Source organism: Arvicanthis niloticus, chromosome X (genome assembly GCF_011762505.2).
Source record: "Arvicanthis niloticus isolate mArvNil1 chromosome X, mArvNil1.pat.X, whole genome shotgun sequence".
Classification (NCBI taxonomy): Eukaryota; Metazoa; Chordata; class Mammalia; order Rodentia; family Muridae; genus Arvicanthis; species Arvicanthis niloticus.
Genome location: NC_047679.1, coordinates 55074101 through 55352585, shown reverse-complemented (window position 1 = coordinate 55352585; position 278485 = coordinate 55074101). Strand labels below are relative to the sequence as shown.

General features: G+C 41.8%; 4 protein-coding genes and 1 pseudogene across 11 annotated transcripts; 2 read left to right on the top strand and 3 right to left on the bottom strand.

Moving 5' to 3' along the window:
• Positions 1 to 60696: 60696 nt before the first annotated feature.
• On the top strand, positions 60697 to 63409 carry Cxcr3 (C-X-C motif chemokine receptor 3). Its single transcript, XM_034486179.2, has 2 exons — positions 60697 to 60914; positions 61913 to 63409. Exons 1-2 carry the CDS (start codon positions 60903 to 60905, stop codon positions 63002 to 63004), a joined length of 1104 nt encoding a protein of 367 aa, XP_034342070.1. The 5' UTR covers positions 60697 to 60902; the 3' UTR covers positions 63005 to 63409.
• Positions 63410 to 86840: 23431 nt separating this feature from the next.
• Positions 86841 to 101403, bottom strand: Gcna (germ cell nuclear acidic peptidase). Of its 2 annotated transcripts, XM_076918264.1 has the most exons (5): positions 101217 to 101403; positions 93397 to 93437; positions 92914 to 92941; positions 89027 to 89109; positions 86841 to 88206 (listed from the first exon to the last, which is right to left on the bottom strand). In XM_076918264.1, exons 2-5 carry the CDS (start codon positions 93422 to 93424, stop codon positions 87218 to 87220), a joined length of 1128 nt encoding a protein of 375 aa, XP_076774379.1. In that variant the 5' UTR covers positions 93425 to 93437; positions 101217 to 101403; the 3' UTR covers positions 86841 to 87217. The 2 variants fall into 2 exon arrangements, with proteins under 2 accessions (XP_076774379.1, XP_034341830.3); XM_034485939.3 differs by lacking the exons at positions 93397 to 93437; positions 101217 to 101403 and having other exon boundaries at positions 92914 to 93382.
• A 1394-nt stretch (positions 101404 to 102797) lies between these two features.
• On the bottom strand, positions 102798 to 143967 carry Ogt (O-linked N-acetylglucosamine (GlcNAc) transferase). Of its 2 annotated transcripts, none has more exons than XM_034486253.2 (23): positions 143910 to 143967; positions 143697 to 143802; positions 140919 to 141099; positions 139907 to 140150; positions 132231 to 132299; positions 128681 to 128797; positions 124066 to 124145; positions 122240 to 122435; positions 121842 to 121982; positions 121080 to 121180; positions 119019 to 119172; positions 118834 to 118935; positions 118352 to 118531; positions 116600 to 116758; positions 116394 to 116483; positions 113718 to 113843; positions 113102 to 113272; positions 112870 to 112986; positions 112607 to 112777; positions 110523 to 110675; positions 108141 to 108393; positions 107757 to 107880; positions 102798 to 105019 (listed from the first exon to the last, which is right to left on the bottom strand). In XM_034486253.2, exons 2-23 carry the CDS (start codon positions 143731 to 143733, stop codon positions 104845 to 104847), a joined length of 3141 nt encoding a protein of 1046 aa, XP_034342144.1. In that variant the 5' UTR covers positions 143734 to 143802; positions 143910 to 143967; the 3' UTR covers positions 102798 to 104844. The 2 variants fall into 2 exon arrangements, with proteins under 2 accessions (XP_034342144.1, XP_076775182.1); XM_076919067.1 differs by having other exon boundaries at positions 140919 to 141069; positions 143910 to 143953.
• On the top strand, positions 143926 to 176641 carry LOC117694966 (large ribosomal subunit protein eL34 pseudogene; annotated as a pseudogene).
• A 1586-nt stretch (positions 176642 to 178227) lies between these two features.
• On the bottom strand, positions 178228 to 250150 carry Taf1 (TATA-box binding protein associated factor 1). Of its 6 annotated transcripts, XM_076918368.1 has the most exons (40): positions 249902 to 250150; positions 248944 to 249058; positions 248693 to 248809; positions 246336 to 246455; positions 244322 to 244563; positions 242470 to 242688; positions 241869 to 242087; positions 241133 to 241340; positions 237410 to 237586; positions 236264 to 236391; positions 236063 to 236170; positions 235794 to 235967; positions 235090 to 235263; positions 234535 to 234639; positions 233448 to 233528; positions 228111 to 228311; positions 227830 to 227971; positions 227177 to 227307; positions 225801 to 225881; positions 224156 to 224305; positions 223886 to 224005; positions 223464 to 223639; positions 218863 to 219041; positions 216913 to 217126; positions 215586 to 215751; positions 215114 to 215325; positions 212494 to 212602; positions 211204 to 211302; positions 209833 to 210010; positions 204442 to 204509; positions 202339 to 202461; positions 200908 to 201000; positions 200732 to 200816; positions 190110 to 190177; positions 189529 to 189645; positions 186063 to 186188; positions 184937 to 185093; positions 184121 to 184298; positions 179927 to 179991; positions 178228 to 179498 (listed from the first exon to the last, which is right to left on the bottom strand). In XM_076918368.1, exons 1-40 carry the CDS (start codon positions 250076 to 250078, stop codon positions 179485 to 179487), a joined length of 5616 nt encoding a protein of 1871 aa, XP_076774483.1. In that variant the 5' UTR covers positions 250079 to 250150; the 3' UTR covers positions 178228 to 179484. The 6 variants fall into 6 exon arrangements, with proteins under 6 accessions (XP_076774483.1, XP_076774481.1, XP_076774482.1 ...); XM_076918366.1 differs by lacking the exon at positions 178228 to 179498 and having other exon boundaries at positions 179629 to 179991; XM_076918367.1 differs by lacking the exon at positions 178228 to 179498 and having other exon boundaries at positions 179629 to 179991; positions 244322 to 244500.
• Between the last annotated feature and the right edge of the window lie 28335 nt (positions 250151 to 278485).

The following is a 278485-nucleotide window of genomic DNA, read 5'->3' as shown; positions in this document are numbered from 1 at the left end:
GTTGGCTTCCAGCCTTGAGCCAGGGTCAAGTGCCAGGCAGGATCTGAGATTGAGGGATGAGCAGGTGTGGGTTCTGCCAGCTCCTATTCCTGAGAAGTGGGGCTTTTCACGTTTGATGTAAGGGGCTGGTGGTGTAAAACATCTGGGGCCATGGAGTCTGTCCCTTGCTCTGGCCGTGTGTGCTGTGAATCTGTGAATGCAGTGTGATTGTCCTTGGTGTGGAAAGCTCTGACTCAGTGACTGGCAGTCTGAGGTGAGACCTAAGCCTTTGGTGGATGTAATGCACACAAGGCAGTGTTCTTGTATTTCTTTGAGTTTATGACCTTTATAAATTTGGAGACTTGTCTGGACTTAATAGTGCAGGCTTATAATCAGTACTTAGGAGTCTGAGACAGGAGAATCATGATTTTATGGGTAGTCAGATCTATAAAATGAAATATTTTTCTTTATTTTTAAATTATATAAGGTTGATATGTGCATGTGAAATGCAAGTGCATTAGGGTTCTAGGGCCTTTATATCCCCTGGAGCTTCGGAATTACTTGCGGTTGTGTGCTGTCAGGTATGATTGTTGGGACTAAGAATTCAGATTCTCTGCAAGAGCAGTGTGTAACCCCAACTGCTAAGCCATTTCTTTTGTTTGTTTGTTTGCTTGCTTGCTTGCTTGCTTGTTTATTCAGTATCTCATATATTGCAGGCTGCTGTTGAACTCACCATGTAGCTAAGGGTGACAATGAATTTCTAACCATACTAAGTGCTGATACTGAGACACCATGCCTAGTTCACTGAATGCAGGGAATGGAATCCATTGTTTCTCAAATGCTATGTAAGTACTCTCCTGATTGAACTATCTCCCAGGCAGAAAACCTATTTTTCAAATCATGCAAAGTGGACTTGGGCTGAAGTCTCAGTGGGTAAAATGTGTACTGTGCTTGCATGAGGGGCTACATTTGGATACCCAGCAACAGTGTAAAAGTCTGAAATTGGCAACAAACACCTGTAACTCCAGTGCTGGGGTGAAGGCAGCTGAATACAGATGTACTCCGGGGGCTTTCTGGCTATCTAGCCTAACTTAATTGGCAAGCTCCAGGTTTAGTGAGAGACCCAGTATTGAAAAAAATAACATGGAAGGGGTGGATAAATGGTTCCATGGTTAAGAGGATATACTGCTGTTGTTCAGTTGTTCACTGTTGTTCAGTTTCCAGCACCCACATCAGGCAGCTCACAGCTGCCTGTAACTCCAGCTCCAGGGAATCTGACACCTCTGGTTTCTGCCAGCGTACACACACACATACACATACACACATATTGTATAAGTGCAATACCATCTCTAGACACATATACCCAGCACATACATAAATACACACACTTAAAATTAGTAAAAATTCAACTTCTTTATTAAAAAAATTATAAAGCAGAGAATGATCAAGGAAAAACTGACTTCTAGCCTCCATAGGACTACTCAGACATATATCATGCATGCAACACACACGGGGGGTGGGGGTGGGGGTGAGGCAGTCCCTGAACTTAATAAACAAACACATCTTTAATCTCAGCACTCAGGAAATAAAAGCAGAAGAATCGGAAGTTCAAACTCATCTTCAGTTATTGGGAGAGTTCAAAGCAGCCTGGGTACATAAGATTTGTCTTTAAAAAAGAAAAAGGAAAAAACCTCAGGGACTTAAGAGATGACTCTACTGTTAAGAGGACCTGGGTTCAATTCCCAGCACCTGCAGGATAACTCGGTTTTCTCTAACTCCTGTCCAGGGGATTCTTCTGGCCTCTAAGGACACCCATGCAGTGCACAGACATACATGCAGACAAAACACCCAACACAGAAATATCACCGTTTTTAAAGTGTCAAAGTCTCGTCGGCCTGTAAATAAATTTTACCTCCACATTTTGACTTCTTTAAAAAACTGTAAGTAATTTATCTTAAATAAATATTGAATGTCCTACCTAACTTTTCTTGAATGTGAATAGTGTGGTTTTGTTTTCAGTGTGGAAATGTGCACAAATACTTTATTTCTGAAGGGAGGTTTACATTCCTGGAATGAACCCAATTCAGTTGGGATTATTTTTCCTAGGGCATCTTGTAGGATTCAGGTTGCTTCCAGTCTCTGTGATGTTTTTGCTTCTGTGTCCTGAGTGTGCAATTGCCTTGGGGCTTGTCTCTTTCAAACTGTCCTCACCAGCTTTCAGTACCCTGGTAATTCCCATCTAAGAACTTATGCTGGGGAATGATCCTTCTTTCTAAGTTTCTCCAGCAGTTTGTATGGGTCATATGTCAGAATTAAGTGGGGAAATATTTGATAGAGAATCCTAAGGGTGTGTGTGTGTGCATGTGTGCATGTGCTCAGTGTATTTCCAACATTTCAGAGACCAGAAATGTTGGATCAAACTCCCTAGAGCTGGAGTTACTGTAGATTGTGAACCACCAGATGTGAATGGTGGAAAATGAATTCTGACCCTCTGTGAGAGCAGTATATGCTCTTAACTACTGACTCTGCTTTCCAGCCTTTGGGTTTTGTTTTCATTTTACCTCATTCCATCTTTTTGTTTGTTTTAGATTTGAGGATCTTACCTCAAACTTCTGGGCTGCATGATGCTCCTCTTTTCAAGTTACTGACTACAGTTAAATTCTATTGCACTCAGCTTTGTGTGTGTCCACATTTAATCATTTTACTGAGTTATTTGTGTACCCAAAGACATTATGATACATTATTTCTAAATGTGGCAGCATCTATCTCCCAAGAAAAATAATGTTTTCCTACAAACCCTTAATTCACTTACTTACCACACTGACTATTTTAACATTGAGACCATCCAGTTACCTCCTTTCTGGTCACATGAAACATTTTCTCATCATCTCAGTAATATCTCTCATTTTCTAAAAGTCTTCTTTCCAATGCAAGGCCATACATTTGTATTACATCTGACTGCCATGCCTCTTCAGTAACTTTTAAACTAGAACGCTGCTCATAACAATTTTACCTTGCAGCACAGGAACTTTTGTGCAGATCGATTGGGACTGTTTTACTCGAAGCCCCTCCTAGTGTGTTAGCATAACTGCCCTGTCATGAGAAGATTGGATATTCTCCATGGGTAACATGCTCTCCTTCCACCTGCCTGACACCAGGATTTTGCCTTGTCTTGATGCTGTTAACTTTTACTTTGTGATGAGGGAGCATGTCCAGCTCACTTCATTGTAAAGGAATTGGTTTCCCTCTATATTTAAAAATGCATCAACTGTATTTTGTGTAGATACTGTGTGAACATCCATTTCCCTCATGGTGTCCTGTTGATTTTAATATCTGCATGCTTTGTGCTATTTTTTTGTGGCCTTTTATTTCCTGCTTTTGGCTCTGGCTTTCTTTTCCTTTTAAAATTGTGTGTGTGTGCGTGTGTGTTCTGTCCTGTTGTTTTAATGCCAAGTCTATAACATAGGCTAAGCTGGCCTCAAATTTGCTGTGTAGCCCAAAATAACTTTGAAGTTTTTATGGTCTGACTTCACCTCCTAGGTTCTGAGATTATAGGTGTGCTTTACCATGCTCACCCAATTTGCCTGTTTTTATTTTTTATTGTATCTCACCAAGCCTTTTACCAGTTTCATTCTTTGTCCAAGCAACCAATTTTTCCTCGCTTACTTTTTGTTTGTTTTACTGTGTTATTCAGAACCCATAGTGATCATTCTGCCTCAGCCTCACCAGTACTGGGGTTACAAGCAGGAGACACCATTCCAGGTTAACAACAGCCAACAAGTGTTTGCATCCCTGTAAGGTTAATGGGGTCCCTCCCTTGTCTGCTCAGCCACAGGACTCAGGCTGCTTGGGAAGGCAGGACGCAGGAGTTTTGACTGCATTTACTCCACACCAGTGCAGGTGTCAGGCAGGTCATAGAGCAACCCCAGGAACACCACTCTGGGGGTGGGGAAGCACAGTCTGAGGTCCCAGGACAGCCGAAGCAGGTTTGGGGGGGTCTCTGGGCCTGCAGGGAGGCCTGGGCCATCTGGTTCTCAGGCTCTTGGGCACCCAGGCACTGCTAGGAAGAGCTGAGAATGGAGTGGGGGCTGGCAGGCTGGATCTAGTCTGGGGCCGAAGGGGAAAATAGGAAGCTCCCAAGGTGGGAAAGTCCTTGGCCTTGTCTGTGGCCAGCGGCAGGCTTGGCTTGGTGGTCATGGCTGGGAGCACAGAGAGGCCTGGTACTGGAGATTAGAGGACAGCTCTGTAGGCAAAAGGCCTTTTCCATTGCTCCCCACAGTGGATCCTGATGAAAAGAGACAGACAGTCCATGGTTTTAAGGTATTTATTGTCATGGCAGAAAGTAGATGAGTAAAACCGTACCCCACTTCTCAGGGTGGGCCTGAGGTTAAGTACCTTTTGCAGGGAGGAGTGTCTGGGAAGGAAAGCTTAATTGGCTAAGCTCTTCAGGCCTTTAGGTACCTCATTAAAATGGAGATCTGTCTTGAGCCTATGTGACCTGTAGTCATGTCCTCTACCTGTGGAGGGGCTTGGAGCTTTGCCCTTAGGTGAGTGATGGCCACAAATCTATGGAGGGCTGTAGTCTTGTGTCAGGACCCTAGTGTCCGGGAACCAGACAAAACACCTACCATCCCTCAGGGTCATGGAGGTTTTCAACCTTAGCTCAACCAGGAACCAGAATACCTTTCACGGTCCTACACATTCCCTTACGGTTTGAACTTGTCTCCATACTCAGCAATAGTAGTTTCCTCCCTTCATCCTTCCCTACCTGAGTTTATGCTTTGGTTCTCTCTTCTTTCTTTCTTTTCTGTATTTGTGGTATTGGGGATCGAGCTCAGGGTTCCCCACATGGAGATGGTACATTCTACCACTGAGCTTGTTCTTGGCCTTGCTCTTCTTTTTTCTAACTTCTCGTTAAATTTAAATTAATGGGGAAACAAAGGACTACTAAGAGGGCTACTTGGGTGCTAAAAGCCATCCTCTCCAACGAGCAAGCGTTTAGGCTGCACTTGAGGCAAATCTCCATTCCTGTAGGACCATGTTAGTATGTCATAGTGCATCCATTCACTGAAATGCTTGATCAATAATGGAGATAGAGATATGTTCTCCCATAGAACAACAGGAATCAATCTAAAAGACCATTGGGAAGGGCCATTTTCATAACACAGTGGTTATCATGTTCGCCTCCTGAGAATGACAATGAGGGGACAGTGAGGTGGCTCAAAAAGCCTGCTGACCTGAATTCAATCCCTGGAATGCACATAATGGAAACAGAAAACTGACTCCTGAAAGTTGTCCTCTGGCCTCTACATGTGTGCTATGGCACATACATAGCCATACATACACACACAAACAAGGAGAAATAGTAATGAGAGAAGTAGTACTAAGGTAAACAGCACCCCTATAAAAATATTATGTGTATTTCATAACCCAAAGCATCACTAAAATGACCTTCTTCATAGAAGATCTCATTGAGATTAGAAATGCTGTGTCATTTGGAGATATACCTTAATTCTCTTCTTTCATGTTTGCTCTGTATGAGAGAGAGAAAGAGAAAGGAGGCAGAGACAGAAATGATGTCACTCAATTTTACAGCTCCTGCTAGCCTTAAATTGACTATGTAACTGTGACTGGCCTTGAACTCCTCCTCCCAAGTGCTGGTACTATAAACATGTGCCAACAGGACTGGCTCTGTTTTCAGATACTTAAAAATGTGTAAAGGAAAAGGAGAATGATACCTATATACTGCAATATCAACTTCAATTTTCAATAAATATTTCCCCTTTAACTGGTACATTTTTGTTCAGAATGTAATTATGATTTTGTGCTGAAAACTTACAAAAAAGTTGCACTTAAGCCGGGCGGTGGTGGTGCACCCCTTTAATCCCAGCACTTGGGAGGCAGAGGCAGGTGGATTTCTGAGTTCGAGGCTAGCCTGGTCTACAGAGTGAACTCCAAGACAGCCAGGGCTACACAGAGAAACCCTGTCTCAAAAAAACAAAACCAAAATAAAACAAAACAAAAGTTGCACTTAAAAACAGTAACTTTAAAAAATTTGCATTCTCCCATCTACTCACTCTCAGAGGTGGAAGTGTTGTGGAATTCACCAGAGAAAACCTTCTTCTTGAACATGGGTTTAAGCTAATAGAAAGTCTTCATTAACTGTCTAGCAACTATGCTGGGTGTTTGGGATCCCAATATAGCCCTAAGCCTTTCCCAGAGTGAGCCTTTAAGCAAAAAAAAAAAAAAAAAAAAAAAAAAAAAACCATATTCTGGCCAAGCACTGATAATGCACACTTCCCAGCATTCAGGAGGCAGAGGCAGGCCAGTCTCTGAGTTCGAGGCCAGCCTGGTCTACAGAGTGAGTTCCAGGACAGCCAGGTCTACACAGAGAAACCCTGTCTCAAAAAATATCCTGGGTTGACATACTTCAATTAACAAAACAGCTAATCAGAAGCAGAGACTATAGAGGCAAAAGGCAAGGTTAGTATAATTAGAAATTTCTGACTGGGAATGATTAACTCTATCCTCAGGGTCCCATCCTGTGACATAAAGTCTGATTCCACAGGGTTTCCCTGTTTCCCATAGGTCAGAATATTTTTCAAAGGAGTTTCCAGCTTTTTAATTTTGTGGCTATTGGATTACATTTTCCTATAGTGTGTTTCTTGGAAGGGGCTTTCTTTCTATAAATACATCTGTGTGTTTTTAGGAAGCATCTGTTTTATAACTTCAATTTTTGCTATGGAAACTATCCTACTCCTGGCAATTAATTATGCATAGAATACCCGGCAGGGTATGCATAGAATTGTAAAGTCTTCATTTCTACCTCAAAAGATAAACTTGGACATCTTTCCTTTTTCCAACCAGACACTTAAAGTGAACATCCACGAGCAAAGGTCAAGATGAATATGGGTGACTGGTCTGTAGTCCCTCTAGCTAATACCTCCCCTGCGTCTGTACTCCTCAGTTTCTAGGCCAGACCTGAGGGGGAAATGGAGTTGGACCATAACCCTATATTCATACCCATAGTGCAAAACACAAGATTCAGGAGGAGGTAGAGGGCCACGGGATTGGAAGGGCCCAAAGCACAATGAAACCTTAATTTCAATGGGTTCATAGTCCAGAAATAGTCTATTTGGCAGCAGTATCTGTGGCTTGTGCTTTCCTGATCTGGGTGTGGTGGACCCATGGTGTAATCCCAGCTACCTTTACCGATATACAAGCAGAGAGAATCACCTTGTATAGTCCTTTCCAGGTTAGTTCCAGGGCCCCTTTGGCTGCTCACTTGGCCTAGATGGTATCACTGGTAGTGAACTCAGAGGTTGACAGCCGGGTCTCTTCCAGAGTCCAATGGATACCCTGTATGGAAAACTGGAGAGCCTTCAGTGATTTGAGAAAGAAATAGATAAAGAGTTCTGCCAACTTCGGGTCTCAGACTGGGAAGCAGTGAAGAAGGTCTTCCAATCATAATCTCATAGAAGGGTAAATCCTTCCCTATATGGGGTGCAGTGGGTCAAAGAAAAGAAAGGAGGCCTAGCCATCTTTTGCTGGACTCTAATGAGAGGTGTTTTTTTTTGTTTGTTTGTTTTGTTTTTTTTTTTTTGTTTTTTGTTTCTTTTTGTAGGAAGCCGCTGTTAGCGGTGGTATAATTTGCCATTCCAAGATGGCTCGGACATCCTGTCCTTCCCACTAGTAAACAATGGACTGCACAGGTGCAAAAGGCAAAAGCGCGCCAAAAGTCACTGCCCATCCCAGGGCGTAATATGAGTAATGAGTGAACAGCCAATCAGAAGTGAACACATCACTCTAGGGTGTATTTAAGCTGTGCCTCTTCCTGTCTTTGGCCCTTCCGCGGTCTTTCACGTTTGCTGATACAAAAGCCTTGCTGTGGTGATACCCGAATTCTGTCTCACGTGTACTCTCTTCCACGGGCGGAGGGGACACGGGAGGTGCGCGGAACAACTGGAGCCGAAACCCGAGAGTTTCAAGGCAACGCGGAGGCCCCCAAGTTTTGGGGCGGGTTAAAAGACTACAGGATCGAGGTACACCTCTGGAAGATATGCCTGGGGTGGAAGCGTTTGTGGCAAGCGGATTTAAACTCACCGCTGCCACTCCACTAGCTAGCCTCTTGCTTACATTGCATTTGTTTTTAACTTATTTGTGTTGTGAGAAAGAGGGCCACTCTAGCATACCAGAACCAGGGTGTGTTAGCCGGCATCAGGCCAAAGGGTCTGGGGGTCAGGCCAAAGAACCTGGGGAGAAAGAGTACTCAAAAGGAACAAGGGCTACTGCAGAGCTCATTAAGCTTATGGAACCTTCACCAGTGGGTGGAGAGAGAGTGGAGGACAAAAGGATCCTCCTTTATGACAGAATCTTTGGGGAACCGGAGCAAGCAATGCCAGTGATAGAACAGATGATCTTCGAAAAGGCCACAGCTGAATGCGGTTTGGAAAACACCCTTACTAACGCAGGACTAGCAGCAGCTAATTTACAGAGGGCTGCTGTCCTTCTCCAAGGTCAGGGACGAGATAGGCCCGAACCATGGCCAGGAAGGAGGGCTGTTTGTGCTTATTCCACAGGTGAAAACAATTCAATTTGGGTCCCTATGCGGCTGGTGCAGATTGTGAAGAATGAAGCTAGGTTGCAAGATTACGGCCCTGATTATCCTGACACTGATGTTCGATTTGGCGATAAGTATACCACTGTGGGCCATAGTCAGATCTTGGCCTGTTCCCTTGCCAGTACATTCAAATGCTGAAGCACCTCCATAGTTTACAGCTATTGAGTGTTACTTGGTTGCCCTGGCCTCAGGGGCATCCGCTGACAGCCTGGGTCATAAATGCTACATGTTTTCCATTAAATTTTACACTTTGTTTTGTGGCAGCAAAACTTTATAGCATAAAGGTAATCTACTTGGTGTTGATTTGAGAGAAAATAGATTGCTTACATCATTAAAGATTGGTTTTTTGATTTGCCTATGTTTATAGAGAAAAGATACAACACGTGTCTTTTAAGGTTTACAGTTTAAATTTAAGGTTTAAAGTTAAGGTCAAAATCACACAGTTCAGGACTAGCCAAGCCTCAGAGGACAGGCCTGAGGGAGGTTACATTTACATTTGAATTGAGACAATGCAGACTGAGCTGCAGAAGCTCAGGTGCTAAAAGCTCCTTTTGTCCTGGGTCTTTATAACCCGGGTCCTAGAAATGTGCTTACGGGGTCTCTTGTCTTCATTGTTTCTTGTGAGAAGAGGGATAAATCTGAAAACCAAAGACTTTACAACAGTCTGTGGGCTAAAAGTTATGATTATGCTGGAGAAATTAAAATTATGTCTACTTCCCTCCATGAGTATAACTGTACCTGCTGATAAAATATGGTTCAAATTATTTTAATTCCTTTATATTTAAAGTTGTTAAAAATGAGATGCCTTGGATTCCTCTAATATATGTAACAATTATTAGAGAATAAGGTTGGCTTTTATCTGATATTCTCATGGGACTAAAAAAGATTGGTTATTAAATTAATCCAAAATAAAGTTCAAATTTAAGATTTATACAGCCTAACTTGCCTACTCCAGCTGCCATTTCAGTAAATGCTTATAGAATTTTATAGATATAAAAGATATTTTTATACCATCCCTTTACATTTCTGGTAAAGGTGAGAGATTTACAGGCAGTAAATTTATTCATAATTTTTAAGAGCCCATGAAGCAATATTTGTTAGAAATAATTGCTTCAGAAAATGGTTAATTGTTTTACATTTTATATATACAAATATTGTTGCTGCTTTAATACAAAAAATTAAGAGGTTAAATCTTTTGGTGTGTATTATTCATTGTGTGATACTTTATTAGTGGATTTCTCTAAAGAAGTTTTTTCTGCAAGCCATTGCTCCAATATAACGAGCTTTAAAAATTTTTAGAGTACTTGTTACTCCAAAAAAGGATTCAAAGACAGTGTCTTTCAATATTTGAGACCTCAGTTATATCCTAATCAGATGGGGCTAGAGAGATGGCTCAGCCGTTAAAGGCTAGACTTTTAAAATTTAAAAGCTGAACTCCCAGCAACCACATGGTGGCTCACAACCATTTGTGGTGGGGATCTAACGCCATCTTCTGGCTTGTGAGTGTACATGCAAAAGAAAATGGTTTACTTTTAATCTTGATTTGCTCTTAGTGATTTTTAAAAGTTGTTAAGAGATATTATTTGGCTAAAACCTCATCTTAAGCTTACCATAGGAGGATTTAAACCTCTGTTTGATGTTTTCAAAGGGATGCAAGTCCTAAATTAAATCATATGTGTATTTTCTTGAGTTTATCCTGCTTCAACACAATTAAATTATGTGTTGTAGCCACTGTTTAGAATGTTAAAAAAAAAAGGGTGTATCTGCCTTTGTCTTGTTGAATGGTGTGTTTCATGAAGTGCAGAATGTTTCGGCTACATGATCTAATATCTCTAGCCATTTGAATAACATTAAAATTAATAAGGTGTTTAAGAATGCATCTGCACAACCGGTGTCGGTGTGTGTGGACCCTCCATTTTTCTTTATGTTATCCAACTTTCAGAGTAATTCTGATATCTTGGATTGTAAGAATGTTATGTGCTTTTTAGCACAATGCTGGAATGGATCACTAGACCTAGCCATGGTTAATAAAGTTACAGCAGCTACTGTTGTTAATCAAATTTCAGAAAAGACCTCTAAGGCTTTGACCATTTTACAGAAAGTGGATACATATCAGGCATCCTGTTGGTCAATCAGAGAGTTGATTTGCTCCAAGCCCATGTGGAGCAGCTCACGGATGTGGTTCAAATGAGCTGCGTGTCAGCAACCCCACATCTAGGTATTACACCTCTGAGATTTGTGAATGATACATTTATTCAAAGCCATAATCTTTCTGCTTATTTAAAAGGGAATTGGAATGGGGAGTTGGACCAGGTGCAACAGCAATTGCAGATTCGGATTTCGAGCCTTGATGGAGTGCGGATGGACCCTGTTTCCCTTGGCAATTTTACTTCTTGAATTTCTTCTGCTTTTTCTTTCTTTCTTAAATGGGTGGGGATAGGCCTGCTTGGTACTGCCCTATGTTGTAGATTAGTGTTCATGATGGTTGGTCTGTAAGCTCAGAGCCCAACAAAAACGTGACAAGGTCGCTAGCACCCAAGCACTCACAGCCTTGGAGCAAGGATCTCCCCCTGAACTTTGGCTATCTAAGCTAAGAAAGTAGCCGATGACTGAGACCCTCAGTCGATGCACCCCAAGGGTTCAGCCCATTGCACTGGGTTGATGAGAGGTCTAAGCCCAGCCAGCCCTTGCCTAAATAGCTGTGGTACCTGAATAGTAGGTTGACAGCCCTTGCACTCCTGGGAGCTATACTCCATTGCACAGGGATGGGTGTCAATTCCTCTTTACATCCTCTTAGCCCTTGCACCCAGAGGACTTGTTTCCATTGCACCTGGTAGGGTAAGGGAGAATCTTCGGGCTGTAAGCTCTTGATCGCTTATTCCCCCAAGATGGAGTTTGCTTGATCGGGCTTGAATTCGAATCTTGATTGGTGCTGCGCTTAATAGGCAAAAGGCTGTTTCATATTAATAATTTAAACAGGGGGAGATGTAGGAAGCCGCTGTTAGCGGTGGTATAATCCGCCATTCCAAGATGGCTCGGACATCGTGTCCTCCACTAGTAAACAACTAACTGCGCAGGTGCAAAAAGGCAAAAGCGCGCCAAAAGTCACTGCCCATCCCGGGGTGTAATATGGGGTGATGAGTGAACAGCCAATCAGAAGTGAATACGTCACTCTAGGGTGTATTTAAGCTGTGCCTCTTCCTGTCTTTGGCCCTTCCGCAGTCTTTCACGTTTGCTGATACAAGTAAAGCCTCGCTGTGTTGATACGAATTCTGTCTCACGTGTACTCTCTTCCACGGGCGGAGGGGACACGGGAGGTGCGCAGAACATCTTTTAATGCCCTGTTTATTCTTTTTACCTGACCAAAACTCTGAGGTCTATATACACAACAATGTTCTCAATCTACATTTAATAGATTAATATCTGAGCTATTAATTAAGAAGTTTTGGCTATGAAAGTTGGGCCCATTGCTAGGGGAAGGTCAAATCAGGGGATCCGAGAAACCTTTTAGCTGCTATCTGTGCAGTTTTAGTCTGGGTAGGAAATACTTTTACCCACCAGGAAAAGGTGTATTTAAAAACTAGCAAGTGCTTTTCTCCTCCCCAGCCAGGCCAGATCTTGGTGAAGCCAGTTTTCACAGAGTTCACTGGAGTGTTGGTCTCTCATTCCGACCCCTTTCTGAGTAAGAATTCTCTGTTTTTGATTCACTGAGCACAAACTTGGCATCTGGCTGAGACATAACGCCCTAGACTGTCCCGTCTGCTAGGCAATGGCTACTCCTGGTTGTCAACTTGACTGTATCTGGAATGAACTACAATCCAGAATTGGAGGGCACACCTGTGATCCAGATCTTGGGGCTGGAAGATACAAGTTTCTGACCTGGATTTTGGCATGGAGATCTTGAGGCATAGTGGCCATAAAAAGCTTAGACCCAGGCAAGATACTACATGCCTTTAATCCCAGGAGATAAAGCAAGTCCCAGATCCAGGTGTGGTAGTACACACCTTTAATCTGGGCCACACCTTCTGCTGGAGACCTACATAAGGACATTGGAAGAAAGAAGATTCATTCTTCTTGGACTGCTTGCACTTACTAGCCAGCACATTTGTTAGAACCTACTCCTACAGAAGACTGCCTGAAATAACCAGCTTTATGCGGCTGAGCAATGACTAGATTCTTGGACTTCCCATCCACAGCTGCCCATTGTTGGGTTAGTTGGACTGCAGACTATTTAGTCATCACAATAAATTCCCTCAATATATAGAAACATCCCATAAGTTCTGTGACTCTATAGACCCCTGACTAATACATATACTATCCCTTGGTCTGAGCCTCCAGTTTTGTGGACCCCAGCCTGGTGAAGGTCAATTAGTTACCAGAGTCCTGCTAGTTGTTTCTCAGAAAATTATCTTTCCCTCTGGTGTCCTCCATCAACCTGTGTGTTTGAGGCACCCATTCCTTCTTTTTGCATTCATCCCCAATTTCTTCTTGGTTGTATCATGGAGTCTCAGGAAGTACTGGGTCAAGGTATGTCACCAGCATATCAATAGGCCTCACTGGTCTTAGGACCATTTGTCAGGCAGCCAGGTCAGCAGCCTAGCAGTGGAGGACAGCAATTCATAGAATTGTAGAAGCCAAATAACCTCTAGGAAAGCCAAGACTTTTTTTTCTTGAGAAGACCTTTTTCTCTATAGATCTATGGGCATGCATGGTAGTAAAAGCATAGTGACTGTCTATGTATATCTCGGTGGACTTTTCTTTTTTTCACCTGAGAGCCCCAATAACATCCATCAGTTCTGCTTTTGGGGCTGAGGCGCCTGGCTTGGGCCTAAATCATTACAATTAAGGTAACTACTGCAGCTCCCACATACCTGGTTTCTTGTAACTGTCATGGCTGAGTACCTGTGGGTCACCATCAGGAAAAAGGGTAGCAGTATTGTGAGAAAAATATTTCCCGGGGGTGGGGGGGAGAGGGAGTCGGGCGGCCGGGTCTCAGCTACGGCTTCCCACACCACCACGGAGAGTCCCACATTCACGCAGCTGTCGGTGGGCGGGCCAGCGGCTACATCGACAAGGTTCCAGGATTCCAAAAGCTGGAAATCTGGTGGTGAGACCAGGCAACATGTGGAGTCCGGTTTTCCAAAGCTTTATTGTTCATGACATGTTGAGTGGACATAGATGGTATGCGCTTCCCTGCCAAAAGCCAGGGGAGCCAGCCGGACTTTTATAGGGAGGGGAAAAGGGGAGGGAATAACTTAATTAGCTACGCCCCTGGCCTTTAGATAATTCATTAATATTTAAATCTCTGGAGGTGGAGACCTCTACCTGTGCTACGTGATTGAAGGTTGCAGGTTAAATAGAGTTACCTCGTCCAAGGCCCAACACAGTATTGATGGCAATGGTCCAGAAGTAGGGCTTGGTACTGGGTCACACAGGCATCAGACAACCAGTGTTCTGTGTTTTTTGGAGGAGGGCCTCAAAGGCATGGGGTGCTGTGAGTACAAGATCTTGATCCAAAGTTACTTGTTTGTTGTTGTTGTTCTTTTTCCACTAGACTAGCAGTAGCCACCACAGCTTAGACAGGTGGGCCATCCGGTAGCTACAGGATACAACTGTTTAGACAGGTATGTCACAGGGCATTTCCATGGCCCTAAAGTTTGGGTTTCAACCCCCTTTGTCTTTTGTATTGTGGACAAAGAGATGAGAAGGTTTTCCAACAGCCTGGAGATGAAGTCAGAGCTGTTTTTAAAGCTTCAAATGCCTTTTTTGTTTAGTCTCATTCCAGATTAAGGGCTCAGCGCCCCACTTTATGTTGGTACTTAGAGGCCTTGCTATTGCCACAAGCATAGCATCCAGAGGCAGCAGTACCTAGATGTACTAGGAACTCTCAAACCTATCTCTTAGCCTTTGGAGTTGGGATCTGAAGGATGATGGCAGCAATCCTACTCTGAAACAGGCTCCTTTTGCCTCCCTTCGGCTGGCAGCCAAGATAGGTAACCTTCTACAAAGCTGGGCTTTCTTAGCCAACATTCTGTAGTCCATGGTCTATAACTCTGGCAGCAGTCCCTCAGTGGCCATTTTATAATTTATTTTCTTGGGAAGCCTCTGATGTAAGGGTAGGAGGTCAGCATTTAAATCTTTGGGCAACCTGGCCCACAGAAATTACCTGCTATAACCTTCCTCTGGGTTTGTACATTTAAAATCAAATATGGGTTGGTTCACCTCTGCCAATAGGAGGCTGAAGAAGGCATCTTTTAAGCCCAAGACAATCTATGCATGTTTCTATGAAACAACCAGACTCATGAGAATCAGAGTCTTAGATTTATTCACAGGGAGGAGAAGAAAGGCATAGTCCAGGATGACTGACAGGGCATTAGCATGACTGTCTCTTTAAGACAGGCAATATAGACTGCAATTTACATTTTTGTTTCCAAGGCCATTGGGTATTGTTCCATCTGAATGGAAGTAGCTGAACTGGTTAGTTAAACAATTATATGAGCTTGATGTTGGGCCATTCCTATAGGGGTTGGTTTCTACCCAGATGCCCGAGAATCTTTTATCTTTTGACTGGAAGCAGTTAGGAGATAGTCTTGTGACAGAGGATAAGACACAAAATGTTGCTGGGTATCTGTAAGTCTAACTGTGTCTCATCATCAGAGAAGGCGACAGTGGCTTTCAGTTTGTCAAGAGCCAACAAGTAGAAGCTAAAAACTAGCAGGTGATTTTCCTGACATGGGTCTGCCTTGCATTATAATCTACAATGGATTTGCTCCAATAGGCAAGAGCCAGGAGAAATTCATTTTAAGAAAGATTCCTGATATTAATATGCTTTTCCTGTTATTATTAAATATATATATATATAGCAATCACTAGGTATTAGCCCACCCTTTAAGCAGATCTCTGCAGAACAACGAAGAAGTACTGTCTTCTAGTGATGTTATATAGATAAATAGATGACTTCTTAAATTTTAATGGTGATCCTATAAAAATTCCTAAAATTATAATTATTAAGCTCTTTTGATAACACTGCTATTAAATTCTTTCTGATTGTCAAAACTGCAATGAGAACTCTGCCAGTCTTTAGTGCCGTGAGTTAATTGCTTCTGAGATCATAAACAGGCATCTACTACTTGGAGCACATTCCAAGAGATTGTAAAACCATCAATCAAAGGTCATAAAAAGGGAACTAATGATTTACTATAGGTATAAGGACAGAAGATAAAATATTGGATTGGTTTATCTATACAAAAGTTCACTAATACCTTGGTCATAGGAGTTACGGTTTTTAACTCTCCATGAATCTGTAGAGCTGGTGACAGGTGATAAATGTTTAGCCAGATAATTACTCCTAATGGATATGCATATAAACATTCTCTGTTGTAAACTTTTTATTCAATTTTACAGTTTGAATTTATGTGTAAACTTGTGAACTTTTTATCATGTGATCATGTATTCTGAAGGATGTATAAGTGCTGAGGACAGAAAGAGAGAGAACACTTTTTTTAGACAGAACTTTTTAGACAGAACTTAACTGAACTGAGAACTTTTTAGCCAGAAATGAATTCAAGAAGAACTTAGAAATAAAGGCATGGCATTGGGAATAATGGTATTGAGAGTAAGGGCATTACTGTGACATCAGAGCAGGAGGAGAGAGCAAGATTTGAAGGAGAGTACAGAGTGAAATAACTTAGAAACTATCAGAAACTAAGAGAGCAATGTGCAGAATGCAGAAGGTAAGAGGATAAAAGAAGCTGCAGAGAGCATAAGGAGCAGGCAGGCTTCTCCTTACCATGGGACAGAGCAGGTCTTTTCTTAATAAGACAGTCTTGGTCTGATTAAACTAAACAAAGCTTTCTTCTTACAGACTTAGGTTTGATTCTTTTAGCATTAAAAGGGTAGAAGCTTTTTCTTTCTCTGTGCAATAAAGATTGGAGCTCATTTTTCATCCAGAATGAGTGAGTGCTTTCCGCACTGGGGCTTAGTCTTTTGCTCCAAATGCATATGTAAGTATGAATGTGTGTGTGTGTGTGTGTGTGTGTGTAATTATGAAAATGTATGCAAACTGAGCCTAACTGGTTTGAATGGAAATGTATAAATATGCATGCGTGAATCCCTATATGACTTTATGTGAGTTTATGTTTATCTGCTTATGTAAAAGTTTTTTTTTCTTCTGTGAGCATGATTCTCTTCTCCTGGTTTAATAGAAGTTTATTGCTCCAAACTTCCCCCTAGCCTGACAAGCGAGGCATCTGGACAAAAGGGGAAAGGCTCTAGCAAGTAATCCTTTACTTAATACCCTGCTGTTTTATCATAAGATGCTAAATAGTTTCTCTCCTCAGAGGAACTCAGACGGCAGGCCAGGTACTGAATCAAAGTGACTTAGATTATAGATAGGTAAGCATTTTAGTATTATAGAGTAATCCTAAATATCTCGTGTAAGACCAACTCTTACCCCCACCGACACTCTTCCCCGTCCACTTCTTCAAGAAGAACCAAGAACAAGAAGAACAGCCAGGGTTGGCCCCCAGTATTAGTTTGTGCAAAAGGTCTTGTTCTGATTAGGGGCTCTGAGAACTGATTCAGTTTTCTGTTCTTAAAGATCCTTTGAGCTATCTCCAGCTACTGGGATCTACTTAGACCTTTAAATTATTTTTTTTTAGATTTTATACCCTTTTTCCTGTATCTAGGGCTGACTGAGTTATAAAGGAAATCTTTTTTAACGGCTGCCTAATCCTTCTAAAAAGGACCTAGTGAAAAATGTTTGAAGTCTCCTTAGACAGAAGGGAAAGCCCCTTCTGTCCAGGCTGTGTTGTCTGGCAGTGACCCAGTGCCCAGCCCAGGGACAGTTTTTCTACCTTTTTTCCAGAGAATGGTGGGTTTTATGGATCATTGATTATGAAGGAGACATAAATCATGAAACAGAAAGGAGTAGAACTTTCTTTTTTTTCCTTCAGGCTTGGCACAGGGGGAACTTTTCTTCTTCCCTGGGGCTGCTTAGAGTAGGCACTGAGGAGAGGGGATGGTCACCTGGGAGGACTACTTCCCCACCCCTGTGTGTGAAAGAGTTAAAGATGGAGTCAAAATGCAGATCAGCTTGTTCTGCGCTTTGGGTCCTAGGAAACTACCTATCCACAAGATAGGTATGATGAGAGATCAGGGTAGCGTGACCAAGCGCTGTGGGTACCAAGAACTAGAAATGGATTAGATAGAGTTTGAGAAGAGTTCAGGTCAACGCGCCCGTGTACCCTGGATACCAGAGAAAAATTGAATAGGGTCTTAAAAGAACAAAAGGATATTCCCCCTGACCATTTGTTGAACCTGTCACGGGAACTGAACACTAGACAGGTACTTTCTATAGATACTTAATCATGACTCCCCCCTCATTCCCCCTGGGCTGTGGCTTTTCCCTTATAAAAAGCCCTTCCTCTTTCCGGAAGGGGTCGTACTTCGTTGCAGGCTGGAAATGCGACCTCAACGCGTTGATTTGAAATATACCTCTTGCAGTTACATCAAGTTTGGTGTCTTTGCAGTTATTGGGGTGGCTTCGAGTTCCCAGGAACAGGGAGGGAGTTCCTCCCTTCCTGTCAGGCCTAACATCTGCATTCATCTTACCTTGGAGGGGCTGGATGAGAGACCTGGCCCCTCCCCACCAACTCTGACTTGTGAACAGGAGTCAAACAACAAAACAAGCCAAGCTCTTCTGACCCTGGAGTGGGATAGGTGCTTTTCTTTTGTTTTTATTTGTTTCTCTGGGTGGCCTGGCAGAGCCAAAAATATTCAGTTCCTGACAGGAAGGAGCACATATTTTAAGCCAGGTGGTGAGAGGGTCTCACAACAGAGAAAGTCACTGGTCCATACAGGGAAACAAAACTGACAGAAACATATAGAAAGACACACAGATAGAGACACACACAAAGAGACGCAGAGTAAAAATAACCATGGGTGGCCACCACACATTCATACACTGAAAAGACAGAAATATCCAGTGTTGTCTTAACGTGGGTCCTGGACACTGAAACAGCAGCAGTCTCGTCTGTGCTCTCCTATGTGTCCATACAGAAGGCGCCTTAACCAGACTTACCTCCGGAGGTGACAGACCAGGCGACTTTCTAATTTGCTTTCTTTTGAGGTGGAGGTGTCAGACTCCTCTGAAGCATTAGGCAATGATTGATCAAGGGTAGCTCTGGGGACCTGGGGTTGCATACCCCCTAGGAGCTCCTTGACCACTGCATTCTTCCCCTAATACCTGGGATCTCAAGGTCTTACTCTGGGACCTTGGTAGGACCTGCAGAAGTGTTGTATGGTATTTACCAGAGAAGACTTCTCAGAATTGGGTGTAAACCAATAGAAAGTTTTTCTCAAAGTCAGCTTTTAAGAAAAAAAAAAAAGCAATTATGTCCTGGTTTGACATACTTCAGTTAACAAGAACAGTTAGCCAGAAGCAGAACTACAGAAGCCAAAAGGCAAGGTTAGTACATTTAAAGATTTTCTCACAACTATGGACTTTGATAGATTAGACTTTTTGTTTTGTTGATGTTGTTGTTGTTTTCTTTTTATTAATCATTGCATTCATTTACATCTTAAATAATATTCCACTTCCCAGTTACTCCTCCATAAGCCCCCCATCTCACATCCATCCTCTCCTCCCTCCCCTTTGTCTCTATGCGGGTGCTCCCCCACCCACCCTCTCCTGCCCCACCCCTCCAACATCCCCCTATACATTGGGGCATCAAGCCTCCACAGAATCAAGGCCTCCCCTCCCATTGATGTCAGACAAGGCCATCCTCTGCTACCTATGTATCTGGAGCCATGGATCATCCCTCCTGTACACTCCTTGGTTGGTGGTCTAGTCCCTGGGAGCACTGGGTGGTCTGGCCAGCTGATGTTGTTCTTCCTATGGGGATGAATCCCCCTCAGTTCCTCCAGTCCTTCCACCAGCTCCCCCACCGAGATCCCTGAGCTCAGTCTGATGGTTGGCTCCAAGTGTCCACATCTGTATTTGTCAGTTGCTGGCTGAACCTCCCAAGGAACAGCCACACCAGGTTCCTGTCAGCAAGCACCTCTTGGCAACGGCAACAATGTCAAGTTTGGTGTTAGACTCTTTGTTTTCATCTTGGCATATAGTACTGTCTTGATGCTGAGTTTTATAACCTGTTGTGCTAAGGTCTGGAGGCCTCCTAAAGTCTGGGGCCCTGTTGCAGAAGGTCAAAAATAAGACAAAAAGAAGTGAGGAGGGCTAAGAAGCTGGCTCAGTAGTTTACAGCACTTGCTGCTCTTGCGTGGACATGGGTTCAGTTCCCAGCACCCACATGGTAGTTTGCAACCCTTCCTAACTCGAGTTTCAGGAGATCCCATGACCTTTTTCTGACCTCTGAGGGCACAAGGCACACACATGGTACACATAAATGCAGTAAAACACACATACACACATGCAATAGAAAGAATATATATATATATATATATATATATATATATATATATTTGTTGAGATAGGATTTTTCTATGTAGCCTTGACTGTTCTGAAACTTGGCCTTAAAGACATAGAGCGCCTCCTGCCTCTGCCTCCTGAGTACTGCTTAGCTAATTTTATTTTTTAATAAAGAACAAAACCCAAAATTATGTCAAATGAAATAAATGACAGGCACAGAAAAACATAGTTCTCACTCATATGTAAATGCTAAATGAACTTTTCTAATCAGAAAATAATAATAAAATGGTTACCAGAATTTGAGATCAGTCAGGTGACAGGGGATAGAAATAAGCTGGTTCATCTGGGTTACGGGTGCATGTCTATAAACCCAGCACTCCGGAGAAGACCAGGTTCCTAGCCAGCCTGAATTGCATAGTGAGACCCTAACACACATGCCCCAAAAAGAAAGAAGTTGCTGAATACTGTATCACCACTAAATAGCAAACTAAGTTCTAGTATCACAGTTGCATAATTGCAGTTAATAATGATTATTCTAAAATGCTAGAAGGAAGGATTTTGAATGTTTGCAAAACAAATAAATGATAAATATTGTTCATTTCCTTGATTTTTATCATTACATATTGTTACATGAAATATCAGTTTCCACAGGCCTGTTGTGGTCGGCACATGCCTTTAATCCCAGCACTCTGGGGGGTAGAGGTAGGAGGATCTCTGTGAGTTTGAGGCCAGCCTGGTCTACTCATTGACTTCTGGGACAGGCACGGCTACATAATGGAACCCTGTCTCAAAAAAAGAAAAGAATGTCTTAAAGTCACCTACATTTTAATACCCTTTTGTTACTGTTTTGTCTGCAATATTGGGGATTGAAACCAAGACTTTGCACCTGCTAAGCAAGGACTCCATTACTAAACTGTCCCCAGCCAGCCTTGTAATACATGTCTATGACCACCAGAGGGCAGTGCCGCTTAGGCTGTTCCTTGGGAAAGGGTAGGTTGCCAGTGATTTAAGCTAGAGTGGTTGGCTCTGAGGTTGGTTAGCCAATTTAAAGAGAGTGGAAGGTGATGGCGGTGGTCATTGTTCTGATGCTGCCTCTTGATTGAAACTTTGACACTTCAAAACACTGGCCTCTTACTTCCACTTCCCTTGTGACAACTTTTTGTTCTCTACACAGAAAGTGAATCTACTGATTGCTGAGCCAGGGATGAGGTCTCCTCAGACAGACAGAGATAGCAGCAGGTGGATTTGTGGACTCCTTTAAGGCTTTATTGTTTATGGGGAACAAAGCTACAGGAATTGTTTCTGGAATATCAGCTTTCAGACATTTCTGATATTTCTGGAATATCAGCTTTTGCTGTCAGTGCTATTGAGTGAAGGCTCCAACTGATATGTGACATTAACAGGGAAAGTCTGATTACTTATTAAATCGATTGACGGAATAAAAAATATGGTTCTCTGGGACCATCCCCCTTTGCCTAAAGATAAATAGCATTTCCTGTTGTAATCACCACTTCATTCTCTCACCCCATCTTTTAGAAATAGAACTTGGTACTAAAAGCCAGGGCTGTACCTCAGTTGGGATATGTGGGATACATGGGATACATGAAAGTCTCTGCCCCTCCAGAAGGGAGAGGGCAGCAAAGGTTGCTCAGTGGGTAAGAGCTTTGGCCACACAAACCTGGTCACCTGAGTTCCATCATCAATACCTAAACGTGGAGGGAAGAACTGACTTCCATACACACACTGTGAGCACACATACACACAAATAATGTTTCTTTGGAAACATAAAGAAATTGAGTTTCTATAATTCACCCCCCTTTTAGAATGGGTAGTGGAACACAAAGAACCATTTATGTAGAAATTTTAAATGACTAGTGAAATATTTTAAATATTTTAAGGGTATTTTCAGACTGTTCCTGAGGGTTTCTCATCCTTTTAAAGCACACTTTTTTTTTTTTACTAATAATTCTATTATATTATTAGAAGACAATCTGTTGGTTGATCTTGGGACCTCCCCTCCCTCTGCCTTCTTTAGAATCTTCTGTAGTTCCAGCTAGACTTGAGTGTGCAGATGCAGATTTTGATCCACCCACCTCCACCTCCCAACTGCTGGCGTTAACAATTGACAGATGTGAGCCACCAGTGCTGGCTCTGACTTGCTATTTTATTTTTACATATAGGGGTATGTGCTCGTGTATACAGACATTTATGTACACACAAGGCCAGGAGTTTATGCTCAATGGCTTCCTTCATTACTCTTCACCCCTCCCCACTTTTTTGAGACAGGATATCACTGTGTAGCCCTGGGTGGCTTTGAAGTCTTAGAGCCTCTCTGCCTCCTGAGTGATAGGATTAAAGGTGCCTGCCACCATACCAGCCTCCACTTTATTTTTTGAGACAGGGTCTCTTACTAAATCTGGAGCTCAGGGACTGGCTAGACTAGCTGGAAACCCTTGGGACCTGACTGTATGTCTTCTGTCCCCCAAATCTAGACCTACAGACATGTTCTACCATGTCAAGCTAGAAGACATTTTGAAAAAAATATTTCCTCCCAAATTCTAGGTCCCAAACACATCAAATGATTTGTTTTTCCTCCATGACTCCTGTTCTAGAATCATGGAGGCATAGACTATTAGAGCTTAAAACACGGTGGGGGCGGGCAGGATTGAACTGGCCAGTTTGAGTAGTGTGCAAATTCAGAGTGTAAGAGCCAGAGGAACAGTCCATGTACAGACCACCAAACAGTAGGGCTTCCGTGCAAGTGAAACTTTGGTGCAAAGAAGCCACTTTATCCACTCACTTTCAAGCCCTGTGCTGACCAACAGCAAAATTGGTGCCATCCATGAGCTGTCACCTTGTTTTCCCTGGGGACTGTCCCAAGTAAAGAAACAGCCACCTGGTTTACCTCCTGTCTAGGACTTGCAGTATGCTGGGACACTTGTGCTAAAGTTCTAACAGATGATGGGGTGAAGGAAGCGACTACAGGATGAAGAATCAGGAAAGCTGCTTCCTTTCTGACCTGCTGCAGTTCATTTCCCCTTTCAGAACCTTTGTTTCTGCATCTGTGAAAAGAGGAAGATGGCCTAAGGTGGTGGCTCTCAAATTGGGGGCTGTGAACTTCCTGAAAATCTGTAGGGGTGTAAGAGGTGATGCAGGAGTCTCCTGGGGACAGTGCAGAGCTGTCATGTGCGTCTCAAGGACGTTCTTTTATAGTCAAAGTGTGTCTCCAAAATTGAGCTATGACAGCTCTAGCTTCTAATGTGGAGCTTTTAGAACAGTAATTTACAAGGGCGGAGGCCTGATCCAATAGAACTCGCATAAGTAGAAATACCAGGCTGCACTGCATGGTACCAAGAGGATCCAGAGTTCAAGAACAGTCTCTTGGGATGAGGGGAGGAGATAAACCATCCATGAGCCAAGAAGTAGGCCTTCACCAGGACCCAAATTTGCTTGATCATTGTGAGAAAATTAATTTCTGTGTTTAAGTCACCCAGCCTGTGGTATTTTATTATGGCATCCCAGCAAACTAATCATAAGCCCTGTAACTTAAAAAGATTTAGAGATGTTGAACATGCTGGGCTCCAGAAATCACAGGCATTTGCATTTTACTGAAGTATGTCCCCAAAGATTTTTCAGACTCCTTGAGCTTTTAGCCTTTCTCTTACATAGCTGTGATTACACTGTGTATACAAATCTGTTTTCTTTTTTCTGCTCAGGATTGGGCAGCATATTTATTATGATGACTGCATTTTCCAGTACGGTCATGTATTGCCTTGTGACCAGGATCCATTGTGAGGCATGTGTCATTAAGCAATTTGGACATTGTGCGATCATCAAAGCAAACACCTCCAAAACTAGGATCATTAGGCATTGTACTCTAATGGGAACAGCATCATACAGGAGGTCCATTGTTGATCAAAAACGCTGTTATGTAGCACGTGTCTGTACTTGCATAACAGAATCTGATGTTACCATGTGCTAGCTGTGTGACAGTGAGCGAGTAAGCACATGTTTGTGCCTTGTGTATAAAATCAGGATAATAAATATGAAAATAAAAGAGTTGCCAAAGCAATCCTAGGCTAAATTAACAATACAGGAGGTGTCATAATACTTGACTTAAATATACTGCAGACAAGCTGGTGATATAGCTCAGTGGGTAAAGTGCCTAGAATGCAGAAAGACAGGGTTTGATCCCCAGTACTGAGTGAAGCAGCTCATACTTGTTACCTAGTACTCAGGAAATAGAGGCAGGAGGCTCACGGTCATCCTCAGCCACATTGTATATTAGAGGCCAGTAAGCGTGTATCAAACAGATCCTATCTTTAAAATTGTGTGTGTGCATGCACATACTCTACAGGGCCTGGTGTGGTGACACACACCTATAATCCCAGCACTTGGGAGTGAGGCAGAAGGATCACTTCAAGGCCAGCCTCAGCTACCTAGTGAGTTTGAGGGTAAACCTGGGCTATTTGACACATTGACATGCTTCTGCACAGCAAAAGAAACAACAAAGTAAAGAAACATGTACAAATAGAGAAAAAATAATTTCCAGATACTTACTTGGAAGGCAATTTATTTTATGATGATGATGATGACGACTAATAAATTTTTTAAAAGCAAATTCTGATGGCACAAGCCTGTAATCTCAGCTACATAGGGGACTAAGCAGGAAAACTGATCAGTATACACATGAAAAACATTTGTGACCTTGCCACTGGGGAGGTTCAAATCCAAGCTACAGACAGCATGGAGCGGGGATACAGACAATTGGTGAGCTCTTGCCTGGCATGCTTGAGTCCCTGGGTTCAAAATCTAAAAACGAAAGTATAGTGAGCTGGGTTAGTGGCCCACATCTGTAATCTCCAGACATGGAAGCTGAGGCAGCAGGAGTTCCAGGGGTTGTTTTTTTCTCACAGAAGGAAGTGGGTAAAGGACAGAAAACTCGAAGGGAAAATGCTTGAGATAGAGAAAAGGATAGACAAAGGTCAAGGGTGGGGGAGGAAGCTGACAGTAATAGAAGAAGTGGGTGTGATTGGTCGTCAGCCTTTGAGGTGGGTGCCTTTAACTTGCTGAGCAATTTTGCTGGCCTAAAAAAAAAAAATGTAATAGAAAAAAATCGTGGTGACGCATGTCTTAATCCCAGCACTCAGGAGGTGGAGGCAAGAGAATCATTTGAAGTACAGGGCTGTTTGAAGTGCAGCGCAAATAGACCCTTTATCAAAACCACAAAAAGAAAATGACGTGAGCAGGAATTAAGTAGGTCAAGAAGCCATAGAGACTATGCTTTGAAGTTAAAGGGAAGATGAGACAGCCATAGAATGTTGTCCGGAGTGGAGAGCTGAGAAAGAAGGCGCTCTGAGTGTATTCAACACTGAAGAGAAGATGATGGGAAAAGTGCCTAAGACAAAAGGTGGATGGTCTCTGGAGCAGCACTGGGGTGGTGAGCTAGGGTGACAGTCATTGAGTGTGTTGCTGAGGGAAAAGGTGACTCCTCAGCCACAGCAGCAGGAGGCTCAGGAGAGAGGCAGGGAGCTTCTCTGATAATAAAGGTGACCCTGTAGGAGGAAACAACTTTTTCTCCCACAGATTTGCAGGGCAAGACAGAAAGGGGCTCTCCAGACCTGGAGAGCATGCAGAGAAAGACATGGAGGACTGCCAGGTGACCCAGTGCAGCTTGACAAAGCTGGGATCCTGACTTGGCAGAGAGGGGGTGGAGACAAGGTCAGGGGTAACAAGGATGGCTTGAAGTGGAACAGAAGACAGGATAAATTTGGTGGACTGAAGAAAAGTGAATGAACTATCCGGGGTTATGCTCAGAAAAGAAGGTTTCCACATACAAAATCTTGAAAATAAAACTATGGTTAGGTAGAGGTCATACCACCCTGGAGTCAATTAAAGGTATAAGATGAAAGACAGCCAAAATGGAAGTTACTGAAATAGAAAGGGACAGTTAGGCTTCATATGATTCTCACTGCATATCTTTAAACAAGATAGTCTAAGTGCCCAAATGTCACAAAGCTAGGAAGTGCCAGACTTGAGATCTGAGCCCAGATCTGTACATCAAATATCCAGTTGACAGTGTCACAGAAGGAACATGGTACTGTTACCAGTGGTTAGGGTCTAGGACTAAGTATTCCCAGGTTCTTGTCCTCTTATCCAAAATATTGAAAATAAGGCTTCACACACATATGCAAAGGAAGCAGATAGCTTTATTAGAGAGAAATGCACTGTCAAGATTGACTTGTGAGCCGCATGACAGAATACTCAGTGGCGCCGGGCGGTGGTGGCACACGCCTTTAATCCCAGCACTTGGGAGGCAGAGGCAGGAGGATTTCTGAGTTCGAGGTCAGCCTGGTCTACAGAGTGAGTTCCAGGATAGCCAGGGCTATCGAGAAACCCTGTCTCGAAAAAAAAAAAAAACATAAAAAAAAAAAAAAGAATATTCAGTGGCCCCAATTATTGTTTGGTACATCCTTTTATGGAGCTCAAGAGAAAGAAGTGGTTACTAAGGGAGCCATTTTGGGTAGTTCTCCATTGTAATTGCTAGATTACAACATAATTCCTTTTTCATGCCGTGCATGTCCTTTCCCATAATGGGTCTAATCTTAATAATATGTATGCCACTTGTGTATAAGCATAACATATATAGTCCCTCTAAAATCTCACTTGAAAAACCATACTTCCACCTTAAACCAGTTCAGGCCAGATCAGCCCTTCTCTTCCTGTACCTGTCTGCAACAGAAATACATCTGAGCAGAAACTGTCTAGGTCTGATTGTTACTAGGAGTGAAGAAATCTATATTATTGTTCAGAGATCAGAATGTGTAAGCAGATACAGGTGGTGCCGAGAGGATGCCACTGTTGCTAGGTAGGTGCCCTGTTTGGAGAGGAGTGTGTGAAGAAGCTCCTGAGCTTGCCTGCCTGTGTTTTGCAATCCCTGAGGAAAGTAATAACAGGGTGAAAGTACTACAAGCAGAGAGGACAGTGCCCTGCAGGAAATTAGTTTGAATTTACATTGGCAAGGGAATAAGAAAGATTTAATCTATGTGAGTTAAGTTCCTAAATTAGGGAGTTAATTTTTAAATATTTGTTTGTTTATATTTTTTTCCAAGACAGGGTTGCTCTGTGTAGCCCTGGCTGTCCTGGAACCCATTCTGTAGACCAGGCTGGCCTCAAACTCAGAGATCTGCCTGCCTCTGCCTCCCATGTGCTGGGATTTAAGGTGAGAGTCACCACTGCCTGGCATGGGATTTAATTTTTTTAATGCAAGCTCTTGCAATGTAGTCCAGGCTGGCCTCAAACTTGTTGGCCTCTAATTTCTGTTTCTAGATTACTGGGATTTTTGGCGGCCGGCACCATGTCTATCAGGACTTAACATTTTCATGTCATTTTTAACTAAAATGGTTCTTTGGGGACTGTTGTGCAGCAAGGTGATTCACAGAGCACTTTCACTTCATGTGTCACAGCTTCCCACAGACTCTGGGGAGACGCCAGCCATAAGCTTTAAGTGATTCAGTAAGAAACTTACAGGGCGATGTGCCAATTTCTATTCTATCCTGGTACACGCTGTTCTAGAGAAGCTCAAAGACTAACAACTACTACTGTACTGTGGGGTTCGAGGCCACTTTCTGAAAGGAAGAGATTCCTATCAGTTAGAGCTTAAGCAGAGGGGAACAGCAGACTTGGAGGCAACTGGACGAGCCTACCGATCCATTTGGTGAACAAACAACGTGTTTGCAAAGAGGGGATCTGTCACCAGAGGGCATTGAAAACTACATGAGAATTGTGAACAGGGATGTGATATAACTGGACCTGTGTTGTAAGCAATCTTTCCCTAGCTAGCCAGGATGGGGAACAGGAACATCTGGTGGGAGAGGCTACCCAATGGGGTTTGTGAGGGTCCTGCAAGAAAGGCTAGAGAGGAGTGAGGCTTCTAAGGATAGAAGTGGTTTGTTTCCAGGCACTTGCATCTGTGCAGGGGCTGAGTCACAGCAGGTGCACCTGTTTCCTAGAGACTGTCTAGTCGCTCTGAAAACCCTGTGTGATGTTTATAAAAGTTGTACTTTTGTTTTTGGCAACAGGGTCATGTTTTGTAGTCTGGGTGAACCTTGAACTCGTGATCCACCACCCTCAACCTCCTGAGTAATCAGAATTACAGACATGTACCACAACACCTGACTGAACATGTTTTGCTTTGCTTTGTAGTGCTAGGATGAAGAACAGGGCCTGTGGGATGCTGGCCAGTGTTCTGCCACTGACTTACATCCACAACTCTAGCCCTCTTTTCCTTTCTTTTTTTAAAATTTTTTTTTTAACTTTTTCTTTTCACTCTTGGGTGGGCAGGATCTCCCCCATGTAATATAGCTGGCCTAGAATTCACACAAATATGCCTGCCTCTGCCTTCCAAGTACTGGGGTTAAAGATGTATATCACCACACTCAGTCCCAGCCCTCTTTAGTTTTTATTTTGAAAATAAGTGTCTTACTAAATTGCCCAAACAGGCCTTGAATACGTGTTCCTCTTGCCTCAGCCCGAAACATCTGGGATGATATCCTGCTCCGACAGGCCCTGGTAAAGCTGTCCTTTTATTTTTCTTTTTACATGAAGCATTTTTTAAATTTAAATACATTTTGATTATATTATTCCCCTCACCCAAGTCTTTCTAGATCATCTCCCCATCCCTATCCACATAAGTTCTTTCTCAAAAAAAAAAAACCAAACAAAAGCCTTCACACACAGAGACACAGACACAGACACAGACACACACACACACACACACACACACACACACATATGCACGGGCACACACACACACAGTGTGTGCATGCTAAGTTGTGCATGGTAAGTGTGTAAGAGTCAGAGAGCTCCCAGAAGACCAGTACTGGAGTCAGGTGACTCCCAACTCCAGTAAGTCCCACTCCAGGGGATCTGACACCCTCATCTGTCCAGGTGTCTTAGTTAGGGTTTCTATTGCTGCACTGAAACACCATGATGAAAGTATCTTGGAGAGGAGAGAGAGTATTTGATCTACTCTTCCCACATCACGGTTCATTATCAAAAGAAGTCAGGACAGGAACTTATACAGGGCAGGAACCTGGAGGCAGGAGCTGATGCAGAGGCCATGGATGGGTGCTGCTTACTGGCTTTTTTATTGTGGCTTGCTCAGCCTGCTTTCTTATAGAACCCAAGACCACCAGCATAGGAATAGTACCACTCACAATGACCTGGGCCCGCCTCCATTAGTCACTAACTAAGAAAATGTCCCACAGGCTTCCCAATAGCCAGATCTTAGGGAGGCATTTTCTCAATTGAGGCTCCCTCCTTTCAGATGGCTCTAGCTTGTGTCAAGATGACATAAAACTAGCACACTAGGTTTCTCAATCACTTTAATTTCTGTCCTGTACCCTATCTCAGTGGAGTGTGGGGAAGTTCAGCCTGAGTCATTCCTGCCTTTCTGATGTAAATCGTGGGTCTCTGAATCTTCCATGGGAGGGAATCTTCCGTGTGGGAGGGAGTACACACAGGGTGGAGGCACATCTGGTGATCAACTGTCATTGTTGTAAATTTCTGCTAAGCCACTTATCTCCCACCACACACCCCTTCATTACTGTTTTGGCCAGAAGCTACGGGAATCTGCCAGTTGGCTGGGAGGCTGGCTGCTTCCAGTTCGCCTCCTTGAACAAACCAAGAGGCTCTTTGGGAGTACTAGTAGGAAACATGTACCAGTGACCTGCATAGTCTCTTTTCTTCTCCTCCCCAGGATGTATTCATCCCCGGAGCAAACAAGCTTTATTTTAGCACAATATGGGGGGAAAGAGGAAAATACAAGAAGGAGAACTAAGGCCTAAGTCTATGGCAGCTAAAAGCCTGAGCTAACCAGCTGTTGAGTGGGATAATTAAACCTGATTATAGAGAACTGCAGCGAACTTCCAAGTATGTCTCTGAAAATGTCCAGAACCAGACTTCCAAATGAAGACTGTTATTTCCAATATTGAATTGATTTCTAGACTAGTCCATGATTGAGTCCCAGTAGCTGGTCACATTTAAGAACAGTACAAGAGGCATTTTAACTTCTCTTTTTGATTCTCTGTTCCACAAGGTCTAAAACCTTGAGGCAAGGCAGCTTGTCCCATCAGGGGTATAGGTAAGCAATGGTGGGTTGGGAACATATGTCCAATACAGCTTCTCAGTCACCATTGTCAGGGCAGTCAGCAAGCTCACAGGTCAGCATCATTCTTCGTCCTGGCATCAGCATGTCTCACCTGTCACTCTGGCAGCCACCATGATCCTTCAGCATCCTGCAGAAAAAACACAAACATGCCCTCTTCCCCATATTTAATACCTGATCAGGATCATGCCATATGCCAGTAAGTGGATCCTTCCCCTTCACCTATGCATAAGTATGCCTACTTGTAGAGTGCCATAGACACTCGGCAGAAAGTTCCTTGGTATCCAAATTTATTTTAAAAATTAAAATAAAAAGAACATGATTTAAATAAATTTGTTGTGTACGGGGATATACTTCCCCCCTTTTAAAAAAACTGATATAACATCAGGAAACAGCTGTGAACAGGACATTTGGCACCTATTCAAATTATAATACTGTAAAAAAGATGTTTAAAAAGGAAACAGCTGTGTTGACCATGACTTTTTTTTCTATTGCTGTTCTGAGACAGGACTCATAGACAACCCAGGTTGGTCTTAAAAATATGTAGCTTGGGATGACCTTGAACTCTTGATCCTCTTCCTTCTGCTAGGATTACAGGCATGTTTCACCAGAGCTGGTTGCAGTCTAACTTAAAAAAAAAATTGTATTGTGAGGGGGGTCTAGAGAGATGGCTCACTGATTAACACTTCTGTTCCTGGCACGCACATGGTGGTTTACAGCCATCTGTAACTCCAGTTAAGGGGAATCTGATGCCCTCTTCTGACTTGCATGGACACTGGGCATGCATCTGCTAAACAGACATACATTTGACTGAAGAACTCATACATATAAAATAAAATCCATTAATTAAAAAAGGCATATACATAAAATAAATAGATCCCCAAAAGGAAAAGATTCTAAAAGAGATTATATTATTTCTTTACAAAGAGAGAGACAGAGACAGAGACAGAGAGAAAGAGAGAAAGAGAGAGACAGATACAGAGAGACAGAGAATGCCTGTAAGTGTCTGTGGAGGAGAGGTCGGCCTCGCTTACTGCTCCTCAGAAGCTGGTTGCATCATTTTGGGGACAAGATCTCTGCACTCGGACCTGGAACTCATTGCCTGACTAGGCTAGCCCCAGGGACCTGACTACTCCACTTAGCCTGGCGTTTTCACATAGGTTCTGGAAACTGGGCTCAGGTCTTCATGCTTACATGGTAAGTAAGCTCTTACCAATTAAGCGAACTCCCCAGCTCCATTTCTCTTTTTGAAACATGGTATCGTTTCCATGACTACCTCTGTCTCTTTTTCTCCTCCAGTCTCATTTTCCAGAGCTCAGTCATTACACACGGCTCCTCTTACCCACAAGAAAGCCTGGCAAAGTAAACAGCTGGAATTTACAACCTCCACTCTAGGAGAGAGGCAGGGGTTTTGTTGTTTAGCTATTTATTTGACTCGTTAGTTTGGCTTGGGTTTCTGTATGGGGGTGTTTGGTTTTTGTTTGTTGGTTGGTTGGTTTTGTGCCCATACCTAGGATTGAACCTAGGACTTCATGCCTCCTGAACAAGTGCTGGAGAGCTACATTCCCCAGCAGAAAGGCACTTCTAACGATAATGGAGACCAAGCCAAGGCTAAGGTGGACAGCCAACAGTTTGCCACAACTACTTGCCTAGGTCTGCATAGGAGCACTTTCTTTCAAAGTTTCATGAAGCCTAGGTTGGCACTGAACTCAATACATAGCTAAGGCTAACCTTGAAGTCATGGCCATCCTGTCTCTAACCTCCTGAGTTCTGTGATTAAACACAAGTATTAACATGCTAAACACATGGAACTATGGAATATTTTCATATATAATGCTGTTTAAATCAGGCTAAGTGTATTTATTTCCTAAACATTATCATATCTTTATTGCAGAAACTTGCAAAATTCCCTCTTCTGGCTTTGAAACACATTATTACCTACAGTCATCCAACCACAAGCCAGCACATGAGAGCTTCTTGCATCAATCTGACTGCAGCTGTGTAGGTACCCCCAGCTTAGTCTCTCTGTGGGGAATCATGTTCTTGGGATAGTTTGCTCCTTTTGGGCTCCAGATGGGCACTCACAAGTAGTCTTGGGGGAGGGAAACTCAATCCTCCCACTCCTTCCCATGCACCTCAGCTTATGATCTGTTCCACCTGACTTGTAAGACACCCTATATATCAACTAGAGTATATCTTGTAGCTGAACATGCCAGTCCTGAAGGAATTCCAGTGCCTCTAACTTTTGTGCTTTTTGGAGGGACTGGAACTTCAGAAAAGTGGACCAGGAGACTAGCATAGCCTTTGGAACCTCTTTCATCCACTTAGATGTGAAGGGCTTCTCTTTTTCTTTTATAATTTTTTAAAATTTAATTTTGGAGACAGGGTCTAACTATGAAGGTCTAGCTGTCCTAAAACTCACTGTAGACCAGGCTGGTCTCAAACTCACTGAGATGCATGTGCCTCTGTCTCCTAAGTGCTGGGATTAAAAGGTGAGCACCACTGCACCTAGCCGTGAAGGACTTTTCCAACTGGCATGCTAATCTTAGTGAAACCCTTGCTTTCTGCCTGTCATCTGGAAGGGATACAGGAATGAGAACAAGACAGCTTGTAAGAAGCCAGCACAGAAAATTCCAAGTAGGAAGTGCTTCTCCTTCTGGGGGCTGTAGTGGAGATGCTTCTAGAAAAATAAGCTTGCCGTAGGGTTAGGGTTTAGCTCTGTAGTACAGCACTTGCCTAGCAAGCACAAGGCCCTGGGTTTAGTCATCATCTCTGAAAACAGAAAGAAAAATAAGGCTCTCCCTCCTATCAAGACCCAAGGTGTCTGAAAGCTCCAGGAAGCAGAACACAGACTAGGAGAGACGGAGCCCCCATCATCTTCCTTCTGCTTCTTGATTCAGTCAGAAATGGATACATATGGCATCTGAGAAGAGAAACCCCAGTCTGTTTCTAATCAGGGCCAGCTTCCCAGGGATCCTGAGAGCCAGCTCACAGGGCAAACAGTAAGTGGTGGAATGGAGGAAAGTGGGGCAAGTGTATCTTTGGAGGCCATGTCACCCCAACCCAGAGCAGGATCTATGTGAAATACACAGTGTCTACTTGCTGCACCATCCTTTCCACTCTGTCTCATCTCTGGAGAAACAATCCCTGCTTGTTGCTCACAGCAATGTTTCTCTATTTTCAGTACTGAGGATTTGGAGGCAAGTGCTTATTTTGAGACAGGTTTACCTTAAAATCATGCCTCAGCCCTCCAAGTGCTGGAATACAACTGTGAGCCATCATGTCTCAAGTGTATGTGTGTTTGTGTGGTATGTGTTGCCGTTGTTTTGTTTTGTTTGAGACAGGGTCTTTCTATGTAGTCCTAGCTGTCCAGATCACTATGTAGAACAGGCTGACCTTGAATTCACAGAGATTTCGCCTGCTGGGATTGAAGGTGTGTGCCACCACACCTGGCTTTTTTGTTATAATTTTTTATGTGTATGTGTGAGGAGGCCAGAAGGGGGACATCAAATCCCCTGGGGCTAGAGTTACAAGTACTTGTAAGCCACTTCTCCTGGGTGCTCGGAACTGAGTTTGGATCCTCTGCAAAGCTGCAAATGCTCTTACCAGGTGAGCCAACTTTCCAGCCCCTTGCTGTTGTTTGGAGACAGAGTGTTGCTGGGTATCCTGGACTGGCCTTAAATTCACAGTACTTGCCTCAACATCTTGAGTGCTAGGATTGTAGATGTTCTGCCGTATGTGGCTGATGCTGAGAGTTAAACCCATGGCCTAATATGTTCTAATATGTTCTAGGCAAGTGCTATATACCACTGAGCTATACCGCTAGCCCCAGCAATCCTTTTAAAAAAAGGATTTTGTTTTTATTTTTATTTCTGTGTCTATATAAATGTATAACATGTGTGTTTAAATTCCCCTGGACCTGGAGCAATTGTGAACTGTGCAACGTGGGTTCCTAGAAGCCAAATTTTAGTTGTCTAGAAGAGCAGCAATTCCCCTTAACCACCAAGTTATCTTCTTGGCCCCAGGATTATTCTAATAGCCAAAAGCTGGAAGCAGCCTAAATGCCCATTGAAGAATAAATGGATAGACAAAAGTGAAAATATTTCTGGGGATGTAGCTCAGTGGTAAAGCCATTGCCCCTAGCATACTCTAAACACACACACACACACACACACACACACACACACACACACACACAAAAGTGCATATCCACTCAAGAGAACATTATTAAGCCTTAAAATGAAAGGAAATTTTGCTATGTGCTGCAGCATAAATGAGACTGAAGAACATGCTGCCAAGTGAAATAAAGCATATGAAAATGGACAGTTTCCACATGTGAGAAGTACCCAGAGGCCCAGGGCTGAAGTTTAGTGGTAGAACACCAGCCTTCAATGTTGGAAATGGTAAGTAGGATTTTCAGCCCTCCAGAGAAAGAATACCCAGAACAGTCAAATTCAGAGACAGAAAGCTGAATGCTGGTTGTCAGAGGCCAGAAATGTGAAAGACTGTGACAGTGTTCTGTTTTTGAAATAGAACATATCCAAGGGTTGGCCTGTAACTCACTGTACAAGTGAGGATGTCCTGGAACTTCTTCCTGGCCCTCCTCCTTCCAAGTGCTCGCCTTACAGGCGTGCAGCACCATGCCTGATTTAGATGGCTACGGATCAGACCCAGGGCTTTGCACATGCTACAAAAGCACGCTACTGACTGAACCACATCCTCGGCTCCTGTTTTTGGTTGGTTGGTTTTGTTTTTGTTTTTGAAATAGGTTTCATGTGGCTCAGGTTGGGCTAGAACTCATTATGTAATCAAGGCTGGCATTGAATTCCTGATCCTTCCTCTGTTACAAGCATGTACCACTACCATACCCCATACCTGGGTTGTTTTTGTTGTTGTTGTTGTTGTTGGTGGTGGTGGTGGTGGTGGTGGTGGTGGTGGTAGTTTGGTTTGGTTTTTGAGACAGGCTCTCATTCATTAGCAAAGGCTGACTTGGAAGTCTATGTGTAACACAGGTTGTTCTCAAATTCATGCTCCTGCTCCAACCTCCTTCCTCAGTGTTGGATTACAAGCATGAGTCATCGTGCCCAGTGTCAAGAATTAGTATTTAATAAATACAGAATTTCAGTTTCACAAGGTGAGTGTTCTGACAATGGATACTGATTATGGCTTCACAGCAGTGGGAACGTACTAACCGCCACTGAACCTGTTTTGATTCTTTGTCCTACTTCTCAATGGTAGCCAAGAATGAGAGGTAAAATTTAATAGTATAGTCTTCCTGATATTTAAAATTATTCCAAATAATCAAGAGTTTTAAAGTTTGGAGAAAGCAGCTCTGAACCTGTCATTGTTGGCATTTTGTCTAGGCTCCACCCCCACAGTTACCTGGCAACACCGTAAAGAGTTGTATAGTGAGTTATCTGACTCACTATAAAAGGGGCTGCTTGCCCCCTCCTCTCTCTCTTGCTCTTGCTACCTTCTGTTCTCTTTCTCCTGCTCCTTACCCTCTCTCTCCCCACCCATCTCCCCCATCTCTCTCCAAGTGCTCATGGCTGGCCTCTACTTCCCTACTCCTCTGCGCCCACCCCACCCCCACCTCTCTGCCTCTATTATCCTCTCAACTCCCCTCCCCATGCCCTAAATAAACTCTATTCTATACTATGCCATCATGTGCCTGGTCCCTGATGGGGAAGGGATGCCTCCAGCATGGGCCTGCGGAGACACCCCTTTCCTCACACCTGACTACACATCCACCAAAACATATTCCTTCTCTTTCTTTTTATAAAACACAACAGTCATTCCATGTCATTTCCAAGATATACTAAAATGGTTTAATTTGTGACTTGGATATAAGTGCAATATTCTTTTCTTTTGTTTTTATTTTGTTGTTTGTTTGTTTTTGAGATAGTGTTTCTCTGTGTCACCCTGGGTGTCCTGGATATCACTCAGTAGACCAGGCCAGCCTCAAACTCAAAAAATCAGCCTGCCTCTGCCTCCAGAATGCTGGGATTAAAGGCATATGCCACCACTGCCTGACTGGTAAGCACAATATTCTACATGGACAGAATACATTGATATCACAAAGTGTGTCTGTGAGTTTGAGAAGTCTTTACTATAGTAGGTTTTATATCATGTATTTTCTGACAATCAAAAATTAAGAAATAAAAGAGAGCTGGAGAGTTGGCTCTGGTTACAGAGCACTGGTTGCTTTTCCAGAGGACCAGTGTTCAATTCCTCACACCCATGTGGCAACTCATACTACCTGTAACTCTGGCCCCAGGGGATCCAATAACCTCTTCCACTTGTGCAGGCACCAAACATGCATGTGGCGCACACACACACACACACACACACACACACACACACGGGTGAAATACTCTTGCACATAAAATAATAAAATATTTACAAGGGATTAGAAAAGTCTGCCTGCCTTATGTTCATAGGCAGCTGAGATACTTAGGGAGCCAGTGGCTAGGAATACCCTGGCTCCAATCCAGGGGAGAACAGAAAGGCTATAATCATCCCTAGTTTGTTTTCTATGATTTCAGTTACCTGTATCCAGACTTGGTCTGAAAATATAAAAATGAAAATTCCAAAAGTAATTCAAACGTTTCATACTGTCCTTTTTTCCTTGCAATACTAGGGATTCATTAAAAACTTTTTAAATTGTGTGATTAAAAATTAAATTTAAATTTAAATTTAATTTAATAAAGTTTAAAATTAAAATTAAAAAACTTTTTAATTGTGGTGGGGGTAATGGGGTAAGGGAATAAAATTTGAAATGTAAATATAATATCCAATAAAAAAAGGAAAAAAAACTTTTTAAGTTGTGTCCCTTCAGAGTAGTGTGATAAAGAGCCCATGCCACCCCACCTTCCTGTGCTTTTGAACCACATCTTCACAGGTGAATCCATGCAGTGTGCTCAGCCAGTTACTCAGGCCATCACCACCATGGTTAGCAGCCCAACTGTCAGGCTACTGGGTTGCTGGCCTGTATTATTATTACTGCTGCTGTGAATTCTCTGTAGCTCGGGCTGACCTAGAACTCACCATGAAGCTAGGCTGGCCACAGACTCACAGAAGTCATCCTGCCTTGAGCTCTTGAGTAGCAAATTTGATCTGCACTAAGCCAGGCACTGGCCTCCAAGCATAGAGTCGTGATGTTGAGAGTTTGGATATGACAAAGAGATGGCCTAAAGTCCTTCCTTAAATTAGTGGAAAATTACAATAAGCTCATTTGAGAGAAACTACATTCACATAACTTTTATTACAGTACATTGGTATAATTGTTCTCTTTGCTAGTTATTGTACTTAATCCTCTAATTTATAAATTTAACTTTATCACAGGTATATACGTATAGGAAAATATGGTACACATGGGGCAGAGAGGTTTCTGAAGTTCCAGGCACGGATCGGGAAGACTGTCTTTACTCCTTTGGAATCAATAATCTCAAGAAGGTTAAGTGAGTCCTTTGTGAGGACCTAGGACACTCAGCTTTAACCCGAAGTGGACACTGAATGCTTTTATATTTGGCCCATCCTAAAGGCCACCTTCTCTAGCAGAGAGAAAGCTATTGAAGAGCCTCTGCAGCCCTCACCTCTTGCCTCAGTCTGGGCTTGCTGGATTCTCCTGGGGCAAAACAACAGAAGCAGCTGACCCCTGAGCAAGGTAAAAGGGATTTGTTTTCCTTAAACAAAAACAGGGAGAGCTGGGTTTGGTGGCACATGCCTGCTATCCACTTAGAATAGCACTTGGGAAGTAGAGACCTGAGGACTTAGTGGGGGGCATGATTGATTTGTGGGAATTGTGCGTAATCCCAGCAGTACTTAGGAGGCTAAGATGGATCATGTGTTTGAATCCAGCCTGCTCCAAAAAAGGACAAAAACGCAAGGGCTGAAAAAAAAATGACTCAGCAGTTAAGAGTGCTTGCTTGGCAAACATGATGGCTTCACTCCAAGCTTTTGATGTGAGTTCTAGGGAGTGAAGGCAGTGCTGTGGGGGTGAGAAGGGGAGCATTGTTGGGGCTTACTGGCCATAAGCCTAGCTTCAGATCTTAAAGGAATAATGCAAAAACAGACAGAGGACGCCTGACAACCTCCTCTGCGCCCCAACCCCCAGTACACTCAGGCATATATGCCTGCTTATAACACAGAGACTCGAGAGAGAGAGAGAGAGAGAGAGAGAGAGAGAGAGAGAGAGAGAGAGAGAGAGAGCTAACGGTGTAGCTCAGTTGATAGAGTACCTAGCATGCAGTTTGATCCCTAACTAACACCACATAAAACTAGATATGATGGCAATGCCTGTAATCCCAGCATTCAGGAGGTGAAGATCAGAGGTTCCAGGGCAACCTTGACTACTATTGTGGATTTCAGGCCAGCTTGAGCTATATAAGACCCTGTCTCAAAAAAAAAAAAAAAAACAAAAAACAAAAACAAACAAAAAAAAAACCCAACTAGGCATGATGGTACCTACCTTTAATACCAGTATCTAGGAGGCAAAGGCAGGGAGAACTCTATGAATTCAAGGCCAGCCTGGTCCACAAATCTAGTTCCAGACGAGCCAGGACTACAGAGTGAAATTCTATTTTAAAAACCAACCAAACAAATAAAAAAAAAAAAAAAAGAATGCCAAAAGCTGAGCACAGGAGCTCATGCCTCCAGTCCCAATACTTAGAAGCTTAAGGTAGGAGAATTTCTGTGATTTTGAGGCCACCCTCAACTACAGAATGAGACTGTCTTAAAAAAAAAAAAAAAAAAAAAAAAAAAAAAAAATAAAAGGAAACAAGATAGCAGCTGGACTGGTAGTACTGTTACCCGGCACATAGAAGTTCCTGGGTTCTGTTCTCAGCATTCGCCCCAGGCTCTCCTTGTCTCTTTCTCTCTTTCCCAGGAACTCTTGTCAGCTCTTTTCAGGTTCCCTAATTCTGCATATCTTCTGGCCCTGTGGTCTACAGTTGGTGACTGATCTTATGGAACATCAATGGCTCCAGATATAGCCAGTGTAACATAGACCTAAAGAATTAAAATTTCTCCAATGCAGGAAGCAAGTAAAGTCCTGGGTAAAAATGTATATTGTTGACTTGGGCACAGTCATGTCAGTGACCAATGACTCAGATCCATGAGTGTGTCAGAGCCTTCCCCTAGTGGGGTTCAAAGGGATGGCCAAGCCTTTCTGTGGTCTGTGATGGATGTCCATAGTATGTATAGGATATACCCACCATAGCTTTCTCCTCCCAGATGTTATCACCTGACAACTGTCCCCCTAGAGAGACTGGCTATGAAGATTAGCTAAACCTGTCCTTTTGGTCTGGCTACATACCATAAACTGCCTCCTTGTTTATCTATATGCAAATAACCTTGTGCCCTTGTTCAGCTGTATGTAGTGACCCCAACTCTCTGTTCAACTTTATATAATAAACATGCTGGGCTCCAGGGGTGCTGTGGCTTCTCTGTTCAAAAGCCCAGCTTTTCTGTGTGTGTTTGTGATTCTTCATTCCCTAGGTGTCCCAGTTAAGTCAGTCCCTAGAGCTGTGCTGAACATGGCAAAGTGGAACCCAAACAGGGACAAGGACTGTGGACACAGACTACAGGGAACTTAGCTCAATCAGACAAGGGACCACTCCTGTGACAAGTGTGATTTTTTTAAAAAGGAAAAGGAGGAAATAACATAAAGACATAAAGATGAAGGAACAAATGGATAGAGGGCACACAGTTCTGATTGTCAGGCATAAAAGCCTCTGGACAAGTACACTGCAGCTCTATGTTAGTACTTAGAAGTTAGGGGAACAAATAGAATCTAGACATAAGGGTATTTCAGCTTCGTTAGTTCCTGAAAGGCCTACCCTTGCTTCCCAGGCAAGGGGGTGAAGAATTTGGCTACTGGAAATAAACTTCAAGGGGATAAAAACTGAGGGGTAGACACACAGCTGAGGCATCCAAGCATGTTCCCATTTTTGCTTTCAGTTTAACTGCTTTCAAAGTGTTATATTTGGTAAAAAAAATTGAGCAACAGGCAGGTGGTGGAGTCCAGGCCTGGTGTGGGGGAGAAGGTGATAGCAACCTCTGCAGCAAGGAGATGCTTGTCCCTACCTTGCAGTATCAGCACCATGAGAGTGGCAGTGTACTGGAGGAGAGAAGGTAGCCAATAGTGAAGAGGCATGTACCCAAAGGGGGAAAAAATCAAGCTGGTTTTAAATGTTACCCAGTTTAAAAAAAAAAAAAAAAAAAAAAAAACCTAATTCAAATAACCCAGTGACTCTGTTTCTGATTTGTCTGGTAATTATATCCATGCAGGTAAGACTGATCAGAGGAGAAGCCTGCTAGGTCTATGATTTTTTCAGTGACTTGGCCACACCTCTTGATACCTGTTTATACTAGTGATTCCCTCACTTTTGGGGGAGGGACATTTTTCTAGCCATCCAGAGTCCAAGTGGGCTTCATCCAACTATTGGGGGCAGGTTCTAGCCCTGCAATTTAAACAGGACTTAATATGTTCCACTCATATGCGGCAGCAGCTCCTATAATGAGAGCAAATGTAACTAGGAAGTAATTAGGACCTGCCTCCTGGGTGCTTGGACCCACAATAATAAAGTAGATGTGAGCCAGTTATGTCAGCATCTCCTAGAAAAGTGGAAGGATTATGACCAGATTGGTTTCTCCTACTGATATTGCAAAAGACGGTCCTTGGTGAAATCTGCAGCTTCAGTCCCTTTAACTTGTTAAAATATCCCACTGTTTTTGTTGGGCATAGCAGCTTCCTTCTGATCATCATTACAGTCTGGTGTTACATTTGCAGCAAAGCACCCCTGGAATAAGTGTGAAGATCCATGCTGAACATGTAAGAAATAAGAAAGGTGCAGATACAGGGAGCCAATGAAGCCCTGAGTGAATGTGTGTTGACACGGACACAGCCATGTCCTCAGACTCACAGGAAAACAGCAAGGCCTCCCTTATCCCCTCAAGTGTGAACATTGCTATTCAGGTGTGGAAAATGTCCTCCATAGTATTCTCCTCCCAGATATTTACACTTTAGAAGCTTCTCATCTATGCACTGTGCCTACTGAGATTAGCTAAGTATGCTTCCTACTCAGCTGTCTACTCGAAACCCTGCTTCCTTGTTCAGTGTATATAATAAACATGTTGAGTTTCTGGGGTGCCATGGCTTCTCCTCACTACTGGATCCTAGCTTTACTGTGTCTGTGTTTCTGTCATTTCTTCAGTTCCTCACCAGCCATAGTTAGGGTCCCAGGACACAAGCTGTGTAAGGACAGGGCACTACAGGACAGCCAGTGCTTGGAATAAGAGCACTTTGAGTTTCACAACAGAGCAGTTCTAGGGAGAGTTTCAGTGCTACCATGAATCCAAGGATGAACCCGTCCCCCTTAGGGATTGCCACTTGGCAAAGCTAAGCCTTGACTAAGAGGCAGAAAAGAAGTTCAGGGTAAGCCAGGGAGAAGCAAAGTCAGTGAGTTTTACGAGAAGGGTGAGTACACACTTTAGATTTAAGTGTAGGAGGGAAGAATGGCAGGAAACACACACACACACACACACACACACACACACACACAGAGAGAGAGAGAGAGAGAGAGAGAGAGAGAGAGAGAGAGAGAGAGAGAGCAAGCGCTTAAGACAATGTAACACATGTGAAAAACGGGAGTCACTCTTAGGTTACAGTGATGCTGTAGTTTTCCAGCTTGTATTGTTTAAAGGACAGACTTTACAAGATTTAAAGACAAAGCAAAGCCACCATGTGTGGCTTATGTAAATAAAATTTCAAGCTGGTTTGCCGGGTGCATTGCTTACCTTTAGGCATGAGAGAGGAGCGCTAATGTGGTAACAGAAAGTCACAAACCCTTTGGTCCTAGGTTAATGTCTTAGGATTATTTTTACTAAGATAAAACACCACAACTAAAATCAACTGTGGAAGGAAAAGGTTTATTTCACCTTAAAGCTTGTAGTCCATCCTCCAGGGAAGTCAGGAGAGGAACCGAGCTAGAGGCCAAAGAGGACTGCTGCTTATGGCCTTGCTCTAGTGATTTGCACCTTTTCATTGTAGATCAGCCATAAGGCTGATTACTGAAGTGGAAACTTAAGAGTTCTTTGGAAAGTCAGTTCTGTTGGATGGTGTTTTGTTAAGGCGAACACGTGAAGGAGCGTCTCACTGAAATGATCACAGGTGAAAGACTAAGGCAGACTCGTGAGGGAACTTTTCACTTGAAGCAGACACAGGAGAGAGGATGTTCTGCTAAAGCGAGCACGTGAAAGGACACGTGATGAAGGATTCTTTACTAACTACATGTGTGTATTGGTCTGCTTTACATTGTGTAGTTGAGCTCCATTTGTCGGGACTTGCTAAAAAACTTCTGGTGATGTGTTACAGTTTCTTGCCACTTCCTCAGAAGTGATGGATAGTAGAGTGATGTCATCTGAGACAAGACACATACTGAGGCAAGACCTGTGGAGGACTCGTGATGTTTGGAGGGAGTATAAAAGGTCTTGAATCTTCGCCGATCTTTGCTTCGTTGAGAAAGTCACAACCGAGAATTTCTTCTGGTGTAACCTCCTGGTCCTTCCTGCTGACTTGTGCCAAGGCGGAGGCTTGGCTGTCTCTGCTAGGTAGTGCTACCACTGCTGATTCTTGTTTGCTATACTGACTGTACCAAACTGGACTGCTGATGTATCTGTGAACTGTTTGTGAGTGGATCAAGCTGCCTGCTAACCTGTGAATTGAACTGCTGATTTCCAGACAACACTGATGGGGGTTGCTCCAAAGAACCACTCTAAACACATCTACTTCCCATATCTTTTCTTTCCCACTACCTCCGGTGGGTGGTGGGCTACAAGGGAGGTTAAAGCGTTTAAGAATCACTGTTAAAATAGATTTAAAAAATATTAAAGTTACAGATTATTAGTAACTGTGGAACAGAGTAAATATTAGGCTGTCTTGAAATCTCCTTTCCTACAGAAATCAATTCATTACTTTTCAACTTACTCTCAGGAAAATCTTTAGGCCAAGCACAGAAAACAGAATATCTTTGCCAAAATATTACAGGAATGATCTCTAGCCCCGCTGCTAATATTGTTCCTCTTTGAAGCCGTTTGAGCTGGGCTTCCATAGTTGCATGTCTTTCTTCACTGCTGTCTTTCAAACTCCAGCTATGATGGCCCATTAAGCTATGCTTACAGCATTCGACTACTTTTCTAGTACAAAGTTCCCACCTTACCCCACCCCCCAAAAATACAAAAACAAAACATAGTTAAGTTCTTCACAGCAACAGCCCACTCCAGGTACCAACTTTCCAATTGTAAAAGAAAATGTTTGATTAGGTTTGCAGTTTCAGGGGATTAGAGTTCATGATGATGGAGCAAAGAACAGATGAGAGCTCACATCTTTATCTGCCAGCAGGAGACAGAAAGAACGTGCTGGGAAGGGTGACTGTTTTGAAACCTCAAATCTCACCCCCCAATGACACACCTCCTTTGACAAGGCCACACCTCCTAATCCTTCCCAAGAAATTCTACCAACTAGGGACCAAGTATTCAAACATATGAGCCTACTACATCTGGAATCAACTAGAACTGAAATACACTTCTCATTTGTTGTTTTTAACATCCTCTTTTGAGATATTTAGGAAAACATACATTCTCTTCATAGGTAAGCCTGACTGTCAGCAGGGAGGGGAGACTAGACCCCAGGGCACTGGGCTTCTTTCCCTTGTCTTTTGATCTTACCTGGGGGAGGGCAGAAGAGGCACTATCTCCCAAGAAGACTCCTCACAGTATTGGTAACTCTCCCAGCTAACTAAACAGATGCACATTTCCTGGATTTTGTATTATCATATTATCTGTTCTACAAATTAGGATGGTGCTGCAGGCAAGCTGGGGAGAAACTAAGAATGGCTTCTGTCCTCTGGTTATGGCTTACATCATCTCGAACCCATTCCCCTCTATAAGTTCCTGTCTGCTCAGGCAGCAAGCTTATGCTGGTTGCTGCACCTACAGCTGAGTATCTTCTCTTGTCGGCAGCCACTGCCTCTGGGTATTTTACTTAATTATTCGCTCACTGAGAAGGTCAAGAGGGTTAATTATTGATGTCAACACTACGAACTTTGTTACTACTCTTAAAGATAATCTGCATTAACAGCTGTTGCAAAATTGTCATTCCTAGACCGCTATTGTCTAGTGGATTTTCTGCTCTCCATGTGCATGACAATTACCTGGAGAGCTCTCAAGAGCCACCAAACTCAGCCGACTCAAGGCAGAATGACCCAGAAGCACAGTGTAGTCATTACTCTTCATCAGGCATAATTGCCTCTCCATGTCTTTGTATGTGGTGGTCTCGGTCCTTGACACGCAGAAAGAATTAGCAGAGCTTAGTCAATACCCAGCCCCCTCTCTCCCGTTTTGCAGCTAGCCCAATAATTGTAGGATTAATTTGAATTTTCACATTGTTCGTTCCTAAACTCTACTCTATGCCCAGCCCCATTATTCTCTACAAGCCCACTCCCTTAAGCCACAATTTCTCAAAATATAAGCTGTACTGAGCATAGAGGAGTTGTGAAAAACAGAGCAGTCAGAAATGGGTTGGCTTTTATAGGCTCCCTAACTTGTTTGGCCCTAATTTCTAGAAACCATGAATTATACTTTATTTGAAAAATGGGTGCTTTGGCCCTTCTTAGAAGTGGGTAACAAAATACTCATGGGAGCAAATATGGAGACAAAGTGTGGGACAGAAACTGAAGGAGGGGTCATCTGGAGACTGCTCCACCTGGGTATCCATCCCATGTGCAGTCACCAAAGGCAGATGCTGATGTGGATGTCAGGAAATACATGCTGACAGGAGCCTGATATATCTGTCTCCTTAGAGGTCTACCAGATTCTGACATATTAGAGGTGGATGCTCACAGCTAACCATTGAGCTAATCATGGGGTTCCCAATGGAGGAGTGAGAGAGAAGACTGAAGGAACTGAAAGGGTTTGTGCCCCCATGAAGAGAGCAACAATACCAACCAACCAGAGCTCTCAGGATCTAATCCACCAGCCTGGGAGTACATAGGGAGGGGCTCATGGCTTCAGCTGTATATGTAGGGGAGGATGGCCTTGTTGGGCATAGGTAAGTGAGGAAGTCCTTGGTTCAGTGAAGGCTGGATGCCCCAGTGTGGGGGAAATTGTAGCTGGGAAGGTGAGAGTGGGAGGGTGGGTGGGGGCATATCCTCATAGAAGCAGGAGGAGGTGGGATGGGATACGGGGTTCTTGGGGGGGGGAGGAGATTACATCTGAAATGTAAATAAAATATCCAATAAAAATTTTAAAAAAAGAAAAACAGGGTCTTGGGTCTATAGAGATGGCTCAGTGATTAAGAGCACTGACTGCTCTTTCAGAGGACCCAGGTTCAATTCCCAGCACTCAAAACCATGTCACAACCTCTGTAATGCCAATTCCAGGGAATCCAACACCCTCTTCTGCCTCACCAGGTGCACAGACATATATGCAAGCAAAATGCCTATACACATAAAATAATAAAATAAAATTTCTTTGCTCTTTTTTATTTTTTATTCACTTTACATCTGGGTCACAGGCGCCCCCTTCTCTCCTCCCAGTCCCCATCACACACTCCCTCGCCCATTCCTCACTCTCCTGCTCCTCTGAAAAGGAGGAGGCCCCCTAGGTGTCACTCCCCACACACATCAAGGCCCCCCAGGGCTAAGTGCATCCTATCCCACTGAAGCCAGACATGGTGGTCCAGTTCGGGGTAATGGGATCTGCAGGTAAGTAAGCAACAGAAAATAAAATAAAATCTTTAAGATATAAAAGGCATGTTTACAGAAGTTATTGAAGATTTGAGATGACTGGACGCTCCTGAATTTTCTGGACGGGGACCTAAATGCTATTGGGATGGGGTTGAAGAGTTATCATATAGATGAGGGCAGAAACTGGAAGGATGCAGCTGAAAGAAGCAAAGAATGGATCCTCCACTAGGACTCCGGTGATATATCTTGGTTGGCTCCCTATTGGGAGCTCAATAGGGATGCTAAAATGAATTGTTGTTTGGGGTAAGAAGTTTATTAAAAGAGCCATTAACACCATGGGGAGACAGCTTTACTGTGGAGGACTCAGGAAAATTCATGCCTACAAGGCAAGTTGGAGGTTCCTTCTTAAAGGTTTCAAAGAAATGGTAAGGTTTTACAGAGTGAGTCTATAGGCAGGTTGTCCCTAGTTCCTGGGCAGCAGGCGAGGGATTCCAAGGAAGGAATGTGTGATTCTGAGGATGTGTCACCAGGGGTAGGCCTCTGATGCCCCAGGAAGTCTGGCAACCTCAGATCTATATGGTTTCTTGTAGGAGTGAGAATGATGTCTGCTGTTCTCCTGGAATCTGGGCACCTATGGAATTTGTTTACAGACTCATAGACAGGTTATCTGTAACAGAAGGGATCCCAGAATCAGCTATGAGGATGGAGATGGAGAAGGCTGCAAATGAATGTGGCCTGAGCAACATCTGCTCTGGGATTTTAGTGCTCAGGAGGGAGTGCACCCCTGCCAACACCTTGGCTTTCAACTTCTGGCCTCCAGAGCTCTGAGAGAATATTTCCATTGTGTTATGCTGCCTAGTTTATTGATAATTTGTTATGACAAATAGAAACCTTAGGAACCTAATACAGTGAGCAAAGGGGCTTATTAGCTCCCTAGAACAGACCTTATGTCAAGTCCAAGTCTAACCAACACCATGAACCAAGGTGCATGCTGCAGGTGCACAGGATTTCCATGCAGGAGAGTTGCTGGCATGCTTCTATCTATAGCATATACCTTTCATGACCTCCTATTCACCCATCTTCAAACTCAATCAACACAAACTCATTGAGTCCACTGCAGAGTCTCATATCTGAAATTTCAGCACTTGGAAGGCTGATGCAGGAAGGTTGCCACAATTTCAATGCCTGTCTGAAATACATAGTACATTCTAGGCTACCCTTGAGTACAGAAAGAGAACCTATATCAAAAAAGCAACAAAATGGCTCTGGAAATGGTACTCAATTGGTAAAGGACTTGCTTTGCAAGCATGAAGAGCTGATTTCCTTCCCCAGAACCTACATGTAAAATTGTCGGGTATGGTGGTATGCACTTGTAATCTGAGCACCCAGGAAGCAAATACGAAGCTGATCCTTAGGGCTCACCAGCCAACAAGCCTAGTTTACTTGAGTGAATTTCAGGCCAGTGAGAGACATTGTCTCAAAAACAAAAGGTAGACAGTGTTTGGGTAATGACACCCAAAGTTGACCTCTGGCCATCACATACATGTGCACATATATGCACATGTACCCAATCATGAACACACACACACAAAATGTAACAAAAGGATATTCATTGAATGTGTAAATAAACAAATATTTACCAAATGAGCTCTTAATAGTTGAGGCACAGGGATTATAAAGATAAAAGCCCCAAATCATGGGTCAAGAATAGCCTAGGTACATAGTATAATCTTATCTCAAAAACTAAAAATAAATAAAACTTCTAAATTGTGGGTAGAAGAAAATGTACATAACATGACTCTGTGTTTCATCATCTTCAGCTTCATACACACACACACACACACACACACACACACACAAATTATAATCTCAGAACATATATGCTAGTGGGCCAATTAGCCAATAAAGAAGCATTATTAAATATAAAAATCAAGCAGCTCACAACCTTCTGCCTTCAGGAGGCAGAGGCAGATGGATCTCTGAGTTCGAGGCCAGCCTGGTCTACAGAGAGAGTTCCAGGGCAGACAGGACTACACAGAGAAACCCTGCCTCAGAAAAAAAAGAGCATGGAGGAGTCAGGTCCTGGTTAGGATGGTTAACAAGGACTGTTGTTAGGCCACAGCAAATACAGCCTAATTCTCTGTTCTAGGAAGGTGCAGCTAGAAAAGGCACGATCTCTTCAAGTTGTAGGAACTGGCTTCTTAAAGAGTGACCAGTGTCTTACAGGGGTGGACTTTCTGATTTCGTTTGCTGACACCCGGAAGAATCAATGAATGAGAGTTCAAAGGCAGAAAAAAAGCAGAAATTCAGATGGCAAACGTGCTCCTTGTCAAGAGACTTGCTCCACAGTGTAGCATGAGGTACTGAAACTCCCTGCTTCCTCCCCGGGTCTCTTCACCTTTCAGCAGGCCTGCCCTGTCACATTTGGCCCTCGTACAAAGCCACAGAATCCACCGAAAGCAACTATTAGTGCCTTTGAGGTTCTTTCTGAACTGTATTTCTGAGTTCGGAGTGGCAAGTGGGCCTGGAAGAGAGAGCAGCCAAGCTGGGGACAGGGTTTCAATGACATTAAGTCCAGTGTGAGCAGAATATAGGGTAAGAGAACGAAGAAGAGAGTTATGCTGGACAGGTAGCTGGAACCAGATCACAGAAGACCTTCATGGCAAGGCCAGCTGCCAGCCTCCATGTTCTGACTGATGTCTGATGAGACGTGCCCGGCTGACAGCCTGCATATTGGCATAGCAAAAACAAACAGAAATGGAGTTTGATGAGCCAGGCAGTGTTGTTACACACTTTTAATCCCAGCACTCAGGAGGCAGAGGCAGGCAGATCTCTATGAGTTCGATGCCAGCCTGGTCTACCGAGCGAGTTCTGGGACAGCCATGGATACACAGGGGGGAAAAACTGTCTTGAAAAGAAAAAAAGAAAGAAAGAAAGAAATGGGGTTTGGTGAGAACAAGAAAATGCTTTGTCAAATAAGGTAGAATTTAATGTCAGCTGATCCATTTTTGTGACAATTTCTCTTAACTCCACAAGACTGAACTGTTGCCAGATCTTGAATCCAAGTTAGTAATATGCCTTGAGGTCATTTAAGGCTGAGTACTTAATCTGCTGTCCTATTGTGCACAAAGCCTGCTTAAACTTAACCTGCCTTTAAGAGAAGAATGTAACCAATCTCACTATGTCTTGGATTTTCCCCATGCAATCAGCCTTTACAACCTAAACTAATGCATAACTTTCATCTTGAGTTATGTACTCTTTTATGCCCCCGACTTAGAATGTATATGTGTTGTAATCATTTCCTGGAAGCAGCCAGCAGGTTGAAAAGCAAATTTATACAACAAATACACCAAAAATGTTGAAGGCCACGTGTAGATATAGGTTGAAATCATTAGTTTGTGGTCATGAGTGCTATTCTGGATAAGTTGGGAATTAGTAAAATAACTTATTCCTTTGTTAGGGACAGGCACAGATTCAGATAGACACACAAATCTGACACACATAACAGACAGTCCAGTAACCACAAAATAGAGACAGAAAACATAGGGAAAGACATGGAGTATTGAAATGTGGGTTCACTTTTGGTCAAACTAATTTAAGAAGTTACTTTGTTTTCATTTCTTAATGTACATAATAAGGCTAAACATTGATTTTTTATTTTTTAAATTTTCATTTATTTTTTATTGGAAATAGATTCTTCTTTCATACAATAAATCTAGACCATAGTTTTTCCTCCCTCCACTCCTCCCAGCTCCTCATTACCTCCCCTCACCCCAAGATCCACTCCCCACTTTGAAAGGTGGAGGCAAGGACATCAGAAATTCAAGGTCATCTTTGTCTACACAGGGAGTTTGAAGCTGACATGGGTGTAACTTTTAGTTTTTCAAAGCCTACTTTTAATGATTCTTAAATGCTTTAACCTCCCCTCTAGCTCACCAGAGATGGTGGAAAAGAAAAGATACAGGGGAAGTGAACCTATTTAGAAATGGTTCTTTGGAGCAAATCCCATCTGTGATGTCAGAAATCAGCAGTTTAGTTCACAAGTCAGCATCAGCAGCTTGATACACTTGAAAACACTTCACAGATATACCAACAGTTCAGTTTGGCAGAGCCAGGCTAGCAGCAATGGCATGACCTAGCAGAGACAGCCAGACCTCAGCTGAATCAGCACACGTCAGCAGAAGGAACCAGGACCACCATGGATACCAGGAAAAGTTCTCGGTTGTGCCTCTCTCAGTGAAGCGAAGATCATCAAAGATGAGAGACCAACAAGTGTTGCATAGCTAGCTCTATAAGCAAGCTCAGCCAAGCTTGCATCACTGTCTCTTCAGTCCGATTTATACTCCCTCCAACATCACACATCCTCTACAAGTCTTGCCTTACCACATGTCTTGCCTCAACATGTGAGACTTAGCAAAACTCCACATGAGTCTGTCTCAGCTGACATCTCTCTGCCAATTGGCTTGAGTCCTGTGGAATCTGCAAGAAACCACAGGAACCTCTCAAGAAGTTCCTTGATGAATTTCTCTCTATGGAGTCCCAAAAAATACAGCTCAACTACGCAATGTAAGGCAGACCAATACATGCATGTCATTAGCAAAGAATCCTTCATCACCTGTCCTTTCCTGTGCTTGCTTTAGCAGAACATCCTTTCACTTGTGTCCGCTTCAGGAAAACACTCCTTCACATGTTTGTCCCAGCAAAATACCATTCAATACAACTGACTTTCCAAAGAACCCTTAAGTTTCCACTTCACATGGGTTATGTGAGACTGTTGTGGGAGTGTAGGGTGATAAACCAAAATAAAGGGAAAACCCTCATCCTTAGGATATAGTTTGCATTAAAAATATCTTTATCATTATTTATTTACATATGCATGTGCTTGTCTGTTGGGCAGTGGCCTGTGAGAGGCAGCTGGGTACCAGTTGTTGGGCTGTAGTGTATGCATAGGAGTGCGTCCTGTGGGTTGAATTGTGGGTCCCATGTCTGCCACCTCCAAGGAGCTAGGACCACTGCTCAGAGAGGCAGAGATGTGGGAAGTTGACTGTGTTTACTCCATGCCAGCGCTGGGCAGATGTTGGGCTGTGAGAAGCCACGAGACTCTGTTCCGGGGGTGGAGGGAACACAGTCTGGGGTCCCTCCGGAGCCGGAGCTCTTGAGTTGGGGGTCCCCAGGCCAGGAGGTGGCTGGGAACCAACTGGCTCTCAGCCCTTGGGCTCTTAGGCACCACTGAGAGGCAGCAGAAGGGCCGAGATGGGGCATATGGCTGAAGAGGGAGAGAAGCTCTAGCTGCATCCCGCAGGGATGAGACTCTTGGGTCACAGTGACTCACCTGGCTGGGCCTCAGCTGGCTTGAGTTGGTGGCCTCTGTAGCTGGAAGAGTAGAGAGGAGGAAGCGTAGAGAGGTCGGCAGTGGAAGATTACACTGCACCTCTGTAGTTGAAGACCACCTCCACAGTTCCCCACGAAGGGTCCCAAATAAAAGAGATAGTCCATGGTCCTAAGATATGGTCTTAAGATATTTACTCTCATGGCAGAAAATGGATGAAGCTATACCCCATATTCTTGGGTCAGGCCTGAGGTTTTGCAAGTAGGAGGAGGGTCTGGAAAGGAATGCTAAATTGGCTACACCCTCTGGACTTTAGGTATCTCATTAGCTTGGAGATCTGTCTTGAGGTTCTGTGGCCTGTAGTCACACCCTCTACCTGTGCTATGTGACCGATGGCCACAAACCTCTCTGTAGAAGGGGCTGTAGCTATGTGAAAGGAGCTAGGGGCTCAGGAGCAAGGCTGAACTCCTGCTGTCCGGTCCCTGAGGGTCTTGGGGGTTCAAAGCCTGTGCTCAACCAGGTACCCAGCTGCCTCTCGCAGGCCACTGCCCAACACTTGTCTATGTATAAGGAAGTTATTAGAGTATCAGATCCCCTGGAGCTGAAGTTACAGGCAGTTGTGAGCTGCCTGATGTGGGTGCTGGGAATCAAACTTTTGTCCTATGCATGAACAATATGCACTCTTAACCACTGAGCTCTCTTTCCAGCCCACCTAGTTTGCCCATCATAAAACCACCTTACAATTTCGTTAAGAACTTGTCTTTTTGTAAATTTATTATCCTCTTACAAACTATTTTATCTAAAGAAACATGTAGAGTTTAACTATTAAATAATCATAATAAAGATATTTTATTTATTGCCAGCAAAAAAGGAAAGAAAGAAAAAAAGAAGGAAGGAAGGAAGGAAGGAAGGAAGGAAGGAAGGAAAGAAAGAAAGAAAGAAAGAAAGAAAGAAAGAAAGAAAGAAAGAAAGAAAGAAAGCAAGCTAGGATCTTGTAGTCTGGGCTCTCAGATGGAAAACCCGCAACAAGTGCAGGGTGTTTATTATATAGAGTCAACAGAGAATGGGGGTATTGTACACTGCTGAACAAAGAGACAGAGTTATTGCATACAGATAAACAAGAATGCAGGGTTTGTAGTATATAGCTAGATCAAGGAGATGGGATTAGCTAATGTCAGCACAAGCACTCTCTCTCTCTCTCTGTAGGCAAGCTGTCTTCAGGCCATAAATGCCTAGGGGTAGGGAACTACTGTGGACATTTTCTGCACACACTATTCATATCCACACATGGCCCAGAAGAAGGACTTGTCATCTCCCTCTGTATCTGAGGCTAGGGTCCTTGACGTGGCAATGCCCACATCAACCACACACATTCACTCAGTACCTCACATACTCAGGACTTCCTATAGCAGCCTCCAGGAAATGTTTTAAGAAAATAAGTAAACCATATACATTTTAAAAGATTTATTTTATTTTTAATTATATGTATGTGTCTGTGTGTGAGTATATGCATATGCATGCAGGTGCCATAGGATGCCAGAGGAGAGTTTCAGATCCCCCTGGAGCTGGAATTACAGGCAGTTGTGAGGTGCCAGACATGGATGCTGGGATTTAAACTCAGGTCCTTTGCAAGAGTGGCAAGCATTCTTAATTAGAGCTATCTCTCCAGGCCTCTAGTAAACTGTGTACTTTAACTTAATCTTTAAATTTTGCTTTACCTATAACCCATGTTGTAAATCATATTCTTTAAGTAATATAACTTAGAAAGCCACAGAATCGTATGAAGAGCCATTGTAAAAACACAGAAGCATTGTTCACTCTTGAGAACTTGGTATCTGCACTTGGATATGTACCTGTCTTTCTCCTGCTTGTCTCTATCTCCAAATGCTCACACATAAATCTGAAAAAGATGAGTTCTCTCTCTCTCTCTCTCTCTCTCTCTCACTCTCTCTCTCTCTCTCTCTCTCGTTACTTCACTTCCTTTGCTTCACTCTGAGAGCAAGATAATGGACCACCGAGGAACCATCCTTGTGGCAAGTATGCAGCAAGAGGACCTGCTAAAGGCAGACCAGACTGGGGAGATCAATCACAATCCTATGGATTCATCTGCAAACTATTTTCTCTTCCTTCTTCATTACTCTTTTTGTTCTTTCATAAAAATTCCTCTATCATTTATTACATCCTGATCAATTTCCCTCCCCCTACCCTCCCCTTTCTCTCTCACTCTTGATTCAACTAACACTCCCCCCCACCAACGTCACTTCCCTATCCCTACCTCCCTCCACACTGGGCCAGGTAACCCAGGCTGGCCTAACACTTGAAATCCCCCTGCCTCTGTAGTGCTAGAGTACAGGAGTACATCACCACACTCAATGCCCTCCCACCCCTGCCTCCTTTTCCCTCATTCCCTGCTTTTCATTCTTTCATCTTTTTTATTTTTAATTTCTGAGGTAGGGTCTCATGGATCTCAGACTAACCTCAAACTCACTGTGTAGCTGAGGATGACCTTAAATTTCTGACCCTCTTGCCACCTCCCAAGAAATAGGATTACAGGGGTACAGCAGCATGCCCTGCCCTCCAACTCATCTTCCCATGCAAGCCCTTTCTTAGCTAGATCAGAAGCTATCCTGATTTATAAATTATCTAAGCAGTTATGTGAGAACATTATTCTATTCACTAGCAGGGCAGTTGTGTGAGATCACTTATTCTATTCACTAGCAAAGAAGCTAAAAATTAACCTGAGTTCCATCAGGTGAGGTGAGGTCTGGGAGGCTGTCCTAAGCCGTCCTCTAAAACAATGTGAGGTTTTAATGATATAATTTCCTTTTTCTCTTCTGTCCCATCCCCCAGCCAGCCAGGCTCAGCTGTGAGCTTCACCACACTGCTGGTTTCCTTGGTAACCACCTTGGATTCCCACTCCAGTGTCTCTCGCTCTTCCTATTCCACCCTCTCTCTGTGGAACTCAGGAGGAGCTCTCCTGCTTCCAGAAGGGGACAGCTTTGGACATGGCTCTAGCCCCCATTGGGGATTGTATAGAGAGCAGTGTCTGAGCACCCCATGGCAGGCATAGCTATCCGAGTTCCCTGCTCTTCCTAAATTCGCATAAAGGCCTTTCAAATCCTGTTGAATTTCAAATAAAATATTCACAAGATGAAACGTGTTCCCTGATCAGAACTGAACAGGCTGGATAGGTATGGACTTTGAAGCCAGCCTGGCTTGAAATCTTGGTTCTGGTATTTATTTGCTAAGGATCTTGCAAATTAATCTCCTGGAGCTTGATTCCTGTCTTTAAAGTGAGAATAGAGTAAAACATATATTGAGCTTTTCTGAAGACAGGTTTTGTGTGTGTGGGTTTTTGTGTGGGGGTTTGTGTGTGTCTGTGTGTGTGTGTAAGTGCCTCAAACACTAGCTGGCACATGGTAAATATTACATAGATATTACTTACTGATGAATATTATTGTTACCACCCATCTGTCCGCTCACCTCTGGGCATTTTATTTAAACCAGCCATTGACCTGGAATTCTGTGAATGACAAACTCTTAGGAGCCACAGAAGAGTGTATGCTTTTGATTTGATCTCTCTTTGAGGCTTTTTTTGATAGTTTTATTTTTTATATTATAATATAATAGCAACAGTTTCCATTTTCCCTTTGTGTCTCAAAACCCTCCCATGAACGACCATCCTTCTTCTCTTTCAAATTCATGGCCTCTTTTTTATTGTTGTCATATAGATATATGTATATGTATATATATTCCTAAATACATAAGTACCACTTCTCTGCCTGTATAATGTCACTTGTATGTATGTTTTCAGGGCTGACCAATTGCTATTGGATACCCAGCTGGTACGCTCTGACTTCCCCCACACTTAGTATTCCTTAGTTGCCAGTTCTTTGTCTAGAGTTGAGGTCTCCTGGGCTTTCCCTCAAGTTCCTGTTAAGTCCTGTGCCCAGGGAAAAAGCTCAACTTCTGGACTCTGCCTTTACTGTGCTCTGGATCTAGCTGACTATCTGTCAGGGACCCTGGCTAGAGAGGCCACCCACTCCTATACCCATAAATTTGGGTATGAAAATTCAAGATGGCACTCAGGCCCCAAGGCCAAAGGCCTTTACAGTTACAAACCTCATACAAGACCAAGGCTTTGACTTTCTAGTATGTGGTGACTCAAGGCAAATAAAGCTGTTTCCTTGGGTGTGTTCAGCCCTGGTAGGAAGCTGAGCAGCCACCACCACTGAGAAGACTGGCAACTGGTCTGAGTGCCTTTCAACACACAAACAGTATATTTTTTGACCCAGCAGGGAAAAATAAGACACAAGGAGATGAAATAAACTACACATGGTCATGTAGCTAGTAAATGGCAGAGCCAATAACACAGTTGAGCCTGATTCGCAATCCAGGGGCTTACTTACTGTGACTCACACTGCCTCACATGGACGGCAGGGCTCCGGCAGAGACAGATCATGTGCTTTAGGCAGATGACTAACTGCCTGAATGAAGAAATATGAGCTCAGATGTAATAGGAGGCAGAGCTAGTGCTACAGCACCATGCACAGGGTCCCCAAGACTAATACCATCCTCTGCTGGGATTGGAGAAAATTAGTTTTAATTAGTTGAGTCATTTTCCATCATTTCAGAGAGTTCAAATGAGGCATGATAGAAAGAAAGACAGGGAAGATTGAGAAGATATGGGGAGGGAAAATGAGTCCCTAACCACTGGTGAGAAAAAGGGACTCTCACATGCAGAAGTACAAATTATGTTTTTGGTTAAAAAAAAATCATATGCCTTGCATGAGCTAGGTGGCTGTAAACTAGGGCACAGTGAAACCACGGAACTCAAAAAAACAAAGAAAGAAGGAAAGAAAGAAAGAAAGAAAGAAAGAAAGAAAGAAAAGAAGAAGAAGAAAGAAAGAGAAGACAGACAGAAAGAAAGAAAGAAAGAGAAAGAAAAAAGAAGAAAGAAAGAAAGAAAGAAAGAAAGAAAGAAAGAAAGAAAGAAAGAAAGAGAAATTTTACTTGGGAAAAGTTCAAAATTGCCATGGCTACCTCTTAGGGGGTGCAGAGAATAGCCAAAGGCTTTTGGGGGGAATCCAAAGCTGCTATAGCTACCTCTTTAGAGAAAGCAAGCTTAGCAAAAGGGCAGAAAAAGCCTTGCCAGTCATAAAGGGGGAGTAGCTGCAGGGAGGGAGGTTTACAGTAGTGGGAGGATGAGAACCAGAAAGCTAGTGTGGAGTGTTCATGTGTGTTACAGTTATGTGCTATAGGGAATCAGATGCCCCATTTGCAGAGGTTGCCAGAGGCAGAGTTAGTGGCTCCTCCTGACAACAGACACAGGTTTGTGAGGAATGCAAATGTGAGTTTTTGTCTGTCCAACAAGCCATCTGTTTACCCTGTCAGAGTCCAGCCTGAGCTGAGCCCAGATAATGTTTTGAGACATTATCAGTGCCATTTTGGAGCGCTTGGGACCTAACAGTGGTGTGAAGCCAGCCTGGGCTGCATGAACTTTATGTCAAACCAAACACAATAACAACAGCAAACCACTTAGAACAGCACCTGAGATGTAAAAATATATAGGTAACAATAGATGTTCTTATCACCCTGCTGGGGCTCACCCAGCTCCTGAGATAGAAGCAATCTTGATACAACTGCCAAAAATGCCTGATCCACTCAGTCCCTCAGCCCTAGCTTACTTCGAAAGGATTTGAATCCCAGGAAGGCCGAGAAGGAATATTATGAGCAGGGAAAAGGACCACACTCCACCCAATATCCCTGTGACTGGGTCTCCCCGTCCCTGGGTCTTATTGTAACTTGAGTGCTCCTTCCCTTGGGAAATTTGGGGCCAAGGGAAGAAAGCCTAAGAGTGTGACCTAAGAGTGTGAAAGGCAGAGATGGGCCTCCTCAGTTCAAAAATCTCTGGTCTTGCCTAGGCCTACTTTCATGGCAGCCTGGGGCTGGCATCTGAGTTAGGGGGCTTTCGGAAGCTCAGCTAGGAGGCTGTTGTGTGGACCTCAGGAGGCTGTGAAGCAGCAGGCTAGGAGAGAGAAGGAAATGGCCCTTGTTCCTGATGAAGGGGCCCTCCTTCCTGTGAGGGTCTGGGCACAAAGGTATCTCTCTCCCAGCCTCCTGTCTCCCCAAACCACAGCTCAGAGGTGTGAAAGAATGAAAAACAACAGGGGGAGGGGAGGCGGAGAAGAGCCAGGTGCACAGTTCACACCTTGACCACTGTTGAGGCCCCAGGCAGCTTCACTCTGACTAACTTCCTCCTCAGCCCTCTCTGCTGCAGAACAGGGAGGGCCCAGAGACCAGAACACAGGCTGTGAGCTTTTGGCTAGCTAATTGCCTCTGACCTACTCTTGGGATGGAAAAGGACCAAGTTAGAAGGCCAGGTGAGGGCTTGGCTCACCTCTGTGACACAGGAACCTTCCAACGTAGTATCTCAGCTGCAAACAACTAAAGCCCAGCACTGCAATTTTGAGGCTTGGGAGTTAGGTTGGCACCAGAAGAGGAGGAGCAAGCTACTAACTGGGCACCCATCTTTGCCATGTGCTTTCCACACATAGGGTGCATAGTCCACAGAGCAGTCCCATCAAAATACATGCTGTCCTTTAGACCCACTCTTCAGAGAAGGAAAATGAAGCAGAGAGACGAAATGCTTTCCCAGGGTCAATAGCTGGGCAGCCAGGGAATTTGGCTAGAACTGGCAGAGTCCCCTCTATCAATTGAAGCCAGAGACCACCCACTTTTATGGAGGACTAGCCCACTGGCCCTGGCTGTGGCTACATGTACCATAAGCTACTTACATGTACCATAAGCTACTACCCTCTATCATGGGTTCTCTTGGCATGGAAAGTTCTAGGTAGCTGTGGTTCTGGGGTCTGTATTTACTCACTTCCGGTCTTCAGCTGCACCTGTGCTAAGCCCTTGCCCACCCCACCCCCCCCACCGCCCCATGCTAAATGCCTAAGCCTGTGGTAATCTAGGTTAATCTTAGAGCAACTCTGCTGAGGGAACTGCCTTGTTAGGGTTCTGATCTGTCCAAGATCTCAGAGGTTGGGTAGGGTGGAACTAGGCCTGGAGTCCAGACAAGGTCAGTGCTCTGCCAATTGCAAGACAGCTGTCCAATTCACTCAAGAGCACCAAGAGACCCCACCTGGTCTATCAGGGCCTAATCTTGACCCAGGCCTCAGAAAGGAAGGCTTCTCTACACCTGACCTTTAGTCCGCATCCCTCCCTGCAACCTGGAAAGGTAAAGATCAATGAGAACAAATGAGACTAAGGCCCAGGAAGGAGACTAGGGGTCCCTAGACATTTACACTTCATATAGAGCAGTGATATTTTGACAGCCACTGGGAAGACACACACTGGATTGCCAGCTTCTGCCAATACGAGGCATCTCTAAAATGACCATCTGTTTTTTCTACCATTTCTTTTATAAAGCAAAAGTCCCCTTTAATGCCGAAAAAATGGGACAAGGAACACAATGGCAGACTACATCCTTGAAAATGAACAAGGGTATATATAGCCTTTGTAATTATTTTTCTCATTTGCATAAGTCACAGACAGGCATTGGGAAATTGTGGTCCTTGTGGGCACTAAAGAGATTTTCTCGTGCTTTCCAGGCTTCTGTCTTCTCTGCCAAGTCTTATACATCCTGACTGGCCTAGCCTCAGGAATCCTCTTAGTCCCCTGCATGCACATAGTTCCTGATCTCCTCCAAGACCTTAGGTCCTTTTGACCTGAGCCCTGCAGGTGGTAGGTTATTTCAGAGAAGTGTCCCACCTGTCCACAGGAAGAGAATGGCATTAAGTTTGGCAGGTACATACCATGTCAATAAGCTTAGACTGAATTGGTGGAGCAGTTTGTTTGAAACCTGAGCATCAGCCCAGTGTGGTGGCTCATACCTGTAATCTCAGTACTCCGGAGGCTAAGGCAAGAGGATCATGACTTCAAAGCTAGCTCGGGCTATATAGCAAGTTCTTGTCTCAAAAAGAAAATCACCTTTAAGATAAACATGATAGCCCCACACCTTTAATCCCAGCACTGAGGAGGCAGAGGCAGGCACATCCCTGAGCTTGAGGCCAGCCTGTTGATTCTAGTCCTGACTTCCACTCCATGGCACTGATGCATGCATACTATTGCTTTGTGTGGCGATTTCTACAGTGTGCATAGGTAGTACCAAAGTGCATACAATATTCTGTTACTTGCCTCTTCTACCACATGGGCACGGAGCACCTCTGCATTCAGCCTCGTGAAACATATGTGGCTCTCCACTTGTGTTTAGCTGGATGAATACATCAGTTTGTCCATTTAAGAGATAGTGGACTATCCCACCCTCCTGCCCAATGCTGTTCGAAATGGAGCGATCCTATTATCCCAGCTCTCAGGAGGCTGAGCCAGGAAGGTCACTGAGAGATCAAAGCCAGGTTGCCCTACAGAATGAGACTATCTCAAAAAGAACCAAGACACAATTTTAAGAGTGCTAACGGGCCAGGCACTGGTGGCACACACCTTTAATCCCAGCACTTGGGAGGCAGAGGCAGGCGGATTTCTGAGTTTGAGGCCAGCCTGGTCTACAGAGTGAGCTCCAGGACAGCCAGGGCTACACTGAGAAATCCTGTCTCAAAAAACCAAAAAAAAAAAAAAAAAGAGTGCTAACGGCCTTTTTACAGACTACCCACTTTGAGATGGATCTGGAAAAGCAGGTGCTACCATGGGATGGAATAGCACATGGTCTAGGTTGTTGAGCAATGAGCAAGCAGTGTGATTCAGAAGCAGTTCTTGCACCTGGCAGCAGGGCTGCCCTGTACTTCCCCATTGTGTGGCTTCAGACCTTTCCTCAAAGAACCTTCCCCCAGCCAGCCACCCCAGAGCCTTCACTAGAACCCAGACTTTTTTGCTCTCTCACCAGATGGAGCTCCAATATTCCTGGTAGCCTGTTGTCCTATCAGCTGCACTGCTTGACTGTGCCACACAAGCCCAGCTGCCAACCACAGAGTTATCAAGTATTTCCCAATTCCTGAGTGTGCTCCTGAACAGCTCCATCTGATATGGACATTATATGGACATTAGATGACTTTGGACTCATTATGATTTTATATATACATACCCATCAATGCCAGGTCCGATTCAACCATCCCCAAATTAGAAAAGAAAAGAGGTGGGCATGCTGCTCTTGGAAACGTCCTCCCTTCCCATGCAGTTATGATAGTAATAGCCATACCACAGCCCACTCTAACACAGTCCTAGCGGGACTCCAATCCCAGACTTGCTAGGGGAAGGTCCCTTCAGGTGGGCTTCCCTCCTGCAGTCACTGCCATTAGATCACACTTCCTGCCTGTTCCTAGACTTGTTTAATTATTTATGAATGGTATTGAGTAGGACAAGAACTGCAGACTTGGTAACAGTCCTAAGTTCCTGGCTAACCCATTCCAAGTGTATTCACCTGGCCACAGGAGTGGCAGAAAAGGCAGAAAAGCCCTCTGTGGGTGTAGATTACCCTTTGGAAGAGGCTGTGCTGAGCCGTGAAATCTTCACTTCCTCTGCTCACTGCAAGTTCCCAACCACAAGTGCCAAAGGCAGAGAAGCAGGCAGCACGAGACCTGACCCCAGCAGCCACAGCCACAGCCAGCCAAGCCATGTACCTTGAGGTAAGTTCTGCTGCCTAGCTCAGCTACATTACAGTGGCCAAGTGGCCGAGCTTTGATACCCGGGATGAGTCTGGGCTGGCCCACAGCCAAGAGGCTGAGTAAGCAGCTTGGAATGCAGAGGTTCTGATAAGAGCATTGGTGGAGTGGGAAACCCAGCCTGGCCACTAACCACAGGCATGTCTCCTGCCTCTGTGGCTTGGATGCCTCATCTGAAAATATCAAGCTGTAGAAACTGAACTCTCAGAGAGTTTGGGATAAGGTGTAGAGATGAAGAAGACCCCTGCTATCCAGATGAAGTGGAATGCCCCCATTGTCCTAGCTACTTGGGAGGCAGAGGCAGAAAGCTCATTTGAGCACAAGAGTTTGAAATCAGCCTGGCCATCTTGGGAAGACCAATTAAGGCTTGGGTGGGAAGCTCAGTGGGTACCTGAGTGGTTGCGCAAGTCTCTGGGTAGGGGAAGAGAGGCAAGTCTCTGTGTAGGGGTGCACAGTAGTTTGTAGAAAATCCTTATTTAAGATCAGGGAGTCAGGGTCACCAGATAAGGGCTGAGGAAGGAACGGAGGGCCAGGGACTAGAAGATGGAGTTTGGAAGCACCTGGGGTGGCCAGTGGTTGATCCAGGGGTAACCATAGCATTGAGGCTGGCAAGCCACCAAGAGTGAAGACGGGGGGGGGGGGGGGGGAGGGAGAGTGGAAGGCTCCAGATCCTGGAAGAAAGTTCTTTCTCCTGCAGAGGACCTCTGCCCTGGCTGATAATCCAGAAAGGGTCTGGGGGTGGTTGGGAGTTGCCAGCCTTTGAAAAGGGGAGTTACCTTCCCTGTCTGAGTAGCTGGAGTTAAGGAGGGGTGGGTCTGGGACAGCTCAGGGTCTGGCCCAGAATGAGCTACTGCTAAGGGAAACACTCACTAGAATAAATGACAAGGCACAAAGGGGCCAGTCAGTTGCCAAGCCTTTACAGAGAATGGCCTCCCTCCCCTCTTTCCCCCTTCCTTGGGCAGGTTAGTGAACGTCAAGTGCTAGATGCCTCGGACTTTGCCTTTCTTCTGGAAAACAGCACCTCTCCCTACGATTATGGGGAAAACGAGAGCGACTTCTCTGAGTCCCCGCCCTGCCCACAGGACTTCAGCCTGAACTTTGACAGAACCTTTCTGCCAGCCCTCTACAGCTTCCTCTTTTTGCTGGGGCTGCTAGGCAATGGGGCAGTGGCTGCTGTCCTACTGAGCCAGCGCACTGCCCTGAGCAGCACAGACACCTTCCTGCTCCATCTGGCTGTGGCCGATGTACTGCTGGTATTAACCCTCCCACTGTGGGCAGTGGATGCTGCTGTCCAGTGGGTTTTTGGCTCTGGCCTCTGCAAACTGGCAGGTGCCCTGTTCAACATCAACTTCTATGCAGGGGCCTTCCTGCTGGCCTGTATAAGCTTTGACCGCTATCTGAGCATAGTGCATGCCACCCAGATCTACCGCAGGGACCCCTGGGTCCGTGTAGCCCTCACCTGCATAGTTGTATGGAGTCTCTGTCTGCTCTTTGCCCTCCCAGATTTCATCTTCCTGTCAGCCAGCTATGATCAGCGCCTCAATGCCACCCACTGCCAGTACAACTTCCCACAGGTGGGTCGCACTGCTCTGCGTGTACTGCAGCTAGTGGCTGGTTTCCTGCTGCCTCTTCTAGTAATGGCCTACTGCTATGCCCATATCCTGGCTGTGCTGCTGGTCTCCAGAGGCCAGAGGCGCTTTCGAGCTATGAGGCTAGTGGTGGTGGTGGTGGCAGCCTTTGCTGTCTGCTGGACCCCCTATCACCTGGTGGTGCTAGTGGATATTCTCATGGACATGGGAGTTTTGGCCCGCAACTGTGGTCGAGAAAGCCGTGTGGATGTGGCCAAGTCAGTCACCTCAGGCATGGGCTACATGCACTGCTGCCTCAATCCACTGCTCTATGCCTTTGTGGGAGTGAAGTTCAGAGAACAAATGTGGATGTTGCTCATGCGTCTGGGCCGATCTGACCAGAGAGGGCCCCAGCGGCAGCCATCATCTTCACGGAGAGAATCATCCTGGTCTGAGACAACTGAGGCCTCCTACTTGGGCTTGTAACTCTGGAATGGAACTGTAACCTGTGCAACCCAAGTCCTAACACACTCCGGGTTCTTCTCCTCCTTGTAGTTGGGCTAGCTCGAACTTACCCATAACTTTGCTGCCAGGACTTACTGGCAGCTCAGCATATCCAGGTCTCCTGAGAACCACTCTCAGCTCCAAGGACAGCACCATTACTGTGCCTTAGCTGCCATGCCCTATCTTGCTGTTTTAGAACCAGCTGCCTGGAGCCCAACCACCCTTCTAAATTAGCAAGTAGAACTCAGCCATCCCTGTGTGAGAAGAGGAAGAGGCAAACAGCATAGAGGGCCAGGCCTTGCTCAGCACTGAATGTGCCTATGGTCTCCAGTATCTCCATATTTGCCCAATTTTATGTCTAGAAACCCCGCTTAAACTTTCAATAAAAAAGGCAATGAGGTTGACCAAGGTGTATTCATAGTCATTCTTTGCACTAGGTCTGGCTGGGCTCTGGTGTGTATTTCCCGTGTCATCCTGCCTGGCTTAGAGTCTGTCTCTCTGCCTTCCTGGGTTCTACTGTGCCCTCTGCTGCACCTCCTGTTGCCTAGACACAGTCACAGGTTTGGGTGGTGGCAGTGAATAGTTAAGCAGCTGGTTGTCTAGGTATACTTTGGGGGCACTAGACATTAATAAACCATAATTTCTGGATCCCAGCAGCTCAGGCCAGCAGGAAAGGTGTGGTAAAAATGAACAAATACCAAGTAATCTATACTACAGAGAAAGAAGGCAGCACACGCTGAGTCCTGGGCTCAGCAAGATGGTAAAATCTACCTGAGATAGCTTTCTTGGACACTTAAGGGGCAAGTGGCATCTCCAGGGCTGAGAAGGAAGTGTTCTTGATTTCTAAGCAGAAGAGAGAGCAGTAGCAGAGGTGGAGGCTGAAGACGGCAATATTTTGGGGAGATTCTAAGTGGTGTCAGCTGGGCCAGAGGTGGTGGGACATCCTGGTATTTGGGAGGCAGAGGCTGATCTCTGTGAGTTCAAAGCCAGCATGTTCTACAGACTGAGTTTCAGATCTGCTGGGGCTACACAGTGAGAAGCCCTGTCTCAAAAAAAAAAAAAAAAAAAAAAAAAACGGCTCAGCTGGCTGGAGTTGAGGTTTCGGTAGGGGGATGGGCTGGTGGCGAGGCTGTGGTCTGGGATACAGAAATGGGATCACAGGCCAGTCAGAGAAAGTTGTATTGGTTATTTGGGTAGTATTTGGGGAAAATGGGCTTGAAAAAAAAGGTGAGGCTGGGGTGCTGGTTCAGTTAGTAAGAATACTTGCTGAGCAAACATGAAGATCCAAGTTCAGACCACTAGTAAAAGCTAGGTGTGGCCATGTTTGCCTATAACTCCAACACTGTGGGGTGGGTTGGCTGGCTGCCAGCCTGAGGGTGTGGAGGAGGTGAGTTCCAGGTTCCTGTCTCAAAGAAATAAGGTAGAAAGTAATAGACAATACCCAATTTGCTCCTATGGCCTTCACATACATGCATGCACACACACACCCCACACCCCACACCCCACACCCCACACCCCACACCCCACACCCCACACCCCACACCAGCAACGGGGCCTGATGATGTATTTGCTAGCAGTCATTAGCGTGTAGCCACCAAGAGACAGCAAGGAACATTTTCCACATCTAAAGCTGAGTGGAAATAACCAGTGCTTTCCAAAAGAGTAAGTGACAGAGCTACCTCCCTGCACTGTCAGTTCCTCCCAATGAAGTCACAGACCACGCCATGACTCACCCTGGCAGGCTAGACCTTGTTTGAGGCTACAAATATGCTGGAGCTTGGGAAAGAAGGAACAGAAACAGTGAGCTGGGGAAGTTTGCCCTACCCTATATATACTCGCGGCCTCATCTAGTCTCAGTGTTCCAAAGACTATACTACCCTTCTACAAAATGAGAAGCAAGAGGAAAATGTAAAAAGACTATATCCTGCTTATAAAAGTATCAGTAGTAAAGATAAAGATAAGCATTATTTGTAGCAGGCCAAAAACTAGGCCCCTCAAGACATCTCTACTCTAACTCCCAGAGCTTGTGACCAGGTAAAGGGGACTAGCCAAGCACAGTGGTACATGCCTATAACCTGAGTACTTGGAAGGATAAGGCAAGAAGATCAACAATTTGAGGCTAGCCTAGGTGACACTGGATTTTAGACTAGCCTGGGGCTAAATAAGGCAAGTCCTGTCTCAAGCAAGCAGAAGGGTGAGGTGGTACACAAACTTTAATCTCAGCTCTTGGGAGGCAGAAGCAAGAGGATCTCTGTAAGTCTGAAGTCAACCTCATCTGTCTAGCTATTTCCAGACCAGCCATGGATACACAATGAAACCCTGTCTCAAAAACAAACAAAACAGCAACAACAACAAAACAAGCCAACAAAGATGGCAAAAGGGAACTGAGGTTGCTAATCTGTGAACTAACCAGTTTTAAAATAAGATTGTGGCAGGTCATAGTAGTGCATTCCTATAGTCCCCAGTATTTGGAAGGCAGACCAGAGGACCAGGACAGCCAAGGACAGGAGGCCTGCCTTGGCTACCTAAAGAGTTCAAGGTCAGGGTCAAGCCACATGGCTCATCAGATAAAAGTATTTGTCACCAAGTCTGACTGGGACCCACAGAATAGAAGAGACCTGTCTCCCAAAAGTTGCCCTCTGACCTCTACATATGTGCTATGAAATAATTATACCCCTCCCCCAAAATAAATGTAATATTTAAAAAATATATCAAGGTCAGCTTGGGATATATAGAACCTATCAAAATAGTAATAAATAATGAAAATTATACTACCGGGCTGAAGAGATGCTCTGTTTGTAAGTACTTAACCATGTAAGCACAGTGACCTGAACTTGGTCCTAGCAAGCATATAAAAAGCCAAGTATGGTAGTGTGCACTTGTAACCCCAGTCCTGGGGAGGTGGCAACAGGAAGAGCACTGTAACGTGCTGGTTAGCCACCCTAGTCTAGTCTAGATAGTTCTAGTCTAGTCGGGAAGTCCTACAGCCATATGAGAAACTCTGTCTCAAAAAAAAGGTGGACATCTCCTGGGAATGAAACCCAAGGTTTGCCACTGGCCTCCAGATACATATGCATACATGTGGCCTGCCAAATACATACACACACACACACACACACACACACACCATGCACGCACGCACACACGCACGATGTGGCAGCAGCAGCAGAAGAGGAAGGGAGGAGGAAGAAGAGGAGGAGGAAGGAAACAGCTGCCACCACCACCACTGCCTCCAAATGAACCTAGTGTCATTACAGGAATCTATAAAAGTGAAGGAAAGGGAAAACAGATGTTTTGTATTTGAAGAAGCCATGAGACGGGCTGTGGGAGGCCTCTAGGAACTGGAAAAGACAGAGAAATTCATTCTCCAGAGAGGACTCAACACCTTGACTGTTACCTAGGTGACTCGTCCTAGGCTCACGACCTCCAGAACTCTAAGATAATACATTCACATAGCTCTACGCCACTAAATTGGTGATCGTTTTCTCTGGTTTCCACAGGAATACAAATACAATCTCGGGTCCAATCCACACCGGCAATAGCTCCCAGAGATCAGGAGTCTCCTGGAACACTTGAATAAGAGAACTGTAAACTGAGGTGGAACTATTTATTTTCTGAGTCATTACGTGAGTTAGCTTCACTCAAAACCATGACAAGCTGGAATTCATAGAGCACGTTAGCTCTTCAAATGTGGCTAGTGTAATGGGCTGACAGCAGCCTAGCTGTAGGGTAGTGCCTTTACAACTTACTCTTTTATGACAATACTTTCATGTTCTCAACACTCCCCCTCCCAAGAAAATATCATTTCCTTCTGTTTCATTTTGCATTTTCAACTTACATAGTCAAAGTTAAGACCCAAGGTGACTCCAAATGGTTTCAAGTGTTGTCAAGGGATATATGGTTAGCAAAAGATCTCTTTGTTAAAAAGTCATCATTAATAACAAATCAGAAAACACATTTAAACTCCAATATTTAAACCTTTACAGAAATGGGGATTTCTAAAACTTCTTGCCAGTAAAGGATTCAGCTCATATAAATATACTCCAGGACAATTTTAAGGATTTTCCTTAAAGATTTACTGGCAAGATAATCCTTGCTGAGTCTTTTCTTCACATCCCCATGACTGATTCCTGTTGTCCCATTAAACACTGCTCTATAATTCCCCTGCGTATATTTGGCAAATGGTCTCCAATGGGGCACAATGGGGGTTCCATCCTTCTAAAACAATGGCAGCAAGGCCAGAAGCCCTTTGCATCTGGCACAGACTCAGTGTTCAACTATCTGCTATAGTGGCCAACCCTTCTGAGGAAGGCCATTCAATACCAAAATGAATAAATACATAAATCATGACACCTCAACACCAGCTCCAACTCCTTAACCTGGTGCCCAAAGCTATTTTCTATGGGTTTTGAGGAGCCTCAGGCAGCAGCAGGGTCAGGCCTGCTCAAATTAGGTATTAGGAGTAAGGGGGGAGGGTAATAGAAAAAGGGGACACAGAAATAGTGAGATTCACGCCTCAAGTCAGACAGTCCACAGACTTAACTAAAGATCTACTTGGTCTTGCCACTTGGGAGGCTGAGGCAAGGGGAGCACAAGTTCAAAGCCTGTCTGAGCTACAAAGCTAGCTCAAGACTAACATGGAAAACTTGTTGGGACCCTCTTTCAAAGCAAAACAAAACAAAAACAAAAAAGCAAAAACCATAAGAAAAAGGCTAGTGATATTGCTCAGGCAGAGGTTCAGTGTAGTGTTTGCCTGGCATACATGAAGCCCTCAGTTCAATTCCCAGCACCAGAAAAACAAACAAACAAAACCAAAGAGCTACTGGAGGCTGGAATGACAAAGTAATTGGAAAAAGTATGAGAAAGGTCTTACCTGCATTTGTACAGAATACATTCATAATAGATCTTGTAGTTAATTATGTAGTTATGGCAATAGATGAGCTTAGGCAGCTCTGGGTGTACTGAATTGCATTTTTGAGCATAATATTGCCATGAGTCACCATGAGAATCCTGGATGCCATCAAGCAAACAGGAGGCTGCAAGGCATAACTCATGGAGGGTGTCCTGGATTCCATCTTGAAAGAATGAAAGGAAACCGTGAGCACTAAAGTAGATTTTCTTCTGATCTGTTGCCCAGCAACCCCTTGACAACTCTCACCAAACACAAGGCCTTCTCATAAATGCATATACAGGCAGCCAGCCCATAAGGGTTGTCTTCCCAGGATTCTGAGAGAGAAACGTCCACCCATGACAAGCTGGTTTGGGTTTCAGCTGAACCTTAAGAAGTCAGGCTGGGGCTGGAAACAAAGTGTGGGACAGAAACTGAAGGAGGAGCCATCTGGAGACCATTCCACCTGGTTCTCCATCCCAGGTACAGTCACCAAAGGTAGACACTGATGTGGATGGCAGGAAGTGCATGCTGACAAGAACCTGATATAGCTGTCTCCTTAGAGGTCTGCCAAAAGCTGACACATTCAGAGGCGGATGCTCACAGCTAACCACTGATCTGATCAAGGGGTTCCCAATGGAGGAGTTAGAGAGAAGACTGAAGGAGCAGAAAGGGTTGGTGGCCCCATGAGGAGAGCAACAGTACCAACCAACCAGAGCTCCCAGGGTCTAAACCACCAGCCTAGAAACACATAGAGAGGGACCCATGACCCCAGCTGTATATGTAGGGGAGGATGGCCTTGTCTGGCATAGGTGGGAGAGGAGATCCTTAGTCCCATGAAAGATGAGCACCAAGTGTGGGGGGGGGGGGAATTCGAGGGTGGGGAGGTGAGAGTGTGGGGGTAGGTGGGGGCACATCCTCATAGAAGCATGAGGAGGGGGGATGGGATAGGAGGTTCCTGGGTGGTGGGGGGAAGGGGGGCTAGGGGATAAAATCTGAAATGTAAATATAATATCCAATAAAAAAAGAAAGAAAAAAGAAGTCAGTCTGGGAGCAGCTCTAACATGTTCATTTTCTTGTGGGGCAAATGCACCTGGAGAAGGCTTGGTTTCTTCCTTCTAAAAACAAAAGTGGGCTCAAGGGCTATCTACGGCCGTGAGATTTGGTCAGCAGAAGCTTGCAGTAAGGTAGAGATCTGAACTGGGCTCTATTATGAAAAAAAGAGTATATATTTATTGATTTATGTGTGTATGTGCATACATGCACATGCCATAGCATACATGTGAAGGCCAGAAGACAACTTCATGGGAGTCTTTTCCTTCTACCATGCAGACCCCAGAGATCAAACTCAGACTTGGTGGCACTGAGCCATCTCACCCACCCTGAGCTGGACTCTTGACAACGCACTAATTTTAGAATTAGAACAGCCATCCAAGCCGATACTCAACCTATGATCTCAGCCCTTGAGAGACTAAAGCAAAGGAAGGGCCCTGAGCTAGACATCAGTTACATACTGAGCCCATCTGAAAACAACAATAACACTGTTTTGTTTGCTTTAGTATTTTTTGTCTTACTGATTTTTTTAAAGTTTTTTTTGTCCATTTTGATTTAGTTTCTTGGGTTTGTTTGTTTGTTTGTTTGTTTGTAAGACAGAGTGGGAACACAAGCACACAGAAAGTTGGGTGGATAGGGCAGACCTGAAAAATGGAAAAGGATATGATCAAAATATATTGTACGAAAAAAAGATTTTTTTTAAAATTAAACAACAACAAAAACCCAGCAGCTTACTTGTGTAATCCTAGCACTGGAAGGCTGAGGAAGGAGGACTACACATATTCAAAGTCAGCCTGAACTACATAGTGAATATGAGACCAGCCTGGGCTACACAATGAGACCCTATGTCAACCTGTACTCTCACCCTCCCCACCAACTCATTCATATGACTTATGTCATTCATCATAAGCTGGGTTGGTGGTAGATACTTGTATGTAGTTCCAGCTACTCAGGAAGATGAGATGAGAGCTCTGCTTGAGCCAGGGGTTCAAGACCAGACTGGGCAACATAGCAAGGCACCACATCAGAAGCAAGACAAAAAAAAAAAAAAAAAAAAAAAAAAAAAAAACTTGATTCCTGAGAATAAATGAGGGTTGTAGCTGCTGTTTTATGGCATACTTCTTACAGAGCATATGTGAGGCTTTGGTTCCCAATATGGTGGAGGCATATGAAAGGAATCAAAATATGTGAGTAATGATTGGATCTAGAAAAACATGGGCTGCATTTTGAGAGCCAGAGGGGAAAGAATGGTTGAAGCATGGGCTGGCAGTGGAGCAGTGAGAGGCCAGATGGGCCATGTGAAGCAGGAACAGATTACAATGGCCTCAGAAAGCAGCAGACTGTGAGCACCACACAAAAACTGAGTGCAGTGGGGAGAAGAGGGACGAGATGAGTGCCCCAGACTTCAGCAAATGCAAAGCTGGAGGAGAGGTTGACGACTGGCTAGAGAGGGCATCTTGACCCTTGGATACTGAGAGACTGGAGATGCTGGCTTTAGTAAAGGAAGTGAGCAGGTGGGCCTGGAAAATCATTTCCTATGTTGAGTTCTTAGGAATTGGTGAGACATCCAATAATGATGTCCTCTAAGCAACACACAGAAGGCCTATCCACCTAGAAATGACAGCTCAAAGCAGTAACACAGGCTGCCAGGTAAGAGTAATTTAACAGAAGAGTAATTTAATCAGAAGGACATGGTGCTATGGTTAAACTGCCATATTCCTGGAATCGTCAGCAGAGTTGCAGACTTTCAGAGAAATACCAGTCTTGGCACAGCACTCCCTCTTTGGTTGTTGTATCTCATTGGTAGTGCATCAGTCTGCAACATCTTTTTATTCCAAGTGATTTCTATTTTCTCTGGCAACTAAAAATTAAAAGCAAACACAAGTATCAAAAAGCAGTTCTAAAGGTTTACTTATTTTTTTAATTTATGTGTATGGGTGTGACCCTAAGTTTATGTGTACCATATGTGTAATAGAAGAGGCCAGAAGAGAGTATTGGGTTCCCTGGAGCTGGAATTATAAAGCACCTGTGAGCTGTCCTATGCATGCTGCAAACCAAACCTGGGTCCTTTGCAAGAGCAGTAAGTGCTCTTAACTGCTGAGCTATCTCCCTAGAAAACAACTCTTAGCAGATCAGGAAATAAGAATGATAATTTTTCTCCATCTAATAAAAAGTAAGAAAACATGCCAACATGAATGAAAGAAAATTCAAAAGAACCTACATGTAGATGAAAAGCTACAGCAATAGCTGCCCTGGCAAAACTGTTTTGTGTAAGAGGAGCTAAGGTGGGAGGAGTAAGGAGAGGAAGAGGAGGAGTAAAGAGAGGAGAAGGAAGAGGAGGAGCTAGGGGAGAGCCGGAGAACTAGAGAGGGGACATGGAGGCTGATGTTCTCTTGACTGTAGCAGTCAGAGGTAGTTGGTATATCTAGGTTGGGTATTGGGTTATACCTCTGATTGTAAGGATATCTTGTTATAGCCTTTGGATATAAGCCTTTGGATAATCTAAGCATTAGAGTCTCATCTGTACCGAGCCTGTGTGGTTGGCAGGATGGTCCGGGCAACGCCCAGCCTTGCCGAGACAGCATGGAAGACTTGCAGCGCCATCTCCCACGCTAGCATCTCGTAGGTAGCAGGGCTGGTGTTTCTAGCTGGTCGTTTCTAGCTGCGGTGCACGCACGTGGTCTCTGGCCATGTGGCTGGGCTAGGCAGAGACGCTGCAGCTTAGACAGTTGGATTGACCAGCGGCCACCGTTTTTAAATAAGTACTACAACAGTTTTGTTTTGTTTTGTTTTTCTCCAGGGATGAACCCCTGAAGTTATACAATCCCAAGTGGACTGCCCTAAACACATGGACATAGGACTAAACGAACTCAGTAGGTTTTACACACACACTTAAAGAGATCATGAATTTGAAAGGGAGGGACATAGGCGAAGCTGGAGCAGGGAGTGGTGGAAATGATATAAATATAGTACTCACATATGAAATTCTCAAAAAATAACTTTTCTTTAAAAAAAAAGGTAAGAGAAACAATCTTCCCTGGGTTTTTTACTCTGAGTACATGAATATACTGAAGAGAAATATATGCAAATAAAATGTAAATTTAAACATTCTGGGAAGAATGGGGGCCAAGTTGAAGTCCTGGGAAGGGCTTAATTAACTAATCAGCACCCACAGGAGGAGGTTGTTGAGGCCACACAAATGTATGATTTTGTGCTTAGATGTATGGATCCAAGTCTGGGGCCATCAGGAGAGAAGTACAAGGCTGCTGAGGTAGGCAAACATCTGCACAAACTAGAAATGCTTTTGGGTTCCACTCATTTAATGTAGCATCACTGTCCTGAGGAAGGGTACCAAAGGCTGGAGAACCTTCAGGATATAAGAACTGCCCTCTGCAAAGTCTCCTCATCAGAAAACTACAAAATTGCATTTAAAAAAGCAACAACAAATGACCTATGCCTGATAGTCCAGCTCAGGGGTAGGGTGCTTTTTCTCACATGCAGGAAGCATGGCAAAACAGACAAACAACCCAAAATGAACAAACAAGGAGACTGGCCAGCAGATCTCTGCCTCTGGATTTCTAATCCAGTACATACCACCAAGCCACTAGCAGGCAGACTTTTTTCAGCAGTAGCTTCCTGTCACATTTTCCTGTGCACCTGTGCCTACCGATTTAAACTTTGCTTCCCCTAACCTAATTCCCAAGGTCATCTATGATCATAAAACCAAGGGCTTGCTCTGCTTAGGACCTGTTCTAAGTACTTTGTGAACATGAACTCCTGCAGCCCTAACAGTAATTCTAAGGTAGTAAGTAAAATTAGCCATGTATTCATGAGTTCTGTATTAGAGATTCAACAAACTGCAAATCAAAAGTTATTAAATGTATTATAGAAATATATGAAACTGTCAGATAATAAATAAAATAAAAAGAACACAAAACTGCTCTGCTCTGAATATATACATATTTTCCCTTGCCACTATAACAACTATTTCCTGCATGATATTTCCACTCTATTGGGCATTGTAAGTAATACACGGGTCAGTTGAAGCGTAGAGGAGGAGGCTAGGTAGAGGATATTTTATATAAGATATTTGAGCACTGTTAGGTTTTGGCATTTGTTGAGGGTACCAGAACAAGTTCCATGGAAACACAGAAGGATGGCTGCACTTTTATTGGCCCCATTTTACAGAAAGCATGGGTAAAATGAGGTTAAATAACTTGTCCAGCTCGACTTCCTATCATCTTTGCCTCAACACGTGTCTTCTCCCTACTGCTGTTCTCAGTACTAACCATGCCTTAAGAAGTAGGAGCCTCATGTCTTCCAGGAAATCCTATTTTCCTTCTCTGACTTTTCAGCCATTTTCACTCTGTTAATCCCCTACTGTAATAACCATCTGTTCCATATAGCACAAGCCAAAAACTTCTCCTTCATGTAAGCATCTCTCTCATGTCTGTAAAGTCCAAAATGGTCCCTCCCAGATATGGCAGTACTGGTGACAATGTGCTAAACAGAAGGGCTCTAACTGGGCAAACAGAATTGTTATTGGGCAAGGGCATCTAGTTCCTGATTAATCCAACAGCCTGTATCACCATAAATATCTATCATATAAACTATCTGCTGACTATCATATAAACTCTGCCTCCTTTTTTACAATTTTGTTTTTCTCTGCCCCTCTGAGAGACAGACTTGGCAGTTTGATCCCCAATAAACCACTACCCATGGAGTGGTCCAATTCTGCTTAAACTGACACATATCTAGGACAGGAAGTACACATGGTTAGTGCAGCAGCCAAGAGTGCTGGCATACAAGAGTTATTCAATAAATGCTTATTCATTTATTCTACTATAAGCATGGTTAGGTAGCGTGTAGACTTTTCTGAGCCAGTTCTTCCTTATTGTGTTGGAAATTTCCTCCAGGGTAATGTTTTAACTTTTCAATGTTACTCAAGAATCATCCCGGTATTTTGCACATAAATTTCCTATGAAGGTAAATTCAAGTGAATTTTTGCTTGGCTAAAGTAATAGGAAACCATGTACATGCATACATGTATGCATGCTCATTAGACAGGAACATTTATTTCCCAAGCTTCCATTCATAGTGTTTCTCTTTACCCTTAGAACAGTCTCAAAGGTATGAGGCCAGGTTTCAACCTCAAGACTGATCACCACGCCTACAGCTTGTCTCGAGCTCCCCTTTGATGGTTCTTATTTTATAGTTATTCAATGAAAATTTCCAAAAAAAATCTATGAGTCTCTATTTAGCATAACAAGCTCCCTAATCAAAATTTCATCACAACTGGCTGAAAACCTCAGAGGCATTTGAAGTTCATTTTTCCCTTACCCTGTGTTCAACTGGAAGTGGAATGCTACTTCCTCGATATTGACTCTGCCAGCCAGTATCTCCTTTGCAACACAAGGTCACCTCTCTAATCAAGTCCCCATCCTCCCCTCTCTACAACAGTGCTCTCTAACTGTGCTCTTTACAATCAGGCTCTTTTCCTTCTACTCCAACTACTCACTCACCTCCAGATTCATTCTCTTTCATTCTGGCTTTTCCTTGCCCAGTTGGCCTGGTATTAAAGACCTTAGTCAATGTGGTTAGTCTGCCCAAAGTGGGCAACTCAAACATTTCCTGGGGTGAACTGTGATTTCCCACTTTTGTACTTCAGCATCAATTCTTTCCCATGACACAAGAGTGACCCCATCTCTACCTTTACTGACAAACATCAATGGTATTTTAGCATTTACAAAGAACCTCTCTGCGTTTAATTCTCACCACCAACCATCTAAGAAGTTAGTAATGCTCGTTCCCATCTCTATCTTGCAGATGAAGACACCGTGGCTCAGAGGTGTCTGACCCATAGGTCAGAGACAACAGGTCTTCTTACCCAAATCTCTCATGTTTTCCATTAAACCGTTATCACTGTCTCATATTTCACAGTATACTTCAAACAGCACAAATAATAGTGCTGAACACAAAAAGGGCTAATGTTAAATCACTACCAATTTAAATGAAGGTGGATTTTAGGAGATAGGCTATTGCCATGGATGCAAGGCTGGCCCCAAACTCATGACAATCTTTCTGCCTTATCCTTCCTATTGCTGGGATTTACCAGATGTGGTACTATACCTGGAGGTTTGTTTTTTAAAACCATGGCTAGAGCAATCCATAGTCAGAGAGACAAGCCACGGAGCTAGAAAAAGAAGTGGGAACATGGTGAGTTTCTGACTTCACAGGCTCCTGAGATGGAACATTTTCCAGAACAGTAACTAACTACTGAATTGTAAATTAAAGCCCCGTGTAAGGAACTTAGACTGGTGAGAAAGCAAATTAATAAACAAAACAAAGGGAGCTAATGGAAAGATCTTAAATTCTAAACCTAATATGGGACATGAAGGTGATCTGGGTGGCTCTACAGGTTATAGTCCTTCCTAAAGTTGAAGAGGTTAGCCTTCTCTAGTAGAGAATGACTCTCCCTCGAACCAAAGGCCATGCAGGAGGAACAGTGTTGAGCTCCATGAGAAGACCATGAGAAGAAGCCAGGTAAAGTTGAGGTAAGGCTTGAAGCTATAGGGACCCTGAGCAGCTTCACCTGCTCCAAGTACCAGGCCCATCATTAGTCACAGCCTCCCACAGAGAAAATTGTGACCATCAGTCACATAGGGGCAGCACTCCCAAGCCCCTCCACATATAGATGAGGCATCCCTAACATCTCAGACCAAGCCAATAGGAAGCACCTGCTCTCAGATCACAACCCACCCCAAAATTGTATATAAGATCCTATCCAGAAGGAATAAAAGTGTGAGAATTACTTCATCATCTGAGAGCTTCTGTCACAAGAGTTGTAATTCTGCCTGGGAAGAGAATGCTCTCTTGAAGCTGGTTAGCCAGCCCCACTGCCAGCTCAGCCCAGCTCTGCTCAGCTCAGCACAGCCAGTGCAGTGTCTTGGAGCAACAGCAGCTGCTGGGGCAGTGGCATCAGAGCAGCGGTGGTGGCGGTGGTGGTGGCAGCAGCAGCAGCAGCAGCAGCAGCAGCAGCAGCAGCAGCAGCAGCAGCGAGGTGGCAGAGGCAATTCCCCCTCCCTGCTCGGGCCCTTTCCTCTTTGCTTGAACCCTCCCCACCTGGCCTGGCCAGAGATCCCCTCGGATAGCCTCTGGTACACAGATCAGAAGAACTGCAAATGGCTTTAGAACTAATGGAATGCAGCCCACAGATTACCACAGCCACCATCAAGGGTAGACCTTGATATGGCACAGCCCTGAGGACTATGGCATCCGAGTACTTTATGCTGTTATAGAGTTCTGCTCTGCTTTGCTGTCCTCACATCCCTCTTAATCTAAGAATTGTATGAAACTTTAAGAGGGCTTCAAGTCCCTCATTGGGCAGTATCAAGCATTCACAATATTAATGCTTGATCTCTTTTGGGCATTGCTGGTGGAGCAGAGTAGTAATTCTATCACCACCCTAGAAAAGAATTTAGAGAGGTAGATTATCAACAATGACCCCACCCTTAGAACCCATTTGGAAAAATAAAGTTGTTAGCGAAGCTAGGGTGAGATGTTTTTACTACTGGCTCTGATGTAAAATCTTAGGAAACAATCTGAAGTTGAGAAAGGCACACTCTGATTAGTTAAGCTAGGAATCCTTTATGGTCAGGGAACAAGAACAATGGAAGCACTGTCTGACATGAGTCTCACTGAGGCTGGACTGGTAATGACTGATTTCTTATACCCATTTTAAACCTCAGCTTCCTGACATAATTTATTAAGAATTGCTGATGAATAAATATACATTTTGAGGATTTAAGGTAGATATTACTGATCTTTATATAAAAGTTTAGATTTGTAATTCTTTTAAGATTCTTGCAAGATTACTTTTAAAGATAAATAATAAAATAATTCATCCTTTCTTTGTAATGGCAAATTGCTGCCTGCCAGTAAGAGAAACTGGCTGAGAAAATTCCCTTGCTTGCTCACACTTTGTTCATCTATAACAAGTTGTTTGGTTATGAAGGTGCATGGGTTTTTTTAGAATAATTTTTCTTTACCTGTACTATATAATGTTATTTCTTGTAAAGGTATTGAAAAATACACTGTTTTTTCATAATCATTCACCAGAAGAAAACTAAAATGTAATCACATTGTAATTGTATACTGCCTGAAAGATTTTGCTGGGATATAAAAGCGATGGAAGAAAAAATAAAAATGATGTGGTGTGATGTGATGTGGCTGGAACATTGTCTCTCCCATCCATCAACTATGTGTGTACATGTAAAGTTTGTGTGAATGGTGGTTGGAACATTCATTGTTCCTCCCATGCCCCAACTGTGTGTATTTATGTATGTATGTGTGGAATACTTGGAGCCTGCTTGTTGGAGCTTTGCTCTAAGCATTCTTTGTGGGACTATGTATATGTCTGTCTGTAGGTCTGTATACATGTATATGTATATATGTATGCATATATATTTGCATGTATGAAGTTAGTGGATTCTCTGCCTTTTGTTTCATCCATTCAGTGTGTGTGAGTGTGTCTGTGTGTGTGTCTGTGTGTGTCTGTGTGTGTCTGTGTGTGTCTGTGTGTGTGAATTTTCTGTTTCCTTCTCTTTCTCACCAGCCCCAAGGAGTTAAAAGAGTTCATAGTTTTCCTGCTAGCCACAGGGAGTACCAGCCCCAGTAAATTAAGCTTTGTTCCCTCAGAAAAAAAGTCTGTTGAGCTGCTCTAATCGCTGGCTGCCTTTGGCAGCAGTCTCTGTAGGTATCTGGATCCACCCCAGTCAGCTGCTCTAAGCACTGACCCCCAACAGCTACCTGCCTCAGTTTACTCACCACATGGATGTCAAAGCCAGAGGCATTGGCATCCTAGTAAAGGAGGCTATGTGAGTATTGAAAGCAGGTATGTATCAGCAAAGGCAGTAGATAAAAACCTGTACTATCTGCCAGATTCAGCAGAGAATGGACATCAGTGTATAGTCAGAAAAGGCTAGCCTCGGGGCTTAGCAAACTTTCCCTCAAAGCCTATGGACCCCATGTTAAAAGAACCAACAAGACCCTCAAATTGGATATATTCAACACTATGGCCAGCAAGCAGCTTATAGAGGAACTATATGAAGCACTATAGGAGGCTCCCAGAGCAATGAAGTACAAGACAGGCAAAAGTTCAAACTGGCTGGTCATCTTTGGATGAAGAGTAGTAACAGGACACTAAAAGGCAGCTTCTCCTTTCTTTTGTCAGTCTCTATCTAGCAAAGCAACCTAGATATTATCAAGACAAGCATCCCTATAGGGAAAACAGCTTAAATATGTATATAGAATCCAGAGATGATTCCTTGCTGATAGGAGTTGGAGAGCACATGATGAGCTACCTCAATCATCTCAGTGGGCAGAAAGAACAGGGACACAGAACCTTTCTCTCAGAACTAAGCTTATCTCCCCTATCCCAAACCTGACACACCACTTTTCCCCTTCCCCTCCCTGAAAAATTTTTTTCTCTAAAGATACAAGCTTGAAATGATTACCAGGCTGAAATAGCTCAGTGGATAAACATTTGTGTGCGTCTATGTGAGGCCTCAGTCCCATTCTTAGCACCACAAAACAAAGAACACAAAAAACCAAAATGCTCTCTTCACACACATAAATATCCTTCTTCAAATATGTTCTTTCTCTTGTAAGATAATTCAGATGTAAGTGTGCATTACTCATAAATGGAAGTAAAATCAGAGATAAAATTAAAAATCATATTTTAAGGGGAAAATGAGATTTTAGAACCTAAATGGGAAAATGAATTGACTTCTAGCTTGAGTATCAACATGCCTTTGGCCTATGCAATCACTTGTTTCTGATAGTTCCCTATAGCTTAATGAAAATAAAAGAACTCCAACCATCTACCTCACCCTAACACTTTTTTTTCCTGAGTCAGTGATGATTTGAAAATTCACAGGGTAGCATGGATGTGGCTCAGTGGCAGAGTCCTTACTAGCACTCACGTTCAAGGCCAAGGGTTCTAATCCCAATCCTAGCAAACAAAGGACAAGAATATGTACAGAAGGAGAAGTGTGTTCATGCAAAGCATTCAAAAAACCCAGAAAACATTTTTAACTACCCTCCCTCACATCCCAGATTAAAACATGCAAGCTCTACCTTCTCCTCTGTAATTGCCTTGTTTGTTGGTGTTTGAGGTTAGAGTACATGTAGTTCAGATTGGCCTTGAACTCCTAATTGTCTGGCCTCTGCCTTCTGAGGGCTGGGATTAATGTGCCATCACATTCAACTATGTTGGCTTACATCAGTGTAAACTGATAGCCAATCAGGCTATGTCCAACCTAAAATTATCTTGGCCACATATCCATCTTTGACCTGAGTTTAAGGCAAAAAATACTTCAGAGGTCAGAGCTGCTCTGAGTTTGAAGGAACATTCTGCCAGTTAACTACTAGGATTTAAGTACAGCACATAAGCCTGGTCCTTTGGCTGGATGGCTATAGAGAGAGAAAGGAGGGGAAGCAGCAGGGGACCTCATCACTCTGCATGATCACTTAGGATCAGAAAGCTTCATTCAGTCAGACTCCTTCATCCCCTTGGACTCTCCAGTATCCACCAGGCTGATGAACATGCAAAAGAAAATCTCATACAAGCAAGCATGTGAGAAGCACATATCCAGACTTAAAATTTTCAACTTTTGCCACAATGTGCTTTTTCGGAGAAAACCCCCAAATTTTTTGTCCATTATCAGCTGAAATGACAATAGTTGATTTGTACAATGAAAATTGGTACCATCAAGCAGCTGACAGAAAGTAAAGCTCAAGAAGAGCTATCACAGGGAAGCACCTATCAACAAGACTGCATGGGCAGGCTGCATACTGCTACCCTCTGGTTGGTTCTGTTGGAATATGGTTAAACTTAAAAATTAACTGCCCCAGGACACATCCTGGGAGGAGCACATTCCTTAGCCCAAGGACACCTGCTGGATTACCCTGCTGGATTAACATTCAGAGGAAGAAGGGATTAACATTCCTCAGACCACAGGGAAGGGAACCCACCTGTGAGTAAGAAAGGCCCAGAACATGTAGACACATTCCGCAGGATGGACCAATCCTTGCCACTTACAGACAAGGGAGGTCCTTGCCACCTCATTCCCCAAAGACCAATCAGTTTAAAAGTCACACTGTTCTGCCAATCATATTGTACCTAGTCACTGTTTCTCTAGTCCACCCCTTAAACTATATAAAAACTGTTCTTAACTTCAACTTGGGGTTCTTCTTGTCTGCATGTGAGAGGATCCCAGTGCACTGGATTATTATTATTATCATTAAACCTCATGTTATTGCAGTGAATCCCGTCTGTGTTTCTGGGGAAGCGCATCCCCTGGTTTTGGATCTTTAGGTCCAACATTTTGGAGGTCCCACCGAGATACGCTCTTTCAGAACCCCACGACTCAGGGATTGGAGGCTTTTGCTCAAGCAGGTATGTCTTCTGTTTTGTGTTTTGTGTCTATGAAATGTCTGTGCCCATGGCAGGGGCAACTGTCTGTGTACTGTCTGTGAAGTGTCTGTGTGCCAGTGGCAGGGATGACCATCTATGTAGCCTGGTCTCTATGCTCGTGGCAGGGGCAAGAACTGGGCAAGCCACGGAGAACGGTTTGTTTGCAACCCTGGGATAGGGTCAGGTTACGAGTTCTGGGAGGGAATTCATGAGTAGTGGAAGCAGTGGGAAAGACGTGTCAGCATGCTGCATGCCACAGTTCTCTGGAGGACGCTGTTAGATTTAGTCCAGTGTAGGCTGGACAAGTCATCTGAATCTGTTAAATTAGGTCCAGCCTTTCTCTTTTTCTAGTGTATCTCCCCCAGGGGTTAGTCTTTTGAGTGTTGCCTTCTAGTGTAGGCTTCTTCCCCTCCTCCTTGGTCATTTGCGGCCAGCTACAACCCAACCAACTTGCCTGAAGCACCCTGCTTGCTCCCTTCCCCCTTTGCCTCCTTGATCATTTGCGGCTGGCTACAGCCCAGCCAGCTTGTCTGAAGCAGCAGGTCTGGAACCCTGCTTGCTACCGTCGCCCCTGTGTTCCTTAGACTTTCATTCTAGGACTTCTCCCCTTGGGTGAAAATTTTTCTTTTTGTTTTGAGACAGTTTTCTTTCTCACGGCTGAGAACTCCAAGCTGGGCCTGGAAAAACTGCTTCCAAGAGCTGCCGGCTCCAAACCAGCCTCCACGTCTCTCTCCCATGACTCAAAATCTCACTCCTTCTGACTCTGACTCTCCTATAAAGCCTCTACTCTATGTTTCTTCCTCTAAGCTTTTCTTCAAAGTTGGCCTTTCCTCTTCTTCTCTACATTTAAGACTTACTGTCAAAAAATGAGGAAGAAAAAAAAACAGAGAATACAGGGGGCCTCTCTGCTGGAACACCCAGCCACCACATGGTGGAACAGCAGCCACATGGCAGAGCAGACCCCTCCCCCACTGCTTCTAAACTCATCATTGAGATAGACACTGGGTTCCCGCTGACCAGACCTGATTGGGACTTCAACACGCCTGACAGTAGGGAGCACCTGAAGGTCTACCACCAGACTCTAATGACAGGTCTCTGGGAAGCTGCACGGTTGCCCACTAACTTGGCTAAGGTAAAAGAAATGGTCCAAGGGCCTACCGAATCCCTTTCAGCCTTCCTAGAACTGCTGATGGAGGCATTTCGCCAGTTCATGCCCTATGACCCTACGTCTGATAAGCATAAAGCAACAGTACAACAGTGACGATAGCCTTTATTGACCAATCTGCCAATGATATTAAGAAAAAGCTACAAAAGTTAGATGGACTGATAACAAGACAAGTCTTTGAGAGATCTGGTGCAGGTAGCTAAAAAGGTGTTCTATAACAGAGAGACTGAGGAAGAAAAAGAAGAGAGAAGGTAGAAAGAGCAGGAAGGTAGAGAACTGCAAAAAAAGACAGGAAGAAAACTTGACTAGAATCTTGGCCACAGTAGTTAGAGTCGAGGGCCAGGCGAGAGAGTGCTGGGCAACTGAAGGAGGCCTTTAGATAAGGATCAGTGTACCTATTGCAAAGAAAAAGGACACTGAACAAGAGAATGCCTGAAGAAAGGGGGGGATGGACCTGGCTGAGCCCTAGAAGCCCCAGGCCACAAAATATTGGCCCTGGGTAAAGACAGTGACTAGGAAGGACAGGGCTTGGACTCCCTCTCCGAGTCCAGGGTAACCCTGAGAGTAGAGGGGAAGCCTACTCAGTTCCTGGTAGATACTGGGGCCCAACATTCAGTCCTTTCATGAACCATGGGCCCATTGTCTGGCAAGAGGTTGTGGGTCCAGAGAGCTACTGGTAATAAACAATATTCATGGACCACCCAAAGGACAGTGGACCTCGGTGTGGGCCAGGTGTCCCACTCGTTCTTAGTCATTCCTAGCCATTCTTAGTCGTTCTTAGTAGAATGCCCCTACCCTCTCCTGGGCAGGGACCTGCTTGCAAAGATTAGAGCCCAGATTCACTTCCTTCAGGAGGGCCCCAAGCAAAAGACAGACAAGGAAATATGATACATGTGTTGACTGTAAAACTCGAAGATAAATATTGCTTCTTTGACCACCCAAAAGAGAATCCTGGAGATATAGACTGGTGGCTGAATCGGTTGCCTCAGGCATGGGTAGAAGAAACCACAGGCTTGGGTGAGGCTAAGAACCAGCTGGCAGTCCATGTAGAGCTGAAAGTCTTAGCCACCCCAGTAACAGTCCATCAGTATCCAATAAGGAAAGAAGCCCAAGATGGAATTAGACCTCATATCCTTATATTGCTAGATCTGGAAATACTTAAAAGGTGTCAGTCAGCATGGAACATATCCCTGATCCCAGTACAGAAGCCAGATACCAATGACTACCGACCTACATGAGTAAATAAGCAGGTAATCTGTTGAGCTCTCTTCCCCCCAAAAGAACTTGGTATACTGTACTCGATCTTAAAGATGCCTTCTTCTGCCTCTGACTGAGCCTGAGAAGCCAACCAATCTTTGTTTTGAATGAAAAGACCCAGGATCAGGAATATCTGGACAACTAACATGGACCCCACTTCCACAGGGGTTCAAGAACTCCCCTACCATCTTCAGTGAAGCTCTACACCAGGATCTTGCCCTGTTCAGAGCAGAAAACCCCCAGGTAACCCTTCTTCAATTCATAGATGACATTCTCCTGGTTGCCCCTAACAGAGACACATGCCTTGATGGAACCCACCGGATACTAACTGAACTGGAAAAACTAGGTTACAGGGCCTCTGCTAAGAAGGCCCAGATCTGCAGAAAACAGGTCAGTACTTGGGTTATCTGCTCAGAGATGGAAAGCGATGGCTATCAGAGGCTAGAAAAGAGACTGTTTCACATCCCCCTCCCTCCAATGCCAAACAAGTAAGGGAATTCCTGGGGACAGCGGGGTTCTGTTGGTTGGTAGAACCCACACCTCCATTCCTATATGTGGCCCAAGATCTGGCCTTAATGACTAAAGTCGAAAAAGAGTTCAATAAGGACTTGAGGGTGTGAAAAGATAATTCTTCCCCAGAAAGAGGCAGAGGAGATGGTAAAACAGATGCACCAGTAGACCCACCTAGGAGTCAAGAAACTTGTGGCCACCATGATAAACACCAAGTTCCATGTACTTGGACTCACACAGCTGGTTGAAGATATCATACATACATGTATATCCTGCCAAAAGACAAATGCCTGCCAAACCAAGGGCAAACCTGGCAAACACCTCCAAGGCAACAGCCTATTGATAGGTAAATTTCTCAGAGATCAAGCCCGCCAGGTATGATAATAAGTACCTCCTAGTATTTGTGGATACCTTCTCTAGCTGGGTAGAGGCTTTTCCAACAAAGACAGAAACTGCAATGGTGGTGGCAAAAAAGATCCTAGAAGAAATCTTTCCACAGTTTGGGGTACCTAAGGTAATCAGCTTAAATAATGGGCCTGCCTTCATTGCCCAGGTAAGTCAGAGATCGGCCAAGTATCTGGGGTTTGATTGAAAACTTCATTGCATTTATAGACCCCAAAGCTCAGGTCAGGTAGAAAGAATAAATAGAAGCCTAAAAGAGGCCTTGACTAAATTGTCCTTGGAGACTGGCAGTACAGACTGGGTGGTGCTCCTTCCTCTGGCTCTTTTTAGAGTTAGAAACACCCCTACAGAGTTTAGCTTATCTCCTTTTGAGATTCTGTATGGAGCACCCACTCCTCTGACCATCTTAGGAGAGGTGACTGGACTTACTTGTCATAATAACAGTAATTTTTATGCTAGGTTAAAAGGACTTCAGGCAGTGCAGAAAGAAGTGTGGACCCTGTTGGCCCATGCCTATGAACCAGGAACCCGGAAACATCCCATAGTTTCCAGGTCGGAGATGCAGACTATATCCAGCAGCACCAAGCTCAAACTCTGGAACCGCACTGGAAGGGACCATTTCTGGTGTTGCTGACCACTTACTGCTATAAAGGTTGATGGAATATCAACTTAGATCCACACCTTTCATGTAAAACCAGCTTCAGAGGACCATCGCCAATTGGACAGTCCGGCACACTCAAAGCCCACTCAAGATAAGGATCCAAAGACAGACTAAAGCTGACTAACATGATGCTACCTGAGGTACTCGTGGTCCGGATCGTGATCCTGTTCTTGGCTGGAAGGCCTGGACTAGCCCTTGGGGGTAACCCTCATGCCCCCCAAAAGTTTATGCCTACCAGGTCTCCTCAGCCCACGGTACTTACAACCCAGAAAGCCATATTAGATGAGACTCAGCCAAATTTGGATGGGTCAGAACTCAGGCTGGTCCAGATAATAGGACGGGCTTTTCAGGTGTTAAATTCTACTAACTCAGAGGCTACTCAGGCTTGCTGGCTCTGTTATGATGTAACCCCTTCTTACTATGAGGCTGTAGGGCAAATAGGTAATTATTCAACCTCTGTCTCACCCTCAAGCTGCAGCTAGACCTCTCGAGGTGCTAAGATCACACAGCCATCTCTGGATGAGGGCTCTGCCTGCTTACGGTCCCCACACACTCACTCTCAACCTGTGCAATACAACTGTCCATGTAGCACAGGAAGACAGTGTTACTCCCCCCTGAAGATGGTTGGTGGACATGTAGAACAGGGCTTACCCCCTGTGTTAATTCCAGGGTGCTGAACCAAGCCCAAGACTTCTGTGTCATGGTCTGGCTGGTGCCTAGGCTAATATATCATGCTGAAAATGATCTCCTAGATGCCTGGGAGGGAAGACTCCACAGGTCCAAAAGAGAACCCATTAGCATGACTCTAACAGTTCTCTTGGGTTTGGGGGTAGCTACTGGAGGAACTGCCCTAGCTCTACAGCCTGAGTACTACCAGGGACTTAGAGAGGCTATTGATGTAGATATCCAGGCTATCGAATATTCATGGTACAATAAATCTCCCTGGTTTACTACCCTGGTTTCGGCCATAACAGGACCCCTTACAATCTTTCTTCTATTGCTCACCTTTGGCCCCTACATTCTAAATCACTTAGTTAAATTTGTTAAGATCGTGTTAATACACGTGCTTATGCTTAGACAATAATATCACACTGTACACCAAGATGATAGCTCGTGATTCCAAGATTGGAATCAGCCACAAAGAAAAGGAGGATGTAGGAATTCAGTTAAACTTAAAAATTAACTGCCCCAGGACACATCCTGGGAGGAGCACATTCCTTAGCCCAAGGACACCTGCTGGATTAACATTCAGAGGAAGAAGGGATTAACATTCCTCAGACCACAGGGAAGGGAACCCACCTGTGAGTAAGAAAGGCCCAAAACATGTAGACACATTCCGCAGGATGGACCAATCCTTGCCACTTACAGACAAGGGAGGTCCTTGCCACCTCATTCCCCAAAGACCAATCAGTTTAAAAGTCACACTGTTCTGCCAATCATATTGTGCCTAGTCACTGTTTCTCTAGTCCACCCCTTAAACTGTATAAAAACTGCTCTTAACTTCAAACTTGGGGTTCTTCTTGCCTGCATGTGAGAGGACCCCAGTGCACTGGATTATTATTATTATCATTAAACCTCATGTTATTGCAGTAAATCCCGTCCATGTTTCTGGGGGAGTGCATGCCCTGGTTTTGGATCTTTAGGTCCAACAGTTCCATCTAGGGTCACCAGCCACCAGCAGACTGAGCTGAGTAAGACTCACAGGTACAGAGGACTACCATAAGGGTTCTTGGAAGCTAGGTTACATGAACATCTAAAACAAGTGCAGCCTAAGTAAGATTGGTATAGTGTGGAAAAACTCTTAAGGTCAAAGTCCACCACAACTAGATAGCCTCTGAGCTCATCGCAATATGGAGGACTCCCTTCATTGGCAGAGCATCTCCTTCTCTGACCTTGTCTGAGGAATTCTAAGCCCCCAGGCATACCTCTACCTGAAGAATGTCATGTAACCTTAGATTATAAGATCAATTTCCTTGCACCTGATAAGAACCTGTTCAGTTAGCATCTGAGATTCTTGAAATGCTTCCCCATGCTAATGATACATTTTGGTACTCTAAACCTTCAGCCAATGACCTTTGTCCATCCTGGATGTTTCTACCCACAGCCCCCCCCCCCCCCCGCCCAAGTTTTATAAGCCTCAAATCACCCAAAGTAAAGTTGACTCTCCACAGCTGGCCCTGGTGCGATCATTTACCAATATGTACTCACCGGGCTTCTGAATCCCACCCCACCTCCAGGCCCTTTGCCCTCATGGATCAACTAACTATCCATGAGGGTGGGGAGAACCACAGCATGTTAAAGTCCATATACCCAGAAGCACCTTCACCCAATTTATAAGTCAAACCATGCCTTTTTGCCTTCTTCCAAGACCCACAGTACCAATAACTTCAACCAGAGACTTAGGAACCAAGTTAAGTGCCATTTATTTAACAAACTTATTAAGATCTTTTACATGTCACTCAACAGGCTAGACCCTCAGAGAATAAATCATAAAGAGCCCTCTTAAAAACAGATTGAGAGAAGAAACTCAACAAAGTTACAATATTTGAGAAAAACTCCAAAACTGAGGACCTTGGAGAGAGGAGCCACTCTTATGACTACATAGAGTAATTGACAATTATCCAGAGTCCAGGTTTGGGGGTAATGACTCAGTATATCCTCTGGACAGGGTATTGGGGGCGGGGGGGAACCCCAGGAGGACTGAACAGTAAATGCTAATATATGGGAGCATAATAAAAATTGACATTGGAGCTCCCCAACCACATTTGCAAAGATCTTTTTTTTTACTTGCGTGCCTTTGCCCCTTTGCCTCTCCCTTTCCTTAAAGCCCTGCCTTTGGGGGGATTAACAGGCTGGGCTGATGGAATGGGCTTATCAGAAGTAGACTTTTCAGGTGCACTTGGCAGGCTGGGCACATCCTGTGGGTCAGCCCTATGACGTTTCCTACGTGGCTTACTAGATGACATACAAATAAATCTGTTCTTTCTCTTTCTTTTCCTTTGTTGTGCCAGCAGGTATGCAGCCCTTTTCTCCTTGGCTTCTTCAGCTGTAATTTCTTGCTCAGGCTCCCCCTTGGCAGCCTCAGGCTCAGGCTCCCCCTCGGCAAACTCAGGCTCGGGCTCCCCCTCGGCAGACTCAGGCTCAGGCTCCCCCTCGGCAAACTCAGGCTCAGGCTCCCCCTCGGCAAACTCAGGCTCGGGCTCCCCCTCGGCAGACTCAGGCTCGGGCTCCCCCATGGCAGACTCAGGCTCGGGCTCCCCCATGGCAGACTCAGGCTCGGGTTCCCCCTTGGCAGACTCAGGCTCGGGTTCCCCCTTGGCAGACTCAGGCTCGGGCTCCCCCTTGGCAGACTCAGGCTCGGGCTCCCCCATGGAAGACTCAGGCTCGGGCTCCCCCTTGGCAGACTCAGGCTCGGGCTCCCCCTTGGCAGACTCAGGCTCCGGCTCCCCCTTAGCAGACTCAGGCTCCCCCTTGGGCTCAGATTCAGGTTCCCCCTTGGACTCAGGCTCCCCCTCACACCCTAGCTCCCCTTCCAGGTCAGGATCACTTGATGTTTGGTTGGAACTCCCACAAAGATCCCATATTTCACAAACATCATGAGGTGAATCGGGAGCAGAATCAATACATTCAACCACCTCTTTCTCAAGCACTGGCATTTGGCACTCATCACTTTTCTGCTCAGAATCCCTCGAACCGGGGTTGCCATCCTCATCATCAATAACAACTAGTGGAAGCTTCTGACCTCTGGGATGATCAGTGTCAGAAGACTCACCTGAAATTCAAGAGACACCTATAAATACACACCTTCTATTCACTCTACATACTGACATCAGCAGGATATTGAGTACAAATTAAAAGTGGATGAGTACTTGGACAATCTAAATCATGGTTAAAAAATCAGTTGTAAATTGTTTTCCCTCTATTTTGTATTTAACTCAGAGTAATAAGAGATAAACTAGCAATTATGCCCAAACTAGTATTATGCCCATTTTGAAATCACATTGTCTCAACAGCATGAGCTCAGTTCCTAAAACAAATCTGCTGACTTGTGGTCTATAGCAAACTAAGGGCAATTGCTTCAAAAAATGGTATTTCATGTATATGAAAAGTTAAAGTTCTCTAGGTAAGAAACTTATTTAGTCATTTGTGGCCTGGCTGAACTTTTAGAACTCACTATCTTATACAATAATATATGGAGGAGATAGCAGTTGGCAATGTTTACACTGTTAACCTCTCCCAAGCCCAATTTCCACTAAACTGGAAAGAAGGTAGAGCCTCTTACCCTCTTCCTCTTCCTTGTCATTCCCACCTATAAAGGATGGAAAAAGAGGAAGAGGGAGGAGCACAGCTCTAGATAGATAGAACTCTATCCAAAGTCAAAGGCAGCAGGAAGAGTGGCAACTGAGTTAGGAAATAAACCAAGGTGTAGGGAACCCAGCCATATCAATATCCAGTACATGATGAAGAAAGAAATGGTGACACTGGCTATGAAAGCACAACAAACTTAAAGTTTGCAGAATCGGATTCTAAAATTGCCACATGTAATACGGTTTCAGAGCTCAGTTGTTTCTCTAAATAGGGATGATACTTGCCTCCACTGCTTATTTCACAGATCTTAGTATTCTTTTCCTCATGGAGACTGAGACTGTCAGAGTCCGAGTCAATCACTACGCAGCTAAGTAATAAAGTGGGGGAAAAAAAACAAAAGAAAATATGAGCACAGTATTCTCTTCAGGGCATTTGCCCACATTTCCTATAATAAGCACTTGTTAAGTTTTAGTTGTTTCCTACAACTCTGTCCCCCTTCATCGGAATTACTCTATCTTTCAATTATTCCCAATTTTCCATCTCTCTATACACCTTTTTCCCCTCTTACAACCTTCAAAAAGGAGGCATCTGTCAGGTACTGAAAATAAACTGGGCCTTACCAGGGTGCCAGTACTAAAATAGTTTTGGTGGAAGCGAAAAACTCATCGAAAAGATTAGCATTCTTCATCAATTTTGAGACACATTTGTATAAGAGTGTAGAGTCACAGAGGAAAGGTTATCACTGACCCCTTGTCAACTTGACACAAACATTTCACTATTAAGCCATAACCTTTCCTTTCTTGTCCATCACCAAAATTACATACTACTAAACATTACAATATGAACATTCAAAATTTTAAAAGTTCCAGTCTTCCAAACACTTAAAAATTCAATCTCTTAAACTATCCAGTCTCTTTTAATATCCAAATTCTTTATAAAATTCAAAAATCTTTTTAAAAGTTCAAAATCTCTCAACTATGAGATAATAAAATCAAAACTGTATTAAGCACTTTCTTACTTGAAGAACCACCAGTGCAGAGTCACAATCTGAATAAAGCAAAACCAAACTCCCAAGTGTGCAAATAATTGGGTGTCTAATGTCTTAGATCCAGTCATGATCTTCCAGGCTCCTCCTAAGGGCCGCTTCTCCAGCTCCACCCTCTGCAACATGCCTAGCTTGTCTCCTAAGGTCAGGATGGCTTCACCTCAAGACTGCTGCTTGAGGTGTCTTGGTGGTTGTCCCATGACACTGGCATCTCCAAAATGCTGGGGTCTCTTGCTGCAACTGGCTGCACTTTCACCAATAGCCTCTCCTGGGTTCTCTTCAGAAAATTCAGCCCTACTACACAGTGCCAAGCCTTGGCTGCTCTCCATGACACTTTCATGACTTCATAAACAATACCAACTGGGTGACTCAGACCAGGTTCTGCTGCCAGCGCAAGATATAGCCTTGGCCACTTCTGGAGCACCACTTCTGTGTGCTAATTCTGAGAACACTTCCCAGAAGATTTTACCTCAAGGATGCTGGTTTCTTCTTAATCACTGCTAATTTCTCAGCTCCAGCTGTCCAGCATTAATTATCCCAGCATAACAAAGGTTTTACTTTAGTGAGTCTGGTATCTTGTTCATCAAAGCCAATTCTTCAGTCCCAGCTAACTAGAACCACAGATTCTTAACTCAAAATATGCAACAGCCCCAATAGAGTCTTTAAGTGACTTCCAATCTTTCCTCTGTAACTTCACAAAGCAGGTCTCTTATCATCTGCATTTCTCTTAACACTTATCTTCCAAGCTCACACAGAACAGAGCTCACTAAGCTTTCAACACTCAATTGACTTTCTAAAATTCCCCCAAAGTTCCAAAGTCCTTTCAAAATCCTGCCCAAAATGACATGGTTAGGTCTGTCATAGCAATGATCTAGTCCTGGTACCAATTTCTGTCTTATTTAGGGTTACTATTGCTGTGAGGAAACACCATAACCAAAAGCAACTTGGAGATAAAAGAGTTTATTTGGCTTATACTTCCACATCACCGTGAAGGAAGCCAAAACAGAAAAGGGCAAGAAGCTGTAAGGCAGGAGCTGATGCAGAGATCATGGAATAGTTTGCTCCTTATGGTTTGCTTAGCCTGCTTTCTTATAGAACTCAGGACCACCAGCCCAGGGGATGGCACTATCCATAGGGGATGGGCCCACCCATAACAATTTCTAAATAAGAAAAATCTACAAGCTTGCCATACAGCCTGATCTTATGGAGACATTTTCTCAAGTGAGGTTCCTTCCTCTCAAATGACTCGAGCCTGTGTCAAGTTGACATAAATCTAGCCAGCACATACTCTTTAGCCCAAGAAATACTGGAACTCTCAGAAATTCTGCCTCAGCCTTCCAAGGTCTAGGTTTAAAGGTATGGGCATATGGTATGATATACTTTTGAAAATTATCATTATGGGGAGAGGTGTAAAGTATGTGTAAGTATACAAGCGCCACAGCACACATGCGAAAGTTACAGGCTAACTCTGTGAAGTTAATTCTCTCCTTGCACCTTTACATGGATTCTGAGGGTCAAACTCAAGTTATCAAGCGTGTATGGAAAGTATCTTAACCCAGTGATCTATCTCCTAGACATGAAATATTTTTATAATGGAAGAAAAACACTACAAATACTTGTTAACAATATTTTTCTGTATCCACTATAGATACCAAAGCAAATTGATATCTGTCATGTATGTTCTCTTTTAAATTGCCAAGTTGATAAACCTTTGCTATCCTATTTACTACTCTAGCCTTAAAGAATCTTTCTTCTAGGCTAGGTGTGATGACACATACATTCAATTGCAGCATTTAGGAATCAGAGACAAGCAGAACTCTGTGAGTTCAAGGCTAGCTTAGTTTACAGAGAGAGTTCCAGGATAGCCAGGGCTACTTAGAGAAGGTCCTATCTCAGACACAAACAGAAGAGTCAGTCTTCTATGGGCTGGAGAGATGGCTCAACAATTAAGATCACTTGCTGGTTTTTTTTTTAAAAGATTTTTCATTTTTATTATTTATTTCATGTATATACGTGTTTTACCTGCATGTATGTGTATGTACTATGTGCACTGCAGTGTGTTTGGAGTCCAGAAGAGGGAATCAGATCCTCTGTGACTGGAGTTATAGTTGTGAGCCACCATGTGGGTGCTGGGAATCAAATCTTGGTCCTCTGGGAAGATTAGCCAGTGCTATTAACCACTAAGCCATCTCTCCAGCCCCACACTTACTCCTCTTGCAGAGAACCCTAGTTTGGTTCTCAGCACCCACATGGTAGCTTATAATTAGTGATAACTCTGGTTCCAGGCAGTCCAACACCTCTTCCAGCCTTCATGGCTACTAGGCACACATACATAAAAGTACGTAAATGCTTATATACAATATAGAACTATTTTTTAAGTCTTCTTGGTGGGCATGGTGGCACATACCTTTAATCCCAGAACTCAAAAGGCAGAGGTCAGGTGATCTCTGCTAGTTCGAGGCCAGCCTTGTCTACATATTAAGTTATAGGATAGCCAGGGCTATATAGAGACTCTGTCTCAAAAAAAAGGCTTCTCTTAATTTCTAGCACATGATCAACTTTTGGTTCTGACCCCATTTTTATCCACTCCTCACTTGCTTTCTCCACAACATACTTGGCCAGATTACTAAAGCTCTAAATGCTAACCCTGAATTGGGCATCAATCTGATCACAGTACACTCATGAGTTCACCTGGAGGCAGGATCACAGAAGAGAAGATCAGGGGAAAATGTCTACTTTTTGACTGATAATAGACTGGAAAATCATGGTTCAAAGACATTTTGAAAAACTAATTAGCTGAGCATGCTGGTGTATGCCTATAATCTTAGTACTTAAGAAGCAGATGCTACAAATTCAAATGCAACCTTATCTATATTGTGAGTTCCAGGTCTGTCAGGGCTATTACATACAGTTTGAGACCCAGACTCAAAAAGCCAAAAACTAGCCAAGCTAATTTGGTGGTAGCAAATCCCAGCAATCAGGAGGCAGGGGCAGGCAGATCTCTATTAGAATCTAGCCTGGTCTACAGAGCGTTCCAGGACAGCCAGGGCTACACAGTGAGACTGTCTCAAAAAAGTCAAAAGCTAGAAATAAAAAAAGTCAAGTTTCAATAATTATCCCACTTACCTTGCTTTTCTCATCAATTGAGGCGTGTCTACATCAAAGGAAAAAAAAGCATTAAGAAGCATGATAAAATCTAGTAGCTCATATCTTTTACTCCTGAAAATTAGTTTATAAAATTAGTGCTAGTGAAATTTATATTTCCATGAGACTGGGGACATAAGTCAGTGGTACTTACTTAACACACCTGAGACTCTATGTCCAGGAATAAAAAGACAAAGGGAGGGAGGGAAATAGAAGAGACAAAAGAATTTTTATCTCCCATCAAGAAGACCCAGGAACCAAAAAGAGGTAAACAACACAGGAGCAAAACATGAAGATATTTTCCTGCTCTTGAAAGCAGGAAACTAAACCTTAACAACCCAGAGAGAACACCAGAGGGGACAAACCTAGGACCAGATAAAGCCAAGTGTCCCAAATCTGATTTCAGTTATTTCTACAAAGACATTGAATATATGCACGTTACTGTTGAAAGGGGCTCTTACTCACATTCTTCACTGCTGCTGCTTGAATCCATATTAAAAACACAACTAGGGAGAAAGAGAGATTTTTAAAATGAGGGCTACTAACAACATAGTCCAAAGGTATCAATGGTGGAAACAACATCAGAAGATGCTTTAAGCCCCAAAATGTGTTCAGGTTGGTCTCAATAGCAAGACCTTACCCCAAAACCAAAATAAGGATAATGTCTTAGATTAGATCCTGGGCTGGCTTTAAACCCTCATATAATGAAAGATGACCTTTAAGTTTTTATCCTCCTGCCTCCCATTCTTAAGGACTGGGATTACAGTAGTGTGCCAGCCAAGCCCAGCTTTAATGCAATGCTGGTGACTGAACTCAGGGTTTGATTCAGAGTAGGCAAATACTCTATCAACTTAGCTACATCCCAGCCCCTATAATGTACTCTTTTTTAAAAGAGAAGCTGAGCCTGGTGATGCATGCTGTAATCTCAGAACTTGAAAGTCTGATGCAAGAGGATCCCTAAGAGTTTGGGCCCAGTATAGACTATAAAATGAGACTCAGGTCCAACCTGTGCTAAGACTCTCTAAAAAAAAAATCCCCCAAATACTTTCTTTGTAGATTAATAAAAATAGTCTATTACAATATATAATGTAAAACTCACCCATCTTTAATGTTTTTTTTAAGACAAGGTTTCATACTGTAGCTCAGGCTGACCTGGAAGTCCCTGTACAAGCCAGACTGGCTTCAAATACTTAACAAGCTTCCTGTCAACTTAGCCTTCCCAGTGCTGTTTCCACCAACCTGTTTCCTTTAATTTTTAGGAGACTTTTTTGGTTGTTTGTTGTTTTATTTTATTTTACTTTATTTTATTTTTATTCTATGTGTGTTTTGCATGCCTGGGCCCATTGAGGTCAGAAGAGGTCATCAAATCCTCTGGGTCTGGATTTCAGGATGGTTGTGAGCCATCATGTGGGTACTGGGAATCGAACCCAGGTCTCCTGCAAAAGCAGCAAGTGCTTTTAACCACTGAGCCATTTCGCCAGCCCCTAAGGAACTTTTGTTGTTGGTTTTTGTTTGTTTGTTTGTTTGTTTTCCAAGACAGGGTCTGCCTGCCTCTGCCTCCTAAGTACTGGATTAAAAGTATGTGCCACTGCTGCTGGGCAGTAAATTTATTCTCAGATAGATGACTATATATATAATATATATAATATATATATTATATATAATACTATATAATATATAATATTATATATACTATATATAATATATAATTAATAATATATACTATTATATTATTATTACTATTATTATACTATATAATATATATACTATATAATATATATAATTAATAACATTATATATTATATATACTATATATTATATATATAGTATAATATATACTATATAATATTATATAGAGAGTCTTGATTGCTGAGGTCTGTTGAACCAGGAGTTGGAGGCTTATCTGGTTAACCTAATGTGAGATTCTGTATTTTAAAAAAAAAAGCTGGGGCTGGTGAGATAGATGGCTCAAAGCTAAAGGCAACCTAAGTCTAAAGCCCAGAACACGTGTAAAGGTAGGAAAGTACCAACTCTACAGAATTTATCCTCTGAGCTCCACATGCAAGTACACACACAGCCCCTCCCACAAGGCAATGGCCCACTCTGTCTCCTCAACTTCCCATTGGCTGCGCGGACTTCAGGCTTCTCCAACATTCCTGTGAGATGGCTAGACCATTCCCAAGAGCTGCCTCCATTTTCTGGAATTTTCTAGAAACAAAACTGGCGTCTTGCCCTCCTCACCTCTGGGAGCTTCCATCAACCAGGCTTCAAGCATTCCTCCTGCTGGCTATGGTTGTCCTAACTCTCCCCTCTGCCCAACATCCTTCTTTCTCATACCTAAGCCTCGGCCCAAGCCACCACTGTCCCTGTCCCAGACTCTACCTTCTTCTCCTACCCCACCGTCCACTGTCCACTATGCCACCTGTTTTGGACAAGCACTGACTGAAAATGCTAGTCATTCACTTCACTGTTCAGAGCTGCCATTCCACCATTCCATGACCTCTCGACGGTCATCCATGCCCTGACCCTGTCCCTTACTCACGACCTTCTCAAGATTTTCGCAAGACCACTTGGGTTTCTACCATCATAGTCCATGTCCCGCCCCACCTCGGCCTTTTCCGTCGCCCGTGTCCCGCCCCACCTAGGCCTTCCCACCTCGGCCTTTTCAGTTGCCTGTGCCCGACACCTTTTCCGTCACACGTGCCCGACGCCCCTCGGCCTTTTCCGTCGCCCTTGTCCCGCCCCACCTCGGCCTTTTCCGTCACCCATGTCCCGCCACCCCTCGGCCTTTTCCGTCACCCATGTCCAGCCGCTCCTTGGCCTTTTCAGTCACCCGTGTCCCACCCCACCTCGGCCTTCTCCATCGCCTGTGTCCCGCGGCGCCTCGGCCTTTTCCGTCGCCTGTGCCCGACGCCCCTCGGTCTTTTCCGTCGCCCTTGTCCCTCCCCACCTCGGCCTTTTCCATCACCCATGTCCTGCCCCACCTCGGCCTTTTCCGTCACCCATGTCCTGCCCTACCTCGGCCTTTTCCGTCGCCTGTGCCTGACACCCCTCGGTCTTTTCCGTCACCCATGTCCCGCCGCCGCCCCTCGGCCTTTTCCGTTGCCCATGCCCGACGCCCCTCGGTCTTTTCCGTCGCCCTTGTCCCTCCCCACCTCGGCCTTTTCCGTCACCCATGTCCTGCCCCACCTCGGCCTTTTCCGTCGCCTGTGCCCAACGCCCCTCGGTCTTTTCCGTTGCCCTTGTCCCGCCCCACCTCGGCCTTTTCCGTTGCCCTTGTTCCGCCCCACCTCGGCCTTTTCCGTTGCCCTTGTCCCGCCCCACCTCGGCCTTTTCCGTCACCCATGTCCTGCCCCACCTCGGCCTTTTCCGTCGCCTGTGCCCGACACCCCTCGGTCTTTTCCGTCACCCATGTCCCGCCGCCCCTCGGCCTTTTCCGTTGCCCATGCCCAACGCCCCTCGGTCTTTTCCGTCACCCGTGTCCCGCCCCACCTCGGCCTTTTCCGTCACCCGTGTCCCGCCCCACCTCGGCCTTCTCCGTCGCCTGTGTCCCGCCGCGCCTCAGTCTTTTCCGTCACCCATGTCCCGCCGCCCCTCGGCCTTTTCCGTCACCCATGGCCAGCCGCTCCTCGGCCTTTTCCATTGCCCGTGTCCCGCCCCACCTCGGCCTTTTCCGTCGCCTGTGCCCGACGACCCTCGGTCTTTTCCATCACCCATGTCCCACTGCCCCGCGGCCTTTTCCGTCACCCATGTCCCGCCACCCCTCAGCCTTTTCCGTCACCCATGTCCAGCCGCTCCTCGGCCTTTTCCGTCGCCTGTGCCCGACGCCCCTCGGCCTTTTCCGTCGCACGTACCCGATGCCCCTCGGTCTTTTCCGTCACCCGTGTCCCGCCGCGCCTCGGCCTTTTCCGTCGCCTGTGCCCGACGCCCCTCGGCCTTTTCCGTCGCACGTACCCGATGCCCCTCGGTCTTTTCCGTCGCCTGTGCCCGACGCCCCTCGGCCTTTTCCGTCGCACGTACCCGATGCCCCTCGGTCTTTTCCGTCACCCGTGTCCCGCCGTGCCTCGGCCTTTTCCGTCGCCTGTGCCCGACGCCCCTCGGCCTTTTCCGTAGCACGTACCCGATGCCCCTCGGTCTTTTCCGTCACCCGTGTCCCGCCGTGCCTCGGCCTTTTCCGTCGCCTGTGCCCGACGCCCCTCGGCCTTTTCCGTCACACGTACCCGATGCCCCTCGGTCTTTTCCGTCACCCGTGTCCCGCCGCGCCTCGGCCTTTTCCGTCGCCCTAGTCCCGCCCCACTTTGACCTTTTCTGTCGCCCGTGCCCGATGGCCCTCGGCCTTTTCCGTCACCCATGTCCCGCCGCTCCTCGGCCTTTTGTCCCGCCCACCCTCGACCTTTTTCCGTCACCCGTGTCCGCCATTACCCTGCCTCAGCGGCCTTCTCAGTCGCCATCGACTGTGCCCGCCGCGGCCCCGCCCCCCCTCGCCTTCTCCACAGCCCGTGTCCACCATCACCCTGCCTCAGCGGCCATCTGAGTCATCCACTATCTGGGCCCGCCGCGGCCCCGCCCCCTCTCGCCTTCTCCACAGCCCGTGTCCGCCATCACCCTGCCTCAGCGGTCTTCTCAGTCAACCGCTATCTGGGCCCGCCGCGGCCCCTCCCCCCCTCGCCTTCTCCACAGCCCGTGTCCGCCATCACCCTGCCTCAGCGGTCTTCTCAGTCGCCATCGACTGTGCCCGCCGCGGCCCCGCCCCCTCTCGCCTTCTCCACAGCCCGTGTCCGCCATCACCCTGCCTCAGCGGTCTTCTCAGTCAACCGCTATCTGGGCCCGCCGCGGCCCCGCCCCCTCTCTCCATCCTTGTCAGCCCCCGTGGGCCGCCCCCAAGGCCTTCTCTGTAGTCCGTGTCCAGCCACAGCCTTTTCCTTCTCTGTCATCCATGTCCCACAACCACCCCCTTCCTCACACCATTCTCAAGGCCACCCCACTCGCCCGCAGTCTAACAGTAGGCCGCTGGCCGGCCATCAGCCTTATCCCGCCTCAGAGCCCGCCATCTTCACAACAGTCTCGGGACTTTCTCAAGACCACCCCATTCAGGTGTCTACCAGTCCTGCCGCCACATCCCCCACTTCCTCACGACTCTCAAGGCTACCCCACTCAGGCGTCTAATGGTTACCCATGTTCCGCTCCGTACCCTAGTTCCTCACGAGCTTCTCAAGACCTTCCTGCAAACCCGAGTCCTCAGCTACACTCTCGGCCCCACTCCGCACTGGGGGGAAAACGGTCTTACGGGCATCAGTCTGAAAGTTGGGAACTTTCTACACAGAAACGAAGGCCCACTGTAGTGATGGGTCTCATTAAAGCCACTACACTAAAATGAGACCAGTACCTACCTTAGCCCACCATCTGTGTACTCGCGTTCCTGTGTCTCTGTCCTTGTCCGTAGGGCCACAGGCCACAACCACCAACGGCTCCCGCGCGCGCGCTAATAAAATGGACGCGCGCGAAACAGCGCCTTTTATAGGGCAGTGCCCCTGGGGCAGATGGGAAGTGACGTAGTACTGCTTTGTCTGCCCCCACCTATCATGCATGGTCATAAAGCAAATTTGAATTCTAGAACTATGGCTGGGCAGTGGTGGCGCACGCCTTTAATCCCAGCACTTGGGAGGCAGAGGCAGATGGATTTCTGAGTTCGAGGTCAGCCTGGTCTACAGAGTGAGTTCCAGGACCACACAGAGAAACCCTGTCTCGTAAACCCCCCCCCCCCAATTCTAGAACTAGGATCTCACTGCATCACCGAAGTGAACCATTTGAATATAGACCTGTAACCCAAGCCTGAATCTGCCACTAACGGCTAAAGTTCTCAAGCAACCCACATGCCCATTTTGTTTTTGAGATCTGTGTAGACCTAGCTGGCCCAGAATTCACCATTATCCTGCCTTTGCCTTTGGAGCCATGGGATTGTAAATGTGAAGCCACTATGCCCGGCTTCTAGCAACTTTCTGAGTGACTGAAAAATATCAAATTGTCTTTTCTTTTTTCTTTCTTTCTTTTTTTCTTTTGAGACAGGGTTTTTCTGTGTAGCGCTAGTTGTCCTGGAACTGGTGCTATATAAAGCAGGCTGGCCTCGAACTCAGAAATCCACCTGCCTCTGCCTCCCAAGTGCTGGGATTAAAGTCATGCGGCACCGAGCCTGGTGACCTACCTTGCTTGAATTCCCAAATGTTTAAAAACTTTGTCCACCTAGTCTTCCAGCTACCATAAGCACTTGCAGAAAAGGACTATTTAGACCCCTAGATAAGAGAAAGAAGGAGCAACCAAAAAAAAAAAAAACCATCTAGTGACAAAGAACTGTGGTGCTGGCATCCAGAATTCTCAGGCACACAATACAATAGAAACATCCCATGCTTTTGCTTTTAGATGCTAAGCATTTTTCTAGGTATTCTGTGTGGGATTAAAACTGAGGGAGCTAGGCATGGTGGTACAGACTTTAATCTCAGGATTTGGGAAGTAGAGGGAGGCAGACTTGCTGAGTCTACACAGTGAGTTCCAGAACACCCACAGAGTAAAAACTGTCTTAGCAAAAAAAAAAGTAGGTGAGGGGCTGGAGAGATGCTTGGTTCAGTGGTTAAAAGCACTTGTTCTTACAGAAGACCTGAGTTCAATTCCCAGCACCCATAGTGTCTCACAACCACCCATAACTCCAGTTCTAGGAAATCTAGTGCCCTCTTCTGACCTCCTCAGGCACCAGGCACCCACATGATACAGATACACATGTAAGCAAAACTACATACATATAAAATAAATCTAAAAATAAAATCTAAATAACCTAATCTAAAAAAATTAAAATCTTAAAAAATTAAAATCTTAAAAAAAAAAAAAAAAAAACTTGAGCCCAGCACAAAGGGCACTAGCACGCCTGCTACTCAGGAAGCCAAGGCCAAAGTATCCCTTGAGAGTCCAGGAGCCCAACTGGACAAAAGTATAGTCTTGTTTCTAAACAATTAAAAATTCAATGTTAGGGCCAGGGAAGATAGTTGAGCAAATAAAATGCTCATGAAGCAAGCATGAGCATAGAGATTCAGACTCCAGGCCCAGGCACCTCTTTAATCTCAGTGCTTGGAGGTAGCGGGTGGGGCAGAAGGGACTAGGTAGGCCACCAAGAGAAAATCAAAACAGTGACCTAAAAGGATGGAGAGCCAGAGAGGGAGATAATGGGTAACAATTTGTGGCCTCCACACAGGCTGATAAATACACCATACGCATATCTTTTAAAACTTAAAATATGTAGAGCTGAAAAGATGGCTCAGTGCTTAAGAGCACCAACTGCTCTTTCAGCAGTCCCGGGTTTAATTCCCAGCAGCTACTGTGGTCGAACTCCAGGTCCAGGGAATCCAACACCCTTTTGGGGCTTCTGACAACACCAGCACAGGCATGGTTTATGGACATGCATGTATGGGGTTTATGTGCACTCATACACATAAGAAGTACTAAAATGAAATGTTAGAAAGTGGAATAGCTCGAACTCGATTTTAACAGTGCTAGTTCCAAACTGTACTATTCCTTACTGAATTGCCAACTAATGAATGGCTTCCTGAACTAATAAAGTAATGGGTAACTTTCTCCCTCCTCCATAAAAGTGGAGATTCCTCGACTATGAATTAGAAATGTAAGCCAAGAATCTAAATGGTAGATATAAGAAACCGCCGTATCCCACCCCACCCCCCAAAAGTAACAGCCTACACAGTAAGTCGCCAAAGAAAACTCTTAAAAATTGTGATGAAGATGCTGAGGTGTAGTTCCCCAAAATTGAGGGCATTTGGTAGTTCTGATGGGGAAAGACTCTTTAAGGGGCTGGCCACTGGGAGTTTGACTGTGCTCTAGTGACTATACGGGCAACACAAACTGGACTTGCTTTCTTGTTTTGGGGGGTGGGGGGAGGTCACAAGAGTGTGGACTTACTTTCTTCTTCCTTTTTTGGGGGAGGGGGAGGTCACAAGAGTGGGTAAGCAGATTTGGGAAGTCTGAGAAGTAGGACTAATATTCATGATGTAAAATCCCCAAATCAATAAAAATTATATATGTATATATAATTATATATTAATATAGAATGTATTATATATATAATAAAAACATAAGCCAAGTGTGGTAGTACATACCTATACTTCCCAGCACTTGAGATGCGGATTCAAGACAAGTCTGACAATGTTTGAATGTTTGAACAACAAAAAACTTCAAATGAAAGTTAGGAGTCAAATTAACTCTCAGCCAGGTACGATGGCACATACCTGTAGTTCCAGGTCTCAGGAAGCTGAAGCAAAGGGTTAATTAAGTTTGAAGCCAGGCAGGGTTAATAAAGACCCTGTCAAAAAACAAAAAGAACAGTAGGACACTGGCAAGGCTAATGATCTCTTAAGAACATAGGAGGATCTGAAATTCAAGGTCAGCTTTGGCTACATGAAATCTTCAAAATCCACACACAAAAAGGTAAAATACAGGCACTTCAGAGGTTATAGAAATTATTTTATCCATCAGGCAATTCTTTGAATGCAGAAGCAGCTGAAGATGAAAGAGATGATCTTAACAAGGGTGAAGTTCAGGCTCTGATGGCTACCTGACCTCATCCACCACTGTTCAACTAGTGATAAAGCCAACCTCTCCTCCCATACAATCTTTTTGCTTATGGCAGGGTTTCAACTATTCAGCCTGGGATGTCCTTGAACCTCTGGTAATTCTTCTTAGCCTCCCAGTGCTAGGATTTTATAGTTGTGAATCAGAACACACAGATCCCTATTAATCATTGTGACTCATGGTACCCGGATTCCAACAAACACAAATCCATGCTAGGGCTTTGGGAACTAGGGAAAACAACTTAAGTTTACTTGAAAACAACCATTTCTGTTTTTGTTTGTTTGTTTTCAAGATAGTTTCTCTATGTAACAGTCCTAGCTGTCCTGGAACTTTGTAGACCAGGCTGAACTCAAATACTCACAAAGGTCTACCTGTTCCTGCCTCTGGAATACTTGGATTAAAGGCATGCGCCACTATGCATGGGTTGGGTTTGGTTTGGTTTTGGTTTTTCAAGCCAGGCTTTGTAGTCTTGGTCTTCTATAGTCTAGAACTAGCTCTGTAGAAACAACAGGCTGGGCACTACCTGTTTCTTCCTCCCAAGTGCTGGAATTACAGGCATTTGGCACCCCAATTCCATTTCCTTTTTTTAAAAAAATGTATATGCACCATGTTAACTTTAATTTTATAAGTACTTTACCTGCATGTATACCTGTTTACTACATGCATATCAAAGGAAGCCAAAAGAGGGTGTCAGATCCCTTGGATCTGGAATTACAGTTTGCCAAGTAGATGTTGGGAATCGAACCTGGGGCCTCTGGAAGTGTACCCAGTGCTCTCAACTGCTGAGCAATCTTTCCAGCTCCAAATGTTGCCCTTTTATGTCCCTGAAAAAACTGGAAGCCAAACTTGTGGCTGAGTTTATATACCATCGATGGAAAATAGTTCTGTCTGCAAATACCTAAAAAAGACTAGTCCATATAAAGAATTAAAACTATATAGGCTGTTATAGCTCAATATTAATATACTTGCTTGATATGCATAATCCTCAGAATGGAAGGTAAACAACAAGCCACAAAAACCTATATGGGTATCTGAGGCTTTGTATTCTCCTTAATGGACTATTTACCATTTCCAACCCTCCCATCAGAAAGAAAACAAATGTTTATTCCTACTGTCAACTTAAAATAAGGAAACACTTCTGGTTGTACTGTTTTGAGCTATTTAAGCATATTCAGTATCATCATCATGCGCATCATCAGTAATACTCAATATAATGAGACAAAATCCACCAAGCCATATTAAGGGGAAATCATCCATTTATTGTTTAAAGATCGCAAGACAACATCTGAATTTCTGGAGCACAATTTTAAATGCTTTACTTTTTCAATAAAGCAGAGTATAATAGAAAAAAATCAGTTTCCAGTAATATCTATTACTCTATTCAGAATTAAGTTTTCCACAGACAGGTTACCTGGAAATAAAAGCCTGTTACAATAAGCAAAAGCTTTAACCGGAGTGGCTACTTCTCGTGCTGGAAAAAAGTTCATCCCTATAGGACAAATGATGTGCTATGTAAATGGCCACAGATCTCAGCCTTAGCGGTACTGGAAATCTATTATCCAATCCCACACTTAGTAGTTCAGTGAATTTCAAAAATCAGTCTACCTGTAACCATGCTGGCAATCTTTAACTGATATTTATTCAGTTAAAAAATAAGAAATCTCTTAACTGATGTTCCTTGATTTACATTACTAAAGGTACACAGTTCATCACAATGCAATTCTGCTATCAGAATTACATGAGACTCCTTGCTTAGGTTTTAATTAGCAGTAAGAATCACAAATTCAAGTTCTTAGTTATCATTATTTTGTCAGCTAAGGTACATTCAGGCAATAGCTGCAACTACAGAATAGGTGCACTGCCTAGGTGCTTTGGAAAGACATAATCTACAGCACTACTAACAGACAAGACTCATCTGTGACTGGAAAGGCTAAGTGCAGTAGAGCAGTACAAACATATTCATATGTTTAAGCCTCGAGCCCTCTAACCTTTATGGAAATGCAACTGTTTTTTACCATCAAGAACTCATGCTCTAAGAGGGCCAATGTCTAATTTGTAGTCTAAGCCAAGTGGTGGTACAATTCACTGCTACCAAGGCCAAATCCATATATTTTTTAAACTAATTCCAGACAATACATCTAACACATTCTAAAAAATAACTGTCTGTATAGAGATGGTTCTTCAGAGCTTTTACTTCTAAATATGTCAGTGAACATTATTTAATGTACTGGAGATAACTGTAACTTACTAATCAAATATTTGAATACTTATATACTTACCTGGGATTTCATTTCTGCTGAAAGAAATAGGAAGAACAGGACTCACTTTAAAAAAAAAAACAAACTTTAGAAAGGAAGGTAAAAATCTTATCATACACTATCACTTTTGGAAGCAGCATAGGAGGGGCAGTCAACGGCTGAAACACTGGTGAAATAGGTAAAACTTAGGCAAAAAAAAAACCCTACATTATCATCAATAACAGTACCACAACTGTGACCTTCATGATTAATATTCACTCCTAAGAATTTTCATTTGGCACCAGATGGTGTGTTTAAGAGAAACACTCTGGGATGTCTGAAAGCAGACTTGGTTTTGTTAGCAGTCACAGGAGAATTTAAACGGAGGCTGGGGGCAGGTTGTGGAAAACAGGCTGAAAAATCTTAAGTCATCATCTAAGCAAAGCACTGACAGTGCCGAGCATTAGGTCAGACACTAAAATGACTGATATAGGCTCATGTGGTTTATAAAACCTATAAAAAGACTACACCAGCAAGGTCCCTGTCACCCTGTCAGAGTTCAGACACCAAAACAGGAAGCAACATTTTAGTTTAAAACCTCATCTCCAAAGAAATCAAGATCACTTCACATGAGTAAAAATACCTGAAAGCAAACATTTTTAAAAGCTCCAAAACCCAAAATATAAAGGAAAAAAAAATAAAGGCTCAGAAGACTTGATCAATCCACAGAATCACAAACCGGCTGGTTAATCTCTATCTCCCACCACATTAAGCATCCCATGGAAGACCAAGGGAGACCAGACCTTCCAGAACTGTGCACTGCCTGTCTGCTACAAAACTCTACAGAGATTCCTTGTGCAGTTTCTTATTCTTGTCTCTCCCTATCATGCAGGAAGCAAGTCTGGCTGTGCTATTCTATTATCATTATATATCACCCGTCTGCAACACAGTACTATACAGATAAGCACAAAGCATGTTATCTAGTTCCCTTTCCCCCAGAAGGTTGAGGCTCAGGTATAGGGGCAATTCTCCTGTGTACAGTCTTTATTCAAGCTGACTCAGTGACTTCAACAGGCTTAATCATGTGGTCAGGTTTGTTGCCAGCTGCATAATGCTCCCACATCTGCAGATAGAGCCGCTCTAATTCCATTGTGTATTGTTTGGTGTTGAACAGAGGGCTGGATATTCTCTGTTTCCAGACTTTGCCACGAATTTTCTTCAGGCTAGGTAATAAAAACAAAGAGAACCAATTTAACAAATTGGAAAACTCAAAACCAGACCATAAAAACACCTAGTCACTTTTGTGGCAAAATATGACCAAAGTTATACTTTTTCCAATTAGCTTGTTGACTTAGCACAAACTAAAGTCATCTGGGAAGAGGGAACCTTAAGTGAGAAATCGCATCCATCAGACTTATCTGTGGAAAACTTTCTTGATTAATGATTAAGGAGGAATGGACAACCCAGGCCAATGTGGGCAGTGACAACTGTAAACAGGTGCTCCTTTGTTGTCTTTTCTGCTTCACTTCTTGCTTCCAGGTTCTTGAGCCTTGGCATGCCTTCATGGTGGGCTGGGATATAGATACACCTAAGCCGAATAAACCCATTCCTCTCCAAGTTGATTTTGGTCATGAAGCTTGTCACAGAATCAGCAATTTATTCACAGATGGCTGTCCATCAGTTGGGCTCAAACACAACCATATTCATATTTATGCTTCCTTTCAAAGAAAAAGACTCTGAGTTCTATTTGTGTATTTGGATATATATGCATGTCTTTGTTGTATGCATGTATAACCCAGAGGCCGACCTTGGGTGTCATAAATCAGATACCTTCGATCTTTTGGACCTTAGACAAGGGTCCAATATTCTATAGTCCAGGCTTGCCTAAAACTTAAGGCAATCTTCCTGCCTCAGTCTCCCAAGTGCTGGGATTACAAGTGTGTGGCATCAAGTCTGGAGATTATATATATATATATTCTCCCTCAAAAATAAGTACTGGGCTGGCGAGATGGCTCAGAAAAGGTATTTGCAGATAAGCCTTAAAACCGGAGCTTTATTCTAGGAACTCAAGTGATAGAAGAGAAGCAACCCCTGAAAGTTGTCCTGACTTCTGTCTGTTTTTGTGTCATGACCTGTGCATATGTATGCCTATGCAGAAAAACTACTAAGGCTCACTCTGTGGTAAAATGTTTGCCTAGTATATAGAAAGTATATACTAAAAAGTATATACCCAAAATAGTATTATAGTATTGAATTCTAATTAATGATACTTGCTCTGAAGTGAATATATATATCTTACTTAAAAATGCATCCAAAAAATGGGTGGCTACTTGAGAACATTAACAGGTAAAAAATGTATAATACATAAAATAAAATGATATACAATAGCATGATCTACATAGCAAATATAATAGTGTTTATTATAAAACTGAAATTCTCCTAACTAAATGTTGGGATAAAAATATTTTATGAAGCCAGGTACAGTGATTCATACCTTTAATCCCAGCACTTGAGAGGCAGGTGGATCTCTATGGTGGAGGCCAGCCTGGTCTACAGAGCAAGTTCCAGGACAGCCACAGCTACACAGAGAAACCTTGTCTCAAAAAAGAGAGAAAAAGCCAGTACTCAAAGGGAAAAAATAATTTTAAATTAGTATGGTGGCATAGTCATAATCCCCAAATTTGGGAAGCAGGTAAAGGCACCTGTCACACAGAACTTACATGGAAGGAGAAAACTGACTTCTCTAAGCTATCTTCTGAACTCCCCATGCACACCATTTATACAAACACACAAATACACACACACACCCCAAACAAATAAATGTAAAAAATGTTATGATTCTTAATGATACTTTGCTATACCCAAAGATTAGTGCCTAGCCCTATCATAAGAGAGGCTTCCTCCTGCAGCTGATGGAAACAGGCAAAGAGACACCAAACTCAAGACCTCCTTCAGGTTCCCTCCCCTTGGAGCTCAAGGAACCTCACAGGAGACAGGGAGGAAGAACTGTAGGAGCCAAGGGGTGGTCAAGGATACTGGGAGAACACAGCCCACAGAATCAACTAAGCAGAGCTCATAGGGCTCACAGAGACTGAAGCAACAACCAGACGGCCCATATGGGTCTGACCTAGGTCCTCTGCATGTATATTACAGTTGTGTAACTTGGTATTCTTGTGAGACTCCAAACAGTGGGAATGGGGGTATCTCTCTTTTGCCCATTCTTGGCTCCTGTTCTTCCTCCTACTGGGTTGCCTCATCCAGCCTTGATATGAGGGTTTGTGCCTAGACTTACTGTATCTTGTTATACCATGGTCAGTTGATATCCCTGCTCTTTTCTGAAGAGAAACAGAAGCAAATCTGAAGAAGACAGGACAGGAAAGACAGGACAGGGGACACAGAACTGGGAGGAGTAGAGTGAGGAGAAACTGTGGTCTGGAGATATATATATATATATATATATATATATATATATATATACACACACACACACACACACACACACACACACACACACACACACATTTTTTGTTTGGTTTTTCCAGACAGGGTTTCTCTGTGTAATAAAGCCCTTGGCTATCCTGAACATGCTCTATAGACAATGCTAGCCTCAAACTCACAGAGATCCACCACGCAAACAACATAAAACAATGAGAATGTTTCACTGAATGGGTAAAGCGCCATTTACCTTACTATGATCCCTCTAATTCTCACTCGAAATTTTCAGGCAACTAAGGTGTTTTGTTTTTTTGTTTTGTGTAATTATCCTCCTGTGAAAAAGTATTGGGCTTAAACATCTGACATTTTAGAAACTTATTAAAATTTCATGATTCCCTAAGAGTTTAGATCATGTCCTACCATCCAGAGAGCATACAAATTTATCTATTTTATATTATTCTTAATTTATGACTTCACTTTAGCCACAGTCTCAGATATATAGTTTGTTCCTGGCAGTTTACTTACTACTCTAGATCCGTTCCCAGTTTCACAGCTATGTCTTCATATTCCTGTCTGCTTTTAGCAATGAGCTCAAGACATCCTAGACAAGTGAGCTGAGAAGCTGCAACTCGAGAAGCGAGAGTCTCTCCTAGAAGATAAAAAGATAGTAATTGCACATCTTAGAACTGTAAGTAACATAATCAGCATTGTTAATTGCATTTAAGTATCCACACATTACAGATGGGGAAGATGGTGCCAAGTGTTCAGGCTTGAATTCAAGTCCCATTTTCTATCATCCTGTCTTAATTACTTCTACTATATACAAGTTCACCTTCAAGTATCCCACTCTTGACCCAAAAGAAAATGTTTAATGAATAAAAAAGAGTGAAGATTTTATCAGTCACTAACCTGGCATAGTTACCATGGGTGTTCCTGCCCAGAGAACATCCATCCCTGTGGTGTGGCCATTACACAAAGGAGTATCCAGGCAGACGTCAGCCAGCTGACCTCTCCTGACATGCTCCTCTTTAGGAGCCACAGGTGAGAAAATGATACGGTTCTGGGGAAGGCCCATATTTTGTGCATACTGTTGAATATTGGGTTCTCCTACTGCAGGAAAACGCAACAGCCAAAGCACGCTATTAGGCACACGTTTCAGAATCTTAAAAAAAAAAAGGATAAAGGAAAATGAGAAGATTAATAGTACATCTGCCTTTCCCAAAAATTATTCTACTCCACTTTATTTTTTCCACTGAAAAGTATACTTGGGGTCTTGTGATGTAGTCCTATTGGGAGAGCTTGGCCAGCACTTGGCCAGTCCTGTGTTTAAAATCCCTAACACCACATGATCTGGAATTGTGGCACACACCTATAATCCTGGCAGAGCTGAATCAGGAGGTTCCTATATTCAAGGAGACCCTGTCTCAAACAAGGAAAGAAACCTGCTTGGGACCTAAGTCTTTCCTTCAAAGAGATGAATTAAATTATTCGAGTTTTTCCTTTTCTCTTAGCTGTCCCCAGAGTGTTTAAAGACAGAGAAAAGAATATTAGAAGATGGACAGCCAGGACTACACAGAGAAACTCTGTCTCGAGGAAAAGAAAAAAAAAAAATTTAGAAGACAAAAGCCAACTTACTAGCTAGTACAACTTGAGACAACTGTATGTGGTAGGAACTAATATAGGCAGTGGTCTTCATTAAAGATGGGAATTTGGGGTATCTTTGTTTGCTTTGTTAATTTGCAAGTTGAAAAATCTTTTAAAAATTCTGTGTGTGTGTGAAGAGAGAGAGAGAACTTTCACCCTCCATTCCTCACCCTTCCCATGTTTGCTGACTCCCCCTACCTTCATGTATATTGTCATTGTTTTTGTATTTACAATCCACTGAATTTAACTGGGATTGCTTGCAAAAGAAAGGAGAAGTTAATATACTGGGGCATGGGCAAATTGCCACTATAGAAAATGATTCTCCATCTCCCAGTAACAATTGTTGCCAATAGTTCCTAGAGGGGTGGGGCTGTGTAAGCTTCTCCCATATTTTTATTTTTAAGGAACAGGGTCTCATTAAGTTTTCCAGGCTGGCTACAAACTCAAGGGCTCAAGCAATTCTTCTATCTCAACTCCCAGCATCAATACTGTAACTCCAGTTCCAAGGGATCCAATGTCCTTCTCTGTCCTTCTTAGGTAACCAAGTACACATATGGTGTACCAACATGCAATCACATTGGCTGTTCTTCCTGAAGACCTGGGTTTAATGCCCAGTACCCACATGGCAGCTTACAGGGTCTGTAACTCCTGTTCCAGAGATCTGACACCCTTACACAGACATACATACAGGTAAAACATCAATACACATAAAATTAAATAAATCTTTTTTTTTTTTTTCGAGACAGGGTTTCTCTGTGTAGCCCTGGCTGTCCTGGAACTCACTCTGTAGACCAGGCTGGCCTCAAACTCAGAGATCTGCCTGCCTCTGCCTCCCAAGTGCTGGGATTAAAGGTGTGCACCACCACCAACCGGAAAATAAATCTTTTTTTAAAAATTTGTTTAAATTAAAAAACACTTTAAATAAAAAAAAAAAGCTTTATAGCAGGAAATTCATAAAAATCACAAAACTGGAACCAGGTGTGATGATGCATACCCTATAGCAAGTTCAAAGTTACCCTCTGCTATGTAACAAAGCCAGCCAGGGATACATGAGACCTCATCTCAAAAACAACAGTACAAATAACAAACATACAGACTGAGTTGGTTGTATTTATGCATTTAGGAGTACACATGAATAAACACAACACACATATACACACCACCACCACCACCACCACCACCACCACCTACTACTACTACTAATAATAATAATAATAATAGCAACAACAACTAAAGAAAAAGCCATGAATCTGAAAGAGAAAAGGGAGTATGCATGGGAGAATTTGGAGGGGAAGTGATACTATTTATAATGTCAAAAAATTAAAAAAACTAGGCTGGACAGTGATGGCGTACACCTTTAATCCCAGCACTTGGGAGGCAGAGGCAGGCAGATCTCTGAGTTCGAGGCCAGCCTGGTCTACAGAGTGAGTTCCAGGACAGCCAGGGATATACAGAGAAATCCTATCTCGAAAAACAATCAATCAATAAAACCAAACTACTTAAAACTGAAAACTTCACAACTCTTGAAGATTAGAACTGAGTACAACAGTACATAAACAAAATGGGAGGGGGGGTGCAAACCTTCAGCAAGATAGCCCATATAATCTTTACTCATCAATGGGCATTAATCAATCTACACATACTCACATTTGCCCACATCTGCAGGGTAGAAGGGTCAATTTTATATAACTGATTAAAGTTACAGTACACAATGGCATCTTCTGGTAGCCCATACTGGGAACGGGTGGTTACAATAATGGTACGGGGAACTTCCTCTCCAGTTGCAGCCTTATTATTGATCTAGAATAATGAAAAGAACATGATGATTAAATTTAGAGTTACCACAGGCTAAGGGAGTTGTAGGTGTAGTTTAGCTGGTATAGGGCTTGCCAAGCATGCAAAAACCCTGGTTTTGATTCAAGTACTACATAAAACAAGGCATGGTGGTATACTCATCTATAACTCTAGCACTCAGGACAGATATAAGAGGATCAAAGATCAAGGTTTGAAGCTATCATGGGCTATATGAGAACCCCACCCAACAGAAGCCTTTACAAAAAGGGACAGACCAAGGGATGGGGCTCTATCTATATAGCAGAGTACTTATCTAGAATGCCTAAGGTCCTGGGCTTGACCCAATACACACACACACACACACACACACACACACACACACACACACACACACACACACACATTTTCTCTCTTCTCTTCTGACCCAACATCACACCCTCTCTCCCCCCTCTCTGCTTTTCCTTTCTCCCCCCTCACAGTGGTATGTCACTATGCAAGGCTTGGTCTTTTTTGTTTAAGACAGGGTTTCATGTAGCTTTGGGTCTGGAATTTGCTATATAGTCCAGTGTGGCCTCAAATTTGAAGGCAGGTAGGTCTCTTATGACCTTGATGCTAGCCTGGTCTAACATTTTATTTAGATGGATGGATAAATGTTAAAAGGCTATTATCATTATTTTGATTTAGGAGGAACTTACTGCCTTAAAAAGATTCTTTAGTCAAGATACTGAAAGGGCAGGAGAACTGCCAAGCTTTAGAATAGCCTGGGCTAAATAGCCAGATCCTGTCTCACAACAAAACAAACAGCTAGGCAGTGGTGGCGCACACCTTTAATCCCAGGACTGGGAGGCAGAGGCAGGTGGATTTCTGAGTTCAAGGCCAGCCTGGTCTACAGAGTGAGTTCCAGGACAGGCAGAACTACACAGAGAAACCCTGTCTCAAAAAAACAAAACAAAAGAGAGAGAAAAAACAAAAAAACAAAACAAAACAAAAAACACACACAAGGGCTGGTGATGGTAGCCTTTAATCCCAGCACTTGGGAGGCAGAGGTAGGCAGACATAGAGTTCATAGAGTTCCAGGACAGCCAGGGTTGCCCAAGATAAACTTTATCTTAAAAAGCAACCAGAAATAATTAAAAGCCTATAACCAATAGTAAGCTTTTACTTTTTACTCTGTTCATGGATAAAATGCCCTTCTACAAATCACACTCACTCTCAGAGACAAATCTTAATTATTCCTCTCCAAAGGGCCTCTTCTCCTAAGACTCTCCACACACTGAGGGGCAACTTCTATAGTCTTTATTTGCAAATCCCATACTTTTGTCTTACATTGTCACATGAGTATGGACATCTCAATAAAACTGGTAACACCTTAGAGGTCTAAGATTCCTACCCTTTTACAGTCTTATTGATAGAGCTATATATGTTTACCTAATCAAGAATAGAATATATACTCATGGAATATATACTATAGTGGTTAAGACATGAGCTCTAAAGTAATTCCACTTGCTGAAAGATACAAATACAAGGAATTACACTGCACTGTGCTGAATATAATGTGCCCCCAATCCTACAAAAGCACAGCAAGCAGGTACCAGTGAGTATGGAAAAAAGAGACTAGAGATTAATACAGAAACTGGTGACTTTACGATCTGAACTAAAAGGCTGTGCAGGATTTGGCCAGGGAATGGGTAAGCTTACAGAAGCAAAAACCATATGGTGCCTAAAGAGAGTAATGGCACAGACAGGCAAAAACGAAGTATTAGCACAGTAGGTGCTCAATAAGGAACCTGATGGCTGAAGCCAGATGACTCTTAAAACAAGACACAGCTATGAAAGCCAGTTCCCAATGACCTTCTCTCTTAGGCTGTAAAATGGAGAGGCTGTAAGACTTAGAGAAAAGGATGTGTGGGTGGGATTCATAATTACAGTCTTTTTACCTGTGTAGTGGCCAGTCCATTGCTAATACTAAACCCATTAATTGTTATCTGAATCTGTCCTCTGTTAATCATTTCAATTACTGCTTCTGCGATCGTATTCATGGGAATAACAGGCATATTAAGAGCTGTGTTACTGCTTTCTGCATTGTCACCTCCATCAGGACATTTCATCTGAAAAAAATTTCAACAAGACAAAAGTGCACTGTAAGAAAAAACTCACAAATTCAGTTTGCTTCACTGACAAATGCTGACTAGGTTCTGACCTTGACAATCTTCACATCAGGTAGACTATCAAGAAATGCCTTGAGATCAATGCCATTCAGAACTATCCGATTGTCATAAATGTGCCCATTGGATTTAAAATCGATGACTGCTTTTTTCTAATGGAAAAAAAAATCAGATATCCCTTTGAGTTTTAAAAGCTGCATATGGACAACAACAAAGGGAGAAACAAACAATTCTCTGGATTTACTCATACTATTGGTTTCTACTTACCTTCAGGTGAGGGAACATATTAGCATGGTCACCAATAAAGAAAGTATGGGGCATATAAGCCAGTTTCTCAGAATACTGCTCTGCAACTTCAGCTGGGGAAGTTTCCTGATCAGTGATGATGTAATCCATGAACAGTGCACCACTAGTCCCAGGGTAACCCAGCCACATGGCCTTAAAAAAAAAAAATCAGACCAAAAACTAACAATTTTTTATCCATCTGTAAACCCACCAACTTACTGCAGATATAGCAACCATCTCCCAAAGGAGTTTTTCAAAAGAGGATCTTCATCAAAGGCCCCCACATCGTATATGTAAATAAGAGAGGCTGGTGTCATTAGCCAAGAGCAATCCAGCAGCCTCTCCAAGTAACTTTGTGTTAAGGTGTTCTTCAAGTGAGTTAGACAAAGGAGCTGTTAATATAAAACCATGGAATGCCTTTCTCTGATGACATTTTACTGTTAGGCACTATGTCTACACCCAAAAATCTATCGTCCATCCCAAGAACACTCTTTTAAAATCAAAAATGTCTTTTGTTTTCAAGAGCAGTTACCCAGATCTCCATCAAAAACCACTATCTTTTTAGTCCAATAGATATTGTGAGTGATTCTTCCTTTACCTGAATAGGAGCTGGCCTGAGAGCAAAGAGCTCATTTCGAGCACCCTTGGTATACCCATTCATATTCACAAGGATGTGAATTCCATCTTGGTGGATGCGGTCAGCTGCTTTTCCATTGCACGGAATCTATGGAATAGATAGTAAGAACAATGCAGAATTTTAGATTAATTCAATTTGTTTTAAGGGATGACATTAAACAGAACTTAGAGACCTAGATGAAAAAGAGATGGGAAAGCTGGGGATAATGGATCACTCCTGTGACCTAGTACTTGGGAGGTAGAAGCAGGAAGATCAGAAGTTAAACACCAGCCTCAGCTATAAGAGACCCTGTCTCAAACAAGCAAACAAAAAAAGGAGATGATGTGTAAAGATGCCTTGTCATGCAGAAACAAATGGCTGTCCAGTTTTTTAAAATGCCTGACAACTGCACTTCCAGTCACCCAAGCCTTGCATATAAATAATGGAGCATACAGTGAGCACATCTAGCTGATAAATACACCCCCCTTTTCCTTCAAAAAAAAAAAAAAAAGCACAAAATGGTAAATCTGATCATCCTTGTGTTGTGAACTTAAAAAAATCAGAAAATGTTAAGGAAGCAAATGGTAAGTACTTTAAACATGGTATACCTTTTGCTTATGAATATTCTGTACTATAACCATTGTTTCTGTAGTTTGATTAAAGTGTTTTCTTGGTAGCTTTTTTGAGAAAAAAAAGATGAAAACTACATCAATGAACTATGTTAATGGAGGCAAAATAGAGTTTAGGACCGCTAGACTGTCAAAGCACTGAAGAGATGGAAAATAAAATCCATCTAAATTGAATGGCTTAGTAACAGAGTTCCAGAAAGGAGCTAGTATTTGAAATGGGCCTTCAAAGACAAACAAAAGGCCAAGCACATTGTTAGAAGCCTGAAAGGCAAGCATTATGAGTTTGTAATCAGCCAGAGCTAAATACTTGGACTCTGTCTCAATAAATAGACGGACAGATAAGCCATACAACAAAAGATGACTAGAAGTTTGACATAATATAACCTCAATGGGAAATGGTATAAACAGGACTATAGTGGATTCAGTAAGAGTGTTTGCTATGCAAGCAAGATGACCTGAATGTGGATTCCAGTATCCATATTTTTTTAAAAGGCAGATGTGGCCAGCCACACATATTCACCTCAAACCTCAGGTCTGTGGAGGTTGGAGACAGGAGGATGCAGAGTTTATCAGCTTCCAGCCTAGCCCCAACTTCACTGAAAGACCCAGTCTTAAGAAAATAAGGCTCAATCAAGAGTAGCACAGCAAGATCTCCAGGTGACTGAGTATGCCTGAACTTATTTTTGAGGCCGGGTCTCTAGCCCAGGCAGACCTTGAACTCTTTGTAGCCAAGAATGACCTTGAACCCTGATCCTACCATCTCTGCCTCAACCTCAAAAATGTTGAGATTATAAGTATAAGCCATAACATCCAGTTTATGTAGTACCACAAATCAAACTCAAGGTTTTGTGTATAATAGGAAAGCACTATACTACATTAACTACATCCCCAATACAATGGCTTGTATTTATACATGTGTGTTTACATGTAAATATATGCATACTTATACATATTCATGTCTAAAGGTATTATTTCTTTACTGGTCACCCATGTGAATAATAGAACCTACAGGAAAAGTCTACATATTTAGCAAACTTAATTCTCCCATAGGCTTCAACTTTAATTCATCATAAAATTTACAGAGTAAAAAATAGAGCCAAATACAGAAATAAAGACAACCAATCAGTAGGGCATGATGGCACATGCACACAATCTCAGAATTTAAAGAGGGCTGAAGCAAGAGGATCACCACAAAAGGCCAACCTGGTCTACATTGTGAATTTCAGGCCAGACAGGGCCTACATAGTGGGTCTCTGTCTCAACACTCCCCTTGCTACCCTACAAAAGAATAAAACACACATACACACAAACACACACAATACTCAGAAATAGATGGGCTTTTTACTTTTTACTGCAGGGTGTGTGTGTGTGTGTGTGTAATGAGATGGGGGACCTCACATAGCCCAGGCTGGCCTTTGAAAGAAATCCTCATTTTCTCAACACCACACGATGTATTTTCTTTTTAAACTATTTATTCTTCTTTTCTTTATTCAGTAGGTATTAAAAAGTATTTTTCTGTCTTGAGTGCAGGTTCAATGTCCAGAACAGTTATACATCAAACACAATCATACCACATTCCATTTTATGTGCAACTTCAGCAAAAGTCATGCCAATTATAAATGTAAATGACCTAGGAAATAAAGGCAAACAAACTGCCCATATACAGTAGTTCCTCCTGTTTAATACTCATCAGCAAAAACTACAAACTATCTTACATATGGGGCCCTCAGTTGAACTCCCCATACCAAAAAAAAAAAAAAAAACCCAGTTTGTATCCATAGTTTTTTTTAATTTGCTCAAAAATTTAAAATTAGAGAGTTAAAGGTACTTGCTGTACTTGTGGAGGACCTGCATTTGCTCCTAGCACCTATATAACCTCCTGTTAAGTCCAAGTTTGGGAGATTTGACACCCCTTTCTGGCCTCCTTGGGCATCTGCACTCATACATGCATATACATGCATACATAAACACAAATACTTACTTAAATATAAAATTTTTTAGAAAAAAAATGGAAGGATCAGAGTTTTACCTGAGAAAGATCAATGAAATGATTGGCTTCTGCCATCACCTTCACTCGGAAGTTTGTACCATCATCCGGGCTCAAGGCATAGCAGAATACCTGGAAGGCAGGGAGGGGACAGTACTCAATAACCTTTGCTCCAACCTTCTCAAAAAGTAATGAGTGAGCTTAATGCAAAAGATGACGGTATAAAGACACCAAAAAACTACTCTTACCTCAAACTTATCAGGATTATGCATGCCTGGAATAGACTGCATAAGGTGTGAAGTAGGGTGATTCCCAAAGTCAGAACTCACATAGCCTACACGCAATCGGCCATCACTGAGCTTCAAGTCTTTTGGATGTTCATATGGTGGTTTATGAAGGACATTAATCTACCAGCAGAATACAATGTTCATTAGGAAAATCAAGTCATGTGTACATTTTTATCTAAAAGATCTGAAAGCCAGGACTAGTGATAAGCTCACTTGGTAGCCTGCTTTGCCTAGCACATATAAAAAGCCCAGAACTACATAAACAAAAGGCATGTGGTGCCCATCTTTAATCTCAACCCTCAGAATACCGAGACACATGGATCTTTGAGTCTACACACTGGGTTACCAGCCATCCAGTGTGATATAGCGAGACAAAACAACAACAACAAAAAAAAAAAAAAACAAATGGACTTGTTGGCGCACCCTGGGACTCTGTAATTGTGAGGCGGAAATATAAAGGATCTGAAGTTCAAAGCAATCCTCAGCTACACAGAGTTTAAAGCCAACCTAAAATACATGAAACCTAGCTCGGAAAAAAGTGAAATAAATGAAGGCAGAAATCTAAAATTGGTGCTGAAGAGAGATGACTCAGTAGTTAAGAGCACTGACTGCTCTTCCAGAGGTCCTGAGTTCAATTCTCAGCAACCACATGGGGCTCACAACCATCTGTAATGGGATCCGATGCTCTCTTCTGGCCTATAGATGTATCTGCAGCAGAGCACTCATAAATTAAATAAACTTAAAAAAATCATATACACCCACATCTATGAAAAAACTCTGGACAGCAAACATCATTTAATTCATGTGGCCAGTTTGAGGTCACCAGCAGTCTAGGTCATCAGTTATGTGACAGATGCACAGTGTACATGCTACATATATGACCTGTACTGAGACCTATGAAACAGCCTGAACAGATCTCAAACTTCTAGGAATGAAGAAATGTGAATGGAGTCTGATAAACCTTAGTATTTTAGGATATTCTGTAGAGAAACGTTTTTGGAAAAAAAAAAAGAAGAAAGGGAGAAGAGGGGAGGGAAAGAGGGGGAGGGGAGAGGGGAGGAGGGAAAAGAAGGGGAAGAGAGAGGAGAAAGGGAGAAGAAGGGAGAGGGAAAAGGGAGAGGGAGAGACAGGGAGGAAGGGAGGGAGGGAGGGAGAGAGGGGGAGAGAGGGAGAGAGGTGGAGAGAGGGAGAGAGGGAGGGAGGGAGGGAGGGAGAGAGGGAGAAATTTGAATCTACCTCTCTTGTTTCCTGGAGCAGATACTAAACTCTATCAAGTAGTGTTCATATTCTCAAAGTTGAGTATGTAATACTCCACGCTCTATTTGAACACCACGGGAGGTTTTTGTTGTTGTTTGCCTTTAGCTTGCTTTTTAGGTGGAATTTTTGCTTGCTTATGGTTTTGAGGCAGGAGCTTGCTATGTAGCCTAGGCTGGCCTCAATTCACCATCCTCTGCCTCTAAGTGTTCAGATTACAGAAGTACTGGGATTATAGATTTGAATCACCATGCCTAGCCTAGATTTCCACCTTAAAAGAAAACACCACCATTAGAAATGAAGAATTGAGCTGAAGTCAGGCCACAGTGAAGAGTGGCTTCTAGGGTAGCTAAGACAGTTTCATTTCTAGTTGGTAAAGCCATACATTTGATTTATACAATGTTTTTCTCGATCTACATTTTAGTTTATAACAAACAAAAAGATTAAAACAAGAGTCACCTTATCCAGGCAGAGATTCCCATGCCTCTCTGCAATAGCCTTCCTGAAGCCATGCGAAAGAGGGTACAGCATGCTATGGTGAGGATGTACAGAAGGCAGCCTATTCTTCTCTAGCTGCTCAGCTACAATACTAACCAATTTTTTCATCCGCTCATCATAGTCTGTCCAATCACAGACAATCTAGAGAAGGCAAAAAGAAATTATCACTCAAAAATCCTACCAAAGATTTTGTTTACAAGTATTTGAGCTCCTAATGTAGTCTTGAGGCTGGCTCAGTGAGTAAAGTTGCTTGCCTTGCATGCCAGACAACTCAAGACCAATGCCTGGGACCCACATGCTAAAAGAAAAATGACTCCTGAAATCTGTCCTATGGTCGCCACTTAGCAAAAAAAAAAAAAAAAAAAAAAAAAAGGCACACAATTAAAAAGTAGTAAACGATTAAACGATGCAGAAAGAAAAACAATAAACCATTTATTCTTTACCTGTAGGCAATGAGCCAAGTTACAATAAGCATCAGGAAAGTCAGGCTTAAGTTTCAGAGCTGTGCGGTAAGAAGCTATTGCTTCTGGGATATTCCCTGAATCCTGGAAAAAAACAAACTTGTAAGGAGTTTCCTACAACAATACTTCAGTGCTAAGGTACCCCATATTTGAGCAAACAGCAGTACCTTGTGAATGGAAGCCAGATTGCTGTGTGCATCAGCAAAGGCAGGATTAATCTGGATGGCACGAGTATAACACTGCAAAGCTCCCTGAACATCCTGCATCTCCTTCAGAGTGTTTCCCATATTGGAATAAGCATCAGCAAATGTAGGACTGATTCTGAAGAAGACAAAGGTTTGATTATCTCATGTAAAATCTTGTCATAAAGCACTTGAGGGCTTTGGCATGTGGTTTGGCGTTACAATACTTGCCCACCAAGCATGAGGCCTAGTTTGAATCCCCAGCACCAAAGAAGGAAAGAGTCATTTTAGGACCTGCCAAATGCCAAACCTTTAATTACTAGATAATAAATTATTAAATAATAACAGTAAATTATTCAATAATTGGGGCTCAGCAATTAAGAACTCTCACTGCTCTTCCAGAGCCTGAATTCTGTTCCCAGCATCAATGTCCAGCTCTAGGAGATAAAGCAACCACTTCTGGAATTTAAGGGCATTTTATTTACATATAATACACACATAATTAAAATTAAATTAATATTTTAAAATATGACAATAATAAACTGGTTATGTTCCTAGCACTTGGAAAGCAGAGGTAGGCGGATCTCTGTGAGTTTGAGACCAGCCACTTCAACAGTGCAAGTTCAGGACGGCCAGAGATAAAGATAGAAACCTTGTCTTTGAAAAGAAAAAAAGCAGTAATTTTAAAAGGTTAGTGAGATGATTTAGCAGGTAAAGGTACCTTTATGCTTGATTAATAAGAGTTCAACCACAGAACCTACATGAAAAGGTAAAACAACCCCAATAAGTTGTCCTCTGACCTCTACATGGGCACTGCAGTATATATCCACATTTCCTACATACACATGAAATAAATGAAATATAATTGTTAAAAACTAAAGTAGGACATGCCTTTAACCCCAATACATAGGAGGCAAAGGGAGGGGCATCTCTGAGTTCTAGGCCAGCCTGATCCACATGGAGTTCCAGGACAGTCAGGGATATAGAGAGAGGCCCTGCCTCAGGGAAGAAAATAAACTAAAAATAAGTATAGGTAACTAAATGAATAGACAAATAACAAGGGACTGAGAGAAGTGGCTCAATAGTTAAGAGCACTGGCTGCTCTTCTAGAGGACCTGGGTTTGGTTCCCAGCACCCACAAGGGGCAGCTCACAACTGCCTTACTCCAACTCCGGGAGATCTGACACCCTCCTTCTGGCCTCTATAGGGATCTATATACTCTACATATACCTATATACAGATGAAGAATTTTTAATGATTTTTAAGTTTACAATAAGGAAACCAGATATGACAGATACATGCCTTTAAACGAAGGACTTGGGAGGCAGAGATGTAGATTTCTGTAAGTTCAAGACCAGTGAGTTCCAGAACAACCAGAGCTACATAATGAAACCGGCTCATAAAAAGCTTAAAATAAATAGTTAATTTTTAAAAACTATTTTACTATTTTATGTGTGTGGATGTTTTGCCCACATGTATGCCTATGTAACATGCACATGCCTGGTGCCCTTGAAAGCTAGGATTTCCTATTATTTACAGATGGTTGCAAGCTACCACATGGGTGCTAGAAATTGAACCTAGATACTCTCGAAGTATATTCTTAACCCCCGAGCTATCTCTAGCCTCAAATTTTTTTTTTTACACAGGGTTTTACTATGTAGCCCTGGCTGGCCTAGCTCTTGCTATAGTAGATTTGGCTGGCCTCAAACTCACAGAGATTCACCTATTTAAGCTCCTGAGTGCTGGGATTAAAGCATATACCACTATGCCATGCCTTTAAAAAAAATAAGATGCCAGGTGGTGGTTATCCAATACCAAATGGCCAACCCCAAAAACATACACACAAGAAACATTAATTATACAGGTTGTGCAAGTTATATTTAGAAATACATATGCATACAAATACATATTCATATATGCACATTACAACAATTCATGAAAAAGGTGGCCATGTATTTGAGAGCAAGGAGGTATGGTTTATGGGAGGGTTTTGGAGAGACAGAAAAGAGAAATGAAAACAGAAAAAAGAAGCTCTGAGGTTCTTACCGTATGGCTTCCTTATAGTGCATCAGCGCTTCCTGAAGCTTGCCCTGCTGTTGCAGTACACTTGCTAAATTGGAATGTGCAGCAGCAAACTCTGGGAAGACCTACAGAGTGATGATCACAGCGGATATTAAATAGCAAAAACAATCTCCCAATTACCTCCCAAAACTCTGACAATGACACAGTGTGCCTCGACTTCTCTCCACCTTTTCCTGGGTCTAGTAGCTCAAATTCTACTGCTTCCTCCACTTTATACCTATCTTCATTTCAAATGTGAAGTATGCCTCTCTTCCTGTTACTAACACTGAGTAATGCCACTCACTTCTTTTCTAAACTCCTACTGTACCTACTAACCACTAGACATAGACCTGAGTTCTTCATTGTAATAGCTTTACTTACCTTACTAGTCAAAATCTTTGTACAGATCCCACCTATGCATAAAATAATGAACTCAATATAGGGATGTCTTGCATGTCATAGGACCTTACATCAATAATGAATAATCCTCTTAAAGAGGTGAATGGCAGCAGAGCAATGGTGCCTCACACCTTCAATCCCAACACTTGAGAATCTCTGGGATCGAGGCCAACCTGGCCTATACAGTGAGTTTGAGGACAGCCAGGGCTATACAGACAAACCATGTCTCAAAAACCAAACCAAAAAATAAAACCCAGAGGTGAACCCAGAGGCAGGCAAACTAAACTGCTTTCCCTCTACTGTCACACAGGCTAGGCTAAGACCCTCCAGCCACAGCACTGAACATACCTCTAATGCTTTGCGATACAGGCGAACTGCCTCTTCGATGTTGCCCTGTTCCCTTTTGATGTTGGCAAGGTTATTCAAAGAGTCTGCATGGGTAGGACACAGGCGAAGAGCTGTATTATAACAATCTTCTGCTTCAGCAACCTAGAAAATAAAACAAACCATTCAGAAACTACACAGAAGAAGCAGAGAGACCACTGCTGTTCTAGTAATTCAAGTAACTGCATCATTGAATCTAATGGCTGGGAACACACCACAAAATGGATAACTTTCAGTATCCTCCTTCCCAGCAACCAAAACTCCAAAGGAAACCAATATAACCATCTCAATACTTAATACGTACAATGATGATTTTTCTTTTCTAACAAAACAAAGAAATAAAAGTAAGACAAAATCCTTACACTGCCCTTCTCCTTGAGCGCATTTGCTAGGTTGCAGTAAGCATCAGGGAAGTGTGGCTGCAGTTCTATAGCTCGCCTGTAGGTATCAATGGCCAGGTCTATCAGGCCTTGCTCATAGTACACACAAGCCAAGTTGCCATGCACCACTGCATGATTTGGGCTCAAACTTAAGGCACGAAGATAAGCTGCAACAGCTCTGTGAGAAAATCAAAAACAAACACATGTGCACAAAATGCAAGTAATTAAACATAGTATTCTTAGAGTTTATGACATGTGTATAGGTTGGCATGGACCACACTGCACGTGTGGAAGGCAGAAGACTGCTTTGTGAATGAAGTTGGTTCTCTCCTTCCATGGTGGGTTCCAGGGATCGAACTCAGGTCATTGGCTTAAACTTTTACTCACTGAACCATCTCACCCAAGCTAACTTTAATGGATATTTTATTAAATGAAATGTCAATTAATTTTAACTAATGACAACTCAGCATGTCTTAGTGCATACCAAAATATCATTTTTAATAAAGTATATTTTTTGTGGTGCTAAGAACTGAACTTAGGGCCCATGCATGCTAAACAAGGGCTCTACCACTGAGTAAAAATTATTAGCTCTGCATTTGTATTTTGGGATATGTGGGTTTTTGATTTTTTTTTTTTTTGAGAGAAGATTTTACTCTGTAGCTTTAGCTGGCCTCCAACTCTGAGCAACCCCCTTCCCTTTGACCTCTCAAGTGCTAGTATTACAGGTATAAGCAACTACACCCAAGCCAAGTATGTTTTTTGAGATAGGGTCTTGTTCTATCAAGGACCTGGCCTTGAACTCACAGCAATCCTCCTGCTTCAGCCTCCCAAGTGCCAGACTGTAAAACATATTTTCACGGAAAAACACTTGTGCATTCCTGCTTGGCTTTCCTTAACAACAAAAATGTTACAAATCAAAGGCTGGAGAGATGGCTCAGTGGACAGAAGCACTGGCTGTTCTTCCAGAGGACCATGATTTGAATCCTAGAACCCACATGGCAGCTAACAGCCATGTATAACTACAGCCATGTGTGTGTGTGAGAGTGTGTGTGTGTACAATTCTAGAAGATTTGATACCCTCTCTGGCTTCCCAACATAGTCCACAGACATACATGCAGGCAAAAACCCATACACATAAAACAAAATCAAATAAATCAAAGGGCTGGAGAGATGATCAGTGGTTAAGAGTGTCTAGTGTATAATTATGAGGACCTGAGTTTGGATCCCTGAACCCACCTAACAAGCTAGGTATGACCATATAGAAGCACATAACCTCAGCACTGGGGGAAGGCGACTAACAGGAGATCACTGAGGCTTACTGACTGTCAACCTAGCCAAAAATGTGAACCCTGGGTTCAAGAAGAGAGTGCCTCAAAGGAGTAAGTTACAGAATGATAGGATGGGGATGGACACCAATGTTCTCTTCAGAACTCCCATGTGCCATTCACATGCACATACATGTACATACAATACACACACACACACACACACACACACGAAAAGCAGTTTTGTAAAAAAAAAAAAAAAAAAAAGTCAAAAGTCAAGCTTTACTTCGCTTTCTTAATCAGATAAAGGGAACAATTCAGTCCAAAAGGTAGCCATTTCTAACAGTTTTACAGTAAAGAAAATTTCAACTGAATTAAGTGTAAGGATAAAAGCATTCAGGAAAACCAAAACAGAAAAGTCATCCAACTACATCTGTTAAGTAAAGAATAACAAAGCAGGAGGGAAAAGTACACTCTAGATAAATGTCCTTCTGGATGGAAGTTGTTGCCACATTTTAGTCCAAACCACAAAGACATTCTTACCTGTCAAAAATACGTGCCTCTTTCAAGACATTTCCTAAATTTATATAAGCATCCAGAAAATTTGGGTCAAGGGTGACAGCCTAAAATTACAAGACAAAAATTACTTAGAAAAAGATTTTATCAGTTTAACTTCTCATTCAGCTTTTATTAAAGTAATTTGAGATATCCAATTACATTTTCTAGAATAAAACTCAGTTTATTTTCAAAAGCATTTCTTATTTAGTTCCCTCTCATCTATAAACCTTCATTAATATCAAAATAATTGGAGGGAGGAGCTGGTCCTGTAGCTCAGTGACAAAACACTCACCTAGCATACTCCAATACCTGGATTCCATTCTCTACATCATGAGAAAGCAAACAAACAAACAAACAAAAAAAAAAACCTTCTCAAAGCAAAATGGATCCAATTTAACTGAGCAGAGTATGTCATCTTCTTTTTGTTTTGTCTGTTGAGACAGGGTCTCACTATGTAGCTCTGGCCAGGCTGGCCTCGAATTCACAAAGCTCCGCCTGTCTCTGCCTCCCAAGAACTGCGATTAAAGGCTTGTGCTACCATACAGAGTATTTGTAATGCTTGGTCCATTGTACTCAAGTCAGTTTAACTGTTCTAAAAGAAAGTGGCAGAAATAAGCAGTGAGCTCTTAACAAAGTATGTAAGTTCCTCTGTTCCATAAACACAGCTCAGCAAGTCCTCAGTAAGATATGTTAATTAGAGTTGTAACATTAAGCCAGGTATGGCAAAAGCCTAAAATCCAAGCAGCCAGGAGGTATAAGCTGGGACATGCAGTACTTCAGGTCATCCCCAGCTACACAGTAAATCTGTATGCAGCCTGGGTCTATATGAGACACTTTCAAAACAAGCAAATGCTATTCTGGTGCTGGGGAGTAGTGCTCGATGATAGAATGCTGGGCTAGCATAGCCAAGGCACTAGAAAGATAATCCTCTAGAATAGTAAATACAAATTTAACCAAAACACTGAAAGGTAGTAATTTCAAATATTTTAGATTCCTAGACACACTTCTTTACATAGATAACAAACAAGTCTCTATCAGATAAAGAATCAATTAGCTTAGATTTTCTACAGTCATAGATATCTACCCTGAAAACCTTTTGAACTTTTTTGTTTTGAGGTAAGGTCTAACTTTGCTGTCAGCCCAGGCTATCTTAGAATTCACTATATAAGACAGTGTGGCCCAGGACTCCTGCAATCAACCCTCCTGCCTCAACCTCCAAAGGGCTTAGATTATAGGCATGAACCACACCTGCTCCTTTTAAATAAATTTTTATAAAAAGTCTCAAAAATACACAGAAGCAGGGAAGGCAATAAACCCATGTCTTAACATATTTAATAATACATAAAATCACGTTGGCTTTTATTTAGTATGTATTCTAACCTACTCCCCCTTTCTCCAAGATAATTTTGAAGCAAATATCAAACGTTTCATCCCCTTTTAATCAACCACATTTCATTTAAATCTCTATTTTCATTCCTACACCTTGCTGAAAAAGAAAACTCAGATCACTGTCCTATGTAAATTCATAGTTGACATTTTTGCTGATGAAATTCCTCTGGTGTCTTTTAACATGCTTTGTCTGCATGTATATGTGCACAGGACACATATAAATGAAAAAGAAAAATATTAGTTTCTAGGAAATGCATGGAGCAGGTAAACATGTTTGGATAACAGAAGAGAGCTTCAGATTGTGAAACTAGAATTATAAATGGTTGTGAGCTTCCCAGTGTGTGCTAGAAATCAAAGCTGGGTCTTCTGGAAAATCAGCCAATGTTCTTAAAACTCCTGAGGCATCTATCTAGCCTCTCATTTAAACTAGAAGCACAAACCTATCTGTGTCTCCCCCAATATCTCCCTAAGCTCTATGTGTGTGTTAAGAATCATAATCCTTGGCCTTGCCCATGCTAGACAAGCATCCTACCACTGAACTACACACTCAACCCTCATTTCTTTCTTTCTCTTTCTTTCTTTCTTTCTTTCTTTCTTTCTTTCTTTCTTTCTTTCTGTTCTCTCTTTCTTTATTTATTTATTTACTGGTTTTTCGAGACAGGGTTTCTCTGCGTAGCCCTGGCTGACCTGGAACTCACTCTGTAGACCAGGCTGGCCTCGAACTCAGAAATCCACCTGCCTCTGCCTCTCAAGTCCTGGGATTAAAGGCATGGAGCACCTTTACTCCTGGTGCTCCAAGGCCAGATGAAGGAATATAGCTCTGAGTTCTAGGCCAGCCTGGTCTACATAGTAAGTGCCAAGACAGCCTGTTTCAAAGATCCCCTAAGAGTGGAGTTACAAATGGTAAGTTACCATGTGGGTGTTAGGAATTGAACCTGAATCCCTAGAAAACCAGTCAAAGCTCTGAGCCATCTATCCAGCTTCTCATAAATTCAAGCTAGTAAATTAAATACCAAATGATAAATTAAGGCCATACATATATTCAACACCTCACCCTCAATAACTTCCCTGTTTTAACACTTAAAGTATGAACTTAAGTGTATGAACATTTAAAAACTATTCTTTTTGGGTTTTGTTTGTTTTGAGCTAGGATCCACCTGCCTTTGCTGGAACTAAGGGCATGTGTCACCACTTCCTGCCTTAAAAATCTATTCTTACTGGGTTTAGCAGTACATGCCTATAAATCCCCAGCACTGAGGTGGCAGAGGCAAAAGGCCAGTTCCAGGTCAGTATAGGCTACATGCCCATATCAAATAAACATATGTAAAAGGCTTTTTAAAATTTTTTTTAAAACTCATTTCATTGTTGTTGTGTATATATGGATGACGGAGCTCACCTATGCTAAATGCACATGTGGAAGTCTGGAGACAACTCTGTAGAGTCACTTCTCTCTCTGTACCTTGGGTTCTCCTATTGTAAGCTCCAAATACTAGAATTATTAGCCTATGCCAGCATATATGGATTTTCATTTTTGCTTTGCTTTTTTTCCTTCATAGTGTATTTTGTCAAGTGAGACAATTTTTATGTTGTCCAGGTTCACTTTGAATTCCTGGGCTAAAACAGCCATTGTGTAGCAATTTTGAAATATACCATACATACAAATGTGGTCACCATCCAGTGTAATAAGTATCTCACTAATTCCACAGTCAACTGCAAATTTATAGCCTTTAACCAATATTTTGCTGCCCCTACTTCAACCCTCTCCCCATTAGAACCTGTTACCTACTTTTCTCATATTTCTGTGAACCTGCTGAATGTGAAGAGTGTATTGCACACATGTTTGAGGTAGTAGATGTTTACATTGTGCATATGTACATGTATGTGAATGCCAGAGATTGGAGCTGCTTTCCTCAACCATTTTTCACACTATCTTTGAGTCAAAGTCTCTCACTGAGCCTGGATCTCACCAATCTGACTAGGCTAGCTGGCTGGCCACTGTATTCCAAGAATCCTACCACCTCTACCTCCTCAGCCCAATATTTTTGTAGACTCCATACCTAAGTGTGACCACACACAGTATTTGTTCTGCTTGCATTAAGAATAAAGCAAGGGCAACAAAAACTAAAAGAGACAATGCAATCATATAAAACTACACACAGCAAAGAAAATTATCAGAGTGAAGAGACAATTGACAGTAGCTAAAAATACTGCAAACCATACATCCAAGAAGGGACTAATATTAATAATATGTGAGGGCCTAAACTCAAAGTAAGAGAGCAAATAAATCTTAAATTTAAAAATGGGCCAAAACTCTGAATAGTTACTTCTCAAATAAAAGCCAGCTGTGGTGGCACCCACCTCTAACACTAGCACTGAGGAGGTTAAGACATATAATTTAAAAGGTCAAGGTTTCAGGCTGGAAAGGCTGACCAGAACTTAAGAGCATTAGCTGCTCTTACTTACAAAGGACCCTAGTTCAGTTCCCAGTGCCCACATGGTGAGAGAAAACACTATACACATAAAAAGTAAAAATAAATGAGTCTTTAAAACATTGAACTCAAAGCCTTCCTCTGCTATATGAGACATTTTTTTAAAGAAAAAAAAAGAAAAGCAAGAAAAGTATATGAATAAGCAAATTGGTACTTGCTTGCTTTCTGATCTGACAAGTGATCCCAGACAATGTTGTATTATTTCCTATTCTAGCCTTGGAATCAGCGTTTTTAATCAGGACATTTGGAAGCTTCCTCCTTTCCCTCATGTCACTCTTCACAATGGATCCTTGTACAGCCCATACTATTGCTTCACTCAAAGAGATACCTACTTCTTTTATCGAAAAGGATATTTTAAAACCAGATGGGGGTAGTTCATGCCTGTAATCTGAGCACTCAGGAAGCTGAAGATGATTGCCACTAGGCTGAGGGCCAACCTGAGCCACATAGTAAGTTCTAAGCCGAATATTCATTCTATACAGAGTGAGACCTCTCAAAAACACCAAACAGTGATAATAAATAAAAAAAATTTTTCAATTACTGAAGTATACTCTCAGTACAAATCTCAAAAACTGTTGTATTATATACCATCTACAAATGCTGCAATACTGTCAAGAAAACAAACATATTACATAACCGGTTAAGTAAATGCCTACTGTTTTATTCTAGTAAGAATGTTCTGTACCTATAAACACTTCATAAAATATCAATTAATGACTAACCTTTTCAAAGTGATGAATCGCCAGCCAAATCTCCCCTTGTGCATTGAAAACACAGCCGAGATTACTCCAGGCTACTGCAAAGTTTGGTTGCGTCTCAATTGCTTTCAAATAACATGCCTTAGGAGGGTTTAATGAAAGAAGACGAGAGGGGAAGGAGATAAGGGGAAAGGGGAAAATTTGTAAAGGGGAAAAAAAAAAAGATTGGGGAGGGGGAATAAGGTGATATCATTATTTCTTCTCTGACCAGTCAAAAGTGACCCTGCAGCATAGGCTCGCTTGCGCCAAAACTAATGCGCTGCCACAGCTGGCTGCTCCTGCGCCTGCGCCACCAGAACCCAAGTGCAAACCACCATGTTCAGTTCTACCAACCAAAGAGCAATAATCCTTATCCCGGGACTCATCTGGGAGGTTGGGTGCTGCTACACACTAATGCCAGACTACTCTTATCTCAACACCTATATGGGCTCTAGAAATTGATGATCAAGAGGACATCATGAGGTCTAAGCTTCCCCAGCCCACATTGCCCAAAATGTGTTTTTAAAAAGTGCTAAGTGAGACATCACAGGAAAACCAAAACCAAAGCAAACAACAAAAACAAAAAACACCCAAATTTCATAATCAATTAAAACAGAAAAATAGAAAAGCAGTTGTTTCTTAAAGTGGGTATGGGGAACGAGCCTGTAATTTGAGCACTAAGGAAGTAGAGGCAGGTGATCCTAAGTTCAAGCCATCCTCAGCTACAAAGTGAGTAGAGGGTGAGGATAAGACAAAGCAAACAACAACAAAAAGTTTCTTTCCTATACAACTTCCCCAAGCCTTCGATCTCTCTCATTTTATTAGAAAACCAAAAAGATGAAGGAACTGTTGCTCACAGTGTTCTTCTTTCTTAAGATTAAAAGTAAGCTACTGGGCCATACAAAAATGTTTCTGCCAAGTCAGTCATTATCATTTAGGCTTTAAGTTTCAGACTCACAACATCCCTCTCTTCTGAAGAGGAAGAAAATAAAACCTCACATGACAGGATTGCACCTAGGTTGAGGTCCCTGTAATGCGAGCGCAAACATCGCTGGCGCCACCTAACAGCATCGCACTGCGCAATCGCTGCGAACTGCTGCGCTACATAGAACACCCCTAGACGCAGCAAACGGCCAACCAGATCCATTAATCTACTAGACAGGCCCATAGAGAATATTTGCTTAATGAGATTAGTTGGACTCAAGGTACGTTAAAACCCAATTTTATCCAAAAAGGCTACAGAATAGGACTGAGAGAGCCAGTCAATCAGATTACTCATCTAGTCAACCGTTCACAGGGGCTCATTCGCACGCAATGCGCATTAACGCTGCGCAGCCTTTGCGCTACTGCAGGGTCACAGCGCATCATCAGAAGAGCAGAATGCTGCAATCCAAACAAAGAAGAAAAAGGAAAAAAAATGAACAACAAGAAGAGTTAGAAGCTTTTACTAGTAAATTATCTAATAATTTTAATATCTTAATTAACTTTTACTTATTTTTGACAGAATTGTGGCTATAGTATAAAACATTCTTTTACATAACTTGCTTGTAAATAAAATTATTTTAAGCTGTTTCTGAAGCCACAAGACAGAAGATTCAGGCATGGAGGCAAATTGTTTTGCTGTGGCAGTTACAAACCCGTTACCATATTTCTCATCATGTGACTTTTCGGTGCGTTCCTTGCTGGAAGAGGAGGAGGAGGTTGTGTGTCTGCCCTAGATCCAGGCCTCGAGCTCCCTTCAGCGAGGCACCTTACGCATGGAATAGGAGGTTTCACCCACCTGAAACCTTCTAAATACAATATCAATGGTGAAAAACCAAAAACAAGAGAGAAAATAAAAACAAGATCATTAGTAAAAGTTCAACAAAGCAATTGAAATTCTTTGGATGTCTATTATATATGGGAATGAGGACAGTCTCAAGTCTGTAACATGGGAAACATGCAGAAGGGAGAGGGTTAATCAGGGCTATTGCATACAGCAGGGATTTTTGCTGGAAGAAAGGCTCTTTATTTTCTACAAAGACAACTTAATTTTGATTCCATCTACTAGGAATATATGCTGGCTTGAATTTTCAAATGCACTGATTACAAAAGAAACACATTGCATTTCACTCAAGAGTATTTTCTGGTTTACTAAGTTCTCACAAAAAAAGACCAAAAAAACAACAACAAAAAAAAAAAACAGAATGACATGTTTCAAACTAGGTGTCTCCAGAGCTCTGAAATAAAGAAGTCAGCAACCTAAGGCAGGCGCAACGTCTCAGCCTAAACCGATGTCTAAAGCTGCAGTGAAGTGCAATTCATGTTAGCTGTCCGCTTGGTGGGGTGACAATTGATAGGAGCATAGCAAATATTTGTTCTAAAAATCACCAATCACTTTATCAGCTAAGATTGAAATGAACATAGTTCATCAGCTGGAAACCTACAAAGGTTAATCCATAGTGTTGGCAGAATTTATTAAGTTATGCACTTAAAACTAGTGCCTTTTTAACATTAGGTGGTGCTGAAAAGCCTTCTCCCTCCCTGGATGAGCAGTCAAACAGACAGCTACGCTGCGCATACACTCCACGCATTAGCATGCGCGTGGGGCTCAGAGCAACAGGTGGGAGTTTCAGAAGCATTCTGGTTTCTCCCCACTCCTCACCCCTGCAGCGCGGTTGCGTAAGGTGGCTTGTAACAAGACAACTGCATTTATAAATTTAATTGTAAATTATACCAAAAGCTTTAATTAACCCAACCTGGTGTTCAAATTAATTATTTGGAAACACAGAATGCTAAAAGCCACCTTTCCACTTCGGCAAGTTTTCTTTCGATCAGTCCATTTCCCAAACAAACCAGCTTTGTCCTTCTGACTTTTTTTTTTTTAAAGGAGGTAGGGTGGGGAAGAATAAAAGAAAAGGAAGTGAGGAAGAAAAAAAAGATAAGACAACTAGGACTGGGAAAAAGGGGGAAGGAATTTGAGGAGGAAGTGGGGACAAGAGGGGCAGGATGTTCCAATTATTAATTTGCAATATTTTAACAGCCTTTCTTCCATTATAAAAGGGTGAGGAAGATGAAGGGAGGAAGGTTAAATAAGAATTTTAAATGCCAGTATTACAGGGTAACATTTGGATGAAATTCTTCTCCACTTACAAGCCACAAAGGACTTAGAAGAGCAGCGTTTTCAATGGCACCTGCATCATATAGGCGTCTTGAGCCAAATCACAGGCACTCTGCTTTTGTCACTAGCAGGCAAGCCTCAGATTTGAAGGAATGTTATTGATTCCCACATAAGATCACGATGGAGCCCATTGTTATTAAAGATGCTCTAACTCAGCAGAAAGGCTCCACAATGCTCACGTTCTTACTTTACCCCCAGATTTAGAACAGATTATGCCAAAAGCCTGGTCCTGCTCTAGTCTGAGGCAAGTCATGCCAAGTTTTTCTCAGTTTCATAGGACTATTTTGTGAAGATAGCTCAATGAAGAGTTGAAGACTTGGCAAAAGGTACAGGTTTTCATAACTAATGCTTAAATGTGTTCTAGCCAACACCTACCTTGGCTTCTTCCAAGCGACCCAGGGCTTTGAGCAGGTTCCCCAGGTCACTGCGGACACAGTACAAATCCTAAAAATCCAGAGACAGTATCATTACTTATACTGTTTCCTCATCAAACTATCTCAACATCACATCTATGCATCTAGCTGTCATTTTAATGTCAATCCGAAGCAGCACTTGATAAACTTCACCATAGGCCCACAACTCATCTAGTTCCCAGAAAATCCGAAACTAATTTGATGGTGAAACCTGAACTTAAAATACATTATTTACGGGGCTGGTGAAATGGCTCAGTGGTTAAGAGCACTGACTGCTCTTCCAGAGGTCATGAGTTCAAATCCCAGCAACCACATGGTGGCTCACAACCATCCATAGTGAGATCTGATGCCCTCATATGGGTGTCTGAAGACAGCTACAGTGTACTTACATTAAATAAATAAATTATTAAAAAAAATACATTATTTACAGAATTGATTTCTCTTCTAAGTATGAATACTATCTTTAGCTGTACAGATATAAATGTGTTTTGCTATCAGCTGCTGCTCCAGTTCTGGCTGAAAGATCTGTATATGCCACTAGCATCCTTTCAAATACATTTGGTCTCATCAGTTTAAAACACAAGACAAGACCTTTCTAGAGCCTCTCTCTCCTCCAAACGTCAACCTTTAGGGAAAAAAATGATTGAATATTTATCCAACTGTTTTATTCAAGGTTATGATGAATCACTACTGTATCAAGGACCAGAAATTTTCCACAGCGGAGAAAAACAGTGTTCCACTTAGCAAGTGATTAACCTGTCAACAAACCCACCCTTTGTTTCTCGGACTTATTTAGAAACCTTGACTTTATTTCATGCCTAGGCAGAAGGATTACCATCCAACCACAGCCTCAATCCTGCCACCTGCCACTAGATTACTCATTAAGTGCTATCAGAACTGAGTGGGTGAATAACGAAATGCAGTTGACTCTGCTTTTTATTAGCAGCTCAATTGTGTTGCTAGTCCTTTGACTCACCAGTCTGTTCATCAGTATGATAAGCTCAACAGACAGTAACCTTAAATTTTTATTTGCAAAGTCTGCTTCTGTCAGAATTTTTCAGTCAATAACAAGCAGAGATGATGGCAATATGAAGCACGTTTATCATCCTGAATTGTTATGTGGGTGAAAGAACCTTAAATTAAATCCTACAAAGTGAAATTTTATCAAATAGTCCAAAGAATTATCATGTCTATTATTCTACCAGCAACAGTATAATGGGTTATAGAATCGGTTAGCTTTACTGATAAAGCTGTTTCTGCACTGTACATGTCAATCACTGGATGAACCAATAAGGTAAAGGCTGGCTAAACTGGGACAATTCCATGATCCACCTTAATTAGTGCTATCCCTCAGGCAGTAACTAATGCTTTCGAAGAGTAGGCCTATCTTCTCACAACCTTAAGCACAGACTGATATTATTCCACAAAGCATCAATGTATGCAAGGTACAGTAGCATGCACCTGTAATCCCAGCACTTGGGAAACTGAGGCAGGAATATCATCGTGAGTTCAAACCCCTACCCCCCACTCCAAGTGTTATCATATTGAATTCCAAGCCAGCCTGCACTGCATAAATAGATGAGTGAATGAGTAAATAAATAAAATAAGCAAACAATTCACAGGAACCATTAATCTTATTACAGACTAATCATCATCTGTGATTAGTCTAAGCACTTTGGAATCCTATTTGTATTCTGAGAAATAATGAATTTTATAATCTTCCTATCTACTTTGTGTAGGTTTCCACCTTTGAACCTTAAAGGTCAGGCTGTCAGGCTATGTTTAAATATCCAATCCAATGTGTTTACACAAGTTCCTTCTACTTTAGTGAGTGATAAGCATTTATAGACTTTCACCAATTTCTATGGCTGCTCTGGGCCATAAATTTCAGAATCACCACAATAACTGACTAGTAGATGTATTTTTTAAAAGATTTGTTTATTCATTTTTTATGTATATGAGTACACTGTAGCTGTCTTCAGACACACCAGAAGAGGGTGTCAGATCCCATTACAGATGGTTGTGAGCCACCATGTGGTTACTGAGAACTGAACTCAGGACCCCTGAAGAGCAGTCAGTGCTCTTAACCCCTGAGCCATCCTCTCCAGTCCCATCTATATATTTTTACCCACTGTTACATAATTTACCAGTTAGTGTCTATAAACTCTTAGATGGATGATTATCTATATTTACTTATAGCATGTACATTCATCACAGCATACTACAACAAAAATAGCTTATCTTATGGACTAGCAATGTAGGGCAGTTGGTGGAAAAATTAACTAGCATGCCAAAGACCCTATGCTTGCTCTCCAGAGCTATAAAAAGATGAGAATATAAATACCTTCAAGGTTACAATAAAATAATAAGTCCACTTTAGGAAAAGGCAAACCATACCCTATTAAGTAGAAGAGCAGAATGGCAGAGAGTAGAGCCCCAAGGCAGAACTATATACAAGGGTATACAAGGCCCTGAGTTTGATCCCTAGTATCACAAATACACACAAAAACTCTCTTTCAGCTGGCACTTGGGAGGTGGGAGCAGGATAATCACAAATTCAGGGTCATTCTCAGTTATATAATCAGTTCAAGGCCAGCTTACACTAAATGAGAATCAATCTCAAAAACAGCAAAAACAGGACTGGCGAGATGGCTCAGAGGTAAAGAGCACACGTTGCTCTTCAAGGGAACTGAGTTCAATTCTTAGCAGCCATATAAGGCAGCTGTAAATTGTCTATAATTCCAGGCCCAGGTTATCTGACACCTCCTTCCAGCCTCAAAGAGCAGTACAGTCATTTCCACAGATAACACATACACATCACAGTATTTTCAAAACCAGAATAAGCAAAACTAAATAGACAAATATAGACATCCATTCATGTGCATACATGTAATACTTATTGTCCATAAAATTCAAGAAGGTTACAAATTCTCAAATTCTCAAAAAAAATTATCCAGAATCCTGCATCAGATTCAGCTTTATCTGTCAAATCAAAAGAGTATCTGCTAAGAGAATCACTTTGCTTAAATCTGGCTCCTTCTGCCCATCCCTAGTTAATAACTTTCATGAAAACCTTGATTTAATGTTATACCTAATATCAAGGAAAATAAACTAAATACATTCAAAGGAGAGCTTTAAGCTGGGCTTTCTTAACTGAGTAGCGACTTAACAAATAGGGTATCAAAAGAAAGGAAAAACAATATGATTAAAGGTAAAGAACCACAAATAAGGTGTTCCTGCATTAACTATCCCTCCCTAGTATAACTGATTCCCAATTTTCCTCTTAAAGTCTCTCTACATACATACACATTGAGAAAAACCAGGCCGATAAAAATCTACAGTGCTTCTCAACTGCCTCTCAAATTAAATTCAAACTCCACAGCCTCTATTATTTTGAGATCTTCCAATTGACTCTGCTGCTCTACTACACTCACTTCTTGTTACTACTTGACTCAGCACTTCAGCCTGGTAAGTCTACTTGCTGTTTACCTTCCTACAGAATGCTTAGGTTCTTAGCAGCCTCTCAAGGGTATCTTCTGATTAATACTCTCCAACGATAATCACCCAAGGAGCTTACATCTTTTTTCTCCTTTAGGAGAAAGGTCTGTCTCTCATGATAACCCCTCCAGAACACAATTCCCCAGTTCCTCACCAAGCTTTGTACACAACAATCAGCACTTGAATATTTAAAAATGTGACCCTTGCCAAATAACCTTAACAAAAAGCAGAGTGGAGAGAAGTAGAAATGAAAGGTTTTCTCCTCATTCAGCTACCAAGGATTCTCGAAGCAACAGGACAGTAATACATGGTGGGATGTCAGCGGCTCTCAGCATAGTGTTATCTACCATCAAAGCAGAAAACAACTTCTCAACAGCTTCCACACATAGCAACAGCAATGCAGGCTCACAGCTATCACACAAAGGAGAACTGTATGCATAATTTGTAAAGGAATTACCAAATATGGGCAATTCTAGGAGAGCACCAGAAGAAACAGCACCTTAAAATATGACAAGCTAGCCGGGCGGTGGTGGCGCACGCCTTTAATCCCAGCACTTGGGAGGCAGAGGCAGTAGGATTTCTGAGTTCGAGGCCAGCCTGGTCTACAGAGTGAGTTCCAGGACAGCCAGAACTACAGAGAAACCCTGTCTCGAAAAACCAAAAAAAAAAAAAAAAAAAAATATATATATATATATATATATATAATATATATATATATATATAAAACAAGCTAAAGTTTCAGCAAATGTATTAAGCCATAAAACATTAAGGAAGGCAGCTCCAAATACAAAAAAAATATGAAATGGCTCTAACTTCTATAATCAAGTTACAAACTAACTTTTACATTGGTGCATCTATAAACTTACAAGAGAAGCACTGCTGAAAACCAGTGAAATGAGCCTGACATTAATTTTTCACTGCTACAAAACCAAAATAACCTGAGTTTCCTTAACTAATTTTCAGACTGCAACAGCACCACCGATTCCAGCCCATGCTAGAGTAGAATGCATATGGCACAAAAAAAAACACTGCAAGGAACAGACTGAAAACACAGGCAGCATAGACTTGACAACAGGCATTTAACAGAAAATTTAATCTAGTTAGGATTAGATATTCTGAAAACTTAAAACACAACCACTGTGTTGTATTTAGGTGAGATCTAGAGAATTCATTCTTATTGTAAAGAACAGAGGAATAAAGAAGCATGTCTCCCTACAAGAGACACACCAATGCAAGCAAGAAATTGAGTTTACTGCTATCTTGCTTCTTTGGAAGTACATGACACTAAGTTTCATTAATAGGTAAGATATTTAATAATATAAACTATACATGGCATATATTTAGAAAGTAGCATGGCTTTGTCTCTCACTTTAGTTTTCCCTTCTCAATATAATTATATTGTGTTACATTGTCAACAAAGTTAACTGCCCTACCACACAGACAGGCAACTAAAAATCTGAGCCAGGGCTCTAGGGATCTAGCTCAGGTGGAAAAGTACTTATCTACTGTGCAACAAAGTCCTGGGTTCTATCCACAGTACCATATAAAATGGGCATGGTAGTACACTCTATAATCTCAGCACTGAGGAAGCAGAGGCAGCAAACTAAGTTGTTCACGGTCATCCTCAGCTACTTAGTGAGTTGGAGGCCAACCTGACTAACAGAGACCTATTTGAGAGATCCCCTCTCAAAATAACTTAACAGAGTAAAGTTAACCAAGATTACAACTATGCAAGAGAACTAAGCTGAAGTTTACACAGTCAACAAGTAAAGGATAAACGAAACCCTAAAGTCTAAAGGAAAAGAATGTACTATCCTGTGACAACTGGACACACAAGAGAAAGAAAAGCTTGTGCCTTAGGAAGAATCAAATCCAAGCCCCACAGGCAGGACATTCAAGGTTAGCTGTCTAAAACCAAAAATTACAAATATACTCAAATATACACTGAATATCTCTGAAAGAACATGAGAAATTACATTCATTATCTCCAAGTCTATGCAATTTTCCCCTAGATTAAAAAGCACTGAATAAAAAGCACTTATTATGCTGGGCGGTGGTGGCGCACGCCTTTAATCCCAGCACTTGGGAGGCAGAGGCAGGTGGATTTCTGAGTTTGAGGCCAGCCTGGTCTACAGAGTAAGTTCCAGGACAGCCAGGGCTACACAGAGAAACCCTGTCTCGAAAAACAAAAAACAAAAAACAAAAGCACTTATTATAATGAACTCACAAATAAAAGCACCATTTAGCTGAACTAAGGGAGCCATTCAAAGGAGCACCTGCCCTGACTCAAACTCTCTATGTACCGAAGATCATCTAAAGTTAAAACAGCCATTCCAGAGTGATTTTTATCCTTTTTGAAATAAAAACAATAGAATTTTTAATTTTCAAAATTAACTTTAAAAATAATTGTTAAAAAGATATTAAGATGAAAAATGATCACAGCGCTTTGGCAAAGTACTATAAAATAAGCTTCAGTTTCCTAAACTATAAAATTGGAGTCAAGAGATGCTTATCTGTCTAATGGTTTCCAGGCTGTGCTCAATGGCTGCCTTGGGGCAAAGAAGGCCCTTTTTAGCTTTCATTTTTCATTGATGTTAACATTTGCTCTGATAATTCAACTTCAAGTTTCAACATCCACTTCACCATTGGTAGCTGGCTATGTGATCTTAAAAGTTATATAACCCAAAGTCTATTGGGGTTTTTTATTATTGGCAAAACTAGAAATAATGCCATCCTCACCAAAGGATCATGGTAAAGACTCAGACATTTATCTGAAGCAGCAGTGTCTGAGCTTCTAGAAGACTTTTGATAATGGCAGTTAATCATTAAGCACTTCCAGGGTGATTTCATGCTCAATGTCAACTTAGCTCAAGTTTATGCTGGTGCTGCCAAGACCCATCCCCTATCCTACACTCACCTCTTAAAAGTTTACAGCCACTTTCCCTTCATTTTCCCAACAGTTTCCTGAGCAAGTTTTACATCCCTATAGCTTTTTAAAATTTTTTTTGTTTCACACACTATATTTTGATCTTTCACAGACTCTAATACTTGTTCTACGAAAACACATGCAACTTAGATTTAAAAAGAGTTAAACTGGTCTACATCTGTAATTACCTTAATTCCACTACTTGTAACAATATTGGGGAGGAGGTATTAAGAACGTTTTATAGTCTGGTTTTCTTTTTTTTTTTTTTTTTGGTTTTTCGAGACAGGGTTTCTCTGTATAGCCTTGGCTGTCCTGGAACTCACTCTGTAGACCAGGCTGGCCTCGAACTCAGAAATCCGCCTGCTTCTGCCTCCCAAGTGCTGGGATTAAAGGCATGCGCCACCACTGCCCAGCTATAGTCTAGTTTTCATATCACTAATATATCAGCACCTTTAAAAATTTTTTATAATGGGGCTACAGAGATGGCTCAGTGGTTAAGAACAGCACTGACTCCTCTTCCAGGGGTCCTGAGTTTAATTCCCAGTAATGACATGGTGGCTCACAACCATCTGTAATGGGATCTGATGCCCTCTTCTGGTGTGTCTGGAGACACCTACAGTGTGTACACACACACACACACACACATACACACAAAAATCTTTTTTAAAAATTACTACTATAAATACCCATCGGGCGGGGGGGGGGGGGGGGGGCGCACGCCTTTAATCCCAGCACTTGGGAGGCAGAGGCAGGCGGATTTCTGAGTTTGAGGCTAGCCTGGTCTACAGAGTGAGTTCCAGGACAGCCAGAGCTACACAGAGAAACCCTGTCTCGAAAAACCAAAAAAAAAAAAAAAAAAAAAAAAAAGTAAATACCCATCAGAATTTACCCAAAGTTCATTAAAACAGTGCACACACACGCATACACACATATGCATGCACACACGCCATGTGTCTTAAGCTTTAATTAGCATTACAAAAAAATTGATGGAAATTTTTGTAAGGATAATTTTTTATGTTTAACTTCCTAAATAAGATGGGTTTTTTGATGTCATGCAGACCAAATCAAAGCAATTTCATCATTTCAAGTACATAAACATATCTTTCAACTCTTGACTTTCATGAAAAAAAAAACCTATTATCTGAGGTATCAAAGCATGCTTGTTTGTTTTCTGGATTGCTGTGGAAGGAAAACAACAATAAACGTTTACTTACAGGATTGTACTGAAGAGCAGAGACGTAAGCCTGCACTGCTCCCTCCATGTCACCTGCTGCTACCAAGGCTGCTGCCAGATTAATGTAACCATCAATGAAATCAGGCTTGAGCCGCAAGGCATGTCGATAATGCTCAATTGCTTCCTGCAACTGCCCTCTTTCCTTGTACACATTTCCCAAATTCGAATAGGCTTCTGCTAGAAGGGGATTCTGTTTAATTGCCAAGGTGCTAAAGTGAGCAGATCTGGAAAAGCGGAAAGTGATGATGCATGGATATGCATGTTAAGGAGGCATGGCTCATATGCAACTGTAACAGTTCCCCGAAAATCCTATGCTATGGAACATTATACTTTTACTAGCATACAGCAGAAAACCAAGACCTAAGGTGAAAGTATCCAGATTTCATACAAGAAAGCAGGTTCTTATATAACAAATTCTTATTAGAATCTATTACCAAACTGCCACATTGTATAACATGATTATTAAGATTAAAAATAAAAAGTACATGAGTCTCATTTTCTATTTGTTGGCGAGATTTAAAGACACACATCTTCAAATGCCTAAGTGTACCAAAATGATAACTTACTAAAAGATCCACAGCACAAATTCTTCTCTTTTGATTAATTTGATTAATTAGCTAAAACTAACAACAATTTAATGATTATATTTCCAATCTGAGCTACATATGCCCCTCCTACCAGAGGCCCTCAGGCTGACAGGTCTGGATGCTCAGATGTACACTAAGAATAATTACCTGAAAAAGAATATCCCCAAGTGATAAAAATTTGGGGGAAAAGACTCTAGTCATACTGATAATATGCTCACCCCCCCCCCCCAAAAAAAAAAAAAACAGGGAGAAAAACTAGCAGCTAGGCATGTCAAAAGTGAGCAAGAGTACATGTGCGTTGGTGGCTCAGATGAAACCCAGCCCTGGAAAACTCTGAAGTTCAAATATTTAATTATCATTTTTTAAGTTCAGCATCAAGAGGCAGGTTACCCCGACATCTCCTACCTGTCCAGCCTTCGACACTGGAAGTGTATTGATGAAAGCAATAAAAGAACACCAGTATTGTCAGGCTCTTGTCTCCAGAGCTGCATGCAGTGTCTCTCAGCTGCCTCAAAATCTCCTGCCTGATATTCTCGATGTGCCAACTCAGCTAACCCTTGGAAGGAAAGCATACGTTTCGTTGGTTCTGGAGAATCATCAAAACATTTGAGGGAAGGAGGGGGGAAACAAAAAGTTAGAAATGCAAACCAAAAAATGTAAAAATATGGTAAATTAAACTTAAAGATGAAAATGCTTGAAACTATGTAAAGCACTAGAGTGTTCTGCATATTATTTTAAACCCCAGTCTACAGAGTTGATCTCTTTCAAATTCATCATTATTAATGCTTCCTTTTCTAAACTCCATAGTGATATTTACTTCCAAATGAGATTCCTTTCTTACATTTTGTACTTTTAATTAAAAATCATAGGCAGATTCACTAAAGTCACTAAACTAAGTTAGTATACTGACACAAAACATTAAACAGGAAATCTGCAAAAGTTACAAGGATTTATTGTCAGAATAACCTAGTGTTAACAATATTTCATATCTCACATTTCAAGCTGAATTGTATTCTAACATTTTCTCAGTGTGGGTGGGGACACCAGGTGTTTAACTCTTTTTATCATGTTTGTGAGTTGTACAGCTTTCTTTTTTAAAAGAGCCAGCCTAAGTCAAAGAGCTACTTTTAAAGCAACTGATAAACAAATTGAGTTAGCAGTCAAGGCCTAGAGCAGTTAATGGGTTTGCCAAACGTTGTTCCTCTACTGGAGAGAACCCAGAAGGAGACCAAATTAGCTAAATCCCACCCACGCTGCCTTACACTTTCTGCTGTGTTCATGACTCTCACTGAAGGATTAAGACATTAAAAACAACTCTATTCAATAACCAGGCAACAATCTACAATTGGAATAGCTTTAAAATGTTGCAGTATAAAACACGGGATAAAATATAACAGAATAAATAACAAAAAAAAATGCTTTTGTTCTGAGGGACTTGGTTTAGTTAACATAATAAAAACCAAAATTCAGGCGCATGCCTAAGGCTCAGCTGTAAACATTTATCTCCATAGTAATACATTATTAGGAAATCAAGGATAACACTCTCTAGATGGTTAGAATGGGAAACCAGACTCAGTACTTAATTTTAACCAAGGTCATGGGGACAAGCTCAAATTTGAGCCAAGCTCTCTCATACCAGAGCAATTTCCCAACAGAATGCACAGTTAACCACAAAAACAAAGACCAGAAAGATTTGTGTCCAAATCTGAGGTTGGAGCTAGATCAACTAGACAATTATTACATTTTAGACAAGACTTTCTAGCTCCTAAATTTAGCACATTACCTGTCACTTTTCAAAGTCACTTATTTGCTCTTTTAATACTGAAAATGACCATTTTTTCGAATAAAGTTAACAGTCAGAGAAGGGCAAGCTCTTACAAAAACCTAACACAGAATTTTTGAAAATCACGATGGGAAACCGGGAAGGTCGAGGTCGGACTATTATTGAGCCCATTCCCGTCAATTATGGATGGGATACTATTTTAGAATCATCTATTTATCGCACATGTTCAAAGTCGGCAACTAAAACCTAGGCACTACGAAACAATAAAAACAATAACCGTTCGGGAACCTTAGAGCCGCATCCTGGTTCCCCACTCCCTCCCGCCCCAAATAGCCTCAATCTGGAAAGGCAGTTGAAGGACACTCCTACAATTTGGTTGTTTTCTTATTTTCTGTAGCAAAAGCTTGGGAATGAATCGTCGAAAAGGGGCAACCGATTTGCACTGTGCAGCTACACTCAAGTTGCTTTACAAACTCTTCAAGCAAGGATGGAAACTTAAAAAAAAAAATGCACACCCTATGAATAAAGAGATGAAACCCCAGAGGCTGAGGCGGAGGAATACATTGAGAAAGTAACACAAAGAGAGAATTAGGAGGGCGGGCAGGGTGGTCAACTCCAAGCAAGGCACCGAGATGGTTTCTTCCCTGAGGACAAGAAACGACCGTCGGGCTGGCACGTTCGCAGAGGAAGGGTGTGGTTGCAACAAGCGGGGAGGGCTCACGGGGTAGAAAACCCGGGACTGGGGCAGCGGGTGCAATTGGGTGATGGCTAAAAGAACCCCTGGAAATTTCCAACCTTAATCTGCACCGCTCAACCCAAGAACACCAGAAGGCGCTGCCCCGGTGGGGTGCGGGCTCAAGTAGCCCTTCCTGATGCTACTTGGAAGCACATAGATCTTTCCCTAGTCATTGCCTGCTGCAAAGTGAGGCTAGGATTACACCAAAATAGCATCTCCGCCCTAGAGAGGCAGAGGGGGACCAAATGTGGCCAAGGGAGAGGGGCTTTGAGGAGATGGAAGTGTACGGGAGGGAGTAACGAGCTGAAATTGAGGGGAACGCAGTTGCGATGGAGACAGAAAGAGCAGGGATTCCAATGTAGCCCATTCCAAGACATACTAAGCGCGCACGTGTGCTACAGAATCGTCCCGAGAGAAAAGGCTAGAACACTGATGGGATAAAGCAACAACGAAAAAGCCCCAAAGCACGCAAAATGCAAGCAAGCAACCAGGGAATGTTTACGGAACGGACGGCAGCACCAAAACCGATCAAATAGCAGAACTCAAAAGAGAGTTCAGTAATGCCACTGATGTAATGGGGATGGTTAGAGGGGAGTAATGAGAAATACAAGACGGCGCCAGACCCCAAAGGGACGTCTGCCAAAGTAGAATGGGACACTGGTACCTGTGCTGTCGGCCACGTTGCCCACGGAAGACGCCATCTGGAGCTTCTTGAGACAGAACAAGGGGATAATTGACTTCTACTGCCGCCACTACTGACAAAAATGTTTCTAGAAGTAGCAGAAAAAGGGCAGCAGCCGTATCAGTGATTTTGAAGGCTTAGGGGGCGGCAAAATATACCGAACTCAAATCTTAGGGACTCTTCTTAGACATCTACCTCCCACTGTCTTGAAATGGCGGCGACGGCTCCTCGAACGAAACAACACAGGCCGGAACTACTTTCTGTTACAATCAAGTACCCCGCGGAGGTAGCGCGTAAAAAGACTACCAACAAAGTGACTGTAATCAAAGTCACTTGCTCTTACGTAACCTTCCGCTCAAGGGCCATTGCGACAAACATGACTATAGAGAGCGCATGCGACAACCCTGTCTAGGCAACTCCGGGTTAAGGGCACCCTGTGGGGCAAGAGCCTGCAAGTTTTTAAGAGCGAGGCGGAAGGGCAAAAAAATGCCCGTCGATTACTTTTTTTTTTTTTTTTTTTTTTTGGCAAGCGCTAAAGTAGGAGCCTGCTACCTGGTCAATGATGTCGATGTTAGAATGTCAGAGCGTCTAGAAAAGTTTAATTAACTCTATTCTAAAGAATGGAGTTACACGGCCAATGTGTTAGTTCTAAGCAAGTAAATGCGAATATTTGCGTTTCAGAGACAGAGCTGCTCAAAACGATGGGGAAGCCGGTTCGATTTGAACGCTTTTTGATTTCAGACTCCACCCATGAATTTAAGTACTTTGATGAGAAAAACGGATACTCTCCATGAGCTGAGTGAACCCAAATGTGTTCGATTTGAACCATATAGCCCAAAAATTCAAAATCGTTTGTGAGATTCGGGAGAGTAACGGAGTAAATGCTCAATTATTCAGGGACCTGATATGAGTTTGCATGCCAAAAGCAACCACAGAAATGTTAAAGAGGATTCGTTTTCCTCAACATTCCTGATTCTGAATTGTGACTTTGTTACCGCCAGAATCATAAAGATCTGCGAATGCCGCTGAGCTTAAAGCAATTCAACAATGCTAAATGTGTTCTTTTGCCTTCTGCCTAAACCACACATATACATTGAATTTCGAATTGCCTTCGCTTGACCAAACAGCTCTTAGGATCCTCTTGCGGTTTCAAGTCCAGTGTTTGGACATTTTTGTCACATTGTTATTTATATTTCCTGCCTTGTTCCTGGAAATTTTTAAGATAGCTCATCACATCATTAAGTGATTGTTACAAGCCATTGGGGACTACAGTTAGATCTCTTAGAACCTTTCTGTTTCAAAACTCTTTGATCTAGGAAAAATTAGTGAGCTTGTATAAAAATGTTTACTGTCTAGCCCCTTGGTGAAATAAAAAATAAAAAACAAATCCTCAAAAGCTGCTTCAATTTCTTAAAATCACCAAACAACCTATGAACTATGGATTGTGAGTGCAGAGAAAGTTAATAATATTATTAATTTCTTCTGCCCCACAGAATCACAACAAGTAGTGAAAAAGAAAGTTGCCATACAAACTCTCTTGGCCATTGATTGGCCTATCTTTTCATTTGATATACCTGGCAAGCCCCTTTCCCAAGTGTTCCACCTTTGGTAAATGCACTCAACTTTTCCACATTAAGAACAGGCATCTCAGATTCTACTAGCAGCCGTTTAGGCCTTCTTAATTAGTGCGTGATAGTTAAGTAAAAGTCGTTAAATGTCAGATCATGCTTCCAGTCGGACAGCTATTTAACTCATAGAAAACTGGTTTGGGGTTCCCTCATCTGAAAGAGGAGTCTTATGGTGCTATAAAAAAATTGGATTATGAGGCTCATGTAGCTCAGGGAGAAAAACTCCTTCAAAGAATCAGTCCAGGAGCCTCCAATAATAGTACCGTGGAGGGTTGGTTCCAGGAATTTACCAGTCAAGCATACTTTCTTCAGCCAATAAACATTTACTAAAATCTTTATGTTCAAGGCACTGTGGCAAACATAAAATGAAAAAGACAGAATCTTTGCCCTCAAGGAATTTCAAGTCTACTTAGGTAGACCCGAAATGTTGCTTAAGAATAATACTGAGGATTATTTTAATGAAGTCCATTTGACTCTATTGTCTGGAAAGGGAACCTCAGACTAGAGGTGTTCTGAGACAGACTAGGCTGGTGCAGGGGATGGGGTAGGGGCGGGATTGGTTTATGCTTCTTTCAATTTATTTTCTCCTAGTTGCTCTTTTTTTATTTTCCTTTTTTATGCAGGAATTTGAAATTTGAAGTCCTTCGTAAAATACATCAACTGTTTCCATTCTAATTCCAAACCCTGCTGCTCTAACACTGTTCACTTTGCAAGTTTCCTATACTTTGTAGCATCCCCCAGAAGTCTGTAAATTTAAAGCGCACTTTTGCAGCAATACCATGAGAGCTGGAGATGTGCACCCAGTTACAGTCACTGGAAGATTGTCCTAAAGGATAAATGAAGCTGAACAGAATACACTGACTCAACACCCCAGGCTCTCCAGATGTGTGGGGATACTATTCTAGAGCCCCTTGGATTCGGTAACCAGTCACAATAAAGAAAGTTGGTCTTGAAACCTCCCAGAAAGAAAGAAAAAACTTCCAAAAATATTTTAATATATTTATTATTGTTATGGGGGGGGCAAGTGTGCCACCGTGTGCATGCGACAGTATGCGTGTGGAAGTCAAAGGAAAACTTTGTGGAATTCTCTCTCCACATTTGGGGATTAAACGCAGGCCACCAGGCTTGCAGGGCAAAGCTCCTTTGCCGGCTGAACCATCACTGGCCTCCTCCATTTTTTTTTTTCAACTTGGAATAAGATTAAAGAAAACCAAACTGGTGTGTGGTAGTATAACCAACATGGCCAGTGAACTTGGGAAATGAGAATTTCTCATTTGGTGGCTGCTGAGAAGAAAACAGTAGCCAGCTGGAAAAACAACAGAGAGAACAGGGAGGAAAAAAAACAATGCCTTTGTAACTTCTAAAGCCTTAGAGATACATTAGGAAAGGTAACATTTTGCAAAACAAAAGCAGAGAGGCCTGGGGAAGGCACCCTCCTGAGCTCTGCCCAGGGGAAGTACTTTTCCTCTCCGGAGCCAGTAGGCTTTAAAGAAAAATAAAGATGTGAGGACTCCAAGGCCAGTTAGGTACATCTCCCTTTTCAATCATAACTTGCTTTCTTGTTCTATGACCTCCATGATAAGGCGCATCAAAATGAAGGCAAAGCTGAACCTGATCTTGGTCCTTCCGGACTAGAATTCCAGCACTTGGGGGGTGGAGGTGATCCTCTTGTCTCCACCCAGGGCTACATAAATGAGTTCCAGATTAGGCTGGATTACAATGTGGGAGCCTTTTCTCTTTTTTAATATTTATTTAATGTATGTGAGTACACTGTCACTCTCTTCAGACACACTGGAAGAGGGTATCGGATGGTTATGAGCCACCATGTGGTTGCTGGGACTTGAACTCAGGACCTGAAGAGCAGTCAGTGCTCTTAACTGCTGAGCCATCTCTCCAGCCCCTGTGGGGGCCTTTTCAAAAAGAGAACAAAACACAAAGTGAGAAGTCAAAACCTTGATTCGTCCTTCCAATTCCAGTCTACCATGTAATGTGGTCCAAAAAAAAGATGTTTACAATCCACAGCCTGAAACTGTTTACAAAGGGGCAGGGGACTAAATAAATCAACTGAAGAGCTCGGGCTCTCAAAATAGAAACTTGAGTCTTCTTCTTATGGCTTTTTTTCCATGCTTATGGATAAGAGGCTATTGTCCACTCCGTTATCTTCCTGATTCTTCTCAAGTGGGAATAAACTGTTCCTTCAAAAAGAGAATCATGGTATATTTATTTGCACCAACAAGACTTTTATTGCAGAGCCCTGAAGTGAGTCACGATGTCCCGCTAATCTACCTCCCACTACCTCCAATGCAGAATAAGCAAATGCAAAAGGAGCTCTAAGGGCTCTCCCGACCAGACTCTTTGTTTGAAAGTAGGTGCTATCCTTTTGGTCTTTGATCCTGACCCTCTTAAGACCTGGGATTTCAGTGGAGAGGGGTGATCATATGACACTGAGAGGCCTTCCTGGGGAGCTGAAAGAAACTTGCAGAGAAAAGGATAGGAGTGGGGACCAATCTCACTAGAAGACAGATGGGACAATAGCACAGGTGCTAGATAGTTCTTTTGTTGTTGTTCTTTCTGGGTGGCTCTGATGAGCATTGTTTTTTTGTTTTTTTTTTGTTTGTTTGTTTGGTTGGTTTTTTTTTAGCTTGAGCTTTCATGTCCATGGTAAGCACTTCACAGTAGAATGGAACACTCAAACGGCAGATTTGGCTTTCATGAACAGCCAGATGTAGAAGGACAATTGGTTGGTCTAATTGAACATTCAACAAGGGGCTCTAGATAAAGCTTTTTGTTACTCAAGACCTACTTTGTCTGAATGTACAATTTCCTCTGTTAGATTGGCCAGTGCAATATCACCATGTGCTGTTTGCATACAGTCAACATATCCTAATGACTTCTTCCCAAATCTACCTTACCAAACCAAGTGAAGGACTTTTTAGCACTGCTGAAAGATTATGGGGGAAAAAAAACTACACCTTTCACTTTGTGATTAAGAAAAGAGATTGGAGCAGAGGTAACAAACTTTCAGTGCTCTAGAAAGCTTTTGCTGCTGTAACTATTACAGTTATATATGTGAAATGTTAATCAATGTCTTGAGGGACACATTGCTTTGATGTTGTTTTGGCTCTTTTTTTTTTTTTTTTTTTTTTTTTTTCTGAGACCTGTTCTCTCTGAGTAGCCCTGGCTGTCCTGGAACTCACTCTGTAGACCAGGCTGGCCTTGAACTCAGAAATCCACCTGCCTCTGCCTCCCAAGTGCTGGGAATAAAGATATGTGCCACCATACCCAGCCGGCTGTTTGGGCTCTTTAAGAAGGAAAGTCTTAGGATATTAGAAGTATGATCTATCATTCAGGAATGTGCAGAACAAACAATAGGGATCACTATATTCTCCTTTATTCACCCTCCTAGCTTTTTGCTCCACTACCATGATTTTTTTTAATTTGTTGAAAGCACATTTCATGAGTATCCAACCAGAAGTAGCCATATTTATTTAAATAGTTTGAGAGAGAATTTCTTTATGTACTTCTTGCTGTGGAGCCCTGATTTGCCTCAAACTCAAAAAGCTCTTCCCAGCACTGAGATTAAAGACTTGTACCACCACACCAGGCTATCGCCTGTTTTTGTCTTGTTTTGTTGAGAGGTTGTTTGTTTGTTTGTTGAGACAGGGTTTCTCTGTATAGCCTTGGCTGTCCTAGAACTATCTCTGTAGATCAGGATGGCCTCGAACTCAAAGATCTGCTTGCTTCTGTCGCCTGAGTGTTTTTAAATAAGCAGAGCATAGCTGGGCAGTGGTGGCACACACTTTTGATGCCAGCACTCAGGAGGCAGAGGCAGGTGAATCTCTAAGGCCAGCCTGTTTTATTGAGTGAGTTCTAGGACAGCTAGAGCTATACAGAGGAACGCTGTCTTGAAAAACCAAAAATTAATTAATTCATTAACTAAATTAAATTTTAAAAGAAACAGAAAATGTTAGTATCTACTTCTAATCCCAGTACTTAGGAGGCAGAGGCAGAAGGATCAGGAGTTCAAGGTCTTTAGCTATGAAGAGAGTCGGAAGCCTGCCTGGGCTACACAGACAGATCCAGTCTCAAAAATAAATAACCCACTTTGAGAAGTTGAATTTTTCTGTACTTTCATTTTCATCTATGTTTTGTGCAGTTTAAAAGTAGCTCTACGGGCTGGAGAGATGGCTCAGAGGTTAAGAGCACTGACTGCTCTTCCAGAGGTCCTGAGTTCAATTCCCAGTAACCACATGGTGGCTCACAACCATCTATAATGGGATCCGACGCCCTCTTCTGGTGTGTCTGAGGACAACTACAGTGTACTCATATACATAAAATAAATAAATCTTTTTTTTTATTTTTTTTTTTTTTTTTTTTTTTTTTTTTTTTTTTTTTTTTTTTTTGGTTTTTCGAGACAGGGTTTCTCTGTATAGCCCTGGCTGTCCTGGAACTCACTCTGTAGACCAGGCTGGCCTCGAACTCAGAAATCTGCCTGCCTCTGCCTCCCAAGTGCTGATAAATAAATCTTTTTTTAAAAAAAAAGTAGCTCTACCTTTTTAAATCTTGTCAGTATGATAAGGATCAGTGAGTCCAGCAGTAAAAGACAAAGAGGCAGCAAGAATTGCCAAGTTCAAGGCCAGCCTGGCCTTCTAGTGAGTTATAGGCCAGCCAGGGTACATTGTGAGAAACTGTCTCAAAACATATCATACATGTATGCCAACAAAGTAGCAAATGTTGCCTTTTCTGCTGTTAAACTGAAACAAATGAGGCAGAAAAACAACATGAATTACCTCTGAAGAAACTTAAACTGGGTTCAATAGCATGTGCCTGCAGCCCAGCCACTCTACAGGCTGAGACAAAGATGGAGGGGTGTTCCAGACTAGCCTGAGCTGTGGTGCATGCCTTTAGCCCCTACACACAGAAGGCAAAGACAGGCTCTGAGAGTTTAAGGGTAACCTGTTCTATATAGCAAGTTTCAGGTAAACCTGGGCTACACAATGAGAGTGTTTCAAAAGGGGAGAGAATGTAAAGGTGGCATTGAAGAAATGACTCAGTGGTTAAGAGCATATACTGCTTTTCCAGGGGACCAGAACTCAATTCCCAGCACCCCATATCAGGTGTCTCACAACCGTCTTCGTAGCTCCAGTCCCATGGAATCCAACTCTTCCAGCCTTCGTGAACACCTGCACGAAAACACACACTCACATACACGTAGTATTTTTTAAAATGTAAACACATATGTAGATAAAAAATTTTTAAATCGTTCCTTTTTTTAAATTTGGTAATTTGAGGTCATTTTTCCCCCTCTGAATCAATCATCAGGAGGACAATCAGTTGTTATTTTCAAAAGCTCAGTCATTCAATTTATTGCTTTGGGGATCCTCGCCCAGAAATGGTTCTAGTTGCACAGCTTCAAAGAAAAATGTTTCCTTTCCAGATGAAAAAAAAAAAAAAAAACCCTGAGATGCTGCTTTCCGTTCTCTCTGTCCAATTCCTCACCCCCTAAGTCCCAAATCCCAACAAAAACGACTGCTAAGAGGCCAGCTTCCATGAAATGGGATTAAAAAAATAATTAAAAAACAAAAACAACAACAACACAAACACAACACAGCACTCTGGGATCTGCTCTAATGTCCAGCAATCCTCAATGTGGGGATAAGTAGATGCCACAGCTGCACGGTCGTTGCTGATTTTTCCAAAAGCTATTTAGTATTCCTAGCAATTAATTTGGATAGCCCTTAAGTGAAGGGTCTGAAACACACTCAGGTGGTCCTATTTACTGGCAACAAAAGGAATTTTCTACCAGAAGCCTACTTCTCCGTTCTTTGTTGAATGTCTATTATAAGACTTTAATTGTACATCTGACAATACTGCCTCTTTTATGTTGTGGTTGGAAATTAATCCACTTACAAAATTAAGATTGAAGTCAAACTTGAATTCTAGCTTTAAAAACAACTGTGAATTTCAGTTCTCCTATATTTACACTTTCCACACCTCAGCTAGGAGAAAAAGGAGTTGATTAAATGTCTCCTGCAGTTAATCTCTGGTGATGTAAACAAAAATGTCCCGGTCTATCTTTGGTGTATTTCTAACTTCTAGTTTTCAGAGTATCTCAGAAATTTGGATGCTCATTCTTTTGGTCTGATTGCCTAAAAACCAGCTCACAATCTCATCAATCTCATCGTCTCTTCATAGGGCTATGCAAACTTAAAAACATAAAAAATAAAAATCAAATAATAAAAACAGAAAAGCCTGTTTTTAAAATTATTTTTTTAACATTTAGTTGTATTTTTAATTCAATTGTGTGTGTGTGTGTGTGTGTGTGTGTGTGTGGCTCTTAACCCCTCTTAACCCCCTCACCACACACACACACACACGTGTGGCTGTGTCAGATTCCCTTAGAGCTGGAGTTACAGGTGCTTATGAGTCATATTAGGGTACTGAGAATTGAACCTGGGTCCTCCAAACTCCAGTCCTCTCAAGAACAGTTTGTTCTCTCCATTAACTGCTGAGCATCTTTCCACATCCAAAACAAAATATATCTCTCTCTCTCTCTCTCTCTCTCTCCCTCTCCCTCTCCCTCTCCCTCTCCCTCTCCCTCTCCCTCTCCCTCTCCCTCTCCCTCTCCCTCTCCCTCTCCCTCTCCCTCTCCCTCTCCCTCTCCCTCTCCCTCTCCCTCTCCCTCTCCCTCTCCCTCTCCCTCTCCCTCTCCCTCTCTCAGCAGCAGTGTCTTACTGTGTAACCCTGGCTGTCCTAGAACTCACTATGCAGACCAGCCTGGCCTGGAACTCATAGTAATCAACCTGCTTCGGCTTCCTGAGTGCTGGGATTAAAGGGGTATATCACCATACCTGGGTTCTCTAGAGCCACAGAACTTACAGATAGTCCCTATATAGTAAGGGAATTTGTTATGATGACTTACAGTCTCCAACAATGGTCTGCTGTAAATGGGAAATCCAAGGATCTAGTAGTAGCTCAGTCCCACAAAGCAAGCAGGCAAAGAAGAGTAAATCTTCCTTCTTCAATGTCCTTATGTAGGTCTCCAACAGAAGGTGTGGCCCAGATTAAATGTGTGTACCACCACACCTGGATCTGGAATTTGCTTTGTCCCAGATGACCTTGTACTCAGAGATCTCCTTGCCTTAGTCTCCTGGGATTCATAGCCACTATGCCTCAAGATCTCCAAGCCAAGATCTAGGTCAGAAACTTGTATCTTCCAGCCTCCAGATCAGGATCACAGGTAACCCTTCCAATTCTGGATTGTAGTTCACTTGAGATATAGTCAAATTGACCACCAGAAATAGTCATTACACCTGGCTTAGCCATTTTTAAATATGTCTATTTATTTATTTATGAGGGCAGGGGGACATGTACATGCTTGTAGAGGTCAGAGGACAACTTTGGAAAGTTACTTCTCTCCCTTCACCATGTGGATCCCAGGGAATCAAACTCAAGTTACAGGTTTAGCTGAAACAGCCTTTACTACCTGAGCCATTTTACCAGGCCATCTTTTTTTTTAAAAAACTTTTTTATTTATTTATTTTATTTATGTGAGTACACTGTAGCTGTCTTCAGACACACCAGAAGAGGGCATCAGATCCCATTACAGATGATTGTGAGTCACCTTGTGGTTTCTGGGAATTGAACTCAGGACCTCTGGAAGAGCAGTCAGTGCTCTTAACCACTGAGCAATCTTTCCAGCCCTTACCAGACCATCTTAACCTATTTTTGTTTGTTTGTGTTTTGAGACAGGGTCTCACTATATAGTCTTGGCTGGTTTGGAGCTTTCTACATGGACCATGCTGGCCTCAAACACAGAGAGGTCTGCCTGGCTCTGCCTTCTTAACCCTTTTAAGTGTACAGTTCAGGTCCTGAGAGATGGCTCAATTGGGTAAAAGCAGTTGCCACGCAAATCCGATGACCAGAGTTGTATTCCCAGAAACCACAGTGCAGAGAAAGAATTAATTTCACAAATTACCCTCTGACATCTGCAATTGCCATGGCTCCCTCACCCAGTGTCCTGTGTGTCTTCCCCTACCTCTCCCCCCTCACCACACACACACACACACACACACACACACACACACAGAGGAGGTCAGGGTCTGGGCCAATTTCCAGGTTGTTGACCTCTTATGCAAAGAACTGAAAATAGGGCTTACCCAGGCTTCCAAAACTTAACAGAGTAACTTTATTCAGAGTAAAGCTATAGTGAAAATTATAGAGGGCCACCAAGTGCTGGATTTCGAGGGCTCCAAGCCCTCCTTTTTTTTTTCTGGGGTCTAAAGGAGGAAGGAGAGCTGGTTACTGGGGCATGCAGTTCGGGTTGTTGTCTACCTTGATATGCATGCCCAATTATAAAGAGGCAGAAGATGATGTGATAGATTTGTCAACTTGATACAACCGAGAATTACCTGGGAAGAATTTCCCTGGTCTACATACAGAGCAAATTCCAGGACAGCCTAAGCTAGACAGTTTTTTGTCTCAAAAAAACTAAAATAAATAAATAAAATTTTTTTAAAACATAAGCTATAGTTTAGAGACGTGGAGTATGAGTGGCTTGCTGAGGGATGGGTTCCAAGAGTTCTGAAGTTGTTAGGTGCATTGTCTGGAGGGGTGTATGTGATTAACATACACTGGTGAAGGGTTTAGACTGCCAAGTGCCTTAGAACAAGGCAGGTATGCAAAACCAAAACCAAATTGGGCCCCAAGATGAACCATCTCACATGCTTGCCTGCCTCATCTGTCACACACACATACACATACTAAAATCAATAATAAATAAAACATCTAAATTTAAAATGTGTGTTAGATGTGTTCATATCGTTATACAGCAGATCTTCAGACAAATGGAAACTCTAACCCATTTACAAAACAGCTCTAAGAGATGAGGATGTAGCTCAATTGGAGTGTTTGTCGTATGCACAGAGTTCTGGTTTCCATTCATGCATTGCATTAAACAAAGGTGGGGCATGCCTGTAAGCCCAGCACTCAGGAGATTGAGCATCAGACCATCAGAAGTTCAGGGTCATCAACTCTGGTTTTAGCTATGTATTACATTAAAGGCCAGTCTGGGCTATGTGAGACTCCACCTCAAAAAAACAAACAACAACAAATTCCCACCAAGATAGGTGTGCTGCCAACTAATAATCCCAGTAGTCCAGAGGCAAAAACAAGAAGATCCTCAAATATTTGAGGCCAGCCTATATAGTGACATTCTGGCAAATAATCAAATAAGTAACTCTACATCACCTTCACAGTCCTCTGTAATGACCCTTTATCATCATCATCATCATTATTATTATTATTTGGATTTGTTAGATACCACTCACATGTGGGGGGGGGTAGTGTTTTCTGGCTGCCTCCTTAGTTTACAGGCACATGTTTCTATGCTTCGCTTTAGGTGGTAGAGGGATTGAATGCTACGCACACACTCTTAACAACTGAACTATCTCCAGCCCCAGTATTTATATGTTTATGTCTTTATGGTCTTGTCCTATAAATCACCCAAGTTGGGGCTGGAAAGAGAGTGTAACAGTTAAAAGCATCGAGTGCTCTTCCAAAGGATACAGGATTCAATTTGCAGCAACCACAAGGTAGCTCACAACCATCAATTATCTCCAGTTTTGGGATATCTAATTCTTTCTAACCTCAGCAGGTACCAGGCACACAAGTACTGCACAAACATACATGCAGGCAAAATACTCCATACATAGTAAAAAAAAAAAAAGTCATCTTATTTTCTTTTCTTGATGACTTCTGCACCATCTCTTCACAACAGTTCCTCATCAGTGTTTGCAAGTAACTGAAGAGTACGTGTCTATGCTGGGCGGGAATATTGGGTACTGGCCTAGAATTCTGCCATAAAGGGCTATAAGTAACCCTGAAAACGGAGGGAGAGCACTGACTAGGGTGGAGAGAGGCTGTCAGGCAGCGTCATCTGCTAAGTTCAACTTTCTTTTTTTATTACATTTTTATGGTGATCACGGGCACCTGCATGTATGGGGGTGGAGCTGAGGTGGGACAGGGAACACATGCATGCCAGAGAATGACTGTGGAGGTCAAAGGACAACCTGAGGCAGTCAGTCTGCTCCTTCCACCATGTGAATTTAGGGGATCAAATTCAGCCCACCCATCTTGATGGCAAGCACATGTACCCAGTAAACTATTCTTCACATGTGGGACTCTTACTTATTTATTCATTCATTTTTTGAGACAGGGTCTCTCTACATAGCCCTGGCTGTCTTGGAACTCACTATGTAGACCAGGCTAGTCACCAACTCAGAGCTGGCTGCCTCTGTCTCTTGAATGCTGGGATTAAAGCTGTGTGCCAGCACCACACAGTCCTCGAAGTTTTTCTTAATCATGTTTTTTACATGTTTTCTCTGAATGTATGTATGTATGTATGTATGTATGAATGTATGTATGCACTTGGTGCCTATGGAAGCCAGAAAAAGGTGTCAGATCCCTCAAAACTGGAGTCACAGATGCTTGTGAGCCACCATGTAGATGCTGGGAACTGAACTTGGGCCTTCTGGAAGAGCAGCCAGTGCTTTTAGTCATTGAGCCAATTCTCCAGCTCTCACATATGAAACTTTAGGTAATAAAGTACTGGAAACATCAGAACAGTCTGGTTCCACAATGTTCAGGGCATTGTGTTCTTAACTGAAGGATTTAAAAGAGGTAACAAGGAAGTAACAAGGAAGTTCAGAAAACCAAATTACCTTACACCTAAAGATAGTTTTTCTTTTTTCTTTTCTTTTGTTTTCTTTCTTTCTTTCTTTCTTTCTTTCTTTTGGGTGGTGGGGTTCAAGACAGGGTTTCTCTGTGTAGCCCTGGCTATTCTGGAACTCTCTCTGTAGTCCAGTCTGGCCTCAAACTCAAAGATCCACTTGCCTCTGCCCCCTCAGTGCTTAGATTAAAGGTGTGTGCCACCACCATGTAGCTAGAACTTGAGATCTTTAATTGTCCTTACAGGAACAGACCAGAGATGTCAGTAATAGAGACCCCATTCCTTTTTTTTTTTTTTTTTTTTTTTTTTTTTTTAGGCAGGGTTTCTCTGTATAGCCCTGGCTGTCCTGGAACTCACTCTGTAGACCAGGCTGGCCTCTAACTCAGAAATCGGCCTGCCTCTGCCTCCCAAGTACTGGGATTAAAGGCGTGCGCCACCACCGCCCGGCTAGAGACCCCATTCCTAAAGATCCTAATAGCTGCTTCTGAGGTGAAGAGATGGACCATAAAATAGCATCAATGGAAAGGAAAAATACCAGGCTTCATATTGCATGCCAAAAATAGGTGAAAGGGTGTGGAGCCAGAACAACACATGTAGGGTATCAAAATAGCTCTGGAATTCAGCCTGGGCTTCCATCTCAGCACTGCTCCCTCTGGTCTACATCAACTACAACTGCTGTCCATCTCTGGGCACTAGTACTACCTGACTGTTCTTCCACACTTGACCTTAGACCACCTAAAGCGCAAGCCAGAATGAAGAATGAAGTCAATACCCTGTATAGAAGCGCTCTGTGGTCATAATCATCTGCTTCATGCACAGATGTCATCCTTCCTCCTACTTATGCAGTTGCATCTGCTGCCACATGTCCTTGTGCTCACACTCAGCATCACTCATGCACAGTGCTTCTCCCTAAAAAGATGAGGCTACTTTTCCCTACATTCTCCTCAAGCCAGTATGCCCATCCCTTCCACCCTAGACTGCTGGATATTTCACTTCTTTCTTTCCTTTCTTTCTTTTCTTTCTTTCTTAGATTTATTTATTTATATGAGTACACTGTCTTCAGACACACCAGATGGAAACAGATGGTTGTGAGCCACCGTGCGGATGCTGGGAATTGAACTTGGGACCTCTGGAAGAACAATCAGTGTCCTTAACCATCTTTCCAGCCTCCTCTTCCTCCTCCCCCTCCTCCTTCTCCTCCTCCTTGTCTTCCTCCTCTGCTTCTTAATGTCAGCTCATGCAGTATGTTTTAAATTTCAGAATGAAATTTGCCAATGCAATTAATTTTGGACATAAATATCCATAGTTTCCTCTTAATGAAAAAAATATGTTGTCTGTGATCTTTGTTTCTTGAATAGTTGTTGATCAAGTTATTACTATGGAGCATTTTCTAAAATATTTTTACTAGAAAATTTGCATAAATCAATATTCAAAGTATTGAAATGTTGTTATATAACACTGGGCTATTTAAATACAAATGTTTTGTTTTTGTGTTGCCATTAAGATATTGAGCATTAGCCGGCGGTGGTGGCGCATGCCTTTAATCCCAGCACTTGGGAGGCAGAGGCAGGTGGATTTCTGAGTTCGAGGCCAGCCTGGTCTACAGAGTGAGTTCCAGGACAGCCAGGGCTACATAGAGAAACCCTGTCTCGGAAAAAAACAAACAAACAAAAAAAAAGATATTGAGTATTGCCAGGTGTGGCAAATACCTTCAATTCTCACCTTTAAACCCAGCATTCAGGAGGCAGAGGCTTGCAGATCTCTGTGAGTTCAAGGCTAGCATGGAGAGAGAGAGAGAGAGAGAGAGAGAGAGAGAGAGAGAGAGAGAGAGAGAGAGAGAGAGAGAGAGAGAGAGAGAGAGTTCTAGAACAGCCAGAGCTACATAGTAGAAAGACCCTATCTCTGAAAAGAAGATGAGAGTGAGATCTCTGAAAAGAAGATGAGAGTGAGGATTGGAGGGCTCAGTGGTCAAAAGCACTTGCTCTTCCTGAGGACCCGGCTTTGTTTCAGAGCATACACATGGTGGCTGCCAGCCAGCTTTAACTCCATGTCTTAGTTAGGGTTTTACTGCTATGAACAGACACCATGACCAAGGCAACTCTTATAAGGACAACATTTAATTGGGCCTGGCTTACAGGTTCAGAGGTTCAGTCCATTATCATCAAGGTGAGAACATGGCAGCATCCAGGCAGACATGGTGCAGGAGGAGCTGAGAGTTCTACATCTTCATCTGAAGGCTGCTAGCAGAATACTGGCTTCCAGGCAGCTAGGACTAGGGTATTAAAACCCAAGCCCACAGTGACACACCTACTCCAACAAGGCCACATCTGTTCCAACAAGGTCACACCTCCAAATAGTGTCACTTCCTGGGCTAAACATATACAAACCATCACACTCCAGTTAACCTCTTTGTGAAAAAAAAAAAGTTGCCTCAGTGAACTCAGGCTGCTCTACGAAGTGCTAGCACACACTGGTGAGTGTCCCTGTTAACATGGTGGTTAATCCCCAAACTATTCTGGCTAGGATGGATGCCTGGGATAATGTCATTGTCAGTTTGAATGGGAGGTAGGTCTGGAGGAAAGAAAAAAAAAGACAACCAACAAAGAAAAAAGCATACCTGTTGAAGAAGGTGGATTTGAGAATGGCTAAGATCAAAAAACTCAAGTGACAGCAGATGCTGGGGAGGATGTGGAGAAAGAGGAACAATCCTCCATTGTTGGTGGGATTGCAAGCTGGTACAACCACTTTGGAAATCAGTCTGGCAGTTCCTCAGAAAATTGGACATAATATTACCTGAGGACCCTGCTATACCACTCCTGGGAATATACCCAGAAGATGCTCCAACATATAACAAAGACACATGCTCCACTATGTTCATAGCAGCCTTATTTATAATAGCCAGGAGCTGGAAAGAACCCAGATGCCCTTCAACAGAGGAATGGATACAGAAAATGTGGTACATTTACACAATGGGATGCTTCACGAACTTTGTAGGCAAATGGATGGAACTAGAAAATATCATCCTGAGTAACCCAGACCCAAGAGGACATACATGGAAATGCAGGGACAAAAATGGAGTAGAGGCTGAAGGAAAGGCCATCCAGACTGCCCCCACCATGCAATCCATCCCATCTGCAGACATCAAACCCTGACACTATTGCTGATGCCAAGAAGTGCTTGCAGACAGGAGCCTGGGATGGCTGTCCTCTGAGAGGCTCTGCCAGCACCTGACTAAGACAGATGTAGATACAACCAACCATTGGACTGAGCCCGGGGACTCCAATGGAAGAGTCAGACGGACTGAAGGTGCTGAAGGGGATTGCAACCCCATAGAAAGAACAACAGTATCAACTAACCGGACCCCTCAGAGTACCCAGGGACTATACTGCCAACCAAAGAGTATACACAGAGGGGTCCATGGCTCCTGCTATATATGTAGCCTTATCTGGCATCAGTGGGAGGGGAGGCACTTTGTCCTGTGGAGGCTTGGTGCCCCAGTGTAGGGAGGATGTTAGGGTGGTGATGCGGGAGTGTGGGGAAAGCACCCTCTTAGAGTCAAGAGAGGGAGTGGGGCTGGGTTCGTGGAAGAGAGACCGGGAAGGAGGAAGGAGAATAACATTTGAAATGTAAACAAATAAAATAAATAATAAATAAAAAAGGAAGGTGGATTTGTAAACTGTTCTGTTCTCTAGCGTGATCTGCAAAATTTACCTGGTATTCAAGAGAGCCAGCAGGTTATTGATTTGTTCAGTAAGTTCACCGCCATTCAAGGTGAGTCCTCACCTCTTGTTCCTGCAGCCCACAGGCTCAAAGGCCAGGACCCATCACACTCCAGTGAGAATGTCCCCAGGCCTCCTGCAGTCCTAGCCCTACTTAAGGAAGTCATATATTCGACACTTCCTGCTCCTTAAAGAGAGTGGACCTGACCCACAGTCTTCTTTGGTCTAATCAAGGCCATGGATCTAGGACTATGGGTCTCATTATTCATGGAGATGACAGATGAACAATTTCTCAGTCCTGTTTCACACAGACCCAAAGCACTAGATCCTGACCTTTCCCATGATCCGTAACTGCTCAGCTCCAACACCTCCCAGCTCCAGCACGCCATCTGACCTGTCTCCTCTCCTTCCCACGTGTATGCCTGTGCATAGGCGTGCAGATGCCCTCGAAGGCAAGAGGGCACTGGATCCCTTGAGACTGGAGTTACAGGCAATTTTGAACACCTGATGTGGTATCTGAACTCCAGTCCTCTGAAAGAGCTGTACATGTTCTTAACTGCTGAGCCACCTCTCCAGCCCCCTCTGAAATATCCTGATGCTGGGGATTGAATTTAAAATCTCTCTACAGCTGAACTACATCCTCATCTCTGCCTCCAGCCTCTGCCTCTGCCATTTATCTATCTATCTATCTATCTATCTATCTATCTATCTATCTATCTTTTAAATTCCAAGACTAAGTCTGGGTAATCATCCAGAATAGATTTAAATTTGCCTTATAGCCCAGACAGACCCTAAAACTCAAAGTCCTCCCGCTTCAGTCTCCCAAATAGCTGGGATTGCAGGCCTGTGACAGCACCTAGCTAACCCCATGCTTGATTACCTCAACTACCCTCTCCCCAGCATCTCCATTTCCTTCTGCGTCCCTGTGCAGCCCACAAACATCAAACCCTGGGTCCACAAAACAAATCCTCACTCCCTTTCTTTATCTGAATCCTTATATCCCACTAGAAAAAATTCACCACAGCCTGGAGCAACAGGGTACTTGCCTCGCTGCATAAGCCCCCAGGTTCCACTCTGAGCACTACAGAAACTATTAAACCACAAACCTAAGCCAAATACTTGGTCACCAAACTCAGCTGAACATCCTCTGTAAATAACTGCATATATGTCCATCCTATTGTCTGAGTTATCTTCCTGTTCAATGGTTTCATTATAGAAAACAATGACCTTTACTATTTTTATTTATTATTCCTCGGCGTATATCAGATTAGCACAGCCTTGGGTTGTATTGTTAGAACGTTTGGTTTTAGGTTTTAATAACTACTGTTTGAGTTGCTAATCTAAGTTTCATAAGCAGATTGTTAAATGAATTTTAGCTTAGGATAGAATTTCTAACAATTTCTCAAATTGTCCTAAACGTACTATGACTGTACTATGTGTTTGTTTATATAAATAGTGCTTTCAGCATTGATGATTCTAAAATTAAAATACTGTTCAGTTCAACTCTGGGAGATGCTTTACATTCTGCAGTATCAAATATTCAGCCAAGGGGCTGGAGAGAGAGTGAGAGAGACGGCTCAGTGGTTAAGAGCACATTCTGTTCTTGCAGAAGACCTGAGTTCAGTTCCCAGCACCCATATAAGGCAGCTCACAACTTCCTGTAACCGCAGCTCCAGGATCTGATGCTGTCTTCTGGCCTCCTTGGGCATCTGCGTATGTAAGCAAGTGTACACGCATGCACACACGCACACACGCACGCAAGGACGCAGGGAAGTTCGCACAATTGCACAAGCACGTGCACGCGAGCATGCATTTAGAGATTCATTTTTTGTTTGTTTTGTTTTGTTTTTCGAGACAGGGTTTCTCTGGCTGTCCTGGAACTCACTCTGTAGACCAGGCGCAGAAATCCGCCTGCCTCTGCCTCCCAAGTGCTGGGATTCAAGGTGTGTGCCACCACCACCCGGCTTCTCTCTGTCTGTCTTAAACATACCATTCCAGAGGCCTTATGGTTCAAGCCTTCTACAACTAGAGATGTACCTGTGGTGATAATCCTCCTAGAGTGTGAACACCTAAAGAAACAGTGCTGAAGCCTCTCTGGCATGTGAGGACCTGGTACTCACTGCAACCATTGGGAGAGCTTTACTGTTGTTTTTGTTTCATGGTGGGCTTTTTCCTTTGTTTTGATACAGGGTCTCACTGTGTAGCCCCGGGTGGCCTAGAAGTAGTCTGTAGACCGGGCTAGCCTTAAGATTTAAGAGATTTAAGAGATCTGCCTGCCTCTGCTTCCTGGGTGCTAGAATGAAATGTGTGTGCCATCATACCTGGCCACTTTTTTCCTGTTGTATTAGTCATTTTTCTTGTTGCTTTGACAAAAGCAACTTAAGGAAAGAAAATTCTATTTGGCTCACAGTTTGAAGATAAGGTTTGTTGTATTGGGGAGCATTCGGTGGTGAGAACAGGCTAGCCATGGCAGCATGAAGCTTCAGGAAGCTTCCAGAGTCAGGAAGCAGAGGGATGGGCACTGCTGCTCTGGCTTCTTGTTTCCTTTCCTTTCTTTTTTGTATGCATGTGTCTGCATGAGGTTGTGTGTATGTGATGGTGGAGGTCTGGAGGTCCATATCAGATGCCCTTTTCAATTGTTCTCCCCTTATTTGTTTACTCATTCAGTTCTTTTGACACAAGGTCTTTCACTGAACCTGGAGCTCACCAATTCAGCCAAACTGGGTGGACAACAAGCCCTGGGAATCTTCCTGTTTCCATCTCCCCAGGGCTGAAGATTACGGGAGCTCTGGCTGGATCTGGCTTTTGCATGACTTCAGGGGATCTGAGTCATGTTCTCATGCATAGCAAGCACTTCCTTGACTGGAAAAAGGGGAAAAGGAAAAAGGGTCTTCCTGGTCCTTTCTTTTGTATGTGTGTATTGTTCTAGTTCCTCTTCTATTGCCGTGATAAAACACTGAGTTGGAGAGGGAAGCGTTTATTTCAGCCTACAATTACAGTCTGTCATCAAGGGAAACCAGGGCAGGAACTCAAACCAGGAACCTGAAGGCAGGACCCAAAGTAGAAACCATGGAGGAGCTAGTGAGTGCTGCTTACTGGCTTGCTCACCATGGTTTGCTCTGTTTGCTTTTTTACTTAGGACCACTTAAACAGACATGCCCACAGGCCACTCCAATGGGGGCAGTTCCTCACTTGAGATTCTTTCTTACTGGGTATCTCTAACCCCATCCCATGGGACGAGTGCTGCCCATGTTCATGAAGGGTCTTTTTTGTTTCAGTTAAATCTCTCTAGAAACAAATTCATGGTGGGCCCAGAAGTGTGTCTCCTAGGTGATTCTTATTTTAGGAAATTATTTTATATATAATTTTGTGTCTGTGTCTACATCTGTGAGTATGTGCATGTTGTGAATACATCTGCCAAGAAATCCTGCAGAGAAACTGGATCCTCTGGAATTGGAGTAACAGGAGGCTGTGACCTGCATGATATGGGTACTAGGAACCCAAATTGAATCCTCTGCAAGAGCACTAAGTACTCTTAGCTGCCAAGCCACCACCCCACCCCCACTTAGGGGGATCTCAATCCAATCAAGTTGACAATAAAGGTTAACCCTCATAGCTATCCCTTTAGATCTGGACAAATCAATAGAAACAGGACTAGAGATGTCGTTCCTTTGGTCAATGAATGTGAACTAGGACTAGAGATCCCGATCTTATTGTGTATAAACAGTGAAATGTACCTGTGCAAAGTGAAAAAAGACATTTGCTAGATTTTGCATGTGATCAACTAGGGCTTTTTACAGGGGCACAGAGAATTCCAGGCAAGTCTTCTTCCCAAACTCAGGATTCTCTTTTCTGTCTTCCCATCTCACTTGTCATGTTAGCCCCGACTCACCCCACATTCTTGTCTTAACTGCTACCTGAATGCTAAAATTTCAAATATACTACCACCTGCTAGACATCTGTATTAGTTCTTCAGACACTGGAAAGAGTACATGCTTCAAATGGAACTCTACACACAAAGACACACAGACACACACAGACACCAAGACACACACATGCGCGCGCGCACACACACACACACACACACACACACACACACACAGACCCAATACAAGGAAAATCCTCTGTGCAGAGGGAGCTGCTTCTGTGCTCCTCCTCCTCCCCCTTCTTCAGTGAGGAAATTTCCAGTGTTTTCAAGGCTGACTTCTGTCCTTTGTGTGGGCAAATGTGTGTCTTTCATTCTGCAGCTTCTGCAGTGCTTGAGAGCGTTCTTCCTGGAAGCAGAGCCTCCAGTGTGGCTCTCCACAGCTCCCTGCATTTTAGGAGCCCACTCACACTCTTTAAAAAAAATGTCTTTCCTGCTTAGTCAGCCTTTGTCTTTGCTGCTGTTAACAAATAGCTGTGACAAATGTAGATGTCATCATGAAACAGGAATCTTGGACTCATTCCCGACTCTCCAGAGACACAGAAAACCAGTGAGTCCTGTAGTCCTGTTATTTTTATTTTCCAGTCATTTGATTCTTATCTTTCCTGTTTATGCCAATTACCCCGCCAGTTTCCCTAGTATTGGGGATTGATGTAGGTCATTAGACAAGCTAAGAAAGTTCTCTACCACTAAGCAATATCCACAGATCTCTCCTTTTGCTATTTTTATTATGTTTATTTGTGCACACACAAATATGCATATGCATGTGTGTGAGTGAGGTGTATGTACACCTGTGTATATGAGTGAGTATGCATATGCCATGATGCAAATGTGTAAGTTGAAGGACAACCTACTGATTCTCTTCTCTATGTGAGTCCCAGGGAATGAACCCAAATTCTCAGGTATATTGATAACGTTTCTATTGCTCTGATAAAGCAGCATGATCAAGGCAACTTAAAGAAGAAAACCTTATTTGGGGCTTATAGTTTCAGAAGGATAGGCGTCAATCACCATCATAGCAGGGAGCACACATCAGCCAGGCAGGCATGGCACTGTAGCAGCAGCTAAGAACCCCCATCCTGATCCACAAATGGGAAGCAGAGAATACACTGGAAATAGCTTATTTCTTTTGAAACTTCAAAGCCCAACTCTCAGATTCAATTCCAGATCCCCTAGAATTGGAGTTATAGATGCTTGTGAGCTGCCCTGTGGGTGCTGGGAATCAAAATCAGCTCTCCAAATCAAAAGTAGTCAGTGTTCTTAACCTCTGGGCCATCTTACCAGCCCTTAAGACGGCAAATTCTAGAGCTACTGTGTTCTCTGGATCCCAACTCAGGTCAACAGACTCATGTGTCATTTGCTCACTAACTTAGCTCCCAGCCTAGTAACACTATTTCTCACAGTTTCTCTTTCTTTCTTTCTTTCTTTCTTTCTTTCTTTCTTTCTTTCTTTCTTTCTTTCTTTCTTCTTTCCTTCTTTCTCTCTGTCTCTCTCTTTCTTTCTTTTTTTAAAGATTTATTTATTTTATGTATATAAGTATACCATTGATTTCTTCAGACACATCAGAAGAGGGCATCAGATCCCATTACAGATGGTTGTGAGCCACCTTGTGGTTGTTGGGAATTGAACTCAGGACCTCTGAAGAGCAGTCAGTGCTCTTCACCGTTGAACCGTCTCTTTAGTCCCTTACAGTTTTTGTTTGTTTGTTTATTTTAAGCAATTTCTATGCTGTGTTCTACAGAGGCTACATCTTCTTATATGCCCTGCAGCAAAGTATGAGGGAGGGCTTTCCTCACCCTCACCCACACTGCCTAGTTTTCTTTCTTCCTCCTCCTGTTTTTTGTTTTTTTGGTTTTTTGGTTTTTTGGGTTTTTTTTGGCTTTGTTTGCTATATAGCCCAGGCTGGATCCAAACTGTTGGCAATTCTCCTGTCTTAATTAGCCTCTTGAATGATTTTTTTTATTACATTTTAAATTTTACTCTGTGTGTGTGTGTGTGTGTGAGAGAGAGAGAGAGAGAGAGAGAGAGTTTGCATATGCATGTGTATGTCAGAGGACAACTATTCAGAGTCTTTTCTCTTTTTCTTTCTCTTTCTCTTTTTTTCTCTGCAGGAATAACAAGTGTTTTAACCCCTAGGACATCTCTCTAGCCCTTCTGCCTTCTGCTATTTTGTTTGTTTATTTTGTTTTCTTTTACAGTACTGTGGACTAAATCGTGATTCTTGTGCTTTCTTACCATGTGCTCTCCCACTGAGCTACATCCAGAACCCTTGTTTCTGGTTGTGTTGTTCTTATTGCTGTCGTCTTGTTTGTTTTGAGATTGGCAACTCACTATGGTGCTCAATTTGGCCTCAAACTCCTAGGCTCAAGTAATCCTCCTGCCTTTGTCCCTTGAATAGCTGGGCTTTAGGTGTGTGCCACCGTACCCAGCTCAGAGAGGTTAAGCATGTTTTCATGTTGATCATCTGTCTGTCTTCTTTAGAGAAATATCTAGTTAGTCCTTTGTCTATGTATTTTAATAGATTTAATTTTTTAAAGCAAAGTTTTAGACTTACAGAATAACAAAACAGATATTATATAGACTTATATTGTATAGACTTCAGTATACCCAAATAGTACAGTATGGAGCAAGGGAGGCAGACTATGGCAGAGAAACTCTCCTCTGTTAAAAAACAAACACTTAAGTTATTAGGGTTGGAGAGATGGTTTGGAACACACATGTTGGCTCACAAACATCTGTATCTCCAGTTCAAGGAGAACTTCTAATCTCTGTGAGCACTGCACACACATGGTATACAGGGAGACATGTAGACAGAACACCCACACATAAATTAAATAAATTTAAATCTCTAAAATTAAAAACATGCATGCACACATCCAAATAGAAACACATCTGTCATGGTGGCTCACATTTGAGAAGCTGAGGCGGGAGAATTGTTTCAAATTCAAGAGCTATCTGGGCTAAATAATGATTTTCAGGCCAATTTTGGCTATGGAATAAGACCCTATCTCAAAACCAAAACAAAAGAAACAAGACAAAAGCACTGTTCCTGGGGACAGGTGTATTGGTGCACTCCTTTAATCCAAACCTCCTGGAAGAGGCAGGTGAATCTCTGTGAGTCTGAGGCAAGTGTGGTCTATATAGAGTGTTCCAGGCCAGATGGGGATACAGAGTGAAATAGTGTCTCAAAGGAGGTGGGGGAGAAAAGGGAAAAGAAAAATCAGTCACTATCTCTGGTTATTAGAGAAACCCAATCCAAATTCACAATGAGACACAATTTCTTTTATTTTAATTTTTTATTTGATATTTTATTAACATTTCAGATGCCATCCCCCTTCCCCATTTCCCCTCCCTAGAAAACCCCTATCCCATACCCCTCTTAACCACTGAGCCATCTCTCCAGCCCTCAGACTTTTCAAAAAGGGCTTGGAAGGAGGGTGCTCATTCTCCCTCTGCTCCCCTGGCTTTCCCTCTCACCTTCAAGTTGATTCAGCAGCAGCTGCTGCTGCTGAGGAGCTTGTCACTTAAGTCACTAAGAACCAGTGGCTATGCAGGAAACTTCCAGGTTTTTAGATCCAGATTGGAACTGCTAAAGCACCCAGCCTTGTGGACTGAGAAACTGTCAAGTGTTTGCCTCTACAGCAGTGGTTCTTAGCCTTCCTAATGCTGCAACCCTTTAATACAGTTCTTCATGTTGTGGTGACCCCAGCCATAATATTATTTTTGTTACTACTTCATAACTGTACATTTGCTGTTGTTATGACTCATAATGTGATGTATGTATTTTCCAATGATCTTAGGCGACCCCTGTGAAAGTGTCATTTGACTCTTAACTCCTGAGCCATCCATCTAGCCTCTAAGACCCAGATTTATAACATTTACATTTTCTTTCCTTCTCTTGAAGAGTTTGGAGGTAGAAAACGGAAGGGAGAAAATTGGCACTGGCCAGGTGGTGGTGGCACACGCCTTTAATCCCAGCACTTGGGAGGCAGAGACAGGCGGATTTCTGAGTTCGAGGCCAGCCTGGTCTACAGAGTGAGTTCCAGGACAGCCAGGGCTACACAGAGAAACCCTGTCTCGAAAAACAAAACAAAACAAAACAAAAAAAAAAAAGAAAATTGGCACTGGATTATAATCTCAAAATAAAATTTAAAAAATTAGTGTGTGTATGTGTGTGTAATGCTCTTGAACTTAGATTATAAGAGTGAGATCTTGATTGTGACTTATCATCAGTAAACATTTCATTTGTACATATATTTTATATTTTTAAAAGTTGTTCCAGCCTGGTCTGCAAAGTGAGTTAGTTCCAGGACTGTCGAGGATACACAGAAAGAATCTGACTCCAAAAACGTTGTTTAATTAAAATTTGAAAAATTTGCTTTATTTTCATGTTGCATGAGTGTTTTGCTTGTATGTATATATGTGCACCACATTGATGCTTGCTGTCCACAGAGGTCAGAAGAGGGTACCAGATCCATTGGAGGTTGTAAACCACTCTGTGGGTGCTGGGAATTGAACCTGGGTCCTCTGCAAAAGCAATAAATGCTCTTAACCACTGAGCCATCTCTCCAGCATGACATCTTGATATTTTGCATCTCAAAAATAAGTAATCATCAAATGTGTGCAGATCTACCTCCTAAAGTCTACCAAATCCGTCCCACCCTCTCCAACCTCACTATTGTCACTTCAGCTGAAGTTCTTGTCAGTTTTCATCTGGACTAACCCAATAAATTAGGGACATATTTCCTTTCCTGAAGCCTGATCCCTTTTGTGTATCACCAATTCAACATATACTCTAAAGACAGAGTTAATCTCTCAAAACCTGACTAAATCTAATGGCAGCCTGCATCTGTTTATAGTTCTGCATAATCCAACAAGATCAAGATAAATTCCAGGCTCCTCACTATGGTCTCTGTGGGTTTGTGGCATGATGTGCTTGCTCTGCCTTCCTTCCCATCTCTCTTTGCCCTTCCTTATTCAAATATTCAATATTCTAGTTACACTGGGCCCCTTGCACCTTGAAGAACATATACAGATCCCAATACAGATGGTTGTGAGCCACCATGTGGTTGCTGGGAATCGAACTCAGGACCTCTGGAAGAACAGTCAGTGCTCTCAACCACTGAGCCATCTTTCCAGCTGGAGCAAAAATATTTTAACCTTTATTTTTATTTTATGTGAATGGGTGGATGGGTCTTTTGCCTACATGTATATCTGTACACCAAGGGTTGGATTCTCTGGGACTGTAGTTACAGACAATTATTGGCTGTCATGTCAGTGCTGGGAATTGAACCCAGGTCCTCTGGAAGAGCAGTGAGTACTTTTAATCCCTGAGCCATCTTTCCCTGAAGAAAACTTTCTAATAATTATTTTTTTTGTGTGTGTTTTTGAGACAGTGTCTCTCTATAGAGCCCTGGCTGTCCTGGAACTTCCTCTGTAGGTCAGGCTGCTCTCAAACTCACAACAGCCTATCTCTGCCTCCTGAATGCTAGGATTAAAGACATGCACCACTATGTCCAGCAATTTTTCTACTTTTGACCATGCATTTACTTCTACTTTTCCAACATAGCTATCTCCTTCTCTTAGATAATCCTAATTTCATAAGATAATACAATCTTTCTATCATCTATGCAACATCTTTCTATTCACTAAAATGTAAACTAATTCCACTCACTTTGCTATTTAACCACTTCTGACACATGTTACAGGATTACTGTAAGTAATTACATGTGTGTCAAGTTGGGCTATGTTCTTTTTTTTGAGACAGTATTTCACTGTAACCTTGGCTGGTCACACACACAGCATAAATTCATACAGACACACAAAGTAAAAATAATAAATCTATTAAAAACCTTTACTATTATGAACCAAGACACAAAGGCTTAATCTTCAATAAAATGCATCTTACAATTTAAAAGTTATGGTTCTATGGTGCTAGAGACCTGGCTCAGTAGTTAAGTGCACACACCACTCTTCTGAGGATCTCAGTTCAGTTTTTACACCCATATCAGGCAGCTTACAGCCACCTATAACTCCAGTTCCAGGGACATCTAACACCCCAGGTGTCCACACAGACACATACATATATTATAAATAAATTAAAAAATACACAAAATGATGATCTTACATTCTGTCTACTTACCAAAGGAACATTTTTCAAAATCTTACCATAATGCTTTAGGGATTCTCAGAAGCAGAATAACAGGTGTGCATATTACCAGCCACACTCCAAGCCCAAGAAGTGAGATTTACAAAGATCAACTTATGTCCATTGTGATGCCTACTAGTGCAAGAGTGGCTTCCCTGCAAGATAGTGCTCACCTGGGTATGTTGCTAAATCAATTCCCCAAAGTTCTCCAATCACAATCACCTGGAAAGACAAAGGCAGTATGTTTGCCCAGCACCTGGAAGGCTCTGAACCTCTGGAACACAGATGATGGAGGTTCTCCTTCAGACATTCTGACTTAGGGGCTGAATTGGTGCCTAGCAGTCTCAGTCTCCCCGTGTCTCTCCCTCTCCCCCTTCCCCCCCCCCTCTCTCTCTCTCTCTCTCTCTCTCTGTCTGTTTCTTGAGGCAGGGTTGTGTGTAGTCTGGGCTAAACTCAAATTCACTGTCCTGCCTCAGCCTCCCCAGTGCTGGGATTCCAGGCAGAATCAGTATTTTTTGTTTGGTTGATTTTTTTTTTTTAAGTACAGAGATGGTGAGGGCTTAAGAGAAACAGCATAGAAGTCTTTCACCTGCATGTCTAGAGTTACCCAAAGATATTTTGTATTATTTGAGATTATTATGAAAGGGTGTTGTTTCACTGATTCTTTCTCAGTCTGTTTGTCATTTGTACATAGGAGGGCTACTAACTTTTTTTTAGTTATTTTTGTACCCAGCTACTTTGCTTAACGTTTTTGTTTTTTTTGTTTTTTTTTTTTATCAGCTATAGGAGTTCTCTGGTGGAATTTTTAGGGTCATTTCTGTATACTATCATATCATCCGCAAATAAATATTCTTCAACATTTCCCCTTCCTATTTGTATCCCCCTGATCTCCTTTCTGTTGTCTTCTTGCTCTGCTAGGACTTCAAGTACTATAGTAATTAGGTGTGGGGAGAGTGGACAGCCTTGTCTTGTTCCTCATTTTAGTAGAACTGCAGCAGATGGGAACAAATAGAGACCCACAGCCAGACATTATGCAGAGAGAAAGAACTTGGAACACACAGCTCTAAATGTGATGACTCCATCAAATCCCTCCCCTCAGCCCAGGGAACCCCAAGGAAGAGGAGGCAGAAGGAGTGGGGAGACAGAGAGGATGGAGGACATCAGGAGAACAAGGACCTATAGAACAAAGCTCATGAACCCACAGAGAGTGGAGCAGCAAGCACAGGGCCTGCACAGGTCTGCACTGGACCCTCTCTCTCTATATATATATAATAGCTTTCATTTTAGTACTTTTATGGGTCTCCTGAATGTATGAAGAAGTGAGTCTGTGATTCTTAGAACTTCTCTTGAGGCTCTTTTAGTTTTCTGTTGGCTTGGTTTGTCCAACTTTAATATTTTTTGTTTTATATTATGAAAATAAAACAGTGAATCTTTATTTACACATATTTCTCTGGCCAGTTCTAAAAATATTTTTTCATTGTTTATCATGATTTCAAAAGTTGTTTTCCAGGCTGGAGAGATGGCTCAGTGGTTAAGAGCACTGACTGCTCTTCCAGAAGTCCTGAGTTCAAATCCCAGCAACCACATGGTGGCTCACATTATTCTGTAATAGAATCTAATGCCCTCTTCTGGTGTGTCTGAAGACAGCTACAGTGCACTCATATACATAAAATAAATAAATATATCTTTTTTGAAAAAGTTGTTTTCCCAGGAGTAGAGGCGGGACGCAGAGCTTCACATATACTAGGGCTGAAAGAGTTAAAAAAATTTTAAACCTTCCACAGATGGAGTCAAGAGTGCAGATCAGCTTGTTCTGCGTTCTGGGTCCTAGGAAACTAGTTATCCACAAGACAAAATAGATGATAGATTGAATAGAGTTCAGAGCTGGGAGTTCAAGACAGCATGACCAAGCGCTATGGGTACCAGGAATTAAAAACTGACCATAAGATAGATTGACTAGGGATTGAGCTGAGAGTTCAAGTTAGCGTTCCTGTGCACCCTGGATACCAGGAGAGTTTGAGTTGTGCACCCTGGATACCAGGAGAGTTTGAGTTGGGAGTTCTCAGCGTGCCCGTACATCCTGGATACCAGGAACTTGGCTGATTATGTATAGACTCTTAGAGAATAGCCTGTTCCTTGTTCCCTGTCACAAACTGAATAATGGGCTGGGACTTTCCACAGGTGCTCTCCAATAGCTCTCCCTTACTCCCCCTGTGTTGTGCCCCCCCCCAGTTGTGGTTTTGGGCTTTAAATTTTCTCTGTCTCCAAGGCCCCGGGGTCAGACCCCATTGCCCCTGCGTGGGCTACAGGTCTTGACCTCAGTATACTGATTAAAATATGCCTCTTGCTGGTTACATCAAGTTTGGTGTCTTGCAGTTGGCCGCGAATTCCTGAGGCTTGGGTGAGGTCCTCCATTCGTGGGGGCCTTACAGGGCAAGTACTCTATGGATGGCCATTGAGCTACACCAGCCCTACACCTTCTAATTGTAAAAAGTACTTTAATTTTGCCCAAGTTAATACATATAGCCCAATGACAGCTACACAGCAAAACATTGTCTGACCATTAACCTAGCACCTTCATCCCACTTACTTTCACAACACTTTAAAAAAAAAAAAAACATATCTTGGGAGTGAAGCCAGCAAGGTGGTCCATCAGATAAAGGGGTTCACAGCCAAGCCTGACAACTTGAGTTGGATCCTTGGGACCTATGTGATAAAAGAGACTCCTGGAAGTTGTCCTTTCATACATTGTGTACACACGTGTACACAATACAATGCATATATACACATACATAAATACATAAAAAATTATTTTAAAAAACGTTTGAGACAGGCTGCTAATATAACCCAGGGTAGTCTCAAAACTGCCACCACAGGCTCAGAGATGGCTCATGGTTTAAGACAATTTATTGTTCTTTAGAGGAGCTTAATTTGGTTCCAACCATCCATAATTGCAGTTACAGGGATCTTATGCCTTCTTTTGCCATCTGCAGGTACACTTAAATACATGAAGACAAAATACTCATATATAAATAATAAAATAAAATTGGTGCACTCCTTTAGTTCCAGCACTCAGGAAACAGAGGTAGGATATCTCTGAGTTTGAAGCCAGCATGGTCTACATAGTGAGCGCCAGGATAGCTAGAGCTATAGAATGAGACCTCATCTAAAAAAAAAAAAAAAACCCACAAAAACAAGCAAACAAAACAAAACACGCACCCCCCCCAAAACCAAACCAAACCAAAACAACAGGAAAAACCAAAGATGAAAGTAATCTTCCTGCCCAGACAGCCTTCCAAGTGGAGGTTCTTCACGACCTATCTCTTACAACCAGGTCCTCACATTATTTTTTGACCGAGTCTTTCTATGTAGCCCTGGCTGGTATTGAACTCAAGAGAACTGCTTGCCTCTGCCTCCTGGTTGCTGGGACCAAAGATGTGAACCACCTAGCCACCTTCTTCTTCCTCTTCCTCTTCCTCTTTTCCTCCTCTTCCTTCTCCTCCTCCTTAAGATTTATTTATTTATTTCATGTATGTGAGGACACTGTCACTGTCTTCAGACACACCAGAAGAGAGCATCAGATCCCATTACAGATGGTTGTAAGCCATCATGTGGTTTCTGGGAATTGAACTCAGGACCTCTGGAAGAGCAGTCAGTGCTCTTAACCGCTGAGCCATCTCTCCAGCCCGTATTTTCTACTTCTTTCTATACCTTGACAATTGTGTTGCTAAGAAACTCTGGAGGAAAAAAAAGCTCAAATAAATTGATATCATTAAAATGAACACTGAGCTGACCCTGGTGGCAAACACCTGTAATCTTAGCATTTGGAAAGCTGGGGCAGGAGGACAATTGAGTTTGAGGCTAACCTTGGCTACAGTACTTCTCTTGTATATATATATATATATATATATATATTGGTTTTTCGAGACTTCTCTTGTATATTAAATGCACATTAACTTTGTGATGGAGCTTCAGCCAGCTCTAGCTCCCCTTATCTTCAGAGATGTTTTAAAAATATCAAGAAAACCAGTAAGATAGCAAGATGCCTCAGTGGCTAAGATACTTAAGGAGCAAGCCGGATAACCTGAATTTATTCTCTAGAACCCATGTCAAGGTGGAAGGAGAGAAACAACTCTTTCTATAGAGTTGTTATCTGACCTTTCTTTTTAAATTGGTTATTTTATTTACATTTCAAATGTTATTTCCCTCCCCATTTCCCCTCTGAAAACCCCCTATCCCACCCCCACCCCCATTTCCCCTGCCTCTATGAGAGAGCTCACTCACCCACCCACCTACCCACTCCCATCTCACTGCCCTAGCATTCCCCTACACTGGGACATAGAGTCTCCACAGGACCTAGGACCTCCCCTCCCATTGATGTCAGAGGATAAGGTAATCCTCTGCTACATATGCAGTTGGAGCCATGGGTCCCTCCATGTGTACTCTTTGATTGGTGGTTTAGTTCCTGGGAGTTCTGGGTAGTCTAGTTAGTTGATATTGTTGTTCTTCCTATGGGGTTGCAAACCCCTTCAGCTCCTTCAGTCCTTCCCCAAATATGCACACATGCCACACCACATTATGTGGAGGTCAAAGGACAACTTTGGAGAGTACTTTTCTCCTACCATTTAGGTGTCAGAGATTCAATTTAGATCCTCAGGCTTGGCAGGCCCCAGAACCCATGTGAAAAGCCAGGTACAGGGATGCATGCCTTTAACTGAGGTGATGGTGGAGAATAGGGTAGAGGCAGAAAGATCTTTGAAGTTTTCTGGCCAGCTAGTCTAGCCAAATCAGCAAGCCTTCATTTCACTGATGCACCTTGTTTCAAAAAATAATTCTGAAGTATGATTAGGTAAAGATATCTGACATCAACCTCTGGCCTCCACACAAATTTATGCTTACAAGGACATATACCAAACACACACCAAACAAACAGAAAGGCTTAGAGTCAAGAGTGAACCCTGCCCATTCCATCTCAATCTGAGGTGCCAGCATGTCAAAGAAGCATATCAATCAATAATTTTCATACTCTGTAAATCCATGAGCATAGGCTAATATCCTCCTTTACTCCTCAAATAAAGTCAAACCCTATTTTATGATGCATTTTCCAAGTCTTTCCGTACTAGCACATTATATGTTTTCCTTAGTAACAACTGTGTAGTTTTTCATTGAATGGGCATATTGTTATTTAACCCTCGTTGCTAATGATACACATTTTATTTACTTAAAAAAAAGAAAAAAAGATTCCTTCAGGGAACCAGATCATTGTCTTTTGAAGCTTTCTCCTACAGCAAATGAGAAGAGACCCACAACCATCCAGACATCACACACACACACTGAGAGAGAGAGAGAGAGAGAGAGAGAGAGAGAGAGAGAGAGAGAGAGAGAGAGAGAGAGAGCTTTTGTGTATATATTATGGCTTTCAGTATTTTAATGGGAATCTGTGAGTGTACGAATGAGTGGGTCTCTAATTCTTGCACCTTCTCTTGGGGCATTTTTTCTTCTATTGGTTTGCCTTGTCCAACTTTGATGTGTTTTCCCCCTCTCATTACATTTTATTTTATGTTTTGTTATCTCTTAGAAGCCTGTTTTCTCTAATGAGAGACACAAAGTGGGTAAATTCAGATGGGAGGGGAAGTGGGGAGGAACTGGGAGGAGAGGAAACTGTAATCAGGATATATTGTTTGAGAAAAGAATCTATTTTTTTTAAGAATCTATTTTTAATGAAAGGAAAATGTTTTTCTAAAAGAAGAATTAAAAAACAAAGAGGCCATTTTTCTTTCAAGTTTTTATTTGTAAGTTTCTGTGTATGGGTGTGCACCTGAGTGTAGGTACTCAAAGTTTCAGATGAGTCCCAGGAATCAAACTCAGATTCTCTTCAAGGGCAATGCATACTCTTAAGCCATCTCTCCAGTCCCCAAGGACATCTTAGTTTGTTTCTAGTTTCTTGGTGTCATTAAATACTTCCATACTTCTGATTCCCACACTCTTTTCACATTTGTCACAAAGTGACCTTATCTTTTTCAGAGGAAGAGACCTTCCTGTACCCATTTCTATTTACACAAGTCTTTCTAACAAATAATCCTTACTGTTTCTAACCCTTCCTATATTGTATCCCCCTCTAGGTCTATGTAATAAACCTACTTAATAATTACCTTCCATCTTGACTTCCTCTCAGAACTTCTGATCCTCCTGCTTTTACCTCCAAGAGCTAGGATTATGGCCATGTGCCATCACGGTTTATTTATTTGGTGCTGGAGACTGAACCCAGGGCTTGTCTTTTCTAGGCAATCACTCTATCAAATAAACTCCACTCCTAACTAGATTGTTTTCTTTTTGAGGCATGTTCTAATTCTAGCTCCAGCTGGCCTTAAACTCAAGGTGCGAGTGACCAAGGCTCTTAAAAGTCCCCGGTGCTTAGAGGCACTCAGGGTGGTCCAGCGTTTGACATGTCGTTGTAGGCTTTCCTACAATACAGCCTCTAACAAAACTAGGCTATCTCGAACCTCTGGCAACAGGATTGTTTACCTTTACACCAAGAAGGTTGGGAAAGCACCTAAATCCACATGTGGCATGTGCCCAGGCAGACTTCAAGGGGTTCGTGCTGTGAGACCCAAAGTCCTTATGAGATTAAGACAAAGCAGCATGTCAGCAGGACCTATGGTGGTTCCCTGTGTGCCAAGTGTGCCCACAACAGGATCAAGTGGGCTTTCCTATTGAAGAGCAGGAAATTGTTGTAAAAGTGTTGAAGGTACAAGCACAGAGTCAGAAAGAAAAATAAATATGCAGCTTTTTTAAGTAATAAAAATCAAGACTTAGTCTAAAAAAAAAATCCCCTTCTTGGTTGAGACATCACACTTTTCAGGTTTTCTGTTTTTGACAGTACTTAAATCCTGGTTTTCACCAAGAATCTGTCTTCCACCTTATCCTATCTATGCTTCCCAGGTGATGTCTACTGTCTATGTTGCATAAATCCTAAAGCTTTATACATGCATATATGTTAAATTCACCTGCTTCTGACTGAAACTGAAGAGCCACTTCTCAGTGACTAAAAACTCCAAAGTCAGAAGCACAGATTCCACTCTCCTTACTTCCCATTACCAGTCATTAAGACAAAAGTCTTATTTCATGCCTAGTACCAGTGATTCAGTCATAGTTTAGGCCTTAATCATCTCTCTCTCTCTCTCTCTCTCTCTCTCTCTGTTTTTTTTAGACAGGGTTTCTCTGTGTAGCCCTGGCTGTCCTGGAACTCACTCTGTAGACCAGGCTGGCCTCGAACTCAGAAATCCGCCTGCCTCTGCCTCCCAAGTGCTGGGATCAAAGGCGTGTGCCACCACCGCCCAGCGGCTCCCTTTCTCTCCATCCAAAATCATAGAGAATGATTGCTCTATAATAACCATTTGATCCTAAAGCTGGAAATCTTAATACTGTAACTGGAACTATAGTTTGAATCTGTTGTTTCATGTCCCCAAACATTACCTCTGCCTAAAGTGTTCTCTTACTTATGGCCCCTATGGCTAACCGCTAAACCCCTGCCTATTCATCAACTATTGTTTTTTCCTAAGTTAGGGTCTTGTAGCCCAGGCTGACCTCAACTCAGAAGCATCCTTTGCCTCAGCGTCCCAAGCATTGGGATTAGAGGTGTAACCACCATGCCTGACTTTATGATTTAGTTTTTGAGTCTTCTCTGTGAAGCATTCCTATATTTACTTGGCAAGCAGAGTCCATAGTCTTCTCGTTGTAAAAAATAAAAAGACCCCAAAGACCATTTTTAATACACTGATGTTTACAGGTCTCTCATTCAGATCTTAAGATCCTTGCTATCAGAAACTAAATGTTCTCTATTAGTTGTTAACTTATTTGTTTTGTTTTTTTTCAGGTCTGAATCTCTCTGTCTTGGAACTTCCTCTGTTCGAAGTTCAGCCTGGCCTTGAACTCAGAGATTTGCCTTGGATCAAAGGCACTGCTTTATAGAAGTAAGTGGTATAATCAAAAGAGTCCATGAATTTGAGAGAAGGGGGACTGGAAAGGGTTGGAGGGAGGAGATGGAGAGAAAAAAAGATATAATTCTATTTTAATTAAAATAAAAATAAATTAAATATGGGCAATATAAAAGTGAGTATCATGTACCTATTTAATCTCCCAAGTCAAAATTCTAGAAACCTATTCTAGTTCTCCTTTTGAGTCTCAAGTGGCAACTAACCAGCTGAAGTCCTGTTGATCACATCCCTTTCTGAAGATGTCTCAACGCCACTCCCCTTTTCCCCATTCCAATGGCACCACCGAACTTTAAGTTCCACCCTCCCCGCCCCCCCTTAGCTTGAACTACATTTGCTCTTCACTCAAAATCACTCTCCATTCTATTGCTGTTAAATTAACGTTTTATTAAAAAACATAAAACACATTATAAAATTAAGATACAGAAATAACAGCAAAACACTTACTACTGTACATAAACCAAATAAACCACCTCCTCTTCATTCTCATCCCTCAGAGGTTATCACTAACACTTTAATGTATATTTTTTTCTTTTGCACATACAAGTATATATAAACATATCATATATACCCAATTTTTGACTCTTACACAAATTGAATCATACATGTCTATTATTTGACTCAATTTCTGTCTTCATTCAACATTCTGAAAATTTCTTAAAACAAATCTAATACACTCCTCAACTTTATTTTCTTAAATATAACATTTACTTACTAGTATCAAATGCAAATCTCTTTTTCTCTATCTTTCTCTTTTGGTTTTCTGAGACAGGTTTTCTCTGTTTTACAGCCCTGGCTGTCCTGGAACTCACTCTGTAGACCAGGCTGGCCTCAAACTCAAGAGATTCACCTGCCTCTGCCTCCTGAGTGCTGGGATTAAAGGTGTGTACCACCATGCCTAGCTCAAATGCAAAGCTCTTGAAGATATGCTTCCTGTCGGTCTTTCAGTGTCGTGTGTAGTCACTGCAGCATCTTTTCTTCTCTGAAACAAGGCAGGTACAAACAAGGAACACCTTCTGTCATATGTAGAACTGGAACTCTGCCCGAACTGTTTGAGATGGTGCTCTATGGCTTTTCAACAACCGGCTTTCAGATGGCCTCTGCAAGACTTCTCTGCTTTTCCATATATGACCGCTTCTAATTTTTTCTTTGTACTTAACAGTTCTATGATTTATTAACATTGTCTGAATTCCAGTTTCACTGCCCCAACTTGATGGCAAGCTCTTATTTTTAACCTTTGCACTTCAAAATCCGATAAACTGCTTAACATGAATCAGATGCACAGTAACATATCTGTTGGGATTTTGTGATTTTAAGAACATTTACTGAGTAGCTACGTTGCATAAAACCATATCCTAAGCACAAAACAAAACAAATAACAGTCTTTGCCCTAAGGAACTAACCATTTTCCTATAATTTTTTCAACGGTGGGAGAGAGCACATTTACATGTCCCCCTACCATTTGGATACATAGACTGTTTCAGAGACTTATAGCTACATCCTTGTAACAAGTCATTGTTTATCCAAGTAAGTAATACATGAACAACCAGTTTGTCTAACAGGATTATATTTTAAGTGTGACACAGAGCCAGCCAGGTCCTAATTGTCTAATCCAGCAGAGGGGTTTTCATCTGTTCCAGTCTGCCAATTAGAAAGTAAAATGGAGGCATGTTTATACAAGTACAATAAATGCCATTAAAGGAGTGTAATGAGGAAGAGTGAGTCTGCTCTCCCTTCTTGGTAGTGGTTAGGGAAAAGAACTTGCTACTGTACGATCTAGAGAAATAATTACTATTTTACTTATTACTAAAACTAAGGTGTTAACCTAGTAATATCATTATTAGCTACTATACACACATAAACAAGCTGGGGGAAAGGTAATAGAACTAGGCTGACTGAAGAGGCTTAAAGGAAGCCTCATTCATCAGAGTCCAAGTCAGTGTCTCCAGCAATGGAGTGGAAATCCTCACTGTCCTCCTCATCCTCTGAGAGTTGGACCTGGCTTAGTACGCTGGGCCCAGAGCGCTGCTCTTCCTCATCTTCTTCCTCCTCTGATACCTCATACCCACCGATGCTGCTGAAGCTTGTATCCTGGGTGTTCGACTTGGGATCAGGCTCTTCATAGCTCCCATAACTGAGAAGAGAAACAACATCTCTCAAGCTTGGGCACCACCCAGTAGCTGATCATTTACATGCTTTGTACTGTCAAGGGATCAGCCCATCTCACCTCCCCAGACACTAATGGGCTCTTAACTGTTTCATATGCCCCTAAGAAAACTGATTCCATTCAAAAAAGTGTCAACTTCATATACATGAGAGCCCAAAACTTACCAACACTCATTACTGGCTAACCATGACCACACATGCTCTCAAGCCCCACTCTTTCACTGGACTTAGTTTCACTCATCTATGTATTCAAAATTAGTCAGCAGTCCTGAATAATTTCTCTAACATTTCATGTTTCTATTACCTCCTTTCTATTCCTGCTCTGTCTGCTGTTGCTTAGTTCTATGTTAGCATGCCTGGCCTGCACTACTGAAATAAGTCTTCAGGGCTCTAGGATTGAGCTCCTTCAATTAATTCATATTTCTGCCAAGTATGTTCTATTTTCTGTTTATTCTAATTTTATTTCACAAAAAACCCACAAATGTATATTTACTGTTAAAAAATTATAATATACACTAGAAAAAAGGGGGAAGATCAGCAGTATCTTTACCATGCAGAGATATTCTAATATATGACTTTTTTCTATGCATTTTAGGTACTTAAATATTTTATATTTTAAAAAATAAAATGCTTTCCAGGAGTAGTAGCACATGCCTTTGATCTCAACTTTTGGGAGGTAGAGGCAGGAGGATCTCCACGTTTGAAACTAGCCTGGTCTACATAGCAAGTTCCAGGACAGCCAGGATTACACAGAGAAACCTGTCTTAAAAGAAATAAGTTAATTAACTTAGTTAAAAATTAAAATTAAAAAAAGTAAATTTTTTTTTTTTGGTTTCTTGAGACAGGGTTTCTCTGTGTAGCTTGAGCTGTCCTGGAACTCAGAAATCCACCTGCATCTGCCTCTCAAGCACTGGATTAAAGGCGTGCGCCGCCACTGCCCGGCAAGTAAAATGTTTATTCCTCAGAAATATACTTTTTCCGCAGTGATGGCGTACACCTTTAATCCATCGCTTGGGAGGCAGAGGCAGGCGGATTTCTGAGTTCGAGGTCAGCCTGGTCTACAGAGTGAATTCCAGGACAGCCAGGGCTACACAGAGAAACCCTGTCTTAAGAAACCGAAAAAAATAAATAAATAAATAAATAAATAAAATAAAAAAAGAAATATACTTTTTCAATAATGACTACAATGAACATCCTTCTGTGTCAGTACAGGGCTCCGGCATAATTAGCAGGGTAGTGTTTTGAGCCACAGTCTCAGTTCAGTCCAGCCCCAAATTTGCGATCCTCCTGTTTCATCCTCCTAAGTGTAGGATTCATAATGTGGCCGACCTAACAGCTGCAGATATTCTGGTATATGGCCATAACATGACTTATTTAATAGTCTCTCACTTGTATATTTAGCTGTTTCTAATTTATTTCAACATTAGAAACAATGGGCTGTGATGAAAACTTCATAATCTTTTTGTTTGTTTGAAACAGGATTTTACTATATATCCCTGGCTGTCCTAGAAACTTACTATGTAGACCAGGATGCCCCTGGCCTCTTAGAGTGCTGGGGTAAAGGATGTGCATTATCACATCTGGCTACACGAACAACTTGATATAAGTCTTCTCACAGGACAATTTCCTAGATGAGGAATTTTAGAACCAAAGGGGATACAGATATTTTTATTTATAGTGACAAAATTGTTATAGTTCTCTCCTACCCACCCTCTCTAGTTACATTTATTACTAGCCATTTAGGAATGGCCTTTTCCCTCAAACTCTTTCTCAAAATCAACACAAACCTAATAGGTAAGAAAGTATATCACACTGTTTATCATAGTTCTGAAATACAGTTATTGGCCATTTGAACTTGTGGATTTCTTAGTTCACATCTTTTATCCTTTGTTCTTTAAGGTATAGAACACTCTAAAGCAAGGACTGGAGAGATGGCTCAGAGGTTAAGAGTCCTGAGTTCAATTCCCTAGCAACCATCTGTAATGAGATCCGATGCCTTCTTCTGGTGTGTTTGAAGACAGCTACAGTGTACTCATACATAAAATAAATAAATCTTAAAACACAAAGCAGATCATACACTATTCTCACTTAAAGCCTGCCCACATTTACGTCCTTCACAACTTGGTTCTTACCTACTTCTTTTTCAAAAAACAAAAAACTTATTCATTCTTAACTACTTCTTTGAATCATTTTTACTACATGGATCAGTCAAAAGCTCTGGCCTACTTGTATTCTTTAAAAGTGTCCCATAGTGACTCACAGAGACTGAACTGCCAATCAGGGAGCCTGCATGGGACTGACCAACCTAGGCCCTCTGCACATAGGTGTAGCTCGGTTTTTAAGTTGGATTCCTAATAGCAGTAGCAGAGCCTGTCTCTGACTCTTGTTGCCTGCCTTTGGGACACTTTCCTCCTACTGGGCTGCCTTGTCTAGCCTCAATAGGGAAGGATGTGCCTAGTCTTACTGCAACTTCATAAGCCAGGGCTGGTTGATATCCATGAGAGGCTTCCTCTTTTCTGAAGGAAAAGGGAGGAGGAGCAGATGCAGGGAAGGGAGGTGAGGGAAAAGACTGGGAGGAAAGGAGGGAGGGGAAACTGTGGCCAGGATGGGAAGAAAATAAATAAATTAATTTTGAAAAAAGTGTCTCATGCCTCTGGGTCTTTGCAATGCCGTTCCAAGTCTCTGGGACACCGTATGCTTCTTACCCTACAAACTTACTACTCATATTTGATTCAGTTTCCTTCTCTATTCAGCTTCCCCAACCTCCACCCTTCTCCATGTCCCAGAAAAACCCTATGGTTACCTGTCATGTCTTTCATGTTACACTGCCACTGCCTGTTAACCCGTTTCATAATTCCTGAGACACAGAGCTCCTTAAGGGAATCCCATACCTTACCTGTGTTTTCACTTAGGACAAATATTTGTAGAATAAAAACATATCCTATCTACTTGTTGGCAAGATGGATTGCATATGTATGTAGTAAATCCAACATGTTTGAAGCCAAAATCATGTTCCTATCCTTTCTGTTTTTCCTCAATGAAATTTTCATTATTTATCAGATTTAATTTCCAAATTCAACTGAATAATGCTGTTATCTGTCCCATACTGCCCTTAAAAGCTATCTAACATATATATTTGGTGTTATTTTCTCTTCCCTGTTCTTCTTTTCAGTATCTCATGTAGCCCTAGCTGGCTTTGAACTCACCTTATACCTTTAATTCCTGATCTTCCTCCACCTTGAGTATGCAAGGTGTACATCACCATCCCCATATCTTTTTTGTTTGTTTTTAGATAGGACCTTAATACAGAGCCCAGATTTGTTGTTCTCTTATCTCCTCCCCCCGACTCTCTCTCTGGGGTGAGGTGGGGCACAGGGTTTTACTGACCTGGATCTCACTATGTAGATCAGGCTGGCCTTTAATTCAGAGATCCACTTGTCTCTTCTTAGGCATGCAGCATCATACCTGGCTAGCCTTAAACTTAGGATACTCCTATCTTATATCTTAAGTACTGAGATTATAGAAGTCTGCCAGCATACTTAACAACTTTCTTTTCCTCAAAGTATTAACTCCTAATAGAACAAAATCCAAATGCCTTGGTATGTTACTTATGGTCCTCCCATAATATAGTCTGCTCCTATTTCAAAAATCTTATTCCCTATCCTTGAACACACTTCATGTTGTATTTCTATGCTTCTGACATTATTTCACCTGTAAAGATTGACCCTCTTGCTGGCATTGTATATGCTTAGCAGACTCCTATCCATCCTTTAAGGCATAGTTCAAATGCTTCTACACGAAATTGACCCTGGTTACTTAAAAGGCACAGGAATACACTCCCTTTTGGGGATTCCTTAGCACTTTGTACTTACTTGTACTTCGGTACTTAGAACATCATATCTATAATGATTTATGTCAATCTTTCCACTAGAAGAGCTCCTCAAGGGCAGTCTGTCTTGTTCCTCTGTGTATTCAGAGGGTCTAGACAATGCCTGGCCTAAGTAGAGGTGTTCAGGAAATGTTTGACAGATGAAAGCTCCTTGTCACCACAGACTGGAAATGATACCACAGCCTCAGAGCATACTGTTGCCTGTTACCTGATGTTGCTATCCTCCAAACCACGGGAAGCTTCCCCAACATCTCCCTCATAGGACATCATGCTTTCTTCATTTTCCATGCCCATCCTTGTATTCTCCTGAAGCATGTGGGGCTGTTGGGGTCTTATACTGCCAGATTCTACTTCAGAGTCACTTCCACTTTCACTTAGCTGAAGAGCTGTAAAAGACAGATTGTGCTTCATTAAGAGATAAGCTTGATGGACTAGGAATATGGCACAGTGTTAACAGTGTTTGCCTAGCATATATGAGAAAGTACATTCAAAATAGCAAAACAAGAATGAGAAAAAAAAGTAATTTTTGTCATAGTTAGCATCTTCAGCCTAGTATCCCAAACTAGTTTACAAAGATTCATTTATGCCTATAGTCCTTCACCTCTAAGGCATCTCTTTTAACTACCATAGGTCAACAGTGGCAAGATCTATAGTTTAGAAACTGAGTTTAAGTAACTTATTTCCTCTTAGTCTAATATATCTGTTTTCTATCATCTCTAATACTTTACCTTACCATTTCTGTTATTTTGCTTAATTTTCCTTTCCTACTCCCAAACACAACCCTTCAAAGCTGCTACTTGGGCACTGCCTTTTCCACTATTATCTTTAGGCCTCCTGTGTCTGTTCATCCTCACTTCCCCTGAGGCTAATGGACATGATCATCCTCTGAAGTGTATGTTCAGCACTCACCCGTCTACTAATAGGACTCTAATAAAAGAGATAGCTTTTTTTAAATAATAGCACATAGTAAGTAGCAATGAGGGCTCCTATTCAGTCCTGAGGTACAACAGTGAGCTATACTCACCAGAGAAAGGGTTATCTCCTTCTTCATCACTCCCAGCATCTTCCTCATCATCTTCACCTTCAGACATAAGCAAATCCTCATACAGGACACTGGCTTGGGGCTGTTGTACAGTTCCTTCCTCTTCATCTGCAAGATCACCATCTCCATCTCCACCTTCCTAAACAAGTTCAGGTGGCAGTCCATCACTAAGAGACCAGAATGCCTTCTTTCCCCCGCATCCCATTTGCTGCCTCACAAGAAGTTAAATAATTATAGTGGATCGACTTGTCTAGCTCATTTCAAAGATTAAAGTCAAACTGAGGCTCACAATGAGGAGAATCTATGATATCACCTTGGGATCTGGCCTGCCATGCACTATTGGGGCTTGTATCATATAAATGTGTAATGTTTCCATCCTCCTCATACCCTTCAATATCTACACCAGAGTATTCCTCGCCCAGTCTACCTTGGCCCTGGCGAGTGTAAGGAATACAAATAGCACATCATTGAGGGAATGTGCCTGTAGGAGTTAACCAAGGGTTCTTGACTTAGGTTCTTCCTTGGTATCCCAGCCAACCCCACTGCTAGTAGAGGTTGTTTACACAGCTCAAGGTACGTGTATTTCCCCTAGTCACTCTTTGGAAATAATAGACAGAGCAAGAAAAACCAAAGAACAGGGAAGTTTTTGGTCCACTCTTAACTGTCATCAGAAGGAAATGTTTCCTTTCTAACCCAAGCTTTTGAGATAGAAAATCCTTCTATCATGAAACCTTGAGAATAGGTACAGCATTGGATGGGAATTATGTTTTGATGCCTCTGGCAAAGACCAGTTAAAATTATACATATTTTTAATTTGGTTATAACATAAACTACATAAATTACTATACCAATTGTTGTGAACTCTGTCTCTGAATGCAGCTGTTTTTCTAGTTAGTCACTTTCTGGGTTGTTCTGACGCCTCAAAAACTGTCCCTGAAAATCTGTTGTGCTTCAATCTGACAACCATTCTCCAGACATCTCATTTCAAAGCCTTGTTTTCAGGGCCAAAGGATCCAGTCATTCTCCATGTATACATGGGATCACTCCATCCCTGCACATTCACCTACCAGGCAGATCACCAATCTCACAAAGAGGAGTAACATTTTACCTGTGTTAGCTGCTTTTCTGAAGTAGCACTGGGAATATCCAAGACAGACAGATTGCTCTCATCTTGATATACAGAAGCATCTCGAGAAACACTGAGGGATGTGCTGTTATCATACAAATCAGGAGGCTGCGGCATAAAACATACAACTTAGGTTCTACCAAGGAAAGCAGCTAGAAGAAATACAAAGAATTCTCCTTTATAACATTCACTGAAGAAAAAGGACATGCAAAACAATCCAGTTAAAGAGAAACCATAACCTGGTACAGCTTTGTACACAAATTTTTAGAATCCTTTGAATAACATTCACTCTAGCAGAGTGGCATCTATTGTATATGTTCAAAAGCTAAAATAGAAATGCATAAAGCTTAGGGACAAGTTTATGTATTAACAGCCTCTCTGGTCAGTAACATATTTTCTTCTTCTAAGCCTTGCTGTTTTTAAGTGCAGGGATTCATATTAGTTGTAGTTTTACTGACCTAGAGACATGAACGGAAACTGGATAAAGGAATTAAATTTCAAAAAGAGTATGGAATGGTTTGGCAGATCATAAGCTTGTGGATGATACTTCAAAGCAAAAATGGCAAGGTTAAAATAAAAAGCATGGGCTTTGAAGAAAACAGCCCTGGGATTGAGTCTTGGCTCTACCGTTGTTAAACACTGTTTTCCTCAACTGTAAAACATGGATAATAATATCTACCTCACAGGGTTGTTGTAAGAATTGAGAGCTATGTGTACTCAATACCTGGTACTCAATAAATGATAGCTCCTTTCCTTCTTATCATTCCTGAAAAGCACAGAAATTTACTAAATGGATTCTAGTCAATAATAAGACTAGATAAAATATTCATGAAGTAAATACAAGGAAAATAATATTCATCAAGTTCACCTTTAAAGTATATTTACAGACATAAATACACATATCACAGATATGAAAACTCAAAATACTCAGTAGTTGATGTTATGAAAAATGGAATTGATAAGCAACACACCTCTTATTTGTATCTTCTAATCATTTTTTAAAAAAGATTTTATTTATTGATTTTAAAAATTATGTGGCTGGGAGTGGTGGTGCCTGCCTTTAATCTCAGCACTTGAGTAGCAGAGTCGGGCAGATCTCTGTGAGTCCAAGGCCAGCCTGGTCTATAGCCAAGACCATACAGAGAAACCCTGTATATATAAATAACAACAACATATATGTGTATGTGAATGTCTGCGTGTGGGTCTGTGCATGTGAGTACAATGTCTGTTGAGGCCAGAAGGTGTCAGAACCTCTGGAGCTGAAGTTAAAACAGCAAGTCACAGAACATGAGTACTAGCAACCAAAGTCAAGTCCTCCAAAAGAACAGCAAGCACTCTTAACTGCTGAGCCATCTCTCTAGTCCTATCTTCTAATTATCCCCAATCATAGTATTACTTTGATTAATATAAAACTTGCTTATGAGCAAGGAATAGTGCCAAAAGCCTGTAGTCCCAGCATCAGGAACGTTCAATCAGGAAGATCACAGTCTGGGACACAAAGCCAGATCCTGTCTCAAAGAAACAAATGTATACCCATATAAGTGTTGTAAACAAGCAAGCAAACAAGATTGACTGAGAAGATTTGATTTTCTAAAATAGAGGCAAAATAGATTTCAAAACATTACCATACAAATTAACTTTCCGAAATTTTAAAATGTAGTATGAAAATAAAGAGGATTGTGGGGAACTGTAAAAATGAGTAATTTCAAAGTATTGAGCTCAATGCAAGTTTCAGTAGAAGTATCCAGAGGCAAATACACTACTGACTGTCACAATTTGGAAGTTAAAAATGACATGATTAATACTGTGCTTCAATACAATCAAAACTGTATTATGACAGGTTAATCTAACACAGACACTTTCTAATCATGTTTTCATTTTACATAGTAAAGAGTAAGGATGGTCACACATGGGGATCTAAATTCTTGAGTTAACAGGCAATGACTTTGGCTATTTTAAAATGTCTACACATAAATGAAGGGAAAGATGAGAGTGTGAACTGAAAAGAGTGAAGCAGTACTAGCCATACAATCCTCTGCATAGGAAGCTCACTAAGCATAGCAAAGCAGCTCCTGCTCAGGAAGGACAAGGCTTTGAGTCACCAATGGTCTAGGTTTATGCCCATGTAAGACTCGAGAAAAGCATATACTAACTGGTGGTTAGATTCTGCTAGAGAATGATGGCTAGTATCCAAGCTTTAACTTACCAAAAAGTACCTTGTGGAAACTGTGAGCCTATTAGCAAACAAGGCCTTCCTGGGCAACATCACTCACCCAAGCCCCCTTGACCCAATCTGCCCATACAATTCCAAGAGCCTTTCCTTGTTCTGGACCTTGAGGAAGTATCTGAGGGTTCTTTATACCTGGCCTCTCAGTAACCTATGTTTTGGGATGAAAGAGAGAGTAAAAGATAGATAGAGAAAGTGTACGAATGAGACACAGAGACAGCAAAAATCCAATAGAGACCATGATGGTGCATATAAGTTTGGAGTGAAACCTGGGAAGAATGAAAAATAACCCTATAGGAATCGAAGAATTCTGCATTAAAGCATTCAGTTAAATTTGAAAGAGCCTCTGGGAACTTCACAAAAAAATCCTTTATACAAAGAAGGAAACAAATATTTATCAAATGCCTATAATGTGCCATACAAATGAACTCATTTAATGTTGGAAAGCACGTCTTAGAGAAATGGGAATAGAAATATTAATTTCTCAATATCACAAAAGTAGATACTAGCAGAGCTAAGACTCACACCCAGGCCTGTTTTACATCAAACCTCATGTCCTTTCCGCTCTACTACTGTATCCAAAATAGACCAAGGATCTGTTAATATTCTACTTCAAGTCTATTTCTCAAATATGCCAACTTGCTAAGACTAGAGGAAATACTCAGCAGGTTCAGTCAGACCAGAAAGAACTAAAATTTTCTTATTCATCCTTCTTTCTAATCTTTTAACATATAAACTTAAGATAGTCTTCATTTAGTAGGAAAGGAATTAACTCTGGAAATTAAATGATAAAAGCCATGCTGACATACTTCTAAAATAATGGGTAATCAGATATCTAGAAGGCACAAGAACAATATGGCCCCAATCTGTAATTGAGCAGCCTACATCTAGGATGTCCTAGAACCCCAAAACTTACCAACAAAACAACTAGAGACCTAGAGGATGCCTCTGGCTATAGTAGTCAGGAATCTGGTATTCTCACACACTATAAACAATCACCCCACTCATTCATCCCATAGTTGCCTCTTCTGGATTCAACAAGGCCACAAAGATCCATGGCCCTCACTCACCTTAGCCTTTGAGAAGACAAGAAAGCACACGAAAGGCATATGAAGAGGAAGGACAGAGAAGAATGGTATCTCAGTAAACAGATCTGTTAACATGCTCCCAGTTTCCCAAACCATAAGAAGATTGTAAGAAATTCCTAATCCTTTGGCTTACCTGAGGTGTATAAGGTCCTGGAGTCATTGGGTCCAGACTTTCTAATTCTGCTTCCTCCAGAGCCGCTTCTTTAGCTGTACAGATATCTTTCTCAAGTTGAGTCAAGTGTTCATCATACTGAGAAACAAATAAAATTAATGAATTCATTCAACATTTAGGTACTGGGCATCAAAAATAAAACACACACACACAAATCCCTGTCTTCGGGGCTGGAGAGATGGCTTAGTGGTAAGAGCACTGACTGCTCTTCCAGAGGTCCTGAGTTCAACTGCCAGCAGCCACATGGTGGCTCATAACCATCTGTAATGGGATCTGATACCCTCTTCTGGTGTACATGAAGATAGAGCAGTCATATACATAAAGATACATAAATACATTTTTAGAAAATGCAGTCTTCATAGTATTTCTATTCTAATAGCAGAACACAGTTGATAACCTAAAGAAAGCAGAGAAAAAAGTAATGGAATGATGGCAGAAGGTGGAATATTATATTTGAAAGAAAACAGGGTAGTGAGGTAAAGTTTCAAACTCAAGGACACAACAGAAAGGTTTCAGGGAGCTAGATCTTCTCTACTACCTACCTCAGTTAATGTCTGGTGACAAACATTCACAATCTCCTGAGCAGTCTTAGTATACTGACTCTCAGACCCTATGAAAGAAGTAAAATACATTACCTTTGTAACTTCAAGAATTTTAAATTTCTCCAACATAATGATTTAATACATTGCAATTTATTTATTAAAATAACCATTAAAGTTTGTTTGTTTGTTTATTAAGGAGTTTCTTTGTGTAGCCCTGGCTTCCCTGGAACTAATATCAGGCTGGCCTTGAACTCACAGACATCTGCCTACCTCTGTCTTCTGAGTGGTGAAATTAAAAGTGTTTAAAAAAACCCCCACCACCTTGCTAAAGTTTATTTTTCATGTTATGTATGTGGGTGTTTTACCCTTGTGTATTTCTGCACACCTTATACATACCTGGTACCCAAAGAGGGCAAAAGAGGTCTGGAGTTACAAATAAATGGTTTGGGCTGCCATGTGCATGCTGGGAAGTCAACCCAGGTCCTCTGGAAGAGTAACCAGTGCTCTTAAATCATTGAACAATCACACCAGCCTCACACATTGCAATTTAAAAACAAAAATTTTGGATTTTTTTTTACCCAATAGTATATTGTTATTTAAGATTCAGGAAACATGTTTAATCCTTAAACTTCTGCTTGACTTTTTTAAATGAAAATTTTCATTTGAATTTTGGACTCTTTTTTGTTTTTATTTTTAAAGGCATGGTCTCACTATATAGTCCTGGCTATTCTGGAACTCATTATGTAGAGCAGGATGGCCTCAAATTCAGAGATCCACCTGCCTCTGCCACTACACTTAGCGTTAAGTGGAAAAACTCAGTACCCCAATTAGCCTAATTAGCCAGCCTTAACAATTATCAACACATGGCTAATCTTGTTTCATTTATATTTTAATTTTCCAGACTCTCCTCAAATTATAAGATCTCATTTTGTGTTCTGGACTGGCTTCAAACACATGATCCCTTGGCCTTTGCCTCCTGAGTGCTGTGATTATAGGCACCCACCACTCTATCTACCTTTACAAAACAAGCTCTAAGCTACCATTAGAGACCCTACCTCAAATAAGCAAACAAGAACCCCTATGTAAACTATAGTTGCAGGTGATATGGAGTGTCAGTGGAAGTTGATCTATTAAAAGAACTACTGTATCACTTTGTTATAAGGGAGTAGGAAGTATAATGGACCTCTGTAACTTCAATTTTGCCATGAACCTGGAACTACCCTAAAATATAAAGACTACTTGCAAAATAAGAACTACTTACTTTGGCTTACTTTTTAAGCCAAACTGTAGCATATCTAAAATAATAATCCCTTAAGCCAAGTGTGTTAGCACATGTTTTTAATTCCAGAGAAAGAGGCAGGTGAATCTTTGTAAATTCAAGGCCAGCTTGGCTTACATAGTTCCAGGCCAGCCAGGGCTACATAGTGAGACTCTGTCACAGTAATGAACGAATGAATGAATGAATGAATAAATAAATAAATGAATTTTTAAGATAAATGAACAGCTAGTCAATGTTCAAATTACAGGCCCACACCACCATGACTAGTTGATGTTTTCCTAGCAATTGAACCCAGAGCTTTATGTATGCTAGGCAAACACTCTACCAACTAAGATACATCGCCAGCTCCTATGTGCATTTTCCTATAGTAAGTTATATCTCAATGAAAACTTTTAAAAAACTAATGCACAACATGTACTACAAGATTTCAGATAAAAACCCAATGGTTGAAGTTTCGTAAAATTTAAAGGCTAGGTTAATAGCCAGGCATTGTGGCACATGCCTTTAATCCAAGAACTCAGGAGGCAGAGGCAGGAAGAGATACAGTATGTTCCAGGCAATCTAAAGCTACATGGTGAGACCATGTCTTAAAAAAACATTAAGGTATGGCAAGAGAGAGTATCTACAGGGCTATTAAAACAGAGTTGCTACTAGCCACAAGAACACCCTGATTTGTTCTTTCCTGACTCCTATTTAACCACTGCTGATTTCCATTTTTATAAGTGCAAACGTTCTAGAAATAGTAGGTCCACTTTTTATCTTTCATTTATTGTTTTGAGATGGGGTCTCTATATATAGCACAGGTTGGCCTTGGAATTTATAGAGATCTGCCTGCCTCTTCCTCCTGAGTGCTGAGATTATAGCCATGTGCCACCACATTCAGTCTATGTGGTGTTGGGTATTGGTCCCAGGTCTTCCTCCATTCTAGAAAAGTTTTCTGAAATATATTCCTCAGACCAATAAGAAATGCTTTCACAAATGTAATCTATGAAATTTACCATCTGCTTACCATGATATAATAATCAAAATTATACCATATTGCAGGGAGGAGGACTAGAGATAGAGCTTAGTAGGATAGTTTACCTACCATGCACAAGGCTCTGGGTTTGGACTACAGCACCACAAAAGTATACCATATGTACCTGTGAAGCTTTCTAGTCATATCTACTATAATTATTCCAAGCCACTATAGGGATAACAAAATCCTTTTCAGGGCCAGAGAGGAGGCTCAGCAGGTAAGAGCACTTGTTCTTGTAGAGGATTCCTGGGCATTTTCCAACACTCACATGGTGGTACACAACCATTTGTAACTCCAGTTCCAGAAGATTCAACACCCTCTCTGACCTTCTTGGGCACCAGGAATGCATGTGATGTAGAGAAATATATAGCACAAAGCATTCATACACATAAAATAAGCTAAAAAATGAGTCCTTTCCAAGTAGAACATCTTTTAATTATACACAATCTATTTTTTAAATATGTGAAATGAAGCCAGGTATGATAGTGCCCGCATCTCAGTGCTGGGGAGGATAAAGTGGCAGATCATGAACTCCAGGCTAACCTGGACTATAGTTAAATTTGAGGCTGGCAAGTAACACTTAGAGACCTTCTATCTTATATCCAAAATCCAGGGGCTGGAGATAGATCAGTAGTTAAGAATGCTTTCTGCTCTTACAAAGAACCCCAGTTCTGATCTAAGTGTCCACATCAGGTGGTTCACAGTCACCTGTTTCAGGAGATCCAATGTCCTCTTTTGGCCCCTAAGGGCACCCATATTCATTCTCTCTGTCTCTCTCACACACATACCACAAACATGAATAACAATCTTTTTATTTTTTCAGACAGAGTGCCTCTAAGTAGCCTTTGCTATCCTGAAACTTGCTATGTAGACCAGGACGGCCTCTAACACACAGAGATCCTCCTGCCTCTGTCTCCCACATACTAGGATTAAAGGTATGCATCACCATATACAGCAAAAACTTTAGAAAAAAAAATCAGACAATGTTGGAGATATAGTTTGATGGTAGAGTACTCTCCTGGTATGTGCCAGGCTCTGGGTTCAATCTTTACCACACATGCACACACAAAAATATGCAAAATAAAATTCACTGAGCAGTGTGGCACATGCCTTTAATCCCAGCACTTGGGAAGCAGAGGCAGGCATCTCTGTGGGTTTGAGGCCACAGTCTCAGAGCGAGTTCTAAGACAAGCCAGGGCTATACAGAGAAACACTGTCTCGAAAAACCAAAATAATGATAATGATTATTATGCCAGACAAAAACCAAAAAGAAAGCTTAAGCTAATCACCAATATATTAAGGACACACATAATTAAGAACAGTGTAATGGCACTGGCCTTTATCTCAGTACTAGAGAGGCTGAGTCAGGAGGCCAGTACAACAGAAAGATACTGTTCTCACCTATCTTCCTCCCCAACATACACAAAGTACAGCTATAGCTTGTTTCTGGATTTTTGATCTCTTAGTTTTGGTTTTTGTTTGTTTTTGTTTTTTAAGACAGAATTTCTCTGTAGCCCTGGCTCCTGAAACTTGCTCTATGGACCAGGCTGGTTTCAAACTCAGAAATCTACCTGCCTCTTCCTCCCAAGCCCCTATGCCTGGCTTGTTTTTGTTTTTTAAATCTCCTAGTTCTAATCAACCAGTAGTTTGATATTCAAAATATTGATAGAAAGGAAACTACATACAAAGGTTCTCAGGCAAGCCATGCATGGTGGCTTATGCCTGTAATTCCAGCACTTTGGGAGATTGAGGCAGGATAATTACAAATTCTTGCCCAGCCTAGAGAGCAAGACACTTGCCCCTGTTCCCCAAGACAGGTTTTCCCTGTATAGTGATAATTACAAGTTCTTGCCCAGCCTAGAGAGCAAGACACTTTCCCCTGTTCCCCAAGACAGGGTTTCCCCCCTGTATAGCCCTGGCTTTCCTGGAACTCACTCTGCAGACCGGGTTGGCCTGGAACTCAAAGATTCACCTGCCTGTGCCTCCAGAGTGCTGGGATTAAAGGTGTGCACCACCACCCAGTGAGACTGTCTGGTGGCTCGGTGCTTAAAAACACTTGCTTTGCAATCATGAAGACTAGAGTCAGATCCCAGCACATACATAATAAGCTGAGCATTCTCCAAAATACCTGTATCCCCAGATTTGAGCAGGACAGACACAGGACTGCTGGGGCTTGCTGGCTTCATGCCTAGCAAGAGCAGATTGCAGGTTCAGAAGGAGAACCTGCCTCAAAGGAATATGCAGAGAGTGAGAGAAAAGGATATCCAACACCTTCTAGTCTGTGTCTGCACATAGCAGCAGATGAGCAAGCTTTCATGTGGTGGTTATGTAATGATACAGACAAATCAAAGCTGCAGATAGGCTACAGGCCTCCTTAAAATGAACTTATTTTATTATTATTATTATTATTTTTTTTTTTGGTTTTTTCAAGACAGGGTTTCTCTGTGTAGCCTTGGCTGTCCTGGAGCTCACTCTGTAGACCAGGCTGGCCTTGAACTCAGAAATCCGCCTGCCTCTGCCTCCTAAGTGCTGGGATTAAAGGCGTGCGCCACCACCGCCCGGCAAAATGAACTTATATAATGCCAGTTTCTGTATACCAGCTCTTATGCCTACAAGGACATGTATTAGGAATTCAGTCTTTATTCGACTTCAGTTTGGATATGTAAACACAGACCAAATTCTCAACATGTCAATTATAATATGAAGGCAATTATTTTTATATATTTGCAATGTTCTCTCTGGAAATAATTTTGAAAATATCTCTTTCCATTTCCTTTGCAACCAATACCTCTAAAAATATTCACTAATAATGTCTCTAGAGTATAAAAAAATTACAAATGATATCCCTTGCCTATGTTTTTATCACTAGCTATCTGTAACTGCTGCTAGTTTTAGACAGCCTATGTTCAAGAGTTACAGTTTCCAGCTATTTAATTCCATTATGCTACTATATAAGAAAATTAGCATTTAAATCTTTATAATGAAATATGCTAGAGTTGGGAAAACCACTGTTAAGCGCATACAAATACTCAGACATTTTCTTACTGTTATCTATAGCAGCAGTTCTTGAATGAAGAAGTAATGAAGCAAAGAGATTCACAAACTTCTTGAACAAAATTCTGTATGTATATTTTTTTCTAGGTAGAATAAAATTATCCAAAGGTCCACATCCACCTCCATAAAGCTAAAAATACTACTCTATATCTTGAAATATATCAGGAACTTACTAAAAGTAAGCTGATGAGCTGTAGGTTTTATAGTTTTGAGGAAAAAAAGATAGACAGGCAAAGATAACAAGGCCTCTCTGGGAACAAAGTGTTGAGGCTGCTGGGAGGGAGAATTAAACAGAAATAGAAGTCTAATTTCCTAGACCCTACAAGGAAACACACACACACACACACACACACACACACACACACACACACCCCAGTTGTTTCTAGAATGGTGCCATAATTACCAGGAAAAATAGGGTAAATTATCATTCTACCCAACAGATTAAGTTACTCACTAGCCAAAAAAGAAAGAAAGCAAGAATGAAAGAAAGAACAAAAGAAAGAAAGAAAGAAAGAAAGAAAGAAAGAAAGAAAGACAGACAGAAAGACAGACAGACAGACAGACAGACAGACAGAAGAAAAAGAGAAAACTTGTGAGTATATTAAATCATGACCAGAGGGATCTCAACTGTCTTACTGAAAAAAAATGTATTTACTCAAGAGTTTACCCAATTAGATAAGGATTTGCAGAGCTTAGAGAATCATATTCTTAAATAGTGGTAATTTCAATGACTTCTTTAGGAAACCAGTATGTTATTAAGATAAAAAAACAATCTTTTTCCTGTGTTTGCAGTGATGTAACAAGAAGCAAGCAAAGCAAGGAAAGGAGAAAACAAGTGTTATTAATGCTAGATAGCTGTAAAATTACAAAGACAATTACCTGTTCACTAGGTAAACAGGTTTGCTATTACTCCTAGGCTTACAGTTCCCTTAATACTATTTCTACCATACTAGAAATAACTCTCTCCTAAGAAAATAAATATCACACTCACATACATGCATGCAGAAAACAATACCAACACTTAAGCAGAGGCCAGCCTTGTGTATATAATCAATTCTAGATAAGCTGAATGTGGTGGTGTATGCTTTTAATTGCAGCACTCAGGAGGCAGAAGCATGCAGTTCTCTATGAGTTTTAAGGCCAGCCAAGACTACAAATTGACACCCTGTCTTCAACAAACAAAATGGCATTTTTTAGAAAAGAGGCTATTACTACTTAGGTTTGTTTTTATTGTTTGAGACAGAGTCCTACATATAGCCCTGGCTGGCCTGGAACTCAGAGATCCTATGCCTCCTAAGTGCTGGGATTTAAGGCAAATGTCACCAACACCCAGCTAAATATTCCTTTTTAAGCACTTATTGTAAGACAGGTACAATGGTCTACATAGGGAACTCCAGGCTAGCCAGGGATATACAATGAAGTAGAATTCACTATGAAACTCTAGCTGGTCTGGCCTGGAACTCACCATCATGCTGGCCTCAAACTCTCAGAGATCTGCCTGCCTCTGCTTATAGTGTGCTGGGATTAAAGTTATGCTGTCACCCAAAAATATGCCTAGCCCAAACTTCAAATTTCAATAAAGCATATAGTACTACAAAAGTATATTTAAGGAACCACTGATAAAGATCAACAGGAAACACTTATTGAGCCTTTATTCAATAAGTGATGAAACACTGCAAAACCCAACTCCCCTAGATCTATCTGATCTTAGCAGCTTTCTTATACTTGAAATGGACTTCATCCTTGTCATTCATTCTACAACACCACCTCACTTTCCAGGTGCTGTGCTTTCATCTTTGGCCCTTTGGCCTTTCTAATACTTATTTTATAAGACCAGAGAGGTGGCTCAATGGTTAAGAGCACTGGCAACTAGCATCCTCATGGTAGCTCATGCGCTTGCACTCTTTCTTACTTTCCTTCTTCCTCCCCCTCCCCACCTCCCAGAGAATCTGATAGCCTCTTCTGGTCTTTGGAGATACTGCATGCACATGGTACACAAACATGTAGTCATGATTTTTAAAAAAGAACATTTTTAAGCAGGTGGCTGGAGGCAAAAATCTTTGTCTAGAATAGTGTCATAAAGAAATAGATGGTAGTTGAAGTATATGAGTAAGAAAATCAGCAAGGAGACTGAAAAGGTTTAAAGGAGGACAGCTCTCATCACAGTAGTTTCAAGGAAGTGACTAATTCTTGGAGTAAGATCAAGATAAGGACTATAAATGGCCTATTATCAAGGGGATTTCTGTGACCTTGTTCACTTAAGACACACTCGGCACAGTAGAAGCTATATTGGAGTAAAAACCTGGATGCAGAGGTATAAAACTATACAATCCTAGCACTGAGAAAGTTGAGGAAGATGACCAATTTGAGGTTAGTCTGAGCTATACAGCAAGACCATCTAAAAAGCAAAACAAAACAAAAAGCCCTAAATGAAACACGAATGAGAAATGAAAAGGTGGAGAAATACTGCATATTCAAAGAAACCTGGTTATCATTTAAAGAAGAATGAAAATTTGAAATTCTATAGAAATAGTCTTGTATATAATGTGGTATATATGAAGGACTTAAAATTAAATAAAAACTGGATGTTGGGATATAAAGTGAATAAACGAGCAAGGCAGTAAGACCCTCCCTCATCTCAAAAACCAGTTTTAAAATATAAGACTTAAATAAAAATCACTGTAAAACTTCATTTTAAATAGTTTATACCTCCATTCTATCAAAACATATCCTAGGTTATAATCTATAACATTGTCTCTTTGATGTTTGCTTTTGAGACAGGGTCTCACTATGTAATTCTGGCTGGCCTAGAACTCTATGTAGAACACAAAAAGACTTGTGATTTGATTGTCTCTGCTTCCTGAGTGCTAGAAATAACGGTGTGAATCACCATACTTGGCCCACAAGGCTTTCCTTGTATATAGTCCAGCTGTAATGTTCCACTTAAAACACAAACACACAGAACATTTTATGAACGTATCAATTGTGGTCCAATTATGAAGTATCAATTCTGATTTTTTACTACCTATATATCTGTCCTACCTTTCTATTCTTTTTGCTTCTTTTCTTTTTCCTTCCATCCTTTCTTTCCTTCTTTCTCTTTCTTTCTTTCTTTCTTTCTTTCTTTCTTTCTTTCTTTCTTTCTTTCTTTCTTTCTTTCTTTGTTATTCGAGACAGTATCTTCTATGTAGCTTTGGCTGCCCTGGACCTTGCTCTGTAGAGCAGGCTGTCCTCAAACTCAGAGATCTACCTGCTTCTGCCTCCCTAGCGCTGGGATCAAAGGCATGTACCACCATTGCCAATATCATTTTGGTTTTTTTGAAACAGTCTCTCTTTGGAGCCTTGGCTATCCTGGGACTTACCATGTAGACCAACTAGGCTATCCTTGAACTCACTGCCTGTCACTGCTTCCTGAGTGCTAGGGGGTTAATGGAATGTGCAACCATGCCAGGACTTTTTGCTGCTTCTTAACTGTCCAGGCTATTAAGTTTTATTATTCAACATGGGTACTGTTAAGAGTTTCTTTACTAATATCTCCAAATCTCACTCTCTTTCACTTTATTATTTGATAACTTCCCAAATGGTATTTACTAAAACTATATCCCTCTCCTCTCCCACTGGTTTAGTGTGACTTACTGGGCCTTTCAACCTCAGTCTTATCTACCTTGATCGTTTTATAGTCAAACCTAGCCATCACCTTATATTCAAGTCAAACATATTTGTACTTTCCCATCTAAAGCATTTTTATGTATTTTTGCATTTGGCTGTCTATCTGGAACTTCATCATCCTTTTCCTCTTGACTATCGTTCAGCATAGTAGGTGCTCAGTAATTAACTATGATAGTCAACATCCCTTAAGACTCAGTTCAAAAACAAATTCCTGAGGCTAGAAAGACGACTCAAATGGTTAAGAACATTTGCTGCTCTTGAGGAAGACTTAACTTCAGTTTCCAACACCCATGTCTGGCACCTCACATCCACTTCTAACTCCAGTTCTAGGGGATCTCACGCACCCTTCTGTCCTCCACAGGCACCTTGCTTCACACACACACCCACACACATATAATTAAAATATAAATATTATGGGTTTTTGTTGTTGTTGTTTCAAGATAGGGTTTTTCTGTGTAACTGGCCCTGGCTGTCCTGGACTCACTATGCAAACCAGGCTGGCCTCAAACCCACAGAGACTCTTCTGCTTCTGCCTACCAAGTGCTGGGATTAAAGGTATGTACCACCACACCTGGCCCTTAAAAAAGTTTTTTAATTATAATAATTTTCTGGATCGAGTGTGGTGGCACATACCTTTAATCCTAACAGAGACAGGCTAGTCTCTATGAGCTCTACATAGTGAGTTCCAAGCTGGGCAGGGCTACATAGTGAGACTCTGTCTCAAAAAAAAATGACTTAGCCATGCTTGGTGCCCCACAAACATGAGAGGTGGGAGCAGAAGATGAACTCAAGTGTAGAACAGGTTCAAGGTCAGCCTATGATACATGAAACCAAGTCTCAAAAACAAAAAAATTTTAACTTTTGCTAGTTTATGAAGTCTTTCCTAGCCCTCAGATTAAAGTAATGCAGGTTGTATATCTTTTTATTTATAGCCCTTGTCAAGATCTGTTTTAATTGTTTATATCAACTGAAGTATAAAGCTCTTGAACACAGAGACCATCCTTACTATCAGAAGATAAAGCAGCTAGCAAAGTGTTTAGCACACATTATTCCATCAATTCAGGTGCTGAGCAAAATTACATACAGCAAAGTTTGCCATGGTCTATAGCCAGCTACATACACATTTCAGACTCAGCTGCATGTAACTTTGAGATGTAACTTTTCAAAGCTTATAGAAACACAACAATGACTCAAAGAACAGGGAACATCCATTTGATTTTCATTAATGCCTCATTTTCCTATGCTTTACACAATTTCAAAAGTAAGGATAGATTGATTTCCATGATTCTTAAAGAACACACACTAAAATATGTACCTACTTTAAAAACTGAGCAGATCAAATAGTTCAGCACTGAACCTGACAATCTAGGTTCCAACCCACATGATCGAAACGGAGAACCAACTCTCTGAGTTGTCCCCTAACCTCCAAAAGCACACTAGGATAGCACAAATACATAAATGTAGAAACAAAATTTTAAAAAGTAAACTAAGTTACTTGATTTAGCTATTACTGCTCAAACTTGCTTAAGCCTTAGAATTTTAGTAATGCAAATTAATACTGGAGAGATAAGACTGATGACAAAGAAAAAAATAAATACCCACCATTGTACTTAACACTGTTGGCTAGAATCAGGTTTACATCGTCTAGAAAGCTCTCTCGACTCTGGTATTTATGCTTGGAGATATTCTATGATAAAAACAATCAGGCACTCAGTTACACATACAAAGATATTTATTATAAAAAGCAAAGCCACTGATTATTAAAAAAAATCACTTACCTTACGTATAGTCTCCAAATCCATTGGACTGACAATCACTTTGTAATAATCTGGAACAAACTTCTTATTAACTGGGTGATGAAATGGCCAAGACTAGTAAAAAGAAAGCATGGGAAGTCAAATGAAAACGATTGCTTATACCAAAGAGGCCCAATTTTCATTGAGTTATAAATATTTCTGATAAAAAAATATAGACTCATTCTACAGAAATATGAATCCACACACAAAATTATCTGTAATTTCAGGGTCTCATTAAGGATTCTTACATCCAGATAAAGTGAGAATCCCTCCTCTAAACTTACAACTGAAATCTTATTTCTGTGTTAAAAGGCCAAGTTTTATAAACTAGAATAAAAGTCCTTATTCCATAGTTCCATCTAGAATTTTTTTTTGGGGGGGGGGGTTTGAAACCCCTTGAAGACAGGGTTTCTCTGTGTAGCCCTGGCTGTCCTGGAACTCACTCTGTAGAACAGGCTAATCTCTAACTCAAGAAATCTGCCTGCCTCTGCCTCCCAAGTGCTGAGATTAAAGGCATGCGCCACCACTGCCCAGCCCCATCTAGAAAAATTTTAACACTATAGACACAGATCATTATGACTATATGCAACAGAATATTTAATACAGAATTTCTGGGGGGGGGTCAATATGTAAAATAGTCCTTAGAACTAGTATGATAAATTATAGCCTTGTCATAAAAGGTTGAAAAAGAAGAGAAAAATTAAACAAAAAGGACAACAAACTGAGTAATTGTTGAGTATTTTTGTTTTTTGTGAACATGCAAGATGGCTTAGTGGGTAGAGGTGCTTATCAACAACCCACTGACCTGAATTTAATTCCTAGAACTCACAGGTTAGAAGAGAAGCCCAATTTCCCAAGGGATTAAAAAAAAAAAAAAAAAGACAGGATCCTACTGTGTAGCCCTGGCTTGCCATGAATTCAGAGGTTCACCTGCTTTTTGCCTACCAAGTGCTGGGATGAGAGGTTGTACTACCACACCCTACCAAGTTGTTTTCACCATACGCAAAACATGACTTATACCTTCCTCCCCAACATGCACAAGTAAATGTAAGTAAATGTAATAAAAATGTTGAAAGTGTTATTTGTATATGAGCATTTCTAAATCAAGAACCTACTATTCGTTGACAGCTCTGCTCTCCCGGGCCAAAGAGTGTACAAATACTAAATACTGACAATAGGAAATAAGAACCTCTTAATATTCAAAGACACTTGGCATCTTTAGTTCCAATGATAATGAATTCACATAGTAAAAGGTTGATATTTAAAATTACATCTCAATTCCTAGGAACACACATCACCCCATGTATCTTAATCTCTTAATATACACATGTATTTTAATCTCTTAATATACACATGCACTTTTTTCCATCCTCTACTACTATCCTCTCAATATTTGGCATGAAAATTACTTACATCTGGAACTGCCATCATTTTCTGAGTAACAATGTTATCCAGAATAAAAGAAAATGCCACTTGATCATCATCGTCAAGCAAGGGGTTGATAGCTTTCTCTAAACGTGCCAACTTATCTTCTTTCTGAAATAAAGCAAAACAAAATGAAAGTGGTTTTCCTGAAGTATGATGTTCACAGAAAAGCTAAAGATAATTTAAAGTCCAACTAGTTGTCTATGACTTTAGTCCCCAAAAATTTACCTCTGAATTATCTACTATCCAGTTTCAGGTCAATCTAGTTAAATGATACTTTGGCTAAAGGATCACAAAGGAACAGGTCAGCAAATCTCATATTCTACATCCCATTCTCGTATAGCACCAAGAATAGAAAGGTCCAGACATCACTAGTTTTGTTACAACAACAGTATCTTTGGCAAATTTGGCTTTTATAACATTGTCTTTTATATAAAATGAATGCCAAGAATATAGAACAACATTACCATTAGTTAATGGCTCTTTTTGTTTGTTTTTCTAATAAGATATGTATCCAATGTAACCTAGGCCGACTTCACATTTAATATACAACCCCAGCTTGATTAGTGACTTGTACAAAGAAACTTAATTAAACAAATTCATTTCAGTCTGTGTAGTATGAAAACCCTATCCTCTGTGTTCTCACTGTATCCTTAATCCTTAGTCTCATAAGCCCCCCCCCCCCAACTTTTTTTGAGACAGGGTCTCCTCAGTCACAGGCTAACCTTGAACTTGCAGTGTTGCCACAAATTACCTTGAATTTCTGATCCTCTTACCTATACCCCCCTTGTGTACCAATATTGAATCTCCATACTGTATACAAGACTTTAGCATTCTAACAGATACAGAGAAAAATCTAATTAGGGGGAGGGTGTTTTTGGTTGTTTTGTTTTTTAATTTTGATACAGGGTCTCAATATATAGCCCAGGCTGACCCAGAACTTGTACTTGCCCTGACTCTGACTCTCAAGTGCTACAATCACAGGTATGTATCACTATGTTCAGGTAACTGTGGCTTAAACATATAATTTATCTCAACCAAGGTGATAAAATTTTCCACGTTTATCAATCATGTTCTCTTTCATTAAGCCATCTATGCCAGTATCAAACTTCATTATCACCTGTGCTTTTATAAACTTTTAAGGTACCACAATCTTCTTTGGTAAGAACAGGGGTTTATAGAGGGCTGTAACCTAGTGGTAGAGTGCTTACTTAGGAAGGCAAGACTCTGGGTTTAGTTTCAAGCATACAGGGAAAGAAAACAAACAACAAAACAGTCCAGATGATTTTCCTTTAATTTTTTTTAGATTAGGTTTTAAAAATTAAACTGTTTCTAGGACTAGTGGCTCAGACAGACCTATAACCCTAGAATTCGGCAGGCTGAGGGGAAAGTAGCACTATGAACTTAAAGGTAACTGTTAGACACACTGAGTTCAAAGCCAGCTGAGCTAGATAAGGCAGCATCTCATTATTTTCAGTATGTTTCTCTGGTATAGTAACAAGCTGCAATGTAAGCTAAAGGAGATATCATGGGAAGTCATTTTCCATCATTCTTTCTAAAGTTACTAGGTTCTGATTATTATATCCTGAATGATTCCAGAGTAAGGAATTTTCTTCTTCAGACTTGGCTTTCCCATCTATAGAAGATAGTGCTTATATAATTTCTAAATCCCTACCCCTCAAATACACCAAGATTTGTCATTCCCTTGGGTACTGTTGTTTCTGTTAAATACACTAGTTCCTAAACTCCACTATTCTTCACCTTCATACACCACAGCATTTCTCCCCCCCAGCCCCCACACGGTTTTTCTGTGTAGCCCTGGCTGTCCTGGAACTCATTCCACCTGCCTCTGCCTCCCAAGTGCTGGGATTAAAGGCATGCACCACCACTGCCCAGCTTCATTATTTAAAAAAAAATTATTTATTTTGATTTTTGAGTCCAAGTCCCATGTAGCTTAGGCTTTTCTTGAACTCAATATGTAGCTGAGGATGATATTACACACTTCTGATCCTCCTGTCTCCAACTCCCAAGTTCTAGGATTCTAGATGGATGTCACTATGCTCACTACTTTGTCTTATCTTTAATTCTTACCTCTTTGAGTTTTTCATCACAGAGATCCAGCATGGATTGAGAAATCTGAGTCAGTGAGTGTTTTGGCCCTACAGAGGAATAAGAAATGGCCATTATAAATCAAAGTTGCCACATGTTTCCAACACTTCATACATTTACTAAAGAACCTAAAAAAAAGTCCCAGGCACCAGCTGAGATAGATATAGCAGTCTTTTCCTTTTTTATTTTTCTAAGATAAAGTCTCATTTATCCCAGGCTGGTCTTGAATTCACTATGTAGCTGAGAGTGACCTTCAACTTCAGATTCTTCCACCTTTATCTCCTTGAGATTACAGGTATGTTGCTACCACACAAGGTACAGACACTACCAGTCTTTACTCCATTTTTTGGTGCCTAATATATCAGTGGGTAGACAATATGAATGAATTTTAACTGTTCTTTATTTGTGACTATGTACTCTTGGATGACAGCTGTTTTTTTTGTTCATTTTGATTTTTTGAGACAGGGTCTCATTATGTAGCTCTGGCTAGCCAGGAACTGTCTGTAGACAAAGCTAGCCTCAAACTTAAGAGATTCACTTGTCTCTGTCTCCCTAGTGCTGGGAGTAAAGGCATGAGCCAGCTTTATTGCTGCTTTTATTTAATATGTTGAAAATTATTCTGCGGATGAAGAACAATGTGTTTAAGAATAGTAAAGAGATCAATGAACATCTTTTTTTATTTTTCTGCCTAGTAGACAGATTCTCAGCATATAAACTATTATTTCAGTTTCCCAGAAAACCTCTCCAAGAGCTTCAGAAAATTCTTGAATTCTCTTGTGAATCCTCTACTTATAGTTGCTTCACTTAAGCTCATTTTTGGAACAGTTAAAATATTTTAAGCTGGAAGTCAGGGACACACACCTATAATCACAGCATTTGAGATGCTTTAACCAGAGGACTAAGAGATCTAGGGTAGCCTAGACTATATAATGAAACCATCTCAAACCTAAAAAGAAACTCCCAAAACATTTTCATCTATCTAGGATTTCTTTTTCTTCTTTTCTTTTAGTTTTTATAAACAAGGTATCTGTGTGCAGCCTTGGTTGTTCTAGAACTCACTATGTAGACCAGGCTAGCCTCAAATTCAGAAATCCATCTGCCTCTGCCTCCGAAGTGCTGGGATTAAAGCCTGCACCACCACCACACAGCTCGAACTTGCATATCTGACCACTTCTTTTCAGTATCATTTACTAGATTATTTTCTTCCATCTAATTCTTGTTAGTAACCCCTAGGGCCTTAACCTCAGCCCTAGTATTTATTTCAGTATTTGGTTAGTCATTCAAATGTTTTATGCCTTGTCTAAGACAAGGTCAACGATGGGAATATAAGGATAATTAAGAGTTCCTATTATAGAAAGATCTTGGATTAGTCAAAGAAAATGACTTGAAAAAGAAATCATTGCAGGACAGTGCAACCCTATCAAATATCTATGACTGAAATGATACAGTCAGAAAATCTATAATAAACAAGACTCACCACAAACTGACAAATCGTTAAATTTAGTGAGTAGGTACACTAAAGTTTGTCTTAGTTTCCATAAAAGTTAAAAAAAACCTACCAGTATAAATGAAATACAATGATTGCATATAAACCATATTCTATTTCCATGTATATCAAATCTGCTAACTGGAAACCAAGACTGGTGACACAGGCTGGTAATTTTGTCTACTAAGGAGGCTGAGGCATAGGATCCAAGTTTAAACTCAGGCTGGACTACAAGAAAAGTTCAAAGCTAGCCTGTGTAACTTAGCAAGACCTCATTCCAAAATAAAAACTAAAAGGGAGGCTGGTCTATAGCTAAGAGTACTTGCCTAGCATGCTGGAAGTTCTCAGCTTGATCTTTAGTACAATAAAAAGAAAGCAAAAAATCTGCTCTCGGGGCAAGTAAGGAAGGTTTGTTCTAACTCACATTTAGGTAGCTATTAAAGAATAGAAGCTCAACAGGCATATAACAGAGAAGGACATTCCAGATACAGAACTAATTAGTCAAATTCATATAAACATGAACAGTATATTTCATCAGGGCCACAATTAGTTTTGATACATATATATATGAACGATAGGACATGAACTTGAAAAGTTCAGAAGGGACAATGTTAGACAATAGTATAGGTATTAGAAAGATACTGAGTATTTTAAACTCATTTTTAAAATGATGCTTCTTTTCTTTGTTCACTTGTTTATGATACTTGGATATCATACATGCTAACCAAGTGCTCTACCTCTGTGCTACACCTATTAGTCTAAGACTGTAATTGCCTAAATTTGAGTTCTAGGGGAGAATTGCCATCCTGTCAACAATAGGAAGAATTAAAGCAAAAACACTATTTGGAAACTGTTGCAAGAGGTTAAACAAGAGCTATCAAGAGCTTCAATTAACCAAGTAGCAAGGGTGACAAAAAGGAAAGGGACAAGTTCAAAAATGCAGATAGTATAGTTTATAGGACTGAGTGTGAAAAAAGGAGCATGGGATCAATTGTGACTAAAATTTCTAGATTGTATAACTAGGCAGCCAGCAAAATTCTTTATCTACACAGGCAATCAGCCAATGAATTGCCAGTAGGACAATGAGAACTGTCATGTCTAGCAAATACCTGGAAGCAAAGCTATGAAGCCTTGAATAAATGTAGAGACGAAAGATAGGGGTATCAGTGGACATAAAGGAGCTGAAGTAGTAAGAAAAGAATAAGAGCTAGAGAGATGATTAAAAGTGTGGACTGCTCTTGCACTTCAATTCCCAGTATCCACATCAGGTAGCTCATATATAACTCTAGTTTCAGGGTGATCCAAAGCCTCTGGCCTCTATAGATACTTGCAATCACATGCATACACCCAAACACATACACATAAAGTAAATCTTCTTTAAAGTGAAAAGTAAAAAAATGCTATATAAAATACTCCTGGAAATGAGAGAAGAGAGCATCGAGAAGGAAAAGGTGGACAATATCCTAAGTACATGCAAAGATTCTCAGTGTCATTAAGAAGACATAAATACACATGATGTGCCACTTGAAACAAACTAGGATGACTACAATAGAAAGACTAACAGGTGTTGGTGAGGATGAGGAGAAGGCAGAATGTGGATGAAATGCATGTTACATTTCTGGTAGAACTACAAAGTGATATAGCTACTCAAGAACCTGGGAAAATAGGTTTCAAGATGCTGGTCAAAGCTATCCTATAACTCAGCAATTCCTCTCCTATGCATATACAAGAGAGAAATGAAAGCAAATGTCTAAAGTTTAAACATAAATGTTCACAAACGTTTGTTAGTTTTAAAGTGGACAAATCCAAAATATTCATTAACTTAATTTCTAAAAAGTTATTATCCATAAAAGAAAATATGTTAGCTATGGTGGTACAACTCTGTAGTCACAGTAATCGAGAAAGCAAAGCATTTGGAGAGCAAGTTTGAGGCCAGTCTGAACTATACAGCTAGTTCAAGATCAGCTTGGGTAGGTAGAGATCCTGTCCCAAAGAGGTGGGGATGGTGGTATCAAGGAATAAACAATAGCTGAAATATTGTGGGGGGAGGTAGACAATCCAAACAAAAACATTTCATGTCACTGTTACTCTCACCATCACCAGCATTGACATGTGAGGAAGTCAGAAGAGTGAATCATAGAATAAAAGATGTAAGGCTGTGAAAAACTCTTTTTTTGTTACTATTGAAGACTGAACCTAGAACCTAATGTGTGCTGGTTAAGTGCTTTACCATTGAGTTACATACATCTCACCATGGGGCTTTATTTTAATTCCCTTCTATTTTTTATTTTTTATTTATAAATAGAGAGTGTGTGTATATATGTATATGTGTATGTATCTATGTGTGTGTGTGCACGTGTGTGTGTGTGTGTGTGTGTGTGTGTGTGCGCGCGGTTTAAATGTGGGTCCATAAGCAATGACATGTGTATGGTTAGCAACTTTCAAGAGTCAGTTCCCTCCTTCCACTGCAGACTCTGTGAATTGAACTCAGGTTGTAAGCCTTATCTGTTGAGGTGCCTGGCTGGCATTATTTATTATTTTTGAAACAGTATCTCATGTAGCCCAAACAACTTGCTATGGAGCTAAGGATGACCTTGCACTCCTGATCCTCCTGCCTCTGTTTCCCACATGTTAGGATTACAGACATATGCCACCATTTCCAACCTCCTCTTTCTTCCTTTGTAAACAATCTGACACTCTGCTCAGCTCTGAAACTGTCAACATAAATAACACTATTTCTAATAAACCACAAACTGGCCGGATATATAAATAATTACAGGATAAGAGCTTTAAAGCTGATTTCACTGTGCTCCAGAACAGAAAGGATCAAAAACCAAAAACAAAACAGTTTTTTTCCTTTTTCGCAATCAGGGAACATAAGAAAGAGGGAAAAAAGATTATAAAGACATGAAGAAGTACCTTGGCATATTCAAATAAAATATAATGGTGCATATTTGATTAGAGTCTACAGTGGGCACAGAAGCTAGTCACTGGAAAGGAAATTTGATAAGTAAGTTGGATTGGCTTGTGGAAAGCTTCAGAATCTAGTTATCATTATTGTCCTGTTTATACATGAGAAATCAGCAAAGGTCATGAGATGCTAAACTATGGATCCATCATAGCTGTATTAGTATTACTCTATACTCTGCGTGTCAGCACTTATATATGAATTAATGCACACTGACTTCTTCCTCCCAGCCATTCCTGTTCTTTTTTAAAACAAAATGGATATCTAGCCCCTGTAACAAAAATGCAGACTGAGTTAAAATAAACAAAATATGGGTACAAGAACATCCTTTGTAGAGTCCATCTATACCCAATGTTTCAAATTCAACAGAGAATATATTAATTAAATAGAAAGAGGCTGGGTCTGGCAGAACATGGATTTAATCCTAGCACTAATTTAGGAGAAGAGGCCAAAGTGTTTCTGTGATTTTGAGGCTGGGCTGGTCTGCATAGTTAGTTCCTGGCCAGCCAGAGCTACATAGTGAGACCATGTCTCAAAAAGGATTAAATAATAAAACTAAAAACAAGCAACACTTATTATATGACTGAAATGTACACTACCTGATGTGCATACTAAAAAATGCACATTATAGTCTTTTCATTCATTCTTATCCACTCTGAATTTAGAACCAGCAAGGGGATAAGAATCTAAAAGGTAGGGCTGGTGAGATGGCTCAGTGGTTAAGAGCACTGACTGCTCTTCCAGAGGTCATGAGTTCAAATCCCAGCAAGCACATGGTGGCTCAAAACCATCCATAATGAGATCTGATGCTCTCATATGAGTAAGTGGGGCTGCAGCCAAGAGGGAGAAGGAAAGGAGGGCAAGAAACAACAAGAATCTTAAAGGTGACCTTTGCAGTCAAAGAACAAGGGACTATTACCATTATAAGTTGCACTATTTTTCACAATTAGTTCCAAATGTTCTCTGAATTCTTCCCGAGATGGATAAAGGCGTTTGCGCACATTTTCACGGAGTGTCTGTAGATCCATTGGCCGAGTGATGATTTTGTAGTAATCCTTTACAACCTTTGCATTAACTGGAGTATGGAAAGGGTATGTCTGTGGAAACAAGAGTCAGCACTGTTTGTGAGCAAGAACACTTAAAACAGCCAATTATATCTTACAAGTTTACCAATTCTCAAGGGAATTTTTAGATATAGTAATTCTGTTTCTGTCATTAAACCATTTCTCCTCTTATCTTTTTCCTCTTTCTCCTTCCTTCCCTCCTTCCCTCCCTCCCTCCCTACCTTTCTTTTTGGATTTTCAAGACAGGGTTTCTTTGTGTAGCCTTGGCTGTCCTAGAACTTGCTTTGTAGACCAGAATGGCCTTGAACTCACAGAACTCTGCTTCTGCCTCCCAAGTGCTGGGATTAAAGGCATCAGCCATCACACCTGGCAAGGTATTGAATTCTTTGGAGCTAGAGTTACAGATGGCTGTGAGCACATGAGTGCTAAGAACCAAGTAGGATCCTCTACAAGTGCAGTATATATTCTTTTTAAAAATTATTTTTGGGTTTATTATTTTATGTGTATGAGTGTTTTGCTTACATGTAAGTCTGTGTACCTCATGTGTGTCTGGTGCCTGAGGAGGTGGTGAGCTTCCAAGTGGGTGTTTTGAACCTGGGTCCTTTGCAACAAGTGTTCTTAACCACTGACCCAACTATCCAGCCCTGGTAGTATGTACTCTTATCTATTAAACTGTCTTCCTAGTTCCATATATATTAGACACTCATGGAATGCAAAAGCTAGTCTTGTAAGACATACAAGTTGGAGGCTAGAAAGATGCTCAGTGTTTATAATAGCACAGTATGCTCTTCCAGAGGACCTAAGTTTGGTTCCCAGTTTCTATGTATGGGGACTCAGAACCTCCTATAATTTTGGTTCTAGGTAATTCAATGCCTCTGGCCTCTAAGGACACTTGCATATGCATAGAGAGACATACACATAATTTTTTAAAAATATTCTTTTTACTTTAATACCCAGAAATTTGAATTTACATATCTATCACAAAAAAGAAAGAATATTGAGCTGAAACTAGAAAAAAATTAGCTTTATATCCTCTTATAATTCATGCCTGCATTCTGTCTTCATCACCTAATAGTCTATTAAATAATTTAAAAACATACAAAAATCCCAAAGAATTAAGAATTCCAGATACAACGGTATACACACTACTGCCATCTAGCTGAAGTAACAGAAAAAGCAAGGGGCCTTTGTTTTCCTATTCTATATATCAAATGCAATGAACTCACATTTGGAAGATCTCTCATGTCATTGATAATAGACTCCAAGATAGAAGAAAGTGTCACCATCGGGTCTGTCCGGCGCCGGTGGATGGATTTATGAGGTCTCTAAAAAACAAAAAAATCAGAATACTTTAGAGAGACAAAAATACCCAATATTTTCAAATATACTGATGTATTTTAGAAATCTTCAATAATGCCAGACTTAAAGGACTTAAGCCTATAATCTTAGTAACTGAAGGATGAGGTAGGAAGATTGCTGTAAGTTCAAGGACAGCCTAGATTACATAGTAAGTTCTAGACTATCCTGGACTAGAGGGAAACAAATCTTAAAAGCAAAGTTAGGGCGGGGGAAGATGGAAAGTTGAAGAGAAGGCTCAATGGTTAAGATACCTTGAAGTTTTTGCAAAGGTCGTGGGTTTAGTTCCCAGCACCCACATAGTAGCTTACAGCTAACTCCATAGTGCAACCTTCTCTGGGCTCTTCTGACATCAGGCATGCATCTAGTTGATTTATTTATACACATGCAGGCAAAATAATAATGTACATCAAAGAGGGTCAGGCAGTAAGATTGCTCAGTGGATAACGGCACTTGCCTTAAAAGACAGTGACCATAATTTGATCTCTAGATTCCAGGTAAAGAAGTAGAGAACTGACTCCATATGCCCTCTGATTTCCACTTGTGCATCATGGCATATACACAGATGAACACACACACACACACACACACACACACACACACCACACCATGTATAGATGGCTTAACTGCTAAGTCATCTCTCTAGCACTTACATTATTTTTTTGGTGTGGTTCAGTTTTTTGGGTTTTTTGTTCGTTTGGTTTTTTTGTTTCTTGAAACAGTCTCTCAATGTAGCACTGTGTGTCCTGGATCTTGCTATATAGAACAGGCTGACTTTGAACTCACAGAAAGTTCTGGGATTAAAGTACTACACCAGCATATATATATATATATATATATATATATATATATATATATATGCATATGCTAGGTGTGATGATAGCACATGCCTTTAACCCAGTACTAGGGAGGCAGAGGCTGACAGATTTCTGAGTTCAAGATCAGTTTGGTCTACTGAGTGAGTTCTGAGAAGGTCCCAGGGCTACCCAGAGAAGCCCTTGAAAAAAAATACATACGTTTTAATAAGTTGTATAATGAACAATATATATAATGCTCAAGGAATAAACATAGGGAACATCTGACACTGACAGAACTATGCTACAGAAGGCTAGAGGAATCAATGAGAATCCATCTGATAAGAAGAAAATGCAGATACTCACATTCAAATAGTCACAGTGAACAGTGGTTCCAACCCGCCGTTTTTTCTTGGGAGGAAGTTGTTGTTTAGGGAATTTCAGGACCAGAGATTTTCTGCGAACTTCATCCGCACTGCAATCAGTAACATTGTCATAGTGTTTTTATAGTTCACAGAAATAAGGGTGGAGAGATAGCTCAATGGTTAAGAGTACTTGTTACTCTAACAAAGAGGACCCTGGTTCAGCTCTTAGCACCTACATGGTAGCTCATAACTAGACAGTAATTCTAATTCCAGTGGATTTGACATCCTCTTCTGACCTCTGTGGGTACCAGGCACACACAATGGTTCACTTACATGCATGCAGGCAAAACACTCAAACATATAAAATAAATCATATAACATTTTAATAGTTTTAAAAATTTATTTATTTTTCAGACACACCAGAAGAGGGTATCAGATCCCATTACAGATGGTTGTGAGCCACCATATGGTTGCTGGGAATTGAACTCAGGACCTCTGGAAGAGCAGTCAGTGCTCTTAACTGCTAAGCCATCTCTCTAGCACTTACATTGGGTTTTTTTTTTGGTGTGGTTTATTTTTTTTGTTTGTTTTTTTGAGACAGAGTCTCTCAATGTAGCACTGTGCGTCCTGGAACTTGCAATGTAGAACAGGCTGACTTTGAACTCACAGAAAGTTCTGGGATTAAAGTACTACACCACCACATCCGGCCTTACTTTTTATTTTGAGACAATGTCTAAGTTGCCAAGGCTGATCTATTTTCCTAAGTAAGCATATAACCCTCATGCCCCCTTTGTCTCCTCCAATAGCTTCCCTTCAGCCTTCATTGTCACATGGATTTCATTACTTTCTTTTTTACCACCTCCTTCCCTCTTGGTCTCCCTTAAATTCAATTTATAGCTTAGGCTGGTCTTGAACTTTCAATCCTCCTGGCTCTTCTTCCCAGGTAACTGGAATTGGCCCAGTTCAAAAGTTCTCAACATAAAATATCTTATTGTACAACTTGAGCTACAAGTCAGACAACAAACTCCAAAAATCCTGAACTCATTTTATAGGATTTTTTGTGCATGTTAATAATAGTAGAGTAATTTTGAAACTATTTTGCACTTACAAGTCAGAGAAAAGAGACAAATATACTGACGTTAGGAATCAGAAAAGGGGCCGGGCGGTGGTGGCGCACGCCTTTAATCCCATCACTTTCGAGGCAGAGGCAGAAGGATTTCAGCCTCGTCTACAGAGTGAGTTCCAGGACAGCCCGGGCTATACAGAGAAACCCTGTCTCGAAAAACCAAAAAAAAAAAAAAAAAAAAAAAAAAAAAAGGAATCAGAAAAGGATAAAAATATGAAATAAGATAAGAAAAATGTGAATTAAAGCATTAGTATAAAGTTACAATTTAAAACACATGCATACTTATTAGTTCTGTCCACTAAAAAGCCCAGAAACAAGGATAACCCAGTGGTAACAAACATATGCAATACCAAGATCTTAGTTTCTTTTTCTGTTTGCTTTTTAAGATTTTTTATTATTTTTAATTACCTATTAATTAGGTAATTAAAAATTACCTAGGAAGTGTATGTAGTGATAAGTATAGTAAAGCTCTTATCTCTGGCCACCACAGCCCACCTTGGTTTATAATTTTTAAAATGGAAAAATTTTAACATCTCTATTTTAAAATTTTTATTTATTTTTACTTTATGTACATTTTGTTTTGACTACATGCATGTCTGTGGGAGGGAGTCACATCCCCTGGGACAGATGGTTGTGAGCTGCCATGTTGTGCTGGGAATTGAACCCAGTGGGTCCTTTGGAAGAACAGCCAGTGCTCTTAACTACTAAACCATCTCTCCAGTCCCTAACATCTCCATTTTATCTATTAAATTCTCTAAGGGCAAGAAGATTGGGCATAAGTATAGTTTGCTTTATATATAGTCTCTCATTTTATCTTAACTACTCTTATGCCAGGTGTGGTGATCAATGCCTGTAATCCTAACTATGTGGGAGACTGAGACAGAAAAATTCAAAGTTTGAGGCTAACATGGGTAATTTAACAAAACCTTAAAAAATTTGTGTAAGGGTTTGAGGATGCAGCTCAGTGATAGAACACTTACTTGCCTACTGTGCCTACCAGTACCACAAAAAAAAAAAAAAAAAAAAAAAAAAACAAGCAAAACAAAACAGAACAAAAAACTATTCCAGTAAGGATACTTGTATAAAAATTAAGACTTAGCCTGGCTTGGTGGCAAAAGCCTTTAATCCCAGCACTCTAGAGGCAGAGGCAGGAGGATCTCTGAGTTCACAACCAGCCTGGTCTACAGAGTGAGTTCCAAGATAGCCAGGGGTAGAGTCTCTGTATTGAAACTAAATAAAACAAACAAAAAGCCAACCAAACAAAACCAGAAGAAAAATATTGACTTAGAAAACATAGTATGTACAAAGTCAAGTAGGAAGTCCCAATGCTCACTGGAATTTTCATTACCAGCAAAAATTACTTGTGATAATTCAAAGTTCCTACAACCCCTAGTTTCACTTCAAAGAACAATCACACTACATTTACCCCTGCCAGCCACAATCATTAACCTTGAGCAGATCTTTGCTACAGCACTCCTTGCCTGCCATCCCTTACCTCTCAATTAGCTGTTTGCCCAAAACGATCTTGGTCCCTTCAACCTTGATAAGTTCTTCATTATCATTAGGAATGACCGTCTTTTCCAGCTCTTCCTCTTGTTCCTCTGTCATGGCAACAGGGTTAGAAGGTGGGGCATTTGTTTGATAATAAAGGGGGCAGAATTTATTTGTCCTCATGTGCCCGATGGCACCACATGCTCCACATTTTAGCTGCAACAGAAAAAGATAGCAATATGTTAGAGGCAAACAGGGTGAAGCACAAAGAGAACAAAATACATATGCAGCAGGGGAGAAACAAAACCAGACATCACTGAGGGAGAGTCGAGACAGGGTTTCCCTGTGTAGCCCTGGTTGTCCTGGAACTCACTCTTTAGACCAGGCTAGCCTTGAACTCAGAGATCCACCTGCCTCTGCCTCCTGAGTACTGGGATTGAAGGCATGTGCCACCATACCTGGCTTAATATACTTACTTTTAAGTCAGGACGTTCCTTCATTTTTTTGGGCTTTTTCTCAGGAGGACCCTTCAGCTTTTCCTTTTCCTGGTTTCGTTTAAGTCTCCTCAATTGCTCTTGAATCCTCCGCCGTTCTTTTCTCATCTCTTCTCGGTGTTGCTCATCAAAAAGGGCAAATTTTCGACTGAATAACGGGGAAAAAAGACAAGATCATAAGCAGCTTAAATCAAGATGACTACCCTGAAAGCTACCAACTCAGAATATAAGTAATTCATCCAGGCTGAAGTGAAATAAATTGTCTGCCACCTTCATCTTCCTTGTTAGCCAGTCCCCCACATGTATAGAGTAACATTTCTCAGTGTAAGTCCTGAATAATCATTAAGGTTTTGCAGTTGATTTTTGAGATATTGTTTTGCAACCCAGACTGGTTTAGAACCTGTATTCCTTCTGCCCAAACCTCCCATTATTGTGGGAGCCAACAGAAGGCGGCTATCATCCTTGCAGCCATCTTGAGCCATATGCCCTGACAAGAGACTTGATTATAATAGCCTAGAACAGCTGAGCACACTATGATAACATCTTGTTTTAGATACCCAGGATTTTCCTTAGGTGTGTGAGACTTAAAGGTGTGATTTAGAGCCAAGACTTAAGGGCATGACTTAAGGGTGTGACTTAGAAGTGAGACATATAAAAGGCAAGAGGCAGACAGAAGAGTTCAGTACAACTTGGAACAGATTACTTGACATTAGTTATTAGGCATTAGGTAGAAGACACTTAGAGAACTCGGAAGAACTAGGTAGTAGGCATTAGGCACTTAGCACTTGGAACTTGGAGGCACTGGGGACTAGGAACTAGGGACATGGAGAGAAGAAGAGAGACTGAAGAATAAGCGGGATTGAATCGCACTCTGGTCTCCATTGCTCCTGTCTATCCTCACTCTCTCTCTTGCTGAACCCTGACCAGCAGACCAGAGCAGCTTGGGGTAGTGCGAGCTCTAACAACTTAGCCCCCAAGGCTTTTGGCAGTGTGGGTCCCAACATTGATAGCTCGGCTCCCAACATTTTTGGCACCCAACATTGGGCTAGCTCGGCTCTCAACACATTATAGAAGTAACTTTTCTAAGATTTTTGCAGAGCCAAACTACCGAAATCTAAATGTAGTAAACATGGTTATTTCTCTAGTGATTTGGCTTTGTTCAAATCCAAGATCTAAAGACAAGAAGGTTCTAAATAACAGCAGATTTCCAGGGCTAATGGTGTATATTTCTATCACTACAATTCACACACATACTTCTCAATCATTATTATTTTCTCTGCCATACTCAAAAGCAGCACATCAAACTCACATGAACTCTTCATCTTTTGTGGTCCGTATGCGTACATAAGCATCAATAACAGCTGCTTTCCGGACTGTCTCACAACGAACATATTCCTTCCCCTCCTCATCTCGAAATGTTCGATAAATCTTGAGACAGCGGCCAGTGGCAGAAGAGTTAAGGCTAGTCACCGAAGCTGTGTCATCATCTCTGTGATTGTTTCCTCCTGCTGCTGAGCCCGCTGCTGCAAGGTAAAAGACAATTTCTAAACACTTTCCCTAACACCCAAACAGCCACTTCTTGGGGCTCAACAGAGATAGATGTGTAACATACCACGAAACTACAATTCTACTAAAAACAGAGTTGCTACTAGCCACAAGAACACCCCCAATATGGTCTTTTCTAACTCCTTTTTAGCCCCTACCCATTTTTCTAAATACAAACATTCTAGAAATACCTCGGAGTATTGGGCTTTCTATTGGAGACAGAGAAGCAATAGTTAAATATTGTTATTCCACTAAATAGCAGGTGACAGAAAACTAACAGCAGCAAATAGTTGATGAAAACATTCAAGCAAGCACTGGAGAGGAAGGAAATAAGCCTAGTCTTAAGACCTACCTAAGGTATACTTCTAAAACTTTAATATGAATAGGAACCCATTGGAGATCTTGTAAAAATCTAAACTAAACTCAGTAGGTATGGAGAGCTCAGGCTCAAGATGATTCTGCCTTTATAACAAATGTCCATGTAATGTACATACTGTGTTCTAGGATCATGTTAGCAAAGAACTGGAGGACTACAATAGTATAAGCCATATATCTTTACAAAATTTTTCAAAGCTTCACAGAGATGAGCAACAAAGATTAGTATGAATGAAAATGGTCACTCTACTCTTCATCCTCAGACTTTATTCTCTCAATATCTACATTCACTACCTGCTTGATGATATCTGTAATCAGAAGCATCATGGAAACCTCATTATTCATCACCCTCACCATCAGCTTCTGCAACTTTTGGTGGATGGCTTTTAGTTCATTTTAGGATCTAAGATTTCTTTAAGAATCTTCTACAAGCCATGAATCTCAATCTTTTGCATATAATTTTAAATGTAAATTCAAAGAGTTCAAAGACAATCTGGCAAATCCATCCAGATTCTGTACTTTATTTTTTAAAGATGGGGGTCTTACTATGTAGCCCAGGTTGGCCTTTAATTCAAGAGCTTCCTGCCTCAGCCTCCCAAGTGCTGGGATTAAAAATATCTGCCACCATACCTAGCCAGATACTTCCTTTATTTTTAAAACAAAGATCAACAAAGTCAATCAACCTAGACCCTAGAAGTTCCCAGAGACTGAACCACCAACCAAAGAGCAAGCATGGGCTAGGCATAGTTCCCCCATACATATGTAGCAGATATGCAGCATGGTCTTTATGCGGGTGCCCCAACAACTAGAGTGGGTACTGTCCCTGAATCTGTCGCCTGCCTGTAGATCCCATTCCCATAACTGGGTCTCCTTGTCTTGCTTGCCTCTGTGGTAGAGGATGTGCCTAGTCCAACAGTGACTTGATGTGGCAGGGTGGGGTGATAGCCAGAGGGGCCTCCCCTTTCTCAGAGAAGAGGAAAGGGGAATGGGGGGATGAGCACCTGGTATTGGGATGTAAAGTGAGTGAATGAATGAATGAATGAATACATGGAAAAAAATCTGTTACTTTGGATGAAAGCCTAGAAAGCTGATTTGATTTTACGTATTGTACTAATAGCCTGGTTTAGCCAGGTACTGACACAGAAAGAGGAAGCAGTAAGCTGACAGCATCTCTTCAATTTTATCTCCACAGACTGGAGTCATTTGTAGAATCTTACTATCTTATCTACAAATTTCTCTATACTCATTCCCTACTTTGTCTTCAGCTTGGACTCAGTTATAGTCTACAGTTATCTAAGCCCCATTTTTGATCCTTTTCTTATCTGAGAAGTCCTCTCACCCAGTAGCATCCGCTGGAGTTCCTTCCGTTCCTGCTCCTCTCGCTCCCGAGACAGCTGAGAGCTTGTTTTCTTATTCTGCAGCATATTCTCAATGTTCTTTCCCATTTCTTCAAAGTCACTATCTTCAGCTGAACTGCTATCTGTGTCAGTTGATAAGACCTCTGTTGATGACAAAACCCTAGCAAGAGAGGGAAAAAGTTAAAGGCAGGGGAAATACAAGTGTACAAGGTAGGACTGGAGAAGAAAATTGAGAAATCAACCTTAAAAAGATATGGAAACACAAAACCCATAACAGAAAAACTATATCTTGCTAGACATTTCACAAATTTGCAAAATTGCAGTAATTTTTTTTTCAGAATTCCTGGAGAAAAGCTGAGAAAACGGCACACAGGTCATTTTCCTTTATTTTCTTGAAAGAGACTCTGTATGCTTTCTGCTCTGCCCCTAGGTATGCCTTGAATTGTTTATCCTTTCTATCCCAGTCTCCCAAACACAGCTCAGCTCTTCAGTACACCACAACATTTAGATTCATGGATCATTTTAATAGCACACTATTATTCTTTCCACAAGTCACTATGAGAAAAAATATACCCATTAACACACTTAAAGCTACTAGGCCCAGGTCAAGTAGGCCACAAGTACTGTTACAGAACCAAGAAATCAAGCTTAGAAGTACATGATATTCAAATTATCCTTTGCTAAATTACTTTGAAAACAACAGGTTCAGCAGTCATGGTGGCACATGCTTATAATCCCAAAACTCAGGAGGCAAAGGCAAGCTGAAGACTTGAAACCCATATAGGCTATATTGCAAGATCCTGTCCCCCCCAAAAAAGAGTTTTAAAAAGAGAGTTGTGCGTGGTGGTACATGCCTTTAATCCCAGCACTCAGGAGGCAAAAAGGCAGATGATGGGTTCAGTGCTGAAGGATATCTGATCACTGTGAACCCCAAGATTGTGTTATAGTGTAGCTCAGCCCTTAGTACACACTTTAATCTCCCTAGCTGGAATGCCCTTAGTACACACCTTTAGTCCCAAACAATGAAGGTAAAGTTACTTGGTAGAAGAAGGCACCCATGTTTGAAAGTGATGTCTAATTGAGTGGCAGACAAAGTGACAAATCAGAGAAAGATTTGACAGAATAGGAAATGCCCAACTCTCATGAGAAGAGAGGGAAGGGAAGCAAGCTACTTAAAGAGACTGGGAGACACAGCTGGGCTGTTTATGGAAAGACACCATACTCAGATGCATCCCAGAGGATCTGCTGCACTCAGAGCATTGGTAAGAACCCTCCCCAACAACCCAAAGTCCCAGAGCTGCATGCAGCTGGAAGACTAGCAGTGCACTAGGGACCTATCACCCACCAAAACCCGGCCCTCCCGAATACAACTCCCCTTCTGCCCCCTCCATCTGGCCCTTCTCGCTGGGGCAGACTCATATCTGGTCTGCTTCCATGAAGACACCATATTCTGACCCAGCAGAGAGGAGGATCCACTGCACTCAGAGCAGCTGACTCCTAGCTGGTCTGCTCCCTTGAAGACAACATACCCCGACCCATTGGCACTTTCATTCTGAGCAGGTGCACTGAGCAGACCTTGCATGCTACCTCTGCAACCAATCTCACAATACCCAGAGGAAGCTGGACTCCCAGGAGATCTAACAACCCCAGGATCATAGAGGAAGCTGGACTCCCAGAAGCTCTAACACACCCAGGATCATAGGATTATAGGATCCTAGAGGCAGCCTGACTCCTAGGAGCTCTGACACCCAGGATCACTGGATTACAGAGACAACTGAACTCTGAGGAGCTCTGACACAATCAAGACTACAGAAAAGACAGGTTTCAGTCAGAGACATTGAGTGCAGGTAGCACTGGAGATAACCAGATGGCGAAAGGCAAGTGCAAGAATGTAAGCAACTAAGCAACAGAAACTAACGTTACTTGGCATAATCCCAATTCTCCCACCATAGCAAGTCCTGGATACCCCATCACACCAGAAAGGCTTCTCATGATGATGATGGGGGACTTTAAGAAGGACATAAATAATTCCCTTAAAGAAATACAGGAGAAAACAGGTAAACAGGTAGAAGCCCTTAAAGAGGAAACAAAAAACTCCCTTAAAAGAATCACAGGAAAACACAACCAAACAGATGAAGGAATTGAACAAAACCATCCAGGATCTAAAAATGGAAGTAGAAACAATAAAAAAAAAATCACAAAGGGAGACTACCCTGGAGATAGAAAATATAGGAAAGAAATCAGGAGTCATAGATGCAAGCATCACCAACTGAATACAAGAGAGAATCTCAGGTGCAGAAGATGCCATAGAAAACACTGACACAATGGTCAAAGAAAATGCAAAAAGCTCCTAACCCAAAGCATCCAGGAAATCCAGGAAACAATGAGAAGACCAAACCTAAGGATAATAGGCATAGAAGAGAGAGAAGATTCCCAGCTTAAAGGGACAGTAAATATCTTCAACAAAATTATAGAAGAAAACTTCCCTAACCTAAAGAAAGAGATGCTGATAAACATACAAGAAGCCTACAGAACTCCAAATAGACTAGACCAGAAAAGAAATACCTCCCGTCACATAATCAAAACATCAAATGCACAAAACAAAGAAAAAATACTAAAAGCAGTAAGGTGAAAAGGTCAAGTAACTTATAAAGGCAGGCCTATCAGAATTACAGCAGACTTCTCACCAGAGACTATGAAAGCCAGAAGCTCCTGGACAGATGTCATACAGACCCTAAGAGAACACAAATGCCAGCCCAGGCTACTATACCCAGCAAAACTCTCAATTACCATTGATGGAGAAACCAAGATATTCCATGACAAAACCAAATTTACAGAATATATTTCCACAAATCCAGCCCTACATAGGATAATAAATAAATGGAAAACTCCAACACAAGGAGGGAAACTACACCCTAGATAAGGCAAGAAAGTAATCTTCTTCCAACAAACCCTAAAGAAGATAGCCACAAAACATAATTCCACCTCTAATAACAAAAATTACAGGAAGCAACAAGCACTGGTTCTTAATATCTCTTAACATCAATGGACTCAATTCCCCAATAAAAAGACATAGACTAACAGACTGGATACGTATAAACAGGACACAGCATTTTGCTGCATACAGGAAATTAACCTTAGTGACAAAGACAGACACTACCTCAGAGTAAAAGGCTAGAAAACAATTTTCCAAGCAAATGGTCCCAAGAAACAAGTAGCCATTCTAATATCAAGTAAAATCGACTTTCAACTAAAATTAATCAAAAAAGATAAGGAAGGACACTTCATACTCATCAAAGGAAAAATCTACCAAGATGAACTCTCAATTATCTATGCTCCAAATGCAAGGGCACCCACATTCATAAAAGAAACCTTACTAAAGCTCAAAGCACACATTGTACCTCACACGTTAATAGTGGGAGACTTCAACACCCCACTCTCAGCAATGGACAGATCATGGAAACAGAAAGTAAACAGAGACACAATGAAACTAACAGAAGTTATGAACCAAATAGATTTAACAGATATCTATAGACCATTTCATCCTAAAACAAAAGAATATACCTTCTTCTCAGCACCTCATGGTACCTTCTCCAAAATAGACCATATAATTGGTCACAAAACAGGCCTCAACAGATACAAGAAGATTGAAATAATCCCATGTATCCTATCAGATCACCACTGACTAAGGCTGGTCTTCAATAACAACAAAAACAACAGAAATCCCATATACACATGGAAACTGAACAACACTCTACTCAATGATGACTTGGTCAAGGAAGAAATAAAGAAAGAAGTTAAAGACTTTTTAAAATTTAATGAACTTATGGGACACAGTGAAAGCAGTAAGAGGGAAACTCATAGCTCTGAGTGACTCCAAAAAACACTGGAGAGAGCATACACTAGCAGCTTAACAGCACACCTGAAAGCTCTAGAACAAAAAGAAGCAAATACACCCAAGTGGAGTAGATGGCAGGAAATAAAAAAAGTCAGGAACAGATGGTTTTAATGCAGACTTCTATCAGACTTTCAAGGAAGACCTAATAGCAACTCTCTTCAAACTATTCCACAAAATAGAAACAGAAGGAACACTACCCAATTTGTTCTATGAAGCCACAATTACGCTTATACCTAAACCACACAAAGACACAACAAAGAAAAAAACTTCAGACCAATCTCCCTTATGAATATCAATGCAAAAAATACTCAATAAAATTCTTACAAACCAAATCCAAGAACACATCAAAAGAATCCTCCATCATGATCAAGTAGGCTTTATCCAAGGAATGCAGAGATGTATCAACATATGGAAATCAATCAACATAATCTACTATATAAATAACCTCAAAGAAAAAAACCTCCATATTCTAGCTTAAACTTTCTTTTTTTGTTTTGTTTTGTTTTGTTTTTCGAGTCAGGGTTTCTCTGTGTAGCCCTTGGCTGTCCTGGAACTCATTCTGTAGACCAGGCTGGCCTTGAACTCAGAAATCCACCTGGCTCTGCCTCCCAAGTGCTGGGATTAAAGGCATGGGCCACCACTGCCCGGCTAGCTTAAACTTTCTACAGTACTGAATCAACATACTTGTTCTGTAGGTCAAAGATGCGCTGACATTCCTCTTTGTAACGTTCTTGATGCTCAGCCACTGAAAACCTTGATCCACGGGCAAATTTACTCATAGGCCCCTCTCCAGAGCGAGCCTGTTCTGTTGACATTGTACGTACCACATCAATAACTTCCCAGCGAGACAACTTTTTAATCTGAAAGAAACACAGAACTACACATATGTAACTCATTCAGGGATGTTAAAGGACAAAACTGGGCCATGATTAGAAACAGGAAAAAAAAACCAAAGCCTAAAAGAAGTTTAGGAAAGTTTTGGTAAAGTATTAAGGACCTATCATGATCTACACCATATAAAAACCCTAGATGGTTCTTTACAACACTTTCCTACCTTTTCTATCTGCATACAAAACCTCTTACTAGGAGTTTTCTTCCAAACCTACCTCTTCCTCAGGCACACCAAATTTACGAAGAAGTTGCTTGGCATTTTTCAGAGACAGGCGACGAAGGTCTGCATCTGTTCCTGTGACTGTCTTTTTCACTGGCTGAGGCTCCTTATCATCCTGTCTCAAACAAAAACAAGCAAGAATCTGAAGCTCACCTAACAGTAAGCATCTATGCCATTCTGGTAAATGAAGCATTTCCAGGCTCCCCACTCTATTCATCGACTGCTCAAGCCCCATTCCTTCCATTTTTGATTTCTAGACTCTCACCTTCTGCTGTGTTGGTTTGTTTGGAATCTTCACATAGGAGAACCCTTCACCACAGCCTGTAGGATCTGCTACTCCAGTCACCTCCAGGAGACATTTGCCCTTCATGGCAGCAATGAAAGCCCTTGTAGTATTCCAAGGAGCAGTACGAACCTGAGATAAAAGAAATGATTCTCAAGATTGTAGGAAACATTGTTCCATATCTACTACCTAAAAACATTTTCATGATTTCTTAAATTATTAAGTTAAATATAGTGGCTATCTCGGCTCTCTTCTATGGTACATATATCATGATATTAAATAGACTCAGAGTATACCCAGAATAAGAAATATAGGAAACAGTGATGTTCATTATCCATAAGACTTCAGTAGGTAGTGCTGTACCCACACTCGGGATGCTCACAGATAGAAGGACAACTGCATTTGATCGTCATTCAAATGGCTTCCTTATTCTGATTTTTTATAATAGGGTCTCTAGCCCAGGTTGGCCTGAAACTCCCTAGGTAGTATAAAGCTTAACCTTGAATATCTGATCCCCCTGCTTCAAGAATAATGGGATTACTGATGTGTCCCATCTTGTTAGCACAAGACCTTCTTTTAAAATGAGATAACAAGAAACACTGATTAAAAATAATGTGGAGGGCCAGAGATGGCTCAGTGATTAAAAGCATTTAGTGTATAACCACAAGGACTAGAAATTGGATCCAAGCACCCACATAAGAAGCCCCATGTCCACAAATGCCTGCAACTCCAGCTCAAAAGGATCTATGTGATCCCCTCTTTTGTGCTCTGTACACAGGCAGACACATACACATACAAATACAAATAAATAAATCTTTAAAAGTTTTCTTTGAATTAAGAAAAAGTACAGAACTGGGTATGATGGCAACATGCCTTTAATCCCAGCACTTGGGAGGTAGAGGCAGGCGGATTTCTAAGTTTGAGGCCAGCCTGGTCTACAGAGTTCCAGGACAGCCAGGGCTATACAGAGAAATCCTGTCTCAAAAAAAAAAAAAAAAAAAAAAAAAAACAAACAAACAAACAAATAAAAAGAAAGAAAAATAAATTTTTAAAAGAGGGAAGCTATTGCTCTCTTCAGACACACCAGAAGAGGGCATCAGATCCTGTCACAGATGGTTGTGAACCACCACTGGTTGCTGGGAATTGAACTCAGGACCTCTAGAAGAGCAGTCAGTGCTCTTAACCACTGAGCCATCTTTCCAGCCCCAATATTCACCCATGTGTGTATGTGCACATACCCATACACAAGACACATAGACATACAATTAAAGACAAAAAAAATATAAGCTGGGTGTGGTGGTACATGCCTTTAATCCCAGCACTCAGGATACAGAGAGGCTGGAGGATCTCTGAGTTCAAGGCCAGCCTGGTCTACAGAATGAGTTCTCAGACAACCAAGGCTACACAGAAGCCTGTCTCCAAAAAAAAAAAAAAAGCAAAACAAAACCCAACAAAAAACCCAACAAACTAACCAATCAACCAACCAACCAAACACCAAACAAGTGTTGCTGGGCATGCTGGTATGTTTATACTTTTAACACTTGGGAGACAGAGGTAGGAAGATTTAAAGTTCTAGTTCAGACAAAGCAAGATTCTGTCTCAGAAAAAAAAGTTCATAAAATCTTACTTCATCATCAATCTTCATCTGGAAATCTTCTTCATTTTCTTCCTCAGGAGCAAAAAAGGACTTTTCTCCATAGCCGGCATCCTGAAAGAAGACAATTCTATGCATAAATAAGGTCAAATGAAAAAATATAAGTTTTTTTCCAAGCAGTTTTACTGAATACTAAATATAAAATATCAAACCATAATCTGCATAGAAAATGGATCTGTAATCTTTAATGTATGTACTACTGTTGAGCACTCTTAAGATCCTTGAGCTACTAGAAGATATGCCAAATTCCAAGGAATTTGCTGCATTAGTTCAGAGGCAGAATGCCTGTCTAACATGTGTATGGCCCTGGGCTCAAACAAGTTCTTTTCTAGAATCTTTTTAAAAATAATTTATTTTTATCTTATGTGTATTGGTGTTTTGCCTGCATGTATGTCTGTGTGACAGTGTCAGATCCCTGGAACAGGAGTTACAAACAGTTGTGAGCTGCCATGTGGGTGCTGGGAATTGAACTCAAGTCTTCTGGAAGAGCAGTCAGTGATGTTAACCATACCTCTAGCCCTCACACAAAAAAAGTTTTCAAGGAATTTATGTGGATGTGTAAATAGCTTATGGCCCATTTAAAACCAAACAATCTAAACTAAAGAGAAAGAAAATTCTATCTACAGAATTTCTCAGTTGGACCTTTTCTATTTTGGCCTTTGTGGTGGTTTGAATGAAAATGGTCTCCATAAGCTCACAGGGAGTGGCACTATTGGAAGAAGAGGCCTTATTAGAGAAGGTGTGGCCTTGGTGGAGAAAATGTGTCAGTGGCGGTGGGCTTTGAGGTCTTAAATGGTAAAGCCAGCCTCAGTGTCATGCTGTCTTCCTGTTGTCTGCCAATCTGGATGCAGAACTTCAAGCTACCTCTTTAGTGCCTGCATGCTACCATGCTTCCTGCCATGATAACAATGGACTGTAAACCAGTCCCAATTACATGTTATCCTTTATAAATGTTTCCATGGTCGTGGTGTCTCTGCACAGCAAAAGAAGCCCTAACTAAGACAGCCTTATATGTTGTACATCTCTAAACCATACTCCCAGCTATCATCTCTGCCTACCTGGGAATCTGTAAAGTTCTTTCCCTGATGTTTTTACGAAACAGTCACCACTCAAATGTGCTATAATTTTTAAAGCAAGGCAATATGATTTAAGTTCCTCACTGAGCCTCACATTGCCATTTACCTATACTGTAGCTTTCCTTAGAATCCATATACACAGGAAGTACCTCATACAGTTTAAATTGTTGAATAACTGTTAATAATCTAGTAACTATCATCTCTTCAGTATTCTCTTCTATCTTTCTGAAAAGAAATATAGACATAAGCAGTGCCTGACAAGAAGAGGCTCACCTTTAGTCTCTGTTCTGCAGCTATCATGCTATAATAAGCACAGCACTGTTCTGGAGATACCATAGCTCTGATCTCCTCTTCCGTTGGTAAACGAAAATCAGACTTTAGCACCCACCAGTTTGAATCCATCCCTGGAAAAGATACAGGGAAAACTGCTCTGAATTCTAAAGACCCAAAAGTAACAATATAATTAACTGACACTGAACCAAGAAATCCCCTAGATATGACTAGTCAACAAAACCCCTGCTATAAGGTTTCTTACATCTTATGTAAGGCATGCAAATACTCTCTTAGACTATACTAGCAACCAATTATCACCAAATTATCAAAGTCTCTTTTAGTTATTTTTTTTTTTTTTTTTTTTTTTTGGTTTTTTGAGACAGGGTTTCTCTGTGTAGCCCTGGCTATCCTGGAACTCACTCTGTAGACCAGGCTGGCCTTGAACTCAGAAATCCGCCTGCCTCTGCCTCCCAAGTGCTGGGACTAAAGGCGTGCGCCACCACCGCCCGGCTATCAAAATCTCTAGTTACAAGATTTAGTATCTTCTCCTTTTGACAACCATCAATTTTTATTCTATTAGCCATGATTTCTTTTAACTGAATGTCTTTAGGAATATGAGAACATCAGAGAAGACAAGAAATCACACTGATGACCTGTACGCTTGAAGTCGGCACAGAGCTTTAGCCTTTTCCGGATGCTACTTTCAGAATGTGAAGGAAAGGCCTTCTTTATATCTTCCATCCGTATCCTCCGTGGCCTATCTTTACTCTTCCAAAAGAGCCGGTAAATAAAAACCTGTCCAATAAGCCAAATACATTTTATTATATAAAGGATAAAAGCCCTTACCAGGGTGCCCTCTCCAACTAAGCTCAGATGTGTTTTCATTGTTCTATTAGCATGTGCATCTTAGCCCAACTCCCATACTCCCACTTACCTGCAGAAAGTCTCGGATGTGTGTATTGGCCCTTTTGGAATTAGGACCAGGAACTTCAAACAAGGGACATTGCTGGCCCACAACAAAAATATCCACTAATTCTCGAATATAGTAACCCTGCCTTGTTCGAATGATCAGGAAGTCAGACTCTGGCATCTTATGAAGATAAATTGGAGCACGAAAAAGGTTGTTCTCAAATGCCTAATAAAAGTAAACCACAAAAGTTATTTACAGAGAAACCCTAGAAAATTCAGCCAACTATTAAAAAAGGAAAAAAACTTAATTTGATCTATATTCATTAGCTCTAAAGTCTATATAATAAGATGAGCAAAATACAGAATATCAAACAAGATTTTTTTTAGTTTTTTTTTAACCCACTGTCTTTTAGAACCTAACAGACAATAGGAAGAAAAACTTTAAAAACAGATCCAGGAATAGCAGTGTATGTTTCTAATTCAAGCATTCAAGAGGCTGAAGCAGAAGGATCAAGGCCATCCTGGGCTACACAGTAGTTCTAGGCCAGCCTGAGCTATGGCAGGAAACTGTCTCTCAAAATATTGAGTCAAAGCTGGGCACGATGGCACATTCTATAATCCTAGCCTTTGTTAGGAGAAACAGGAAGATTATGATTCAAGACCAGCCTTGACTGCACAGTGAATTTGAGGCCAGCCTGATTGCATGAGGACCCTTCCTACCCCCCAAAAGAAAAAAACAGGGCTGGGTGATGGTTCAGCAGAAAAAGTGTTTTGTTGTACAAGCATGAGAACATGAGTTTGGATCTCCAGTACTAACATAAAAAGCTGAGCACAGAAGTATATGTCTATAATCCCAGTGGTGGCAAGGAGAGGAAGAGTTGTGATAAGAAGATCCTATAACGCCTGCTAGCCTTCTAGTTTAGGCAAAACTGCACTCCAGGATCTATGAGAAGTGATGCTATCTCAAAAATAAGGTAGCAAGTAATAGAGAGAGACAACAGACAATGAGCTCTGGCTTTCACACATGAATATAAAACACACACAGATACACACAAACTAACTAGTTAACTAGCTAATTAATTGATGGTATTGGAGAAAAAGGTATTATAACACATACCTATAATCCCACCACTTGAAAAGCAGAAGCAAGAGAATCAAGAGTTTAAGGCCATCCTTGGCCACACAGCAAATTTGAAGGCAACAGAAGCTATATGAGAGAGACATTGACTCAAAAAAAGAAGTGAAAAAAATTATACAGTTTAAATTCAGATGAAATAACCTTTGCCAGTCACTGTATGAAGTCACAGAAGTCAAAGTTTCTGAGCTTAAGTTTCCTTAGTTGCAAAATGCAGGATATTTAAAATGCCTATACATCATAAGACTGTTAGGAAAAGCTTTATAAATACAATAATATACTCCTAAACTACAGTTTCATACACAAGAGTTGAGGACAAAATAATTTAGGGGGATAAGGTCTCATAGAAGCCCAGGAAGGCAACTCTCCTGTATCACTCAGGCTATTGAATACTAGGATTACAGGCATGATACCACCATACCTGGCTTCAGAATATTTTTTATAAATTAGTTAATTAAAACTAAAACAAATACAATGAAGCAAAGTATGCTATGAAGACAATATAAACAAAAACACAGAAGAGCAGTTAGACATAAATATTTGAGATAGAAGCAAAAGCTAGATAAGGATCAACTATTATAAGCTTTAAGAAAAGTATCCACCACCACCAAAAAGTCCTAAGAGAAGTAGAGAGATGGCTAAGCAGTTAAAAGCACTTGCTGCTCTATTCTAAGGTTTGGAGTTCTAATCTCAGCATCTACATGTGACAGCTAACAAATACCTGTAACTTTAGGTAAAAAATCAGACATATCCTCTTCTAACTACACAGGTGAACTCACATGTGTGCACTTTTGTTGTTTTGTTATTAAGACAGGGTTCTCTGTGTAACAGCCCTGGAACTCACAAATTTTAGTCCAGGCTGGTCTTGAATTCACAGAGATCTACCTGTCTCTGCCTCCTAAATGCTGGGATTAAACACATGAGCCACCACTGCCCAGCTTAAAATAAATTGTTTAAAAATCCTAATAATGGATGTAGAAGAGATGGCTCAGTGGTTAAGAGTACGTGCTTATTTGCCAGAGAACCCAAGTTTAATTTCTAATACACACTGGGAGCTCACAACTCTCTGTAACTCCAGTTCCAGGGGATCTGACACCCTCACACAGACATAATAGACAGAAAAAGTCAAAAAAATTTAAAAAAATTTTTTTTTTGGTTTTTCGAGACAGGGTTTCTCTGTGTAGCCCTGGCTGTCCTGGAACTAACTCTGTAGACCAGGCTGGCCTTGAACTCAGAAATCCGCCTGCCTCTGCCTCCCAAGTGCTGGGATTAAAGGTGTACACTATCCACTGCCCGGTAATAAATCATTTTTTAAAAACCCTAATAATGAACACTAAAAAGAAAGTCTTCTACAACACTGGTGGAAATATTAAATTTTTTGGCGGGGGAGGAGGGGTTGAGACATAGCTTCTCTGTGTAGCCCTGGCCATCCTGGAACTAGCTCTGTAGACCAGGGTGGCCTTGAATTCAGTGATCCATCTGCTTCTGCTTCTTAAATGCTAGGACTTAAGATGTGTGCCACATCCAGGTTGAGAAATTAAATTCTAAACATTTACTGTAGATAGGATAACAAAAGATAGTAAATAATCTTTCAAAAATTTAATTACATTTTTTTCATTTATTTGGAGAGTGCCTGTGTGTGTGTGTGTGTGTTTGTGTGCACATTTGTGGGCACATGTGTGTTACAGAGTACTCATAGAAGTCAAGTCTCTTTCCACCACGTAAATCCTGGTGTATCCTGGTGTTTTTTCATAGCAATAGAAATCTTAAGATGGAAACTGGCACCAGGATGAGATACTGCTGTGAAATACCTGTGTTTTTTGGAGAACTGTAAAAGAAATTTGGAACATTAAACTGGGAAAGCCATTGAGTGCTCAGAGTCTAATCAGCTGTTCTATGAAAACTTTGAAGATAATGCTAAGAACAGTGCAAATGATGAAGACATGGCTTATGACACTTTAGACCAAAGTGGGAGTCAAAAACTATTAGAGCTGTTTGTGTGATATTTTGAACTAAGAACCACAAAAGTGGCCGGTCAGTGGTGGCGCATGCCTTTAATCCCAGCACTTGGGAGGCAAAGGCAGGTGGATTTCTGAGTTTGAGGCCAGCCTGGTTTACAGAGTGAGTCCAGGACGACAGCCAGGACTACACAGAGAAACCCTGTCTTGAAAAAAAAACCAAAAAAAAGAACCACAAAAGTGAAACATCCTGCTGACCCCTGCATGCACATGTATCTACACACTCATGTGATCATACATATATGCATGTACAAACACTCATGACAAAAATAAGTTGGGCATGGTAGTAGTATACACCTATAATCCCTGCACTTGGGAAGTAGAAAGAGAATCAGGAGTTCAAGGCCACTCTATGCTAAGACTCTTTATCTCAAAGGAAAGAATTTTTTTAAAAAAGCCATCAAAATATCTCAGCAAGTAAGAATGCTTGCCACCAAACCTAACCTAAATTCAATCCCCAAGATCCACATGGAAGAATGAAAATCAACTCCTGCATTGTCCTCCAACTTCCATCACACAGGCACGCACACGCACACAAGCACACGCACACAAGCACACGCACACAAGCACACGCACACAAGCACACGCACGAGCGCGCGCGCGCGCACGCACACGCACACACACACGCACACACACACGCACACACACACACACACACACACACACACACACACGGTGTTAAAAAAAAGAAAAAAAACTATAAAACCAACAAGAAATCTGAAAGGAAATTACACGAAGAGAAAAGCCAACAATACTCAGAACCTGGTGAGAGGGGCTTAGGGTGTGTGACTCAGTGGTAGGTCAATTGCTTTACATATGCAAATTCCTGGGCTTAATCCTCCAGCACTACCTACCTCCACAAACCTAGAAGAAAATGATTTTAAAAAGAACTCTGCAGGTGCAGACAAGCTAGCAATAGCGACAGTGAAAGAAACAAATAAGATGCAAGAATAAAGGAATACTTAAGATTGCTATGGATTGTCACACACCTGTAATCCTAGCACTTGGACACAGAGCCAGGAGGGTTGCTACAAGTCCAAGGCTAGACTTGTCTATATACCAAGTTCCAGGCCACATCTAGACTACAGAGTAAGCCCGTCTCAAAAAAGAAAGAGAGAGAAAGAGAGAGAGAGAGAGAGAGAGAGAGAGAGAGAGAGAGAGAGGAAATGATTAGCATGAGAAATGAAATGGGAAAAGCCAGACAGTTCTAGAGATTGTCCACATCATTTGTGACCTTCCATAATTCTTTTTTTTAAAGCTATTACCAATGGAGCTCATTATAACTTTCAGAAGAAAGCGTAAAAAAGTACACTTTACTGAAGTGGAAACTTCTAGTTTCTTTGAAAGTCAAATGATGTTTCCTTGGGGCACACAGGTGAAAAGAGATCTTGCTAAAGCAAACATATGGAAGGACCTGTGATGAAGGAGTATAAATATGACCCCACAGACAGTGGGAGATGAACTTTGGTTTGGTTTACTCTGCCTCGCTATTCTTCACTAAATATTGATTTGCCTTATATAGCACTGTTAACCTCAACTTGTGATAACACCTCCATTGAGAGAAACTCACCCAAGAACTGCTTGTGATGTTCCACAGCCTCACCTTAGGTGAGTTGGCAAGCCTGGTGGTTTCTTCCAAATTTAACTACAACTACTTGGTGACTGCTTGCTGAAAGGACTAGACTGTAGCTACCAGTTCATGTACGGTGTCTGCCTGCCTAGAGGACTGGTCTGTATCTGCAGAGTCATATTTAGTGTTTGGTACAGGACTGAACTGCTGAGAAAGATCGAGCTTGCCACCAAAGAACTATTGCTGAGCAGGTCTACTTCCCCCATATCCTAACAACTTTTCTCTTCTACTACCTCTGCTGGGTAGTGGGCTAGAGGAGAGGTTGAATCTTTATTAAAAGTAGGTTGCAAAAAATGTAAGCCTATAGTTACTCTGGCAAGACTGTAACATTCTAGTTCAGTATTCATGATGGCCACATAAAAATGTATAACCTTTGCAGTGGTAGACACAAACCCAGGGCCTTGAACAAGCTAGGTGAGCACTCTACCACTGAGCTTCATCTCTAGTCCCTCAAACATACTAATTTCACACGAAGAATTTAAAACACCCACAACCTACATTAATTCTAGGTAGACTTCTTGATGTATTTTTGTTTTTTCATTTTTGAGACATCGTCTTGCTCTAATAGCAAACACTCACCTCAAACTTGTGACCTTCCTGCCTGTGCCTTCCTAGGACTGGAATTATATGCAGGCACCACCAACAGCACTTCTGGCTGCCCTGGAACACAGAGATCCACCTGCCTTTGCCGCCCTAAAGCTAAAGGTGTGCATCGCCACCCCTGCTCCCAACCAGTGTGTATTTTCGAAAAGCATTCTTATAGTAGCTCATGCTCATATTTATAATCCCAGCACTCATAAGGCTGAGGATTGCCCCAAAGTTTGAGACCAGTCTGAGGCCAATCTAGTCTAAACAGTAAGTTTCAGGCCAGCCTGTACTATAAAGTAAGATCCCAGCTTAAAACACACACACACACACTCCCTCCACAAATCAATAATCAACCCTACTCTTCTACATTTATACTAAAGATCTAAAAATAACATAGAGAATTATTTTCCAGGAAGTATCTTGCCTTAAATTTTAAATTATACTAATCTTTTTGTTTTGCTGGTTTTGTTTCTTGAGACAGTTTACCGAACTGGATGGAAACTTGCTATATAGCTAAGGGTAACTTTGAACTCCAGATCCTCCTGACATCCATATCCAGTGAATTATACTGAGATTTTATTTTTAAGTCTTCCTTTTTTTATTTTTTAAAATATGAATGAGTGTTTCCCTTTATCTATGTCTGTGTAACCACATGGATAAAGTGTTCAAGGATACTAGAAAAGGGTTCAGATCCCCTGAAACTAGAGTTACAGATGTTTGTGAACCGCCATTTAGGTGCTGAGAAATCAAATTCAGTCCTTTAGAAGAACAGTCAGTGTTCTTTGCTGCTGAGCCATCTCTCCAAATCTCTCATCTTTTTGAGATAGGGTCTTACTACATAGCTATGGATGACCTAGAACTCAATATGTAGACCAAGCTGGTCTCAAATTCTGCCCCCCAAGTGCTAAGATTAACGGTGTGTACCACCACACCCACAATTACTCCCAGTGGATTATACTACCTTATAGCTAATATATAAACAACCAATCAACCAAAATTGTTCCTTTCTGGGCAAACTTGCTCCTTATCTGTCAATTTCCTTAGGAAAGAATAAAGAAGACAGGAAAGAATTCTTCACCTGCAATAACTGGCCAGGATGAAGAGAACCCAGGAAAGGTGATGTATGGCAATAAACAGTTTCTCCATATTTGCAATCTGGAGCTCCAGGATCTTTTCCAGGTTTCTAGAAGAAACATAGCAAACTCAGAATCACAGAATAAAACCAATAAACATACATGTAATCTTCCATAAGCATAGCATTTGCTATTAACAAGAGATACCACTCCTTTCTCCCAAGAAATGTATATGGTAAAATACATGTTCACAGATTAACACTGCATACCTAATTAGAGTTACAGTAATAACAAAAATTTCAGGGCCTGGAGAGATGGCTCCATGGTTAAGAACATTTGTTGTTTTTACAGAGGACCCAGGTTTGGTTCTCAACGCTCATATGGTGGATTACAACCATCTATACTTCCAGTTCTAGGGGATCTGACACACTCTTCTGGCCTCCTCAGGCACATGTGTGCATACGTACATACATGCAGCAAAACACTCATACACATAAAATAAGTATTTTAAAAATATACACACATAAAAAAACATAAAAATTATTTGAGTACACTCTCACCCGTTTATAGTAGTTTTTTATCTTGGTTGCCATACCAACTTGCATCATTAATGGTCCATTTTCCTCACTGTATTCAGCAAGAATAAGGTCTCCATCTTTGCCTGTGAGGTCCTGAGGTGTGCGCATAAAAAACATCTCTCCACCACCTGAGGCTTGCCTCTCTTGTTCTCTCATCTGTCCAAAATGAAGACAACATAGCCTATTCTTAACAGGACGATAAACTATACACACTGATATCATCCAATCTGAGATAATACCAAAACTTTTTCACATTATTTTTTTCAATTTCATTGTGAAAACTTTCAAAAATACCTCTAAAATTGAAAGAACAGTATTCTGAACATCTTTTCTCTATTTAAGCATTTTTCCCTATTAAGTCTGTAAATTTTCTACAGATTTTAGTAAACCAGTTTTGAAAGCTGCAATATTTTAGCCTTAGGTATATTCATATAAATCTTTTAGAGGTTAGAAATTTAGCTCAGTGGTAGAGCACTTGCCTAGCAAGCTCAAGGCCCCGATTTCAATCCTCAGCTCCTAAAAAAAATCTTCTAAAAATAAGAACATTCTTCTGAGTAACCAAAATAAAATTTTATCACATCTGAAAAATAAATAATTCCCTAATACAATTTAATATTCAGTATAACCTGCCCCAATTTGTACCCCAATTATCTTACAGAACTTTTTTAACCAGGATTCACTCATACCTTTGCCTTCTTTTTGATGTGCTTCAGCAAAGGTTGCACTGAGTGTGGACCTGGCTGAGATAGTGCCCCAAAGGAGTACTTTTTTAGAGGTGGCCGATGGAACTGCCGGAGTTTGATGGGTCCCATGTGGGTGGGAAAGAAGGGCTGCCGTAATTCTACAGCTGGAATTGAGTGCTAAACAGGAAACAGAAGAGTTAACAGTAAATACTAACTCCTTCCCAGGCAATCTTTGCCCATACCCTCTGTCAAAACAAAGCAGTTATTTGTACCTGGATAATATTCCCTCCAAAAGTACCTCGAAGACCCTGTTGCTTGGGATAGTAATACTCATCATTGGAGAGATTCCATGGATCTTTCACTTCTGGCTGAGACATGTTCTAATGATAGATCAAATAGGTATTGGTCAGATTACCCTTTCCTAATACCTTTCTTTGTTCTTCTAAATACCAAGTCCTTTTCTTTTCACAAACCTGCTGTGGCTCTTCCTTGATGACTCCTGTTTTTCCTAAGAGAATTCGACTCTTCTTTAGAGATGATTCCTTCTTACTCTCCTTTGAAGGAGAATTAGAAGTAGCTTCTTCCTTCTCATCAGGGATCTCTGAGGATATAACAAGAAATGACTTAAGAATTGCTATCCCTAAATGCTCAATTTCGTTCTTTCCCCGTTTTCTCCTCTCCTTCTTCCCTTTCTCTTACCCTCTTCCCCAACCTTCTAGACAATACTAAGGATTGAAACTAAGGTATTACACAGGCTAGGTAAGGATTATACCACTGAGCTACGTCTCAGCCCTCTGACCTCTTTTTGCATTGTTTTTAGATACAATATCACTAAATTGCTAAAGCTGTCCTGGAACACACTCTGTAGCCTAGACAGGCCTTGAATTTATAGTCTTCTTGCCTTGGCCACCTAAGTAGCTGGGATCCATGCTACCAGGTCCAGCTAAAATTCACCTTTCCACTGATATTTTTGGAGTTTCTAAATAGATCTCTCACTTCATTTCCAGACTACTTTTAGTTGGTAATTCTCTCCAGCTAGACTATATCTGATATCTTTTGTTTGTTTGTTTGTTTGTTTGTTTGTTTCAAGAGTTCCTGTGTAGTCCCTGGCTGTCCTCAAACTCTGTAGACCAGGTTAGCCTCAAACTCAGGGATCTGCCTGCCTCTGCCTCCCAAGGTGTTTACCACCACTGCCCAAGCCATATCTAATGATGTCTTGAAGATACAATTTTAAATATTCCTACATGAGTTTTTTTCTAAACAATAGTCTAACACTAAAAACTGGCAGCTACATACAACAATGCTTTTTAAAAACATCACCTAAAAGTTTCTAGTTTTTGACTTCTCTAACATTTTTTATATTCTCTTGCCCCTTGATATTAATAATAAGATGTCAAAGATAAGCCGGGTGGAGGTGGCGCACGCCTTTAGTCCCAGCACTTGGGAGGCAGAGGCAGGCGGATTTCTGAGTTCCAGGCCAGCCTGGTCTACAGAGTGAGTTCCAGGACAACCAGGAGTACACAGAGAAACCCTGTCTCAAAAAACCAAAAAAAAAAAAAAAAAAAAAAAAAAAAAAAGATGTCAAAGATAAAGAACATTGGCTTCTGCCATCAACATACCCAAAATCAAATTCTCATCATTGGGATCAAGTGTCAAAACAGGAGGCTCCAAAATTCTAGGCATGTTCTGAGCATCCCAAATGATATTGTCCTCCCAACGTCCATATACCAGATCTTCATTATCAATGGGGAAAATGGAGTACCAAGGTTTATCATCATCCAATGTAGCTGTAAAACCTGACCAAAACAAGAAAACAGTAACAAATAAAACATTAATGCTCCTTTCAGTTATGATCCTAGCAAACAGAAAAAGAAAAAAAAATTAGTATAGGTACTCATATAACTATTCAAACAAAACCTACTAGATATCATGTATATCTCACTTTGACAGAAGCCATTACTAACAAAATGTTCAGTGCAATACTGTTTATAATAGTTAAAACAGTCTACTTACTAAGGTACTAGCTAAATAATTATGGTGAGGAGCTGGAGAGATGGCTCAGCAGTTAAGAGCACTGGTTGCATTTCCAGTGCAATTGGACCCAGGTTCAATTCCCAGCACCCACATGGTAGCTTACAACTGTAACAATCTGTAATGTGATCTGACACCCTCTTCTAGTGTGTCTGAAGAAACCTACAGTGTACTTATATACATAAAATAAATAAATAAATCTTTAAAAAAATTACGGTGATCAATATTGATATTAAATTATATTAGCAAATAAAGCATTTATGGGTAAGGAAAACATGCTTCTAAGGATATTATGCACAAAATAAGAATAATTAATAATACTATGCCTTCGGGAGACAGAGAGAAGGATTGTGAGCCTGAGGCCTGATGTGATGGCTACACACCAAGATCTTTTATCAAAACACTATGTTACTGAGTTGAATAAGGTAGCACGTTTAAAAAAAATTAAAAGAGAAACTATGCAACCAAAAAAGTATTTTAACTAAAACTGAAGAGAAAAACATTTTCAAAACATTTTTAAAATTAAGGCATTATAAGCCAGGTGGTGATAGCACACACTTATAATCCCAGAACTGGAGAAGCAGGTGAATCTCTGAGTTTGAGGCTAGTCTCATCTACACAAAGTTCAAAGACAGCCATGGCTACACAGAGAAACCCTGTCTTGAAAAAACAAAAACAAAATTAAGGCCTTTTTGAGTTGGCTGTGGCAATGTATATGTATAATCCCAGCACTCAACAGGCTGAGGATACTGAGTCCAAAGACAGCCTGAGTAATATATAGTAAGACTGGATTAAAAAAAAAATCAGTGGAAGGGTGGCAGTGGTGTGTTGCCTGAACTATAAAATGAGTCCAGGTTAACTAAGAAAATGTGGAGAATACAGAATGGTGTAAAGAAAACTAAAGAAACTAAAACTACTGCAGATAGTTTAATATGTTTATATATTAATATATATTTTTGTCAGGGCTGGAGAGATGGCTCAGCCGTTAAAGGCTAGGCTCACAACCAAAATATATATTTTTGTCAGATTGTTGTTTATATGGTTCTATGTTTTTCATTTTTACAAATGGAATACCAACTATGCTGTTTCATATCTCCTTTTCTTTCCATTTTAAATATTTCCTGGCATTTACTGGATCAATCACAGTACTCAAGAGGCTAAGTTAGAAGGATTACTTCAAGTTCGAGGCAAGCCTGGACTACATACATGGCAAATACTAGGCCAGCAAGGGATACAGAGTGAAATCCTGTCTCAAAAAAAAAAATCCAATAAATCAAACTGACTTTTAAATATGCCCCTCTGACCTCAGTGTTGGTCAAAAGGTTATCAAGATCACCAAGAATAATTTGGAGATTGCCAAGGACTTGTTTAAAAGTGCTTTCTTTTTTTTTTTTTTTTTTTTTTTTTTTTTTTTTGGTTTTTTTCGAGACAGGGTTTCTCTGTGTAGCTCTGGCTGTCCTGGAACTCACTCTGTAGACCAGGGTAGCCTCGAACTCAGAAATCCGCCTGCCTCTGCCTCCCAAGTGCTGGGATTAAAGGCGTGCGCCACCACCGCCCGGCTAAAAGTGCTTTCAAGTCTGACTGATGGCTCTCACATAAATAGGTAAGATGGAAATGCTTAAAACCATTTTTCTTCTAAAAATTCATAAATAATGGTTTCCTGTGTCATTAACATTTATATACACAACTTTGAAAACTTACATATAAAATTACATTTTAAGAGAAAATTAACAAGATGAAGTAGCAAATATCCTTAATTCCAGCACTTGGGAGGCAGTGGCAGGCAGATCTCTGTAAGTTTCAGGCTAGCCTGGACTACAGACAGCCAGGACTATACAGTGAGAACTTGCCTCAAAAACAAAACCAAACAAAGGCAAGAGAAAAAAACACAGTATAGAAGGGTGTAATGGCTTACACATGTAATCGCAGCACTTGTGAGACAAAGGTAGGAAGATTGCAATAAAGCTAATGCCAACCTGAGATACAAGACAGACAAGACTATCTCTGAAAACACTACCAACATAGCACTCAGGAGACAGACTCAGGATCTCTGTGAGTTTGAGGCCAGCTTACTCTACATAGAAACCCTATCTTAAAACAAACAAACAAACAAAACAAAACAAAATCATCATTATAACACTGAACTTGAACGGCATGGCAACAAACACCTGTACTGTAGTACTTACGAAGCCTGAATTAAGAAGATGGTGAGTTGTTGGGAGCCGACTTTAGTAGAAAGCGGCTAGATCAACTTTGCAGCCATCTGGAACCATATACCCTGATGAAAGACTTGGTTGTCAAAAGCCTCTAACAGCTGAAGCACACTCTGATAAATATATTGTTTATCCCACATAGCTTGTTTTGCTGTTTAGTGACTTCAGCTGTATGGTGCACGTGGTAAAGTGTTTTCACCTGTGTTCTCCTGCTTGTGTATATAAATACCTCAGAATTCCCTTCAATAATACAGACTTGATAAAAGAGACTTGAGACTAGAGACTTGGAAATGAGACTTGAGATCAGAGACTGAATCACACCCTGTCTTGTCTCCGTTCTTCACGTCCCCTGCCCCAAGAGCCCCACTCTCTCTCTCTTGACCAGAGCACTTAGCCCCAAAGCGTTGAGGCAAAAGCATTGAGGCAGAGCACGGGACGCATCATTGTGGCGCCCAACATGGGGTGGAGCAGGGGCAACATTTTGGCCCACAAAGCCGGGCAGTACGAGCCGGGACAGTGAGTTTAAGGACAACCTGAGCTAAACAGCTGAGTTCCAGGTTAGTTTCAGGTACAGAGCAAGACCTTGTCTCAACATTAATTAATTAAGCTTAGCCATATACTTACAGAAAACAAAATATCAAAAAAGTTAATAACTGATAATCTTTAGGATATCATAATTTTCCTTATTGACACTGTTTTCATGCTGTTTTGTGTATGTGTGTTTTGTTTTGTTTGTTTGTTTGGTTTTTGGATAGAGGGTCTCTGTAGCCCTGGCTGTCCCAGAACTCATTCTGTAAGTTAGGCTGACCTCAAACTCATAGAGATCAGCCTGCGTCTGCCTCCCAAATGCTGGGATCAGAGGTGTGCACCACCACTGCCTGGCTAAGCACAGTATTCTTTATTTTAACCTGGTTGAGAAAAAAACATAACATGATAAATATAAAGTGCCTTTATGAACAAAAAAATGAAAAAAAAAATTAGAGATTAGATTTGAAGCATTTCACTGTCCGTCAGAAGCTTAAAAGACCACAAGTAGGATTATTTAAAATGACTGAGATGAAACCTTGTGCGTTAGATATTACTGGCATAGAAGCAAACCTTGCTGAACATTATAGGCCATGGCATTCCTAGTCATACTGGAAGGAAGCCAGCCTGCCAAACTTGCACGCTGAGGTTTTGTTCCTTTGTGTTTGACATCTTCCCCATCCCAGATGATATCATCTTCCCAATGCAGTTGTGTCACCATTAGGAAGTTTTCATCTGCCAGAAGATCAACACCACTGTTTTCCTCAAGTTTCCTTAATTTCTGTATAAGTAGAAAGAATAATAAATCAACCACTCACTGATCAAAGTTCCCAATACAGATCCTAAATGATTCATGAAGTGCTACTTTGCCAAGCTTAGTGTCAAATATCTGCAATCCTAGCTAGCACTTGGGAGACTGAAAGGAGAATTCCAAGTTTGAGGTCAGCCCAGGATACAAAGTGTGACTCTGTTTCAAAAGCCAATGTAGCTCAGTGTAAAGGGAATGCAGCTCAGTGGTAAGAGTGTTTCTCCAGCATGTGCAAGACCATGGACTCACTCTCCAGCTCAGAAAAAAGTGATTTTTTACTTGTGCAAATTACCTGATAAAGAAAAAAATATCTGCCTCCTCTCCCACTCCAATGGCACAAATTTCAAAAACAGAATCATTAGAATAGGCCCTAGTTATAGGAGGCCCTATTATGCAAATCTCCTACTAAAGTTCTATTCAAGAAATCCCCAGCTGAGTAGTAAAAATGATAGAACCCTATGCACACTGATGATTCCACTCTCATATACCAGAGTTGCTTACCTTCATCATGTTGCATTTTATTGTAGGTTCATGTTCAGTCTTCCTCATTTTGAAGCCATAATCAAACCCACTGCCATCTTCAGGAACACCTAGCATATCATACCACAGCCGGGCAGGTCCATAACGCCATTCAGCCACTCTTGGTTTGGTATCCATTACTTTATCTGTGTCTCCAGTTGACTGGGAAAACTTAGACTCCACAGGAGCCATCATTGTGATCTGTAACAAAGTCAGAGATGTAGAGATGGGGGATTCCCTATTCCAAATGACCTAAGCCTACAGAGAATTAACAATTATAAGGTGATTTAGAGGAATCACAAGGATGATTCCTAAACAGAAAATTTTACCTGGATATAACATAACATGCTCTGTCCGTAATAGCTTTATATTTAGCAATGTATCACCATCTACCCTGCCTTGCCCCACCAAATATTTTTCTGTTACAACAGGAAAAGTGAGACCATTGGATTGAACTCATTATTAGTCATTAATAATTAAAAAGAACTTTTAAGGCTTAAGTGCTGGCTATAACTTTGACATAAGCTAGAAAGCTTTCTACATGCCCCCGTGTAGACTTTAATCTTCTATCTACTTTGCCTACTTCATCATCAGAGAGACACTGCTCTGGAAGTGGTGGTGGAGCATAGTCATAGTTCCACAGAGATTTCTGGTTGACTTCTAATTCTACTGAGCACTCCTCTTCCTGGACCTGCTCTTCCTGTATAAGTTCACGGTGCTTCTTTTTCCTCTTTCTCCGAGCACTCCTCCAAACAGATGGGACATTCTTCCCTGGTCCAAAAAGCCGTAAAAAGCGTAACACCTAGAACACAGAACACAGCATTATGTCAGAGATTCAGTAGCTGAAAAACTCTCAAGTGATCTATTCAATTGCAGGGGGAAAATGAAGGTGCAGGAAGTTCAGACCACAAAAGTATTACTCCTGAATAGGTCAATTATTTCTTCTTCTTTCTTCTTTTTGGTGTGGTACTGAGATTTGAACCTGGGATATCAATGAGCTTACTTTTTGTTTTCTGAGACAGGATCTCACTATGTAGGTGTAGCCTGGAACTCTCTATGTAGAAAAGGCTGGCCTCAAACAAGAGATCCACTTGCCTCTGCCTGAGTTTAAAGGCAAGCACCACCATACCCTGGCTACTCTTTAGCTTCTTGAGTCAAGGTCTCACTAAGCTGCCCAGGTTGCTCTTGAACTCACTCTGAAGCCCAGGAAGCTTTAACTTATGATTCCCCCTGCCTTAGCCTCCCTAGTAACTGGGGTCAAAGGTCTATACTAGTAAGTTTGATCCATAAACTCATATATTTGAATATTGTGTTCCCAGTTAAACAGAACTGAGAAGGATCAAAAGGTATGCCTTTACTGGAGAAGGTGTGTAACTGGGGGATGGGCTTTGAATTTCAAAAGACCCAGTCTCACTCTCTGCCTGCAGATCCAGATATAAGCTTCCATTCAGCTACTGCTTAGGTACCATGCCTGCCACTGTGTTCCCTGCCATAATGCTCATGAATTGATTAACCCTCTGAAACTATAAGCAAGCATCCAATTAAATGCCTTCCTTTATAAGCTGCATTAGTAGCTGGGCGGTGGTGGCGCACGCCTTTAATCCCAGCACTTGGGAGGCAGAGGCAGGCTGATTTCTGAGTTCGAGGCCAGCCTGGTCTACAGAGTGAGTTCCAGGACAGCCAGGGCTATACAGAGAAACCCTGTCTCGAAAAACCAAAAAAAAAAAAAAAAAAAAAAAAAAAGTTGCATTAGTCATGGTGTCTCTTTATAGCAATAGAACAATAACTAAGATACTTGGTTTACTTTTTACTCTAACAGGAAATTTATTGTATTTAGCCAGGAAATTTATTTTATTTAGCCATGTGTTTATGTATGTGTATGCAGGTGTACATGCCATAATACGTAGCTGGAAGTCAGAGGACAAGTCTCAGGAGTTGATTCTCTCTGGCCAATATGTGGGATCTTCAGAGCAAACTAGGATCCTCAGGCATGCATGCAAGTGCCTCTACCCAATGAACCATCTCACCAGGACCAACAGGACAACTTTCTTGCTGTTATTGTTTGAGGCAGGTCTCTCTACATAGCCTTGGCTTTCCTGGAACTCACTATGTAGACCAATCTGACCTCAAACTCATTGAGACCCTCCTGCCTCTGTCTCTCAAGTACTGGGATTAAAGGCATGCCCAACCACACTTGGTAACAGGACAACACATTTTCTATATACAACTTCAAAAAATGATCTAATAGAGCATAAAAAGTTTCTATTAAACAATTATCTGCCAATGAATAAGAACACCATTAAGACTCATGACTTATATATTCATGTCAGTGGTAAGTCTCATGACTCACAACTGTATGTTTAGCATTATAACAACAGAACTTGGAATCTGGAAAAAAGTCAGTTTTCATTATGGACATTATCAGTACAAAGTACCTTTCCAGGCCTAAATTCTGGAAAAAGTTCTGTGACACTTGGCAACATCTTGGTGGCATCATGCTGCATAATCCCAGCCAATGGTAGAGTCAGCTTTCCATCCTTAGATTCTGACTGTGTTGCTTCCTGAGGTCCCATCTCAGATTCTGAGTCAGAGGAACTACTGAAGTCCACTTTCTCTGAGGCCAAAGAGGAAGGGGCAATGATGGAGGGCAAGATGATGCCTTCTCCATCTTCAGACACTGCAACAAGGAAAAGAAACCCCTTTGGCATGTAACTATAAACACATTTCTTCAAATTCAGCCGGCACCCCCTTCTAAGCTAATATGCATGGTTCTGTGGCAGGAGATATATTCCCAAGCACCCAGGTTACTAGTATGCAGGCCAGAAAACTCATCCAACTTATTATTTCCCACCATCCCCAAACTCACCTTGGACCTGGTACCCTAGGGTTGTGATGAGAGAAAATAAACACTATTACTACATTTACTACTTTCCATAAATGACCAATACTGTGCCCAATATTGTGATTAATAACAAAATTATATTAATACTTCACATTAATCAAGCCCTGTTATGTTCAGTTCAGATCTATAAGATGGAGAATTGTTAAAGCACACAGAATAATAAAGAATACATTTTATACACAAATTCAAATAGCATTTACTTTACAAACTAAAGAAAATGGCTCAAAGTACCAACTGAAGAAATTAAGGTTAACATAGTCTCAAAATATAAAAGACCAGGGCAAGGCATGTTGGCATATACATTTGATCCCAGCACTCAGCAAGCAGAGGCAAGCAAATCTCTATGACTTCAAGGCCAACACAGTTTATACAGAGTTCCAGGCCAGCCAGGGATACACAGTGAAGTCCTACTTCAAAAAAAAACAAACAAACAAACAAACAAACAAAAAAAAACAGATGCTGTTCTTCATCTAACCTATGGCAGGATTATTACTGTTACAAGGTTACAAATGGTGAGATAACAACTCAAGATCTCATAAACCTTTAAAATCTCAGACTATGAGTGATGCTCCACTCCAGAAAGTTGTTTTTGAGACAGCTCTTTGTTACATAGTCCTGGCTAGCTTCAATCTAGCAGTCATCCTCCTGTCTTCAGAGTACTAGGAATATAGGCATACACTACCATGACCAGATTAAAAGGGGATTTTTTTTTGAACAGATAAGCTCTAAATATGAGTATATAAATTAGTTACATCAGAAAATCTTGGGGGAACAGAGTATAGTAGCTCATACACGTAATCCCAGCACTAAGAAAGCAGAAACAGAAGAATTGCTACAGGTTTAAAGGCAGTCTGGCCTATTACAGAAAATTCCAATGAGGTGCTTCATAGTAAAACCCTGTCTCAAAAAAAATGTTCTTGCCGGGCAGTGGTGGCGCACATCTTTAATCCCAGCACTTGGGAGGCAGAGGCAGGCGGATTTCTGAGTTCGAGGCCAGCCTGGTCTACAGAGTGAGTTCCAGGACAGCCAGGCTACACAGAGAAACCCTGTCTCAAAAAACAAAACAAAATGTTCTTGGGAAACTCTTCTGAACCAAACACTCCAGTAACTGTAATGGCAACCTAATTTGAGGAAAGAGTACTAAATTAGATAACTATTTCTTAACTGTGTGTTACTGAACATTTATAAGGAAAATATCTATTCAATATCAGTAGTTGACACTTATATAATTTTTTAAAGAAGAGTAATCCTTTTCTAACATTTTTTCAGATATAATTTTATATGCATGGTGTTTTGCATGCATGTCTGTCTGTCTGAAGGCATTATATTCTTTGGAACTAGAGTTACAGATAGTTGTGAGCTGTCATGTCAGTGCTGGGAATTGAACCCAGGTCCTCTGGAAAAGTAACCATTGCTCTTAACTACTGAGCCATCTTTTCTCCAGTCCTCTAACAGGTAATTTTTAAAAGTCCCTTAAGCATGCCAAAAGCTTGGTTTTATGAGTAGAAACTCATTCCTAAAAGAAAGTAGACCTTTTTTTTACTTACCACCGGTAATACCATCTTGGTCCTTCTCTTTCTTCACTGGTCCTGGGGGTGGAGGTGGAGGAGGCATCAATTTGCAATCAATATCTTCACAATCAGCATCATAGTCATCTTCATCATAATCTGGCAAAAGCAAGATGATATCCTTAATATGAAGAATGCTATACAATACCCTTGAGCTTCCTTCAACTCTCAAGAATTTGAAGCACCACAGAAGTACTTTAATATACAAAAGAGTTTTCTCTGTGTGTGGCACATGCCCTTTAATCTCAACACCCAGGAGGCAGAAGTAGGTAGATCTCTGAGTTTGAGGATAACCAGGGCTACATAGTAAGAACCTATCTCAAAAAAACAAATAAAACATAAAGACAATACATAGAAAATGTAACTTCTGCCTTCAGAAAGCTATGGTATAGCAAAACGTTCATTTCTCACATGGACTAGGAGAGCTTCTGGAAACTGTTTGAAACCTTTTCCTTATCATACTGGGTTTTGTTTTTCACTTTGTTCAATCTCCTAATTGAATATTCTTCCCCAGTTTCTAAAATTAAAAAAAAAAAAACTAAACTAAATTTTCTTTACAGTTCCCAAGTCCTAGATACACTTTTTCTGCCTATATTTTAGTAGTTGATCATTCTTCTCAGTGCTTTTTTAACTAGTGGCAATACTCAATAGTAATCATCAGTCCTGAATACAGTATTTTGGGTTGGTTCGGTTTTTCAAGACAAGGTTTCTGTGTAGTCCTGGCTGTCCTGGAACTTGCTCTGCTATACATAGGGTGTACTGGAACTCAAAGATCCATCTACCTCTGCCTCCCAAGTGCTGGGATTAAAGGTGAGCACCATCCCACCCGGCTAAAGGTCTGTTACATATTTTATGTGTATTGGCACTTTGTCTGCATGTACATCTGTACACCATAAAATGGCATTAGATCCCAATATAGATGGTTGTAAATCATCATTGGTTGCTAGAAATGAAACTTAGGACTTAGGAGTTTTTAACTACGGAGTCATCTCTCCAATGTCTCCAAATTTTATTTTCAATGTTTTGACACAAAATCTCATGCAACCACCACAGATACCGTCTCAAAAAAAAGTTTGCTAAAAATTCACCTCCTCAAAGTCTTAATTACCTTCATCCCCTCCCAATTACTGCAAAGAAGTACATTTGTAAATCAATGTGAAGAGATCAGTACCAAGGAAGATGGAAACTAATAGCATAATAGAAGGTATCCCTAAAGGACAAGACAACTTGGAAATAAGCATACCAGTATACTGACATTCTATCAAATACAGCACCCATTTCTAGAACGTTAACTCATAGGAATCTGTCCCCACCCATCCGATTTACCTTCCCTAGTCAAGATAGTAAATCAGACCCCAAACTGCCAACTCTCACTGCAAACCAGAGATGGATGACCTACCCTTAGCCTAAGTCAGGATGCTCAAAAATAATATCTATGCAGTTTGACTAACAATTTTGGTAGCTCATTAAAACTTAATTATGACAGTCTACAAAGGAATATGAGCTTATAGTTGGCTTATGACTTAATAGAAATAACTGTTTTACTTTTGTTTCATGAATTACTAATGCTGCATGTGGTGGTTCTATATAAGAAGCATTTACCAGAAGAAATGGCACCTTTAGTCCCAGCGACTCAGAAGCCTGTGAGCAATGGTTTTCCAAATTGGATAACCTCAAACAGCATTTAAAATGCTGATCTCAACTTTCACCCAACACTGCAACCTGACTGTCCACATAATATCTTCCCTAATAAAATTTTATTTCTTACATACTACTTTGAACACTCCTACATGTTACCGTTGTTTTTAAAATGCTAAATAAAAATTATAAATACGAAACAAAAAAGAAATAATAAAATCTCTTCCATGTTAAGCATGGTGGTACATGCCTATAATGCCAAAACTTGGTAAGTAGAGGCAGGCATATCAGGAGTTCAAAACTAACCTCAGCTACTAATCAATTTTGAGGCCTAAAAGTTTCAAAAAAATAAAAAAAAAAATAAAAGCAGAGTGTGGTGGTACAAGACTTTAATCCCAACACTCTAGAGGCAGAGGCCAAACACTGTTCTTGGCAGGCAAGAACAATGGCAGAAGTCAAATATAGAAGTCAGAGCCCAAAAAAGATTTATTCAGGAAGAAAATGCACTACACTCGCTATCAATTTTACATTAAAGAATGCCAGGCATAGTGGGGAACACGTCTAATCTCAGCACTTGGGAAACAGAGGCAGATGGATATCTATGAGTTTGAGACCATCTGGCATGCATAGTGAGTTCCAGGATAGGCAGGGCTATGTTGAGATACCCCATTGCTAAAAAACAAGAAAGAGAGAATCACCTGTGTGGCAAAGGGGTTGCAAGCTCCCCATTGTCTGCTGATATCTTCTACTTTCATCTTCTGCCACCTCGTTGATGTCTGAATAGTCTACAGCATCTTCTCTACTCCTAATCCATCCTATGGATAAAAAGGGAGATGTCTCAAAAAAAAGTAATTATCACTTCCTTAGATAATCCCCATTTAAAAGTAAGTATACAATAGCTAATCTCCTCCCCCAACCCACATAGTTTTCCCCATGGCCCATACTTCACCTTCATCATTTACCAGGGCATCATCAGTCCCAGCCAATTCTTCATTTGCTGTGAGTTCAGTGATTAGGCTGCCAAGACCCAAAGCTCCCAAGCCTGCAAGATGCTTCTTGCACTCCTGAAAAAGGTACAGCATGAGAGTTGAAAGTAACAACTAAACCTAAGGTGCTACACAAGGCTTATTTCCCTTGCTCATAACAAACTCACAAATCCATCTGAGAAATGATTCCATGATGTGCTCAAAGAAACATCACATTTAAGAACTGTATAGGAGTCGGGCAGTGGTGGCAAATGCCTTTAATCCCAGCACTTGGGGGGGCGGGGGGCAGAGGCAGGCGGATTTCTGAGTTCAAGGCCAGCCTGGAACTACAGAGTGAGTTCCAGGACAGCCAGAACTACAGAGAAACCCTGTCTCAAAAAGCCACAAAAAAAAAAACCAAAAAACAAACAAACAAAAAAAAAACAACTGTATAGAAAATCTACTAAATTCCATATAGATCAGATCCAAACAACACCATCCATACTCCTGGCTTTGGAGCCATTCGGATCAACAAAAGCCAGAAGAGTTCCAAGAATCTTTAAAAAGGTCTTACACAGTGGCGGTTCTGATAACCTTACTAGAGTTATTATTTTTCCTACCAGGCAAGCAGAATGTTATCTTCCAACCAAACCCCTCTGCATCAGTGACTGGCACTTAACCATTTTCCTCTTCTCTTCATTCTTCCTCAAAGTTGAGCCCTCTCGCTCTCCACTATTCCCCAAACCCAAGAGAAGGGGGGAATCCTCTACGCCCCCAGAATGAGCTACAACGCCTTCTCCTACCGGCTCCTAAACAGCCTCCTCTCTGTCACTGGCTCTCCCTAGCCACACCGCCCTCCGCCCCAGCCACACCGCCCTCCGCCCCAGCCACACCGCCCTCCGCCCCAGCCACACCGCCCTCCGCCCCAGGCCCGCGCCTCACATCATCCAAGACGCTTTCGCCTTCCAGCTGCCCTGCTCCGTTGATGTTGCCGAACAGGAACCCAGTTAAAGAAAATGGGCCTCCACCAGAATCTTCATCGCTGTCTGTGTCTGACATGACGGCGGAAGGGCTGCCGGCACCCGCTTCGGACAGCAGCCCAGCCCACCCTGGCCCCATGGGCCGGGAACAAAAATGTCAGCCGTACACTAACGACTCGCAGTGCTCCCTGACCCAACCGGAAGTTGAAGAAAAAAAAAACGGAAAGAACGGGCTGTCCTAGGCGATCCTTTGATCTCAGGGTGGCTACTTCTTTCCCTGTTTTTGATTGGTTCACCCAAGAGCAGGCTGGATAAATGGAAGGTGGTTGGTCAAATCAACTATTAGTCCCGCCCATCAACTGCGCGGGTCCGTTCTGGTTGCTGTGCAAAGAGCGGCAGATTTTTCTCTAATAAAAAATTAAGTTCTGAGGCCGCGTGACCTATGACCCCTGGAAACCGCTTCACGGGCTACAATACACAGAAGTTATGATTTGAGCCGTCTTTTCCGGTTTGTTCCGTCTTTTCCGGTTTGTTCCGTCTTTTCCGGTTTGTGCCGTTTCCCCAAAGGAACATTGCTATGAATTGTGATAGCGGGAGGACTCCTACTTACTTATTTGGAATTTACATTTTTCCATAGTAAAATGTGAAGCTTAGTAAAATGAGCAACCGAAACTTCAAGATTCACGAACATGTTTTTTTCATAGTTTCATAATGGATTTTTTTTAAGCGCACATATTTGATTCCCAGTACCCAAAATAAATAAATAAATATTTAAAAGCCTGGAGAGAAGAAACTGAGCGGGAGAAGGGGAGGTGATGAAGGGGGAGATGGCGGGGGGGGGGGGGTAAGGTGGGGAAAAAATGAAAGACAGAAAGTAAATATTCAGGGCTGGGATACAGATCACTGGCCGATGTAGCTTCAATTCCATGTACTTTTCTCCCTTTTTTTTGTTTTGTTTTGTTTTGCTTTGGGGGGGGGTTGTTGTTGTTTTGGTTTTTTGGGTTTTTTTGTTTTGTTTTTTTGTTTTGTTTTTTTGAGACAGGGTTTCTCTGTGTAGTCCTGGCTGTCCTGGAACTCACTCTGTAGACCAGGCTGGCCTCAAACTCAGAAATCCGCCTGCCTCTGCCTCCCAAGTGCTGGGACTAAAGGCGGGCGCCACCACCGCCCGGCTTCCATGTACTTTTAAAAATTATTTTGCCAGGTATAGAAAGCTGCGGTAGAAGTATCTCTGAATTCCAGACCAGCCTAGTATACATAGTTAGGTTCCAGGCTACTCAGGGAAACCCTATCTTAAGCATTTGAAATGTACTTTATATATTTATCTAAAAATAGACATATTGAACCAGCGAGATGCCTCAGTGGGTAAGATAATCTGCTACCAATCCAATCTTTCCATCCTGAGGGCATAGTTTATGTTTCAGCTCACCATGGTGGCACACAAAGTTGTTGGAATTGGACCATCTTCTTTGTTGCCAAACCTAGGATTTATTCAGGATTCCTACTTTGCATTTTTTGTGCGTTGTTTCCTTGTTCATGTTTAATTTGAAACAGAGTCTCACTTAAGTTTCCTTGGCCTGGCCTTGAATTTTCCATTCTTTGCTTCCCAACTAACTGAAATTATAGGTCTTTGCCACCAAGTTCAGCCCTGCGATTATATTTAATCACCTCTCTTTAGTATATACATGGGAACACTTACTTTTTTTATTATTTATTTTTTTATATGAGTACACTGTAGCTGTCTTCAGACACACCAGAAGAGGGCACCAGATCTCATTACAGATGATTGTGAGCCACCATGTGGTTGCTGGGAATTGAACTCAGGACCTCTGGAAGAGCAGTCATTGTTCTTAAACACTGAGCCATCTCTCCAGCCCGACACTTTCTTTTTTAAGATTGATTTTTTTAATTATCTGTATGTGTCTGTGCATGGGTCTATGCACTGGAGTGCAGTTGTTGACAGAGGCCAGAGGTGTTGAATGCCCCTGGACTTGGAGCTGCTTCATGTGAGTACTGTGAACCAAATTCAGGGCCTCAGGAAGAGCAACAAGCTCTCACTCTTTCTGTCTTGGTTTTCGGGTGTCAGATCCCCTGGGATTGTAATTACAGACACTGGTGAGCTGCCATGTGTATAGTGGGAACAGAACCCTGTCTCAGAAAACAAAATAATGATGATGATAGATGAAAACTCATACTGTGCCCCTTCCTAACACTCTTAGTTCTCTAAGATTTACTTCTATTTATTTTATTCGTATAAATGTTTTGTCTGCATATATGTTTGTGCACTATGTGTGTACCTGGTGATTTTAGAGGCCAGAGGAAGGCATTGGATCCCCCATAACTAGAGTCACAAACACCTGTAAGTTGTCCTGTGAGTGCTGGAAAGTGAACCCAGGTCCTCTGCAAGAGCAAGTGTTCTTCACCACTGAACCATCTCTCTAGCCCCACCCCTTTTTTAGATTTATTTATTTTATGTATGTGAGTACACTGTAGCTGTCTTCAGACACACCAGAAGAGGACATCAGATCCCATTACAGATGGTTGTGAGCCTCCATGTGGTTTCTGGGAATTGAACTCAGAACCTCTGGAAGAGCAGTCAGTGCTCTTAAACACTGAGCTCAGCCCTTTTTTAAAAACTACTTTTCTTTTTTCTTTCTTTTTTTTTTTTTTTTTTTTTTTTTTTTTTTTGGTTTTTTTGAGACAGGGTTTCTCTGTGTAGTCCTGGCTGTCCCGATACTCAGTCTGTAGACCAGGCTGTCTCGAACTCAGAAATCCACCTGCCTCTGCCTCCCAAGTGCTGGGATTAAAGGCATGCGCCACCACCGCCCAGTTTAAAAAACTTTTTAAAGATTAATTTACGGTGAGCACATTGTTACTTACTGTCTTCAGACACACCAGAAGAGGGCAACATATCCCATTACAGATGGTTGTGAGCCACCATGTGGTTGCTGGGAATTGAACTCAGGACCTTGGGAAGACCAGTCAGTGCTCTTAACCACTGAGCCATCTCTCCAGCCCTACAGCCCCTTTTTATTTTTATGTTTTGTTTTGCTTTTGTTTGATTTTTGTAAAGAGATTTTTTTTACATATATTTGTGTGTATGCATAGTTTATGTGTACTAAATGCATATAGGATGCCACAGAGGCCAGAAGTTGTCAGATCCCATGGAACTGGAGTTACAGGTAGTAACCCACCATGTGTGTGCTGTCTACTGATCAGAGGCCCTGTGTCAGGTCCTCAGCAGTAAGCATTCTTAATTACTGAGCCATCTTTCTGTGGGTAGTGGGCTGGAGACACCGAGGGTTCCTCCAGGGGGAAGTTAGGCATGGCTGTTGTGGCTCCACGGTTCCTCACGGCACAGCCGATGTAGATGGATCTGGATGTGCACCCCATGTAAAACCCAGGGCAGACCGCAGTTAAATAGGGAGGGAGAGAAGGGGGAGGGGCTGGGGAAGAATGCTTAATTGGCTCCACCCTCTGGCCTTCAGGTACCTCATTAGTATGTAAATCTCTCTAGGGCCTGAGGCCTGTTCCTCACTGTTGGCCATAGACCTCTCTGTGGGAGTGCTTGTGGAGGGCTGAAGCTAAATGAAAAGAACCAGGGCCCAGGAGCAGAGCCGAACTCCTGCTGTCCAATAAGGGTCTGGGGTTCCAGACTTATGCTCTACCAAGCATCCAGCTGCTTCTCACAGCCCACCGCCCCACATCTTTCTACTCTGTATTTTTATTTAATTTTAATTACACACACACACACACACACACACACACACGATTATTTTGCCACATGTGTATCTGTGTGCCATATGCATGCCTGAGGTTCTCAGAGGCAAGAAGATCCCCTAGAACTGAAGTTACAGGTGGTTTTGAGCCACATTGTGGATGCTGAGAAATGTAACCTGAGTCCTTTAGAAGAGCAGCCAGTGCTCTTAACCACTGACCCATCTCTTCCGTCCCTTGTTTTTTGCAATGCTATGAATACAGCATGGAGCCTATACATACTAGAGTTCCCTAGCACTGAGCTACAAACATTTAAAATTTATGTTGAGGCAAGAGCTATCTAAATTGTCAAAGCTGACCTGGAGCTCCGGGTCCTATCTCAGCCTCCCAGGTAGTTGAAGTTACAGGTGTGCAGTACCACCTGGATCCCCATTTGATTTTAGTTTGGTTTTTGAGATAGGGTCTCATATAACCCAGGCTAGTCACAAAATCTGTGTACCTTGAACTTCTGATTCTCCCACTGCATTTCCTGGGTGCTCAGATGATGAACATGAATCATGATGTCAGGTGTATGCAGGACTATAGATCAAACCTGGGCCCTGTGCATGGCTAGGAAAGCACTCTACCAACTAAGCTACCTCCCCAGTCCTCTTATTTTTGCTTTTTTAAAAGATTTATTTTTGTTTTATGTGATGTGTGTTTAAGTGTTTTGTCTGACCATATATATAAACACTATGTGTGGGGTGCTTGGTGTCTATTCAGGCCAGAGGAGGGCATCACCTGCCCTGGAACTAGAGTTAGAGAAGGTTGTGGGCCATCATGTGAATACTAGGAACCAAACCCAGTCTTTTGTATGAGCAGCAGCAAGTCCTCACCTAACTGATACACCATCTCTTTGGCCCCTTCATGAGACATTAATTCTCTCTCTCTCTCTCTCTCTCTCTCTCTCTCTCTCTCTCTCTCTCTCTCTCTCTCTCCCTTCTCTCTTTCTCCCTCCCTCCTTCCCTCCCTCCCCCTCCCCCCTCTTTCTTGGTTTTTCTAGACAGGATTACTCTGTGTCGCCTTGGCTGGTTTGGAATGCTCTCTGTAGACCAAGCTGGCCTCGAACTGACAAAGAGCTATCTTCCTGAATCTGCCTCCCAACTGCTAAGATTAATGGTGGGAGCCAAACCCCCATTCCCACCCATAGCTTGTTCATATTTTTAACTTTTAAGATAAGCTCTTCCTAGGTTTCCTTGGCTTGTCTTGAACTCACTGTGTATGTAACTTAGGCTGAACTTAAACTTTCAAAACTGCTTCAGGCTCTTTAGGATCTAAGATTACAGATGTGTGTCACTGGACCTGGCTGGAATGATTATTATTGTTTACCCTGGCTGGCCTGGAACTCCTTTTATAGACGAGATGACTTTAAACTCAGAGATCACATGCCTCTGCCCTGTGACCACCATATCTGGTTAGGAGTTATTTTTTAATTAATTAATTTTATTTTTATTTATGTATAAGTATATGGACACCTGAAGAAGCTGGAAAAGGACAATAAATCTCCTGGAACTGGAGCTACAGATGGTTGTGAACTACCTAATGTGGGTAGTAAAGTGCTCTTAACTACTGAGTTACCTCTCCAGCTCCTATGATGATCTTTAACATGCCTTCCAGTAGTTACTCAATATACCATACTGTCTCTTGGGTGGTTCTGCTGGAGGAAAAGCAGATTCAATGAGAGGTACATAGAGGCATATAGTACATGGAAAGTGACTTTGGATATTATTAGTGCTACAAATGCCCATTTTTTAAATGTATTTAACTTTATTTTATATGCATTAGTGCTAGAGTGTCATATCTCCTGGAATTGGAGTTACAGATGTGAACTGCCATATGGGTGCTGGGAATTGAACCTGAACCCTCTGGAAGAGCAGCAGGTGCTCTTAACCATGGAGCCATCTCTCCAACCCATTCCTATATATCATTTTTTATTTGTTTTGTTTTTTGAGATAAGGTATTTCTATTATGTAATTCTGGCTGTCCTAGAAGTCTGCCTCTGTTGGTGTTGGGATAAATGGCATGTGCTATCACATGTGGCCACAAACCTATCTTAAGACATGGATTTAGAGACTGGAAATGTAATACAACTCAGTGGTAGCACATACTTAGCATGTACTATAGGCCCTAATTTCAATCCCCGGCACCAATAAACATGGTTTTATATTAATTTGCCCATGATCTAGCTATTCCTTTCCTACTTTTGTACACAAGAGAATGAAAAATATATCTTTAGGGGTTAGAGAGATGGCTTAGCAGTTAAGAACACTGGCTGTTCTTGTAGGACTGGAGTTTGGTTCCCAGCACCCAAGTGGTAGCTCACAACTGCCTGAAACCCCAATTCTAGATAATTGATCACCCTCTTCTGGCCTCCATGTTCACTGCAGGCACATGGTGCACATATATACACCCAGGCAAAACATTCATACACATACAATAAAAATGGAAAAACATATATCCTGGGCTGACAGGATGATGGAGTGGACATAGGCGTTTGTCATTAAGCCTGATGCCCTGAGTTTGATTCCTAGGACCCACATAGTGGGAGGAGAGAACCAACTCCAGTAAGTTGTCCTCTCACCTGTCCACACACATTTTCATGCCCACAAAAAAAAATAAACAAAATGTGTCCAAGGCTGGATGTGATAGCTCACACCTGTAATAGTACTTAGGACATGCCAGAGCTATGTGGTGAGAACTTTTCTCAAAAAAATATAATCTGCCTGGGTGTGGCTCAGTGATAGGATGCTTTCTAGCACACAAGACAGAGTTCACATTCTAGTACTGTAATAATTGGGAAAACAAAGCTCAGCATGGTAATCTCAATCCTTAAGAAGCTGAGTCAAAAGGGTTGCTGTATAGTTCCTGCTATATAGCAACCTGGGCTACAGTGTTACACCTTCTCTCAAAATAACAGAAACTGGTGTTCATAGAAAACCTTGTGCAGAAATTGTCATATTAGTGTTTGCATTGGTCAGTTGGTTTTTCAAAACTGGGTTTCTCTGTGTAGCTCTAGATGTCCTGGATCTCATAGTTTGTGATAAAGTTGAAAACCCAAGCTGGACGTGGTGGCTCACACATATCCTAGAATTTGAGCTTGAGAATGAGATCCTGTTTCTAAAAATAGTGAAAACCAAAATGTCTATCATTTGAGAAATAAAGAAGCAAATATGAGACATCTGTACAGTGCAATATTCACCATTCAAAAGAAAGCCACTGGATGGTGGTGGCACAAGCCTTTAATCCCAGCACTCAGGAAGCATAGACAGGTAGATTTCTGTGTTCGAGGCCAGTGTGGTCTACAGAGTGAGTTCCCGGATAGCCAGGGCTATACAGAGAATCCCTGTCTTGAAAAACAAACAAACCAAAACAAAAAGCATGTCCGATGAATGAAAGGACTTTCAAAAGACCATGTATTTATTAGACTAGAGATATAGCTTGTTTGGAAGGTCTGCTTTGCATGCACAAGATCCTAGGTTGGAGTCCCAACACCATGTAAAATGTGTGCTGGTGCATGTAGCCCTAACTCTTGGGAGGTAGAAACAGGAGGGTCAGGAGTTCAAGGCTATTCTGGATTACAAAAGGGAGTTCAGGTTAAACCTGGGTTGCATAAGACCCCATTTCAATGGCTCAGCAGTTAAGAGTGTATACTACTCTGTGTTCAGTGGCTCACAACTGCCTGTAACTTAAGCTGTAGGGGATCTGAAAGTTTCCTTTAGTCTCCTTGGGTGGGTACACACACACACACACACACACACACACACACCAAAATACCCTTTTAAAAGAAAATAACCTGTCTCCAAACAATAAAGACTACATAGTGTATGATTCAATTCATATGAAATACTTAAGGAAAGAAACGAGATATGGTACATCTGTAATCCCAGCACTCAGGAATCTGAATCAAAAGAATCTTAGAGTCCAACATGGGTTACTTACGAGAAACAAATCTATAAATTAAAAAAAAATGAAAGTACCCTGGTGAAATGGTGCAAGTCTATACTCCTAGGACTCGAAAAGTAGAGGCATGAGGATCATGAATTCAAAGTCAGCTTGGCTACATAGTGAGTTTGAAGAGAGGCTCAGTTACATGAGACCCTATCTCAAAAACCACCAGAAAAAAAAAAATGCACCAGAATGACATTCTGGTGACTTATCCCAACAGAATAAATGTACTAAATGATGTTTAAGCCATATACTTGAAACAAGAACATTTCGTAATTACATATACATAGTGTTCCCTGCCTGTATGTGCACCACATCCATTTCTGGTGCCCACAAAGGCCAGAAGACAGTGTTTGGGTTTCTGGAACTGGAGTTACCTATGGTTGTGAGCTGCCATGTATCCAAGTGCTGATAATTTAATCCAGGTTCTCTGGAAGAGCAGCCAGTGCTCTTAACCACACATACAGCAATTCCATGTACAGCAACTCTTGCCATAGTGAAAAATGCCCCTCTAGGTCCCATATTTGAACACTTGGTCCCCAGTTGATGATGCTATTTGTGGGAGTTTTGGAACCTTTAGGTTGTGGAGCATTGCTGGAAGTGCTGGTGGTACACCTTGAAGACTTTTTTCTGTGTGTGCTTTGCCTACATAGTATATGTGGGTTCAACTAGCACTCACATGGTAGCTTAGAATTGGCTTTAACTCCAATCCCATAGGATCAAATACTCTATGCTGGCCTTCACATACATGTTACACACATGTACATGTGGGCAAAACACATATAAAGTGAAAGGGAGAATGCTGAGTGTAGAAAGGTTTAACTGATAACAGGGAGATGGAGGAGAGGAAGGGGTAGGGAGAGGGTCAACCAAACCCAAGTATATATGAAAAATTTGTAAGGAAATGCTAGTTTGCATGTTAAAAGAAAAAAATAACATGTAAGTGCAAAATAAATAATCTGAAATACTTTAAAAATAAATGGTTGAAGTACCTTATATGTATATATTAGATGCCATAATAAAACCAGTTATTTTGATTGATTAATTTATACTTATAGAGTGGGAACTGTAGAAATGGTTCAGCAGTTACAAATGCTTTTCCAGAAATCCTCTGACAGACTTATAATGCAGAATTTTAAAAATTTTTTTCTTTTAATTTTTTTTTTTTTTTTTTTTTTTTTTTGTGACAGGGTTCCTCTGTATAGCCCTGGCTGTCCTGGAACTCACTCCGTAGACCAGGCTGGCCTCAAACTCAGAAATCCGCCTGCCTGTGCCTCCCAAGTGCTGGGATTAAAGGCGTGCACCACCACTGCCTGGCTATAATGCAGAAATTTAAAGGGCCACTAACCCTATCTCTGCAAAGCCAGTAGTCAACTATTCTGCAAAATGTGTCCTTCTCTGGACAGAACTGTCTGTAGATGAAATAGGCAATTTCTGCTCAGTGGCTGCCTTGCCAGGAGAACAACCTTGCCTAGAGGTGAAGACGCTCAAATCTTTGAACCAAGGGGGTGGTGTCAGGATCAGACATGTCTGTAGTCAAATGATTTTTAATAATGAAATGTCCTCAACTATTGTATTCTGTGGACTTCTGATGGCCTTGAAGACTATTTATATAAGGTAATTTGAACTGTTAAACCTGACTACTCTGCTAGTTTGTGTGGGGTACAGACTAGTTAAGGATAAAATTCTGCTCCTTTGGGCATGTGAAAGACAGCTGTCTTTTTTTCAAGACAGGGTTTCTCTGTGTAGCCATGGCTATCCTGGAACTCACTCTGTAGACCAGGCTGGCCTCGAACTCAGAAATCCACCTGCCTCTGCCTCCCAAGTGCTGGGATTAAAGGAGTGCACCACCACTGCCTGGCTAAGACGATTTATTTATTTTATGTATAAGTTCACCATTGCTCTCTTCAGACACACCAGAAGAGAGCATCAGACCCCATTACAGATGGTTGTGAGTCACCATGTGGTTGCTGGGAATTGGACTCAGGACCTCTGGAAGAGCAGTCAGTGCTCTTAACCACTGAGCCATCTCTCCAGCCTGATAGCTTTCTTTTTATGATTCAATTTTAATAATAACCAATTATAAGTCTTCATTTATGCCATGTGAAAGATGACACAAAGAATCTTTACCTGTCCTGTTTGATTCTCTTGAATTGGTCTAGTTCTTCAGGGGGTCTCCCTCTGTCATATCTGATCTATATAACTCTGGAAGGGGTCCAGAGCCTAATCTCTTTTTCTGTTAACACAAAAGTAGAGCCTTTCTCCCACAATAGCATGCCCATGAACCAGTAACCAGAAAACCTTTTAGCTTGACTTCTCTCCCAGAGGAAAAATATAGCCACAAAACTCAAAACCAAGCCCATTTTGATAATTCAAAACAAATGATATAAACTAAACAAATACTGTATGAACCTATTCTTAGACTTCTAATCTGTCATGCCAGGAAATATAACCCAAAATTCCCGCCTAGCCCACGTTCTAAGAATATGAGTTATTCTTCAAGACTTCTTCAAAAAGACACTTCTAAAGCATTTTTTTTCACACAATCTCCCTGTATCTTCTATTGGAGGCAACAGCTTTTTATTTCTGCCTTCCTCTGAGCAGCCTGTCTCGGTACAGTAGGGGCTCCCAACGCCTCTGAACCCAAACTTTGTATCAGTTCCAAACCGCAGGAAGAATCCCCACATGGCTTGGGCAAATCTGTATTCTCTTCTATCTTTAAAAACAATTAAACCAAATTTAAGAATCCTATCCTATGATTACGTGCTTGTAGGAAGCAGGCAGCTTTTACTGTCTTGCTTTCTGCCTCAGAGAAACCATCTTGTCTCTTTTCATAGCACATGATCAGAGCCTGTTAAGTTGAGCCTGCCCCTGAGTTTAAGATTCCCTGCATACTGGAGCCACGTAACTCTGCTTTGCTCGCTGAGAAATCAATTCTCCCCATCCTAGACTTAATATTACGGTGTGTATCCATTCGAGAATTCCTAAATTAATAGTGGATTCTCGCCTTCCATGTTGCATGTAATTTTAAAAACATGCTTGCCCCTTTGCCCGGGGCCGGCTTTCAGTTTAGCTCCGAGATCATACTCCCGCCAGCCCGCGCTACCTCCTTCCCCGGAGCTTAGCCTGTGCTCCGACCTCTCCTAGTTCAGCTCCGAGATCAGCTGCTGCGGGCCTCACTTCCAATTTGCCCACTCCTCCTGGCTAGTTTGGCCAAGCTGCCAACAACCACCCCCAGCTGCTCTCTTTCTCCTCCTGCCCACCTTAGCCCCTTGGATGGAAAACACACACATAATGGCTAAGTTCATCAGCAGCTAACAGCTAGCTCCCGTAAACCTCCTCGGCCCCCGTCCACGGCAAAGGCTGTACGCATATTTCACCTTCCAAAGCCTAGATGGAAAGACCTCCTTTCTCCCTATGTCCCTCCTTTTCCTCCTGAGGCCCGGAAGTCCCACCTTTCCCTTCGCCCAGCAATTGGCTTCCGCTGTCTTAATTGACACAATCAAGAACCAATAAGGAGCCGGGCGGTGGTGGCGCACGCCTGTAATCCCAGCACTTGAGAGGCAGAGGCAGGTGGATTTCTGAGTTCGAGGCCAGCCTGGTCTACAGAGTGAGTTCCAGGACAGCCAGGACTACACAGAGAAACCCTGTCTCGAAAAACAAAAACAAAAACAACAAAAAAAAAGAACCAATAAGGGGGTTAGAGAGATGGCTCAGTGGTTAAGAGCTCTGAGTGCTCTTCCCAAGGTCCTGAGTTCAATTCCCAGCACCCACAAGGTGGCTCACAACCATCTGTAATGGAATCTGATGCCCTCTTCCTGGTGTGTCTGAAGACAGCTTCAGTGTAGCTCATATACATAAAATAACTAAATCTTTAAAGAAAAAAAAGAACCAATTAGGGAACCAGATTTTAGTATCAGCTTCTCCCCCAACGCATAGTGTAGGGTTCTATTCATATGAAATACTTAAAGAAAGAAACCAGATATGGTACATCTGTAATCTGTAAGCTTTCCCAGAAGTCCTGAGTTCTCTTCCTAGCACCCATATTAGGTGGTTCACAACCATCTGTAACTCCACTCCCAAGGGACCCAGCACCTATGGTCTCTGAGGGCACCTTCACTCACTGCGAATATACCCCTACACAGACAAGTTTTAAAAAAAAAGCATTCTAAATATATACACACTATTTTAAAAAAAATATTTATTTTACGTATATGAGTACACTGTCACTCTCTTCAGACACACCAGAAGAAGGCATCTGATCCCATTATAGATGGTTGTGAGCAACCATGTGGTTGCTGGGAACATTCAGTGCTATTAACAGCTGAGCCATCTCTCCAGCCCCCGTACACACTAAATTTTAAAACTGGAACAATTGAGAAGCATTCAGAGAATAAGTAGGGAAATCATCAAGGATAGAAGCAAGCAAGACCTCCCTTATAGACTCAGAACAGCTAAGTACAGTAACAGAGGCCTGAGAAGATAGGCTAGAACTGCCTGATAAAGACTGTCGTGACAGATTTTTTTGAGGGGGTGTTTATTTGGGGGTGATATTTGTGGTCTTTCCCTAGGGTAAGATGCGAATGAGAAATTGCCACACAAAAGAAGACTTAAGACATAGCCCTTCTAAGGATTGCTAATTCCCTATCACCAATCCTATGGTAGGAGCATAAGAACCAGTAGTTGGCCCACACTGATAAATATTTGTCTCAAAGGTATGTACAGGGAAACAAAGAAAAGGGGCCAAGAAGAGCCCCTACCTGATTCTGCACTGGGAACCCTGTTTGTTTGTGTTCCTGGCTTTCACCAGGTTTTCCCACAAGGTGGGTAAGCACTTCCCCCACTGAGCTCTCCTCCTTCTCAAGCTTCAATTCTTTGCTATTTTACTGACTGCTTAAGTATCCTTTTTTTTTCTTGTTTTTTTTTTTTCGAGACAGGGTTTCTCTGTGTAGCCCTGGCTGTCCTGGAACTCACTCTGTAGACCAGGCTGGCCTCAAACTCAGAAATCCGCCTGCCTCTGCCTCCCAAGTGCTGGGATTAAAGGCATGCGTCACCACCGCCCGGCTCTGTTTAAGTATTCTTAAGGAAGACACTGTACTTTCAAGAATTATTGCATCATTAGACATGGTGGTGAGATGCCAAATCTTTTAAGTTCAGACTCCATTTTAGAGAACCTGACCTAAGTTTGAACTCAGGTAAACTAACAGGCTGGTCCCTAGAATTAGTTTCCAAGTTGTCCCCCAACAAGACCAGTATCTCCAGGTTATACCCTCAACAAGAGCAGTGTCTCCAGCTTATTCCCCCAACAGACCTGCACCCCAGGTTACAAGCTCACCCCTGGCCTAATGACCACCAATGCAGAGGGGAACAGAAGTTAAATTTATGATATGACTCCCAGCCAATTATGTTAAAGGTCACAAGAGCTTTCAAATTAGATGCTTGCACACATACTCTGCTTGCTGCTTACTATAAAGCCTTGCCCAGATAGGCATTCGGGGATCCCCCAACACCAAAACCATCCTGTGTGACAGTGGTGCGTTGGGGGGAGGGTGAGCTAGCTCAAATAGAATAAAGACCCTGCTGTGAGTTGCATCAGATTGGCTCCTGTGTGTATTTTGGGGGATCACTAACTTTTCCCTGGCACAACAGTGGCACACACCTTTAATAGCAGCCCTTGGGAGACAGGGGCAGAAGTCTTCATGGTTTACAGAGTGAGTTCCAGGCCAGCCAAGGCTACACTCTGGCTCAACCACCTCTCCCCCAAAACCTAAATAGATAAGTAAATAAACTCGGTATGTAGGGTGTGTGTGTGTGTGTGTGTGTGTGTGTGTGTGTGTGTAAAACAATATTAAAGAAGAGAGCATGAATTTGCAGGGAGAGTTAGAAGGAGAAGAGAGAGGTGCCCAAGTGATGTAGATGCATGTCTCATGTATGAAATTTTCAAGAAAAAAATAATTTTTAGTTATTAACAGAATGAGTTCCAGGACAGCCAGGGCTACACAGAGAAACCCTGTCTGGAAAAACCAAGAAAAAAAGAAAAAAGAAAAAAGAAAAAAAGAAAAAAAAAAGAAACAGAGTTTATCTGGGTGTGGTAGAGCACATCTTTAACTTCAGCACTTGAAAGGCAGAAACGGTGGATCTCTCTGAGTCTGAGGCCAGCCTGGATTTCATAATGAGTTCCAGACAGGCCTGAGCTACATGGAGCAATACCTTGTCTCAAAAATAATAATCAGATTTTAGAACATTCTCATCACCATCCAAAAGTGCCTTTTTTTGTTGCTCCATGTTCCTACCTCCAAGTGCAGGCAATTATTTATGGTTCTTATAAATGTGTCTTTTGGGTTGATGAGATGGCTCAGTGGTTAAGAGCACTGACTGATCTTCCGGAGGTCATGAGTTCAAATCCCAGCAACCACCTAATAGCTCACAACCATCCATAATGAGATCTGATGCCCTCTTATGGGGTATCTGAAAGCAGCTACAGTGTACTTACAAATAATAATAATAACAACAAGAAACAAAAACAAACAACAACAATAACAAAGAACCTTTGGGCCAGAGCAAGCAGGGCCGGGTCAAGAGGGAGAAGGGAAGGGGAACAAAAACCAAATATGTCCTTCTGGACACTTAAATTGGGTCATACATATAGTGAAACTGGTCCTCTGGTTCTACTTAAAGTAACTTCATCTTGATTTGGGGATTTTTTTTTTGAAACAGGGTTTCTCTGAGTAGCACTGTCTTAGAACTGGCTCTGTAGACCAGGCTGGCCTTGAACTCAAAGATCCAACTTCCTCTGCCTCCGGAGTGCTGGGGACAAAAGGAGTGCACTGTAGGTAGTTGTGGCTGGAGACACAGAGTTCCTTCAGCTGTTGGTAGTTAGCTGGGAACGCTCTGGGTTCCTCCAGCTGGAAGTTAGGCCTGGCTGCTGTGGCTCACTAAAGGCCTCCTCTACGGTTCCCAACACATGATAAAGTCCATGGGTTTTTACAGGCTTTAATGTCATGGTGGATGGTAGATGGATCTGGATGTACCACCCTCCCAAAACCCAGGACAGTCCTGAGTTAAATAGGGAGGGAGAGAAGGGGAGGGGCTTGGAAAGAATGCTTAATTGGCTCCACCCTCTGGCCTTCAGGTACCTCATTAGTATGTCAATCTCTCTAGGGTCTGAGGCCTGTTCCTCATGACTGTTGGCCATAGACCTCTCTGTGGGAGTGCTTGTGGAGGGCTGAAGCTAAATGAAAAGAACCAGGGCCCAGGAGCAGAGCCGAACTCCTGCTGTCCAATAAAGGTTCTGGTTTCTGAGCTCTTGCTCAACCAAGTACCCAGCTGCTTCTCACAACCCACCACCCCACAGTGCACCACCACACCCAGCAAGTAACTCCATATTGTAACAAGCCACCAGGTGGCCATTGTAGGTGCCAGATTTTAGTGTTTGACAGTATTTTTTTAATCCAGATAAGTTCCCTATAAGGACAAAATGGGGTACACATAAAGATAATGTTCCCAGAGTCTGGGTCAAATCTGTAGTCACTGCTGCTGCTAAAACACTAGGTGGTGCTCTAAACTCAAGTTTATTAATTCTGCTGTAGCCTTAGACCCATAAACCATAGGAGGTTGGGAGGCAGGTTGGCAACTTTGGGAAAATGCAACTGTCCACATTTGTCCTTCTCTCTGTAAGCAACTTTCTAGTAAACTTTTCTTTGGCATTGGGACTGAATGAAGGGCCTTACAATGCTAGTTAAGGACTCTATCAATAAGTTATATTTCCATCCCCATAGATGTGTTATTGAAGATTGACTTGTATACACCATTCTTTAAGCTATTGGTGCCCATTCCAGTGCAGAGTCAGGTATGGACTCTTCTTGGCCTTTTGACTAAAATCATGTGTAGAGTCGGATGTTAATTTACATTTCCCAGGGATAATCTCACAAGAATCTTTCGTGGCTAGTTTAAGGTCCACATTACAGTGTACATCAGTACTTTGTCTACTTTTATTACCTAGTTACATTTCTTTGTAGGATTTCTTTGTTTTGTCTCATTTGAGGAAGGGTCTATTTAAACTCATGAGCCAGTGGGAACATCACAATTGCTGGGATTATAGGTGTTTGTGTCACCACACCCAGCTCAGCATGTAGTCTTTTGGGTTCATTGTATTTTTCTTCTTTTTATAAAATTAAAATTTTAATTATGTGTAGGCATATATGTGGGGGTGGGGGTATGTGCACATAGATGCTAGAGGCTTACAGTTTCCTGGAGCTGGAGTTACAGATGGTTGTGAGCTACCTGATGTTGGGTTTGGAAATTGAGCTTGGCTCTTATCTGCTGAACCATCTCTCTAGTCCCTTCTTTTATGTTTCATTTTCCCTTCATTTGGATTTTTTCCATTTTGCTTATTTTTCCTTTAATGTATGGTTTTGAATTCTTGGTTGATTTACTTTTATTTTTGTTTACTTTTGAAAAAAGACTTCATTTACTCTTCCGTGCATGTGTGCATGTCTGTGGGAACTTATGCCATTCATGTGTGGTGGCTGTGCATGCCAGAAGGCATCTGATAGAGCCTGAGTTATAAGAAGTTGTGAACTGCCCAGTATAGATGCTGGGAGTCTAACCTGGATAACCTGTAAGAACATTATGCACTCTTAACCACTGAGCCACCTCTCCAGCCCCTTGTTTACTAATTTTCCTCAGTATGTTTATGAGACTTACACAAAGTATTGGGAAATCAATGTTTCATTCTTTGTAGTGGCCTGGTAGTCATCAGTCACAATAAAAACTTGTTTCTGTTTCAATTACTATAAAGCTGCTATAAATGTGTGTCTTTTTGGTGTGTGCTTGTATTTCTCATTAACACCAGTCATTGGGTAGGTATACATTTGCCTGTTTGAACATTAAAAAGCTATTGTTTTACACTCTAACATAAAAAATCCCAGTGCCTCCAAATAGTCCCCATTATTTAGTATTGCCAGTGGCATTCACTTTAGCTATTCTAGTGGATATATAGTTATATGTTGCTATCATTTTTACTTGCATTACTCTGACAACTAATAACTTAAGCACTTTCTCACTGAGTTATAGTTATTTATATATGTTCCTCTGTGATGTGTTCCTATGCTTTATGTCATTTACTTTTATTTTTTGAGATGATCTCACTATGTAACCCAGGCTAGCCTCAAACTCATATTAACCTTCCTGCCTCAACTTCCTGAGTGCTTGGATTACAGACTTGAACAACTACACCTGGCAACCTGCCGTTGTCCTGTTTTTTGTTGTTGAATCTTATGTTGCTTTGGCTAGCCTAGAGCTTGCAGTGTAGACCAGGGTGGTCTTGAACTTGTGTTGATCCTCTTCTTTCTGCCTCCCAAATGCTAAAATTATAGATGCGTACCACCATTCTCAACTCCCCTTTAATATGTTTATTTAATTTTTATTATTTTTGGGTTTGTTTTTAAATTTTATTATTTTATGTGTATGTGTGTATTACCTGAACATATGTCTATGCAGCATATTCATTCAGTGGCTGGGAGGCCATAAGAGGATATCAGAGTTCCCAGAACTGGAGTTACAGCTTCTTTTAACTCACCATGTATGTTCTGGGAATTGAATTTGGATCTTATAGAATAGCAGCCAGTTGTCTTAACCACCCAGCTATCTCTCCAACTCCCCACTCCCACCCTGTGTGTGTATAGAGGGGGTTAATTTCTTTTTATTTTTTTCCTAGACAGGGTCTCGCTATGCAACCTTAGCTGGCCTAGAATTCACAGAGATTCACCTGCCTCTCTAGCCTGAGTGCTGGGATTAACGTTGTGCACAAACACACCCAGCCCTTCAGGTCCTTTTTTGTTTTGTTGTTGCTGCTGTTTGGTTGTTGATGTTTTAAAGAGGATTACTACATAGCCCTGGCTGTCCTGGAACTCACTATGTAGACAAGGCTGGCCTGAAACTCAGAGACCCACTTCCTCTGGTTCCCTAGTGCTGGGATTAAAGATGTGTATTACTGGGGCTGGAGAGATGGCTCAGTGGTTAAGAGCACTGACTGCTCTTCCAGAGGTCCTGAGTTCAATTCCCAGCAACCACATGGTGACTCACATTATTCAGTAATAGAATCTAATGCCCTCTTCTGGTGTGTCTGAAGATAGCTACAGTGTACTCCTGCAAGTAAAATAAAGCTTCGTACAGATAGATATCCCCATGGAGATGTGTCTGGCTGTGTGGCTTAAGTAGCAACTGTTCTGCCATTCAGGCTGCTGGAACTGCAGCATGTGATGCCCTAGCCACTTCCCTTTGTCCTTTCAGCTGTTGGGCAGCTTTCTGATATAAAATTCTTTGCATGTTCTGGATCCAAAGCCTTTGTTGCAGGCATGTGTTTGTAGGTATTTTCTCTGCACTTGCCTCTCATTTTCTTTAAAAAATAACTAGGAGACACTTTAAACCTTGAAGTCTAATATTTTTCCAGCATTTTAATCTACTCATGTGTAATTGCTCTTTGCCTACATTCTTTTTTTTTTTCCAAAACAGGGTTTTACTTTGTATCCCTAGCTGTCTTGAAACTTGTTTTATAGTCCAAGCTGGCCTCGAACTCAGAGATCCACCTGCCTCTGCCTCCTGAGTGCTAGGATGGAAGGCACATACCACCATAACCAAAGCATACTCTTTTTAAAATTATTTCTTCATGCTGGGCAGTGGTGGTGCACAACTTTAATCCCAGCACTTGGGAGGCAGAGGCAGGTAGATTTCTGAGTTCGAGGCCAGCCTGGTCTACAGAGTGAGTTCCAGGACAGCCAGGGCTACACAGAGAAACCCTGTCTCAAAAACCAATAAATAAATAAATATAAAACATAAATAAAAATTATTTCTTTCATTTTTTTGAGATTATAACATAATTCCATAATTTGCCCCTTCCCTTCTCTCTCTCTCTAAACCCTCCCTATTACTCCTCCTTGCTCTTTTTTACCTCTTTTTTCATTAACTGCTGTTATATACATATATGTATACACATATATATTCCTAAAACAAGCTGCTCAATGCATATAAAGACACCCACATGTATGTTTCCACATGTATGTATGACCATTTGGTATTGGAGAACCAATCCATGTGCTCTTCCGTGGGGAAGACTGTTTCTCCCATTCTCAGCATTCCTTAGTTGCCTGTAGTTCTTTGTGTAGGGTTGAGGCGTTGTGGGCTTTCCCTCATACCTGTTACCATGCCTACTGCTGTTGTCCTTATTCCTTTGTCTTCATCACTTTATGTCTTTTGTTATTACTATGAATGGAATTTACTTTCTATAAGTGCTCTTTAAAATCTGAGCCATCCCTCTAGTCCTCATGATTTGGGTATAATTTATAAGTGGTCACTTTGCATATAAATGCTTCCTTTGTGTAATGAAGAGGTGAGTTGGTTGTTTTCGATTTCCATATTGATGTGGGTTATCCACCAAAGAAGACTGCTCTGACTGGGTTTAAGCTAATAAAAAATCTTTATTAGCCAGCTGGTGACTACACTGGGTGCTCAGGATCCTAGTGTAGCACTAAGCCTTTCTCAGGGTGAGTTTTTAAACACAAAAATCATATTCTGGTTTGACATACTTCAGTTAACAAGAACAGTTAGCCAGAAGCAGAACTACAGAAGCCAAAAGGCAAGGTTAGTACATTTAGAGACTTTCTCACAACTATGAACTTTGATGGATTAGGCTTCTGTTTTTGTTTTGACAGGTGGTGCTGTCTACATGCTGAGTTTAACAGCAAGAATGGTACTTCCATCATGGAGCCAGTTGTGCTAAGGTCTGGGGGCCTACTAAGCTCTGGGCCCTGCTACGACCTCAACTGGAAATGGTGAATTTCCTATTACCTTTCTCACCTAACTGCATTTTTAAGACCCTGGCTCAAATCCTCAATATCACAGGAAAAGTGTTACTATCCTAAGCTTAAATGGTAGCTAAATTGTGTGGTAGAACTTTCCCCTAATGAATAAAGATTACAAGGGACCAATCACTGGGCGAGAAGGGGACTTCTGGGTGTCAAGAGGAAGAGGGAAAGCAGGAGGAAGAAGAGGCCTTTTTGGACTGTGGGAGCAAGGGAAGCAGTCACAATGTAGGGAAGCCAGAGGCTGTGGGTTCAAATGGCAGCTCCAGCAGGATCCACCACTGCAGGATTTTAACATAGATTAGTTTATAAAATTAGGATACTAGGTTCTACACCCAGAGATTGTGTTACCTGTTGATTCTAAACTAAGATTGTGTGGTGTTTACCTTTATGAAGCAACTCAACTGGGTTTCAGAGAGAAAGAGTGCACCCCAGCCAGCCACAGGAATTTGGAAGCACCGGGCATGGCTCAGCCAGCCCTGGGAATTTAAGAGAGAGCGATTTCGGAGCTCTGAGTCAGAGAGTCTGCTGGGCTGAGAACAGGTTGGCCTGTCCATTGGTGCCTAGCCAGTGATAACGTGGATTTGGGGTTTTTTTTTTTTTTCTTATATTTCACGCAACAAAATTGTAACTGGGTTTCAGGAATAAGAGAAAGACTTTCAGCCAGGCATGGTAGCACAAGCCTTTAATCTCAATACTCAGAAGGCAGAGGCAGGCAGATCTCTGTGAGTTAAAGGCCATATTGTTGAGTTCTAGGACAGCCATGGCTACATAGAGAGACCCTGTCTCAAAAACAAAACAAAATATATAGATAAACTACAATATCTCCTGTATCCTATGCTCCCTGCCCAAAGAAGAAAGAATACAGAAAAAGAGGGACAATTAAGAATGGATTTCAATGGGACATGCAAGAAGTAGAGGTGTGAAGAAAAATAGGATAGAACCTAGAAGAAATAGACAACCAGAATAGCTTAAAGGTTCTAAGGAAAGGCTGGGTACACACCCTAGTGGTAGACTGCTTCCCTGGAATACACAAGAATACAATAAGAAACAGTCAGGACTGTCTGAATGGCTTAGTTGGTAACACTGCTTGCTGGCAAGCCTGACCACGTGGGTTCAATCCCTGGGACCCACCTGGTGAAAGAATAGAATAGACTCCCTTACAAGCATTGTGGAGTGGGTGCATGAACAAGTACACACACTAAATAGGAATATGATAAAAATATTTAAAAAATAACAAAGGAAATAGCAAAGTACTATGGCTTTTGCCTATAAGCTCAGTATTCATGAGGCTGAGGAAAGAGATCAGAAGTTGAAGGCTACTCTTTGATACATAGTGAGTGTGAAGCCCACTGGAGCTACAAGACACCTTGTCTCAAAAATCTAGAAAAAAAAAGAAAGGGGGGAAGGAGAAAGGGAAGAAAGACAGGAAAGACAGGAAGGGAATGATGGAGGGGAAAAAAGGAAGAAGGGAAGAAGGACCATAAGGATGGAAGAAAGAAGGTAGGGCTAGTGTAAATCTACCAACTGTAGAGTGAAAAATTATAAAGGCCATTTTATGAAATATGTGTAGATTTTTCGCCTTACAGAACTCGGAACTGAAAATAAGATTTCAGGCCTTCACATTCCAGCTGAAGGACACTTGCTGGATTACATTCCCCAAGCCTCGCCCAAGGCAGGAAGGCATTCCTGACCACAGATAAAAGATGCTACCACCTAGGTGGGGCCATAGCCCTATAGCTGGAAAAAGTAAAGATAGTAATCTGAAATGGCAGGATAGGACACAATAGCATGGTGAAAACCACATTTTTGAGAAGAATGAGTGTGCAGAGTGATCTCACATGACTCTAGATCATTTGGGCTAGATTCTCTGAAATGTTCCACCTTTCTTGGTTACCCCTCCCTTGGTCTTCCCAGTGCTATGTTTAAAATTTGTAAAACAACCAATCATGTGTAAGCGCGTGAAAATGCAACTATTCATGTGTAAGTGCGCGAAAATGCCTTCCTCCCCCCACCTCATGCTATAAAAGACCCTTTAACCCACCACACGGGGCCAAAAACCCTGCTCTTGGAGCTAAAGAGCTTGTCGTTTTTGACCGCCGGCTCCTCCCCTAATAAACCTCTGCTGATTGCATCCAGGTATGGTTTCTTGTGATTTTTGGGTGGCTGCAAAGTCCTAAGACTTGAGGAAGGGTCTCTGGAGTTTGGAGCTCTTCATTTGGGGGCTCGTCCGGGATATGCGACCACCTTAATCCAAGAACCACGCTGGGAGGTAAAGGGACACCGAGGGTTTTTCTGTCTGGTTGTTGTGTGACCTTTTGTCTAAATCATCTGATTTCTCCTGTGCTAGGGTTGCCTAAATCGTGTGCTGTTTTGTCTAGGTTTGTTTAAGTTGTTTGGTTAAGTTGTTTGTGCCCATCTGTCTGAATTATTTGGTTTCTGAAAAGTGAACTTCGGTTTGGACTGGCAGCTGTTTCTGTCTCGTGAGGGGCAGTAAACCGTTTTTGTTTCGAGAAGAGACAAATGAGTGATTAGCAGACGTGCTGGAGAGTCACTAGCTGCTGCACTCCCAGAGATGTTTGGGGGTTCATCTAGGTGCCAGGGAGGATGTGGAATCCCTCTAGGCTGGCACAGGTTTGCATCTAGGTGCCGGAGAGGACGTGGAACCCCTCTCGGCTGGCACTGTCGATTGAGAAGGGTTTTTTGTTAGTCTTTTTGTGTGTTAACAATGAAACTAGAGAGAAAAGGTCAGAAATGGCCACCGTGGTTGTTATGCTCTCATGGCAGTGTGTCTATTTTTGGGTTGTTCATTGCTGGCGTGTTTGAAATTTGTTAGACTTGGTCCAGCATAGGCTGACCAAGTTGTCTGAATCTGTTAAATCTGAATCTGTGAAGACTGACCACATTGTCTGGTTATTGGAGTCTTACTTGGAAGGCGAGAGGCCTTCCAGAAGGTCAGGAGATCTGACCATTGGATTTCAGGGGGAAGGCTAGAGGCCTTCCAGAAGGTCAGGGGATCTGACCACCAGGGTTCAAGAGCCTGAGCGCTCCTACTTGGGGAGAAGACGCGGAATCCTTCTCCATCTGGGGTCGTGATCAAATGTGGTTAAGTGTTATTTGTGCCACCCATGGCAGGGGTGAGCTATCTGTGTTTTATGTACCACCCGTGAGAGGGGTGAGCTATTTGTGTTGTTTTTTTATATGTGTGTGTCTTTTCTTGGCAAATCATCTGTGTGTTAGCTGTTAATCTACTGTGTTAAACATCTTGAGTTAAAAATAGGTAACATGATTGCCGGCAGAGAAAGGAATGAAGCCACCGGTACAAGAATATGGCTGCAGAAAGGCGGGCAGGTCCTTTAATAAGGGGCAGCTCGCGGTTCGTGTTCCTACAGCCCGCCTACCGAATGTAGGGTATGCTCCAGGTAACAGCACATGGAGGGTGCCCTCGCCCAGCCCGCACTTGGCAGGCAACAACTCGTGGTTCCCCAGCACAGCAACAGCATGCGACAGCCACCTAATTTGGTGGGCGGCTGTACTGGGTACCTTGAGGTCACTGCTGTAACAAATCGGAGGTATTCCACCTGCCACCTATGAAGATAGATGAGAACCCAGGTAATTAAAAAAAATAATAATAATAAAAAAATAAAAACCTGGCAGTGGAGCCAGGGCAGCTAGACAAATAGCCGCAGCAAGATTGTTCACCTGAGAGTTAATTATTTTTTTAAAAAAGAGAAAAGAACTGGTTAAAACTGCTTACTTAATTTAGTTTAAAACTTACTTGTGAGACAGTCTTGATTTACACAAGAAAAACTGATAATTCGCCCTGCTCTGTGGCCAGGAGAAGGGCACCAGCAGAAAAAGAAAGTTGATAATGATTTTTCCCAGTTTAATAAGTAAAGGAGTGCTTTTTTTTTCTAAAATTACAGCTTAAAAGTTACAGGCTGTCCTGAGTCAGAAATATATATATATATATATATATATATATATATATATATATATAGGCTTCAGTTTTGATAGATTTTCTAGCCATTACTGTTTGAGACAATTTCATTATTTATATGAGATTTTCATTAAGATTTGGTTCAAAGATGAGAGTTCTGACAAGATAAAATTGAAGAAGTGGTGAAGACTTGTGCTCTTATGTTAGACATAAAAATGTTGACTTTATTGTTCTTGTTGTATATCACTTCTAAAATAATATTCTAATCAGAAATAACTCTTTAAAAGGTTTTTATAGAACTATGACCAAAGTTTCTATTTTGTCAAAAGTTAAATTCAAATAAGTGTCATCTTAATAGTCCTTGCTGTGAAATACTGTGGATAAGGCTATTCATTCTGATTTGGTTTCCTTCTTGGAGCTTCAGAGGTAAGCTCACACTACACCTGTGGACAAGGTACTGTTTGTAGACTGAACTAATTGTAGTCTCTAGTGTGATGTAAACAATAGTCATGCAGCCTCACAGATATACTAGTCTGTACAGAGTTCTAAGAGACTATTTACTGCTTTACAGGTGATCAAAAACAATAAATAAGAGCCTTTCTTTCACAAGATCCTTGCAGGTTCTGTTCTTCAGAAGTGAAGAACAAGAGGGGACACCGGAAAAAGAATGTTCCCTCAGACATGGAGACATTGGGGACCCCATCAATTGATCAGGCCATGGTCAGCATCGGGTTGATTCGGACCAGATGTGACTGAGACCTTCATGTGACAGAAGGTAAGGGACACCCAAAGGCCCACGCCAGATCCCGCTGATAGATCTTGAGAGAGAGAGTTACATGAGACCCCACTATTTTCATCAAGGTTTAGTAAGTCTGGAGAAGAAGGAACAGACAAGATAAAAATTTAGTGTAAGTTGCTAAGTAAGTCTAGAAGAGAGAAATAGAAATGATAGACTAGAAGATAAAACGTCTAGTGTAAAGTTGCTGAGACTAGAAAGAAAAAGGTGACAGGGAAAAAATTTTCAGAAAGCAGAGAAGAGGGGCTCCAATCAAAGGGAAATAAACTTTTTAAATTAAAAACCAGTGTGCACACTGCAAGTAAAGGAGCCAGCTTTGGGGTCCAAGAGAGCCCTAACAAATAGAAGCCAGGGCCAGGAAATCCCAGGCCTTGAAAAACACCCCAAGTGTCAAAGATATTAGCTCTGTGTGAAGACAGCTATTGAAATAGACGGGGTGGCTTGGAGCCACCCAACTTTTGATAGACACAGGGGCTTCCTCCAGGCCAATGGGTCAAAATGTATTCATGGACTACCCGAAAATGGTGGACTAAGAGATGGGCTGGGTATCCCATTCATTTATGGTCATCCCAGAATGCTCCTATCCCCTGAGAGACTTACTCCCTAAGATGGACATCCAGATACAACACTTCCTACCTGGGCTACAACTAGTTGACAAGAATTCATCGGGTAGAGGGCTGACTCCAGCCAGGAGCCGAGGTAACCTGCTTTACAGACAGGAGCAGTTTTCTCCATGCTGGTCAGAGATAAGCCAGCGCTACTGTGGTGGACACATGCCATCTGGACTGACTCCCCACCCCTGAGATCATCGGTGCAGAGAACAACCTTGGAACTTGGGGCTGACAAGAAAGCCAACATCTGCATGGACAACAGGTATGCTTTTGCCACAGCCTATGTCTGCAGGACTATATACCAAGAAAGGAAACCCTGATGAAGCCAGGAACTGTGAGTACTCGTTGCCCAGGACACCAAAAAGGGAAGAGACTCAGTGGCCTGAGGCAATAACTGGACAAATCAAGTGTCTTGATATGGGAGCTTGTTCCAGTTGTGGGCCTAAGAGATGGCCTCACTTAAAGCACAGAATAAGAGAAAGAACTCAGATTGCTAGCCATCCTGCCAGATACTATCTAGAGAAAAAGAGAAAATGGTGCACACAAGAAGGGAGAACTATACTCCCCAGAAAGCAAAGGATTTACCAGGCTAAATACACAGATGGACTCTTAAGATATGAGTGCAACCAAGCAGCCAAGAGACTTAAAGCGTATAAGGGACCTTAGGTTTTGAGCCAGAGAAAAAATAAGACTTAGAGTAAATAAGAAATACCTAGGAGAAAACAGCCTAGAATAGGGACCTTCTCGAGGTTTCAAGTGTTCTAGGTAATTAGATCAGAGAGCAGTTTTAAGGTAAGTCAGGAATTGTCAGAGATATTAGAAGATCCACTGTTTATACTATCTCCCAAGCTCAGGACAGGTAGAGAGAATATACAGAACCCTAAAATTAAACTACCCTTGGGAACTGGCGCTGGCTAGAGTGTCCCTTGTCCTTGTTCCATACCCAGAATGTCCCTTTTGTGTGAGAAATGATTTTTCAGGCTGCTAAGAGACTTCCTGGTGCTGCTGACCATCCGACCTCCTTGAAATCCACCAACACATGTGCCTGAACATCCAGACGCCAGAGCAACCTCCTGCTGTTTAGCTCAAGGTCGTCTGCTATTCTACAAGGCTAAAGAACTGCAGGCCTTGACTCCTGAGACATCCCCCCTAGAGGCACAGGGGTAATGCTGCCTTAGAGGGTAGGGCTTAGGGTGTATACACCCAAGGTTAAATGACAGCTTGTGATTACAAGATTGAAGTTGAAATGTGAATCTAGAGTTATATAGATTTGTTCCTTTTGCAATTTCTCTTTATTATATATGTGATTTTATGTGTATGTAGACAGCTGTGTCCACAAAATGAGTAAAAGTCAGAGGACAACTTTGAAAGCGTGTTACAAAGAAAAGGAAATGTTTTGAAACCCCTAGTCAACAGAATAGAGCTCAAGAACCCCTGCTAACAGATACTTAGTGCCTAAAATTGATAAATGGTAGACTTACAGCTCCGGGCTAACACCATGTGTTTCCACTGCTATCTTTGATGAGAACAAAGATTATTGTGTACTTGTCCAGCTAGATCCACAGGTACTCTTGAACTGAGTTTGAGATACACCCTAGATGATTCTGCAGAGAGCCTATTTTCCTTGACTCTAGCTGTTACATTGTGACTAGGAGTGGCCATAGGTATAGAGACAGGTGTGGCTACATTGATACAGACACCTCATTATTTTCATCAGCTGAGAGCTGCCACTGATGTAGATTTGAGAGCCCTAGAACAGTCAGTAACAAAGTTAAGTTGTTACTAGACTTGCTGTTTCTTAAAGGAGAAAGTCTGTGTGCTGCTCTAAGAAAAAATGTTACTATTATGTAGACCATTCAAGAGTGACCAGAGAGTAAATTCAAAGAAAGGTTAGACCAGAGACAAGATAGAGAGGCACAGCAACGTTGATTCGAGAGTTGGGTCAATCCTCCCTTGCTGGACCCCTTGTGATTTTACTTTTGCTTTTAACCATAGGCCCCTACATTTTAAATAGATTAGTAACTTTTGTTAGAGAAAGGAGAAATGCTGTTCAGCTTTTTGTGCTGGGCCACCAATATAGGACTTTGGGTCAAGAAAATGGTAATTATGATGACACTGGGGTTTAAACTTTTCTAAAGATCCTAATCGGAAGAAGTGGGGTGAGAATAGACTTATTAATAATTGAGTTTTTATGATTAAAAACAACCAAATTGGAAAAATTGAGGATGTAGAGTGAAAAATTATAAAGGCCATTTTATGAAATATGTGTAGATTTTTCGCCTTACAGAACTCGGAACTGAAAATAAGATTTCAGGCCTTCACATTCCAGCTGAAGGACACTTGCTGGATTACATTCCCCAAGCCTCGCCCAAGGCAGGAAGGCATTCCTGACCACAGATAAAAGATGCTACCACCTAGGTGGGGCCATAGCCCTATAGCTGGAAAAAGTAAAGATAGTAATCTGAAATGGCAGGATAGGACACAATAGCATGGTGAAAACCACATTTTTGAGAAGAATGAGTGTGCAGAGTGATCTCACATGACTCTAGATCATTTGGGCTAGATTCTCTGAAATGTTCCACCTTTCTTGGTTACCCCTTCCTTGGTCTTCCCAGTGCTATGTTTAAAATTTGTAAAACAGCCAATCATGTGTAAGCGCGTGAAAATGCAACTATTCATGTGTAAGCGCGCGAAAATGCCTTCCTCCCCCAACCCCATGCTATAAAAGACCCTTTAACCCACCACACGGGGCCAAAAACCCTGCTCTTGGAGCTAAAGAGCTTGTCGTTTTTGACCGCCGGCTCCTCCCCTAATAAACCTCTGCTGATTGCATCCAGGTATGGTTTCTTGTGATTTTTGGGTGGCTGCAAAGTCCTAAGACTTGAGGAAGGGTCTCTGGAGTTTGGAGCTCTTCACAACCAGTGCAAACCCAGCACTTGGACAAATAAAACTAGAAACAAATGGGCTGAAGGTGTCTCTCAACAGAGTGGCTGAACAGCAGGAACGAAGTCCCATGTTCTAGTCCCTAGTCACCACCGGTGCTGCTGCACACTGCTGTTCTCAATGCTCTGGAGGTAGATACAGGAAGATCAGAAATTCAAAGTCATTGTTGGCCACAGAGCAAGTTGGAGGCCAGCATGGAACATGTGAGACTCTATTTTTAAAAAAAAAATACAGCAAAAGAAAATGATCTCAGCTCTTGGGAGACGAAAGCAGGAGATCACTAGGAGTATGAGGCCAGCTTGGATTATACAGTTAGTTTGGGGCCAGCCTAGGCTACAGAGGAGTAAGGCGCTGTCCCAGAATAAATGAATAAATGCCTTAAGACTCAAAACAATGTGGATTAGCATTTGTGTAAGGGAAAAACAAAGATTATGAACACTTGCTTGTATATGTGCATGCTGATACAATCTGTAAGAAGCTAGGGCTAAAGAGATGGCTCAGAGGTTAAGAGCACTGACTGCTCTTCCAGGGTCCTGAGTTCAAGTCCCAGGAACCACATGGTGGCTCACAATCATCTGTAATGGGATCTGATGCCCTCTTCTGTTGTGTCTGAAGACAGCAACAATGTACTTATATACATAAAATAAATAAATCTTTTTTGGGGAGGAGGGGGTTTCGAGACAGGGTTTTTCTGTGT

Excerpts from the sequence above, each read along its gene's own strand:
- Gcna (XM_034485939.3), bottom strand. The coding sequence starts at position 92,975 with ATGCTTCTTAATGCTTTTTTTTCCTTTGATGTAGACACGCCTCAATTG. Across the intron at positions 89,110-92,913 it reads CAATTGATGAGAAAAGCAAG|CTGCGTAGTGATTGACTCGG; the intron begins GTAAGTGGGATA and ends TTTATTACTTAG. Across the intron at positions 88,207-89,026 it reads CTGTGAAATAAGCAGTGGAG|GTGAGTCTTCTGACACTGAT; the intron begins GCAAGTATCATC and ends CTTGAATTTCAG.
- Ogt (XM_034486253.2), bottom strand. The coding sequence starts at position 143,733 with ATGGCGTCTTCCGTGGGCAACGTGGCCGACAGCACAG. Across the intron at positions 116,759-118,351 it reads GGAATCTCTGCCTGGATAAG|ATTAATGTCCTTCATAAACC; the intron begins GTGACTCTTGTT and ends TTCTGCTGGTAG. Across the intron at positions 113,844-116,393 it reads ATTTCATTGATCTTTCTCAG|ATTCCGTGCAATGGAAAAGC; the intron begins GTAAAACTCTGA and ends TCTATTCCATAG.
- Taf1 (XM_076918366.1), bottom strand. The coding sequence starts at position 250,078 with ATGGGGCCAGGGTGGGCTGGGCTGCTGTCCGAAGCGGGTGCCGGCAGC. Across the intron at positions 233,529-234,534 it reads ATCCTGGCCAGTTATTGCAG|GGCAGCCAGAAGTGCTGTTG; the intron begins GTGAAGAATTCT and ends TCTGTGTTCCAG. Across the intron at positions 228,312-233,447 it reads AGGAAGGTCACAAGTTTGAG|GCATTTGAGAACAACCTTTT; the intron begins GTGAGTGTTTGC and ends TACTTTTATTAG.